The 242,500-nt window shown below is 44.5% G+C and overlaps 10 protein-coding genes and 1 long non-coding RNA gene across 26 annotated transcripts in view; 6 read left to right on the top strand and 5 right to left on the bottom strand.

The window, feature by feature from the left end:
• Positions 1–87, bottom strand: part of LOC147251777 (uncharacterized) — a 2,412-nt gene extending 2,325 nt beyond the window's left edge. Inside the window, exon 1 of the long non-coding RNA XR_015118678.1 lies at positions 1–87. This exon is cut by the window's left edge and continues 531 nt beyond it. This is a non-coding gene — a long non-coding RNA (uncharacterized LOC147251777).
• Positions 1–7,474, top strand: part of LOC147251776 (putative methyltransferase DDB_G0268948) — a 7,905-nt gene extending 431 nt beyond the window's left edge. For both annotated transcript variants that reach the window (XM_086219705.1, XM_086219706.1), the window contains exons 2-6: positions 1–143; positions 667–883; positions 1,650–1,753; positions 2,183–2,320; positions 2,843–7,474. The exon at positions 1–143 is cut by the window's left edge. In XM_086219705.1, the coding sequence (XP_086075831.1) occupies positions 1–143; positions 667–883; positions 1,650–1,753; positions 2,183–2,320; positions 2,843–2,948 (708 nt within the window). In that variant the 3' untranslated portion in view covers positions 2,949–7,474. The remainder of the gene's footprint in view (positions 144–666; positions 884–1,649; positions 1,754–2,182; positions 2,321–2,842) is intronic.
• LOC147251775 (lactase/phlorizin hydrolase-like) lies at positions 4,456–11,137 on the bottom strand. The gene is made up of 10 exons (XM_086219704.1): positions 9,629–11,137; positions 9,273–9,541; positions 8,666–8,956; positions 8,215–8,413; positions 6,955–7,145; positions 6,602–6,708; positions 6,235–6,366; positions 5,927–6,150; positions 5,052–5,288; positions 4,456–4,928 (listed from the first exon to the last, which is right to left on the bottom strand). Exons 1-10 carry the CDS (start codon positions 11,127–11,129, stop codon positions 4,687–4,689), a joined length of 3,393 nt encoding a protein of 1,130 aa, XP_086075830.1. The 5' UTR covers positions 11,130–11,137; the 3' UTR covers positions 4,456–4,686.
• A 4,697-nt stretch (positions 11,138–15,834) lies between these two features.
• LOC147251774 (lactase/phlorizin hydrolase-like) lies at positions 15,835–25,582 on the top strand. Its single transcript, XM_086221120.1, has 17 exons — positions 15,835–16,417; positions 16,536–16,606; positions 17,286–17,363; positions 17,452–17,545; positions 18,367–18,448; positions 18,529–19,192; positions 19,275–19,923; positions 20,024–21,574; positions 21,667–21,935; positions 22,138–22,428; positions 22,514–22,712; positions 23,264–23,466; positions 23,544–23,650; positions 23,768–23,899; positions 24,022–24,245; positions 24,390–24,638; positions 25,386–25,582. Exons 1-17 carry the CDS (start codon positions 15,835–15,837, stop codon positions 25,580–25,582), a joined length of 5,643 nt encoding a protein of 1,880 aa, XP_086077246.1.
• Positions 25,583–26,285: 703 nt separating this feature from the next.
• gjc4b (gap junction protein gamma 4b) lies at positions 26,286–35,021 on the bottom strand. Its single transcript, XM_086219703.1, has 3 exons — positions 34,783–35,021; positions 29,531–30,710; positions 26,286–27,675 (listed from the first exon to the last, which is right to left on the bottom strand). Exons 2-3 carry the CDS (start codon positions 30,675–30,677, stop codon positions 27,662–27,664), a joined length of 1,161 nt encoding a protein of 386 aa, XP_086075829.1. The 5' UTR covers positions 30,678–30,710; positions 34,783–35,021; the 3' UTR covers positions 26,286–27,661.
• Positions 35,022–55,968: 20,947 nt separating this feature from the next.
• On the top strand, positions 55,969–60,334 carry faima (Fas apoptotic inhibitory molecule a). Its single transcript, XM_086219702.1, has 5 exons — positions 55,969–56,122; positions 56,704–56,834; positions 56,931–57,159; positions 57,959–58,008; positions 58,536–60,334. Exons 2-5 carry the CDS (start codon positions 56,721–56,723, stop codon positions 58,683–58,685), a joined length of 543 nt encoding a protein of 180 aa, XP_086075828.1. The 5' UTR covers positions 55,969–56,122; positions 56,704–56,720; the 3' UTR covers positions 58,686–60,334.
• Positions 60,164–84,228, bottom strand: parp9 (poly(ADP-ribose) polymerase family member 9). 4 transcript variants are annotated; one of them, XM_086219698.1, is made up of 9 exons: positions 66,774–67,061; positions 66,385–66,460; positions 64,384–65,260; positions 64,051–64,263; positions 63,441–63,656; positions 63,166–63,226; positions 61,553–62,022; positions 61,277–61,436; positions 60,164–60,856 (listed from the first exon to the last, which is right to left on the bottom strand). In XM_086219698.1, the coding sequence occupies exons 3-9, from the start codon at positions 65,239–65,241 to the stop codon at positions 60,564–60,566; spliced, it is 2,271 nt and encodes a 756-aa protein (XP_086075824.1). In that variant the 5' UTR covers positions 65,242–65,260; positions 66,385–66,460; positions 66,774–67,061; the 3' UTR covers positions 60,164–60,563. The 4 variants fall into 4 exon arrangements, with proteins under 4 accessions (XP_086075824.1, XP_086075826.1, XP_086075827.1 ...); XM_086219700.1 differs by lacking the exons at positions 66,385–66,460; positions 66,774–67,061 and adding an exon at positions 83,761–84,228; XM_086219701.1 differs by lacking the exons at positions 66,385–66,460; positions 66,774–67,061 and adding an exon at positions 82,669–82,692.
• On the top strand, positions 65,989–81,649 carry parp14rs1 (poly(ADP-ribose) polymerase family member 14-related sequence 1). 2 transcript variants are annotated; one of them, XM_086219695.1, is made up of 17 exons: positions 65,989–66,690; positions 66,772–66,872; positions 67,236–67,266; positions 68,832–69,107; positions 70,113–70,337; positions 70,443–72,673; positions 73,924–74,154; positions 74,372–74,593; positions 74,843–74,903; positions 74,998–75,144; positions 75,542–75,604; positions 75,791–75,967; positions 76,523–76,750; positions 76,853–77,467; positions 77,608–77,744; positions 78,135–78,309; positions 80,748–81,649. In XM_086219695.1, the coding sequence occupies exons 1-17, from the start codon at positions 66,516–66,518 to the stop codon at positions 81,029–81,031; spliced, it is 5,379 nt and encodes a 1,792-aa protein (XP_086075821.1). In that variant the 5' UTR covers positions 65,989–66,515; the 3' UTR covers positions 81,032–81,649. The 2 variants fall into 2 exon arrangements, with proteins under 2 accessions (XP_086075821.1, XP_086075820.1); XM_086219694.1 differs by lacking the exon at positions 80,748–81,649 and adding an exon at positions 78,577–80,658 and having other exon boundaries at positions 65,993–66,690.
• Positions 83,753–97,589, top strand: esyt3 (extended synaptotagmin-like protein 3). 2 transcript variants are annotated; one of them, XM_086219696.1, is made up of 23 exons: positions 83,753–84,284; positions 86,911–86,952; positions 87,748–87,882; positions 88,468–88,544; positions 88,642–88,711; positions 88,820–88,909; positions 89,011–89,066; positions 89,725–89,845; positions 90,010–90,186; positions 90,681–90,763; positions 91,036–91,084; positions 91,241–91,330; positions 91,877–91,939; positions 92,043–92,102; positions 93,520–93,591; positions 93,716–93,802; positions 94,294–94,443; positions 94,627–94,967; positions 95,092–95,190; positions 95,544–95,675; positions 95,751–95,856; positions 96,647–96,696; positions 97,089–97,589. In XM_086219696.1, the coding sequence occupies exons 1-23, from the start codon at positions 83,931–83,933 to the stop codon at positions 97,126–97,128; spliced, it is 2,544 nt and encodes an 847-aa protein (XP_086075822.1). In that variant the 5' UTR covers positions 83,753–83,930; the 3' UTR covers positions 97,129–97,589. The 2 variants fall into 2 exon arrangements, with proteins under 2 accessions (XP_086075822.1, XP_086075823.1); XM_086219697.1 differs by lacking the exon at positions 83,753–84,284 and adding an exon at positions 84,305–84,775.
• Positions 97,590–97,914: 325 nt separating this feature from the next.
• Positions 97,915–180,134, top strand: dnah7 (dynein, axonemal, heavy chain 7). Of its 8 annotated transcripts, XM_086219685.1 has the most exons (67): positions 97,915–98,014; positions 98,826–98,910; positions 99,146–99,314; positions 99,574–99,667; positions 99,872–100,052; positions 100,417–100,489; positions 100,595–100,720; positions 101,588–101,707; positions 103,053–103,236; positions 103,328–103,507; positions 104,520–104,600; positions 104,679–104,792; positions 105,563–105,690; positions 106,013–106,091; positions 106,435–106,659; positions 106,811–106,957; positions 107,779–107,958; positions 110,322–110,462; positions 110,984–111,345; positions 113,383–113,569; positions 118,348–118,541; positions 119,449–119,647; positions 120,530–120,670; positions 121,582–121,794; positions 121,866–121,975; positions 123,881–124,049; positions 125,724–125,826; positions 126,972–127,099; positions 127,318–127,530; positions 128,129–128,227; positions 128,918–129,166; positions 131,039–131,188; positions 136,491–136,673; positions 138,266–138,442; positions 138,689–138,820; positions 140,119–140,340; positions 141,156–141,353; positions 144,916–145,071; positions 145,558–145,726; positions 147,021–147,147; positions 147,319–147,538; positions 148,067–148,693; positions 149,128–149,373; positions 149,642–149,871; positions 150,353–150,683; positions 151,411–151,757; positions 152,409–152,589; positions 153,017–153,202; positions 154,301–154,464; positions 155,593–155,747; positions 158,766–158,956; positions 161,929–162,062; positions 162,146–162,481; positions 163,096–163,222; positions 163,564–163,758; positions 165,644–165,736; positions 165,849–166,025; positions 166,224–166,385; positions 167,122–167,322; positions 167,569–167,730; positions 169,631–169,816; positions 170,931–171,068; positions 173,900–174,130; positions 175,975–176,127; positions 177,503–177,680; positions 177,945–178,048; positions 179,335–180,134. In XM_086219685.1, exons 1-67 carry the CDS (start codon positions 97,958–97,960, stop codon positions 179,539–179,541), a joined length of 11,907 nt encoding a protein of 3,968 aa, XP_086075811.1. In that variant the 5' UTR covers positions 97,915–97,957; the 3' UTR covers positions 179,542–180,134. The 8 variants fall into 8 exon arrangements, with proteins under 8 accessions (XP_086075811.1, XP_086075810.1, XP_086075809.1 ...); XM_086219684.1 differs by having other exon boundaries at positions 104,520–104,792; positions 147,024–147,147; XM_086219683.1 differs by having other exon boundaries at positions 104,520–104,792.
• slc39a10 (solute carrier family 39 member 10) lies at positions 178,666–211,626 on the bottom strand. Of its 3 annotated transcripts, none has more exons than XM_086219691.1 (10): positions 211,384–211,626; positions 197,324–198,751; positions 196,816–196,993; positions 187,481–187,656; positions 186,044–186,208; positions 185,849–185,957; positions 185,473–185,775; positions 185,126–185,206; positions 182,353–182,543; positions 178,666–182,252 (listed from the first exon to the last, which is right to left on the bottom strand). In XM_086219691.1, the coding sequence occupies exons 2-10, from the start codon at positions 198,728–198,730 to the stop codon at positions 182,100–182,102; spliced, it is 2,763 nt and encodes a 920-aa protein (XP_086075817.1). In that variant the 5' UTR covers positions 198,731–198,751; positions 211,384–211,626; the 3' UTR covers positions 178,666–182,099. The 3 variants fall into 3 exon arrangements, with proteins under 3 accessions (XP_086075817.1, XP_086075818.1, XP_086075819.1); XM_086219692.1 differs by lacking the exon at positions 211,384–211,626 and adding an exon at positions 210,706–210,724; XM_086219693.1 differs by lacking the exon at positions 211,384–211,626 and adding an exon at positions 205,247–205,265.
• Positions 211,627–242,500: the final 30,874 nt, after the last annotated feature.

The raw sequence follows: 242,500 nt of genomic DNA, 5'->3' as shown, positions 1-242,500 counted from the left end.
CTTGCAGTGGATGCGGGGTGTGGCTCAGGGCAGGGGACTGTGCTGCTGGCCAAGCACTTTGCCTCTGTGGTGGGGACGGACGTGAGCGCCGCCCAGCTGGAACTGGCTTTGAAGCATAACCAAGAGGCAAACATCACATACAGGTGAACTCCAACACATAACTGACTATTCGGGCTCACACTGGGTCATTTTTCTCTTTTTTTTCCAGTGTCAAATGTTTATGAATGAAATCACGCGAGGTTAATGAATCACTAACATCCAATCGCTTGTTCTGTAAGCTCCTCTGAAACTCAGCCAGAGCGGGAACAACAGGATCCTTGTCTGGTGAAAGTCGGTCAGGCACTGAGGCCCATGCAACAACAATGAACACACGCTGGATATTGTTCAGGGCCTAAAAGATTATGAATAGAAAAGGCTGGACGGTTAAAAGGACGAGAGTTAGTTCTTAATGTACTTCTAATAACTTAAAGTATAGTTTTGGCAGCAAAAGCCTCGCAGCAAACTTATACTCTGTGAATATGATGGAAGAAAGCACAGTGGATGGTTAAACACGAATCACCCCAGAGTGCAGCGTTTACTCCTGTTCATTCCCGTGTGCTCACAGAGTCCCTCCATCCCTTGGCAACATTCCCTCAGTGCATTTTTTTCTTGTCGTTCCCTCTTCAGACAGTGCGTGGCTGAGGAGCTGCCGTTTGCCGACAGCTCAGTGGATCTGGTGACCGCCATGTCTGCCTTCCACTGGTTCGACCGGCCACGCTTTCTCCGGGAGGCCCACCGAGTCCTGAAGCCTCGTGGTTGCTTGGCTCTGCTCAACTACACCATCGATATGGAACTCAGCCGTCCGGACTGCTGCCCAGATACAATCAACCAAGTCTGCAAAGAGGTGCTAACAGAATGGACACCAGAACTCTCAGGCACCCCCTGGGATAGACATGAGGCCATTTCATTGTGAAGGAAGATAGAGGAGCATGCTAGTCTTCAGGGAAATTCACCACGATCAATACACCTCTCTCCTCCGCGGGAGCTAGTTAGCTTAGCGCAATGAACGGGAGTGGCTAGGATGTGTTAGCATATCAGTGAATGCTCTACTACTTTAAGAGGAATGCCTCTCTTTTTTTTTCAATTTCAATTTCATTTTGGATCCTATTTTTCTAACATTTTCTGCCTAAGTGAGTGATGGAAATAACATCTTTTGCAGTCACACAAGAATGGAATCCGATGGGGCAACTGGCTACTGTCAAATTACACCCAATAAAGGGCTTTTTTTTTTTTTTACACTGACATGCTGAGATTGTTATATTTGTCCACCGACATAATGGAAAAGAGGACATCTGCAGAATGTCTCTTAACTCCGAAAACAGCGCTTTGCTTTTAGGATTTGCTCTCACTTTTGAACTGGTAGGAGTCATACTGGTCAAAATGGTCCCTGCCGAACAGAGAATGGCAGGTTGCGGCGTATCATCAGAATGTTAGCATCTGTGTGTGTCACTCGCAGTTGCATCTTCAGCTTGTCTTCATCAAAACAAGGTACTTGACAAGCACCTGTGGATTCAGTGCATCACACTTGTTGGGCACATCATTTTTGAGGGGAAAAGCGATATTCTCAACATGATAGCAGACTCACGCCTCCTTGTTTCTTGATGTTCCAGTTTTATGCAGCTTTGCAACCTTACCACAGTCCTCACTTGGGTAGCAGCTCCATCGAGTTGTACCGGGAGGCCTACGCATCCATCTCTTACTCTGAAAAGGAGTGGTGAGTGACAGCATCATGCTTTGTTTGGCGCTGAGGTTTTCTAGTAGCCTTAAGGCCCATGCTCAACATCCATTCAAAAATGTATGCGTGTGTTTCAAACGATGTCCGCCATTGCCTTTTCTTCGTGTCTCACGAGAGCCTGCGTATCGGGTAGAGACAGCAACACTGCCCCCCGCGGGGGTACGGCTCGATTTGGTCCGTATCTGTAAGCTTCACGGAAACGTCCAGTACGGACAAAGGGCTTCATCCGTGTCCGTATCGCGCATTCAATGTTGAGCCCAACTGGGCCTTTAGTAAGTAAATATATGACTCAAAAACTGTCTTTAAACTCCAACCAGTAGTAAAATCTATCTCCTGATTCTGTGAGTGTGTGTGTGTGTGTGTGTGTGTGTGTGTGTGTGTGTGTGTGTGTGTGTGTGCATTCTGCAGGCAGGAGTGTGTGTTGGTGAGAAGGTCCATGCCTCTGTCCAGCTACATGGGGATGGTGGAGACTTTCAGCAGCTACCAGGCTCTGCTGAGGGAGGACCCACAGAGGGCCGAGGGGCTCTCCCGGGACGTCTGTCAAAGGTGGGTCTGAGCTTCTGCAGTAACCTGCTCCTCCAGCATGTCAACAGCAGAAATCGGTATCAGAAATAGAAATGCTGCAAAAATAAATGCATAATTACTGTATGACCTTGGCCTGTAGAATTTTTAATTTATACAATATATAATACTATTTTCATTTATTGTCATTTAAAAAATATTTTGTGCCAATGCCCTTCGTGGTCATTTGCTCTTATCTGCATTTTTTTTCCTAAATGGCTTTCTCATGCCTTTTTTAAAAATAAATAAAACAAATATGTTAGGAAACAGGAGGAACTAACATTTACTGAATCGAACAAAATAGCAGTTTAGCCCATTTATTATCGTCATATTCACAATTATTTATGCTCAGATCAGTCGTGCTTGATGAGCTCAAACGTTTCTGCAGCTCACTAAGAATCAACTTTGTGGGAGATTAAAGCTCTGAAGTTGGAAGATCTCTGATATGAAGATGGACCAGTTGTGTGTGTGTGTGTGTGTGTGTGTGTGTGTGTGGTGTCTCTGCAGGCTGATGACCGTCATGAAGGTGACGTCTGCAGACACAGAGGTGCAGGTGGCTGTGAGGTATTTCTACCTGCTGGCCAGCAAACCAGGAAGTCATGAGTGCAGTTAAAGGCACAGGAATGTCAACCATCCAGGATTTTAGCAAACTATCAGTGTAAAAAAACAAAAAAAAGTAAAACACTGGACAAGTTGTCATGGCAAATGTTTTAGTTAACATAGTAAAAGAGCAACACCGAAACTAGTTTCCTTCCTTGTGACAACTCCAAACTCTTCTTCACGGCCGTCACCTACAGCCAGCATTCCTCCTCCCCCTCGTCTGACAAACGCAGTAAAATCAGCAGAAGCACTGAAACCGGCCCGGGGTGAACCCCACTTCACGCCCGAAGGCTGCTGGAATAGGCTCCACCCCCCACGACACAACAGGATAAGCAGTAGAAAATAAATCTCGAAATCTAGAGATTTAAAAAAAAAAAAAAAAAAAACACCTCTAGAGGAAGACATGTCTTCACAAGTCTCAAATATTATCGGTGCTACTGATGGGATGTAGTTGACTTCTTTAAGAACTCCCCTTTACACCAAGTGTTAATCACGAATAAAAAGTTCAAACATCACGTTTTCCTTTATATTTTACCACAATGAAAATATTAACCTCTCCTCAGACGCTGAGCTTTCCTCCAGGCTTCCTCCTCCTCGCTAACACCGGTCACTCACAGGGACGCTGGAGTCAACCGGGGTGGCCGATTTAACCCTGGAACCTGGTGAGGAGAGACACCAACGCCACCCTCCCGATACATGTGATTTCACCTGTGATGGTGGCGGATTCATCAAATTTACGTTTAACGTTTTCTGGGTTTTTCTTTTTTAATTTGAATCAAAGCCTGATGGCTTTTTGCAACTCATGGCTCCTGTACTGTTACTGTCACACAGGCTTGTTGTAAAAAAAAAAAAAAAAGTAAAGGGGGGGGTGATAGGAGCAAAAATGGACGACAGGAAATCAGGGTACTGCTGCTAAAACTGAATACACATGCCGTTTTATTTTATTTACCCTTTAATCTTGTTCCTTTAATTGCTTCTGATTAGGGTATTCATCAAGTTTTCAGCACACTGAGGCAGCAGCATAGAGCCAGTGTTGACTTAGGGAAGGGCGCCACCTAGTGGCCATTCATTGACACAGACACAAGCCCTTTGGGGACCGCTGAAGTGATCCCAGTATTAAACTGACAAACCTGCACACCCTTTGAAAGCAAAACCTAGTGATTTTTCAGGATGGAACATTTAGAGGATGGTTTCAGGAGACGTGTATATAAAAATTCCCAAACACTCCCCTCAGATATTCCCTAAATGTCTCCCGCACATCCTGAATGTTCCATGAAAGTCCACCAGACAACTGAAGATCTAAGTGTGTGAAATCCGGTTGTTTACCTAGCAAGGACCGGTACATTTCCAGAACGTTCTGAGAACATCTCCAGTTCAATGTGAAGGCATAATTATGTTTTAAACTTCCAGAATATTCCTAGTCGCAATGTGGAACTCTCTAAAGGTTCAGGGGACGTTAGATCTTAAGGGGACATTCAGGAAGTTCTGGGACCAATTAGGGACTATTTCTCATCTTGTAATCACAATCGCTTCTTCTTTCTAGCGTTTTTGCAGAACCTGATTTCAAAGCTGATTGAACCATCACCTACACAGATGTCTGTTTTATATTTTATTCAGTGTTGATTGAAAGTGTCTTCCTTACTCTCTCTCTCTTCTCCACCTCGTTGATAATTTTCCGGGTGTGTAAGAGGTCGAGCCAAACAAGCAGCTGAAACATTCTGGATCGTACTTGAATGTTTTCTAATCCCGTCTCACAGCCTCTCCATCTTTACAGAGTCCTTCGATGTTCTCTTCGACTTCCTTTTTGCTCTCAGAAACCGATACAGAAAAAAGAAAAGAACGAGTGCGCTTCCGAGGAGAAATGAAAAGATGACATAAAGAGCCACCTCAGCATCCTGAGTTGAAAGTTCCAGGCCCAAGAATTCCACCATGTTCGGAGGCAGAGCAGGGGCAGTTGTACCTACTGAACTGGTCCAAGTGGGAGCACTGGTGCCTGAGGGGGAGGAGGGACAAGAAGCACACACAAGCTTCACCCCTGCAGTTACACTGCTTTCAGATTTAAAGCTGATTTAAAACTTCTTCAACAGTAACGTCAGCTCTGAGGCCCTGGTCCTACCTTCAGGCTCAGGGTTCAGACACTCGTGGGGGCCGAGGGCAGGGTCAGGGAAGCCATTGCAAGCGATAATGGAAGCGTAGCGAGATGCTGAGTTTTTAGGGATGCGAGGAAGCGCGGGGTCGGAGCGGTTCACGTAGAAAAGTCCGAACCTCTCAGAGAAACCGGCAGCCCACTCAAAGTTGTCCATTAATGACCAGGCGGTGTAGCCTCTCAGATCCACTCCATCCAGAACCAGAGCTGGAAAGTCAACAGGAACCCATTGTTATTTGGTGCAGTAGTTCTCATCAGAACGACACCGAAAGAAAGTTTCTCCAAACGTGACTGAGAACCGCGAGATGATGTTAGCTTCTCCGCCGTTTCCCTCAACCAAAAGCCAATAAGATTTTTACATTGTATTTTTTGATCATCGCCAAAAATCAGCTCCGTGGCAAACACAAGTTTAGGACACTTTCATGTTTTGTTCAGCGAGATCATTTTTACAAATAAACAACTCTTTTATACTTGTTGCAACCTGAATGCAATCATTACAAGTACAAAGTTAATGTGACGCTATAAATGACCTACGCCGCGGATGCATAACTCTGTTTGTCATGACGGCAACCTTTCCATAACCTCTGGTGTCTCGTTCAGAAACTTGTTAGCCACTGCCATTTTTTAAAACAATAAAGAGGCTTTGAAATGGTAATTTACCTGCATATTTTACTCTATAGAAGAAAAGTTACAGTATCTTATGCTTGTGTGAGCCACAGATCTTATTTCAGACATTTAATCAAAAACCACTGAATAGAACTGGACATTCAACTATGCCAACTCCTTTCTGGATTTTAGGACTCATTCAAACACTTTGTTAGGCTCAGTTTCATGACCTGTGGTACCTTTCAGGGCCTGGTTAATGTAGCTCTCGTAGTAGTGTGTTCTGTGGACGTCATTCAAGTCAACCGCTCCTCGTTCTGAGATGCCGTTCTCTGTAACATAGATGGGCGGGTTTCCATACTCGTCCCTGATAAACTTCAAGATTCTCCGAAATCCAAACGGAGTGATCTTCAGCCAGAAGGACCCAGATTCAAGCCAGGTGCGGTCCCGACTGGTTCCAACGCCTCTGAGATTCATATTGACATGATTTCAGGATTATTTAGGCATGCAAATCTGAAAATGTTTTGCCAAATGACATATTTTTCCTTACCTGTCACCCTCATAGTCCTGCTGATTTCCAAGATCAACAGGGAACGCAAGGACCGTTGTATAGTGGTTGAAGCCGAAGTAATCGTGAGTCCCTTTGATTCTCTGGATCTCCTCAGGGTTGAACTCAGGCAGCCTTCGTTTGAGAGGAAGAGTCTTTAATACAGTCTTTGAATGAGCCGGAAAAAATCCAGGATTTATTAATTTATGTTAAAAATACAGTTAAAGTACCAATTTCAAAGTAGATGCAGTATGTGCGACCATAATCACCTTTCTGTCTCTGTAGTACAGGAAATTCTTTGACATGATAGCATTTATATAAAGAGACATCATTAAATCCGTGTATGTACGTATGGGGAATTTTTGCTGACCGTGATTTGGGGAGGCCAACAGCGAGACTTCTTTGACGAATGATGGTTTTCATTAAGTCAGGATAATCACCGTTGAAGATGGGATGGGCAAACCAACCGATAAAGAACTGCAGAATTAAATCAAATATTTGGGCACATAAAAGCTTTTTAAGTCATGTTTGTTCATTATGTCAGATTCCACATGGATGGAGTGATGCAACAGAGATTCTGGAAGGCGTCAGTGGATGTCGTTGAGCCTCCTCTGACTACTTTGATATTTTCAAAAGTAACGACTACTGCGTGTAATACCCTAAACATATATGTTTGTAAGGCACTTTGGCCAAAAATCAAAAGAAGTAATGTGCTTTGTGTACCTGCAAGTAGCGCTCTGCTGCATCCACATCCTCTTGTTTATATGGGTTCTGTGGTTCCACCCAGTCAGAGTTGATGGTGATGGAGATGAGGCCACCCTGCTTTGTTCGGTATTTGTCATTGTAAAGGTGCCAGGCCTCGGCATGGGCCTTGATCAAGTTGTGAGCCGCAATATACTGTTTCCCTATAATACCTGAAACATTTGAAGTGTTTGTGTCATTACACAGTGAGATATTCTTAAATACATGATACCAGTCGATGTACCCTTCCACTTATGTTGTCTGCACAGACAAAACGGTTGTGGCTGGTGCCAAACTTGATTGCAGCAACTATGCCTTTGCATACTATCGTTGGGGTAAACATGCTCTTTTCAGAACACGTGATGTTCACGTTTGTCGTGCATCTTTCCAACTATCCACTGATACAACCCAACAGGCTCACCTTTAACGTGACTGAAACCTGTCATTTTCAGCATGTAGGTTGCTACTAGCCAGCCGTTATTTCATGTCTCAAGGGGGTCTTTGAAAATGATATAAGACAAAAAAATGGAATGTCTCCTGAAACAATTGCTCAACAGCCAGCTTTTAATTTCAGTATTCCTGTAAACTTGGCAACATCTGACTCAAATGTGTGTTCCAGCATTTAAGCTTTGTTTGATTAGAAAGAGTCCAAAGAAGGAGAGCTGAACATACTGTCAGGGGGGAACGGGACCCAAATGCAGATGTAGCCTTGGGGAGGTCAACAAAAAGTATTATCAAAAAGGTAAAGTAAAACAAAGAGAGGTTCAAAGTTCAAAGGAAGAAAACAAAGCAACAACAAAAAGGGTCAACAGGCCTAAATCCTGGACAGATAAAAAGTACAAGCAAAACAGGACTGGGAACCAAAGATTTACTGGGAAACACAAAGTATAGGGAACACAAGACAGTGACAGAAACAATGAACTGACACAAGACAATGGGAAACACAGAGATTAAATACACAAGGAAATGAGACACAGGTGGTGGAATCATACACAGGTGAGACACATGAGGTAATAACAGCAGGGAGCACACAGGAAGACAGGACAATAACTACAAAATAAAACAGGAAATCAAGACACGGACCATGACAGATGGCAGTCTTGAGCCTTTTTTGTTGTGTAAGATATGTTTTGAAACATATATCTGACCATGATGATCGACACAAAACATGGTTTTCTGCTAGGTGTGAATGAAATTAGTTTAAAAAAAAAAGAAGTATTTCAGGTTAAGTTGTTCAGTTACCTGGAGCAAAAGTACCATATCCATAACCAAGGTTGGCTACGATGTAGGGCTCATTTAGAGTGATCCAGAACTTGACTCTGCTACCAAATCGGCTAAATAAAACATCAGCGTAATCTCTGAATCTTAGGACAATGGTTTCATTCTCCCAGCCTCCTACTTTTTGCAGAGCCAGGGGAAGGTCCCAGTGGTAGAGGGTCACCTGAAATATTGAGAAAAGCAAATGTGAGCTACAGGCCTGGGAGGTATACTTTATTTTAACCAGCCATTTGACAATTTGGAGCTGCACAATTTCAATGATTTCTCAGACAAATTGAAGCTTTATATGTTTTGAGTGATATCCTGTATCATAATAGCGCTTTTGCTATAATCAACATATCAGACGACAATCTTAAAATATCCTTTCCTAAATGTAGGATATAGGATTGAGGAAAACAAAGACAGCATCGTGCACCTGTGGTTTAATATGAGCATCTTCCAAAGCGTCCAGTAATCTGTGGTAGTAGTTGAGTCCAGCCTCATTGATGTGGCTGGTGGTGCCATCAGGAAGCACCCTGGGCCAGGACATGGAGAAACGGTAGTGGGTCACCTTCAACTTCTTCAGAACTTTTACATCCTCAGCAACCTTGTTGTAACTATCGCAAGCGATATCGCCATTGTCACTGTTGTCCACTCTCAAAGGAGTATGAGCAAACTTGTCCCAGATACTGAGTCCTTTTCCATGGGTTCTCCAGCTCCCTTCAATCTGAAATCAGAAACTTTACAGTCGTCACCACCGCCACCATGGGAATAATGCCAATGCATATCAATCAAGGTTATGTTTTCATGGGACGGCGCACGAAATCCCTAGGTTTCCCAACTTCACGCAAAGGCAGGTGGTCACCAATGACTGTAAACTCAGAGTGAATAGACAGCCAACAGCGTTATGTTGGGTATAATTTCATAGTAGTATGTCAGGTTGTTTTTCCAAACATAAATGGAATCGTCTTGATGGTGCACTTTCTTATACTCATCCATTGCCAAAAACAAAAAAACAAAACTTGGCAGTTTTGCCTACATACCTGGTAAGAAGCACTAGCAGTACTCCAGTTAAAGCTTTCAGGAAAATGTCCGTACAACATCTTCTCGTCATTTGGTAATGGAAAACCATTGTCCTTCATGACTTGGTGATAATAATGGGCTGAGCGTTTAGGTGTCCTGGGCCGGTTTGGATTAGTAAAGTTCACATGGTGGAGCCCAAACCCAAATTTGTACCCATTGAGCCACTCAAAGGAATCCATGAGAGATGTTGCAATGTATCCTTTCACCTTCACACCATCTAGATTATGAGCTGTTAATGAAAATAGCAGGATAGAAATATTGATTGTACTTTGTAGGTCTCATTTTGCTTGAATACAACTGCATCATACAAACTCACCCTTTAAAGCTTCGTCAATATAAGATTTGTAATAAAATATTCTGTCCGTGTCATCGACTGTGACCTTTGATTCTGTAGCGACTCCGTTCTCAGTAATGTAAATCTCCGGATCTCCGTACTCCTCTTTGACCCAGTTCAGGACTCTTCTTAAACCCCATGCAACAGCTCTCTGCTTGCTGATGGCGGTAGTCGGTGAATCTCCCTCCTCTGCTTCCGACAAATCCCGGTCAAGTTCATATGACGGAGGGGTAAGCCGAGCTGTAACATGGCCGACTATCTTTGTTGTGTAATGACTCAGACAGAACATATCAGCAGTGCCCCTGATGTAGCTCTTTTCTTCTTCAGTAAAGCTTGGTAGCCTTGACTCTGGCTGTCCTTGGAGTTCACTCTTGTTTCCAACTTGCCATTTCATGGCATCAGGATAGTCTCCGTTCTTGAAAATGGGGTGTGCAAACCAGCCCAGCTGGAACTGCATAGCACGGTCAGCAGCCACCACTTCACGGGGAACGTGGACATCTTTAGGTTCAACCCAGTCAGCATTCAGGGCGATGGATACCACGCCACCTTGGGATGTGCGATACTTCTCATCATATGTGTGGTAAGCTTTGGCATGTGCTTTTATCAGGTTGTGTGCAACTCTGTACGGTGCAGTTCCTGGATTCCTAACATTTGGTGGGATTTGCCCAAGTCCATATCCTGACCATGCAATTGTGTGAGGCTGGTTGAAGGTCATCCAAAATTTCACTCTGTCTCCAAATGTGGCGAAGCAGAAGTCACAAAAGTCATTAAATATATCAATCATGTCTTCATTTTCCCAGCCGCTGATATTCTGCAGAGCTTGAGGGAGGTCCCAGTGGTAGAGTGTCACCATGGGGGTAATGTTGTAGGCTAACAGGCCATCAATGAGTCTGTTGTAAAAGTCAACTCCTTTTTGGTTCAAGGATGTTCGCTGACCATCAGGCAAGATCCTGGACCAGGACACAGAGAACCTGTACGACTTCACCCGCAGAGCTCGCAGCATGTAGAGGTCCTCTTCAAGTCTGTGGTAGCTGTCACAGGCCACATTTCCATTGGCATTCCCTGGAATACTGCTTGTTTCATTGGTGAATATATCCCAGACGCTAGGTCCTTTCCCATCAGCATTCCAGCCTCCTTCAATCTGGTAAGCTGAAGATGATACTCCCCAACTGAAACCATGTGGGAAAGTGCCATAGTGGTAGATTTTTCTCTGGAACTTGGACTGGTGAGAGAATTTCTCCCAGACGGCCGTTGATTTAGAAGGAACCTCCGAGGCTGGTAAAGCTGCTGAACGGCTGGTTAGCTGCATCTCTGCTGCTTTAAAAACTTCCCTTGTGTGAGAACCAAAACCATTTTGCTTGATAACCTGAGAGAAGAAGTATGCAGATTCCTTCGGGGTTCTTGGTCTGTCAGCATCCTCAAAGTTGACATAGTGAAGACCAAATCTTTCACTGTAGCCTTGCGTTCCCTCAAAGCCGTCCATTAGTGACTGCACTGTGAATCGCTGAACATCCACTTCATCAAGGATTATTGCTACAAATGGAAAATCACAACAAATTAAGATTACGAATTTTCAAGCTTCTAAACAAGAAAACGTTGATGAGTTCTTATGAGAGAAATTTCGGATAAGAACCTTTCAGTGCCTCGTTGATGTAACTTCTTGCGTACTCTACTCGACTGGTGTCGTTGAGCGTGTCTTCACTGTTCTCTGTAGCCATACCATTCCCAGTTATATAGATAGGAACTTTCTTAATAGTTAAGAACTCTGTGGAAATGTAGTTTAGGAGCCTTCGTAGTCCCCAGGGTGCAGAATAGATCCAGTCAGAGGCTGTAGAAGACCACGAGGGGTCCACGTGGACCTGGAAGTCACCCACCCCCTGAGGACCAGGGGTGCATCCACCATCAGTGTTGCTGATCAGCCGTGATGTGTAGTGGTTTAACCCAAAAAAGTCGGCCGTTCCGCGAATCCTCTGCCTCTCCTCAGCAGTGAAAACTGGAATGACAGCAGGCTCCGAGAGGGCACACTCTTGACTCTTCTGTTCAATCTGAGTTTTTAGTGCAGCAGGATAATCTCCATCTACAAATATGGGATGTGCAAACCAGCCCAGCATGAAGTGCAGGTAGCGATCTGCAGCTGCTATGTCTGCAGGTCTGGAGGGGTCCAGGGGTTCAGCCCAGTCTGAGTTCAATGCGATGCCCACGTTCCCTCATTGTCTTGTCCTGTACTTGTCATTGTAGATGTGCCAGGCCTCAGCGTGGGACTTGATGATGTTGTGTGTGACCTGTGGAGGGAAGACCAGTGGTGAGGAAAGTATCTCAGAAAGGCTTTTGACAACACAACTACAGTTAGAATATTGATCTGACCTGATAAGAGGCCACCACATAGTCCTTCACTCCAGGGGGGTGCTCACCAGTTCCATACCCAGCGTGGCTCACCACCCAGGGGCTACTGAACGTGTTCCAGGTCTTGACCCTGTCTCCAAACCTCGAGAAGCAGAAGTCTGCATAGTCCTTGAAGGCTCCAACGATGGAAGCGTTGGTCCATCCGCCCTCATCCTGAAGGTCCTGGGGTAGATCCCAGTGGAAGAGCGTGGCAACAGGTTGAATGCCTGACTCAATGAGAGCATTGATCAGCTGGTCATAGTACAGAGCCCCCCTCTCCGATTGGCTGCTGCGGTGACCTGAAGGGAAAAGTCGCGCCCAGGAGATGGAGAACTGGTAGGTGTCGACTTGAAGACCTCGCAGGAGGTAAACATCATAATCTACTTTGTGGTAACTGTCGCAGGCCAGATCAGCTGTCTGATTATCAAAAACCTGGTTTTCATGTCCATAACGGTCCCAGATGGTCTCTCCCTTCCCGCCTTCAGACCAGCCTCCTTCAACTTTGAAGGACTCGCTGGACGTGGCCCACTGGAAGTCAGAGGGGAAGGATTCATTGAGGAAAGCATCTCTCTCAGATGTGGTCATGGAGGCAAAACTTTTCCAGGTTTTGTAGTAGGCTACAGGTCTTGGTGATGTTTTATAATTGTCCCTGTTGTATGCTGCATCCGTCTGAGGTGAATGACTACAGAGGAGGATATACAATTTTGTTGAAATCAGAGACAAAATACTTTTTATCATTGACTTTAACAACAACAAAAAAGCCAAAATCTAAATTTATTTTAAATGTTGTATTTTGGTGTGTTCATGAGCAACTGGGAAGCTTCTTGGTATTTGGAAGTCCTCTTCACGATGATGGAACCCGGAACCCTCAGAGAATGGAAAAAGAAACTTTTTCTATTTCTCAGCTACATGAACACACGATTAGCACAGTGGTTTTCAGTCGGATTATATTCAATAATGTAGTTTCAAACACAAATTATCAAACATTCCTCACTTTTTAAATCGAATGACTGCCTGTTTGATTTGACATTACTTCATATTTGTTTCTATTACAGGACTGACACAATATTCCAGATGTGTATCTTTGCCCTGCATGGCTCTTTAACTTATTTTTTCCCAAATGTAGAGCACAGGATCTGCACCGTTCCAAATCATATGCCCGAAAACATTGCCCTCAAAACTATTGCGTGTTATTAAATCATTTCTCATCACATTTTCTTCATGTAGTTTTGTACCTTTGTTTGATCCTGGCAGTGGGACCTAACAAATCCTCCATGGCAAACCCAGGAACGTGTTGATTCCCCATCCTTTTAGCTGTACAGGTATAATAAGTATCACATATAATTGTATGTATATGTAACATGTATCCTGCGTTTTTACTATATGATGTGGTGAAATTCTTAATCACAGTACAAAATTAGAAACAGTATTTTTCAAATCTACATTAGAAGACGGTAAATAATGACATGGATGCAGTGCAGTTGTAACTCATGTATCTGACGTAACCCTGGAGAGATAATATCAAAGATTACCTTTCAAGACTTTGGTATCAGAGAGGAACTGATAAGGAGAACATTGATTGATGTTGATCTCATAAATGAGAACAGGTTTGTCTCCAAATTGTCGCTGAGGGAAAAAGAGAAAAATGTGCAGGTAGAATGTAAAAAAAAGTCAAAAACTTTGTCTGGTATTGAGTGAAAAGCTTTTTACTAAGTGTCAAAAAATGCTTGACAGGAAACTCGACAAATATTTGGCATTTTTTTTATTTTTTCAATTGAACAGAATTCTCTACATACCGTAAGTCTTTGGAGTTCCTCAGCTCGGTGTCCTCCAGTGGTGCATCCATAGAGGATTTTAATAGTCAGGAAATCCAAGTATTCCTGAGATGCAGAGGCGTATTCGAGTTCCCATTCATGCAGAAAGCACAAATTGGATATTCCAGTTTTTATTAAACAGCATGATTTATGTTGAGAACCTTGACATTGTTGGACTTTGTGATTCTAAATAAAATTGTGATGTTGTGATCCTACCACATTGTCATGGATGATCGTGACTTTCCTGGGGTTTATTCCTACTGATACTCCTCCACCTGGAAGACATAACCGCTTGATTCAGGCTTCATGTCCATGATAGTTTCCTCTCATTCCTCTGTTCCCTTCTCATGACCTTTCTATGCAGTGAGCTGGTAACCTGTATTTCATAAACCACTGACAAACACGAATTATTGTGCGCTTTGTCGAGTGAGACAATGACAGAAGATCAGGAAGAAAACTGCAAAAATATGAGTTCAAAAGTAACTCTATTTGACACAGTGATTGTAAATACACTGTAAAATCATTTAATATAAATGATTTAATGTCTTTAAAAATGAATAAACAACCACCACAGAAACAAAAAATAAAAATGGGTGAATTTGGTATCCACTTCCTGGCAATTAACATCTCTAATCAATGAATATCGAATCTCGTAGCCATAGAGACAGTAGAAACATACACAAGGTTCAGATATGAAACACTGAAAGGTTTCCCGTCATCCTAAAACTACATCCAGTAAATGTAAATGTCCTACCTCTACCAGGAAACATTTGGTGGTAGCGGCGGTAGACTGCAGCATGAGAAAAGAGGGCATTTTGTTGCTCAGCGTTTTTCAGGTCATCCAGGTCACTGAGAGTCACCCAGGAGTGAGCCAGCGTGCCAAACTCTTGGAAGGCAAACTCAGCATACAGCTGAAACATGTCCAGCAGCTCCTGGCTCTCCCAGCCTCCAAATCTGGATCTCAGAACTTCTGGAACTGTGGATCCGTGAAGGATGACCAGCGGCTGAAGACCTACGTCTACCAGCTCTTCCAGCAGGGTCTGGTAGCAGGTGACCACCACCTGTTGGGGCTGGCCGGGGAGGCCTGCAGGCAAGAGTTGAGCCCATGACAGCGGCACCTTGAAGTGGGTCACCCCTCTGCTCAGGAGGTACTGGAAGTACTCTCTGGTTCTGGCAGGTATGGGACCACTGCAATCAGAGCTGTCCTGCAGTCCCCCCCCAGAAGTTTCACCCTCAACGCCTTGCCTCTGGTTGTTGGTCATCTGACCCGCCAGGAAGACGACCGGACGTTGGTCGTCATTTTGCTGGCATTTACACACCAACACAGTGAACAAACTCACGGAGAGGAGTTTCCCCAGGACGAACATGCTGTCTGACACTGGGGAGGTGATTGAGCCTGAGCAGGGCCAAGCCTTTATAGCAGCGCTCTTCACAAGCTTGACCTTTCAGTCCCGTTTTATTATTGACTCAACTTTATGCGGGGGTCACTTCTGCTGTGGTGCACAACTTTATGACTTGCTTGGTAAGAGTGGTCACAGCCTTGAGAACTGATAAAAATGATTTTAAAAAATGAAACGAGAAAAGGTCAAACAGGGGGCAGATAGAGTTATGATGAAAGGTTATAAATCTTTGTGTTTAAGTCAAAGATACAAATTCTTATCAGCTGCTGGGTTTGTGACTGTGTCAGACCACATAGCGAAAGAATAACATGCTGTTAATTTTGTGTCATCTGTGTCATAATTAGGGAAGTAACCGCTATTCCTCACCACAGACACCTGTCCCACTGAAGCGTCGTGTCATAGGTCACTTGACAAGAGTGAAGCAGTTCTCATTAGACGGGTCCAGAGTCTTCCTGATCGTTATCACACCGCTGCAATAAAACACAGGAACTTAATCCTCTGGATGTGCTATCAATCTTATTGTGTAACTGCCACATGAAGAAAACACTGTTGCTCTAAGGAGCTTGTATCAGTCCATCTTCTTCCGACCGCCATGAAGTTGTTGTGGGTCCTGTCTCTGTGTGTGCTGTGTGAGGCAACGGCACACGAGGACTTCATGCTCCTGGCAGGTCCACTGACAAAGGACCAGGTGAGACACTCCAGCAGCGGATCGGATGATGCCTTCGACTGCAGTGGTCCCATACCCGCCAGAACCAGAGAGTACTTCCAGTACCTCCTGAGCAGAGGGGTGACCCACTTCAAGGTGCCGCTGTCATGGGCTCAACTCTTGCCTGCAGGCCTCCCCAGCCAGCCCCAACAGGTGGTGGTCACCTGCTACCAGACCCTGCTGGAAGAGCTGGTGGACGTGGGTCTTCAGCCCCTGGTCATCCTTCACGGATCCACAGTTCCAGAAGTTCTGAGATCCAGGTTTGGAGGCTGGGAGAGCCAGGAGCTGCTGGACATGTTTCAGCAGTATGCTGAGTTTGCCTTCCAAGAGTTTGGCGCGCTGGCTCACTCCTGGGTGACTCTCAGTGACCTGGATGTTTTTAGGTCTGCAGATGTTCCAGATCTGCACAATATTCTCCAACTTCATGGTGAAATTTATCAGTTTTACCATCAAATCTTCCCTGACCCAGGTGAGTAGGACTCCAGAGGAGGAGAGCAGGGTTAAAGATGCAACAGATCAATCAGAAGTGTGTGTTGTTGCTTGTATGAGCTGGTGCAGATGAAGTTTTTATGCTTCCATATTCACAGGCAGACGTCTGTCCCTGGGGCTGAGAGCCACTGACGTTAACATTCTTTCTCAGATCGAAGCTTCAACGACAGTAAGCTCCATCTTCTACACTTTCATGTACTGTTACAAGTCTGTAATTATGATACCTAAGGGGTACAGTCATAAACACACATCATTCACTGATAAAACCATAGCTAAGAATATTGTATTACCCGTCTGCTAATGTGCTAACCCATTCAAAATTCTATACATGGAATCTTTAACTAGTTTGGATTTTAGAGACAACTTCTGAAAACGCTGAACTTGGATTTTTTTTTTTTATTTACAAAGGTGATCATTCACCACTCAGAGAGTTTTCCTTCACACACATGAGGTTTTGTTTCGAGTCTGACTTTTTAAAAATGTGTTTTTATTCCACATTTCCAGTCTATTAAAGTGATGCTGTCCAATTCTCTCAATAAATACATCCATCCAGCCTCACCTCTTAAAAAATCTTGAGGCTGTGGCATCAAGTGGTCACACTGTAATCTTGCCATGACTTCATTTTAAATCTCTTGGCGGCTTTCCTCTCAAGCCTCCGTCTTGCATAACATCAATACTAATTAAGGGTTTTACTTAGGTTCCATAATCAAAATATGATGCAAATATTTGTACTCAGTCTATTTCCAATTGTCACTGAGAAAATGTGATACAAAAATAATTTATTTAGATGCACCAACATTTTGTGTTTAAATGACAACAGATTGTGTTTTATCTCCTCTTGCAAACAGATGGATTTCTTGTCGGTGCACATTTCGTATAACTGTGACTCCACATTCAACTTGGCAAAGCAGTTAAAGAGTTTACAGGTGCAGAAGACACGTCTTTTCCCTTTCCATTTCTATTTTTTGTAACTTTTTTGCACTGCAGCTTCATGCAGGTTGTGTTATGTTGTAGATTACCAATGGGGAGGTGCCGCTCCTGATATACAAGATGACCATTCATGATTGTACTGACACACCGTTCCAGCTTCTTGGTAATTTCGTACAAGGTAAATGCCATCACAGTTAAATAAATATTTCATGTTATAGCCTGATGATTATTATTTTCATCGTGTTTTGAAATCCAGATTTTGCCCTGGTGTGTAACACACATACCATTTAAAGGCAAGTAAAGAGAAAAGGCATCATTGTTCATGCCTCTGCCGAGTGAACCCTGTTGGCTCTTCATCCTTCCAGCTACTAAAACTATCAATAAATAACATGTGGATAAAGATCCAGTCCAAAACAAGAAATTAAAACAGTAAATGCTAATATTGGATTAAGGTCAGTAATTGAAAACAGCCCTTTTTGTTTGAATTCAGTAACATACCACTGTCTGTATGTTTTAAGAGTAAAAAGTTATGGGCATGACTTTTACTATCTGCTGTTTAGTTGGTATTAGGTAACATCAAAACCAATACCAAAAATACCAGATAAAACATCTGCTGTGTATTGAAAAAAAGAGTTTATGACCGAGAATCAATTTTACAGCACAGTAATAATAATAAAATGTGTCTTAATCTGCAGTGTTATCATATGTCAGTGTTGCACATGAACTCTTCTTGTTATGTTCCCAGGACAGTTTTATCAGGAAAAACGTGTACATGTTAGAGAGCAGGTCTCCGTTTATCAGAGAGAGCATCAAACTAAAATGACAATCTGCCCAGCTGTCAATACTGCTTCAGGAAAAGTGATTGTTTAATTGGCCAGATTAGAAATACGGGGAGTGACATTTTAATCTAGGCAGTTTTACTGAATTCATTAAAAAAAAAGTGGTTAATGTCAAGAATTTCTACATTAATTTGTTGTAACTGTCTTGAACGCATCACAGTCCTGAGCAACAATGATGTGAAGGTCGCAGGATGTGACATGATGGACATGTTAGGTAAACTGGACATGAGGGATTCGACTAGGTAATAATTGAATTCAAATGATTTTTATATACTCAAAAATCGTGTTTCATGTTTGTTAATGTCATTCTTTTCAACCGCAGTCATGATCTCGCAGGCTACAATGGGAAGAATTATCGGAGTGTCTGGGATAAGTTCAGTGTCCAGACGACTGCAGAACGAGATGCTTTCCTCAATGAATCCTTCCCCTCTGACTTCCAGTGGGCCACGTCCAGCGAGTCCTTCAAAGTTGAAGGAGGCTGGTCTGAAGGCGGGAAGGGAGAGACCATCTGGGACCGTTATGGACATGAAAACGAGGTTTTTGATAATCAGACAGCTGATCTGGCCTGCGACAGTTACCACAAAGTAGATTATGATGTTTACCTCCTGCGAGGTCTTCAAGTCGACACCTACCAGTTCTCCATCTCCTGGGCGCGACTTTTCCCTTCAGGTCACCGCAGCAGCCAATCGGAGAGGGGGGCTCTGTACTATGACCAGCTGATCAATGCTCTCATTGAGTCAGGCATTCAACCTGTTGCCACGCTCTTCCACTGGGATCTACCCCAGGACCTTCAGGATGAGGGCGGATGGACCAACGCTTCCATCGTTGGAGCCTTCAAGGACTATGCAGACTTCTGCTTCTCGAGGTTTGGAGACAGGGTCAAGACCTGGAACACGTTCAGTAGCCCCTGGGTGGTGAGCCATGCTGGGTATGGAACTGGTGAGCACCCCCCTGGAGTGAAGGACTATGTGGTGGCCTCTTATCAGGTCAGATCAATATTCTAACTGTAGTTGTGTTGTCAAAAGCCTTTCTGAGATACTTTCCTCACCACTGGTCTTCCCTCCACAGGTCACACACAACATCATCAAGTCCCACGCTGAGGCCTGGCACATCTACAATGACAAGTACAGGACAAGACAAAGAGGGAACGTGGGCATCGCATTGAACTCAGACTGGGCTGAACCCCTGGACCCCTCCAGACCTGCAGACATAGCAGCTGCAGATCGCTACCTGCACTTCATGCTGGGCTGGTTTGCACATCCCATATTTGTAGATGGAGATTATCCTGCTGCACTAAAAACTCAGATTGAACAGAAGAGTCAAGAGTGTGCCCTCTCGGAGCCTGCTGTCATTCCAGTTTTCACTGCTGAGGAGAGGCAGAGGATTCGCGGAACGGCCGACTTTTTTGGGTTAAACCACTACACATCACGGCTGATCAGCAACACTGATGGTGGATGCACCCCTGGTCCTCAGGGGGTGGGTGACTTCCAGGTCCACGTGGACCCCTCGTGGTCTTCTACAGCCTCTGACTGGATCTATTCTGCACCCTGGGGACTACGAAGGCTCCTAAACTACATTTCCACAGAGTTCTTAACTATTAAGAAAGTTCCTATCTATATAACTGGGAATGGTATGGCTACAGAGAACAGTGAAGACACGCTCAACGACACCAGTCGAGTAGAGTACGCAAGAAGTTACATCAACGAGGCACTGAAAGGTTCTTATCCGAAATTTCTCTCATAAGAACTCATCAACGTTTTCTTGTTTAGAAGCTTGAAAATTCGTAATCTTAATTTGTTGTGATTTTCCATTTGTAGCAATAATCCTTGATGAAGTGGATGTTCAGCGATTCACAGTGCAGTCACTAATGGACGGCTTTGAGGGAACGCAAGGCTACAGTGAAAGATTTGGTCTTCACTATGTCAACTTTGAGGATGCTGACAGACCAAGAACCCCGAAGGAATCTGCATACTTCTTCTCTCAGGTTATCAAGCAAAATGGTTTTGGTTCTCACACAAGGGAAGTTTTTAAAGCAGCAGAGATGCAGCTAACCAGCCGTTCAGCAGCTTTACCAGCCTCGGAGGTTCCTTCTAAATCAACGGCCGTCTGGGAGAAATTCTCTCACCAGTCCAAGTTCCAGAGAAAAATCTACCACTATGGCACTTTCCCATACGGTTTCAGTTGGGGAGTATCATCTTCAGCTTACCAGATTGAAGGAGGCTGGAATGCTGATGGGAAAGGACCTAGCGTCTGGGATATATTCACCAATGAAACAAGCAGTATTCCAGGGAATGCCAATGAAAATGTGGCCTGTGACAGCTACCACAGACTTGAAGAGGACCTCTACATGCTGCGAGCTCTGCGGGTGAAGTCGTACAGGTTCTCTGTGTCCTGGTCCAGGATCTTGCCTGATGGTCAGCGAACATCCTTGAACCAAAAAGGAGTTGACTTTTACAACAGACTCATTGATGGCCTGTTAGCCTACAACATTACCCCCATGGTGACACTCTACCACTGGGACCTCCCTCAAGCTCTGCAGAATATCAGCGGCTGGGAAAATGAAGACATGATTGATATATTTAATGACTTTTGTGACTTCTGCTTCGCCACATTTGGAGACAGAGTGAAATTTTGGATGACCTTCAACCAGCCTCACACAATTGCATGGTCAGGCTATGGACTTGGGCAAATCCCACCAAATGTTAGGAATCCAGGAACTGCACCGTACAGAGTTGCACACAACCTGATAAAAGCACATGCCAAAGCTTACCACACATATGATGAGAAGTATCGCACATCCCAAGGTGGCGTGGTATCCATCGCCCTGAATGCTGACTGGGTTGAACCTAAAGATGTCCACGTTCCCCGTGAAGTGGTGGCTGCTGACCGTGCTATGCAGTTCCAGCTGGGCTGGTTTGCACACCCCATTTTCAAGAACGGAGACTATCCTGATGCCATGAAATGGCAAGTTGGAAACAAGAGTGAACTCCAAGGACAGCCAGAGTCAAGGCTACCAAGCTTTACTGAAGAAGAAAAGAGCTACATCAGGGGCACTGCTGATATGTTCTGTCTGAGTCATTACACAACAAAGATAGTCGGCCATGTTACAGCTCGGCTTACCCCTCCGTCATATGAACTTGACCGGGATTTGTCGGAAGCAGAGGAGGGAGATTCACCGACTACCGCCATCAGCAAGCAGAGAGCTGTTGCATGGGGTTTAAGAAGAGTCCTGAACTGGGTCAAAGAGGAGTACGGAGATCCGGAGATTTACATTACTGAGAACGGAGTCGCTACAGAATCGAAGACAACTTGGGATGACTCTGCCAGAGTATTTTATTACAAAACCTATATTGACGAGGCTCTCAAAGGTGCACCGACTCAAATACATTTCTTCAGATAAACATTAATGATGGTTATAACTGTTTAGTTTTTTACTATTGATATCTCTATGTTTTATTAGCTTCTGAACTTGATGGCGTGAAGGTGAAAGGATACCTCGCAACATCTCTCATGGATTCTTTTGAGTGGCTCAATGGGTACAAAGTTGGATTTGGGTTACACCATGTGGATTTTACCAACCCATTTCGACCAAGGACACCCAAGTACTCAGCTCATTTCTACTATCAGGTCATGAAGGATAATGGCTTCCCTACACCAGATGATGAGAAGCCAATTTATGGACATTTCCCCAAAGGTTTTATCTGGAGTACAGCAACAGCATCATACCAGGTAACTATTTGAGAGATACGGTTGGCAATTATGTCTATGACTACATTTACATTCCAAGGATATCAGTGATAATATGAGCTATTGCAGAATTGTCCAGTCATACTTCTGTTTACAACCTACAGACCAAAGTCCTTCTAATAACTGAAGACCCCAAATCACCTGACGCTAAATTTCCTTACTGAAGTCTGTCTTTTATGTCCAGATTGAAGGGGGATGGAGAGCAGATGGAAAAGGTCTCAGCATCTGGGACAAATTTGCTCACACTCCTCTCCGAGTATTCAATGACGACAATGGTGACATCGCCTGTGACAGTTACAACAAGGTTGATGAGGACGTTGCTATGTTGAAACAACTTAAGGTCACCCATTATCGGTTTTCCATATCCTGGTCAAGGGTTCTTCCTGATGGTACCACCAAGCATGTAAATGAGGCTGGACTGAACTACTACCACAGACTGGTGGACGCACTGCTTGCTGCAAACATTCAGCCCCATGTATGTGTAACTTTTACTGACATCTAAAACACTGTCATGATATGTTACACTGTTGCTTTAACTTCTTTTCCCCTGTGTTTGTCAGATCACTCTCTACCACTGGGATCTTCCTCAAGCTCTACAGGATATTGGGGGCTGGGAGAATAAGGATATTATTGTTAAATTCAGGGATTATGCTGACCTCATCTTTAGCCATCTTGGCCATAAAGTGAAATATTGGATTACCATTAATGAACCGTACAATATTGCCAATGTAGGCCATGGCTATGGAGCAGCTGCACCAGGTATATTTCTCTAGATATGGTGGTATCCCCTAAAGCAAGGAGTCTCTTTATTAGTGTATGTACGTATGTTTGTACTTGTGTCATTCTCCTGGTTATCTCAACAGTCATAAATCTGAGCAATGCCAAACCTGACAGGTAAATTGATGGTACCTTAAGAACGTGCATTGCAGAGTTTAAAACTGTTCCGATGAGCAGTCCTCATTTTTGGCCATAAATTGTTCTTTGTATGATGCCTTCAACTTGGTCTATCCCTATGTAAATGAATTTCCGACACATTGGGATTATACTAATTGCATTGCAAAAACCAAACTCGGATAGAGGCCCTACAAATAGCTATAGCTACCCAAATAAAGTACACATCTGTTCTTACCAGTGCCCTGCCTTAGCCTCACTTAAGGTCACAGAATAAAGACAGATGATAGAACACATACACACAACAATACCATTTGAAGATGAAAAGGTACATGGATGGGATGTTATAGTCCAAAATTGCTGGGATGTTCGGTGTGAAAATCTGCTCGAGGACATTAAAGTAACCTTTGTGTATCCAGGGATCAGTTTACGACCAGGGACTCTGCCCTACATCGTGGGTCACCACTTGATAAAAGCTCATGCTGAAGCTTGGCACCTCTACAATGAGAAGTACCGGGCCAAACAGAAAGGAGTAATCTCAATCACCATCAACTCTGACTGGTCTGAACCAAGAAATCCCTACAAGCAGGAGGACATTGATGCTGCGAGACGCGTGGTGCAGGTACAGCTTTACAAGTTTTACAGTTGACCTTTCAGCAGCCATGTTGGTATGAATTCCTTTTACATTGGTCTTTGCAGTTCTACATTGGCTGGTTTGCCCATCCTATATTCAATGGTGACTACAGCGATATGATGAAGACAATCATTAGAGAGCGAAGCTTAGCTCATGGTCTACCAAAGTCTCGGTACGACAAAACCAAATAAAAAAAACAATTGGTATAATTAAAAATATGTATTCATTCCTCTATAACTGACAATTTATTCAACAGGTAAAATCAATATTTTCTCCTCAATTTTCCCAGTCTGCCTGAGTTTACTCCTGAGGAGATTAAAAGAATCAAGGGTACGCACGATTACTTTGGTTTCAACCATTACACCACTGTCCTGGCCTTCCCTGTGGACTACGGAACACTTCAGCACTATGACGCTGATAGGTAAAGAAGAACCAGCATATGTCATCAAATAATCTCATTCTTTTATGATTTCATAGGCCATAATTAAGCCTCGTTCATTTACAACATCTGTGGAATAAATCCACCACATTGATATTTTTCAGAGGTGCAGGAACGATTGCTGATCGCACTTGGCTGGATTCAGGTTCATCCTGGCTGAAGGTCTCACCATTTGGCTTCCGAAGAATATTGAGGTTCATCAAGGAAGAATATGGAAATCCACCGATCATTATCACTGAGAATGGCATCTCAGAGCGGGGGCCTGTTGACCTCAATGATATTCACCGCAGCTACTACTATGAAAAATACCTCAATCAGGTGTTGAAAGGTATGAAAGTACAGCTAGCATGGAATAATGCCTGAAGGCTCTGGACTCACAGTAGGAATTCTGTTATTTCACAGATTAATGTACTAGATTTTTGGTGCAAAGACAAAATTTCATTCCGTAAAGTTATCAATTTCCTTGTTGCAGCTTATTTGTTGGATGATGTGGACATTCGTGGTTACACGGCTTGGTCTCTGATGGACAACCTTGAATGGGCTACTGGGTTTTCTGAAAGATTTGGTCTTTTCTATGTCAATCGCTCTGACCCTAAACTTCCTCGAGTGGCCAAGAACTCTGTTGCATCCTATTCCGCCATCATCAAATGCAACGGCTTCCCGGACCCCATCTCTGGGCCCCATGAGTGCCTGAAACCTGACTTGGGAGGTGAAGGTGTTCAAATACTTGTTCCTATGTACTTATGGAAACTATATGGCTAAAATCTTCATTGTATCGATTGATGAGAATACACAGCGCCAAAATATTGAAACAGCGATAAACCCACTGAGGGAGAATCATGCTTCTTTTTAGCGTACCAGTCTGTCTGGCTGCTGATTTGTTAGCAGGAAATCTCAAAGACAAAGGATGGAATTTGGTGGAAAGAGAGGTAATATTACAATGAACACATGATCAGTTTTTGGAGACGATCTGGATCAAAGTGTAGCTCCTGGATCCAGAAGACTGCACATGGCCATCGACCGTAAACAGCTATTAGCAGTATTTCTCTACATGACACGGACAAAATTTCACCAAATTCTTTGATGGATGGATGGTTGGGAACAATTTTTGCCATTCGGGATGAAAATTCACCAATGGATTTTAATAATACAGTGGTCAATTCGAGATTCAGGTAGCCACCGAAGTGGAGGCATGCCCCGTCTGAGTGTTGTCTAGAAAGGTAGCTTATATTAGTGTGCATCCATAAAAACCAATGCGTCCATCAACACCTTTAAAGCAAACTAGCTGACTCATTGTATTTCATTTATTCCACACAAAGACCAAAGTAAAAGTGGCACAGCGCAGTTCAATGATGCGATCTTTTAAATTGACTTCGGGCTGGGCTGGGCTGTTTACAGAATAATAGCTTGGAAACTATTCAACAAGGTGTATTTTAGGAATGAAAATGTAACTTTGGTGTCTTCTTTGCAGGAACAAGGCCGCCGAGCAACACCGTGAGCTTCCTGGGTATCAACCTCTCCATCAGTGATGCTGAAACTGGACTTTATACTACATTTACTCTACTGATTATAGCAGTGTCAGGCATTATTTGTTCAGTCTATCATTTCTTAAAGGCAAAGAAACTGACCCAAACTAAACTTTCTTCATCATATATAAGTATGTAGAAAAACTTTGAATTGCAAACACAAAGATTCAACCTGTTTAATGTTAATGTGAGATTTTTCTGCCTTTTGATAAATAATTGTAACATCTTCATCAAGGGCTGTACATATCTTGATTCAGCACCTTTTCCTTGCGTTCAACGTGTTACTGCAGTTCTGATCACTCCGATCCTATGACATTTTAACGACCATTAAGAGAAACGCCAGAATTCTCAGTAAATCCTTCCAGATCAGCATCAGCCCTGCACTCGACCCCGTGAGAGAAAAAGGAAGACATTATTATATCATATCATGTGTTCTAAAATAAAGTTGGACAAATTGTGAAGCAGATTGTGAGACTCACATTTTTCCCCCAGGGACCTGTGTGTGAGCTGTAGAGACATCTAGTGGTGAGGATCCGGATTGCAACATCCCCTCAGCACACTATTTCAACAATGACTCTGCATTTTTTCTTCTGAATGTGTGAAGCAGCATAATCACAAAAAAACAACAACATCACTTTCAAGTATGTACAAAATATAAAGATACTACCTTGACTTTATGAATCTAATATTATTGGGAAATATCTGCAATACCTGTAAAAAAAAAAAAAAAAAAAAAGCTTCCCTAAAAATGACCAATATCTGCCACTATTATTGTGCAACCATCACCCAACGGCTATAAACATAGTAACAGATTCAAATAGCAGCCACTTAAAACAGCAGAATTTGTTGGAAAAAAACATTTTATTTTTAAAAAAATGAACCACAAAAATACTATCAATACAAAAGTATAAAAAGTACAAAAAACATTGTTGAAAAATAACTTGAGATGACAGTATTTGAGCTGGCAGTAATGGCACTGTGGGTATGACTCGATACAAAAGATGGCAGCTTAGCAGAGGGCGTTAAAGGCATTGAATTCACATTGAAATGATTAAACGTTCCACAACCCTCATTCAGAATCTGGAGCATCAGTAAGACATGAAGATGAAACCATATTTGCCCTCATTTTCCCCACAAATATAATTAAGTCCAATACTGAAGGGACATTTCCTCTACCAGATAAAAAGAGCAAGCAAGCGGAACTGTTGCACACCAACTCAACCGGTCGCGGAGCGTCTTCAGAACGAGCTGCTCTGGCACAACTCCGACTTAAGGAAGCTTAGACAGCAGTGAATGTCAAACAAAAAGTCTGCCACAGTGACAAGAGCCTCTTAACATCACCACAACACTCAAAACTAATAAAATTTAAAAAAAAAAAAAGATAAAATACAAGTCTGACAATATACAAGAGTTACATGTTTTTCAAGCATTACCCAGGTTTGTTTATTCCTTTGGACAAAGACGCCCCAAGTGTGTTCCAGTCACCATACCTGGCACCAGACTCGGGAATGTTGACTGGTGCAGTGCCAACATTGTCAAATAAGGAGATAAAATACACACTTGAAGGAAACCTCAGTATGAACAAAACTCATCAGCATGACTCCAGTACCGTTCACTTACGAGTGATGCCTTCATGTCCATCACCCTCTTGTCTGCGTCTACAAGCACTCACTCACTGATCACACACAAAACCAAAGATTCTTACAAGTAAAGTTTCTTTTTTGCTCAACAACTGGCTTGGCCTTACCTTAAAAATAGGACATTAAAAAACTGAGTTCCAGTTTTGGTCTAAGGCAGACTTGAGATGCACAGTACCTCCAACACTTCCAATGCTTCGTAATGACTAAGAGTTCTAGGTCTCAAAATAAAAACATGAAAAAAAGATTAGCTGCCCTGAGGGAGAAGAACATGGTAGCAGAACCGTTCTTGTTCATCTACGGTGGTTTCTAAGCACTTTGGATCTTCCAGGTGTCTCAATATTGCTGGCTGAGACGACCGTCGTCCTCCTCCTCCTCCTCTTCCTCTGACTTTGATGTTCGGCTCACCGTAACACTGAGAGGCTTGGGCTGACTTCATCCACCTCAAGCACATCTGTCACACGCACACACACAAGTGCGCGCGTGCGCACACACGCACACACACACACACACACTCCCTGTTTGATTCCCTTATGTCCTCTCCCTGCTCCTGACGTGTACTCAGCTGGGCTGATGAGAACTCATGCTCGCAGACCTGTGGACAGAGAGATGAAGTCGTCAGTCACGAATTCTAACTCCAGAAGAAAAACACTGATGGGACTGAAGTTACAGGTCTTAAGCTGGAACAGTTGCTATGGAGATTCTGGAGTACCACATCACCCCACAACGTGTCCAGGAAATACCAGACTTACCACAGATGCATGTTGACTCTATTGATTCTTTTCCAATCATCAGTAATGTAAATATAATGGCTACATGGGTAATGAACAACATGAGGCATCACATCATTTTACTGTTGTTCAGCCTCCAGAACCTGACAAAGACAACACTTTTGCTGCATCACATTAGCAGCCTTTAAAAAAGCTCCCGTGATTATCAAGTCAAGTCAGCTTTGTTTGCATGGCACCAAATCACAACAAGTTACCTCATGACTCTTGACTGGTAGAGCAGCTCGAGTACCACACACTTCCAATTAACACCCAACAACTCCACCTGGACAAGCACATCTGGAAACAGCAGCCTCGAAAGGACTTCCAGCAGACTCGGCAGTAATACCCCGGTGTTGACAGTCGCTGGTATACCCCGGTATTGACAGTCGCTGGTATACCCCGGTATTGACAGTCGCTGGTATACCCCGGTATTGACAGTCGCTGGTATACCCCGGTATTGACAGTCGCTGGTATACCCCGGTATTGACAGTCGCTGGTATACCCCGGTATTGACAGTCGCTGGTATACCCCGGTATTGACAGTCGCTGGTATACCCCGGTATTGACAGTCGCTGGTATACCCCGGTATTGACAGTAGCTGGTATACCCCGGTATTGACAGTAGCTGGTATACCCCGGTATTGACAGTAGCTGGTATACCCCGGTATTGACAGTAGCTGGTATACCCCGGTATTGACAGTAGCTGGTATACCCCGGTATTGACAGTAGCTGGTATACCCCGGTATTGACAGTAGATGGTATACCCCGGTATTGACAGTAGATGGTATACCCCGGTATTGACAGTCGATGGTATACCACGGTATTGACAGTCGATGGTATACCACGGTATTGACAGTCGATGGTATACCACGGTATTGACAGTCGATGGTATACCACGGTATTGACAGTCGATGGTATACCACGGTATTGATAGTAGATAGTATACCACGGTATTGATAGTAGATAGTATACCACAGTATTGATAGTAGATAATATACCACAGTATTGATAGTAGATGGTATACCACAGTATTGATAGTAGATAGTGTACCACAGTATTGATAGTAGATAGTGTACCACAGTATTGATAGTAGATAGTATACCACAATATTGATAGTAGATAGTATACCACAGTATTGATAGTTAATAGTATACCATATATTGATAGTAAACAGTATACTTTTTCAGATTTAGGGCTGCAAGTCTTTTTGTTGTTTTAAAGATGCATTCAAATGTTCTCATATAACAAGGAAGGGCTTTAATTAGCAATGACACGTATCAACAACACCATGTTGAGGAGTGCCACCATTTCTCAGCTGTACCAGCTCAAACACTGTGACATTGATGTAAATACCCCCCCACCATGAAACAAGAGGAACTAGGAGGAAGGAGACCATGACAAATGTGAGAGGAAATTGATTCAGGAAGGAGAACGGCACTAGAAAGGGGAAACAGTGAAACCAGCAGGAAAGACGAAAGTAGCCTTTTATGGCACAACAATCAGAAATGGAAAGAAGCCAACAACGGTGGTGCCGCCACTTTTTTAACTCCCAACTTCTGCATGGTGCTGATTATAACCTCCACCAGAGAAGGAATTTTTGTACCAAGTGTCTGCTGGTGCACACTTTAACATAAAAAGTCACTATGGAGGTTGGTTTCAATGATGAAAAGTGGAAGTCTCACCTTTGTCACATGTGCTGCTCTGCTTCTCCTGGGCAAAGTTTAATCTGTTCTGCTCGACTGCGGTACCGTTGGACTCCGGGCTGCTGCTTCGCGACGGGCTGCTCTCCTCATTCTGATAAGCCAGGTCCAGGTGTTGCTGGGCCAGTTTCAGGTGTCTACGCAGCCTCTCCAGTTCTCGTGATGAAGCCTCATCCCCAAACGACTCGCGACCAGAGTCCGCCAGGTTATCCCTGAAGCCCATTTTCCCAGGCGGGTCCTTCTTCAGAGCGGTGTGGTAGCCTGGAGGTGCTGATGGTTGGCGGCAGATGGAGGACCTCTGGCTGGCCAGAGCTGGGTGACGCGGGGTGGGGGGTCGAGCCCGGGGTGCGCAGAAGCAATCACGAATACCACTGATGCCAAGATGTAGAATCTCCAGAATGGTAAAGAGCAGACACAAGGCGCTGACAGCATACATGATGAGCAGGAAGATCGTCTTCTCCGTCGGACGCGACACAAAACAATCCACTGTGTGTGGGCAAGGGGACCGCGTGCAAACGTACGAGGGCACCACCTCCAGCCCGTACAGGATGTACTGTCCGAACAAAAACGAGACCTCAAAGATGGCACGGGACAGCAGCTGAAAAACATACACCTTCATGAGGCCATCACGCTTAATGCGGCGGCGCCCGTCGTGTTTTTTGCTGGGCTTCTCCACAACATCTTTTTCCTTCTCTGGCTCAATCTCCTCCAGGATCATAGGGTCCTCCTCCCCATTATCCTCTGCTTCCTCATAGTCACGGTTAGCACCGCGGCTCACAATGGGCATGCGCTTTCTGCCCCGGAGTCGGTAGTCGCTGTCCTCCATGCGGGCAATCTTGTGCATGGCAAAGCCCAGGTACATGATTGTGGGGGTGGTGATCATGATCACCTGGAACACCCAGAAGCGAATGTGAGAGAGCGGCGCAAACGCATCGTAGCACACGTTCTCACAACCGGGCTGTTGTGTGTTGCACACAAATTTACTCTGTTCATCATAATAGATCGACTCGCCCCCGACAGCCGTCAGCACAATACGAAACACTATGAGAAGGGTGAGCCAGATTTTGCCCACAAAGGTGGAGTGATTGGAGATCTCGTCCAAGAGACGGGTGAGGAAGCTCCAGCTCATTTTGACTTTCGGACAGCAGGGAACCTCTCAAACCTGCAAAGACAAAGACAAAAACAACTTATTCAAGACATTTTTAGATGTAGTGTACAAGCAGTCGCCCCCCACTGTGGCATCGCAGCAAGAAGGTTGTGGGTGGAGCCCCGGCTGCAGCACGGGGTCTTTCTGGGTGAGCCTCCATGTTCTCCCTGTTCCTGCTGGGTTCTCTCTGGTACTCCAGCTTCCTCCACAGTCCAAAGACATCAAGAGGGACCAGGTTAATCCAGACTCTAAATTGACTGTAGGCGTGGCTGGGAGAGCCAATGGTTGTCTGTCTCTATGTGTTGGCCCTGCCATGGACTGGTGACCCATCCAGGGTGAAGGCTGCTGGGATAGGCTCCACCCCCCACCCCAACAACCCTTAACAGGATAAGAGGTAGAAAATGGATGGATGGATGTAGAAGCAGTCTCAAAATATGCCTGAAAACATATCAGGATGGGGATCCAATGGTTCGGTTTGGTTTTTGAAGTTGTTTCAGTTCCAATTCTAGTGGTCAAGTTTTGCATCTGTACTTATGGCTTTACAATCCATGCCACAGGGAAATGTTGGTACTCTGAGTGTGTCAGAATTGTGGCGCTGCAGAGAGGTCAGCCAGGAAATAAGAAACATCTTTGCTTGAACCACACTTATTTAGCGTGAATTAAAAATAAAATATGCATAATGACAAAAGCATAATTATTCCTGCCACTACTGACAATCACAGCAGCAGTCAAAATTATCAAAATGTATTTGTCAAAGTTCAAAATATTGCAAGGTTTTCCATATTACAAACACTTGGTTGAAGCCACAGCTAATGAAAGTTGACGAAAACAGGCTGAATTAACATTCATCCTTAAACTGCAGTGCTGGAAATCAATCGTCTCACAACTGCCCTCAGTCCTCCGTGTCACTGCAGTGACAACCACAGGGTGGCGCCATTGTGTCACTGATAAGTTTAGAGGACCACTGCAGTGTAGCAATGATGTTATGTTGTTGCAAAGATTGCATTCCATTATTGAAGTGCCAGCAACCATCCAGAATGCACTCTAACTTCACCGGAACCAACACCTTCCAACTTCAGTTATTTCATTTATTTTGTTACTGGTTCCTGACCTGCCCAGTTTTGACATGAGACCATCCGGGATATTTTTTTTTTCCAGGGTCTAAATGTTAAATGCAAAAATGACGCACTGAATTCTTCAGGAGAGGCAATGATGAGTTCTTCCCACGGTTTCCTATCATCTTCAGAGTAATGATCCTCTACTGTAAACTACAGGAGTGTTTTGAAAAGCATCAATCTGACCAAGATATCCCAATCTGTGTATCCATGGTAACTGCCCCAACCCTCGAACTAGACCAACACCTCCCTGAACCCAAAGATTCTTGTTTAATTTGATCTTGGACAAGGAGGAGAGGTCTATATCAACCTCTCAGAAGATTGAACTATCAAGCTGTTTGGAGTATTGATAAATAAATAACTTATTTTCTGTGTAACGGTACACTGACTCATCCGATACATCATCCCTTAGCCTGTGAGTCAACATCACTTCAGCAGAACTGATTGGAGCAAAACAGAGATGCTGTTCCTGAAGTAGACCAAGGAAACCAACCGCACCCCAAACGTTTGGACTGGCAACAAGTCAGCATCCAAACTAAACTCTCCTGACACCATCATCGTCAACATTCAAAGAGACGGACAGCTGCTTAAAACTACACACACACACACACAAGTCAAGCGTGTGTGTGTGTGTGTGTGTGTGTGTATGGCAAATTGTCTTAGAGCACATGAATACAAACAGAACACAAATTGTGAAATCAGAAGAAAAAAAAGCATAGGCTTAAACGGATGTTCGATGCATTGAGAGCTGCTACTGCCTCACTGCAACACTAAATCATTGATTTCAGCAAGAATTTTGCAGTTTCCTGGTTTGTTATAGCTTGAAAGATTGATTTTTTTTAAAAAGGACTTCTGATTTAAAAGGGAAAAAAACAAAACCAAGGGAAAGGTCTGGAAATGGTCCTGTAACAAAGAGGCTTTTAAAGGTGATGCATTCGGCCTCTCATAAGGCCTGTTAGTAGAGGGCAGCTCCCAGAGGGCGAGGACGATTACTGCAGGAGCCTGGGCCTGAATTCCTGTGTAAATAAAGGCTTGGAAATGACCACTTGAGACACCACTGAATGATCTGATCACTGATCAACTCTTTGGCTATTGATCCAGATGTGTGTGTTCACGTGCAAACACACAACAGCGAGGCTGCGCGACGTCGGTACCATCGACCACAGATCCTGCTGGTGGTTTCGTTTCGTCAACCTGCAGTGAGGCTGCACAAATAAACGAATTCTTATCAATACCAACGTCCGTGTATGCGGGTCCACACTATTTGGCCCGGACAAGACGCCTTGCCAATGTACACGCTCCTCCGCCGCTGCTCGTCATCCTACACCCATGCCGGGTTGGGGGGGGGGGGTACGCAGCTCCAGGAGGCATACCAACAAGGAGGAGACCCATTAAACCTCTCCTGCCCCAGTGTCCTGTAGGTATTTCACCAAACACCTACTCAGAAATCCCCCTGAGTTGAAGGAGCCGGACGTTCAGCAGTGCTAACTTGTTTCAGGGTTTATTCCTGGATATTCCGTGGATCTACTGTGAAAGGATCGGCTGCGTAAGGGTTGAAACAACAGTCTGGTTTATTTTTTTGAGCAACTCCTCAATTCCTGTTGAGTTTTCAAAATCAAACGGGGCCTATACGGATTTGACAGTTTTATTGCTTGGGTAAATGTAAAACAAAAAAAAGTCTGCATATGTCTGTTTAACATACTTATATAGACTACGTTGCTTCTTTACTCTTCGTGGCATGGATCTTTTACCCTGCTGGGGTCAATACCTGAAACAGAGCATTGCCTACCTCCATACAGCCCCAGATAGGAGCCCGGCACCACTCCTTGTTCACACAGAACAGGTCATTGATCCTGGTTTGTGCAACTAAATATTTGGCTCCTTACATTACTGACCAACACCTGCAGGAGGATGAAGTACCCCTGAGAGCTTAAACAAGAAGCTGCTGAGAGCCCAGCACTGATCCGGCAGCTCCTCTCACGCCTGCAGAACCACGCCACAAAAAAACCCTCGCTGTGTCCACGTTAAGGAGAGCAAAGCCTGCGGGACATATGGGCTTTTGTGGCTTTCACATCTGGGAGGGCAGTTTAGGGTGTCCCCTCCCCAAAAAAGGGTCTGGGCTGGGGGGGGGGGGGGTGGCCCAGATGTGACCAGAATGAGTCCAAGAGAGACTTTCAAACTCAAGATATAAGAATAGCCAGTCTCCTCCTCATACTGGTTCCATTGAAACCACCAACACTACCATTCCCCTTGTGAGTGGGATTTAGAACGGGAATCGAATTATTACCAATGAAAAAAAAATTCTGTTTAAAAGAACCCACAATTACATGAAAAATAATGCAGTCCTCAAAGTGATCCTCCTCGTGGCTAGGAGGCCACAGGCTGGATGCTCCACATGCTCCCAGAGTCGGCGGTTAACCGTTGCAGCTTCACTCATAGAGGAGGAGAAAACCCGCCGTAAACGTGTCCTATACTGAGTCATTTTCCCCCCTGGTTGTGGTAACTTCGAGAATATCCATTTGAACGTCATTCCATCGCCGCCGCCGCCCCCCGCCCCAAAAAAAGAAAGTAAATCCCCTCCGGCTCCTGATTTCCGTTAATAATTTCAAAATAACCGCCATGTTTTATCTATTTACCGCGGGGGGTGCACGAAATTAACTGCTAATTTCACCGTAAATCGCTAATAAATGCGCACAGCGCCCGCGTGCGAGTCCGCGCTGCCTCCCAGCGTGCGCGTAAACTTCAGTTCCAAATATGTTTTCTAATCACTGCCTGTATGAACACCCCCCCCCCCAAAAAAAAAAAAATCCCGGTGACCGATTTGAACACCTTAAGGTGCCTCCGGTACCGGAGTTAAAGCTAAGTTTTAGCGACGCTAGCTAAAACGGTACCACACAAACAAAAAAAGCCGTGGGATGCCGCCGCGTCTGTCCGCGGTGCCACTCTTTGTTTGTCAAGTATTTGATATTTACCTTGTTGTTTTAGCTCCTGTCGTTGCAGCAGATAGGAGTTGGGTTTCCACAGCTCTTCCGTCGCGGTTAAAACAGAAGCCCTCTCGGTTTCATATCAAGCCATTCGGGTATTTGTTCCAGCGAGGAGCGGGCGACTCTCCTTCCTTCTCCAGTTGTGGGCGTGCGTGTGTGTGTGTGTGTGTGTTGTAACGCGGGGGTGAAGACAAAGAGTATTCCTAAATCTCCCTCCTCCCTGTTCCTTCTCCCCTCCCTCTCCAGCCGGGCACCCCTCCCCTCCCCTGTCTGCAGGAAAACCATCAACTGCCAGAATTCCTGATGCAATCCGGTCTACCTCGTCTTTGACTGGGAATCCGTGCCATCAATATCAAACCTTTAGTGAGGGGCACAACTGTGCTGAGCAGCCAAACAACTTCGCAGCCCTGCAAATCATTTCACCCCCCCCCCCCCAAACATTCATGTCAGAACCTGCAGATGTGTTCTCTGCCCGCGCGGCTCAGAGCATCTTTATCTCCGTCTTATCTCTCACCCTCCTGAGGATGTGGATCAACACGCTCGCTCTCCCCCCGCAGATGCAGATGTTCATGCGTTGCAGGGTATTTTTTTTTCTTTTCTTTTCGGAGGGCCCAAACCGTGGGTGGCTCTACATGCACAGCTGCAGTCGGGCCATTTAAAGTGGTACTTCAACCTCTCCCTCCAAAAAAGGTGTTTTTTGGAGGGGGTTTTTGTGTGTGTGTGTGTGTGTCTTTCAAGGACTTACAAATAGAATTATTGAGTAAATGTATGATTTATGTGCTGTCTCTCAAGTTTTTTTGTAATAAAGAAAATACTTTTTTTTTTTAAATTTACAGTGTCTACGTGTGTTTCTCAGTATAAAAAAAATGGGAATATCAAGTACTGGCTATTGGCCAAATTAGTTGTAAAATCTCAGGACGTCGCAAACAAAGACTCTGATACTTGTATTCCTGTTACAACGCTCATACCTCAAAGGCATGTGAGCATTTCCACTGTTTCTGCGCCGGGATTTACGTGCCTCAGTAGGGCTTGGGAGGTGTGGACCAGCTGCCTCGTGAATCATAAAGTTGTCGTGGCACTTGCACTATGAGAAATTAAAATAAGAATGCAGCACCTACCCCCTCACAACAGCCTACAGCTCTGGTGTAAAACTGCACTCAATCAAAAGTGAAAATAAATAAAGTGTAACCCCAAGCAGTTGGGCTTACGCTGCACTTTCTCTCCAGAGAGGTGACTGGAAGGAGACGCATAGCGTTGTCACCCGGGGTGAATGATCGTGCTGTTGTCACTGGGATCTCCTGAACACGTCAGTCTTCGTCGCTCTGAAGCTCAGGCCAACCGCATCGACTCCACTCTTTTGCTGATTACGAATGGGAAAAGAAGAAGCCGGGGGGGGGGCACAGCAGGTTAAAGCACATGAAAGCAGCAGTTATTGTTTAATATCTGCTGCAAACAGAAGGTCAGTGGAGGAATGCGAAGCCCTTCCCCCTTCTTAGGGAGCAGCAAAGCTCTATTGTGAACCACAAGCACGCTTTTATTCATGGGATGTAACGAGGGATGCCACAGCGCAAAAGAAAAGGACAGATCATCTGGAGACCGAGCAGCCTCGTGGCTCCTCTAAAAACCTGAAGCCACAGCGCTGAATTATTTTATTCTGGAGAAAACGATCCCGGCTGCTCTTAACCAGAAAGTTAGCTTGGCCGTACAATTGTGAAGGACACTATTGTTCCACTTGCTGACGCCCTGTAACCCAGGGCAGTTTTTCCCCTCCATTTACATGTGAGGCTCACAGTTGAGTCAATATCATAATGTGTTTTGAAGGGCATACATGTGACATACATGTTAGGATTCATAATGTCATGTATGTTTAAAAGCCGAGGGCACAGATGCCATAAGAGGACAATTCCACTAAAACATAAAGCGTTGACACTTTGTAGGCACTCACCTTCGATTAAAAAAAAAACTTTTCACATACATGACATCATGTTTCCAACATGTATGAGATGTCAGTGTTTTGATCAAAAAGGCACTTTTGTTGACTTAAGGAGACAAAATGAATCCTTTAAACCCACCAGAAAGACAATTGCATAGGAATAGGAGCTCTAACACTGGGAAACAAGCTAGCGTTGTAGAACGTCCCGTTGGCTTAGAGTTTGTTGCTAAATGCCTGAAATCAGCCCTGTGGTTAACACTAGCTTATGTTTTCACCTTTCGTTCCATGGCACAAAATAAATCCATCAATATCGCAAGGATGCGTTTTTGTGCCTTAAAAATTGCCATTGGTAACGAGTCACTAGAGGAGACGACAGAAGTTGTAGCAGACTCCAAACATCATCGCACCGAAAGCACAAAAGCTAGCTGTGGTGACATCAAAGTCATGTGATCGTGGCGTAGTTCCTTAGCATAACGTCAGCTTTTTACTTTGGACGATAGCATTTTTGTGGACGTTCTTGCTAAGCAAAGACCGTAAGTCCCTTTTTTTTAATCACTTATTTTTGGCAATAAGCAGAAAAATCCCTTTGGCTTTTGTTTAAAAAAAACACACACACGATGGTGCTGACCTCTGAGTTGGAACCACAGACAACAAATTCAAAGAAACCAAATGATTTTATTGTTTTCTGCTCAAAGCAAAACGAAAGCGTAGCAGTTTTCGGATCAGTGTAGAGTGTACCAATGCATCCCACCACCCCAAACCTTGCACAGTTTCTTGCTATGAACTGACGTCAACTGATTTTATTGTTTATTATGTTTTTAATCTCTACTGTCACTCAACTTCAGGTTGTTTTTTTTTTTCCCACTGCTTTAATTTACAAGCCTATCCACTCATTCTTCCTTTTATGTTTCCGTGGGGCCCAAAATCTAGAACATCACTCCTTTACGTCACACTTTTTGAAAACAATTGTTCCTCCACCCTCTGTCCGTGGTAGGGTGATGTGTTTGGCAACCAAAAACAAACCCTTTTGTAAACGCCTTCCAGAGTAAATAAAAGTAAAATTGGCCTTTAAGCTCTGAAATGTTGTAAAATGTTGATATATGACATGCAATCAAGCCCAAAGCTGCTGCTGAAATAACGAGGGTCACACGGGATCAGACACTGATTCAGCGCTTTTTAAAAAACATAAATGGCAACTTCCGGCGTGTAGCCTGAGCTGCTAGTTTGTGCTGCTTTTACTTCTCCACACTCTCTCTCTCTATTTTTCCTGCTATTGACGGGCGGCAGCTCTGCAGATATGCTGTTGAAACATTCTGAAAGAGGTGAAAGGCTCTGCTCGAAACTTGCCCTGTTACTTGTAGCATAAGTTGACACACACAGTGAATCATCCGGGTGTGATGTTTGCTTCCTGCCACAGACCCTTTTCATGAAGAAGTCAGCCAGCAACTGGTTTGTGCCTGAATGCTTCTATCAGGAAAGACCTATCATTCACCTTCAGGCAGCTGTGGTCAGCTCAAAGGGGAGTGTGACACTGGAAAGATGTTGATGGTCTGACAGTTGTGATTTTGTCGTCTTTTCCTATCAATATGTTCCAGAGGTTCATTGCCGGGGATTCCTTTCCGTTTTTGTTAAAAACATCCGAGCACACTGCCACTGTACAGACGCTGGCTGTTGCCACTTTTAATCTTTTAACTTGCATTCTTGAGGCTGTCTCCAGGCCAACACAGCCAGCAAAAAGCACAGGGGCACGACTCGGTTCATTAAACGGCGTTAGCACAAAGTTAACCCGGCAACCATCCAAGATGACGAAAAAGAACCAGCCAAGGGCTTTGCTCAGTGCCAGAGAGGAATGTGACAGTAGGTTGTGAAGTTTGTAATTTACCCACTCCTCACTTCCACTTTTAGTGGATATGAAAATCAGGTTGAAGCCAGAACAAAGAGCAACTTGCTTTTAGGATGAGCAGTGTCAGAAACACAGAGCTGACCACATCAGACAACTTGGCTAATAGGCATTGGTTAGCTACCGTGCTAGTGGGGATTTAAACATACAATTTCACATAATGGCAATGAAGAGGAAAACAAGCCATAAGCCCCTTTCACACTGCACCAAAAACGCGAGTCAACGCGGGTTTTTCGGCATTCTGAAAGGGTCGACTCAGCATTTCGACCTGCATCGACCGACTCGCCAAGCAACCTGCAGTGTGAAAAAGGCAACCCGTGTCGTCTCAGGTTTCACGCAACCTTCCTGTCGCCTCCTGATTTTGTCACTGTGCCGCCTGTCAGGCTTCGCCTGTAGCTTCTTCAGCTCCCTTCCAGATGAGCCACACCTTCAACCTCCTCCGCTGCATTCGCGCTCAGACATTTTCCAATCTGCACCTTTGAGTTTGTATGCTTTGCAAAAGAGACAACACAGCAATGCACGCAACCACAATGTGAACGTTCGACTCTGCGATGTCCGCATGGTCGTTTGTTTACATCTCGGTGTTCCGGCGCACGTTTACGTGAAATGCTGACGTGGTCAGCGCGATGACGTCCGAGAGAGAAAAACACAGGCACGCAGCCCTCACAGCGGGACTTCAGACCTGGGTCTTCTGGAAGCTTGAATGCCCCTGATGCCGAGCAAACGCAGTTCCAAAACGGGCGTTGACACGCGTTTTTAGTCTTAGGGTAATAGTCTTGCACTGTGTATATTCCAAACCTCCAAGCATTCCATTGAGGGAATAGGGAGCGATAAAGTTTCTGTGACGCTCTGTTAGCGAGAAACCTGGTGCTTGGCTGGCTAGCTGAGCTATGCTAGGCTATCATTCCCTTGAAACGTTAGCGCTCGGCTACAGAAGACTGTACAGTACACAGTGCAGTTGTCTATCCATGCAGTCGGGTCCACGATCCCTTTTCCTTTCAGAGCACAAGACTACCGGCACCTCACTGTTGGCTGATACAACTGACAATTCTCTCGACTCTCCTCACCGAACTTTTGTGAAAGGTTGTGCATAAACAAAGAAACAAACAAACTTGACATGATGAGATTTTGTTTGTTATTGTTAAGTTATGACCTTTCATCCTTCTCCGTAAGGATGTCTCCCAGATATAAATGGCTATCGATGCCGGTGGGCCAGCTTCGTGCCAGCTAGGTAATTATTTACAGAGCGGAAGTGTGATCCTTTATTAAATAAAACAAAATGAATGTGTAGATACTCCTTGCACCTGTTTTGAGTAATTATTCACTGTTCACAGAGTAATTAAGTTTTGTAGTAAACCTAACCCGCACTGTTAGGTTTTGATTAGCATTACAACAGCGAAGTAGAGTTTTCCTGCCAGAAAGACGAATTCTTTCCATCTGTTTATCCCACAAAGAACCTAATAAGGTTCCCCGAATGATTTGATTTGTCTTTACCTGGACCGCACTCAGACACTGTCGTCTCAGTCTTATTTCATAAGAGTATTAACACTATATACCTTCAACATTCTGGACTCTGAATCATCACACCTGCAGTCCTTAATAAAGTGAAACAATTGCCAGAGGTGTTGGTGCCGTGCATGCCAAGAAAACACTATGTAATTACTCTGACCTCAAATTGCTTTAGAATGCAACGCTTCAGTTGGAAGTCAGTATTTACGACCCTGGCACTCCTGAGCAATGAAAGCCGGACTTTTTTTTGTTTTTTTTGTAATCCATATGTTATCAACACCGTATACTGAGCCGTAAACTAGAGAAATGTATTTTTGAGGAGCCTCATTTAAAAGCAAGATAAGATATATGATCGCTGCCAACTACAAACTGGTGGTCATTAATAAAGTTCTGCTGTTTTTTGGCTGTAATTCTTTTGAAATGGAGGCTTGGAAGACTTTGAGTAAGTGCAAGAGGACTCTGAATGTTTGTCTCGTAGTTTACTGCCCCTTGCCTGCTGATTTATTGCTCCCTCCTTCTTTTTTCCTGCCTATCACCCGGGTTTTTGGACAGTACCCTGGGGAGTGGGACAGGATGACGAGGCACTGGGTAAAAAGGGGCTTAATTTGCAAGGTCACCTTGTTTTGAATGGGGGAGGGGTTAATACCCTGAATAGTGAGGTGTCTAGTAGTTATTGTCAGGGGTCTCTCAGTCACTGTGATTCACCCCCATCTTTATTTCCCTCCTTGACGGAGCGTGTTCTAAGGGTTATCTGTGGATCCTTTTACAAACCTCCCTGTGCTTTTGGTGCAGTCAACACCAGCACCTCTCGGTAACAAGGTCAGGTTACAGTTGGAACAGACTGCACGTGGGACATACAAAAGAAGCCCCAGTGCTTATAGGGAGGAGGGGTAAAGAGTTACCATGGAAACAGACAGCCCTACCCCCGAAGCAGATGGTGGTGGTGTGGGTATCGGGGGCTGGGTGGAGTGATGGCGGGACCCGGAGATTTTCACTCCTGGTTTTCCCTCCTGAATCGACAGCTTCTGTTTAAAACTAGCAGGTGTGAAATAGTTGGTCCGTGTGTGTGTGTGTTGCAAGACAGTCGTCTCTCATTAAACTGCCCACACTGTTGCTTATCTATTATCGGCCACATTTTGATTGTTTCCATTCATTTGTAAACGTGACTTGTCATTCTTTGTTTGTTTTTTATTATTATTTATGCCTTCGCTCCTTTGCTGTAAAACTGATACACAAATGGAATTTCTCTGAAACAAGATGTTTCAAAGGGATTACACAGATATTTATGGAAAAAATACTTGAGTAAATGATAAGCCCTGTTTTTAAATTGTTTCTTGTTTAGATTGCAAGTCCACCAATCAAATGCGTCCAGTATTTCCTGCCTGGCAGGCAGGCATTTTTACCAAATACACCAAAGAAAAAAGGTTTTATGAATCCATTCTAACTACAATATATTCTTACTAAATCCAGCCCACTTCAGACTTGGCATTAGCATGGGTCTTGGGTGATAAACATGTACATCATCTCCATGGACCACATGCGCTGTAAGACATGGCACCATATTTCCCGTGTTTCTGGAATCATAGCCAGCGGGAACAGAGCTGCATTGCACATAAATCTCACTTCCTGACCTGGTAAATGCTCGCACCCGTGAGTGTTAACCTCCCTGTAGGTATGGATCATCCTGTGCCAGGGTCATGAGTCCATTGTAGGATTGCAATCGTCTACAGAATGTATTGTATGTCACACCGAGGGTCCGTTGCCTTGTAGCGTTCGGATGCGCAACCCCTTCCTCCCAGTCTCATTTTTCAGCAAGCCTGATCTGGACTGACTCCCTGAGCTGTAGGGTGACTAGTTTGTACCCCTGGGGGCTCCCTTGAATCAGAGCCTAAACTCGCTAACAATACACAGTGCTTGATTGGGGCTCCACACGTACGGGACTTCGGGGGGTTAAACAGGCTCTGGCATGGTGTGGATCGCCCACTGTGATGAAAAAAGCCAAAACAATACTGGGTCTGTTCCTGGGCATGCTCCAGACAAACCAAATCACCCAAGAAATTTGACGCACCCGCTATGTGTCTCTATGGGCTTTCTGTTGTGAAATTGTAACACTATGATGCCACTGGCCTCAGGAATGAGTACATCTGCTGACCCACAGGATGGCAGTTGAGTCACTGGCATGTTACCATTTCACTGCTAAAAGAATGTGGACAAATGCAACCAAGAAAATCTCTGGCTGAGGTCCCAGATCTCAGTGTGACTTGGGTCAGTGTGTGTCTACGCTGTCCACTTGCAACTGGATTTCCCAGGACGCAAGTTAGCACCCGGTCTGAACAGGGCCCAAGGGTCTACTTCTACTCTAGTTGTGTTTTCTAAGTTCAGTCCAAAAGATCGTTCAATATACACAAACATGGATATTGCACAAGAGAGACTTTTAGCCCAGCAAGCCACTGAATGACTCTGGAGTTCTTTTCATTCATCAAAGTCAGATCAGTGCAATGTCACATCACACAAATACCAACCGACTTTCACACAAGAGGAAAGCAGCAAACTTTGTTGTCCTACGTGAGGGTAAAGGGCAAAGGCAACCCTTTAAAACAAGAAAAAGTGGGCACTTCAAGGGGCAGGAAATGTGGTTATTGAAGACAGCCTCTGCCCCCCCACACACACACACGCACACACACAGCTGCTGCTGCTTACAAAACATCCCTCCCTTACATTTTCATCTTCCATACAACATGATTCATTGTCAAATGTTGTTGTTTTTTTTTTACTGAATATGAACATGTGTAACAGAGGAAGGTGAACACAGGAATGAATAAAACTCATCAAAGAAACGCTTTGTTTTTCAGCTGCTGTTTTTTTTTTTTTTTTTTTTTTTTAAAGAGAAACTTGTGTTAAAAGCCCGGACTAGTTTAATTAAAAAAAATAATAATAATAATCTGCTGTAAATGTCAGAAGTGACTAAATGTATGGGAGTTGTGACTCTCACACTCTCTACTTATCTGTGTGGATCCTCCCCCTTCAGAGCGCTACATGTTACTCAACTCTCCAGCTGTCTACATCTGGTCTGGATGTTTTGCAACTCTAGAGTCCAACTCTGTTTCCCTCTTGACTTCACTTTCAATTCCACCATGACACCAAAAAACAGACGCAATATCACTACGGACAGAAATCTCAGCTTAGTAGCTCTCATTGTAGATTTAAGTGTCCCACAAATACAGAAATATAAAATTAATAGTCTTTCATTTAAACCATTAAACCCCTCTGCCTTTTTGTCATCAACAGACTGTGCCAAGTGTCATAAGGAATAAAACACTTGGCAGCCATGTTGCTAGCCCTGAAGTGAGGTTGCGCGGAGAGGAATTATGGGCTGAATAAAGCTGCTAAGATCACCATTGATTCAGCATGTATAGCACCTCTCCTCTGGATGACGGGAAAATGAGAACATATATCAACGCAGCAAGTCAGACGCTGCAGAGGAAAACGTGATTTGTGTGTTTGGAATCATGGAGCCAAATCGGAGTTGCAGAGTCAACTTTGGGGGTGAATCATATGAATGTATTTTCTAAATTCTGTTTGCTACATAAAATTCCAGACCGAGGACAGCAAATGTTTCAACTCCGTCGTGACGCAGGTAACCGCAGGTGTCCTGACAAGGATGAAATCACGAGATGCTGAGGTGGGTAGCTTGCTCTATGCTTCTTGTCTTCCACATGTGTTTATTCCATCTGGCTCTGGCCTCTCGTGTCTGAGTGGTGATGTCATGAAATGAGAGGACTACACCACAGTCCGCACAGCAGTTCAAAGATAAACTTTCGGGAGACTCTGGAGAGTGCGTGGCTTGGACATATGACACATGTGCTTCTCATGCATGGGGAGAGTGGTCATGTGCTGGAAAGCTGGGACTGAAGTTATGAGCCACAGATTTAGGAGGAGGGGTGAATAAGCTGATAAGTCAGTGGTTGGTTCATCCCTGAGATGATCTGGACCCCGCACCCATTTAGTTTGGCACCTTCCGGTTTGGTTCTTCGAAATGATTTTTATTGGGATTTAAGCACACACACTTTAGTCTCTTCTGAGAGACAGCACTTGCCTTTGTTATTTTGTGTTTGTAAATGGCTCATCAGCTCCCCAACGGGCCACCTCACACCTGACTAGGATGAGTAAAAGTAGTTTCCTTCGGCACCAAGAAGCTTTCATTGTTTCCGTGGTATATATGTCATTGTGTGTGGAGCTCTGAACGTTTGTTGTATTTAGGTCAGAGAACACTCGAGCTGGAAGCACGCTGAAGATTTCTTCATTCATCCGTGTTTTCATTTACGTCGGTGCTAACTGGAGGTAGTGAATGCCTTCTGCGGGATCATTTGACCCGGGGTTAGATGCTGATTAAACACTGGAGGGAAAGGCCTGATGCGGTGGAAAAGTCGCCGTCAGGAAATCTAGGAAACTAAACAAACAAACACCCAGGAAATTCTCAGATGTAAACACAGAAACAGCCTGTTGCTTCTTACAAGAATTTAGTGCAGTCCCCGAGAGAGGGAGCTGCCTATTATCACCTCTTTGTCCCTTTACACATGGAAATAAGAGTGCAGGGTGTGGAGGAAAACCCAATTCATGCAAATGAATCATCCCATTCAGAGTGAAATCCCGACGGTGATATCAGATGCAGCTATCTTGAGCTTTCTGAGCTTCTCGCATTTACAACGCAAACAGAAAGTCAGAGTTAAGCTTTGTATGAGGAAGAAAAGGGATGTGATTGAGAAGTGAGAAGTGGGCCATACCGAGATGGTAAATAGGCTCCCTCTCCTACTTGGCAGTGCTCCTTTCAGTCGCCAATATTTACCTTAAAAGTACTCAAAGACTTACACAAGGAGACATTGATATTCACCACGAGGTCAGCTAGTAATTCGCTGACAGCAAATAACGGTGGAGAAAAGTTGGTGGAGTCGGTCTGAACCTGCTGTTCATGAACAGAGCTGTGAGACAACTTCTCGTCGTTTGCCTCCCTAATGAATTCTTTGGACGAGCGAGCAGTGACAGTGTGACATTGACCCTGATGTAAAAGTTAAGTAGTTTTCTTTATGGGGTGTCTAACCAACTGTGAGCTGTTAATGTGAGTGTGAGATTGTTTCCAACTTTGCTTGTTACACTCATCTCACTGTCATTGTCTGTTCTGGCCGGAGGAAACTGCCCACCAGCGGATCTGCAGCTCCCTCAATGACACCCTCTGACTAAGATGACAAATCTCTCCTTCTCTCGTCGGATGAAAACTTCCCCTCGGCAGCTAGAACTGTCTACTAGATGCTAGGTTCCTTTATTACCGTGACATTTGGAACTAATCATTTAGTATGCAGTTTGCTAGCCAGCGTTCCCCCGAGGGTTACAGCTCTGCTTCTCTTTGCTGTGGCTGAGAAAAATTGTTCCTAATTTTGAGATTGTTACACTTTATCAATCACTAGGAGGGCAGAAACTATCCAGAAGACGTTTTTTTTTGTCATTAAACAGTTGGGAATGGAAAAAAAAAAACGGTGGCTTTTATTCGGGAGTTAAACGTGACAAAACTTGTGCAAAAACGTGTTAAAATGTAAATCAGATTCAGCGTGAGTGTGGTGGAACATCAGGAGTGACAAGACTGGAACAAACTTGTCATGGACAAGCATGTCACGACAAAACGAGTTCAATGAGAAAATTACTTGCAAGTCAAAGAAGCTGCTGGGAGGGGAGTTGGACCACATCCCAAAAAGCAATCGCAGCAACACTATGACAAACACAGGTGTTTTTTACTTCTTTTTTTTTCTCACAACCCACAGGCCAAACGGCACCTTGGCCTCATCACAGTTCATCTTCTGTTCGTATTTGGATGGTTTACATTCTGCGAATGTACCTACCTTTGACCATCATGTATGTCCGCAAGCATTTCTTGAAGAATGCCTGCGTGAACATAGCACATCATCCTGGTAGTTATTGTGTAACCCTGCTTCCAGAAGCTGCAGCAACAATTGTTCAATGTTTTTCTTATTTAACTTGTTAATCCTTCCATAACCGGCCGTCTCCCAAGAGAAAACCACTGTCATCAACGATTTACGCACGAGAGTTTGCATGTAACTGCGGTTGGATTTGCCATAGACCCGACACACAGGCATAAATCCTGGTGTTAAGCTCTCGTTAGGTTTAGCTACAAACAAAAACACTTGGTTAAGTTTTAGAAAACATTGTCTTTCTGGTAAATGTGAAATTCAGTAATGTGACCAGGATTCTGAGTTCTTCTAAGTTTGGTTGAGGAACAAAAATCAAGTTAAAGTAAGGAAAACATTGCGGTTCACATGAATGGGCTTAAATGTGAGGTCATCATAAAACAAGCCACAAACAGGATTCAAACGACCATCTTCCACTGGTATTTAAGGACAACATTAACCGTCCGCCACTCATTGTGTGACACCGAACTTGGAAACTTCTGTGCCAACAGGGAAAAAGTAGGCCAATTGCTTTATACAGAGTTGGTTTCATGGTGTCACCACATAATTTTACCCCACCATACTGACAAGGTCATTTCACGTATGTTCTATGGGCGCACAGTGGTAATGGTACAGGTACACTCCTGCAGTATCAACTCCATTCTCAGGTCAATATTTGGTTTTGACAGGGAGACGGGTCGATTTATTTTCTCTGGATAAAGCAGAACAGTGTTTCCAGGCCACTGATTGAATCTTGGTCTTGGGCCCTTTCTTTCCTCATGTCCTCAACTGAGAATTAGACTGTTGCATTATGGGATTTATTTGCTGTGAGACTGTTATATGCATGATTTATTTTCTGGCAAACAAAAAAGCAAAGCACTTGGCTGACATTCTTGCTCTGTCAGCATCACAAACATTGTTGAACATAATGTCCTTCAAGTACACTACGCGTGCTTTTTGAATGTGTAATCCATTACTGTCTTGTTTGCAAAAAAGTGTTTTATCAGCAAACGTTTGTGTAGAGAGATCAATACCGGCGACCATATAAATTAAATATTTTCAGCTGATTTACAACAACAGCACATATTTTAACCTGTCAGACTGATGAAGCTCACGGTTCGTTGATTCAGCTCCTCTGTAACTGTGCCCTGCCTGGTTTTAGTCCTCTGGCTGAATTAAGCAACTCAACCTTCTCATCTCTCTCGCGGGCCAAACCTTTTTCAAACACTCCTCCTCTCACACATAATCTAACCCTCTTGTTTTGTTAGTTTGGCTAAAGTTACAGTACACCTAAGGTACATTTCAGGCGTTTTTGTGACACCTTACACTTCAGGTGTGCCTTGTACTTGAATAATGACCCAAGAGGGAAGTTTGTATTACCTCTGTTCACAGAACTTGATATAAAAGATTGAGGTTCCAATCACTCTTATAAAAAGTTGAAAGGTTTTTCAACAAGGAGAGACGAGTCTTACATTGCTTTAAAATCAAAAATCAATCAGAATATGAAAATGGCCGTGAAGATCTGAAGGTAGAATAGCAGCGACGCCAAGATTTTAAAAGGACAACACATCTGCAGCGGCTGATATTTGTCAAACAAAATGAATATTTAAAGTTAAGTTGACTTGCCTTTAAATCTGTATGAAATCCATTCCCTCTTACTTTGTATCATCAAGTATCAAGCTTGGAATAAATCTGTACTTTTGTTGCTAGCACTTTGTTGGCAGAGGAGTTGAAAGTCCTCTTAGCTCCTCAAAGTATTTCAGTGTCTATTAGTCCATTGGAGCCTGTTTTTTTTGGTCTGAAAACCTGATATCCAGTTGTATAGTTTTAATAAGTACAATTACCTTTTAACTGGCGATGATTAAGTGAAAAATACGGAGATAATACCAGCTGAAATGTTCCATATGGTTTTCAACCGCAAGCTAACGTTCTGTTGCTGACTCACTTGCTATGTGAGTGGATGTTTCGGTCTTGTGCCAGGAAACAGAAAATCAATTAGCTTCATTGTTCATCAGTTCGCATACAAATACATTCATAATCTCAGAACATTACAGTGAAAGAGTTTAAAAACATTCCGTATACAAACCTGACTAATTTATAAAGATAAAACCTGTACAGCTTTACAAGTGCTTGTCGTCCAACGTTAGCTTAGCTCTGCTACTTGTTTGCACGTTCATCAGGAATTGCAGCCAACAACCCCAGGAGCTAAAGGGTCACTTTGTGAAAGAAATGCAGATATGGTGAGCCTTTCTCATCCACTTAAACCTACAAACTGGCCTCTGTTCTGGCAGAAACACACCAGCAGTGTGTGGGTTGGCACAACGTCTCCGTGGCTGCTTCCTGCTCCCAGAGAACAGGCCTGTTATTTTAGACTTGAAAATATCCTAAATGGTAAAGCGGTTGACCTTGAGTAAGACTTGGCTTTAAACATAAATGCTATGGTTGGTTTGTGTGAATCATCCTGAGTATACAAACCCCGAAGCCTCTGGCTCCTTATGTGGCGATCAACAGAAACAGCATTCACTAAAGTTTCTGAGACTAGACTGTCTGATTTCATCATGGACCAAACACCAGGACACTCAAACTGAAATTTAAAAGCCAAATATGCAGTTTTTTATCATTTAGTTAGAAAATGCCAATACACTGACTCGTGTCCATGCATAATCTCAGGTTTAGTTTGTTGTAATCACATCTTTTACACTCCAAATAACAAAACACCATTTATCAGCTGCAACTCATTCAAAATTCAGCTGATAGAATTCGAAGCAAAGCGAGGAAAAGAGAGTAAACACCACCAGTATTAGCATCAATCTAGTATTAGCACGCAACTTTCAGTTCGGTTTAATTTATAGAGCAGCAATTCAGTACAGAAGTTATGCATCAGCGGGTCCAAATTTACAGCGACCCGACAATTACCAGCAGGATAGATGTTGAAATACTTGTTTACACCCACCACCCTGATAATGTTCAATTTTCTGGTTGTTGTTCAAATTGAAGTGCTAAAGTTGCTTAATGCTGCTTTATTAAATGTGCCAAATATAATTGAAAAAGTATGAGAGGGAAAGCTATTGCACGCTAGAAACCCTAAGCAACCTCAGTTGGGCTAAAAGAGGATTCTTTTTTTTTTTTATTCTATTTTTTTCTAGCTTTTAATAATTAGATATTTATTTGATATTCCTGTACCCTCATCATGAATTTTTTAATCTTCAAATTGCTTTGATAAAGTTTTTCATGATTCTAGGTTTATTAAGGTTTGATGTTGCGTATATTTGTTTTAGCGATTTGCATTTTATGTTTTGAGGTTGTAGTGTAACAGGGTCAGTTACACACTGACAGAAATGATTATTTTTATTAATTACACAAAATTGTAAATAGTTATATTGTAAACCGTTTACCTGACATGAGAGCGGAACGCATGTCGCGAAGCCCCTGTACCCCCCCACGTACCCTTACGGGGGACACACCGCCCCTCATTGTGTGTCGTTCCCGCCTTCACCTCTTCCCCTTTTGCCGCTGCATGCTACGGGAGAGGTAAGCAGCACTGTGGTCGGGAACCCGTATTTCTGTTTTGCATATTGTCCATCACATGGGGGCTGATATCTTTGTGTTGTCTCACTTGTTTAGGGGCTAACTCCATGCTATGCGTGACGAATGTATGTTTTTGCCTCGTTAATGCCAGTGCCAAATAAAAGGAGGTCGCCTCTGAGAAGTCCTGGTGTCCCGACGTGATTCATCACACAACGCAGAGATCCACACCGGTTACAGTAGCAGTACAGTAGTAGTAATAAATTAGTAGTCGTAGTAGTAGCGGTACAGCATGACAACTCAGTCCATATGAGGAGTGAAAAAAAAAAACACATCCTGAGCGAAAAAATAAACCTTAGTTGCATTAAACACTTCACGTCAGTTTAGTCTAAAGCTAAAAAAAAAAAAGGAAAACTACATTGCATTTCAGTGAATTTGTAACTTCATGTAAAATAAATTCAACTTTTGTTGTGATTTGCAGGGATTATGGACACGGGAGGAACGATCCGTCTTAACCGGCGTCCCAACTCACGCACCCGTACCTGGTCACAGCAGGAGGGAAATGAACGAGAGCTGACACAGCTGCACGCTGTTGAAAACCCCCAGATCAAACCCATACATCCCCTATTTAGAAATCGACAGCAAAAATGTTTGTATTTGTTCCACCTTATCAATCAGCCTGGAACTCCTCCTCCACATCTGTTTGCGTTTAAAAGCACCATTGCGGTCCTATAATTAGAGGGCAGGAGAAAATGGAAAGCCTAAAAGCATATCGAGACACAACTTCCTGAAACAGAGATGCTGACTCACTGTGAGTGTCACGGAGTCCACAGGCTGAATTTCCTCTGCCAGCATTCAGTCAGCAGCATTGATTTTTGTCTCTGATTCACAATATTACGGAGGACATATTTTATCACAGGGGTCAGTCTGTGTCTGTTCCACTGGGGATGTCATACATTCCCACATAAGTGGTCACGGACTGCCTTATTACTGATAACATCCAGCCCCTCCTGGACCCCGTGAGGCTGACTTTTGTCTGTTTTTCAACACCGAGATGTGTGCTCCTTCTTTGGGGTTCCTTTTGTTCTTCCAGCACACTGAAACCCTCACGAAAAGCTGAATATTCATGTCGTAAATACAGAACTGAAAACAACAGAGAGGAGTTTCTCAAGCACGCTGGAGGTGACGGACGTTGTCAGAGGAACGCGCGCACCTTCTCTGGAAACAAGGCGCCGGTCTATTTGTCGAGCAGATGCCTGCATTTCTTGAACAATGCAGCGTTTTATTGTCCTACACTTAAAATGTTTCCGTCTTCCTTTACAAGCCGTTCTACTCCTCACAAACTTCAAAAGTTTTGTGTACCCTCCTCCGTCTCCTAGGACTCTTCCTTCACAGCCCCGCTCGGCTCCAGTGAACTTCATCCCAGCCGGATGGATGTGGAGGGCAATATTCAGCACTCCGCTTGAGGAAAGACCAACGTTTCATATAAATTCTCCAGGCCGTCATAAAACCAGGCAGCCTTTATCGCTCGTCCACTTTCATGGCAAATGGGTCCGCGCTTCCAAGAAATTTGAGAGAGTAACTCATGTCCAACATGCCGTCCAAGTCCATCTTTACCACGGCATTAACCCTCGTTTTATTTCAGATTAGAACCACTTGTTCCGTACCTCTCCTGCTCTGTCCACCTGGTATTCATGTGTATTTGCTGTACATCAGAACGACAATCAAGGTATATTGAGACAATATTGAAGTATCTCTGGTTCGCATCAGGTAAAGAGGAAGAGGATCTACTCAGGCTACTTAATTTAAGGTGCAGTGTGGAGAATGTCGGAGGGGTTAGTGGTATTTTTATGGCTTCTGCTGGTAAACGGACAAGACTGCTCATTAATCCCTGCTGAGTGTGTATTCTCCCATGAGGGAGGGAGCAGAGGAACAAATCAAACATGTCCGGCTTCTAGGACACGAGGCTTGAGTGGGACCTGAAGCTGTCCAAGCGCTCAGACTTGTTTCTGGCCGACTCAAGACCTCAAAAGTTGAGCTCTGCTCCAGGGCGACTAGACATACAGGCCCTTTCAGCAGATCCGCCTGACGAAACGTGACACCATCACATGTCAGTTCCTGTCGTAAGAATGACCAAAGTGTCTTTGCAGCTGAGCGACTCGCCCGGCGTGTCCCCCTGTTCCTGTGTGATTGTTGTTATTGCGTCCGTCTCTGCTTGGACTGCACGCAAGGTTTTAGCTCTTCCCCACGTGCGATTTCTGCTCTGATTGAGAGCTGCGTGACTGTGGAGTGTGTGAGGAGCGGTGAAACACACTTCTGACTGATACCTCTCACATGCCCCGCGGTGGGATTCTGGATCAGTTGTTGCTGAGTTGCAGTGAGACTGGATGTAGTCCAGCCTCTCCAGATCCCATCTGATCCTTCGTATGGAGTCTTTTAAACGTATTTATGGTTGTGGGAAACATTGCAGTTTCTGTTAAAGTGATACTTGTGACATCGGGTGAAAACGGCATCGTACCACATGACGCGTTAATAAGTCGCCGTGGTCGACTTCCTGTATTTTCTACGAGGGGTCCTGAATCTGTGAGAAAGTTTCTTCCTCCCAGTTCCCAAAATAGATCTGATGGCTGTGTCTGAAATGGTGAAGCAATTCAGGAGTGGAAGCAAAGATTTCGATCTTTACTGACAAGCGGGAGTGTGCGCTGGCTACTGTTGTCTCACCCAGCTGAACACACACACACACACACACACACACACACACACACACACACGCTGAAGAAGACGAGACTTTTCAGGAGTGAGTCCACATCCTAATCTCCAGCCATCAGGAGGATCAAAACAAACCCAAAGCAAACACTGCTGCGTTGGGCGGCGCCAGACACATGGCGCGGATTTGCTGGGTGTTCCTCACAGGAGACGCGTCACAGTAGGAAGAGATGACGCGGCGACAAATCCTGAATTCCATTTTGCTGATTCGGTGTCAGGGGAACCGCTTCTCTGTAAATACGTCCCGGTGATGCTTACACTGGGAGGGGCTGGCCACCGCTGGCCACCGTTGGCCATGCGGCAAAGTCACGCATCCTCACCTGGCCTGAGTCATTTTTTGACAGAATTTTTTTTTGGGGGGGCTAAATCGACTCCTTATGATGTTTTGTCTCCAGTTTTTTTGTGTTTTCCGATTATTTTAAGGAGGCGGCGACAGGTAGAATGATGATATTCTGAGGTCGGTCAGCTCTCGGCCGTGTGCTGTCGAGTGGATGTGACAAGGAGGGCCTGACGTCTCCACCGACTCTGAGAGAGGCCTTGTCCTCCTCTCTGCATCCTGCAGTCATGTGCCAAGGTCCTGCAGACATAATTCATTACTACGGTGCCGTTTCCTCGCTGGGAGGAAAACATCTGCAGACCTCGAGCTTTTCCCCCTCACAGGTCAAGACACAACGGGCCGAACACACTTTCACGCCAGTGGGGACTTTTGCTGTTAGGTTGCTGCCAGAAACATGTGTCCCTCCAAAGCGAGACGTCCAAAGTACACATTTAATAACCAAACGGAACTCATTGTCTGAATGTTCAGTAATCAGCCGGGGAGGTTTCACGGATGCGGCTGTTGTTCTGCTGGAGATTCTCAGTATTTGTTGAAAATATGAGGAATCTGATAAAAATCTTTGACACCAAATGAGTTCGTTTTTTCTTCTCTTTCATACACCAATAAATAAATAAATAAAGTCACTTCTGGATTTGTTAGAGACGACGCAGCCTACTAAAGTTTCAAAGTTCTTCTTCTCCCCCCAGGCCAAGAATAAGAGCTGCAGCCCACGGTGACGTAGGAAAATCTTGCGCGCTCCACCCAAACTATAAATTACAACTCCGACCAACACACGATGAACATAAATGTCTTCCTTTATTCTTCTATTTTGAGGAATTACAAGTCATTTTTTTCCCCCACTCCCTCTTTTATTTTTATTTTCCTATGTAATAATGTTGCCCAGCAGCCACCTCACATGCTGTCCAGCCAATTTAATGTCTATGAGTGACAACCGAACCCTCAGCACTGGGAGAAAATGGTCTGTAACCAAGCTGCACCCCTGGGACGAACAAAGATTAAACAGTTCAGAAATGATGAGAAAAACTAAGTCTGGAACGCTTTTTTGGATACTTTTTGATTTTGGACATCCATCCATCTTCTACCGCTTATCTGAGAGAGGCGGGGTTCACCCTGGATGGGTCACCAGTCCATGGCAGGGCCAACACATAGAGACAGACAACCATTGGCTCTCCCAGCCACGCCTACGGTCAATTTAGAGTCTGGATTAACCTGGTCCCTCTTGATGTCTTTGGACTGTGGAGGAAGCTGGAGTACCAGAGAGAACCCAGCAGGAACAGGGAGAACATGGAGACTCACACAGGAAGATCCCGTGCTCCAGCCGGGGCTCCACCCACAACCTTCTTGCTGGGGGGCCACAGGGAGGACCACTGCTTCACCATGATTTTAGACATATTTAACAATTAATGTTCTTTCAATCAGCCAATCAATTGGATCGTTGCAGTTGATTTTACATTTAGTTCTCGAATTTATGTTGTGAAATTGTGTGTAAATACGTGCATATTTAAGTGCAGAATTGATAATAATGATGTCATCAACTGCGTGTGTTTATGGGGATGTTTTCTTTCGTTCCTGCGCAGGTTTGTACGAGAGGTTCAACTGCCTCGTCACTGATGTCTCTTTGCTGTTTTGTCCAGTACTCGGTGGTTTTATTTGCGTACAGGAGAAGTCTGGTGGACAAGGATTCACCGCCTGCTTCCGTCCTTCAGGCCAGAATGTGCTGATCAGAGCAGCATGTGGTCCCACAGATGGGAGGCCCGCGACTGTAAACGCTGGGTTGTATCAGGAAACGTGTCGGTGGGACATTAAGTTCTGCTGGGAGCAGGTAGAGGGGTGGTCCGGGCTCACCGGCACTCACCTGTCAGCCCTCTGCCGGGGGTTGATGTCACCGGAGATCCCTTTAACGTCCGTGGCGGAAGGTGACAGCGAGATAACGTCGGCGCCCTCCGTCATCACCTGTCGTCCAACAAGCAGCTCTGGTTTTCCTGGGAGGCTTCAGTGGCACCACAAACGCTTTTCACACTTGTTTTCCCTCTAACGCAGGTTCAGAATCATGGCTTCGTTTTGTGAATCGATGAGTGAAAAGGATGAATGGGGGGGGGGGTGATATCCAACATTCAGTCAGAAAATATTCACAACAGCCGGCTGAAACAAAGAGTTCCTGTGGTTTTCAAGTCATTACAAGAATACAGAGGGGGGTGGGGGTCAAGCTCCAAGCACCCCGGGGCCCTCGCTGCCCCACAATGCAGCTGAACGGTGTCTTTCATCAGACCCAACCCCCCTCCTCTATGCCCTCTTCTGTCATACCTCTGGTTTGTTATGCAGACTTTCTTTTAAAAATGTTGACCCTCAAACCCAAGTTGAGATAACAGCGATGACATCATCGGCGTTTATTGTCCAGACTTCTATTTTATTGGCTCGAGCCAGAACTGCATGTCTAGAACTGGAGAGTCTCTCTGAATGTGCTTCTGTCACTCTCGCATTCTTAGACCTTTAAAGCGACTTTGTTTTTCTTGCTCCAACCGCAGTACGGCAGAATAAACAGTGCCGCTGCTGCCCTCTACTGGACATTAAACTGCTTCCATGGGAAAGAAATGTGGATACAGGAGTAGTCATGATAGTTAGTTAGTCATGATAGATGAAGTAGAAAAATATCAAGAATCTGTAAAAAAAAAAAAAGGAACAATTACAGTGAGCAACAGAAAAGTTGTTCAACAAGTGAGTCACTGCATGGAATTTTGGACTGGAAGAGTCATACAAATACTACGACTCAGAACATAGACACCAGAGTAGTACATCAGGGCTCAGAGGTAGCGTGGCAACCGAAGGGTCGCTGGTTCGATCCCCACTTCCCCCGGTTACCATGTCCATGTGTCCTTGAGAAAGATACTGAGCCTCTAATTGCTCCTGATGGCCCTGCGACCGACCGGCGCCCCCTCCCCTCCCCACGACCCTTAACCGATACACAATATTGAAAATAGATGGATGGATAAATCAGGGCCTTTCAAATTGAGGGTCATGACCCCTCAGGGAGTCAAGAAGATCATTTCCACTCAAAAAAACAAGTTGTTTTTTCTTAAATGATCTCAGTGAGTTTAGAAAGAGTTTTAAAAAGTGCCATGTTTTTGTCCAGAGATTCTCTGGTGGTTTTATTCACCTTTGCTTTTACATTTGTCGAGGTTTCATGTACCTTTTCTTAACTAAAACGTCACTTCCTCCAAAGTATATTGTTTTCAATCCAGGGGGCGGAGCCAATTTATCACGTAGGCGGATATCATGTTACCATAGTTACAGAACACACAGCTCGGTTGTGGACCCTTCACGGTAACTAGCCACCTGTGGGGAAACTGCTCTAAAGTGACCCGCTGAGCTTGTCTTCTCCACCGGGCTCCAGGACCGTTCAGGTAACCGCGACATCCCATGAACCGGGATATTCCTGAATGAATACTGCGTTTTATCCCGCCAAGGAGATAGCTCGGCATTAGCCACCAGAGTTAGCTGGAAGCTACAAATACCCAGACTGGTGCCACGTTTCCGGTGGCGTTCCAAACTACAATCGCAGTACAGAGGATACTTTTTGAGTTCTTGACGTTAATGGTGGCAGATAGTTGAGATAAGCTTACACGATACCCGGTTGAAGTGTTTGTTATAATTGTATTCCAGATAGATGTCCTATCCTTTCAACATTAATCGCGATGTGATTTTATTTTGAAAAGGAGAGCGTTAGACCGGATGTTGTGATGTAACAAATATCGCAAACGTGCCATATTTCGGTCCTCTTAAAAAATTGTAATATTTCGCGCTCTCATTTGTTGATGGTAGTGTTTACAGTATGAGATTTACGTCTTTTTTGCAGGGAAATATCTGAATAGCGCTCCAGCGGCTCCGTGCTAGCTGCGTTAGCTCAGTTTGTTAGCTGAGGTCGTGTGGCGTTCGTCTTGATATTTGACGGTCGAGTGTGAGTTTTATGGGTCGTCTCCTGCAGGCTGAGCGCAAGTTAGGATGTCGAATGATCTTGCTGCTGTGTGGGAGGTGGCACTGAGTGATGGAGTCCACAGGATCGAGTTTGAACACGGAACGACCACCGGGAAGAGGGTTATATACGTTGATGGAAAGGTACGTGTATAAGTCACGATCGAGTTACGAGTCACCACTTGGAAGTTTTTCAAATCGATGAACTATTGTTGTGCGCTTTTTGTTTCTCTCCACCAGGAGGTCCTGAGGCGAGACTGGATGTTCAAACTAGTGGGGAAGGAGACGTTTAGTGTGGGCAAATCAGATACCAAAGCAACCATCAACATTGATGCCGTGAGCGGGTTTGCCTATGAGTACACCCTGGAGATCAACGGGAAGAGTCTGAAGAAGTACATGGAGAACAGGTCAAAGGTCACCAGCACCTGGGTGCTCAACTTGGACGGAATGGACTGTAGGGTGGTCCTGGGTGAGCATTCACGTGTTTAACCATTATTCCACTATTTCTCTGATACACAAGGGGGTCTGCAAATACCTGTTGTGATGAAAATCTCATTGCTTGGTATAAATATGCACACATATCAATCAGTGGTGTATAAAGTGAAGTATTTCTGCCCCTTTAGAAGTACTCACCAATATTATGTCAGAGCCAAAGCTAAGCTGTTAAACTGCTTTAAGCATCACGCTATCCTCAGCCACCGCGCTCATCTGGGGAAGCTAATCCATCTTATAATTATACTGCTTACAGTCGATCACGCAGCACAGAAGCAGCTCTTAACTTCAGTTTGTTTTGATAAAGTTCTTTCAGTCCCAGCAGTGGTTGCCATGCTAACTGGCTCATTAGCATCACGGTCAGTGAGCATATCTTGTACCCTGTGGACTGGGGTTCAACACTGGAGCGGGGAGGGGGGGCTGCCCTCACTGTTGCTACACTGACCATCAGCTGATTCTGTCCAATGAGCTTTCAGTGCGTCTGTCCCCTCCGTCAACACTTGACTGTGTCTACCTGTGAGCAGGCTTATGCAATAACTACCACCCAACCCTGTTCCCTTTCATTTTGGGGGGTTAAATCCAGGGTCTGAAATTCAATTCTCTCTAATCCACGAAACTGAGAATCCACAAGATGATCGGACACCCTGGACATTTCCACACTGATGCAGATCGTTCCCTGTCTGACTTGTTATCAGCTGTTACCTAGCAGCGATCAGCTGTTTATTGTGCTCCAGATTTGTGTTTTATTGACTCTGTGCCTGTTAATTCCCTTGCAGAGAAAGACACCATGGATGTTTGGTGTAACGGGCAGAAGATTGAGACCGCAGTAAGTGTGACACCAGTGATGCTTCTGTTCTCTTCAGACTGATCTCGAGTTTTGGGGATCAAACCGTACGTAGCCAGTGAGGCAACACTGTCTCGCACTCAGTTTCCTCCACTGGTACATTTATGTAACAAGACTGCAGCAGCTGACCGAAGGACACTGAAACCTCCATCACCCATTCATTTGATGCCAATCCAAGGTGATTATCATCAGATCTTTGTGTGTCTGAATGAGCACTGATCTTGAAACGTCAATGAAGTGATGCGTTCACGCAGTCGGCTCTTAGTCACCGGCTCTCCTTCCTGCTTTGGCTGCAGCAGCTGTGTGTTACAGATTTACATCCCCATGTTTGTGAAGGAGTTCTTCTTCTTTAGTGAAATACGCAGGCTTCTCCATTTTGGGGAAACCCTGGTTTGACTTCAGGTCTTGATAACCACTGCTATGGCACCACTTCTCTGTGGTTGTCAACCCAAGTCAGGGTATGGGAGTAACGGTCCCCTGATGTCATCAGGTTTGTCTTCTTCCTGCAGGGCGAGTTTGTGGACGACGGCACAGAGACACACTTCACTCTCGGTGACCACAACTGCTGTGTGAAGGCTGTGAGCAGCGGCAAGAGACGAGACGGGATCATCCACACACTCCTCGTGGATGGAACAGAGATTGCTGAATGCGCAGAGTGACTTTGAGTGTGTGTGTGTTTACTTTGGTATGAAAGCAGATATTTATTTTTAATATGTGACTGTAGGTACCTGTGAAACTCAGAGTTAGACACTTTTGGAGTTGGGGACCATGAATATTCCCACTTACTGTCCTTAGTGTGATTTATAGAGTGATGGTTCTCAACCTTTCCCTCTGCAAGACCCCAAGTATTTGGGCTGTTGTGTTCTTCACTAAAATGCATTGCAAGTGTTTAAATGAAACTGGCAGTCGGGTGAATGATCTCAAGTCAGTTCAGTTTGGAAGGTTTTAGTTTTCCAAAGATGTCCTGCCTTCACATCAGCATCTACAGGCGAAAGAAAACATGTCCGATCCACGTCCACACAGAAATCCCATTCAAATCACATCATGTACCCCTAAGGAGTGAGCTTCAGTGCTGAAGCATTTCCTCCCACTAGAGGGCGCTCCCGGCCTGCTGTGGTTGAGAAATCTTTACGTACCTAGTAGTGAGAAGCTGCAGCCATAGTTCGAGTCATAAAAAATGGATTTCTTGTCTTAAAATGTAACAAAACACTGAATTACATTTTTTTGTTCTGTAAACCAGATTGTAAATATCAACGCTGTCAAACATTGGAGGCCAGATGTGCCATATTTATTGAAGACTGATCCTGGCTCAGTTTGCTGGTGGACCAGCTGCTGTTTACTGTACTGTACCTGTTGTCATTTTTATTGAAAACCAAACAAACGTCACCAACTACTCACCTAATCAGGTGAGCTGGGGGGGGGGGGGTAAAACCAGGGTACAAATGAGTCCTTGAATGTAGCATCTCGCCCATAAGTGCACCGCTCAGGAGTGACTTTAAGGTAGGAGTGTGTTTGATGGGTCAAGAGTGTGTAAATAGCTTTGAGCAGCCTGTGTCCGACGCATCAAGGCGTCCTGGGTGTGTAACGGTTCTGTGGACAATCCCTCTGCTGTGACTCCGTTGCCAGTAATGAAGCCAGCTAGTGACTCACAGGCTGATGTCACCTGATTGGTCTGTAGAAATGTTGAACGTTCTGATGTCCCGTGAAATCATTCCAGTTGTTACCGGCCAGATGCACAAACATCTGTACTTAAAGAAGAAAAATTGAAACGATGGTTACACACCAATAAGCTGTCACTGTTTAGTCTCAGATGTTTGTTTACATGTTGCAAAGAGAAGCTCTCACTTTTTATTGAACGCTGTAAAACGGCTTTTGCCCCCCCATCAAGAGGAGTTTCTTCCAAGTTCTGAGTCGACGCCGCAAGTTCGCTTTGATTAGTTGTGGCAGTGAGATCTGCTGTGGGAGCAAGTAACACCCCGTGGCAACAACACATGGTATTGTGGGGTGGTGTAGTTTTGTCATTTGACCACTACATTTTGGGAAATATGCTCATTTCTGATCCTCTCCCGAGCCAGAAGGGAAGAGGTGTGGTTTCTACAAGGTGTGGTACTGTATTTTAAATAATGAGGAATTCCAGTTCATGAAACCTTTGTGTTTATTTACGGCTGCGTTTATTTTTGTTCAAACAGAATCCATTAAATCCACGTAGCTGAGCTGATTTTTGTGGACTTCACCTGCACAGATGTTGAATGTGATGGTTCTCCACATGGCCTAATTTCCTCAAAGAAAATAATAAAAGACGACTAAACAACGACTGAGCAGTCTACCAAGCGTTCTGATTTAATATCGAAGCATCAGACGCTGTAATTCAGAAACAGAAGGTGCTGCTATGTGCTATAAGTTTCTGCACGCAAATGAAACACCTAGAAAACACAAAGTGCCTTTCCAAGATGCAGTAATCACACATCAAGTACCACAGACCAGTCATCACTGTGTAGTGTTGGTCCTCCATACTCGTGTCCTGGCACCCCTGCAGCTCAGCGGTAAGTGTTTTGGAGCCTCCTACAGGTGACGATGTGCCTGGGCAAAGCTTGAGAACCACTAAAGATGACCGAGACATCCGGGCCCCCGCTCAGGCTGTCGTACAGGACGTTGGGATCTGTCCCCACGGGAGGGGGCAAAATAAAGCCACGTTTACCAGGGACGGACTGTCCCATCAGCACCTCAGCCTCCACAAAGTACTTGTACTCATTGTTGGTTTTCTCCAGCCACACCTCCTTCGCCTTCGTCACGGTACCAGCAAAATAGATTCCTTCTCCATAGGCTGGGTCTGTGTGCGGAGGACAGTAAATGAGCAGGAGTTAAGATGTAGTTTCCACGTTTGCCTTCCCTCGTTTTGATGTTTTGAAATTTCGTTTTGTGGGAACAAGTTGTATCTCAAGGCCATGAATTTATGACATTTTGGGAATAAATTACACATTGCGGCCAGTAATTAATTCCAGTTTGGAAAGGAGTAATATCCCGTGGTTACAACTTAATCAATGTAATGGGAACAAGTTACACATTGGGGCCACAAATAAAATCAAACTGGGAACAATTTATATCTTGAGGCCACGGAGCAGATGTCTGTCTCTGCATGGCTCCTTCAGAGTGCTGCAGAGATGAAAACTTTACTAGAGCGGAAAAAAAACCCCCATCTTCAAGAAGATGAAAATACATAGAAGTAGAATTTGTAGAAGCATCCCCCTACCGTCGGGTGGCGCGTACTCCGCATGGACTCCAATACGACAAAGCATCTCACAGAACTGTGCAGGTATGACTTGCCACATTTTTCGTGTTAAGAGGCAGTTGAGTTGCTGTTTCTTGTACTCAAAGAGTGCCTGCAGGGCGGCGTTCTCCACTTGTTCCATCTAAAAACAAACCACGCCTGGTCAAGATAGGGGACTGCCAGCTGCGCAACACTGGAGACAAATCGGTAGTTTTGTGAAATCATTAATCAGGAGTGTTATTGGATGCGTTACTCTACCTTCAACACCTCCAGCCCCTCCTCTTTAAAAAACCATGATGTCTCGAAGAAGTTGGAGCTTCTTTTGTCAACCACATTTCTTTGGTAGGACACATTCTTCTCCAACATTCCCCTCATGATATTCTCCTGCTCGTTGACAAACTCCCTCTGGGCCTTGCAGAGAAGGGACTCCACCTCCATCACTGCCAGTACACCGTCAATGAGGCCTCCGTCTACGGTCATCTTTGCACGACCTCTCTCAAAATACTCCGTTATGAGAACGCCTCTTTCGGTCAGAGCAGACAGGGACTGATAGTCCTGCTTGCCCAAGTGCAGGAGGAAGTTGTTGCAGATGGTGACTTTGCCCGTGGAGCTGAAGAGGTCAGTGAGCCAGCGTTTAGCCTCGTTCATGGCTTCCATTGAGGAGCAGATCAGGCTGATCGCTGGAGTGGGAGCTCGGTGTTCGTGGAAGCTCTCTTCAGAGAGGATCGCTGGCAAAGGATCAGAATAAGAGGCGGGTTTATTGCCAGGTAAAGGTTTTCACAATGTGAGGAATTTGGTGCAAACGACAAAGACGTAATGAAAACAACCCTGAAATATTAAATACTTCCTTCAATGAAAGAAGAATTTTAAAAGAGACTTTATTTTTAATAGATGTCTGAAAAGTACTTGAAGTGAAAACAAAATGCACAGTGCTGCACAGTTTCTGCAGCAAAGCCTTAAAAAAGGGGCGAAAGTGCAATGACGGACGCGGATGTCCCGAGGGGGTGTGTTCATATCAGGTGTCTGGTGGTCACTGGTGGTCCAGCACCATTTGGTTGATTTGGTTTTCTTGTTAGTTGCCAACTAGTGGTTCAACTTTACATGAGTTTGTCGCGAACACTGAACATCTTCACGTCAACCACAGAAGAAGCACAAAGCTAGCTGTGGTGACGCCGAAGTCCCGCGTCCACGGTGTCGTTCCTTCACATTCCAGCGTGAGCAGTACAAAGCTAACATCAGGGTGTGAAGGAACGACACCGTGGACGCGGGACTTCGGCGTCCTCAATGGAGTTCCATCACATTCCAACGATAACTTTGTACTGCTCACAAATTCATGCTTCAAAAACCAAAAGGAACACCTCTTTGGAATCTCAAACTTCCGTTCAACACAGATTATTTTTGGCAATAATCCACAGTCCAATGTGAAAATCCCATAAACCTCGAGAAAACCCTTGGTGACGGGAACTTTCTACTCTCTCTTTTTCTTTGCACTTCCTGCAGCAAACAGCCGGCCAGGCTTCCTTTTGTGCCACAGCCGGCACCTCCATCCATGCATCATCAACGCTATTTAATGCTCCTCATTTTCTTCAAGGGAAACAACATGGATCCACGTTTCAACCCAAAGCAGAAATGTCCAATCAATCCAAACCCTTGTCAGTGTCATGAACGCAGTCTGACGTTGGTGACAAACCAAACCTGCTTGGGTTCTCTTCCTCTCTTAACCTCGAAGGACGTAAATGCAGGGTGACGCTGGAGCATCGCTGCGTGTTTACCCATGGAGGTACTACATCCATTCCATCTACATCAAAACTTACTTTACAGATAAGTCTCGTGTTTATGGGGAAAAAAAACGTTTTGAATAATTTCATTACCGGTGGTCAAGCCTGGAAGAGATGCTTTACGCTGGAGGGACCTCATTTGTTTCTCAAAAGCCTGAAAAGAGAGAAGCATGAATGAGATGTTGAAGCAGTTGAAGCGACCCAGTCAGCATTTCCCTCCAGAGGAGAGGAAGGCCTCGCACCACGCGTTGGCCCAGTCTTCCTCACTTCTTCTCATCTCGTTGTGATCGTGACAGTTTCAAACCTTCCCAGTCACTTCTGAATAAAATCATTTTGTTTTAGCCGAACGCTCCCCGCGTGCTCCCAACCTTGAACGTGTCATCATCGCCGGGTAAGATAACAAAGCTGACTTCAAGATGTCTCGGGGCGGTCCAGGCAAAATCATCCACTGCCTTCGACATGAACTGAGCCACCTCTTCTTGACTGTAGTTGAGGGCCCCGGTGCCGATTGCAGGGAAGGCGATTGACTTGTACTGACTTCTAGCCATCATACGTAGGCATTCCAGAACCAAACTGTGAAGAATCTGTGGCAAACAAACAGGAAGTGAATGAATGTAAAGCAAAGTATTATATAGTTTCTTACTGGAGGAGATTTTAAGTTTTAGGTCCGGCTTTTATCTTTTACATTTGCCTGTGTCTATTATCCTGCAAGCACCAACAAGTAGTGGTGTTACCGGCTGCCATTTAACTGCTAAGTCTGGTAAATAAGACTTTTGGTAAAATAATTACAGCTTGTCGAGTACATTCATGTCTCAAAGGACAGAAAAGTGGCAGATTCACCATCCAGGTCTTCACCCTGACCACCGTGGAGAAACCCTCCAACACTGATTGCACCCGGCCCAGCCCCGTACTCGGTTTTACCAGGACTGGTTTACTCTTCTACATATTTGCCACACAGCAGTTGAGCGCATACTTTACCTCAGCTTTGCTACTCCCTCTTCCATGAAAGACAGTATGAAACACTTCTTTACACCGCAGCTTGTAGGGTTTTGTTCGGATGACTGGTCCTTGTTGAGTGGTATCATGCAATTCCTGCTGGATCCAATGGCCGGCTTGATCATATAAAGCCCTGGCAATTTGACCATTCATCATGCTTTTGTCTGGAGACAAAGAGCTGACGATGACGTCTACCTGAGGGGATACAGAGAGGACGGACCACGGATCAGGACATAGCGAGCTGACGGGTGCCACCTTGTAGAGCCTGATGAACACAAAACATTCAAGCAAGACGTCATTTCTACTCATCGGTACCTGCTGATTCTCAATTTTTCCCCTGTTCAGTGTCAGACGGACGTTTCCCACTTCCACCACTGAAGCTGCTCCGATTCCACTGGTGACCGGAGATCGGGTCGGTACCAATGTTGAGGGAGGTGTTAATATCTGACGGCAGGCTCTCGCCATTTCCTGCACCGAAGGGTTGTCGTGGTTCACCAGGAAGACCTCTTTAGGAAGATGCCCTGCCCCGGATCTTTCATAGTAGTTTTTCACGGATGTCACGATCACGTCTGCACATTGTGGCAGGGGAAAGTTGAAAATGCCTGAGCTCACAGCTGGAATGGCGACAGACCGCAGGTGTTGCTCCTTCACCTTTTCGAGAATGCTGAAGATGGCCTTCTCCAGCAGCTCGTGTGCCTGCCGAAGCTCGTGTGTGCTAGCATTCTGTGGCAGTCGTGGGCCCACCGCGTGGATTATCTTCTTGCAGCCTAGCCTGCCAGGACCAGTGATTATAGCCTCTCCTGTTTTTAATGGACCGTAACGATGGATGTGGTCATCGCTCTCCTTTTTGATTTGTGGGCCACCAGCCTTGCACAGAGCGTAGGCTAGACCGCCGCCATGCTGGAGATGGGTGTTGGCCGCATTCACAACAGCATCTCCGTGGAAATTGGTGAGATCCCCCTTCCACACTGACACCTTAACCCCTCTGGAAACCACTGCAGAGAACTTTTTCTCTCCCTGGATCACGGGGCTATCATCCAACCCTAAATCCACCCCTTTGAAGGTGGGCACACATGCGAACTTGGTTTGAAGGATGTCAGTCAGAGCAGATCCGTGCCGTCTCACGACGCTAATCGCAGAAGTACTCAGAGGAAACTCTGAGGTGCTCTCCATGGTTCCTGAAAGAACGTCGCTGTGGAGGGATTCAGAACAAGTATTCAGTGACACCAGTGAGAAGCTCAAACTTCAACCCGTCGTTCCGTGAGAGGAGGAGAAAAGAAATACTTCTGATAAAGGCGACACAACAGGAAGCACTCCAACACAGAGGATGATGTGTTGGACGACACAGCATGAGCTTTAGAAAGGCGGACCTACTCAATAAGCAAGTGTGTACTTTCATACCAGATTATAGTGCAGTTTTATTCTACTCTCCTCTGGGGAAGGAGACGTCAATATGTAGTGTTCAGAGACCTCTTGAGTAGGTTGGCTGTATTGCCCTGCCCATATATGGTATTACCTGTGTACAGCTTAATATTTTCTCTACTTTTTTTTTTTTTAACTGAATTTGGTCATAATGTAATGTTCAGGCAGGGCACACCGTGCACCCTCATCAGCAGCAGCTTTGTAAAGAACTCTAAAAATCTGGAAAATAACCGCTTTGAGCTGTCAAAAAGTAATTCAGTGTCTTAGACTTCAAATATTAGGAACAGCTCTCATAATTAACTGGATTCTAAATAAGTGAACACTAAAATCCTCATGGGCCATTACAGGGCAGTTGTATTATACTCCATTAACTTTATAAACGGGTAAAAAATATATATTTTCATGTCAGATACAGTTTGGTTTTATTCCACTAGAGGGAGACTCCAGCATGCAGTGGTGGTCACTTCCTAGACGTACGCAGCATTGCATGTGTTTAGATCAATATTTGTCTTCATTGTTGGTCAAATTTCGTATAAACTTCTTTTTTTTTAAGTTGATACATAAAACTTTTGACGGACCTACAACACGATGTGATTTGAACTCCGTAAACTGCGCGTTGCATCGATTGCGCACTCAAATCTGCGGACTAAAACGCAGCTTCTGCAAAGAACTGACAGGTCCGGGACGCGGCGTGCAGCCGCGCTCCAGTTGTCTGAACAGTTTAAAAACGACAACAATTTACACGCCATGAAACCGCAATTTTCCATCGAGTTTCATCAACGCCAACTACGGCTCGACGCGTTCCGGTGTGAAACGCTTCCAGGCGCTTCCACGTGAACCTCGACGCAGGTAACATTGACACATAAACATATGAAATAAAGTTGCCATGCTCACCCGGGTTCAGCTGGATAAGTTTTACTTGTGTGCCGTGTTTGGTCTGGATCCTCCCGCCCTTCCCCATCCGCGATTTCTTAAGAAACAAAAGTGAAAGTAAAGGGCAGCAGACTGGCCTCCGACCGGCAGACATGGCCGACGCGTACTCGTTCGCTCTGGTCGCGGAGTTCGAAGAAAACAAGATCCCGAGATTAAGAAACAAACTGGTGAAGTATTTTCAGAGCAAGAAGGCAAGCGGGGGGGACTGCGAGGTGGACTACGAATATGGGCGCAGCACGGCGGTGGTCCGGTTCCTCAGAGAGCGAGGTGGGTGCAGGTCACGGGCTTTAAAACAGGCTGGACATTTAACAGAGGTATTTTTTTTAACAATAAATATTAATTTCACAGACCAGAAAAATGTTTTGGCCAAAGAGTCGCATCAGATCCCTCTGGAAAATGGCGTCCTGAAGATGAAAGTTCGTCTCCCCGCAGATGGAAAAGTAACGCAGGTCAGTGTTGGACGGGAATAGACGGCTGTCAGCAGCTGGACAGGCGCGATCAGCCTCTCCTGTAACCTCTGTAGTCCTAATCTGGATTAAACCATGTCAGGACTACAGAGGGTTGCTGGCCGCTTGCATTTCCGGTGTGTGGATAGGAAGGGTGCCCGGTATTCTCAGGCTGCAGGCCTGCTCTCCTGATTTAGTGACATAGAAGTGAACAGTGTTTATCTCGTGGCCACAGATTAGTGAAATTGAAGGAACAAGTGGGATTAAAATGATAATCTGGAAGGAAAACTGTTAAATTTGCTTAAGGGGAAAATGAATTTGTATTTATTTGTTTGTGGGGTTTTTTTTCTTCCCCATTCTACACAGGAAACACCGCCTCTCCAACCCAGCGGAAGATGTAAGTGCTGATAGAGAACTTTCATTCATGATGCTCAGCTGTGCTTTTTACTTTTTTCGGAGAAGTCTATTTGCTTCATAGGAAGTCTGTTGCTGTACACACACACACACACACTCCATGAATAGCTGAGGTAATAAATGACACTGGCTGGCCAGCGAGCTGCTAATATGACTCATCAGCTAGAAAGGCAAATGCTTTCACTTTCATCGGTCTTTCCTGTTCTGCTTAAGTTCTGACCACCAACAACGATGTAGACACAAGTGTATGTGATTTGCCAACTGCATTTATGTGTATTTTAGTAGAGACCCCCCCCCCCCCCCCCCCCACACACACACACACCCAAGCACGTAGCTGTGCTGGGAGCTGAGAGGTGCAGCCTGACTCTGAGTTGGCTCTGAACGTTCAGCTGACAGTCTTACTAGAGGACAAAGGTGGACGTCCTGTGTTCACATGTTCATGAAGGCAGATTATCAGCCAAAGAGCAAGAAAACAACCAGCCATAAACTGCAGTATTTCAGCCATAAACTGCAGTACTGTTACTTGCTTCAGCTCAACTAAAGATTAACTTTAACATCAAGTGTTTTGTTTTTTTTTGGACCAGTTCATTAAGTGAGTCATGTGGAGAATGTGGTACTTATGTACCAGGTACTCCTGCTTGTACAGTAGTAGTCGTGTAATTTTTAGCCACTCTGGCATGTAGTACCTTCTTAGGCTTACATGTTGTACTCAAGCACTGTATGTATACGTAGGTATGTAGTACTCGTCTAGGCCTGCTTGTCGTGCCGATGTGGTCCTGTTTGTAGTGTTGTCCAGTATCTAATACTCATGCACTCTTGGGTGTAGTACTGATTTACACCTGTGTTTAGTACAGCTGTACTCCTGTATTTAGTACTGATGTACTAGTACACACCAAGCTGACACACTACCCTTTGGAATGTTCAGTTTGGTCAGCCTACTTCATCATGAATACACTTCTGTTTCACTTTTCCCTGAAACTCCTGCTGTGTGTTTTTGCCCTCTCATGGCTTCTCTTTGCATTTTCACTTTCCCTCTTTGCATTTTCACTTTCCCTCTTTGTATTTTCACGTCTTCCACCCTTTCCTACGTGACATGTTACCTAAACATCAGTCATTTTGAATTCAGTCACAAACACACGAGTCACTAATTTATTTGAAGTCATGAGGACGATCTTGAATGGCTGCGTGCCGCTGTGCCCCCCCCCCCCCCCCCCCCGTTCAGCACACGCTAGTAGCTCGGCCGTGAACACGTGAACTCTTCAGGCCCCTTCAGACCGGCTAGAAGTTAACTTGAGCTTGTTATCGTGAACCTTGAAAGGGCACTTTAATGCCATCAGGCTGGCACAGGTGTAAATCTGCCACTGACATTTCACTGCAGTCCTTCTGTGTTGAGTTTCATAGGCCAGACGAATAAGTGCATGCATCCCACAGGTACACAGTTTAGTAATAGTAGGCCATTATTCACTGACATATGACCATACTTCTTTAATATTTTTTCAGTTACTTAAAACCTTCATGTCTTATTTGTGTTGGTGTGTGTGGCGTAAGATACCAAAACAAAGACTGAACATGCTCTTGAAACAAACAAGAAAGTACGGGAAGTGGAAGATAAGGAGGAGAAAGACGAGGAGGCAGCAGGCGAAGAAACGCCCTGCACCTCGGCTGTGATCGAGAACATCCCAGACACGGTGGGCAAGGAGTTTCTGGAGATGCTGGTGGAGAGCATCCTGACGGATCCCAAGTCCAAATCTACTTTCCAGGAATACACTTTGGAAGTCATTCCTCACATCTGCGCAGCAGTGGTGACATTCCAGAGGGCAAAAGGTACAGATAGTGTGTTTGTGTGAGTGTGTTTGGGATAGGTAGATCTATCCTTAGTTGAAACTATCAAAAACAAATTTCAACATAACATATTCGGGTATGTGTATCTGCCGAGTACGCGTGCACCAACACACAAATGCACGGATTTGCTCATCAGCTCCATCCTTGCTGAGAAAGCGTAGAAAACAGTGCAGACACGAGCACAATAGGAACCATAAATGATGGTTATTCCTTTCAGCGCGTGCTGAGGAGGTTATTCTTCTCTGCGATGTACAACTCAAAATGAACCAAACTGAAACTGTGGCCCAAAAACCACAATACAGCCGATCCGTGGGCTTGCAGATGGGTTCCAGTCCTAGCTTCAACAACTGGATTGTACAGATCGTCACTTGCCGACTAGTATAATCAATTTAGCGTTAAAATAAACATACGTTCTATTAAAACTAAACATTGCCTTTTAGGCAGTTGCCCGGAAAAGACCAAATCAAGGCCACTGCACATTTTTTGGTAGGGTAACTTTTTGTAATCTGTGCCTGCTATCAACAAAATTTTAGTATATTATACTTTTTCATTCAGCAAAACTCTGTTTCCCAGGGGTTAGGTCAGTCAGGATGTTCAAATTCCTAGTAAGTGCTAACTAATGTTGGATGATAAGGGTGTTGTGGGGAGTCTATGAAACCAGATGATTACAGATGTGGGCTTGTGTTAATTCCAGCAGGATCTCGTGAAAAACTTTCTGGAAACTTCCAGATGTGGCTGGAGTCAGCTCACAGCCTCCTTAGATTCTATGCATCCATCAACCTGTAAAATAATCGAGAAAAAAAAGCCCAACCTCCATGCACTATCAATGATTAGGTGTGACGATGTACTGGAGGGAAGTTCCCCTCTGAACATCAACCCCTGCCATTTCCATAACAACTTCTGACTTCTCTTCAGCGTGTCTGTCTGTTTTACCTTCTCACCAGTTCTTTATGTCTCATTGCTGTCGTTTACACCCTTTCCTCACAGACTACTCTGATTTCCTGATAAGAGGCCCAAAAAACAACACCTTCATGAAGAAGCGCTTATCAGTCAGGCCTCTCGAAGACACTCAACAGATGGTAGTTGAGGACATAAAAAACTTTAACGAAGACCTCCTCAGTCTGTATTTTGAAAAGGAAGGCTGGGATGTGGAAAGTGTGGTTGTTGATAAGGCAGAACAGTCGGCTGTCATCACCTTTACGGATCATGAAGGTAGATATCATGACATTAATGTTTGTGCATTAAAATCGCACTCTTTAAGCACCGAAATATCGAGCTCATGCGATATCTGATGAAGAATTCTTTTCTTTCTCACAGCTGTTCACAAACTCTTGAAGAAGAAGCATTACATCAGACACCAAGAGCTCAAAGTCTGTCCCTTTTATAAGTCTTTGGGAACAGTCCTCTACGGTAAAGACAGGCCTTTGCTAGCACTCCCTGCTGTGATCCGGGAACCCATTGACCATGCTGTCTGGCGGTACCTCAGTAAAAACCCATCAGCAGCAGGGACCATACGAAGTGACCTGGCTAATCACTTCTGCAACGTAGACCTCAAAAACCCCTCGGTGATCCTGAGCCCTGTTTCTAATTTACTTAAAAAAAAGGATGCAAAAGGCATCATCAAAGGATGGGCGGATACGGTGAAAACAGCCTTCACACAAGCGCTTTCAAAATTCAAACTGCTGAAAATTCGGATCATGCCAGAGATTTTTGGAGAAGCCAAGGAGGAAATTGGACGGATACTACTCAATGAGAATTTGATGCTGATGTCTGACGAGGATGGCAGTGCCTTAACGGTGGTCGGCCTTACGGATGATGTCAACAGACTTGAGCAAACTCTTCATCAAACTGTAAACAAGATTGTTAAAGCGGCTGAGAGGAAGCAGAGGAGCATAACACAAGACATCAGAATTCCTCAGTCAATTTTCCACATCTTGTGTCAAGATGGCCTTAAGGAAAAGCTGCAGTCTATATACCCAGATCTCAAAATATCACCCAGGGAAGACAGCCCAGATTTGATGGTCACTGGCTTAATAGAGGAGATTATGGCAACAAAAGACAGGATATATTCTGAAATGTTTGCACTCAAACGAAGAAATCTGGAAATGGATCCTTTTGTGCTTGAGTTATTGAAGGGTGAAGATCAAGACATGCTTTCAACGGCTCTCTTCCAAGCCATTGGCATAAGTGCGGCATTTGAGATAAAGGTAGAGTGTGTTCAGCTTCTTGCTGTGACCACAAAACATCTGGATGATGCTGAAGATTACCTGAGCAAGCTCCTGAAATCCCAGTACCTTGATGTTGAAGATAAAAATGTCCTGAAGAAGCCAGAGTGGCAGCACCTGATCAGTACTTTGCAGAATGCCGACAAAACTTTCAGCGGGAAAATTTCAATCCGAACAAAGGAACCACAAGTGGTTGTGTCTGGTCACAACAATGTGGTCGAACGTGTTTGCGGCACACTTTGTGACTTCCTAAATCAGAATGCTCATGTTGAAGAAGTTGTTGTGGTCAAACCCAACATCATAGTTGAGTACATTCAAAATTATAACACATCTTGGTTGACGCAAATGACAGACAAAGTTATGGTGTCTTACAGAAAAGAGGCCATCTGTCTAAGTGGTTCAAGGGTCAGTGTAAAGGAGTGCAAGACCTTGGTTGAAGACTTAGTCTCCTCTCTGTTCTTTGACCGTTTAATGGTCAATAAACCCGGTGTGAAGACATTTTTCCTAGAAAAAGAAACCATGTATGTTCACTCGCTCATGAAGGAGACTGGTTGCCTGGTCCAGCTGGTCGATGAGCAAAGTACAAAAGACAATGGAGCCTTTGGACAAAAATTTGAATACCAGATTGAGACACCTGATGGAGTGGAAATAGCCGTTTGCAAGGCAGACATGTGTAGTTATCCTGTACATGCAGTTGTCAATGCTTCCAACCAGGACTTGAAACATAATGGAGGACTTTCATTAGCACTACTGAAGGCGGCTGGCCCTCAGTTGCAGGATGAATGCGACAAAATAATTATGGCGGAAGGGCGGCTGGTGCCAGGAGACTGTGTTGCAACTGGTGCAGGTGGCAAGCTTTGCTGCAAAAAAGTCATCCACGCTGTGGGACCCATTTTCGAACCTGCTAAACCCCAGAAGTCTGTGGCGCAGTTGAGAAGAGCTGTTCAAGAAAGCTTGAAGCTTGCCGAGAAGCATGGCTGCATCTCTGTGGCTCTGCCCGCCATCAGTAGAAACCAGGGGTTTCCTCTTGATTTGTGTGCCAAAACCATTGTCAAAGCCGTTAAGGAACACTGTGATGATAACACCCTGAAGAGGATCCATTTGGTGAACAACGACGACCAAGCTGTTCGGGCTATGGAGGAAGCTGTCAAACAGGAGTTTGGAAACCACGGTCAGTCTGGCCATTCCAGAAAACCTCCCATCAAAGCCCCCAAATCTCTGCCTAGAGTACAAGTTGGATCTGACCCAAACCTCTTGGGTCAGGTGCGGACCAAAGAAGGCCTGGCTATCACCCTGATGAGAGGAAATATCGAGGATGCAACAGTAATTCAACTTTTTTTTTTATTCTTCACCATTTAGAGCCAACAACTAGTTTTTGAGAGTAACTGTAGAGACACACTGAATATGAAACCATGGGATCCTATTAATTTTCAATAGAGAGCTTGCGATCTGAGGATATTGTGTCTAATGGATAAAGCAAAAAGTTTTCGGTGCACTTGACAGGTTTGAATTTGTCTAATGTCAAGTAGTATTCTTCTTTATTCAAGTTAGTGTCATCCAGCACTGTAGAGGAATGTTATGTGATGAAAGACTATTTCAGACTCAAGAAACAGGTTGGAGACTCAGACGGCTCACATCTGGCTCAGAGCGTCTGAGTTCTACCCCTCATAAACAGTCATATTAGTAAATGTCGGACGTTACCCAGGAAAACCTCATTGGAACATCCTGCACAAATGTGACCTTTCATGTAGTCGAAAGACATCTAGACAACGCTGGCACCATAAGTGCCAGCTTTACAGTCAGTCAGTGTTCCAACAACAAATTTACTATTATAAAAGAATTATGAAATCACCACAGGTTCACTCCTAGACCCAGGTCAAGGCCTGGGGGTCAGACCAGCTCTTGACCTTACAAATTAAGTGTCGGGATGAGGCCTAAGAAAGTTGTAACAGAGGACAGCAGCTGAAATTCCTCGTCAAGCACAAGGTATCCAGCTCACAACATATTAAACCTAAAAAAAAAAAAAATATTGAGAGGCTGATGCAATGATACTGCTGCCTGCTGCTATGATATGCAATGTCAGTGGAGGTAAATATGATGGCACAAGGTAGAGAACTTCCTCTGATGTTTGCTCTGGATGAAATAAAGACTGAACCACACAGTGACAGAAGACAGACCAATAGTCCTTGGTTGTTCAGCACTCTTATGTGAGCTTTGGAAGGTTGGTATTTGTCCAAAGCCACATCTTCCAGTATGATTGGACTGCTGGGTTCATGTGCCAGTGAGGAGCATTTTTCCCAACCGTCTCCATCCAGAACAAAATGCCATTTGCTCAGTGTGGAATGGAGACTTAGGACCTCATCACGCTGCTGGTGTTTGTATCTTAGCGCAAAGGCGCAGTGTTCCCATTGCAAATTCAAAGGATATGGTAGTCTCAGGAAAAAAATGATAAGGTGGACACAGTCTTTAAGGACCTTGTCTTTATTGAGTAAGAGGCTATTTCTATTAAGACTGAATCATACAGCAGCGATTCTTGGCATGCAAGTGATAAGATCTTGTTTCCATATTCCTAGACAGAGGTGATTGTGAATACACTGGGTGAGGACCTGGACCTAACCAAGGGGGCTGTTTCTAATGCCATTTTGCGTGTCGCTGGACCCCAGCTTCAGCAATTACTATACTCCAAGAGTGCCAGTGGAAAAGTTGGTGCGGTGCTTGAGACTGATGGCTGCAACCTGAAGAGCAAACAAGTGTTTCATGCAATTGTTCCTCATTGGAAAAGTGGAAAAGGTGGAACGGAAAAGGTAAAACATTTAGTCATACATGATATTTGTTCTATTGATCTTTTTTTGGGGGGGGGGGGTTTAGAAGACAGTTGATCTAAAAACAAACAAATTTTCTTGGAAGAAGAAAATGATCTGTATTTACTTATTTAATGATTACTATTTCTGTAATTCACATAAAACATGATGTAAACTTTCATCATGGAGCTCCTGTTGATTGCCTTTTATTATCTTACAGATGTTGCGTGACATCCTGAAGGATTGCTTGGGCAAGGCGGAGGACAGTGGTGCGACTTCCATGTCCTTCAGTGCCATTGGGACTGGAAAACTGGGATTCCCAAGAGACCTTGCAGCCTCCATAATGTTCGATGAAATATTAGCATTTGGCAGTGCCAAAAAACCCAAGCACTTGAAAAAGGTTGTGATTGTGTTCTTCTCAGGGGATCCACAGACTATCCAGGTAAACAAAGAAACACTGGGTTTTTTTTAGTACTTAAAAGTTTAATTGGATTTTCAATAGTGAGGTGAATAACTGACAAACAATATTAAACTTTGCAGGACTTCAAACTGACAAACAATATTTAAACTTTGCAGGACTTCAAATTCTTAACAGAGAGGCATAGTCAATAAAATTTGTGCTTTTTCAAAATCTGCTCCCTTTTTGTGGGCATTTTTTTCCCCACCGGAATCTGTGTGATTGTTTTCTCAGGTTTTCAGTGACGACTTCAGGGGGCGGTTCCCCGGTGGATCAGACGGTGCAGTGCCCTCAAGTAAGAAATATTTTTGCAACATTTCAATGTGAAACCATAACCAACTGCCACATAACTAAAAGCTTTGCTTATGTTTTACATCTTCCTCCACAAGGAACCATTTCTAAAATCACCTCCGGCGCAGGAATGCACGAGTTTGAAATCAGTGGTGTGGCTGTGCAGGTGGTCAAAGGAGACATAACCAAGGAGAAGGCCGATGTCATTGTGAACTCCACCAATGAAAGATTTTCTCTTAAGACGGGTAAATAAAAGAATCGAAATGTGTCAATAATGCAAACTTCGAATCATGTAAATGTTATCCATACATCAGATTTCGTTCGCTCCAAGTACTTTTTCTCATTTTGATTCCTATTTTTTTAAATCCACAATTCCCATGTGTTTGATACCTAGTAATTATTTTGACCCAATCCATTTGTATTATTTCAATATTGAGCAAGAACGCTCTGCTAGTTCGGTGCAGTCATTCTTGGTCGGTATTCTTAACAATTCATTTAATGTGACATCAATGACGACCCAATGTAATTGTATGTTCATAGCACCTACAGTGTGTGCTCGTCCATGGCCAGTGGTTTCCCTGGCCAAAAAACAAATGCAACTGATTTTGTATTTGTTACGTATCTATCCTTTCTCTTGTCTAGGGGTATCGAAGGCTATTCTGGATGCAGCTGGTCAGGCTGTTGAAGATGAATGTCAAACTCTTGGTAAAAATAATACTGTCGTCCATAAGGAAGTATATTACTACAACCAAAGTGTAACAATTTTTGCTGGAAAAATGAACACAGCCTGTTACAAACCCAATTCTGTCATACTAAACTACAGATTTATGACCAAAATACAGATTCACACACATAATTCTCAAGGTTCAAATCCACTTTCTGCAATTGTAGGTGCCCAGCCTAACACAGGAATGATAATGACCAATCCAGGAAACCTCAACTGCAAGAAGATTCTCCACCTAGTCGGAAGAGCAGACGCCGTACAAGTCAAGAAGGTTGTAAAAGAAGCTCTTCAAATGTGTTCTCAGAACTCATACATCTCCGTCTCCTTTCCTGCCATCGGCACAGGTGAGATTCATCAGCAGGATGTGGAATTAGTCGTTTGTAAAAGCCTGATGTATTCATTGACCTCAGTCAGAGTGTATTTGCAAACCTGCTGAAAACTCAAGACACACAGCCGACAGCTTCGTCAGTGTAAGATCCTGTTCAGATCGGAATTTCATCACAAGTGCGCATCCTCAAGTACGCGAGATCTGATCACCGAGACAATATTCAGAGTCGGCCTGGGCCCGAGCCACATTGAAGGACCGCCTCAAACACCGTCTTCTACTGAAACAGAAACTCGGAGTGATCTATGAGGGAATTGCAGCATATTAACTACAGCATAATAGGATAGTTTTGTTTGCCAGAAAGACGAACAGCTCCAGTCTATGTCGTTTTGATTTCTCTCTGCTCTCAATTTCCTCCTTAGTAGATTCGGGGCAACTTGCACCACTTCCTGACTCATTAAAAAGTTAATTTCGCTAAACAAATAATGAACTTGTGATTGGATCCCTTCATACCATTGCCAGGTCTGTTTGATTGTGACACTAGCTTGCTTTTTTCCCTATTATTCTATTTCAGGTCAAGGAAATGTAGATGCAAGGCAAGTGGCGGATGCCATGTTGGACGCAGTGATTGAGGTGCTGAATCCAAATACTCCTAGCACCTTGAAGACCATCCGGATAATTATTTTCCAGGCCCCCATGCTTACAGAGTTCTACAAAAGTATGCAACAGAAGGAATGCGTTCATCAGAAACAGAAGGGAGGGTTTTTGGCCAAACTGAGCGCCGTTGGTGGCAAGATCAAATGTAAATACACTATAAGGAAGAAAAAAGTGTTTTTAATCTTAAATCTCTAGAAGTCTTGAATCTAAAAATCTAATGTTTGAATGTGGAATCTTATTTTCTCAGCATATATTGTTGGTGAAAATGCTGACAAGCCAGAGAAGGAAGGAGATTTCATCATTGATGCTCTTGAAGGGGACCCTTCTTGCTTCCACATTTGTAGTGACTCTCAGACTCATGTCGACTTGGCCAAGCAGTGGATCAACGACCTGATATCCAAAGAGTACAGTAGGTTCACCATCCAAGAAAACACCATACTAAGCTTCTCTGATGAAGACCACGAGCGTATTTTCGCCATTCAGAAGAAAAGAGGTGTGAGCATCAGGATTGAAAGCAAGGAGGCCCAAGCCTCAATCACCATCGAGGGACCCAGCAAGGAGTTGCTTGGTGCGACCCAAGAGATTCAAGAGATGTTGAAGAGGATAAGAGATAAGGAGGAGCTCAACAGGAAAGTGGACATTGCGAGCACAGTGGCAGACTGGCAATATAAAATGAAGGGGCTCAAGTTTCAGAGTTTTGATGAAATTACTAACTTGAAGCTTGAGGAAGCATGGGAGAAGCAGCAGCCTACTATAAAAGTCACACTTAAGGGTCAAGAATATACAGTCACCATACCAAACGGGCCTGGCATCGACAAACAGGGAGGTACCATCGAGATAAAGCGAATTGACAAACTCAAAGGTATGTCACTGATAAAAGCAGATTTTTCAGCCTGTTTCTCTTGATCCCAACCTGTCCAGCTGACTGCTGTCATAAGGATCTGGTTGTAAAGGGAACTGAACAGAACCAAACAGAACTGAAACCGTTTGCTATGTTGCCAGGTCAAGATGTGCCTGAGCACTGGGATACCATGCCAGTCAACACCACAAGTCTGAGGGTCGACATCAAGTCTGGAACAACAGAGCACACTGAAATCCTGAATCTGTTCCAGGCCACATGCAAACTGACAGTACTTAAGGTAGGGCGTTCAATTGCCTGCAGGTAAAATACAATAATTCATTTCCTGAGTAGCCCTGTTCCATTTCTAATCCTTTAAATTAACAATTTTAAAGTGTCTCATATGGATTTGCTACATATTGTAGTAAATGCTTCAACAAAAAAGGCCACTTGATTTGAGAAATGTAAAATAAAAGATGTCTTCCTGTGTCAGCGGTATCTTCAATATCTTTAACATGCCTTGATAGATTTTGTGCGTGATGACATTTCATTTCTTCACTGGCAAGCGGGGCAGCTTACTGCATCTGTCAGATACCTCCGGGGCGACGCACCGTGACTACTGCCCATAGTAATTTACCAAAAAACAGAAACACAGCAGAATTCATAATAATGTACTTTTTGGCAACTTTAGATCGAGAGAATCCAGAATCCTGTACTGTGGAAGAGCCTCCAAATCAAGAAGCGCGACATGGAGGTGAGGAATGGTCACCAGAATAACGAGAAACGTCTGTTCCATGGTACCATGGAAGCTACTGTGGCCACCATTAATGAACGAGGCTTCAACAGAAGTTTCGCAGGAATGAATGGTAAGGTTCCACGTCTTAATTAGACAGTCAGTTGCAGACTGGGGGGGGGGGGGGGGGGTAGAGTAGAGGGGCTGATTCGCCACAGTGGTCCTCAGTCTGACTCACAAGCTTTCACGCCTCCACACAGTTTGCTTTCAGTCTGTCCTGAGTTTGTGAAAAAGGACACTCACTCCTTTCCCTGCTTGAATCTTGTGACCCTGTTATCCTTTGCGAGCTTCCTTTGGTATTAACACATTAACTGAGTGTCTGCTGCTCTCTCATTTTCAGCTGCTCATTATGGCAATGGCACGTACTTTGCTGTCAAAGCGAGCTACTCTGCCCACAACACCTACTCCAAGCCAAACGCAAATGGAGAGAAATTCATGTACATCTGTCGCGTGCTGACCGGGGAATTCACCACTGGAAAAACAAACATGATCGTGCCGCCAGCAAAGGGCCTCTCCAATGACTTGTATGACAGTGTCGTGGACAACGTACAAAACCCCAGCATATTTGTTGTCTTCCACGACACCCAGGCATATCCTGAATACTTGATTACATGTAAACAGTAAAGCCATGTGACGAGCTCAGGGATAACACTGGAAGGAGGTATTGTTTGTATCTTTATTCTGAGAAAAACAAAACAAAAAACTAACTAAAATACCATACCTCCTGGGCAAACAAGACTTCTGAATTTGCAGGAAAAAAAATCCTACTTTTTAAATCACATTTATATAACTATAAATAAATCGATAAGTTGATAATTGTGCTCTGAAACAAAGGTTTTGATTACAAACATTCTGTTTTTACAGTAAAGATACAAAAGAAACTCTCCACAAGCACCTTACACTTTACTTTGTCTTACAGCATTAACTGCTGCTTTTTTATTTGTTCCTTATTTGTAACCTTGTTTATCCAGTCATTCTCATTTACAAGCAACCAGTAATTACTCATTAAAGTATTTGCAATCAGTGATGTTAAACGTCTCAAGATGGTCTTGACAACTGCTGGAACTGTTGAATGGTGCTGAAAATTAAACTGGAGAATTGAGAGGCTGACGGGAATGAACTGCTCGGTTCCCGGGAATCGTGTGTGTAAACCTGCCGGTCTGCATGTGTAGATCCAAGTTTAGTAAAAAGTTATCTGATGTTCCGGTTAACGAGCCTGCATGAATAAACCTCAACATGCACACAAATGATTAACCTGCTTCATATGTGTTTTAATTTATCCAGACCTAACTCATTTATGTGAAATAATTGATCCATTTTAAGATCAGACCAAACTGATAAAATAACTGATCGGACCTTTATTTATTTATTTTTTTAATTCTCCTGGGATACTTTTCTACATGGTCTGGTAAATGTCTTCAGTTATTTTTTAATTCCAGTTAACTGCCTCTTTGCTTTTTAGTTGGGTCTAGCGATGCGAAAGAGCCACGTTCGTTCATGGCCTCTCCCCCCGCTCACTCGCTCCTTCGTTCTGCCAACCATTGCTTCTTATTCATCCAATCGCTGCCTGACCTTGGTCCTTCTGTAGTGGTTGGCTTGTTTTTCTTTCCTTTTTTCTTCATTTATTATTATTTTACCTTCTTGTCCTCGCTTTCCCGGTCCAGTCTCGGCTTATTTTGGTAGTGGTAGTCCTGGTGTCCTCTCTGATTCCTATTTCCACTCTTATCTGTCAAGGGCCTCCCACAGAGAGAATTACTTCTAATGTCCCGGTCGCTGGAGAGTAGACGAGTCAGGTAGCACCTCATCAGCGACCGTCTCCATTTAATTTTGTTCATTCAACCCCACAGACCCTTGCTGAGGGGAAATGAAAGGAGAGACCAAAGCAACCTCTTCCTCTAATCCCACACACCCCTGCCGCAGCAGAGGTAGGGGGTAGTCAGCCCATCTGGTTTCGAAACCGGGTCTAGGGATTACCAAACAGGGATTACAGTCAGGGAGCACGTTCTGTATCCCATAGACCCATGTTTGAGATAAGGATGGGACGGCTTCCCATACCTCCACTCTACCTCGTCATGGCAACTCCTAGTCCTGGTTCTTCAGCCCAGACTTCCCCTGTCACTGCTGGCCCCTTAATTGCCATGAACAACCCTCCGGGACTCCCACGGCCCTCAGTCGCAGCTTGAACGGCCAAAGTTCTATGATGTGGAGACTGGGTCCCTTGGCCCTGGCCATATGGCAGAAATGATTGCCCTCTCTTTGCCATCGGTGTTCAAGCAGTGCTCAAACAGCCTTGAGAAAGTGATATGAAACAGTAACAACGGAAAACACAGTCACTGCCCTCCTGACTGTTTGTTTACCGTGTTATCTGGTGCATACCTGGTGTCAACCCTCAATAGATAAAAGGGCCAGTCACCTCTTCTCGCGCGTTTCCTCAGGAGTACGCAGGTATGTGCAGCGGGAAAAGGGTTTGTCAACTTATTAACTGAGTGTCTGCTGCTCTCTCATTTTCAGCTGCTCATTATGGCAATGGCACGTACTTTGCTGTCAAAGCGAGCTACTCTGCCCAGGACCTCTACTCCAGGCCAAATGGAAATGGGGAGAAATTCATGTACATCTGTCGCGTGCTGACCGGGGAATTCACCGCTGGAAAAACAAACATGATCGTGCCGCCAGCAAAGGGCCTCTCCAATGACTTGTATGACAGTGTCGTGGACAACGTACAAAACCCCAGCATATTTGTTGTCTTCCACGACACCCAGACATATCCTGAATACTTGATTACATTTAAAAGATAAAGCCATGGGATGAGAAAACACTGTCAGGGTATAATTGTGTGTGCTTATTGTGCTAAGAAAACAGTACAAAATACCATACTTGTGCAACCGACAGGAGATTTTCAGATTTTCTCAGAAAAGTCCCTCTTATCGTGTGTGTTTGACTTGCAGTAAACCTTTTAGTTGCTAATTATACTCTGAAACAATTTTAGGTACAAGCACGTTCTGTTTGTATCGTAAATATGCAAAAGAATCTAGACGCAAGTGCCTTACATTTTAGCCTGCCTCCCAATATTCATTAACCGCTGCTTTTTGATTTGTTCCTTTTTTTTCTTTGTAACTGGGACTCTTGTTTACAAGCAACCAGTAATTCTTCATTGAAGTATTTGCAATCAGTGGTGTTTTAACGCCTTGACATTTTCTAGAAATAGCTGTCCGACAACTGAGGAACGGTGCTGAGCATTAAAGCAGAGAATGAGAGCCTGACAGGAGTGAACTGCTCAGTTCCAGGAAGTCATGTGCGTAAACCTGCCAGTCTGCATGCGCAGATCAAGTTCACGATCACATAGTTTCTAAAGTACAAAGTTAACTGATGTATCAGTAAACAAGTCCGCACAAATAAACCTAAACATGCAAACAAATGAGGAACCTGCTTCATGTGTTTGATTTAAGTTGATGTCCTGTGGAGTTAGAAATCCTCAGATTATTTATTGCTAAATTGCTTTGCAGGTGCTATGCATTCTTTTACTCTGTGGATCTTGGATGTGGGTCTGCAGTGTTTCCATCAGGTATAAATATTGTAGATTTTCAAAGGATATTTGCAAATGTAATCGGTCATTAACAATGTCTAAGAATATTGAAACACTTCAAACAAAAACGGAAGAGATTCATCGCGAGGTGTTGGACACGCACTTTTGGGGGGTACTTTTTTGCCTGTAGCAGTGTTTTCTCTATGCCCCGAGTCTGACCCCCAACCTGGAGGACCAGAGGATCGTCAGGCCTCTACCCTTGGACCTGTCCGACTGGTGTCTTAGTAGGAGCAAACCCCCTGACCATGACAAGGTGGGGAGAACTAAAAAATGAAACAAATAAAAATCCCTTCATCCAGATTTTAGCAAATCAATTCCATAAGACAATCACAAGAGTCTAAATCTCAAATACAAGTTTAAACTAACAGTAAGACTTTTCACCACACCCAATATTTACAAAACTAATAGGTAGTCTGATAGAAGAAATCAAAGCATCAAGCCTTCTCTCAAACAGCACAACAAACACCACAACAGGCTGTACGACGTAGAACAACACTTAACAACAACCCCCTTTTCTCAGGTACAGGTGTAACCCCACAGCAAACTGACAACGTCAAAATGAACGCCTCCTGCCTCCACTCCCCTCTCCGGTGTTTCTCTACAACAACAGCCTCCTGCTGCCCTTGGCTACAAAGGTCTGGGTCCAACAGACTCGAGTCCTTCTTCCTCAGTCTGAGGAGCAGCGAACTCTGCTCTGCTTCGTCTCTGTGCTTGTGTGACCGTCAGACGCTCCACTCCCACAGGCACACGGGAGAAGAGCAGTAGCGCTGCTGGCCTGCTACAAATGTAGTTTAAAAGTATTTTATGTCTAATTTTGTTTTTATTGTTGATGATCTTATCAGGACTTACTTGTAAAGAGACTTCCTGGAAGTCTTCCTGTCAAACTCCACTTAGTTGCGTTCTTTCCTGGGGTCTGAAATCTGACTCCAGCGTTAGGGTATGACGTCATTGAGACATTTGCATACGAAGAGTGATTGGCTATTTACTGACGGGTTGTGGATGTGTGTACGTGTGTGTGTGTGGGGGGGGGGGGGTTAGGGGGGCGTAGCATGTGAAACTACACGAATACACACACACACACAGAGGGCGAGAGATGAGCAAATGCTGAACTTGTGTCTTTTTCACCGGACGCCACAACAAGTGCGAATAATTGCGTTCATTTTTAAACAATCATTTTGTGGGTAACCTATTCAGCAAACATCCTAAACTCTTAAATTTTCATTTGAGAGGGCACAACGCTCCTTTGAGGGGGCAGTGCCCTCTCTTGCCTCAGCCCCGATGTGGAGTCTGGGTCCCATCGACAGCACTGGGCCCTGAACGGTGTCAGAGCTTTTCTTAGAGACCGTCTCTCTGGCTTCATCTGCTGGTCAGACTGCATCAGCACTCAGCCACAAACTAGAATATATAATCATCTCTTGATAAATTAAAAAGTGCTGCATTTTGGCTGCTTGGGTGTGGATCAGGCATTCATCTGTAGGGGATTCAACCCATGAAGTGCTGATATCAAAAGGGATTCTTTTTCTTTGCGTGGTTCTGCGAGTGAGAACCCATTAGGGCCAAACTAAATTCGGTATGGATGGACACTATTTGAGGTGCGCAATATGTTTAAATGTTCCTAGTTGGGCTGGACCTGCCTGTTACAAGTGGTTGTTGTTGTCCACTTTACTTTTGGAAGGGGTCAAAGGGGGTCCAAGCTCCGTGTTGGACCACGTTAATATTTGTTGATCAAGTTTATCCTCAATATCAGTGAATCAACTACCACTACAAATACATAGTTGTAGTTTTGTTTTTGTTTTTTTTCCATCTATGACACCGCCTTTACTGGTGTAAAAACAACAAAAAAACAACACCGGCAGTGAACTACGAGTCAGAAACCAACTTCCCTCTGCTGGAATTGCGTCCCCACCCACCCCACCCATGGGCTCAGGTGTGCCTACGTACCTGTGTCAAACACGGAAGCTCGGAGAGTGTCCCGGCCTGCTGCACCTCTAGGGAGTGTGGATGTTGGCTTTATTCCACCGTGGGAAGCTCCACACAACTGAGGCGCGTCGAGGGAGAAGATCCAGGCTGGAATCACTGACAATTTCGGAACCAAGCGGGAATTCGACTCGATGTCATCCGCCGGTCAGATGCCTCCAGGCGGCCCGGCGGAGGGAGCGGGGCTTGCCAGAGCTCTGCCCGAATCCGGCAGCGCGGAGAACCTGAGCCCGTCCGCTGTTAACCGGCTCCTCATGGAATTCCTCATGTACTTCGGGCGGGCCATCCTGCTCTTCTACCCCGTGTACCTGACAGGTTACCTGGGCCTCAGCATCAGCTGGGTGCTGCTGTGCATGGTCATGATCACCTGGTGGAAGAAGAACCGCCAGTGGAAAGACTCCCGGATCGGAACCGCCATTGACTTTGTGGACAACGAATCACAAGTGATCAACAAGGAGCTGCAAGGAGCCTTACAGATGGCGTCATGGGTATGTTCTACGTCATACTACACATGATGTAGGCTACGCCACTGCCTGATGCTGTCTTGCTTTAAGGTACAAGGCAGAAACTCACAACTGTCCAATACTGGAACTTGTCAATCAAAGCAAAACTTAAAAATAAAACTGCATAAAACACCCTTGGATCAACCTGTTGCCTTGACAACAAAGTCAGGTTAATTGCATGACACGGCAGAGTTGAAGGGTCGAGCAAGCAGAGTTTTGCAGCAGGTTTCGTCGTCCCAATTTGCACCACACCCACGTCAGATGTGACTCATGGGAACTAGGAAGGCAGAGAGAGAGCGAGTGGCTGTTCAACGCCAGAAGAATGTGACGTAGAGCAGAGTTCCTCAGTCCTGCTCCTCAAGCTACACTGCCCTGCATGTTTTGGACGTGTCCCTGCTCCAACGCACCCGATTCAAGTGTTCGGCTCGTCACTAGGCTCTGCTGAGGTCTGATCATGAGCCACTCATTTCAATCAGGTGTGTTGGAGGACTGAGAAACGCTGATGTAGAGCACTGAGTATGGAAGCCGGGAGCGGCTAAACTCACAAATGTTATATCGCAGTTTGCTCACAGTACAGAGATGCTTTAAATCCCAAGATTATGAACTAACCGACACTTTATTGGAACAAAATGAGCTTTTAAAAATGAAAAATCTCAAGATCATGCAATAATTTACTTGTCATGATCTTTACACAGTTGTAAAATAGTTGTGCTTACACCCCTTCAAGGCTTCCGTACCTGATTTGAAACAGTAAAATAAGCTGAACTGAGGTCAGTTGATTTTATCTGAAGTATAAGCAGATTTTTAACGAAACTTTTTTTTTTGCAGCGTTTCAAAATATACATTTATTCAGTTTGTCTATCATCCGTTTTCACTCAACATTGGATGCAAATCACTTCACAAATCCATACCATTTGTTTCATTGGTAGATTATCATTAATCCAACAGATTAGTCGTATTTCATTATTTATCGTACATTCACATTTTCCCACGCAAAATTAAGTTAGAGTCTCCTAACAATTATTGAAGTGGATTCAGAGACTTGTCTTTGGCAATATATTGTATTTAAATTTAGTTTAATACAAATTTGCCATGATGTGTCAGTGTGATGGGTGAAACTTGTTAGGATAAAAAAAAAAAAAAATCTTGCCTTATATTTTGCTGTAACATCTGATACTTTGACCAGGAAATACTTAGAGAGAGTTTTTAATGTTAGACACAATGTTGACGCTACTGGCAGTTTCGGCCATTTTCATTTCCCTTTAACTTCAATCAGTTTGAGTTATTTAAGTAGATGCTGTTCCCTTGCAGAATATTTTTTTTCCGGAAAAAAATCCACAATACGATGTCACAGTCAGACTGTATTTGATATATAGTGATAATTTCCCAGCTCTAATTCTAAACTTCTGTTACAGTTTGGTTTACAGCAAAGAAGCTTGGGTAAGAAGGAAGTAATACTGCGTCCCTCTCCGCGTCAGTAATTCAACCACGTAATGCCATAAATGTCTGTCTTGGATCTGCCAGCATGGACTTAATAAAATTGTAATTTTTATTTTTTTATTTTTATTTTGAATGATAGATAATTCATAATTAAACACACAATCACACAATCAGGTGTGAACCAGCAGGTCTTCTGTGCAGAGGTCGTCGATGCGCTGTAGTTCACCGTTACCCGACAGATGGCTCAGAAAGAACATGTCCACGTAAATTGTACATTTCTGTTTACATCTACGCTCTATTTGTGACATTTTTACTGCTTTACTTTCACTGTCATACTGGCATTTATAGAGCACCTCATGGATGAGGTAGTTGTTTTTTTGTTTTTTAAGCCGAACCAGATGTTAGCCTCTCCACGGTTTCCCTCCACCAAAGGCAAATGTTTTTTTTGTTTTTTTGTTTTTTTTACATTGGATGATTACTGAAAATCAGCTCTGTGGAAAATAAAAGTTTAAGAGACTCGCTCCTTTCATTTTATCTTCACTTCACAAAACCATTTCGAGGATGTCTCGAAGCATGATTGCTAAAAGTCCAAAGCTAACGTTATGCTACGATCAAGCGACACCTCCGTCTTCAGCTTCACCACAGCTAAGCTTCACACTTCTTCTGTTGTCAGCTCTGCTTTTTAGCCAGTTCTTTAGCCAACCTCTTTTTTTAAGACACTTGAATAGCTTTCAGTGGACCATTGTGATATTTGCTGATGAATTTTATGATATGGAACTAAACATAAAATGACTCTAGCGTGACTTGAGCACTCAGCAGTCAAACCACTGACTTTGACAGGAGGTCACTGGATGTTCAGCTATGCTAACGTCAGGACTCGTTCCTGCGCTACTCTATTTCGGTTTTCTTTTCTGCATAATAGTTTTGAGTCACGGCGTGGCTCTACTTCCGGCTTCTCTGTACTGAAGATGCGCTGACTCACATCTGCTGAAGGTTCAGACCCCGACCATCGATGGCCGTTACTGACAATCCCACTCAAACAATCTGAACGGTCCTTTTTAATATAATCCTCATCCTGCATGCCACCGTTTTATATAAAATCAAGGTGTGTTGTGATTCCTACTGACTGTAAAATCCATCTGATGTTACTTTCATGTTTTCTTTATCAAAGATCCACTTCCCTGATGTTGAGAAAGTCGACTGGCTCAATAAGGTAAAGTATCACTTCCGCCTGCTCTGCTGTTTCAGCTGAACAGATTCTGATTTCGAACCCCAGCATTATAGTTCTCAAACAAGCACCCGCGTTCTATACGCTTCCTGATTTTCTCCGTTGATTTTTTTTTCAGCAAATCTTCACATAAAACGTTGTAATCTGGGAGCTGAGCTAACCAGCAAGAAGATGAACCATGACCAGAAAATATTTGATTCTTTGCAACAACAAAAATAAAAGTAGAAATTGGGGAGAAAAAAAAAAACCCCACATGTTAAGGTACAAGACTATGAACATAATTATCATAAGTGTTCAGGAACTACTCACCCCATACGGCTTTGCAAATGACCGCTTGTGTTGCTGCTTGCTCACGTGTCAAAATGATCTTCTCATCCATGAAAAAAAAGCCAAGTCCCGTTACTCTGACTGTGTTTCTCTCAAACGGAAAGTTCAGTAAGCACTTCCATGGCAACAGTGGGCTCCACCAATCGGTCGATTGTTCTTGAGGATTATGGGTAGTGTAGTATTCCTCAATGAGGTAACGATTAAAACCTTTAGTCATGGTTGACCTGATTCGGACCGTGAGGGTTCCCCAGGAGACAGTGGCGTTACAAACCTGCCCACTCGTGGCGAGGCGACATCTTGGCTGATCATATATGTCAGGTTTATGGCTGCCAGGTGTGTCTCTAGCGTATAAATGTGCTGCAGGTGTAACCTCTATTTCCTGTATTTAAGTGATATTGTCACTGTTTTGTGTAGGTGTAGTGTTACGATTCCTGTTGTGTCCGGTGTGTTCAGGTGCTGGAGCAAGCCTGGCCTTTCTTTGGGATGTACATGGAGAAGCTCCTCAGAGAGAACATTCAGGAATCGGTCCGACTCTCCAGTTCTGCACTCAAAACCTTCAAGTTTACCAAAATCCACTTCGGGCACGTCGTGAGTTGAATTTTAGCCCCCTTTTCTACCTTGACACCTGCTTTAATAGCCCTTTTTAGATGTATATTTAAAGCAAAGCCACCTCAACGTGATTGAGGCATAGAATGTAATCAGTCAATCAAGTTTTATACATTAAGAACCGTTCAAACAAATCAACTTGAAATTCAAAATGCTTTAAAACCAAATGACCAAACAAAAGACGTTGAAATATGATGTACGATGAGGAAATATGATGAAGATGTGAAATGATTAGGACAACCGTAAATTATTACAAATAAACAGATACAAGCACAAGGCAGGGGATTAAAATGATCACTAATAACAGATAAAACCAAACCAAAACACACGATTTGTTGTAAAATTCTTTAAAAATCAGGACGCGGAAGCCAGACAGAACAGAGGTTTTTGCTCCCGCGTCCTGGAGATGAGTTACTCAGAGCGGATGGTTCTCACCGCTGCGTGCGATAAACCGGCTGGTTTAAAGGAACACCCTTTTAAATGAGTCATGTTGAATCCTTGGCCACGAGTGGAGGTTCTAGATGAGGTTCTAGTGTTGGTTCCTCTAGACTGTCTCTCCGTCTGCAGCCCCTCAGGATCACTGGGATGAAGGCGTACACCCACGAGGTGGACCACAGGGAGGTGATCCTGGACATGACTATATGGTTGGTTCCACGCTGTACTGCTTTCTGGTCTCTCAGTTCTAAGTGAGAGACGTGTGGGTTCTGTGTTCCTCATTTACCAGCATCGCTCCCTTTGTAGTTACGAAAGTGACGTGGACATCGACACGGAGGTGACGGCATCTATCGTAGCTGGCGTCAAAGGACTTACCGTGAGTTTCTTTGAACCGGCGGATTCTTCTTGCGGTTCTCAAAGAAAAACAAAAACGTGTCTAGAAGTGAATCAGTAGACATATTGATGTGCCTCCTCGTCTCCCCAGCTTCACGGGGTCATCAGGGTCATTCTGGAGCCTCTCATTGGTCAATCGCCCTTGGTGGGAGGGGTCACCTTTTTTTTCATTCGCCGCCCGGTGAGTCTGAATACAGATATTTAATGTACAACACTGTAACCAGTCGTGTGTTTTGATAAGTTTAAAATGATGAATGTCTTTTTTTTCTTTCTTTTTTTAAGACCCTTGAGATCAACTGGACAGGCATGACCAACCTGCTGGACTCCCCAGGCTTCAGGTGGGTCCTCACAGAACAACCTGCCGAGTCAAGTTGACGGCTATTTTTACTAGTCTCTTGCTACAGGTTCTTTTTAGTTTCCATCCTCATCCAGTTTTTATTTAGTTGTAGCTGACTTAAAGTCCAAGCGTAGTCAACAGTCAAAGAAAACTCCCTTGTGGTGAACCTTAACTGCTGTCTTCAGGGGTTTGGGCGGTGTTTTGACTAAAATGCACATCACTTTAATTAAGCTGTTTGTCAGTTCATGATTTAGAAGGAGTTTTGATTTAGTTTCAGTTGACAAAACTTGGGGGAAAAAAAAAAAAGCATAGTTGATGACGAATTCAGATCAAATTCGGCAAAAACTCAGGTTGTCTCATTCGTGTGAATGGAGATGGTTGGTGTTGGCTGTGGGGGTCGGGGCCAAAGAAACACAACCTGATGTCACACGGCAGCAGCCAATCAGGGAAGCAGGAGATCAGACTGGAGGGGAAGCAGCGCTGCAGTGACACCATTTCCAAGTTCACGCCATGCAAACACACACGCCCACACCTGCAGCAGCGCCTGACTGGGTCTGAATCCAGCCTTAGACTGGCTGAACAGAACGGAGCTCCCCAACACCACGTAATGTTCGAGATGTTGGCTGCTTAGCTCTCCCCTGTCTCGTGTCCCCCTCTAGTTCCTTTTCCGAGGAGACCATCATGGACATCATTGCCTCTTTCATGGTGTTGCCCAACCGCATGTGTTTCCCTCTCATAGACCAGGTCAAAGTGGACCAGATGAGGTTCCCCCTACCTCGTGTATGTAAGAGATTCTTATCTGCTCTTCCCCTCAGTCACACGCTTTCCTCCTCTAAAATGTTATTTGGACCATTGATGTTAATTAAGCAGGTAGAGATCTAGTTTTTCTTTCAAGTGAGACAACATTGCGGGTCTGAAACCTGATTCCTGTCTCTGCTCCTCAGGGGGTGGTGAGAGTCCACTTGCTGGAGGCCAGAGACCTGGTTGCCAAGGATACATACATGCTGGGCATGGTGAAGGGCAAATCTGACCCTTACGCAAAACTCATAGTTGGTACCAAACAATTCAAGAGCAGGACGGTCAAAGAGAATTTACACCCAGTATGGAGAGAAGTGTATGAGGTGGGTTTGGAGGTCTCTCAGACCTCCTGGAGGAACCTGTTTTTCCCAGCACCTGAACCCTGGAGGGGCCATCGAGAGAGCGGAAGAATCCAGCCCATAAGACATAACCTCTCTCAGTTTAGTTGGGGGGGGGGGGGGGGGTTAAATCGTTTGCCCTTGAAATAAATTGTGGGAACACCTTGTATCTTGTGGACACAAAATGACTTAATTGAGGGAACAAGATACAGGTCATGCCCTGGTTTTTTTCTCTCAGTTTGTCCCCTCCAGGGATCCATAGAAACCAGCAAATGTCGCGTGTCCTCGGTTTTTAAATTGGAAGCTCAAGACAAACTGTCTTTCTTTTTCTCTCCTGCAGTTTGTTTACTGTTGTTCAACAATGATCTAATATCCCACCGGCTGTGGAATCTGTTATGAATCTGTTATGAATCTGGTGCCGTGTGTCTCGCCACGTCGGCTGTTCCGTCTCCTGAACGTCTTCCTGTTTTTGTCTGCAGTTTGTGGTCCACGAGGCTCCAGGACAGGAGCTGGAGGTGGAGCTGTTCGACGAGGACACAGATAAAGACGACTTCATTGGGAGGTAATTAACTCTCTAATGATACAAGGCTCAGAACTGTTTGAGTTCAGGCTTCTCGCCGGCTGCCCCGGTCCTGGGTCACCACCAGAAGCCAGTTTGTCGTACTTACTAAGGTTTTTCCCTCCAGTCTAAATTCTTGCTTGTGTTGTACGTCGCTTTGGACGAAAGCATCTGCCGAATGAAGAATGAAAACTGATGACTGATAGTGATTAAGATGCAATTAATGCATTATTCTTTGCTTGTTTTCACTCATAACGTGAACTTTCTGCTTTTAGGTATCACCTTGATCTTGGGGAAGTAAAGAGGGAGAAAGAAATGGACCAGGTGAGATTTTACGCTGTTTCCATCCGATAGAGCACGAACCTGTCGAGTTCCTCAATGTTCCTTAAAGAATATCTGGATATTTTGGAACAACAGCATGTTTTCTTTCAGTTTCACTTTAACTGAAGTCTTAAATCTCTCTCTCTCTCTCTGTGTTAGTGGTTTCCTCTCGACGATGTCCAGAATGGCGAAGTTCATCTCAAGCTTCATTGGCTGTCCCTTCAGAGTGACGCCAGCCTGCTGAAGGAGGTACGGCCGTATCCTGTATCCAGGAAAGTCTAGAAATCCAGTCAAACCCCCTGCGCAGTCCTGATGGCGTGGGTTAGCTGAGTTTTTGAGTGTAAAACTCGAAAACTGGTCCATATAATAGTTTCCAAACCAACAGGGGGCAGCAGATCAGCAGTCTACTCTGATTTTAAGGAATTGGAAACGCTACGCTAACTTCCCTAGCTTGAGCTAAAGGGCAGCACTCTCTTTATCCGTCAGTTTACATCCAACGCTCGCATATCAGTTTCCTCTGTATGTCCTCTGTATTGTCCTGGAGCGTGAGTGGCTGTCCCACTGTTGTCAGTGTCATACTGTAAATCGTCCATTTTGATTTTTATTGTGACGCATGTGTTGTGTTCAGTTTGACATATTTTAGCTCAAGGTGTGTGACACCCAGTCAAGGGATGAGAAGCAGGTGATATTTTTGGAGTGTAGTGGAGTCTTTTGATCGTGTTGCTTCCTCAGCCCTGAAAGTTGTCATTCAGCAGTCTGATTGGGTTTGTCTTGGTCCTGCTCTTCTCTCCTCAGTCTCTGGACGGCTATGCTTGTGCCATGCTAGCGGTGTATCTGGACTGCGCCACCAACCTGCCTGTGAGTGGCCTCATGTGTGTGCGTGTGTCTGTGTGCGTGTCTGTGTGTGTGTCTGTGTCTGTATGTGAGAGAACAAACCTGCTGACGGGATGTTTGTGTGCAGAAAGACCGCAGTGAGATCACGCAGCACCAGAAACACGGGAAGCACCAGAAGGAATCTCGGGTAAGAAGATGGCTTTGAAATCCTCTTACAGGTTAAATCATCCTTGTGTTTGCCTCAGTGTTTACTTCTATTTTCGTCTCACTGCTTTATTAATACCAGGCACAATTTTCAACATTTTCTCATAGGAAGACTATGATTTTTGTGAGGAGAAACAACCAAGAAGTAGTCATTTTAACCAGAAAGCACGGTGGCATGACGGTTCGGTGCTGACACCATGTGACTGAACATGTTTGATAGTTTCAAGACTCTGACTGTAACCAGTCAGCCAGGTGTGATCAGGTGTCTCTGAGTGTTACAGCTGAACCTTTCCGGTATTTCCTGTTTGTCCGGTGCGTGCTGCATGCCGTTGGTCTGGGTGTGTTGTTACCGGCTGGTGTTCATGTCATTTCTCCCTCGACCTGAAGCTCGTTTGGCATTTGTTCTTTTGAACGGGGAGGTTTTCGTTGTGAGGAGGAAAATCGTAAAAACGTAAAAGCAGCCGGCCCCACTGATTGAATCTGTGCTCTTGTGACATGACCATGATCCCTTTTAGGTTTGCGTCCAGCAATATTTGTAACTTCCTGTAGATCCTGCCACTCTGACGCCTGGTCATGTTGTAATCTCATTCACGTAATCTCAGTTTTTCCCCTGCTGGAATATTAAAGGGACTCAGGTCTATCCATTGGAAGCTTAACTACAGTCCATAACCTACCCTGGCACACGCTAGCTGTAGCTACTTCCTGTTTGTCATCCACATTCTTAGCTTATAACAGTGACTTGTGTTATTTACCAGCGTAAACATCTGTTTCACGTGTCCTGGGCGCATCTGCAGTGTGTTAGTGTGGAATGTAAAACATTCCAAAAACTGCGTGTTGACAAACTCTCAAATAGGCTCAAGTGAGCGAGAGTTCCTCCTGGGATCTGTGTTTCTCTGCTGCTGACACACGTAATATTTTCGCTCACCTGTTGACAGAAACAAGACAATGACGTGTAAGAGGTTTCCCAAGGCTTTTGCCAGTTCCTGAGATTGAGAAAGTGGGAAAAACAAAACTCACAAGAGTATTTAAACAAGAAATCTGATGCAGCATCAGGCCTTTCCCTCAAAAAGATAAATTAATGACTTAATCAAATTGTTGTTAACGTTCTTAGGCTTTTCTCAGGTTTTCATTTTAGTCTCCTAGAACATACGCTTGATTTCTTTCAGAAGCGGAGCCGCTGAAAAGTAACGAGCAACAAATTACCATGAATATTAGCAGGAAATTAGTAAAAGAAATGATGAAAAATGACCAGGAAAAAGAACAAAAAGGAACAGATTGAAGTGTATTTTTCAGAAATATGTTGTTTTTGTTTTTGTTTTGTTTTTTTACATGCAGTCAATGGATGAGTCATAAATCAATGTTCACAAACGTCTCACTGATCTTCACTCTTTCGGTTTCAGCTCACAAAGAAAGTCGACAACCCGAACTCCTTGGTGGAACTTTCCGTTGATCAGGACGTTCAGAAGAGCAAGGTACTGACTGCAGCGTGCTTGACTTTAGCAAGCTCCACTTTTGTTTCTGGGTGTGTGTGTGAAAGCAAAGATGTCGGTCGGTGCGGTTTCACCCTCACCGCCATGTGGTTTCTGCGTTTCTCAGGTTGTGTATGAATCCAAAGACCCGGCGTGGGAGCAAGGCTTCACCTTCTTTGTTCATGATGTTAAAACGCAGCAGCTCCTGGTTCAGGTGAGACATTTACGGTTTCCCTCATAAGAATCTCATGCTCTTAAAGAATTGTGTGTGTGTGTGTGTGTGGGGGTGGCGACAACACTTCCAGACCTTGAAAATGATCGCTGGATCAGTCCTCCACCAAGTTAGATGAGAAGCCCTCTGGTAGTTTTTGTGTAATCCGGCTCGCAGACAAACCAACAGTAAATGGCCATAATTTGAGATTACTTTTCTGTAACTGTATTCTCACATTTTCCTGTTTTGGCCAAATATATACGTGACAGTCAGGAGTTGATATGGAACAAGATGGCTGCGCTGTGGAGAAGCTCGCCCATCTTATTATTTTCTAATAAATGTCAGTTAGTAAAACTCTATTTAACTGTCATTTTCCCTCAGTTTCATCCTAATAAAAGCTAGAAAAAGAGAGCACAAGTGCAGAACTACACCCCGCGATGCTGCTCACATGTACTCAGCCACTACTTCAGTATTTGTACTTGTTGTTGTTGCAGGTCAAAGAGCAGGAGAGTAAGACCCAGCTGGGCGTTCTCACCCTGCCCCTCAGTCGCCTCCTCAACACCTCCAACATGATGCTGGACCAGAATTTCCCTCTGGAGCGCTCTGGGGCCAACAGCCACATCAAACTGAAGGCCACTCTCAGGGTGGGCTCTCTCTCTCTCTCTCTCTCTCTCTGTCTGTCTGTCTGTCTGTCTCTCTCTCTCTCTAACCCTAACGTGTCAAATGTCACATGAAGCATCCTAATGACGATGACACCAACTCATGATGTGCCTGTTGAATGGACCAAGAACGTTCTAATGTCAGCCATGTTCTCACATCACTCATAGGTTCTTACACTGGAGCAGCCACCACCCAAGGTGATCCTCACGCCTCCACAACCACAACCAGCACCACAGACCGTCCTGGAAGGCTCTTCCTCCCCCTCTGCAGCACTTTCCTCCAGTAATGTTCCCACGGTTCAGACCTCACCTCTGGCCCAGGGAGCGGATCCCCAGAACGGCTTAAATAAAGACTATCCATCCCATCACCGTGGTTCCATCCTGGCTGAAACCTGGGGGCCGTCCTCTGCCAAAACCAACATGCGTCGCTACGACTCCCACAGCCTGCTGTCGGAGAACTCCCTCGCTTCGTCACGTTTCGATATTTCAGACAGAGCTTCATATCCAGAGTGAGTTTGGTTAGCAAGATGTTGGATTTCTCTTTGTCTGTGACAAATAGAGCAGGAATAAAGTCTTCCTGGTCCCCGTGCTGTGGCAGAACTTCACCTTACAGAATGTTCATGACCTCTGCAGGGCCCTGAGGAAACATCAGGGTTCTCTAGGGGAGATCAACCTGACCGTACGTTACGCCACGCTGAGGAACAAACTCATCGTCCTGGTTAACTCCTGCAGGTACGCCAATAAAAACTGCGTTACAGAAACAAATTATTTAACACTGACGAGGAATTTTTTTTTGTGCCTGTTAAAGAATTTGCTGCATCGTGATGGTGTTGTTATCACCGACAGCATCATGAGTCACTCTGTCCCCTTTTTTAAAATAATTCATTTTTCAGCATTTTTCAAAAATATCTAAAGCACTTTTTTTTTAATATTTATCCAATGTGAATTCTGTGACTGAAAGATAGTAAATGGGAGAATTGCTATGACTGAACGTGCGTAATTTCCCTTTCTTTAGATCGTATTAACATTCAGAAGAACCAGTGGAAATTAAGCACGTTGCGTGTCTGTGTTGGTGTCATCTGCAGGAATTTATTCCGCTGCAGTGAGAACGGCACGGACTCGTATGTGAGGCTCTATTTGCTCCCCGACCAGTCCTGGAGACACAGAAAGAGGACACATGTCAAGAAGAGGACAGTCAATCCCATCTTCAACGACAAGTACATTCCCTGGACATGGAAATCTTCATCACATGCCCTCGTGTTCTCTCTATGTTAACGAATCTTTCATCACAGGTTCGAGTTTGATGTGTCCCTCGAGGAAGCAAAAACTCGGTCGTTGGACGTGGCGGTGAAAAACAATAGAATGTTCCACACACGGGAGAGGAAGGACATTGGTGTGGTACGAAGTGCTTCTTCTGACTGACTACTTGTGACATACTGATATGAATGGCAAACTGACACGTTGTAGTTCAGTGTTTTTTTTGTGTGTGTGTGTGTGTGTGTGTGTGTGTGTGTGTGTGTGTGTGTGTGTGTGTGTGTGTGAGAAAGTTAAAGGAACATGCCAACTGTTTGGGGAATTTAATTTTCCTTTTTTTTTTTAGGGCTAAACAAGCAGAAAGATCCCGTCTCTCCTCTCTGCTGCATTACAGAGCTCTAGACCCTCACTGCACGGCTAGTTAGCTTAGCTGCTATGAATGCTAGTAGTGAAAGACGTCTTTAAACACACTCTTCATCCTCTCTTCCAAGGTCGGCTATGATTGGTAACAGCAGACGCTCTTCTAGTCCTCAAGTCTTTGTTTTATTTACCAAAGTTACGATGAAACTTTTCAGACGTAGCATCAAATCACTACACCCAGTCAGGAAAGTAGTCCCGGGTATGTGCCCGACTAGAAAATTACACTGCTTGTAATTTTCAACGCTTTCTCATGGTGAATGTTAAGCGCAATTCTAGTTCTGTTCATGCAGGCTAAGACTGTTTTGGAGAAAAGTGTATTTGATGATATTTGAGGCTTTGCCCACTTCCCTACAATCAGCATTCATAGCGGCTAAGCTAACTAGCGGCTAGCCATCTGGTAAGGGTCAGTAATGCACACAGACAAGAGAGAAGAAGGTCTGTTTGTCTGGTCCTAAAAGTGATGGACAGCAAGAGTTTGTAAGCTCCTGTAACTGTGCTGTGTTTTTGTCCTCAGGTGCTGGTAGATTTAGCCCAGATGGATCTAGTCAAAGGCCTCACAGACTGGTACGACATCCCCCGCGTCTTTGGGAAAACACCTTTCATTCCAATATACTCAGAACTGGGGAACAGGGATGCCAAGGAAACTGCAGTAGAACATTTAATGAAGTCAGAAATCCAACGCAGACACTTGAGCAGGATCTGCTGAGCCTAAATTGCAAATATGACAGCTCACATGTGGCAGAATTAGCCTTTCATGATATTTAAACATTGTGTTCTTCAACGTGCGCAGAGTAAATTGTTTCCTGCTTCCATTAAATCAGTTTGGGATTGAGGGTCTTCCTGAACTCCCCTTTTCTCTTTTTTTTACGTGTGATTTATACATACAGTCTGAGTTAAACTGAAAGAGTGGAAATAAGTGACTTGAGGTTAAATTTCCTTTTCTCTTTCTCCGTTAGGTACGAGCTCACGTTAGCTGGAACGAAGAAATCCAGTTAGGTGTCCTGATAACTGCCTGAAGTCCCTTCCTCATCATCATGGACTAGAGTTTTCCTCCCATCACAGTTACTGAACGTGCATTCTAAAACACAACAGGGCTACACACAGCTATCCCTCATGATCTGACAACATTATCTGAATAAAGATACTGCAAATAATTATTATGAGCTGAGCAGATGCATAAAATTAAAATGTTAAATCATTCTCTCACAAATCATGTCAGTACATGAAGTATGTGTTTTGATATTCCATGTTTTTTTTTGTAATCATTTTTTTGGTGACAGACTACAACGTAAAGAAGAATGTTATTGCAAAGCATTTGTGTAATTAATCTGAAAATATTTATATTTCTTCTATATTAATCTACAGCTATTTTTAATGAGGGATTAGCCCAAGACATGTTTTTTTATTTCAAGTAAATAGTTGTATTAATAGTACACATGTAATTTAATATGGAAAATAAAATAAAAAATCTATCCCAAATATCCTGACTAATTATTTACACAATTGAAATGGAAACAAAGATATATATGTATACTGTATGTGCATATATATATATATATATATGCACATATGTTTGGCGCCACCTTGTGGTCACTTGTGGCTACATCGGGTACATCGGTCCTGTGAGCCACGTTGACTAAGTTACAAGATTCTCAAGTTTGGTGCTGACGGGACTTGTAGTTACCAAGATATCGCACCACTCCTTTCAAGCCTCAAAGCGTGGTCTCGCGTTACTAGTGCTGAGTTCACGCGAGATTATGCTTCCTCCCTAACAACGGTCTTAGTAACAGCACAACGCTTCACCTTCTGCTGCAGTACCAGCGTCATGAATTCACCGAAAAAGAAAACGGATATGGCAGGTAGTCCTCCAGGTCGTTCACAGGTAAATTAAGGAAATATTTTTGACGTGTTTAGAAAAGTTTCTGTGGTTTAATTCGTACCATTTAAATTCCGTTTTTAAACCATGTCAAGTTTTACGTCCTTACCCAAATGTCTCGTGGATAAACTCAAGAAGAAGCTCAAAATGTATTTTATGGCCTTGCTTTTAGTTCAGATATTCTGACATTTATTTGTGCTCTTGAGCATCTTAAAATCTTGTTGGGTTCATTTGTTCTATCAGTTCGATACGTCTTCTCGTATAATGTTTTTAAATCCTTTCTTAATTCATGTCTTTTGAATGCATTTGTTGTAAATCACTGACATAACAAAATATTTGTGTTCCAGTTTTTCAGCCTGGGTGATTTGGACTGAATTTGTACAGCACTTTGGGGAAAAGAAAGGGGGGGGGGAAGCAAAATATGAAATAATAAGACACTATAATGTGAATTAACTTGAAAAATGACAGTGAAAAACAATTAAGTAACACATGTCTGTGGACGTTTTGAAAACTGCTTTCTCTTTCCTTTTGTTCTGTCTTTCATTCATATCGTATACTGTCGTGTACTGCAGATACTGAGGGTATCTGAGGCGATAATGCAGGATCGGCACTAATGAGTTTTTTTCTTTTTCAATCCTGGAACATGCAAATGTGCACATTGTAGAACTATGTTTTCTATGTGGACTGAATATAAATCCTTCATTCACTCTGAGCTACAGTTTTCTTGAATGGAATGTGTTATTTTTTATTATTATTATTCATGTTGGGACTGTGTGCTTTCTGGATCCAAACTCATCTAATTAGCTGTATTTTCCAGGTCCACTGGGGATTACCATGGATGGACTCCAAACCTTCATTTTCTCTGTATCCTGTCAGGCAGGGGCCTCCAGGAGCTGTGAACCGTGAGATAACATGAAATTAATTCTTAGTTATTATTTGATTATTGGCGCTGCCTCTATAAATGCAACCATCCGCATCTATTATTGAACTTAATTGTTAAATTAAAAAATGGGTTTTATGTCACCTGAAACACATCTCTTTAATGACGTTGATATAAAACCTTTTTTTTTTTTTTCAAAATGAGTGAATTAATTAAAATGTATATCTAACCCACAATAATTAAATGTGTTTCTGTAGCTGGTGTGCTGGGTGGAGGGGCTGATGGTGGACCGAGTGATGGAGTGAGTCAGACCTTCTTCCAGAGCAGAAAAGCTCCAAAAGTGTCCTCTGAGCTCCACAGGAGCTCCCACAAACAACTTCTGGAAAAACGCAGGAGCCTCCGTCAAGCTCTGGTCAGACTAATAATGTGAGTTGCCACATGTCAGTACTTCCACTGTTTGATTCGGCAGCACAAGTCAGGCCTGATTAACAGATGAACATTAATGTAAACACTGCAGAAAATATGCATCAAAACTACCAGTGTAAGGATAAAGCTGGTGAAAGGTTTAAATGTCTGTCTCGGTATATTTTTGGTGAATGGCCTCACCGTTGTGCATCATCCAAGTGATATTTGAGCATAACCTGTGTATTTGAGTCTCATTCAGCCATGTTTGGCCTGTTTTTAGCCAGCAGCAGCAGCAGCAGCAGCAGCAGCAGCAGAACAGCGACTCCCCAGTGTTCGACTCTCTGGAATGTACAGCTAAAAGTGACTTTGAAAAGGTGAAGTATTAAACATGCATGTGACACCATCTTTAGTTGTGCATGTGCTCACAATGAAGGCACGCCCATCATTCTTTGACACTGCTCTCCAGACATGTGATACGGTGGCGTTTTAATCACTGCTTTCTTCTCTGAGTCTCAGTGATTTCCGTTGCTATGGACGCTGTCAGGCTCGTTTTGACCTGTAACCTTCTGTCCTGACAGAAATATAAGTTCTACATTGAGAATGGCATCAACATGGAACATCTGCCTCCTCTGCAAGACTCTTGGCTGGAGAACATTTATAGAATGGTTCCAATGCGCTTGAAGAACCAGAGCGCCACTTTGGAGCTCCTGCAGGAAGAAATTAAGGAGGACTACTTGCACAGCGTCAAGACGGCCATCTGTATATATTTATTTATTTATTTACTCTTAGAGGTTCAACAGATGTTAACACGTTCTATGTCCTCCATTATGTTTGCACCTCCAACCCATTCTGTTGCGTTTACACTGAAAAAAAAACAACATAAAAGTGGTGTTCATTGGTGGAAATTATCACGAAGAACAAACATTTTAGTCTCATCGATTTTTATTTGCTAGTAAGTTTCTGCAATAATTCAAAATACAACGTAACAATCACGTTTCCAATAACGCTGGCTTCCTGCAGCACGCTATTAAGAACGTCACCCAAAAATCACTGGTGACCGGATCATTTGTGAGGCGCACAAATATACGAAGATATTTCTGAAAGAGTTCTCTTATGATTGCAGTGAAATATGCATTTAGTGATTCAGTGGAGAAAGACGTGGACAAGGTGAAAGCTCTTCCTCCTCACAGATTAGAGTAAGTGAGTCAGGGGGAACGTCACTTAGAGTGTTTCATAATCATAGAGTATTAAATTGAACCGGCAGACACAGTCAACCGCACAAGCTTCCTGTCATCTCTCAGGTTGGAAAGTGTGCCCAAACCATGGAACGACTCCTTCATCAGTGCACGGAAGAGGATGAGAGACAAGCTTCACTCTTTCAACCCCACGATGCTGCAGGTGCTCTCCCTCTGGCACAGCTCTTACAAGTAAGATTACCATTTAATCTCCACCGCGGCTCATTTTATTTTTGGGGTTTCTTAAAATCAGTTAAGGTGCTGAGCGACGGAACACGCCGTGCTGCAAATACACCAAATAAACCCACTCTATCGGTGTGTCCGTGTTACCTTGGCAGATTATTATCAGGACTGCATTTAAATTCTGATAGTGTGGTTACTGGCTTGGTGTGAATACACTGAAGCTCCAGCAGCAACCAGGGCTGCACTATTATTAACAATTTCACTGACAGTGATAGCTGATATTAACATTCTGGCTGTTAGGAAATATTTACCCATGTCAGTATTAACGTCTGAGTAATTCACGTTTTCTTAATTCTGAAAAGCTGAATTTGAAATCGTGTATTTCAGAAATATTTGGAAAAGCCCACAAATCATGCATACAAGGTTGTTTTCGCTGAACAAGTCACAAAGTCACCATCAAAAACACAAGTAATTAACAGTGTCAGTTACAACGTGTATCAGGTGGATGATAAAGTCCAGCTCAACTTACATCTGACATCTTATGTCTTGCCAAACTTGCCTATATGCCATAGTTGCCAGACACTAATATTTATTAAAGTGAAAAGCACATTTTCGGTTCAGTTTCCATCTATGATACATGATAATCACTACTGGACAGAAACCATTGTGTGGTCACGTTTTTCAGGCCATTCCATGTAACTCAAGTCTTCTGTAACAAGTGTTCCTTCATAGGTAATTCTGTCAGAATGAACATCCTAGGTGCTTCTCTGCTGTTACAAGGGTGTTGGCAGTACTCTGTTATTGCATGCAACAAACCCCTGAATGAACGAATTAGCTCCATGTTTCATCCGACCGTCCTGGCTGACCTCCCTGCAGGGAGCTCCGTCTGATCTCCGTAGAGGAGTTTCACAGCCGAGAGGAATCCATGGAGCTGTCGGCCTTCCAGCAGATTGTCACTAGACAAGTTGATCATGCCAGAGGAATCCTTCTCAACAAGTGAGTTCACATCTGCATTCAGATATTCAGAGTGCTCAGTTCGAGTCGCCGCTGTAGAAGAACACTGGTGGCTCCACTCCTAATGAGCACGCCAGTAGTTACAGTCTTGTACTCCAGCTCCTCCATCGCAGTCATTCAACTGTTAGCAGACTATCATCAGAGTATTTGGCATTTACTGCTCTGGTTTGAGTATTAAATGCATGTTAACACATCCTAAGCAAAGCTGATGAGGCGTTTTCTCTCAGAGCTCCTAAGCTGCAGAAATCAGACATTTACTTCTCTCCTCACAGGGTGTTAAGGCATGGTAGGTGGATGCAGAAGGCAGATGACAGCTTCACAGAGTGTTCACTGTAATCTTGATTAATGGGGAAGATGAGAGCAGGTGGAGCGAAGCAGACAGCTGAACAGATCCAGGCTGGAGGGTAGCTGGCTGGAGTCAGGGCGGAGGAGTGAAGCTGGACAGAGGGCACCAGCAGGTTAGGAACAAGCTTTACGCTGCAGACAGAACAGAACCAACAGGACTCAGAATAAATGCAAACTCTGGAGGATGCGGCTGATGAAACTGATGAGTGGCAGCGGTGTAGTTGAGGCCCCAACTCCAGCACAGCAGTCTCCCGTCTGCAATTAGGCTCCGACATGCACAGAGAGAGAGAGAGAGAGAGAGAGAGAGAGAGAGAGAGAGAGAGAGAGAGAGAGGGCGACATGATGCAGGGTTCATGTTTATTTTTGCCTTTAAACTCCAGTGACATGTCCATCTGTTTGAGGAACATTTTCATGGCCATCAATTGTCTGAAGTGTCCCTTTACATATGCAGAATAAACAGGAATCCACATACAATCCATTTACCACAGTACATTGAAGTAAACTTACAGAAAAACTATGTTGTTTCATAAAACAAAAACAATATTAAACAAGAGATTTTTCTGTGCCAATCTGAACTGAACCACATATAGTCTAATACTCAAGTATTTGTGAAGCAAACTTCCACGACTTTTCCCAGAACTTTCTGGCTGTATTCACTTCTCCAGTCCTGGAAATTGCTGTTTTAATGTTCCATAAATTTCCCAAATTTTCACAACTGTTATTAAAACCTTCCTGTTTGTACAGGCTTTTGGAAATGTTTGATATTTGCTTTTATTATTTGTACTGTACTTTGTTATAACTTTTTATTATGGGCAGTTCAAAGTCTTTATTGAATTCTACTTTCCTCTTTTTGTTTGATTAGCTTGTTTGATATGAAGCAAATCTTGGTGAATCATTCATAGGTAAAGATGATGAGATTTATAACATTATCATCCTGTGAATATTTCACATTGGAATGGGATTTTTGTTGTTTCCAATCTAGGTGGCTTCCTGAAGTGCAGGACATTTTCTATCAGGGCAGCAGGCGTAAGCTGCTTCCTGCCTCCAGCAACACCACCAAGCTGCAGTCCTTCTACAACTGTGCTGCGACCCTGATGACCTCACAGCTGCAGAACCTCACAGTGGACTCCATGAAGGACTTCACACACCTGATCTCCCAACACCTGGTTGGTGAAAGAACAAGCACAGGAAAAAAGATGCTTCAGTGAATTAATTTGAGGAGCTGGTGTAAAAGCTGCGTTCTTTGTGTTCTCTCAGGGGTCGGGGCGAGGCTGTGAGCCCCCCGGCTTTGTGCTGCATCTAGTCCTCCAGGACAAGGAGATCAAGTTTGAGCCGGACTTCAGATTGTATGAGGAGGCTCTTGTTAACGTCTTCAAATTCATGGCCAGATCTGTAAGCATGCTTCCTCGTGTCGAAACCAAGCTGTACTCAGACTGGGTAAGGATAATAAGAAAAATGTGTGTGTGGGTGTGGGTGTGGGTGTGGTTTTGGGTGTGTGTGTGTGTGTGTGTGTGTGTGTGCGCACATGCATTTGAAACTGATCGAACCAGTAGGATCAATGGCAATTCCGTTTCTGGCTCAAATTGAAAGAACTGACAGTGCTGACAGAATCCGAGTCTATTTTGTTCATCCATTTCCCTAAAAAAAGATCAGGACATCTTGATTTTCTGTTAAAATGTCCCTTTCATCTCTATGATTTTTGTTAAAGCATCCAGGATGCTGGTGCTCCCCCTTTGACTGATTGAAGGAAACATGAGTCCGTAAATGCAAATGCATAGGTTGGATTTATTTTGACTTTTAGATGTGCGTATATACGTAACATAGTTTTTTATTAATGAGAATCAATATGTCTGAATATGAGTAACAACACTGTAATATGTAATGAACCATATATCTTCATGGCTGGTATATGTTTTCCTACATTCATGCTGTTATTGCTGTTTCTTTGCTGTGCAAACAGAATTGATTTTCAATCAAAAGATTGATTGGAGAGAAAAATAACTGTCAGTCTTACTCTCAACAAATGTCCTGCAGCAAGAAAAGTAAACTTGTGATTGAAAATTCATTCATGCAAACCCCAACCTTTTCTCTGAAATGCCAAGTTTTTCCCAAGTTTTCTTTGTTAATAGCAATTTTTTTTTTTGCTCTAGAGCCAATTTTGTGGACAGAAGTTATATGAAAGTTGCACAATGTAAGAAAGCCAATCTCAAACCTTAATACTGCCCGTGAGACTGAGGAACATTTTGATTAGTAAATAAAATTCTTCTTCTAGTGAAGAGTTTTTAAAATCGATCCGATCTGTTTAATCACACACTCCATGTTAACTCTACATTTGGAAGCCTTATCCTGTCTCTTGCAATCTTAAGAAGCACCCATCATTTACTTTTACCACTGAAAGCAAGTTTTATTATATTTCTCTGCCTGTGTTTGTTTGTGTCATCTTTCCCAGCCAGGAATCCAGAGTGGAGGCACCCTGAAGCCCATCATCCTCCCGGAGACCCTTCAAGCCCATCAGGAGGAGGTCCTTAGGGTGATCAGAGCTGAGAGTCTAAAGCCCAGAGAGTACATCCACCAGTACGATAGATATGTCTCACTGGTATCCAGACAGGCTGAGGAGGAAGTGGAACATTTCCTCAGGAAGAACCACTCCTTCGAGGAAATCATGATGGAGGTGAAGCACTACCAGCAGCTGGCCGACCAGATCCAGTACACATCCCCCAAGGTACTTGATATAGTATACAGTACAAGTCACACGATACACAATCATGGGTGACATACTAAGAGACTGAAATGAGATTGACTGAAACCAGACGAGCAGGGGTTTGCACCAGGTATGTGATTACTCAAACTAGCTCAGGACGGAGTTTATTATTAACCCTTTAAGAGCTGCACCAGCTGGTTTAATTTCCAGCTTAAATGTTACACCAAGCTTTTAGGAGGTGTACAGTCCTCCATAATAAATTTACATGAAAAAATAAAGATTGTGTGTCTGTGGTGTAACCAACACTGACACAGATTTCACATCAAACTGACGAGTTTCATTGTAGGGGTCAGTGTGGTCTTAACATCCCAAATTAAGGGACAACACATGTATAACTGGTGGATCAACTGATGATTTTATATGCTCTCCAGCTCCGTGATCATCACTGTCAGTGCCCCATCTCCTCTGGTATGCACGAACAGTTGCCACCTGTGCAGACAGTGCCCGGTCATCCAGTGTGCACCTGCTAACTGTTAGCATAGGATGTTGGAGTTGTAATTATTCATTGAATTTCTGTAACATGTGATTACGTTTGATCAAATGTAGCTGCTTATGCTTGATTGAGGTGAAATAACAAACACTGATTTATTTGTTACTCAAATATGCTAACAGTTAGCTGTCTAACAGTTAGCTGTCTAACAGTTAGCTGTCTAACAGTTAGTCTACTGTGTTATACAGCCGTTGGACATATGTCTGATGATTGTGGTACTCACTGGTCCTCTGGGCTTTAGGTGGTACGTCTCGGCATGTTTGAAGTTCAGTCTGATAAACTGATCCACTCTCTAGCCAAGCGTGGTCAGGAGCTGCAGCAAAGACTGATTACAAGGATGCTCAAGCATCATCAGGAAATCAACAAGAGGTCAGTTGATTCTCTGTCCTCCCACTATAGCTAACAAACACTGCACCATAATTCACAAATGCAGCCAAAGGAAGTTTTTTTTATTTTTGTTTTTTGGTAAATGTAGACAGGAATAACACTAACTTTCACTTGACCTGTACTTGACATCCCTTCACATCGTAGTTGGTCATCGCAGCATCACAATATAGAGTAGGTTAGAGGAAATCCTCCACACCAGTAGGTCTTTGTTCTTATCTTGTGTTAGATATGCAGTGGCTCCTCTGGCTCGAGCTTGTAACTTGGCTCACACTCTATCACTGAATCTGTGTTCTTTTTCTCAAAGGCTCTGCACTGAATTTGAGAAGATTGCAGAGAAGGCGCTGAGCACACCGCCTGACACACAAAAACTGATGGAGTTGAAGGTACTTAACCCAGAATCTTGCTGCACTCTGCTCTGTAACACCATGACACGTTAGACATCAGACATTTCTGCAGATGAAAGTCCACCAAGACTTTTAGTGTGTTTGAGTTGCAAATAGGATTGTGACATCGGAATCTGGATTATTGCAGAAACTCTGTTTTTGTTTCACAAGACAATTTTTAACTAATTAATTTATGATTTTTGAAGCAAAGCAAACATAAGTCTAGGTTTTACGGCTCATTCCTGCATGACAAAATAAGGGCACTGTGGAAAGCCACCATTTCTTAAGTTTAAACTATTTTCTCTGATACTGGTCTCCTTTGTTTCCCGTCATCATCCTGCAGGCTTATATGAGCAAGATGAGGAGCACAGAGATGCCTCTGCTGGAGCAGAGATTGGCAGCCTCCAACACACAATTGTGTTCCCTGATAGACTTTGTGTCACTCTCACCATCGGACATGGAGGTCAACAACCAGACTGTCCAATGGCTGAAGCGCATGCCGTCCATCTTTAAAGAACACCAGCAGATCATCACTGCAAAAACAGAGCAATATCAAAGCAGTCTCAAGGTTCGCTTCTTTCTGTGTTCCAGTTCATCTTGTTTAATTAATTCAACTGATAATTTATGTTTACTTTCCATCAAAATGATCTAACTAAATACTGATATAATAAAGTCTGTTGTTTGCTAACGATGTGTTTCTGCATGTGCACTCATGCTAGTTGTGGCATGAACACTTTGTGGAGGAACTGGAGAGCTACAGTGTTCAGGTAGAGGAGTTCAGTAGCTTCGGGGAGCTGACCGATCTTAGCAAGTACCTGAAGAAAGCCCAGGCCCTCAATACCAGACTGGAGTTAGCCATGGAAAAGGTACGTCAGCATGTCAGAGGGATGACTAGCCAGTAGGCTCAGGGCAGGTCTGAATCTGACTTCTGCAGAGTACAGGGGTGCATGTAACCGGAGTTTTTGTGCAAAATTGTATTAGTTATTTGGCCGATGGAAGATATTTACTGATGTCTACATAATGTTCAAGATTCAAATACTGAAAAACACAAACATTGTGAATTTGAAAAAGTAACTTTTTCCGTATTTCCAAAACATTTTGAAATAATCCATTGTCGTCTTCCGCTTATTCCTTACAAGTAAGGGTCGCGGGGGGGCTGGAGCCTATCCCAGCATCTACGGGCGAGAGGCGGGGTTCACCCTGGACAGGTCGCCAGATTTTGAAATAATGATGATTCATGTATTTACTGTAGATTTCTTGGCAAAGAAGAGGATAATTGAGGACAACTAGGCTGATATACAGTAAATGCTGGCCCAGTGTAACATTGATACTGAAAGATTAGAAAAAGACCGTCATCACCACCAATATCATAGAGCACCACTAAGTTAAACTGTAATATGTCCTTCTGCAGCATGAAAATTGATTTCCAGAGTAACGCATGTGTTGGTACTGTGCTGAGTCGGATGTTGTATTAAAGTACATGCTGTGAGACATTTAACCCATAGAGGGCAGCATTGGCTGTAAAAAAGGTTTGTGGTTTTATCAGGAGGTTTCTCCTCCCTGCTTTGTATCCATAATCATTTAATTTATCTTGTTGTTTTTCTTTGTTTCTACTCATTCTTTTTTTTCCTCCTTTTTTTTTTTTTTTTTTTTTTACACCAACTTTAATCCTTTTAACAATCAACAGATTAATGACTTAAACCAGGAGGAGGAAGCCTATGGCTGGACTGTTTCTCAGTACCCACAACGCAAAAACATTCAGGACAAGCTCTCGCCCTTCCTGCACCTCTATGAGACTGCCAACAGTTTCCTGACTCAGCATCAGCAGTGGCTCTATGGGCCACTCGCCAGTGTTAACCCAGACAAGGTACCAGAAATGAGGACATTTCCTGGTTATAATTTTGAACGTTATATAAAAAGAGATGATTTCAAGAGCAGGCACCTGTCAGTGATTGGGCACATCCTGTACCTCATCTCACATCCCTATGGCTTCTCTGATGTGAGTGTGATGACACGAGTGCATCATTGACATAGATGTAGCGCTGTCACTCGAGTGTGTGTGTGTGTGTGTGTGTGTGTGTCTGTGTGTGCTTGCGTATGTGCACCCAGAGATAAATGTTGATTGATTTTCAGCAGCATTAAAGAAATCTAATGTTAACCCTTTGCGTGAATGCTGTTGGGATGCTGTAAAATAATGTTCTAATGATTATAGCTTAAATACCTTCAGCCTTTTTAGGTTTACATCACAGTTATGCGGCAGGATTTTAGAGCTGTCTCATACACATACACATGCACGTACACACACACACACACACACACACACACATGCTCACACACACTTTCACATGCTCAGAGTGACAGTCATGGAAATTTCAACACTTAAAGCTGCAGAGACTTTAAATATAGTGTATATATGTCACATTATCATAAGTCGTGATTTATTCAGTTTTATTTTGCTGTGTCTTGTAGCATTAATATGGAACGTGCTGTCTTGTATGCAGAGACACACACACACACATTCCTCCTCCTGCCTTTTTTTAAACTATACTTAACACACTTCTGCAGTGTTTAAGGTGGACAAACTGTGTCACCCTTTCATAACATCACCATCACAGGTGAAACTGCTCAATAATTTATTGTTTAAATATAAAAATTAGTGCTGTCAGGTGATTAAAAAAATTATCTAATTAATTACAGGATTTTTGATTAATGTAATTACTTGCATTTTAATCTCATATCTTCTTAAGTTCCCCAAATAAATAATTTGAATTCTAGGGCATTACAAAATTGTAGTGCCTGACTAATCAAATGAATACATTAAGAAGAGAAGATTTGAAATACACAGTTTTATTGGCAATTGAATAAAACCCAAGTCAGGGCATCTTAAGGCGGAGTCTCAAACAGGCACTTTGACTGGCGACGCATGTGTGGGGTGACGAGCCACCGCCAAGTACGGGTCCTTCAATGGGCCAAGTTTAAAATGCTCGTGTCTGGGTAAAATTCACATTGAAATGCCACACAAGTGTGCCATAATTAATCTTGTGTTAATGCACTAAAGTGACAGCCCTAATAAAAATGGCTGCTGCTGGAGCTAAACTAGCTATTCTGATAATTATATACTGCCTGAAAACTACAGCTCTCTCATATTACTGTGTCCTCTGTTACCACCACCAGTAACTGAACCTTTTTAACACATATTTCATTCTCACAAAGGCTCAAAACGCCCCAGGAACCACCATGAATTACTAAACCTACAATAACAAGAGCCAATAACACCATAGTAACCAGGTGAAACACCATAGCAACCACCTGGCAATGCCATAGAAAGTGATCAGCACAACTTTTTGTTAGTCTTTATGCTTTCATAATGATGACAGCCATGAAATGGAGATATAATGTTTTCAGTTTATTCTTCCATCCATTCATCCCATTCTTTATAAGGAAATATCTCAGGGACATCTTGAGAGCGTTCCTTTAAATTTGGCACACATGTCCACTGGGACTCGCCGAGGAACAGAAATGTTTTGGAGGTCAAAGGTCACAGCCATCTCATAAGAATGCGATATCTCAAACCCTTGACCGAATTTCATCGAGAGTAGTAAAATGTTCACTTGAACATGAGGATAACCTGAAAAGGTTTGGAGGGTGAAAGGTCACTCTGAAAGCAACACTTTGTGGTGACATACAACTGCAATGCCGCATTTCTGGATGGTATAATAAAATGATTTACTTCAGAAATAATACTTTTTTTTTTATCCCCTGCTGTTACACTGGCCTGCCTCCCCTCCCATGAACCAGTCTGCCATCCAGTCCCCCGTCAAGCTGGCTTGCTCTCCCTGCCTCCCCTACCAGAAGCTTCCTTCTTCAACTGTTATTAACACTTCCGTGTTTCCCACATTTTGTATTGTAAACTGTTTTCTTGTCTGTAACAACATCTACTGCACGTCTGTCCGTCCTGGGTGAGGGATCCTCCCCTCCTCACCCTGAGGTTTCTCAGATTTTTCCCTGTTAAAAGGGTTTCTATGGAGTTTCTCCTCAGTCGATGTGAGGGTCTGAGGGCAGAGGATGTTGTTATGATGCCATGTGAAGCCCTTTGAGACAAACTGTTTGTGAAAACGGGCTCTACAAATAAAATTGCCTTGCCTTGCCTTGCCGAATAATGACAGTTAATAACTGATATCTGTTTGTAATCATTCATAAACTCTTTGCAATGCCAAACCACCCTTGCAGGTAGAGGGGGATGTTGGCAACTTCTGGCGGACTCTATATAAGCTGGAAAAAGTCTTCAGTGATGTACCCAACGCCCAGAACCTAGCCACCACCGTAAAGGTTCAGGTGGAGAACTTCAAGGAACACATTCCTATGGTGCAGGTAAAACCATCACAGATTAAAGAATTTAACATCCATCCATCCGTCCATTTTCTACTGCTTATCCTGTTAAGGGTTGCGAGGGGGTGGAGCCTATCCCAGCAGCCTTCAGGCGAGAGGCAGGGTTCACCCTGGACAGGTCACCAGTCCATGGCAGGGCCAACACATAGAGACAGACAACCATTGGCTCTCCCAGCCACGCCGACAGTTCATTTAGAGTATCCAGTTAGCCTAGTCCCCTCTTGATGTCTTTGGACTGTGGAGGAAGCTGGAGTACCAGAGAGAACCCAGCAGGAACAGGGAGAACATGGAGACTCACACAGAAAGACCCCGTGCTCCAGCTGGGACTCGAACCCGGAACCTTCTTGCTGTGAGGTGACAGTGCTGACCACTGCACCACTGTGCCGCCCAGAATTTAACAAAAGAATAGATTTTTTTATTAGAGGGATTTCAATGTGCCTCCATCATATACTTTTTAATTCAAAATTTTTCCATTTTTTCCTGTTCTTTTACTTAATTGATAGGTTCTATGTAACCCAGGCCTGCGTGACCGCCATTGGGATGCCATGGCAGAAGTGGCTGGCATCTCTTTACAAGTTGCTGAGGCCAATGTGGCTCACTTCCTGTCTATGCACTTGGAAGAACACCTGAGCACATTCGAAGGGATCAGTGAGGGAGCCAGTAAGGAATACTCCCTGGAGAAGGCCATGGAGAGAATGGCCAGTGAGTGGGCTGACATGGAGTTCAACCTTCTGGCCTACCGGGAGACGGGAACCTCCATCCTATCATGTGTGGATGAAATACAGATGCTGCTGGACGATCACATTGTCAAAACACAAACCATGAGGGGCTCACCCTTCATTAAGCCTTTTGAGGTGGAGATACGGTAAGATATGAGATCTAGTTGAACATTATTGTTTTGTGATTTTATTATCAGTGGTTTCATGCGACTTCATGCTCAGGACAGTAATCTTTTCTGTGGCACCAACATTTGTTGATTATTGCTAGTTTTAGATCAGAAAAGTCAGTGTCATGGTATGCCAGAGCCAGGTAAAGCAGAGACACACGTACACACTCACACACACACACACACACACACACACACACACACACACACACACACACACACACACACACTGACACATGCACACACACACACACACACACACACACACTGACACATGCACACACACACACTGACACATGCACACGCACACACACACACACACTGACACACACACTGACACATGCACACACACACACACACACACTGACAAATGCACACGCACACTGCCAGAGTGCTGTCCTGTTGTAGTTCAGTCAAAATGCATGATAGCGTAGCTGGGCTGCTTCTGTTCAAGTGATGGCATCCAGAAACAGTTCATATCGCATGGCCAAGCAAGATTTCTTGCTTCTTTGCAGCTCCATTGTCGCCGCAGGCTCCCCTTAAATTTGGAGTTCCTCCATATTCTGACATTTATGGTAACACAGGCTGTATTTAAACTAAATTTAGACAAAATATGAGTATCGTTAATCCTTGTCTTTGTTTTTGATAATGAAAAAGCGGGTAAATTTTATATTCCGCCAAACCGTACTGCAATAATAATCTCACGTCACTTTACAAATAGAGCAGGTCCCCATCTACACTCTTTAAATGAAAGTAGTTTAAAGAGACCCAACATTTCCTCATTAATAAGCACTTCTGCAACAGCATCCTTGAACAACTTTCTTTTAACAGGCCGAAATGAGCATTTAATTATTCTGTCTTGATTAAAATCCATTTACATAGCAAACAGACATTTTTTTAAAGCAACATTTTGACAAAATAATCACAAAGTAATACTTTGACAGGATGGAGGGAAACAATGACTGCAAACGTTTCTTCTGCCCAAAGTCCTTCTGACAGTAATAGCCAGTCAGAATTTGCACACTGCATGTAAATCAGATTAGTAGTGGAATATTAATTTAACTCAACCACGGAAGCAACTCTTAGACTATTGTCAATTTGTAAACGAGGGGTGAAAACCGTATAATGATATAATAAGTGCATGTGATCGATTTCAACGTTAACGTATTCCTGGGTTTTGTAATTTTATTCTATTTTTTTTTACAGTAGTTGTACACTTACGTTCTCATGGTCCGTAAGTCTCCTCTGTATGTGGTGGATGAGAGAATCCACCGACCCACAGCCGTGCGAGCAAAGGAACATGAATCTTGTCTTATTTTCATTTTAGAGGGACGAGTACTTGGTCTATGTAAAATTTCAATAATGTATGAAGCTGTGCCAGTCACAGATGTGAACGCTGCCTCGCTCCCATCAGGGCTCATCTCTGGAATTTTTAGACAACCTATACAGACATGACACCTCCATTTAAAGTTTAACACTCGTGCCAGAAGTAGAGTTTGTTTGGGTTTTTTTGAAACAGTGATTTCAACTGAGCATCATGTATAATTCATGTAGTTTTCATCTCTGAGGCTCTTCAATGATTTGTGAGATTCTTGCAATATGCTGCTGCCAGACACGGTTAGACCCAGGCGTCCCTGCAGTACTTTAATGTATGTTTTTCATTCACTTTTAGTAGTATTACCTGTGAATGTTACAACACAGTGATCAAGCTGTTTGGGTGGGTGGGGGGGGGGGATACTAATGCCAGTTTACAGTCTGACTTAAAATCTCTTGGCTGTTGTCTGAAATCTGTCTTTCAACTAATATATTTTTATAAAAAAGAAACAAAGAATATTTACACCAGAAATTCAGCAGTTGACACCTGGGTTGCAGGAAAAGTTGCAGCTGTGCATTTACAACAGATTGTGACTTTAAAAAACAAAAAAGAGACCTGGCATTAAGTTGATAAAACACACAGCTAAGACTCCTAAACCTCCATTGCCTCTGGGCATTGATCATTTCTGTAATGTGTTCAAGGGGATGGGAAGGCAAGTTGCTGCTCCTCCAAGAGATCCTGGATGAATGGTTGAAGATGCAGTCCACATGGCTCTACCTGGAGCCCATATTCAGCTCCCCAGATATTATGACACAGATGCCTGAAGAGGGACGCCGCTTCGTAGCTGTTGACAAAACCTGGAGGGAAACCATGAAACAAGTTTCACAGGTGAGTAGTGAGACTTTATTTTGTTTGGAGGCTGAGTTTAATAGAATTGCGGTGAGTGGAGCGACTTCTCAGCTGGCTCAGTGAATTTTCCAGTCAAAAGTGCTGGATATAAAATCTGGGTTGTTTTTTTTTTTGCCATTGAATTCACTCTTTTACAACAAGCCAAAAACAAAAAATGTTAAGCAGCTATTGATACGGATATTAAGGTATAGTAAGACAGGCTATATTGCTACTGAAATACCATATGCTAACGGTCACCTGTGAGCTTGCACCCACGGGATGATCAGGTACTTAACTGAAAGAAGCAGTAGAAGCACGAGGAAGAACAGAAGTTGAGATAGGAAAGGAACTGCATTGCAGGGAGGGGAACAGGAAAATAATAGAGTGGAAGACAGGAACAATCGGACGAGGATTGAACGTTTGTGTTGCACCAGCATCCTTAGTTTCCAAAGGGTAACTGGCACCCTCAGTAGACCGGGAATGAGACACATCAATTTCAGGCAATGTCCTCCCGAAAGCCCAGCCTGACTGCACCATCAAATAGAAATTATGGATTTTGTCTGGAAGGGGCTGGGTTATAGCGAGCCACAAAGAAAATGAGGTCACTGAGGAATAGGGAGCCTACACACATGTGCGTGCACGCACACACACACACACACACACACACACATACACATATGTGAGCATTAGTGCTTCGAAATGAAGTGTTATCAACCAGTTTCAGAAAATCAAGGATCTGGTTTTATACTTTATTGAGCTTGTTTTCCAAAAATGTTTTCTTGGAAGTTGAATTTAACGTAAGATAAAAGACACAATAATTCTTCAGATGAAGTTGACCAAGTCTGGCCTATATATTATGACAGACTAACATTTGATAATGCTTTTCATTAAATTAAATTAATTGCATCGCTAAACAGCTCTGAGGTCCTTGTTTCAAGCAGAAATCCCTCCCTCAACTATCTGGTAGACAGATTCACCTGCATGAGGGTTTTATATTTTATATATTTTGTATGTAATGTGCTCAAAAAGAAACTTGTTTTTTATGCTGGCATTTTCTTAACAAATAAGGCATTTATGGAGTTCCAGATCGCTTTCAAACAGTTTTGAAAAGGCATCTGCGTTCCTGCTTCACACTCGTTCTGAATCAAAAGTACAAATCAGGATGCATCCCTGTTGTCACACTGGCAAAACTGCTTGGAGAGGAATTTCACACATTTTTACTCTAAAGAGTCTTGATTAATAACCTGTCAGTGCATGTCAATTATATGATTCTACTTGTTTATCATGCATGTGTTTCCAGGGGGTTAAGAGTGATGTTGCGTCAAAATGGGATGATGGAGTGAGACAAAGCAAATCCTAATTATGCATCACCACACAACAAAAATTCAATATTGGATTGAAACACGATCGCCAAAACACCCTTGAACATCCACTTTGGCTCACTGGCCCAGTTCCACAAGACGTGTGACCAATCGCTGTCATCTAATAAGAAATGGAACCGGAATGTATGACCACCTCGTTCCAGTGGACAACAGCTGCACGGGAACAATACGCATTTTCACCCTTGACAGCCAATAAGAACTGCTCAGGTCCAGAACATCTGTGTTTAGATTATAAAACATATATACATAGACGCCCAGCTGAGGTGGGCACACCCAGCTGAGGTCAGGAAATTTAATGCAAAAGCACAAATGTCTGAGTTGTTGAAATATCTCTTCATCCATTATGTTTAAAACCCCTAAGAACACACAATCTCTTCTAGAGAGGAGTTTATCAGAAAGCCTGGTACATCTTGTCGTGCTCGTCTGTTGTATGGTATTTCAGCAGTTGGGATTTGGTTGTGCTTTATTGAAAAGCTTTGGCGGTGTGGTATTATCTTCTGTCCTCACCATATGTAGCAAACATTTTGTTCCCAGAATGTTCTCCCTATAGTGAAAATAACATTCTCTTAAAAATGCATTCTAAATATGCGAGTTGAGGCAACAGATTTTACATTAAATATTCAACAGCGTCTCAAAAACAGAATCTTGCAGTGTAAAATGTTCTTATAGAAACATTATGAAATGATACAAAGTCCTTAAAAGGTTTCTTTAGATATTTGAGTACAACACTGTCTTTGATGTCATCAGAACTGTTGTGGGAAGGTTCCCTGCTCGCTGGGGAGACTCTACTTCAGCTTCTGAAGCCAGAACACAGAAAATGGAAACCAAATGAACATAATCACAGTTCTTGCTTTGTGAAAAGCCAATCATGCTAATTCATCATGCTGTATAAGTTACAGGAAAGTAACACTCCACCACCACCAGCACCCACACACACATGCACACACTCACACACACACGTGCACGCACGCATCAAATTCTGTCAAACAACACATCTCTTCTGTAGCGTTGATCAGCAGTGCATGAAATTGGAATCATCTCAACTCCATATAACAGTGTGGGGAAGAAAGCCAGTATACAGTACAAAAAAACACAGGACTCAGCCCCCCCCCCCCCCCCCCCCCACACAGGCAGCTATCAACAACTCAACCACTGGGAGCTGCTCAAGATCCACCGATCATCCAGCAGCTCCACAACCTCCCCCTGCTGGTTTGATTTTCCACAACACTACTCCATTTTTATTTTCTGTCTGCTATAATATGTCATTCTTCTACTCCTGCATAGACAATTGAAGATAAAAACAGGGGCAAATCATTTTAAAGACTTTTTTTTCTGTGAATCTGTCTCATTTTAACTATGCTTCTCCCCCGCCCCCCGTAATGAGACGAGGAAAGAGAAGCAGTGTGCTGGTGAGGAGGATGACTGACACCTTGTTTAATAATAGAATGATGGAATCATCCAATAATAACACAATAACAGACGATGAAAAATAGCTCGATAATATTACTTTCCCTTTCATGCGCATACAATATTCTGCATGTTGTGGAAGCGTGTGTCACTTTAGGTCATAGAAATCTTTACATTCGCTTTTCCACCAGACAGATTGCAGACCTGCCATATCCGCTGTGGACAGTTTCTGCCCCCATTGAGGCCATCTGTCTAGTGCATAAAAACTACATTATCACGCATAATACATGCATTAGAGCATTGTTATCCCTCCCGTGTGCTCATGAATAGCTTCTTGCTGGCCGACTGCATATAAAAATAGCCGTCTTACTGTATTGTTCTCTTAAAGAATGGGCTGAAATCACAAGTCTGATTTAATCAATGTGAAGCCCGAACCACAGTTCATCAGACACTTGCCTGCTTAAGCACAATCAAATCAGGCTTTTGTGTTTTTCCTGTATTAGCTTTGCTAATTATCATTTGATGTGCCTTTTGAGGTGTCAGTTGAAGTTCTCTAACTGAAAGTAACACGCCAAACTTTTAGGAAATATGTTTTGTTTTGTTTTTTTTGCCATTTTACGCAGAGCCAGATAAGAGGATAGATACAGTCCCTGTTCCTTTCTCTCCCCTGCTGTGTTAGGGAGCTGAGACCCACAGACACCAATTGACCGCTAGTTAGCTTAGCATGATGAATGGTAGGAATCTGCAGGTTCGTATGCCTCTGCCAAATGTTTTCCAAGACAAGTGTATTTGATGTCTTTTGATGGAGGTATGCTAATCTGGCCTTTCACTACCATTCATTGTGCTAAGCTAACAGCTGGTCAGCAGCTCTCTCATGCGCACACAGACGAGAGAAGGACATCCATCTTCTTCTCTGGCACTGAGGGGGAAAAAAGCGCATTTCCCTAAAGGTGGACATCTTTTAAATCTGTTCTACAAACTGTTGCCTCATAAAAAAAAGACGTTCTTCGAAAATAAAATCTCTGTTTCTCTGTTTTTAATACTTGCTCCATAAGGTGAAACAAGAGGGAAGAAAGTCACCTTGGCAGGAGTCAAGGGCTGTTAGCTCCTCTTCAGTCATCATAGAAATCAATAGCAATCATGAGGGATAAAAAATATCATTATTATCTCACTCTAGATAGCCTTTGTGTTTCCACAACATACAGTCAAACAGATCTGGAGAAGATTAAATGTGTCTTTCATCTGCTGCACCTAGACAATGACCCTAGTTAAGAATCAGGGACATGTCTAAATCCAGCATTCTCTTCTTTGGGGCTTTCCCAACTATACCGATTCTATTTTTTCAAGAGGATCAAACATTATAACATTTGATGAATTACACACTGATTGTATGTTATCTTCAAATCTCTTGAATTGTGTGTGTGTGTGTGTGTGTGTGTGTGTGTGTGTGTGTGTGTGTGTGTGTGTGCGCGTGTGTGTGCGGATACAAAGTAAAAACAAACTGGGGGCTAAAAGAAAAATGACAGTCACATCAACACTCAAGTGCTTCTTGTAAGGTGAACTATTCTAAAACATAGGCTGTGCCCTCGTCAGGAGGTTCAGCCGTTTGCCGTCTGACGCTGAAGATTAGATAGAGCTTTTATTTAGGAGCTTCCTGGGGGTGACAGATATTAAATTAGTGAGATATTACATGAAATAATTCATAGGTCAGACCTCGGGTGACATCTGTATTACTGTCCCATCACAGATTTCCTAAGGCTCTGTGTGATAAGTGGGTCTAATAGTGGGTGTTGCTAAGGGGAAGACATTGCTTGTTTTAGGGATACTTCTGTGGTTCTGGAAATATAGGAAATTTGTACTTTGTGTACTGAAGACCTGAAATTGCAAACTTGCTATGGGGTGAAACAAGTCCATATCCTTGGGAAGTAAGTTACATATACCTCAGCAAAGTTCATTTTTGTTTTTTAAACTCTGTTCTTTCGTTGGTAGGACAAGCACGTATTGGCAGTAATAGTCATTGATAAGATGCTGGAGAAGCTAAAACAGTCTAATGGGCTTCTGGAGATGATTCTCAAGGGTCTTAATAACTACCTGGAGAAGAAGCGCCTCTATTTCCCTCGGTTCTTCTTCCTGTCCAATGAGGAGCTGCTGGAAATCCTCTCTGAGACCAAAGACCCTACAAGGTAAAGAACAGTAGCTTATTTCTAACTGAACGCTCAGTATTTCCATAATGCAACAATATGTTGACCTATTCTGTTGCTGCACTTCCCATCACAGGCATATTGTGCCAGTGTGTATACAAAATTTCTCGGAAATTATGAATCACAATGAAATAAATGAAAGGTTTTATGTGCTGACAATAGGAAAATTGTCAATACTTTCACTCTAAAATTACATGGTTTTAGACCAAGGGCAGACTAGACTAACTACAGCAGAGACACGGAACAACGTATGAATGGGGACAAGAGAAAGTGCAAAGCAGAAGGGGGTTTCTCTCACTTATCACAGTCTCATCTGGCCATCTTTTAATTTATTGTTTATTTTCCAAGCTCTGGATTGTTAAGCATCAAGGAGCCCGATGGGATGGAACGGTCTTCCAAAGAATAACTCCCTACAAACCTGTTTTGAGTTGAGAGTGAACGCATCTTCTCAACCTTCGGAGTGGAAGCTTGCCAACGTAATCTAATCACGTAGTAGCATTTTTTTCCCTGTGTTCCTTTGATATATAAACAGTTGTTTTGTTTTGTTTTTTGTAACTGCTGCTCAGCGAAAGCAGCTTAGCGTTAACAATTGTACACTTCTGCTTTGCACTCTGAGGCATTTTGACAAAGCTCACAACCCAACACACAATCATGTACTGGTGTGTGTTAAGCTTAAGCTTTTACACAGCCAGAGTAAATATCTGCATTGGTTTAAATTCATGTATATTTGTGTTAGCTGCAGTGAATGTGAGAGAGCACCAAAAAGAAAAAAAGAAAAAAAAAAACAACCCTTAAAAACATTCACAAGATGGCATTTACAGGGTTCTTAAAATACAAATATTAGACGCTGGCAAAGTGGTAGTGTTCTCTTGCTTTTTCTCTCCTCCAGAGTGCAGCCTCATTTGAAGAAGTGCTTTGAGGGCATTGCTAGTGTGATGTTCACTGATGTGCTGGACATCACCCACATAAAAAGCAGCGAGGGTGAAATGGTCCAGCTGCTGGATATAATTTCTACCTCCAAAGCCAGAGGCCAGGTTGAGAAGTGGCTTCTGGAACTGGAGAATGGGATGATCGCCTCCCTGCATAAGGTGCCGTCTGCCATTTTATCAAAGCTTCACTTACAATTAATGCAAGATTAACCATTTTAGTTTGAAGAGTTTGAAACTTGATGTGTTGTTCATGTGAGTTTAAAATAGATCAATGGTGGAACATAAAGTGTTTTTGCCGAAGTTCGGTGTCAAGGTATTTGTACTTTGCCTGAGTATTTCTCTTGTACATTTGACCCACTACATTTTAAACTTCATGTATTTGATCCCATCAGTTCCTTGGAAGAGAGATCTTGTAAAGAAAACATTGCAAAAACCTGATGAAGTACTTTCAAATCTGAAAACTGCCAAAAAGAGAACATAATCAGCTGGAACACACACCAGTTTAACATGATCTTCATGTGTCAGTGGTCCCAACTTTCCCAAGGATTGTCATTAGAGTCATTGGAGTAAATACTTCTGGGTAAGGCTCAAGTGTTTTTAGTCCACAGAAGTGTCCCTGCAAGCGTTCTTGGTACTCATTTTGGGACACACTTACACGTTCAGTGTCATTTGTACTTCACGCAGGAATGTGTTTCTCATATTTTACTCCTTTTGTAGTTTTACATGACACAAAACAACTGGAAACGTTAGCTAGTAGGTGGAATGGTAATGTTAGCTGCTGGCTAAAGGAGGCTAACTGATTAGATATTTGTCTTACGTGAAGATAAAACCCCTCCAGATTTGTACTACTTTTTGTTGTTGTTGTTGTTTATTTGACTTTGTTGCCAGATTAACCAGGAGGTGATATAATTTTAATCATTTGTCAGATTCCCTAAAAGAGGAGTCCAGCACTATCCAGCATCCTGGCTTCCAGTCAGAGGAACATGGCTGCAGTGCTTAGCTAATTTCTAATAAATCCCCTGTCCCTCCTTATAATTATAGGTAATTGGGGAGGCGATTAAGTCCTACCCCAATGAGTTGAGGATCAACTGGGTACGTGCTTGGCCAGGCCAGACTGTGCTGTGCGTCTCACAGGTCTACTGGACCAAAGATATCCATGAGGCCATCAGCTCTGAACAGCAGGTGATCCACAGTTCATTTGTGTTTGAGTCTTACACTAAAATAAGTGTCATGTTCTGAATTCTAGACTGTATTTAAATTATTTAGGCTACAGATCTGTTTATTTTCACAGTGAAATCTTTGTCTTGCTATAAATGTGTTGTATGAATGATACGATCACGACGATGGGCAAAGTATTGCTGGGTTGTGATATTATAAGTTACTCTGCGATTCCATCTGTTCAACCACAGGTTCCGAAGTTGCATGATATCAATTAAATTTGTCAGCACACAATGAGAATGGCCACAAATCACGACAAACTGTCTTAACATGATGAATAGATTCTCAAGTTGAGGTCATCAACATGTCATCCCTCTGCGATAGACTGTGTTAAATGGATTTACCTTTCCCCCACAATGATTATGTGCACGGTAATGACTTTACCTGGCGGAAGTATCTTTGGACCATTTTTGAATTCAAAGCACTTCAAATTAAATTACAGAGACTCAGATGAGTATGGGCTGAACTGCTAGCTTGAATGAGGATCAGGAACTGTATTAAATCTGTCACATCAAATAAAGAGCACCTACAGCTTATATGATGACACATGGTATTTAGTGGATTTATCCAGGGGAAGTCTGCGGGCATCACCCCTTCACATGATACTGTTATATAAGAACCCATTTACACACAAGACATGTTTTTTATATAATATCCTTTGAAACGCAATAAATGGTGCCATTTAACCTCAAAGGGTGATGAAGATCATGGCTGTAGCTCGTATAAAGGACAGATGTGGTATCACTGTGATGGACTTATGAGTTGTTGATGAAACTTATGACCTTTGCTTTATGGATGGAGACGTGATGTAGCATCCCGCTTCTCTCTTGATAAACGCCATCAGGCTTGTGTTTAATCGTGGCTGTCTCCCTCAGGCCCTTGATGCCTACCTGGAGCAAAACAACAGACAGATTGACGACATTGTGGCGCTTGTACGTGGGAAACTCTCCAAGCAGAATCGGGTGACCCTCGGCGCTCTGGTTGTGCTGGACGTCCATGCCCGGGATGTGTTGGCCACCCTGGTGCAAAAAGGAATAAGTCATGAGAATGACTTTGAGTGGCTCAGCCAACTGCGCTACTACTGGGTGGTACGTGAAGATGTTCATTTGAGTCTCAGCCTTGATAAGAACTCAGAGACTGACCTCCACTCTCTGTGCAGGAGAACCACCTCCAGACCAGGATGATCAATGCAGGTTTAGCATATGGTTACGAGTATCTGGGCAACACTCCACGTCTGGTCATCACCCCCCTCACTGATCGCTGCTACCGGTAAAGCTAACATTCTATTCTAGGCAGTTGCAGAGGATGACTAACTCTGCCTTAAACAATGATTCCCACCCTTTGCACAGAGAATTTCAGCTTCTACCCTCTGGACGGAGGTTTTTAGTCCCAAAGTGCAGGACAAAGTGGTATAAAAAACAGCTTTGTTCCTGCTGCCATTCCTGAGCTGAACAAGTTGTAGCCTTTTTTTTTTTTGCACACTGTGTATTTATTTGTTCATGCTCTTAAATATTTATTCCTGTATCTGGATCTTAAACTTGGTTTTTACTCTGGTTTTATTTGAGAGCGATTGATTAGCTGAGTTTTTAATTTGATGTTGATGGAGGGTACTTCACTCTCTTTTATGCACATTTTTGCCTTAGTTATGGAATCTTGAGCACTTGAATGTTTCACCTTGCCTCTGGCATGTTGGCTGACTTTTCAGGTGTTGGGGTGGGGGATGGGCTGTTATGTCTTGTAGGTTTTAAACTACCCTCTTTTATTTTCAGATTTTTTGTCGTTGCTTATGTCAAGTGATCTGCGTCTTGGAAAGGAAGTTGTAATCTTACTGACTGCAAAACAAATCTACCTACGGGTACAAATAAAGTAACCTGAACCTGAACCTGAACAGTTCAACCTCTTACATCCTAGGTCATGTATTCAACTCATCCAATTTCTTAAATGTTACATTTAAGGACGTATAATGATTCTCAGCTATTATGGAAAAATGAAATGTGAAAAAATGAATAAATGTGTGTGGAAACATAATAATGACCAGCAGACTGCGTAGGAGGTTTTGTTTGACAGATTTCTAAGGTACAGTACATCTTGAGAAGCTTTCTGTCATAATTTTGCCAGATTCTGCCATCAACCAGTCAAACAAAAATAGATGCTTGGCAAACTAATGAAAGGAAGAGCCTGTGGAAAACCAGACTACAGCTGATGCCTCATTCATGAAGTATTTAGAGGACATAAAAACAATGCGATTTTAGTATTTCACATTGTTGTAAGATGCCTGACAAAGGGCTGCCCAAAGTGGGGCCCGAGAACCAAATTTAATCCACCACGGGTTTGATTTGGTCCACCAGATGTCATCAACAATAAGTGTTATTATACAAATGAAAATAACTGAAAATGGAGCTTGTAAATCTCTTGTTTATGCTGCTTTCTTTTTTGTGAGGTAGAACCACAAGGATCCACAATGATGAATTACTTGATACCAATGAATCAATTCATTTTATATAATTTGATCAGGCAGCAGAGTGAAACTTTATGCAGGATGTTGGTTTGCTGTGGTTGAAGAAAGTTGGTAGACAGACTCGAGGCACTTCAACAGCACAATATATGTTTGCCTTTGGACTGCAGCTCAACATTTAGTTTGAGTTGTGGCCTCCTGATCTAACACATATCTCTTTGGAATGGCCTTTTCAAAATAAGATATGAAATGGCAGTAAAATGGTTCAGGAGTGGTCGTTCATGGACACATCCACTCTTCTCTCTTATAGAAAAGGTCTGTTGTAAATTGGACCATGATGATTCATCATTTTTGAAAGTGAGTCCTCAGAGGAAAAGTTTGGGAAACAGTTGAGGGTTTGATGACTTTGAAAGGACGCGAATCAAACTCACCAGCTCTCCAGCCAATTTTATTTGTAGATTTTGGTCCAAAAACACCACTGAGGGAATATTGTTTGATGGAGCGTTGGTCTGTCCCTCCGGTATCCAGATCCAGAAACTTGTACAATCAATGCCAAGTTCTGTTGAAGCTGCTCTCACAGTTTGTGGAGGTCCAACACCTTACTAAGATATTTGTTTTTTGTCTTTAATTTAACTTTAATGTATTAATTATAGGGAGGAAAAACTACTGCATTAAAGACACATGCCAGAGGGTGTTACTGTCTGTCCCTCTTCCTTCAGGACTTTATTTGGTGCCCTTCATCTCCATTTGGGAGGAGCACCCGAGGGTCCGGCTGGCACAGGAAAAACAGAGACGACCAAAGATTTGGCCAAAGCTGTGGCCAAGCAGTGTGTGGTCTTCAACTGCTCTGATGGGCTGGACTACATCGCTCTGGGAAAATTCTTCAAAGTGAGGACAAATTCTTCATACAGATTTATCTTACCAGGCACATTGGTTTATGTCAGTTCAAGGAGAACTGGCTGTGGTTAAGGTGTGATGATGGTGAGAATTCACTGTTTGTTCAGAATGACAAAGACTGCTGCTGCTGCTGAGGACGCGAGCATAGATCAGGCAGGACCATCACAATAACTAACGGGCCAGATTGAACAGGCCAAGTTTTAGATGCTCCAGTTACCTGCTCTTTTCCAGACAGTAAAACACTGGTTGTCCTGAAAGGTGCTATCCAAGTGAATTATTATTATTATTATTATTATCATTATTATATTACATGAGCATTTTCTCAGATGATTCTATGCAGAAAAGCTCATGTTGCCTCAGGTTAATACCTACATGTCGTTGGCCTAGTTCTGATTGAAGTATTCCAGAAGCAGATATTTCCACCTGGGAATATCCCACTTGCATAACGATCAGCACTTCAAAGAGTCTTACAGTAGAGGGTGACACAGGGGGTTGGTTTCCCACAGATTTGTATGTATTTCTGTCTCAGAGAAGCGTATAAACATGTTCCTCTCTGCACACCACGATGTAGGACAGGATGTATTTGAAATGTTGTAAGGTGGAGCAGTTGTGTTACCTCGATAGACATGTGTGTTGCCTCTGCACCAGTTAGCTTGTGTGATGTATGTAGACTATTAAGATTTGCCCCCAAAATACATGATATATTATTAACACAGGCGCCATGTTTCTCTGACGTCATGCTCAGGGACCCTGGATATTGTTGCACTGATGTGTTCCAGGCCTCAACTCGTGGCTGCAATATTCAGTACTCTAGCATCTCACCCAGAGCAGGAGGAACACTGTCTGAGGAACAGTGGCCTTGTTCACTCCCCCAACACTGCTGCAACTGATCATCCATCCATCCATTTTCTTCCGCTTATCCTGCTAAGGATCGCGGGGGGTGGAGCCTATCCCAGCAGCTTTTGGGCGAGAGGCGGGGTTCACCCTGGACGGGTCACCAGTGCATGGCAGGGCCAACACATAGAGACAGACAACCATTGGCTCTCCCAGCCACGCCTACGGTCAATTTAGAGTCTGGATTAACCTGGTCCCCTCTTGATGTCTTTGGACTGTGGAGGAAGCTGGAGTACCAGAGAGAACCCAGCAGGAACAGGGAGAACATGGAGACTCACCCAGAAAGACCCCGTGCTCCAGCTGGGGCTCCACCCACAACCTTCTTGCTTTGAGGCGGCAGTGCTGACCACTGGTCCACCGTGCCGCCTGCCACTGATCAGTGTCATGTAATTATAGTTATAGTTTTGGAAGTGTCTTGAATGTGGAAATTCACACGTGCACATCCACGCACGCACGTACATGCACATACATACACATTCCCTCACACACACACACACACACGTACACACACACATACACCAAATTATTGAAAAAAAATCTCATTTTTGTGCCCAGTGAAATTGCTCGCTATGCTCACATTGTCCTCAGACACACACACACACACACATACACACGAACAAGCAAACCTCACTTATGCATTTAAATTAGTTTTAATGTAGTGATGTGCATGTTTGTGTTTGCTAATGTGCGTGTGTGTGTGTGTGTGTGTGTGTGTGTGTGTGTGTGTGTGTGTGTGTGTGTGTGTGTGTGTGTGTGTGTGTGTGAGACCAGGGCCTGTTGTCTTGTGGCGCGTGGGCTTGCTTTGATGAGTTTAACCGGATTGACTTGGAGGTGCTGTCTGTGGTGGCTCAACAGATTCTTACTATACAGAGAGGTTGGTGCTTTTTTTCCACATTCTACTTTTCCTTTCCTTGCATCCGTACCAAGCCTGTCAGCATACCAGAAACACATTTTGCACATCCCCACACAGGTTTTAGACCACAAAGAAGTGCAATATGGAGCTTTTGTGCAGGCTGGCTGTCAGAACTTCAAGCTCAGCCTTGTTCACCGCAGTGCAGCAATGTGTGCTTCGGGTGTCGATTTACTTGTCAAATGGGTATAGAAAATATCTTTGCCCAAAGTTTAAAAATGATAGTTTTCTGTGCTTAAATGGCTGTTAGGAAATAAATTAGAAGTGTGAAATGTGCAGCTCCCTGGCTGGTATTTAGTTAAATTTCTGAAGACTAAGCGACTTTAATGCTTTGTTCTCCAGGATAAAATTTATCATATTATATTTTTTGATATTTAATATATAAAAGTTTCAAAAGCATTTATGCATCTTAAAAAGAGTTTGCTAGTGAGTGACCAAACGAGCCTGCAGAAGTTGTCAGTGATAGTAAAGATTGTCACTCCTAAAATAAATGTACCACAAAGCCAGTTTCATTGATGCTGACATCCTGAGTTCGTTGTGTAATTTTTCTTTGTGTTTTAATTGCTTGATTTGTGCTTCAAAAATCATGAATATGGTGTTCAAATGTGAAGATTATCTTGCTAAGAAAAATGTCTATGGCTCATAGTCATTTGTTTGCCACAGAGATTTATTCTCAACAAAATCCAAAATCCCTTTGGTTTTTGATTGACAGAATTCATGGTGACGCTGACCTCGGATCAGACTACAAAAACACACGTGCATTTTCTTGTAGTGTGAAGTTTTTTTTTAATCACGCAAAGTTACCTTAGTGAAGGAATAATATGTAGCATAAGGAAATTAACATAGGTTGCCTTCGAGGTCTACATTTATATGTTTTTGTAGCAGTGTGTGCATTTGCCCCTATGATGAGCACATGGATTTAACATCAAGAGAAACATCTACACTTCCTATGGATTTGTTTCTGTGGGTTCCTGATACATAAATGGACACAGAAGTCAAACTGTGTGCATTTAAAACCAGAAGACCGGAGCAGTGACTGATTTCCATGTGTCTTCATACTGAGTCAACAAGCCCAGATAGACACTGTATAACTGTATCTGTGTGTCCAGGGATTGCCGCCCATAGCGAGCGGCTGATGTTTGAAGGAACGGAGCTAAAACTGGACCCCTCCTGTGCTGTCTTTATTACCATGAATCCTGGATATGCTGGGCGCTCCGAGCTTCCAGACAACCTCAAGGTATTGCCTTTGAGGCCTTTGTGACTCTTTTATTTTTGATTCATATATCACATAAATCTGGAGTTTGAAGAATCAAATACAAGCCTGTCTTATATCTCCAAATATATCTCAGCTATAGTCAATCTTCCAGGGCCTCCATCATCTCAGTTGAAATTTAATTCACACAATTTTGATGTGGAAACTAACTTCTATCCAGTAAAGCTGTCTCTCTGCACCAGGCTCTGTTCAGAACTGTAGCCATGATGGTGCCAGACTACGCCATGATTGCAGAGATCCAGCTTTACTCATTTGGCTTTGTAACTGCACGGCCCCTCTCCGTGAAAATTGTGGCCACTTATCGACTGTGCTCAGAGCAGCTCTCCTCGCAGCATCACTACGACTACGGGATGAGAGCTGTCAAGTCTGTACTGACTGCTGCTGGAAACCTCAAGGTATAGAGTGTGATTAAGTTTTGTTGTATAATGCTGTTGTGTGCATATTTATATGTATATATATATATATATATATATATACACACACACACACACACACACATATAATATATGTGTGTGTGTGTGTGTATATCTATATAGATACAGATCTATATAGATATACATATAGATAGATAGATATCGATTGATTGTAACATGAAACAACTGTAACATGTCCAGTAGCCCAACCCTGGCTACTTCCCAAATGCAATATGACAAAGTGTAATGCATGAGAGAGAATGAAAAGCGCTGTCAGGTTGGAAGCAATCGCCCTTTTTATACAAACAGGACATGTGCACCCACTCTGGTGCCCCTAAACACCCCTGTACTTCAAATATCTGGTTCTTTATGAGACAGTCCTGTTGTTTTTTTCTATCCAGGGGTCTATATAGCCATGATTGTTGTGTGGCTCAGTAAATTTAGTCATAAACGCAAATTCAGCTGTCTGAGTCTGTTCCTAGTTTGCTGTGTTTTATTTCTTTGATCTGGATTTAATCTCCCATCTTTCTCTCCTCTTTTTCTCCTCATCCTCCACGGGGCTGGATGTGTTGCTCTGCAGCTCAGTTTTCCAGAAGAGAATGAAGACATCCTATTGCTGAGATCCATTATCGATGTCAATCTGCCCAAGTTCCTGGCCCACGATCTGAAGCTGTTTGAGGTGTGATAGAGTGCGGCAGTGTGTGTGTGTGTGTGTGTGTGTGTGTGTGTGTGTGTGTGTTTGGTTCTTGTTTAACTTAATTTTCCTCTCAACAGTGAGTTAATGATATTGTTTTCAGTATGAAATGACAGGTCATTTTATGTGTTCTGTCTAGTAAATGTCAGCCGCTCCATTGTTCAGGCTCGTTTGGCGATAATCACACATGCACAAATGCAGCAACAGCACAAAAGCTACAATTTGCATGACTTTAGCTAGCACAGGTATGCACATACAGAGCTCCCCAAAGTCATAAATCAGCGATTATGCTTTTCTCCTTTTACCACATTTTTATCACTTGTTCTACTTAGATGTTGGCAAAACCCCAACTAACCATGGATGGTGTGTGAGCCACTCATGATGCTCAGGTGTCGTTGTCTGTTGAAGGATTTTAGACTTACTCTTTGTTACCTGAAGCAAATAATGTTTTGGATTCTTTCCTCTTAGTTCGTCGAGTACCTGTAGCAATCTGAATAACAGAAATTAAGAAAAGTATTCCTAAAGCTACACGTCTCTTCCATCTTGATGACCCCTTTCACCCCCGCACAAGTGTTTACGATGCATATGCATAAGCTTGTTATCGCTACTGTATGTTCTGTCTAAAGGTGCACTACAGTGTGCTTCATTTTACAGCTCTCCAATTTTCCATCGTAGGGTATCACTTCTGACCTCTTCCCAGGGGTCACGCTCCCAAAGCGAGACTACCGCATTCTGCTGGAAGCCATTAAAGAAAACTGCCAGCGCATGAACCTGCAAGTCACTGATTTCTTTGCTGAGAAAATCCTGCAGATTTATGAAATGATGATAGTGAGGCATGGTTTCATGCTGGTTGGGGAACCCTGTGGAGGGAAAACCAGTGCCTATCGTGTGCTGGCAGCAGCTCTCCGTGACGTCTGGGAAAAGGTACGCTACACTGCAGAGATGCAGACTCTGATGTGGACTCGTCCTAGAGGACCTAGTCTGACTCAGACTCAGGGACTCAGGAGCATTCTTTAGCAAGTGTACTAAGGCAGGGGGTGTTAAACATTTTAGCTCAGAACCCCAAGAGTAAATATGCCAGAGACCCCGACTATCCTCTGGTGCACAAACCTGTGCCCTCACATGGCATTTATTGGCCAAATTTAAATAGATTTGAATTGAAATGCTGTTTTTATAGTGGTCATAGTCATGTTTTATAAACTTAAGAAACAATTGAAGGACTTTGGGAACATATGCATGAAGGAACTGTTTGATGAGCTGAATGCCATTCCTTCCTGTCATGCTAATCCTCATGTACCGGCCTTGTGCACGTGGCTGAAGGGTTACTGCAGCAGCAGCAGCAGCAGCAGCAGCAGCAGCACACTTGTGCTACTTTACAAGACATTTGGCTGTAAGAACTTCACACTAAGCTTAACCACAACAACTGCTTCTGTACAAAGTTTGTGATGTCAGCATGAAGGTTGCTGGAACGACCACATTAAACTTAATTAAATAATGTGAATGCTGAGGTTAGCAAACACGCTGCTATATTTTAGCTTGCTTCTAGCTTTGTGGGATGGGAACGTGATTGGTGTTTGATGAACATATTATAAAGACAAGTGCTTTCCTGTGTTGAATTCCATAACAACAATAGAGCGGACTTTATGAAGAGGGAATCGGACATTCAACCATGCTAACTTACTTCTAGGTTTTAGGACTCATTCCTGAGCCACTTGATGATTGGTGGAAGGACTTGAGACTTGACTTGCAAGAAAAGACCTGTGAACCAAGTTTAAACTGTCTAAAATGTTGTAGAGGAAGTTTGAAGCTGTGCTAAGAAATTTTGGACAGTTGATGAGCAGCAAGATGGTAATGTTGCTAAAGAAGGTGACACTTGTGATTTGAAAATAATGGCAGTAGAAGTGGAGGAGGAACAGTGACAGTAAAGAGCAAGTGAAGCTTGACGCCGTGTGTCAGCCCATCACATTTCTGAAATCTGCGTGGCACAAAGACTTGATCAATAGCTGCTTTAAACCACTTTCTTTGTTGCTTTCCTCTGGTTGTCCTTGAGGTCCTGCGCATCTATTATGCTGCTGTCAGGTATTAACCTGTTCAATTTATCAGAGATCCACAGATGGTTGATCATGCATTTTTAATTGCATTTTATTAGGGATATTCATAGAGTTTCCTGCATTCTTGGGACAAGCTGTAAAAAATCATAAACCTTTATGTCAAGTAAAAGTATATGTTATACTCAATATCCAAGGCTTAGCTGAGTTACATATTTGTCCGGAGTAAACACATCTATCCAATTTGTCAGAGCTGTAGTCTTTGTTTAGTTGTTATCGATCTCACAGAGAAGAGCAGAAGTGGCTTGTTGAATTTACATGGCTGAGAGGGCCGAGATGCATCCCAGCGAGGAGACAGATGAAGGCCTGCTGATGGAACGCCTGGGAACGCCACATTTATCATGGTCATCCTTGTCAATGCACATCCACTGATCATGTACAACCCCCCTTTCTTTTAGGTTATTTCTCCAGCAGCTCGCTCCTTCATTGTTTGTGGCAGTATTTGCTCCTCGTCTTCACTTGGCAGTAGTTTTGTCTTACTGACAATAATCTTCCAAGTGATTTATGAGTCTTGCCTGTGACACGTTGGTCAAATTAGGGATTCTTTATGCTTATTGAGACACATTTGCTTTGTTTTTGTGTGGATCTCGTGACTGACCCCTAATTTGAATGATTTTCATGTGTTAATATATAGACTTTGCTTGGCTTTTTTTGGTTTATAATATCTCTTGAATATGTGACATCCCAGGGTCTGATGGATGAGAAGCAGGTACAGATCACTGTTATCAACCCCAAATCCATCACCATGGGGCAACTGTACGGCCAGTTTGACCCTGTTTCTCACGAATGGTCTGATGGCATCCTCGCTGTTAGCTACAGAGCCTTCGCCGCCTCCCAGGTAAGCTGCCTGCCTTTGAGAATTCCTGAAAAATAGTGGTCCTCAACCTAGGGGTCACAACCTGCAGGGATTTTTCATTTACAGCTAAAATGACAGCACAGTTAAATAAATCTGGAGGTAAACCCTAAAACTCATTACTGAGTCTCTGGGCCAAAAAAGGGCAGCGAGCAGCTGCTCCAACAGAGAGTCATGCAGATGAACATGTGAACATCCATGCAGGGTTAGTTGCATTACTTGCTCTACTTTTTAGTTGAAATCCAGTTTGGTTTCACAGTGTCCTTCAAAAATATGCAATATATATATATATATATATATATATATATATATATATGTACTGGCTAAAATTTCACAGTGCACAAATCCTGATAAAGCTGCAATTTAGCAGAGGGCATGTGGTGGCTGGAACCCTTCCCATAATCTCCCATGGCTCGCTATCGGCTTCATATTGGTGTGTTTGAGAAGTTGACTTGGACCGTGAACACACACGTTTATACCAGAATTATGTCCTTGAGTGGTTATGTTGATTGATTATATAGTTTGTTCTCATCCAGGAATTGTAAAACAGACCCCTGAAAAACCATAAATAAAACCTGTCGTTACAACTACATGAATTGTCTAACAGCCAACATTTAGCATTGTAGTCGCATCAATTAAACAAGGTATAAATACCATCTTTGTTCTTATTCTCAACAGTCTGTTTTCTGCTCTGATTGTAGTGCTACAGTGCAGAGCCTGTTGATAAAAGTACGTGTGTAAATGGAGTCTGATGTGCTCTCAGGTTTGTCACTGAGGCCTTTGCACTCGTCTTTTTCATTCCAAAATGTCAGATGACTGGCAGTGTCTGACATTTTGTGCTGTCCATTGCGACACAACACTCTTGAGTGCTTCTTTACAATTTTCAAAAAAAATAAATTCCCGAGAGCCGTAGACCAAAGTGTGTCTGTGGTTATGTGACTGCAGGATCAGCTGGCTCACAGCTGAACACGTCTTTATTCATGTTCGCATCCAGCAGTTCACCCCATAATCATGCAGTCTGCTGTCAATAATAATAACCAATAAATATTGCCAGTTCAGATTCTCAGAGGTGTTTTTTTCTTGATGCAATGGAAATGAAGTACGCGAACCAGTCTTTCCTTGAGAGGATTTGGGTTTTAAAATGCTAAGTGCAACTTCCCAATACTGAAGTATTTGTAATCTCTCTCAGTTTATGACATGTAAATATGTTCAGATCAGTGTACTCATATTTTTAGTGGCCTCAATCTGTCTGAACAAGTCATATCTTAAAGCCACAAAAGAACTGAATTGAAGGAACACGAATCTTGTGGCTACTAAACATATTTTTTGGTGATCATAGCCAGTCAGAAGTCAAGTTGTGGAGTTCAAAACAATCAGTAAGTAGTGACACAAAGCACAGATGCCCCCAAAGACCCAACATGGCGGCCAAGCGACAAACCCTGCCATTTTACACCTGAACAGTACATTAAATATTTAAATTAAGTTCCTTAAAACATTTGAGGTGAGACATGTTGGATCAGCACTGCTGAGTTACAGACTTGGATCATTTGAAGAAACCATCCATCCATTTTCTACTTCTTATCCTGTTATGGGTGGCGGGGGGTGGGGGGGTGGAGCCTATCCCAGCAGCCTTCCCCCTGGACAGGTCACCAGTCCATGGCAGGGCCAACACATAGAGACAGACAACCATTGGCTCTCCCAGCCACGCCTACGGTCAATTTAGAGTCTGGATTAACCTGGTCCCCTCTTGATGTCTTTGGACTGTGGAGGAAGCTGGAGTACCAGAGAGAACCCAGCAGGAACAGGGAGAACATGGAGACTCCACACAGAAGGATTCGCCCCCATTTTGAGTGTCATTGACCCATAACACACTGCTGAGGCTTACATTACAGTACAGAACAGAAGAGACAAATATGAAGAATAAGAAGGGAACGCGGCCCTGCTGACATGCTGAACTGAAAGCTTCAGTGTAAACAGAACAGAATCAAACAGAATCACGTTTGCTGTACTCAGTAAAGGTGTTTTTGACTTGCTGAGAACTGTAAACATTAAAGGAATGCCCACACAGCACATTGAAACATCAGTTGTTCGCATCTTTACATCAGAGTGAGTTGTGCACACCAGTATCTTCTTCGGCAGTGGCCCATTGAACCGTTTCTGAATCATCAATCACTCAATAAATGTATGAAGCCTGAAATCCCTGATCATGATTGGCCTGAAGGGAATTTACAGTCAGTCTAAGCAACACGCACAATAAGACTCTGTGGCTCTTAACATAGTAATTATTCTCTCTTCAAATCGTACACTTAAAAATAGTAACGCTGTTAATGGGATGACTGGAAAACAGCACGTGACCATTTACTATACAGGAAGTGAATTATTAGCACACGTGACTAATTAGCCACAGATTAAACCACTGCCAACAGACAGTCCAGTCTTAGAGTAGATTGACCCAGTTTTCTCTTTGTAGCCTCTCCAGGGCTCCGAACAATGTATAATATTCATGTCAGCATTGATCACAAACTAAAATGGGCTGATGGAAAGTCAGGCCCTTCATCCAACCATGTGCTGAAGCAACAACTGCTTCGTGTTTCTGTCACATTGTGCTGGGAAGCTACTTGGCTGCTTGTTGAGTATTTCTGCTGAAAACAAGACAATCAAGCGTCAGTTCTTACAGCTGCTGTGATATCAGTGGGGATGTGGAATTACTCCATTGAACTACTAGCGGTGAAGTGCTTCCTCCATGACAAGAAATACAGCACTGACTCAAATGTTGCTCTGACTTATCCTTATGGGTTCACATGCACTTGCATCTATCACTTCTGGCTAAGTACAATGTGGCCAGATGTGCCACATGTTTTAATATTTGATGCTGTGGGGAAGGAGCAGTGCAGCAAGACGATGACAATGAGACGCATCATTGTGCAACAGACATGACGGTCCCATTCGGTGCAAGCCGGTAGCGATAAAGTCTCCCATGGCAGAGACAACAAAACAAACGTTTTGTTGTCTTGTTAAATTTAGATCTAAAAACTCGTGTCCATGCGTGCACACACAAGACATACATGTGCAGATGGTTTCAAGATGGCAGTGGAAGGTGTTTAATACTGGAAAACCATTTGCTTTTATTGAATTTGAAATTGTTTCCAGGGGCGGCGTGGCTCAGAGGTAGAGTCCAAGTGTGCTTCAGCAAGATGCTGAACCCTAATACCTCCTGATGGCCCTGCGATGGACTGGGGACCCGTCCAGGGTGAACCAGCCTCTCACCCAATGTCAGCTGTGATAGGCTCCACCCCCCCGTGACCCTTAATTGATAAGCGTTATAGAAAATGGCGATAACCATGGCCGAAGGGATCCATCCATGCTATTCATGTGATCACAACATCTATTAATGAAGTTGAGGAAAATTCCTAGGAAATTTCTTTAAAGTGGTTAAAAATGTTGACAAGGTCACTTTGAAGCTTTGGCATTGTCCACAGGGCATTACTGGAAGGAATTCCATCAGACGAGTTAAAAACTTACACTTGGAGGATGAACTGACTCTATTGTAGTGGCTAAAGTTCAAAGGAGCTGTGACTCCACCAACAAAAAAAATGTTGACCTAATAGCATGAAATTGTGATATTTTATACCCTGAAGGTGCAGCATCAACTTCCATGTGACTTTATATCTTTTCATTATTCAATGTCTCTTCATTCATTAAATACCTATAAACTCTGCACTATATACAGAATATCAAGAGAAACATGGATGTCAACTGCAGCTGGAAACAGAGCCACCGCAAGGCGCTAACGTTGTTAGCGCCGTTGAATGTCTGGCTCCCTCGTCTCAAAACTAATGGGATTTTTTTTTTTAATGGGTTTTCTGTTAAACGCCTGAAATAATGTCTGTTGTCAACACAAGCGTAAGATGATTTAACATTTCGTCGGCATTACAAATATCAGTGGATACACAGTAAAGCTTTTTATGTTGCTTAAAAACGGCAGTTGCTACCGAGTGGCTAAAACAAAATAAAGGTATCACAGATGATAAATGTTGAAAACAGAAGTGCGACGCTCGTTGTGCTGACTTTGAAATCATGCATTCATGCTGTCAGTCATTCATAGCATATCGTTAGCTTTGTCGCGCTGATGATTGTATTCGCGCCTCACAAATCAATGAAGTGCAGGAGTGGAGATTATTCATGTGAAACAAAACATCTACGTCTCATAGACTTTTTTTTGTTTTTGTTTCTTTTTTTGCCACAGATCTGATTTTCTCCAGTAATCCGTAATCCCACACGATAATCTCATTGGTTTTTGGTCAAGGGAGCCCTTGGTCATGCATCTCTGTGGTAGTCTATTCTGGTGACAGTTGTCTCTGTAGATAATTTTGTCATTTTACTAATTGTTTGTGTCGGTGAGTAAGCAGTGGGAGAAGTAGACAGTACATACTGATGGAGTGAAAACAGAAAATGAGGCTTGGTTTACTGCAGTTTTCCTCTCTGGGTAAAAATCTATCTCTGTTGTTGTTTTTCTGCACCACATTTTTGTAAACTTTTTTTTTTTTTTTTCCCTTTTGCGTGCCAATCTGGAGTCGGCAGCAGTGTAGTGTATTAAACTCTGCATATACAATGTCATTTTTCCAGTGCCAATGCTCTCTGTCAGATCATTACATTATAGCATGCTTGCTTCCCTCTTGAGCAGCAGATGGCTTCAGCCCAGGAAGCTCCATTTGTTTATAATGTCACAAATCAAGTTCAGCTCTCGCCAGCCCATTTAACTGCAGAACTGACGCTCGTTGTCAACTTCCATTACGACTGTGTAGGTGTTAATCTCATTCATTTAGCAAACATTCTTCAGTTATTGAGGAACATAATGTTATGTCGTGACCTTGAAAGGACGACCGGTGACGTTCCTTCTGAGGAGAGAAATGAATTCAAAATGAGATTAAAGGATACAGGCACTATCTTTATCAGCTGAATAGTGGGGTGTGTTCTAAGATCGTCTTGTGCACTTTTAAGTCCTTGTTCTAAACTTTAAAGCTCCATTAATACCTTCAAAATCTCTGTATGTTTAAGCACTGCAGGGAGCTTGTCTGTCTATCTTTGTCTTCTCTGAAAAATATCTACAATGTGTCCATCTGCTCCTCTTCGTGTCACTCTGCCTCCTAATTAAAGATGATAATCCAGTAGGTCGGCAGTCCTGTCCATATTGGCGACCATCTTTTGACATGTAATCTTACTTTTCATGTTTTCCTGAAAAATCTTCGGTCAAGGTGTTATCGGTTCTATTTCTGGTGTCTCTCAGAGCCCCGACAGAAAATGGCTTATCTTTGATGGCCCCGTGGACGCCGTGTGGATCGAGAACATGAACACGGTACTGGACGACAACAAGAAGCTGTGTCTGATGAGCGGTGAGATCATTCAGATGTCGCCGCAAATGAGCCTCATCTTTGAACCCATGGACCTGGAAGTGGCATCGCCAGCCACGGTGAGAACGGGGCTCTCACTCCAGTTCAAGGCTTTCTGTTAGCAGCAATTCTGCCTCAGGATGTCCATCACTCCTCTTGCCACTTCTTAAGAACATTAATTCTCATTTGAAGTGTTTTTAAGTGGAAGTTTGCTTTTAATCTTGTAGCCCTCAATGTAGCCATACAGACAGGAAGCAAAACCTGATTCTGTTTGTATGCTCTTGTTCCTGATACCTATTTTGTACATTTTGTTGCTGTCAATCACACAGACTCGCGAAGACTTTAGAGCTGAAGTAGCTATCAGGCTTTGCTTCCTGTCTGTAAGACTAAATTGAGGGTAGGGTGTTCGAGGGAAGTAAGACATGTTTTGTGTAATAATTGCAGTAATTTTTTCAGAAGATGAGGTCTATTTATTTATTTTTTTCCTTCACATAATAGTTGTCTTATCTTTAGAGATGTAGCGCTCTAAATGAAGTACACCAGTCCCTGCTGTCTTATGGAAGTAATTTTTGGGGGTTGCCAGATGGTTGTGGGTGAAAAACAGATATTTTTATTCTGGAAACGTTCTTATATTCTTGGCATTGCTTTGGCGTAAAACTGTGCCTGCTGTGCGCTCATGAAAAGTGATATAAAATATAAAAACTAGGAAAACAGTTCCCAGTTCAAATCTTACACTTTGGCCTGTAACACGATAAGCTGATACTGTTTTACTGTTCTTTTAGGTCTCAAGTAAACATGCTGACTGTAGTGGTGCCGTTATTTAAATATATTTGAAAGCCTTAATGTGATTTATTATTCTTTCTGCGGGCAGAGAATTGCAGTTCGAGGGCAGGAGCAGGGGTAGTGAGCCCATACCTGATTACTTAAAAGGTTGAGAACCACCGCTTTATGAGATAGCACTACCAGCTGTTTACATCCCAGTACATCGTCTCTCTAACACACGCGCTCGCTCATGACACCCTTCCTTCCTTCCTGTGTGTAGTAAATACTCCAGCAATCGTGTCCGCGATAATTCACTGCTGCTCCAATTATCTGGTGGTGTCCCCAGATAGTTTAGACTTCATCAAAGAAAGGAATAACCTTGCTGAATGTATGTGTTTTGCTGAATGATTACAACATCAGTCAGTACAGCAGCACTCTAGTTACCATATCCTACTCTTATTGGTAGCTTATTAAAAATATCTGTATGCACCTGAAGCTGTGTGGGGCAGTTTAAAAGTCATGTTGACGACAGAGGCGTGACGATTTTAAAATTCCTTTGTATTTCGCCATCTTTTTCTAATTTGAACTGTTCAAGCTTTTGCACCACCAATATTATCAAGGCTCATCATGACCAGTCCTCATTCAGTCTAAAAATAGTCGACCAAGTTCAGCTAATGCTAGAAGGGGCTTCAGCACATTATGAATCCTATAATAATGATGACATTTTTGTATAATGCTTCAATTATCACTTTGGAATGGCAAAATAAGGCCATTTCTGTACGACATGTATGGACAAGAGGGAAAATCTTCAGCCAGGCAGTCCTGTGACCCTATCCAGGACAGACAGACCTCCAGCACTAGGAGCTGCTGTGTTTCCAGACACAATTTCATATGTTAACGTTTGTGGCAGGTGTCTCGTTGTGGGATGATCTACATGGAGCCACATATGCTGGGCTGGCGGCCACTGATGCAGTCCTGGCTCAGTACTCTGCCTGTCACTCTCAATTCAGCTCACAAAGACCTCATCACGGGTCTTTTTGACCGCGTCCTGCCAGCCTGCCTGGAGCTCATTCGCAGAGCTACCAAGGTAAACACACATCGATACACTGGTCATTCTCTACCTGGCTGTTGTTTGAAGATGAATATTATGTTGCATTTTTTATTGAGGGTAGATTTAGGTCAGTTTCTTTATCCAGAGATATTTTTGTGTACATGGATTTTTGCTTATATTGTACATCGTTTTAAGAGTGGACACATATTTTTGATTTTCATTTTGTTTCAGTATATTTCAGTGGTATATTAAGACAGCTTTTCTCTGTCTGCCTGATTTCAGGAGCTGTCACCCACCTCTGACACCAATCTAGTCAAGTCCCTGATGAATCTAATGGACTGCATGATGGATGAGTTTCACGATGAAGCAAAGATGAAAAGCATGAATGAAACATATATTTGCTCGTGGTTAGAGGTTTGTGCCCACTCTCACTACAACTGCTGTGACAAATCATAACATATTAATGTAATATGGAGGTACAAGCCACAAGTGTCTGCTGCAGCATAGAACAGCCATTATGGATGGTTTACTGTAGCTTCGCGATCTTACAAAAAGGTTTCACAGTACAGCTCAGTGTCTTAAGAAGTGATCCATTACATACAGTGTACACTACAGAGGCCAGCGTAATGCTAGTTAGCTTAGCATAATGAATGGTAGTGGATGGAGAGGTCAGCATACCTCTGAGCCTGTACTTTGTTGCAAGGGTCAGGACCTTGGCGTAATCATCCTCTCATGCACGGGCGGCCATGATTCATGGCAGCAGCCCTTCTTCTCGTCAGCATTGTTTTCTTGGCTGAGGATTTGAGGTGCTGCTTTAAATCTCTGCACCCAGTCATGAAGTAGTTCCAGTTATGAGTCTGTTCTACAATGACAAGATCTTGTCATCCTGTACTGTCATTTCATAACAAAGACATTTTTTGAGAAAACTGTATGTGATGACTTTCGCCAGAGGTATGCAAACACTTACCTTTCACTAACGTTCATTGTGCTAAGCTAACGAGCGTGTTATGCAGCGCAGAGAACAAAAGGGTGTCTATCTTCCTGTCTTGCCCTAGCGAGGATGGATACAGGGTACAAGTACATTCCAAATAACCTGTATTTTCTCTTTTGAGTACTGCCATATGTCTGGTGTGTCTTCATAAAGCCTGAAACAAGTGCAAAAGTTTTAGCAGATGAGCCCTTTCTTCTGCTCCCTGCATGTGTTAAAATTTATTTTTTGCCCCTGAATCATATCTTTTGAAAGTAGTGCTATTATCCCCCTGTGGCACTGTGCACTGATGAATGCCTTTCAACCCTCGCTCCCATGTTTCACAGCCAGTCATTATCAAAGTATTGAATTAATCAGCCTTTTAACAGCAGGAGCTATCTTGAGGCTGCTAAGCCTCATTTCCAATTCCCACAGTATTCCTGCTGCTTTTTTTTCCTAACAAAGACATTTATCCTTTGTGAATTCTGGTGTTTGTCTCACAATAATTTTCTGTACACTGGTGGAGGCATTTACAGTATATAACTTTGGCACGTGTCAATTATTTCAGCAATACAAACTGTCTTTGCCGTGTGACTTGTGGCAGAAAACCTTGTCAGTGCACGGTAATGTGACTTTTACGGTGTGACAATATCTGTTAAACTAAGTTTTCTCCCAGGGTTTCCTCCAAAGATTGACGCTTTTAGCTGCAGCATGACCGTGACGGTCCTCATTCCCTTTCCCGCAGGGCATCTTTGTCTTTAGTCTCGTGTGGTCAGTTGGTGCCAGCTGTGACGATCCAGGCCGGCTCAAGTTTGATGCTGTGGTTAGGGAGATACTCAACAGCGCCCTACGTGAGGAAACACGGGCATTTTATGGCATTACAGCCGTTGTTGAGGCTCCGCCCAAACAGCTGACTGTTCCCATTCCCTCTGAGGAAACCGTGTACCAGTATCGCTTCATCAAAGAGGTTGGTATCATCATAGAATTTCCCTGCTTTTGATTATCTGGCTCTGAGCCCCGAGTCCTGGCGCTAAATTAAACGCTTTAGAAGCTGATAGAAAAAGTACATGCTTCTGTGTGAAGAATGTCTGGAAATCCGATATTTTTTTTAGCATAGTACAAACGATAATGATATAGAATTACATAAAACTGTTACAGAGATTTTTAAGGGAGGAAAAAGCTCCATCTGAATAACTATTTCAGCAGCTATCATGGTTGTAGTGAGCACAGATAAGAATGTTATGGCCAACATAATCATAATGGCACAGGCGGGGAAGGTGTTATCTTATTAATCATAGTTCTCTAACTTGACGAGAGGAAAAGAACTGGTATTGATTCAGCTGAAATTTGAAGTCCTCCACAGAGTGGCATGTATTCAAAAGCCGTATAAATACGAGCTACTATATATAGTATTTGCTTCATATACAGTCACATATGCCATTATGTTTTAACCTTGTCTTTCCATCCGTCAATACATTCCAATGTCCATCCCATTCTTGGCAATTTGATATCTTGATAATTTGGATTCAAAGGTTTTCCAAGGTTAAGATTACCCTTCCCAATTGTTGTCAAATTCTGTGATAGTTGTAGTAGAAGTGATATTTCAGCAATGCCTTGAGGGATTTCTTTTTTCAAATTTGGTCCAAACTCCCTGACTTTGGTGTCAAAGGTCAAGGTCACTGTGACTGGCACACGTCGCAGAGGTATACAGGGGTTCTAGAGGGCAGAAGTCTCCTTGTTCAGCTCAACAGTCTGCTGTCTGAAAATGTCTTTGCTCTCCAGGGGCCAGGCAGATGGGAGCTGTGGACAGATGAGCTGAAGACTGCCCCCCCCATACATAAGGACACGCAGTTCAACGAGATCATCGTGCCCACTGAGAGCACAGTGCGCTACATGGCACTGATGGAGCTGCTCATCACCCACCAGAAGCCCACCATATTCATCGGCCCCACTGGTACTGGCAAGAGCGTCTACATCACGGTGAGAGGTCTGCTCTGTGCACTTCTGCTAATGGACGTTTTATAGTCAGGTATTTTGCATCAGAGAGAGAAAGCAGTGTGAGGTTAAAAAAAAAAAAAGCAGAACTGCATCAGACAGTTATTAAATAGTTATTTGAATCTTATCTAAAAGGGACACGTCAACTGCATGGTCAGTTCTGGTCTATGCACAGGAAATAGGGATGTTTGAAATGCTGCCAGTATCAAACCCTGGTGAAGGCGTAAAAAACAGTCACTAATACTGAAAAAAAAAACTAGAATACTCTGATAAGTAACAAAACAAAGGACTGCAAACTCGAGCAAATGAGCTTCACTGGGAGTCGAGGGGAAAATACTAAGGTGCAAAACAACAACAAACACTGTAGAAAGGTACAGTTCAAAGAAGAATGTCACCATTTTGTTCTTTCACATCTGGAGGCCACTGACGGGCCAGTCAAAACACAGCAACAGCAGAATGACAACAACACTTCAGCATAATAACACATAAGATACACAACCACACACAGGGATAGTGCTTCATTCAAAAAAGGGTTTAGAAGACAATCAGGTGGAATATCAATCGATATCAGTGTGCACAGAGCTGAGCAGCCTTTAACAAACTTTTAGACTTGTTTTTTTTTGAGGTGCTGATAGAGTTGCAGCTCCTCACTTCATCGAGTCCTCCATTGATTGGTGGCTTTTACAGAGAAAACTGATTGCCCAAATGGGGCGAGTTGAAATGGTATGGTCCAATCTCATATAGGGTGCAATCTGGTATAGATTGAACTTTCTTTACTGGCTTAATCTTGCTCATGGAAATGTCAGACAATTATATCTGGCAGCTTCTGTTCTATGTGTTGCAGAATTCCTATTTGTTATGAGGAAAGGTGGCCAAACAAGCAAGTGGGGAAAAAAATAAATAATCGTGGCCTCTTATATACGTCGAGTACAGAGGTGGTATGATAAAGCAGTGTCCAACTGAGACTTCCAAGCTGTTTCTTATGATTACAGTACGACAGTCAACAATAACTTTAAGGTGGTACAATGATGATGCACTAACTGTAACCTCTGGAGATGCCACCACCGGCGCTGAACTCATGGACTTGTATTGCTTGTGTGCTTGTCATCCCTGTGTATTTTCACAAGCCACAACAACTAAAAACTTTTGTAAAGCTATTATGCCTGGGAGAAAAACATTCATGCACTTTAGTATCATGTCTTTGTTTTGTTTTTTTTAGATGCTGTGAATCGATGTTTTGTTCTACATCTGTACTTTGAGACCAGAGCGAGGTTGTTATTCATGTGCTGCACGGTGTTTTTGCCCAAGAATACTCAAATTTAAGTTCATCTGCTATTTTTATAGTATTTATGACACAAGCGGAAGTAATCAAGGGCTTTTGAGATGTGTTTAGATCAATTTTTATTTATGAGAATCAATACCTGGACTACTGTGGTGAATGAGGTCCTTGAAGAGCCACAGATATCAATCAGGTGTTTCCTCCTGGTAGCACAGCTTTGAGCCGATCACATGTAAAAAGAAAAGAACAGCAATAACAGCTGATATCAGAGTTTCTTGCTGGAAAGTAATTACAACCTTTGTAGTCATGTTGCAGGGTCAAAAGTTCAATATTTGTCTCAGAATTGCGATGTAATGAAAGTCACAAGTTTCTAATTGAATCTCCAAGATGCTCAAAAAAAACAAAAAAAAGCCCTTAAATACAAGACTCAAGTGAATGTACTTCTGTAAATGTGCTAATAACTGTTAGCTACCTTCATTAACTTGGAACTGTTTTATTTACAGCCAATGACTGCAACATTTCATCCAGACAATCATCAAATATCCAACAATACCAACTAAGTTGTAATTTAAGGAGGACAGTTTGACGCATGGGTAGATATTGCGGTGGAAATGTGAACCCTAATGCTGATCATAAGTAGTTTTGTGTAAAAAATGCAAATGTACAAATACAAACTGTTATCATGAGTGGGATTTGTAACAACATGTCATTAACTGCCCAACAGTGTCGCAGTGCTTGTTTCTTATTTAGTTGGAAAGATGGTGGTAAAAGTATGTAGAATTGAGGAAAAAAACATCTTCAAACGTAGTACCGCATTATCCAGCCCCCCCCCCCCCCCCCCCCCCAATACTGTGTTTTATTAGCTCATCCAAAAGCGCTCATATCTGAGACTCGGGGGTGAATGAAGATCATCTCTCTGGGGGGCATGTCTCACCCCCTGACTGTCTGCATGGGAGACAGCTTTGTCTCAGATTGTAATCAGCAGACTGTGACTGGATCCTGACGCTGTCAGGGACGATAAAAGGGCACCGACAGTTAGACGAGGAGAATATGACAGGCAGGGTTTGGGCTCCAGTAGAACCGGACAACTGCACACGAGTCCTCTTCGCCGGGCTCAGACGCTACCGCAGCGAGACGGCCTGAACCTGGTTTAGATAAGAGGACCATGATGAACCTCGGTTGCACCCTGCGATCTTTAGCATCACAAGTCTCCTCTAATTTTGCAACTCATTACTCACACTTCCAGAAGCTTGCGTCTGAGCTTTGACTGCATGCTCATACACACAGGAACTCAGGCTACGGGAAATAGGTCACATCGTCAGGCCAGCTATGGACCAGTCCTCACAGCTGCTTCAACTTTCACGAAAGTATGCTCTATTTCTCCTTCTCTGTGGCGTTCCACCTGAACAGTGAAGGTCATCTCTAAGAGTTTATTGGCCTTTTAGTAAAATGCCCTTTTGTGCATCGTTTGGCAAAATCAGAAATTTATAGATTTTACCCCTATACTCTAAGGAGGATGGCTTTAGATAGTGCCCTCAGAGGACAACGAATGTCATACTTCATTTTAAAGTCATTTTCTGGGATTAATTGAGATCCAGTTTTATCTAATAGAATTCTGTCACTAAATGGGATATTTAATTAGATTATAAAGCTTATCAAAACGATTTGTTACCATCAGCTCTACAGAGCCCTGGAATAGCCATACGGAGGAAAAAATATATAGAGATATAGATATAGATAGATATACAGATATATTTGTGGCTACAAGATATAAAATGTTCCCAGATTTTAGTCATTTTCCGTCCCAGCCATCCATTTTCTACCGCTTTTGCTGTTAAGTTTTGTCTTGAGGCCATGAATTCATTAAATTGAGGAAAAAAGTACGACTTGTTGCCATGAAAAAATGTAATTGAGGGAACTTTTTTTTTTCTAATCTTGTGGCCTCAAATAGAGGGAACAAATTCTATCTCATGGCCACAAAAAAGTAAAAATAAAATGAGAGAGAGCAGGTAATTGTGACCCCACTTTGAGATGCTGTATAAAAAGGTGTCACAATATAATGTGTACACAGCACAGTAAACTGTGTACACATATAAATGGTGATGATAATAATGATCACAATCAATACGCTTTCTCTATGATGGGTATAAGTTCATACAGCACTTTGGAAGATAATCAAAGACGCTTTACAAAAGAAAAAAATGGAACGATAGAATGAGTCTCTGATGTTCATATGTGCTGCTAATTCCCCCCCTTTTTTTAACCCAGGACTTCCTTTTGAATCGGCTGCAGAAGGACGTCTACCACCCATTATTCATCAACTTCTCAGCCCAGACTACAGCTGCCCAGACCCAAAATATTATTACGTCCAAGCTAGATAAGCGGCGCAAGGGAGTGTTTGGCCCTCCGTTGGGGAAGAAAATGGTACGGTCTTTTTATTATGTTCATTTGCAGCGTGTTACTGTTGGTCGTTGTTAAGATTTGTTGTCCTATTACAACTGCACAATTGAAATGCTTTTCCAAAAAGTGCACTTATAAATAAAAATCCCTGCTGTTTTAAAGGTGCTATGTGTAAGAATTGACCGACACAAGAAAACAGGGAAATCTTACAGTCTTCTCGTGTGCTGTCAGCCGACAGCGTGTGCACATTACGCATTGCTTTGCTTGCTTTTAGCAGCAGAGCACTTCATTGACACCATTTTGAATGTTTGTTTGTTTTTTTGGGCACGGTTTGTGTTGCTGGTTGTTCAATTACAATAACCTGTGGGGCAGTGCTAACTCTTCACCGGACTGGTCACTACTTACATTGAAACAAATGAAAGCTGTTTGACCCCATAATTGGTGCGCAGGATTCGCCGCCATTTTGGGTTGGCATCCTGTTCCATGTAAACCTGTGTTCTGTTTTACCAGGTGGTATTTGTGGATGATGTGAACATGCCAGCGAGGGAGGTTTATGGTGCTCAGCCTCCTATAGAACTGCTGCGCCAGTGGCTTGACCACTGGAACTGGTACGACATGAAGGATTGCTCCATGATCACTCTGGTGGATATTCAGGTCATGTGTGCTATGGGACCACCTGGTAAGAAGCAGAGATGCTCTCAAGATGCTTTTATGATTTGACAGCTGTGTGCTTCTGTACAGTTGCTTAATGTTTATGAATCAAATTAAGACTCCTTTATGAGTCCCAAATCCAGGGTGAGACTCACGCCCAGGCCCCATCTCTGGGCGAACGCGTGACCGTGAAGATCATTTGAGAGACCATTATTGCAGCAGTGAAAGATACAGTTTGAATTGGTCAAACGAAAAGGCCAATGTTACTTCTTTCCTCTCTAAACTGTTGTTGAGTCAATGTCACAGACCACTAGCTGCAGTTTTATGGAGCTTCTCACTGCCTTGAGATATTTTGCCCTTCCAACTTTACCATTACTGCCAGTGTAAGTACGAAGGCAACCTTGTCCACAGAGGCAGCTGATAGGGAGAGCAAGAGGAAGAGGGTAGGTAACATTCTCAGGTGCCCACGCAGCTACAATAATTAATTGCTGCTGGTGCCTGAGCTGAGAGTTGTTCAGCTTTTCTCAGTTGCTGCTCAGTACAGCAGCAACTAAAGCTACTCCAGGGAAAACGACAGAGGAGAAATTTTTACTGGCGTTCATGTATTTTAAATAACATGACCTCTCCTCTGTGCTGATAGCAGTTATGGGTTTATTGCAACCTAGTCCATGGTGGTGGGAGCAGAACTGGTAACACAACATCATCGCAATATTTTGCCTGTGACATCAATAAGGGGCTCAGAGTGAAGTTCTATTCAAGCGAAACATGTTTAATATATGTCATTCGTATTCAGCATTCTTTTTATAGCTGAGCATGAACTAACCATTATTAATGTCCACTTGCTGTAAAGGGTTACCACTTAAAGTGTATTGATAAATTATTTGCTGGAGTATCTATTTATTGTGCCACCCCTACATTCGTTAATAGACCATACCATTTTAAAAGACCGCGCCATTTAACTGTGAAGGGGGGTTGAGGTGACTGACGATGCATGCAACATTCTTTGTCTGTGGTTGTTTTAATGCCATTTTCACACCTTGAGTCAGGTCATGACTGTTGGTCCATCTTTGAATATCCTGTATATTTTTCCTTTCTCACTGAGATTATTATTGTATTGTATTATTATTGTCATGTGGCAAACTAAAACCTATAGATTGTTTGAGTTATTCTGTTTCAGAGGGCTGTGAGATCACAAAGTCTAATCGGACAGAATCGCATCTAAAAGGGAATTAACGAGAACTAAGGAGACTCAGGGCGACAATGCAGAAACTGTGCAGTGCTTAGAGTAAGATGGTAATGGTCTTGTCTGGCTTGTTCCTAAGGAGGAGGGCGGAACCCGGTCACTCCTCGGTACCTCCGCCACTTCAACATGATCACCATTAATGACTTTGATGAAAAGACCATGAATACAATATTTTCTAGGATCATGGACTGGCATTTCTCCATACGGTAAATACTTGGTCAATGTGATTTAATATGTTTAGGAGTGTTATTTTTGCCTCTGTAGGTAATCAACAATGATTTTTTTATGATGCCATCACGCCAGTAACTGCTGTTCAAGTGTTCAAATAACATTTTAACGTTTGACATTAAACACTATTTGAACTTTTTCATCCGCAGGTTTTCTTTCCCAAAGCCATTTATGGCTCTGACCTCTCAGATTGTTAACAGTACCATGTCAGTGTACAAAGAGGCCACCAAGAACCTGCTGCCAACCCCCACAAAGTCTCATTACCTGTTCAATCTGCGTGACGTCGCCCGGGTCGTCCAGGGCATCTGCCTGTCGCGGCCAGAGACTACAGATGAACCGCTTGTCATCAAACGTCTCTGGGCACATGAGGTAGTATAATACACGGCACGCACGGTAACCTTCAAGTCCCTGCCTTAGATCAGGGATCTCAACCTTTTCTGCTTCAATGTAACAGGCCAGCGCCCATAAAAATATCCTAAAGTAGTTGTTTTGTTGGATCTATTCCATTCTAATCCAGCAATCTATTTGAAATATGCTGACGACATCCGACAACAGCCAGCCCTGTTTTGTCAAGGTGACGCTTGAGTTTGGAAGGTTTTTATTTGAGAGTTTCGGGCCTCGTGCTCCACACTGGGCTTTGCATCGTCACCTACACTGACAGCATTATATTTATGGTTGTTTGGGTTGTGTCCATACTCAAGTTTAATATTATTTCTGTAAAAAAAAAAAAAAGCAACGACACCAGTCACATGTTTTTCACTTCCAGAACTTTTACATCCTAATTGTACTGCCCTTGCAACCCATAACCCTTTGAAGAGGTAGTTGACATCCTACACGTCCTCCAATAAAGACACACGGCTTGCTCTTCCTATAATTTACTGTTCTGTTGGTCCTCAGGTCTTGAGGGTCTACTTTGACCGTCTGGTCCACGACACAGACCGGTTCTGGCTTGTAGGTCATTTGCAGACGGTGTTACAGTCCCACATGAAGGAAGACTTTCATCAGCTCTTCCAGCATCTAGACCAGGACCGTGATGGAAAGGTCACTGAAGACGACCTGCGTAGCCTGATGTTCTGTGACTTCCACGACTCTAAGGGTGAAGACCGCAGCTACCGCGAGGTGCATAACCTGGAGCAGCTCCGACAGGTGGTGGAGTCACACCTGGATGAATTCAACAATATCAGCAAAGCACCGATGAATCTGGTGCTGTTCCGCTTTGCCATTGAACACGTCTGCCGGATTTCCCGCATCCTCAAGCAGCCAAGTGGTCACGCCCTGTTGGTGGGTGTCGGTGGGAGCGGACGTCAGTCTCTCACCCGGCTAGCAGCCTACATGGCGGAGGCAGAGCTTTTCCAGGTGGAGATCACCAAGACCTACGGGACCACTGAGTGGCATGATGACCTGAAGCTAATCACGAGGAAGGCCATGCAGGGGGAAGCTCATACCGTTTTCCTCTTTACAGACACTCAAATCAAAACGGAATCATTTCTGGAGGACATTGGGAACCTGCTCAACACCGGTGAGGTGAGGAGAGGAACGCAGTTGATGCATAGATGTGGCAGGCTTGTAGGATGACACTGACGTTGGCATCTCTGTGGGTACCAGTGACCAGAAGCCTTCGGGAGTTGTATATTCGATTATGGATGATTGTGGGGGAAAAAAAACTCTGTGATTTAAAAAATAAAAAAAAAAAAGTTTTTTTCAAATTTACATCTTTTGTTTCGCAAGATAATCTCAAGTGTGAGATCAACTGACTTTGAGGGAGATAAATGCAGCTTCAACAGCACCAATTTATTATTGTGTTCAAGGATTCATTGCTCTGCCACTGTGTTGGTATGATAGGGAATGAGAGGCAGATAAAGGAAGAGACAAAAGAGGGGTTGAACTTGATGTGAGTGGCTGTGGGCAGACATTGTTTTGCATTATAAGCCATTCTGTTCTTTTTGTATTGTTTCCAGGTGCCAAACCTGTTTGCTGTTGATGAGAGACAGGAAATCTGTGAGCGAATGCGTGTGTTGGATCGGCAGCGTGACCGAGACAAGCAGACGGACGGCAGCCCTTTGTCCCTCTTCAACATGTTCATTGAGCGTTGTCGCACACAGCTGCATGTCGTTCTGGCCATGAGTCCCATTGGAGACGCGTTTAGGAGCCGCTTGAGACGTTTCCCTGCCCTCATTAACTGCTGTACCATTAACTGGTTCCAGGTGTGTGTGTGTGTGTGTGTGTGTGTGTGTGTGTGTGTGTGTGTGTGTGTGTGTGTGTGTGTGTGTATCAGAGTGTATCAGAGAGAATTTAGGTGAGTGTATTGCATTTTTACGGCAATACTATGCGTGAGATTATCAGTTTCTTTTACTCTAAATTCCTGTTGTTATGATGACCTCAACCAGATTTTTTGTGGCTCGAGTCAGTGATATAACATTGCCGGTAAATCATATGTATGTGTACTGTATATTCATCCATATTTCTTGTCAGACCTGGCCTGAAGATGCTCTGCAGGCGGTGGCCTGCCGCTTCCTGGAGGACGTGGAGATGGCAGACGAGTCCCGTGAAGGCTGCATTAATATGTGCAAGACTTTCCACACGTCAACCATTCAGCTGTCGGCGCGCTTCATGGCTGAATTGCAGCGCCACAACTATGTCACCCCGACCTCATACTTGGAACTCATCTCCACTTTCAAAGCCTTGCTGAAGACAAAAAGAGCGTAAGATTTCATCCTTCTTCACGCGAAGGTTATAATTTTTGACCTGCTGATCGCTGTCATTGGATTTCCTTCACAGTGTTTGTTTTGATGCACATGTTAAAGTATCACATCAGATATAGTTGATAAAAACAAAATAGAAAAAAAAGCCTCCCTCAGTTTGGCTTAATGTTTTTACAGGTGCTTGAGGTTTGTTTTCACCTTTTTCAGAAAAGAGATGCTCAGAACTGATGGTGGAACCATGCTTTTTTTAAGTTTACCTTTAATTCACATTACTGGTGCAGCCTTCTGCCAACAGTGGTTGGCCCATTTTACTGGTTCCAAATAAGTCAGTGGAACCAAACGAATGTGCTTTCTTTTTTGCAACATTTCCTTTGCTTAAAATAAGCTTGAACTGACAATTGCGTTGTAATGAAAACTACAGCTGATCAACTCCCTGTTCCCTAAACCTATTCGGCTTATTTCTCTCCGTTCCTTTTCCTAGTGAAGTAATGACTCTTAAACGCCGGTACGAGGTGGGCCTGGAGAAGCTGGAGTCAGCGGCAGAGCAGGTGGCCACCATGCAGGCTAAGCTGGAGGCTCTACAGCCTCAGCTGCTTGTGGCCAGCAAGGAGGTGGATGAGATGATGGTGGTGATTGAGCATGAGTCTCTGGAGGTCGCTGAGACCGAAAAGGTGGTGAAAGTGGATGAAGCTGTAGCCAACGAGCAAGCCATGGCAGCCAAGGCCATCAAGGATGAGTGTGATGCTGACCTGGCTGAAGCCATGCCGATCTTGGACTCAGCCTTGGCTGCACTGAACACTCTCACTACTCAGGTAAAACTACCATGATTCATTTTTCTGTCATTTTTTTTTTTTAAACTGTGTTTCAGAAACTGTTGGAACACAATGAAGAGGTGCAGTTGAGGAGGAGTGTAAAGCTAACCCTAGTTTATGAAACTGGAATGTTTTTCTCAACCTCAGAAAAGATGAATACTCCTGCACTCACTTTTTTCTGCTTTATTCATTTGTCAATGTTTCTATCAGACATGGGCCCTCATCAGGACAAAAGGGTTAAATGGTGATCCAGCTTCCTCACCCATTCCTCTGACTGAAAGGGTTTACTGTTTCTTTTTAGTGTGTTTGTCGTTGCTAAAGAGTGGCTAAACAAGACTACAGAGACTACTGCAGACGTTAGACACTGTCGCATGGACAACAGAAGAGCCGCAAAGTTAGTTGTGATGACGCTGAGGTCATGCATCCATGTTGTAGTTCATTTATGGCCTATATTGTTTCCTTTGTATGTCTAACGAATAAATTTATGCCTCAAAAAAAGTAATACTGGTGTTGATTTTCCTGGATGATCTTTCTCAACAAAATGCACAACAGAATCCACAAGACTCAAATGTTCGAGTTTATTTTTGCAATCATCCAAAATCCAATGTAATAATCCCGTTGGCTTTTAGCCGCTGGGACTTCCCAGATGGCCTGCAAAAGTACATCCTGTTGCACTCTATTGTGAATATGGCAAACTACATGATGTTTCTTTTCTCTCAATCTACAGGATATCACAGTGGTGAAGTCCATGAAAAGCCCACCAACTGCTGTCAAGCTGGTGATGGAGGCAATCTGCATTCTCAAAGGCATCAAGCCAGATCGTGTGCCTGACCCCTCGGGATCTGGTAAAAAAGTGGAGGACTACTGGGGCCCCGCCAAAAAGCTTCTGGGAGACTTAAAGTTTCTGCAGAGCCTTCACGAATATGACCGGGACAATATCCCACCAAATCTCATCGCCATCATCCGCAACAAGTACATCACCAACCCAGACTTTGTGCCAGAGAAGATTCGAACCGCATCCACTGCTGCGGAAGGCATGTGTAAGTGGGTTTGTGCCATGGACAAGTATGACAAGTAAGTAATTCACTTTCTCTTCTGTGTTGTGAAAATGGGCATATACACAGAGCTTGGGAGGGCTTTTCATCTGTCTGTGATTAGCATGGAGCTTTGTTATGGTAATCTTCAAAGGAATAATAACTTTCCCCGTGCTAGTGTATGATGCATAAATCCAAAGTGATTCATGTAACAAGCCAAATCCAAGATGCAGTCATTTAGTCATTCCCTAGTTTATTGGTTCAGAATTTTTTTGCCTCTATTTGACAGCTTGAAAGTTCAAAGGGACAACAAACAGGGGTAGAGAGGAGGTGTGACATGCATCACAGATCTGAGACAAGTCAAGAGAAGAAAGTGCTCAGAGCGCTTAAAGGCGCTAAGGAAAACTCCCTTGGGCCCTAATGAAAGGTGCAGGCAGTGATGAGCGGGCCCTCACACTCCAGCCCACGTCAGAGCGTGTGGTTGTTCTTTAGAGGGAGGTGACATCTGACCATGAGCTTGATGTTCTATAGAGAAATGTCAAAAACAGTGTTCAATGAAAGCTCACAGTCTTCATAGAACCCATCAGCAGACCCTAAAGGTGTGTCTGACCAAATGTGAGAAGGACATCAAAGTGTAAATGTATCACATAAAATGGAATCTTCTGAACGAAATGCACCGCGTGTCCTGCAGAGTAGCCAAGGTGGTGGCTCCAAAGAAGGAGAAGCTGGCGCTGGCTGAGGGAGAGCTGAAGGTGGCCATGGAGAGTCTGCAGAAGAAGCAGGCTGCCCTCAAGGACATACAAGATAAACTGGAAGACCTTCAGCAGACTCTGGAATCCAACAAAAACAAAAAAGCTGACCTGGAGAATCAGGTTTATAATCTTCTTACCTGTTAAGTGTTTGTAGATGTATGTACGACTACAGGTCCACATGAAAGCCAGTGTAATAAACCTCATATCAGGGGGGATGGCCCTATAAAGTCCCAATACAGGTTAGCTGATGTATTGCTGAAAACAGGTAGCAAACACTGACTTGCTCTCTCTCTCTCATATATATATATATATATATATATATATATATATATATATATATATATATATATATATATATGTATATGTGTGTGTGTGTGTGTGTGTGTGTGTATACAACCAGGGGAGCCAAAACCAGCAACCCTCACAAAACATGCTGATAAAATAATAGTCCAGCTGTTGGTGACTGGGCATTAATGTGATTCCTGAACCCCAGAGAGCTGCTTCAGTGCAATATTTTTATTTTTTTTTCTTCGATGATGTACCGCAGGTGGATTTGTGCAGCAAAAAGCTGGAGCGAGCTGAGCAGCTGATTGGAGGCCTGGGTGGAGAGAAGACACGCTGGAGCGAAATGGCCTTTAGTCTCGGAGAGCTCTACAACAATCTGACAGGGGACATCCTCATCTCAGCAGGAATAGTGGCTTACCTGGGAGCGTTCACCTCCAGCTACAGACAGGTCAGTGGAGGCTTTGAAGGTACTAAAAACACCATTGTAACTGGGGTGTCGTACTAGTAGTGCTCTAGTTAAACCACTGCACTTAACTTCGAGGGACTTGACTCTGCCATCATCCTCGGTGATTGTGACTTCAATCACTCATTGTCTGTTAATTAACAGAACATGTAGCCTGAAAAGAAGTGTTTCACTACCCTGACTGGCTGAAACACAGCTGTGAACTGGACTTGTTTTAAGAGAATAGTTTTTACATTTGATGTTCACATTTTCATGAAAGAACAGACTAGTTAAGTGTCTGTCAATCACACTGTGACCATTGCAAGTGTATGAAAGTCATGTGCTTGATAGCAGTTTGATGCAAATTAAGTAATTCTTTAGGGATGTAGCAGCACTGTACTTAAACCCCTTGCTGGGCCTCGAGTCACCAAGTCTGAGCCAGATTGTAAAGGTCATCTTTTAGACTGAGCTGCAAGGCGGAGCGTCAGGATGTGGAAAGCAGCAAACAAGAGGAGAGTGAATGAGTTATTTTTGTCTTGTGAATGTTGGGGTGTGTCAATGAGAAGGGTAATGATTACTTAAAAAAAACCTTATCATAACAGGGAAACTATTTTTATCATAACGAATGAGCCAGCAGTCTGTATTTACAAAGCTAGATCATTTTGCCTCGGAAGTCTGGCTGCAGCGCGTGACTGTTTTCATTTACAGACAGATTGTTCTCCAGCGAACTTGTTTGTTGGGTGTTTGGCTGCGACAGTGCAGGAAATTGAAAATGAGAGTTCCCTCCCTGTCAAACCTGTTTTTCTTCTTCATCATCACAGCTTGTTTTGATCCGTACGTGATCCCGTATCTAACCTACACATGCGTGATGTAAACATTTTAAGCCTCCAGTGCACATACACAGATAATGGACTTTACAGTGAAGTAGGGGACATCCTGTGTCCCACAGTTAATCAAATATGTTCACACTTTATGGATTTTGGATTTGTCAGTGAGGGAGAATAAATCATTTTGAGAACATGTTGCAAGGTAATTTAGATCACAAAATCATTATTTTTTTTGTCTCTCTAAGTGCATCACGTATGTTGAATATGTTCCTCCCAGCACCAGACAGAAGAGTGGATGAATCTTTGTAAAAGCAGAGCGATCCCATGCTCGCCCAACATGTGCCTGATGACCTCTCTGGGTGATCCAGTCAAGATTCGTGCCTGGACCATCGCTGGCCTCCCATCAGACAGCTTCTCCATAGACAACGGCATTATCATCTCGTGAGTACTAAAGACACTGACATCAGTTAAAAGGAAAATGCACCAGTATTTCCTCGGTGCGTATTGTTGAATTAATGTGTTTACTACATCCGCTTTGATCTCTCAAGCTTTCTGCTCCGGATCTGACGTTTAACATCAAGTATCTACCGACAGCGTGCGAATACAAAATTTACATGATGAAGAACAGTCTTTACGATATCTCTGAAATGTCACAAATTTGACATAACAACATAAACACTGACAGAAACCTGAATTTTAGATATGCCCTTCACATTATATCAGCAGTGTGGGAGAACTCCCTCTCTTTACTCCCTCATGAATGACTTCCCGCTCCTTGTTTTACTCTTGTCGACTCGCTGCAGCCACGCTGCTAACATGGGATCTCAGGAACACCTTGAGTGAATTTCCGCACAAACATCCACTGGGACTCAAGGATGAACTGAAACGATTGTGATGCTCCAAGGTCACTTTGACCTCACATGTGGGAAATATCTGTCTGATTCTCATTAACGAGATATTTTTGAGCACCTCAAGGGTATTTCTTAAAATTTTGCATTTGTTTCCACTGGGAGTCAAGGAAGAACTGGAAAAATTGTCATTGTCAAAGGTCAAGGTCACCATGGCGTCGCAGAAGCACACAATCGCAGTGAATTTCTAGTTGCAAATTATGTTTTGATAGTTGGTGTACCTCAACTATTGACCTCCATAATTGGTTACAATTCGCACTCGATGGCCTGTTAACAATCAGCCTACCTTCATGGAAAAAAGGTGATATTAGCTGTCTTTGAAAGTACACGAGAAATTGCAAAGACATCTGTTTTTTATGTACAGTTAGAATAGTGGAAGCAGCAACATTGCTCTTAAATCACAATACCCCGACCCCTGGTGTGCTCCCCAGCTGTGAGCTTTCTTACTGTGCTAAGAGTGAACGCTCACCCCAAAGCTGCTTTCTACATCTCTCTCCTTGTCCTTCAGCATCGCCCACCTACTGTTTTGATGGTAGTTACAAGTAATCTCACTCAGGCAAGACAGCAACCCCCAACTGTGTGTGTGTGTGTGTGTGTGTGTGTGTGTGTGTGTGTGTGTGTGTGTGTGTGTGTGTGTGTGTGTGTGTGTGTGTGTGTGTAGCAATGCCAGGCGTTGGCCTCTGATGATCGATCCCCAGGGCCAGGCCAACAAGTGGGTGAAAAACATGGAGAAGACCAATAGCTTGCATATCATTAAACTCAGTGACGCTGATTTTGTACGCACTCTGGAGAACTGCATTCAGTTTGGCACGCCAGGTAAGCACAAGTTTGTCTTTGGTTTGTCAAAGAAATACCTCACCCAAAAATGAGTATTAAGTCTTTAAACACTCATCCTTGTGCCGATGGAAGATTGGGTGAAGTTTGTTATTCCACAAAAGACGGTTGGAGTTTCACAGCAGCGGCGTCAGTGACGTCTTTCCAAACAACTTGGCATCTTGAGGCTTCAGGACACTTGGATTGTGTTGGATGGGCTGTGTGGAGGAATTTTACAGTTTAACTGTGTAATTTTTTACATTTGAACAGTGGTCACCGACCTGTCCAGGGTGAACCCCGCCTCTCGCCCGTAGATGCTGGGATAGGCTCCAGCCCCCCGCGACCCTTACTAGTAAGGAATAAGCGGAAGACGACGATGCATTGGTCACCATTCCGTCCATGTATCTGGGAGATTATCTGGGAGATTATTGCCATACTTTTTCCTGTGAAACTCCACCAGTGTTTTGTAGACTGTAAAACTTCACCGACCTTCCGTCGGCGAAAGGATTCATATTTAAAGAGTGAATTTTCATTTTGGGGTGAACTATCCCTTTAATTCGGCTGTTGCTGCTTGGCCTGCTTGTGTTTTTATTTCACCCACGCTGCTGCAGTTCCTCTTACTGCCTGATGAGGTCTCTGTTTACCACAGCAACCAATTTTGGCAGCACAAGACTTTTTTTCAAAACTTTGTCCTGTGCTCTGGAGAGGGTGAATTCATAAACTCTGGGAGAGCAGTTCAGATGATCCTTTATTCTGCCTAAGTTTTTATTCGTACATCAGATGGCTGGAGACCGTACAAAAGTGCTGGAGATACTCTCGCAGCATTTCTCCTTCCCACTATCACTGCTACAATGAAAGAAAAGAAGTCAAGTCGAGTCAAGTCCATTTTTTTGTGCGGTGCCAAATCACAACAAAAGTTATCTCATGACACTTCACAAGTAGAGCAAGTCCAGCAAAGCAAATCTACTGCACTGTATTGCTTGTATGTCTCAATCTTCTTCTTTTTTTCCCAGCCTTGAAGAATAATAACGTCTCTTCAGACCCTGGTGCGAGTGTGATGTGATTTGACCTTTTGGCTCTCAAGCTCGTTTCACAATTTACTCAACCGTCCGCTGTTCAAAGGCGCACAACGTAACGAAACAACCTGCCTCGGCAAACCACTTTCACTGTAGTCATCTCATAGGACGATGCTTTTTTTTTAAGAGGGAGTAGAAAGAGATTTAGAGGTATAAACAGAGACAGTTCTACAGCCATTAAAAAGACATCTAAATAATGACCTGACTCAGCCAGCCATTGGGTCTTTGCTTACTGGCAGACTGCAAGGCTAACATTTCAGAGTAGCTTGTCTTTGCAGGGTGTAAAATAGCCCCCAGAGGGTATAACGTGGCCCTCCACCGCCTTTTCTCTTATTTCACATTTTTACGGCTTCTTTGCGTTTGTACTGTGGCCTATAATCTTCATGATTTACTATTTTCCCTTCTTTTAACATTGTTTGACTGATGTTTTTCTGCATAATCTCTTTATACTTTATTCATGCTTTTATTCGGTGATGCAATCTACAATACAATCTACTGAAATATTAATAATTTCTGTGTGCTGAACCAGGGCAAAATTATGCTCGAACGCATTTTGGAGAAGGTCGACCCAATTAAGCTCATCAGCTGTCACTGTCTCTGGATGCTGTGTAAAAACTTTGTTAGCACCTCGCGGCATCGCGTCAATTATAAATGGGCTAATGTTCTTAACATGAGAACAGCATTATCATTCTTAATGTGAAATTCCATTAATATTGACATGATGGGAAGTATTTGTAGTTGGCTGTAGTTCTTTTCTTCTCTGGTTTCTTGCGCTTGTGCCCGTATGTTCATAGAGTTGACGGTCGTTGTTGAGGAGCGGTCAGAGAGCGATGAGGGTTGAGCTTGGATCAGTCATGAAGTATCACAGTCGTGTTCAATACTCTAAATACAATCGGTGCATCTTATTTTAGAATTGGAAAAAAATACAATTTTTGTGCTGGAGCATGGAACCGTCAGCCCAAACATGAAAACCAATCAGTAAGTTTACTTGCACTTAGAAAAAGCTGATTATAATTATAATGCAAAGGAAAACTGAGATTGTACGAAACACGATACCCCAAGTTGAAGTTGGGGGGGTTGGTCAGGCACACCGCTTGCTGCTGATGAACTGGTTGTGATGTGCGATGAAAGCGATGAACCAGGGGACATTTCTGGATGAATAAACACGTATTTGTCCCCAGTTTGGCCCCTCGGCCTCCCTTGAGACAGACCTGCCCCAGACCCCCTTACACCCCAGACTTCAAACTTGGTACTGCTCTTCCTCAGGGCACCAGCAATGCTCACGCCAAGTGTGACAGCGGTTGGGTGAATGGTTCCTGACATAATCGAGTCACAGACTGACTGATAGAATTACTTGCATTTGTAGTAAGATTAGATTGACAAAATATTAAGAGCAGCTCTCAGTTCAAGTGCCACCAATTACAGCCTCCAAATGACCATTGAAGTAAATCAACACTTTTCTTCAACAGATTCAATACAAATTGAACATTACAGTCCTCATGAAGGGAGGATTTATTGCAGCGGTATTGACCGGGAAGTCGATCCCACAGCTCCAGGAATAATGAATAACAACTATTTGATTTATTTAGCACTTTTGAAGATGCACAAAGTGCTCTCCAGAGGCAAGAAGAGTGTCACAGTGTGAGAAATCCGAATAACAACAGCTTGAAAATGTTGCTAGAAAAAGTGATGAACTTAGTTTATTAATTTGGAAAAGAGAAAACCTAACCTGGCAGATCTGAGATGCCTAAAAACTCAATGCAATGCTAATGATGCTAAAAAATGCTTGGTTAGTATTCTGGTTGCCAGAATTAACATAATTAGACACCTCAGCCGAAAGCTGACAGTTCCAATATGTTAAACTGTTATTAATTTGTGAGAGTGGGTTTTATGACAGGTCCCTCGCCTTTTGAAATATTGATCAAATTCGAACGTTTTCTTTCAGTACTGCTGGAGAACGTGGGTGAAGAGCTGGACCCCATCTTGGAGCCCCTGCTGCTGAGACAGACTTTTAAACAGGGTGGTGCCCTGTGTATCCGCCTGGGAGACTCCACCATTGAATATGCTCCTGACTTTCGATTTTACATCACTACCAAGCTGCGCAACCCCCACTACCTGCCCGAGACCTCCGTCAAGGTAGCTGGAAGTCGCCTCAGGCACTGCTATATTTATTTGTCTTTCCCCAGTGCACTTATAAGAGGTTGGGGACTTGGACAATACTCTGATTCTAATCAGCAAAAGTCTATTGAAATCTGTGTTGTTGGAGTGAAATGAATGAATATGAGAAGGCTTTTGTTGAAATAGCTTCCATTCAAGTCAGATTATTTCCTGGATTGCATCCTGTAACCTATCCCGTGGTGCATTTCAGAAATCAGCTTGTCACATTTTTAGAATTTAACTCATTATTAGTCCTGCAGTGGCTGTTGTGATCATTCTGACTGTCATGTCTGACCCTTGACCCTCAGAACACATGCTTGAAACTCAGCACTGCACTTTCCTCCAGGCTCTGGCAAAACACACGCCATGTTTGATGTTGATCAGTCAAACAGCTGTTGAGATCATCTGGTCGCCGGCGCACAGGCAGAGACTTCTGCATTGACAGAGAGATTTATCATGTTGCTTTTTTTGATTATTTTGACAAGAAGAATGAGGCAAGGAGGCTATTAACGCTACAACATATGTACTGCGCACTAATGCTAAAGCACTTATTGTTGTATTTTATTTATCCATCCCACAAGGTTGGATATGCAAACAAACCTGGTCCCTTTCATTCACATTTGTGTACAGGATTTAATAAATCCATTTACCTCCATCTCTGTAACCTCCCCTCACAACCACACCAGACACAAACAACCTGACTCATTCAGACAGGCAGACTGGCTGTTGTCAGCGGGTGTTGGTGTTGTTTAATGATTCCTGTGCTGTCCTCTGTGCCTCCTGTAACCCTTGCTCTCATGGAGCTGCTAACCTTCAATCCCACTGCAGCGAAGGATAGATGCATCTTAAACAACAGCTGCTGACAATGTAAAACGGAGTCACATAATACGGGCTCACCACAGGAGGCAGCGGGGATATCTGCAATAGCCTGCCTTTGAAAGACTGCTCTCGTCACACATCGTAGCAATAGTGTCTGCTTTTGTTTTCTCTTGTAACTGTTATTCAGCCAAATATTCAACGAACTGTCCAGGATGCACTCCTTTATTGCCAAAGTGAACAGTCACGTGGGGCATTGTACTTCCCTCTGGGGCTATGAAACCCGAAAATGTGGGGGTGGCTACATCTGTTGTGAGGGTTATTTGAAAGTTAAAATTAGAGTTTTTCCAGCCATGTTAATGACAGTGTGCTGACAGTCTCAGAGCGCCGCGGGGAGGAAGGAGTACTAGAGGTTAACCGGGAAGTTACCACCTCCATGGCTTCTTTCCACCAAAAGCAGAGGAGATTTTTATACAGGATTTTGGATTATTGCAGAAAATCAGCTCTGTGGTCAACTGAAGTTTATGGGACCCGCATGGGTTGTTCAGCCAGATCATCCCCATAGTGAAGCATGGACTCAGTCATGAATTGTGAACTGCAGTCGTGAGAGGTTAAAAAGCTCCCACATCACGGACACATTTCAGCGTCAGCCTCATGCTTCTTCTGTGTTGGGTTACACATAAAAAGCTCGTGAATGTGGCAGATATCATTAAAACATCAAAATATCGTATTAATATCTTATATAAGCTCATGTCAACCCTGGACCTTATTTCAGGAATTTAACCAAAAACCCATTAAAAATTCCACTGACTTTCAGATGAAGGACATTCAGCGGTGCCTCGTTTCCAGATGTTCGTACTCATTCCTGCAACACGCGACAGCTTCAAAACCAGTACTTCCTAATTGTACTCAGCTGTGATTCATGTGACTTGTCGCAAGTGTTTGCATGCTATCACATGAAGCAAAGATGGGGAGAACGTCCTCACTCTGAGCATGCCGTCATGCTGAAGTTAGCATCGAGCTCAAAGCACTGCTGTGCCTAAGTGCAGTCTCACAGGGCTGCTTGTGGGCCTTTATATGTTTAATATTTTAAAGTTTGAAAGTTGTTCATTATATTGAAAAAGGACTCTTTGAGCCTCTTAAGGACCGTTCTCCCTGCAGATAAATTAGCTCCACGTTTCCAAGTTGCTCATCTCACCACTTAAACAACAGCATATTTTTACCCAGCAATCACCCTACACTGCTGCCACCCCCCCCCCCCCCCCCAAGAAAATACTCCAAGAAAAGGAGCATTAAAGGAAATTGCATTACAGAGAGGCAAGCGTTTGGAAAGCATTAGAGATGATCACATTTCAAGCATCTATTTGCAGGTGCCTTGCTTTTTATGGGCAGCCATAAGACAGATTCAACTCATTTTTCACCACTGATCCCAACATTTTTCTTTTTTTCCAACCTCAGTCTCTCTGCCAGTTACAGGACTGTGAGCCTTCCATTATTCCCATTAAGCCCTGTTTGAAATGCAATACTTCCAAATACAAGAGGGAGCGAGCGTGTGTTAAAGCAGCCCCGAGGAGCTTGAGAGATACATGCAAGTGAAGACCGAGGGTGGATGTGTGAAAAGGACAAATGGGAAATTTACAGGGGCTCTGGGTCTTCACCACCAGCTGAGTAGGTCCGCTGCATCAATAGAAATGGAATTAGGCCCGGAGAAGTGCACTCATTTATTAGGCCGGAGAGTAGATGGCAAATACAGGCTTTTAAACTCTGGGTAAGTGCAGAGTAGCATGACTAGGGCTGCAGTAAAGACACACTCATTCACCTCTAGCTGTAATACTTTTCATAGAAGTGGGGGGAAAAAAGGAAATGTGTTTTATCTGTACTTTGCCAAAGCGAGAGTGGTTATTGGAATTTATTTGATAGGCCAGAAAGAAGTATAGCACTGAGGCCAAAAATGATCTGTACCTCACTTGAAAACATTACTTCACCCAAAAAGTGTATTCTACCTTTCTCAAGTACTCTTAAATAGCTGCGCCGACTTCGCAAAGACTTCTCTGGCTAAAAATGAGAATCCAAAAATGAATGTAAACATCCCACATCATTTTCCTCTGTCTCACGTGTCTTCCTCTGTGCCACAGGTGACCCTGCTGAACTTCATGATAACCCCAGAGGGTATTCAGGACCAGCTACTGGGAATTGTGGTGGCCCGTGAAAGGCCCGACCTGGAGGAGAAGAAGCAGGCTCTCATCCTGCAGGGGGCAGACAACAAAAGGTGCAGTAGCCGGGCAGTTTTCAAACAATCAAATCCAGTCTCAGTGAAGACGCACTCAATTGTCTTTACATTTTTTTTGTCAGACATTTGAAGGATATTGAGGACAAAATCTTAGAGGTGCTGTCCTCTTCGGAGGGAAACATCCTGGAGGACGAGACAGCCGTCAAGATCCTCTCCTGCTCCAAGGTGCTAGCTAATGAAATCACTGAGAAACAGGCGGTGGCTGAAGCAACAGAGCTGAAGATTGATGAGACCCGCATGGGCTACACACCCATCGCCATCCATTCAGCTATCTTGTTCTTCTGCATCGCTGACCTGGCTAACATAGAACCCATGTACCAGTATTCCCTCACCTGGTTTATTAACCTCTTCATCAGCTCTATCGACAACTCAGACAAGATGCACGACCTGGAGAAAAGGTGAGCAGGTGAACCAGTCACATCCTGGTGTCTACATAAGAAGGTCATGGTGCTTGCTTCCGCGTTTCTGTCTTTGCCCCAAAAGCACCGCTGCACCCAAAGAGTGTGTTCTTCCCTTCAAGAAGTTACTGTTTTTGTTCCGTTCTTGATCTCTCATGAATGTGAGATTTCATGACCCCAGAACTCAGAAAATGACAGCCATGTATACTTAGCTTGAAGCTAATAGAGACTACTAGCCTACTGGCAACAGCAAAACTGTTGATGAAATGCGCGTACCAACTCTAAATCACAGTGTTTGTGGAGTAATGTGCAGACAACTAAGTAAAGAACACCGATTACATCTGATCATGCGTTTGAGACAGGAATCATGTTTGGGGTTTTTTGCCCCTGATTCTGATCAGGTCTTTAAAAAAGGTGTCCCTAATTGGAGAGTTTTGAAGCGACATTTTGGACAGTTGTGCTGTTGCTTGTAATCGTTATCCAGTAGCTTCACCTTTAAAATGTATCGCTAGTATCTTCTGACTCTGTGCTGTTACCAAGAAGTCATGTGGAGATCGTATTTGGCTCGTACTGATTTTGGCTTGTGCTTGTTCTTGCATATTCATCTTCCTCAGGCTACAAATCCTGAGAGACCACTTCACCTACGCACTCTATGTGAATGTGTGTCGCTCATTATTTGAGAAGGATAAGCTGCTCTTTTCCTTCTGCCTCAGTGTCAATCTGCTGATGCACAACAAGCTGGTAGTAGACGCACACACACACACACACACACACACACACACACACACACACACACACACAAAGCCTTTACTACAAAACCAAATGAGGATCACATGTGATGCTTTTTCAAAATCTCTCTTTTTGGAAGTGGCTAGCAAATCAAACAAGCTGGTCTGCCCTGATTTTCAGAACCGGTCCCCTTTTGATTATCTTCTAAATTTTACTTGTATAAAGCCATTGATCCCAGGATGGACAAGCCTGAAATCACTTCATCTAATGTTCTGGTTAATCCTCTACTGTAATAATATAATAATAATAGTAATAATGATAAGACTGGTGCATGATAGTAATAATTCTTTCAGGTGAATGAGGGCGAGTGGCGTTTCCTTCTGACGGGTGGTGTTGGTCTGGATAACCCCCACTCGAATCCCTGCGCGTGGCTCCCCAAGAAGTCCTGGGACGAGATTTGCCGCTTGGATGAGATGGAGAACTTCAAAGGTCTGCGTCATGACATGACTCACCTCAGGAATGAGTGGAAGAAGGTGTATGACAGCCCGGTGAGTCTCATGGGACACATCAGGAATGAGGAATATCGGAATTGGGCGCTGATGTTACTCACAGATCGGATATCAGAACAATGGTGCAGATCCGTTTGGCAGCTCGTGCTGGACCATCAGCTCACCGTCACGTAACACGAGACACATCGTCGATGCACATATACAGTTCAAATGAAATGATTTGGAATACTTTTAAATGCATTCGGTAAGATTTTTTTGGTCTTTTCAATATGAAGTGCTTTGTGTGTATTCTACAGCCTCCTCACCTTCAGCATAACTCTGACAAGTAAAATATGTGTGTCGGAACTGACGAAACGTATCAGAATCAGATCGGAGGTGAGTGAGGACGGGTGTAACGAGAGTAAAGAAGATGGGTCAGTGAGTGCAGGAGGCTGAAACACAAACAGATCTCAGCTCAGTAGATGTGGGAAGGGAACACAAACAACTTCTCAGTGCTGCTGGACCCACCCTGCAGCTAAAGCTGGACAAGGTAGAATCCTCTAAAGTCTTTTTAGTACCAAGAACCGCCGCCCCGCCCCCTTTCCAAAATTCAGCATTGCTGAAGTTTCTTCTTCTTATTTTATTTGTTTCAAAAGAATCATCTACAAGAGTAGGTGCTGCTGAGAGCAAAAAAAAAGGGACAGAAAGAAAGTTTGTGTGTCTCGTTACACAAACACACTCTCCATCTTGGAACTATAAAGGATGTAAAATTGAAGTTTTATCTTATTAAATCTGTTCACTCCCTGTTTTGCTAGTCACGTCTGTGTTATCTGGACACGAGAACAGCTGCTTAATCAATGTGTGCTGCACATAAACCTGGGAACAGCACACATGCTCGCTTCACACACACACACACACATACACATACATACACACCATCTTTGATTTATAATCAACAGAATCAGCCACAGCACTTCTATCTAATTAAATCTGGTTTGTTCCAGTTGCGGAATTTACATTTATTCAATCTGGATGCGAGAACAGCTGTTCAATCAAGCACAGGGGTACTCAGACACGCTAACGCATTCTCTCGCACACGGAGAATCCCCAGGAGATCCTAAATAGGTGTTTCCATCTCGCAGCACCTGCCAGCACATATAGCCAGAAGACTCGACAAACAGCCTGAGGCAAATAATTCCAAAACTTCCCACCACCATTGCTCACTTGCTCTGGTACACTTGTTTCCCAAATTAATCAAACATATTGCTCTGACCCAGTACTCAGGCTTTTTTTCTGTTCCCCCTCCCTTTCTCCCTCGGCTTTCTCCTACATATTTGTCTAGTTTCTGCACTTGTATTCTCCTCCCAATCACATTACAGATTACCCCTCTTTTTGCTTAATTACAATGCTTAATCTTGCAACAGCTTGGTAAAATACAAACACCACACAAACCTCTCCTCCTCGTCCCCCTCCAGAAAAGTTGCCAAAAAGCATGTAGCTGCAGATTTCTTGAAGATCGCATGATGAGGACCATGCCTCTTTTCATAGCAATGAATGTCTCCATTTTAACTGCATTCAAACATGTGATTTAACCAGATGTGTGTGTTTTAGACCAGATACTTCAGTATTGTTTTTTTCTTTTCCAGAGAACAGATGAAAGCAGTGCATGTCTGAATATGTTGCTGTTCTGTAAAGTGAAGAAAGTTGAAAACGGACAATCGGTGAAAATCAGCCTGATAGATTTTTGCTGACAGACAAACAAATGCCACAAAAAAAAAACCCGACCTCCATGGCGAGCCAATAAGTCATACGAATATCAAGAAATAACCAAGTCAAATTTGTATCCTGTAGCTTTAAACCACAACTTATTTATCATTCCTGATTCTTCCCACCAGTGAGGTGGTGCCTATTGATACAGTTTGGGCTGTTCTGTGCAATTCTTCAGAGCCCCCACCAGACCCAATTCCCCAACCAATGGCAGGACAAGCTGAGCCAGTTTCAGAGGATGCTGGTGATCCGTTGCCTCAGACCAGACAAGGTCAGTTCACATCCGATGGTTATTGGACGTTACTTAAATACTGAGTTGTGAATCAGTGTCTTCCAACAGCTCTAATATTTTGCGACTATCTTGTCCTTCGTGTGCCATCCAGATCATTCCTATGGTGCAGGAGTTTGTCTCTGAGAGTCTTGGCCATGTCTTTGTCGAAGCTCCGCCCTTCAACCTGAGTAAGGCCTTCATCGACAGCCACTGCAGCGCCCCTCTCATCTTCATCCTCTCCCCTGGCTCAGACCCCATGGCTGCACTGCTCAAGTTTGGAGATGAAAAGGTTTGGAGACATCTGGAGAATTCAACCCCCTTCAAAGTCTGCAGTTTCTACAAACTCAGAATGAGAGGAGAGATTGAACCCTTTAGATTTACCACACACACACACACACACACACACACACACACACACTGAGAATTATTTCTCTGTCAAACGCTGCTACATGAGCGAGTGTGTGTTTACATCTGTTTTATACCACAGGGATTTACGGGTAACAAGCTGACCTCCCTCTCTTTGGGCCAAGGCCAGGGTCCCATTGCCATGCGTATGATTGAAACAGGCATTAAAAAGGGCACCTGGGTGGTTCTGCAGAACTGCCATTTGGCCACTTCATGGATGTCCACGCTGGAGAGAGTCTGCGAGGTTAGAACACTCTCATACACTTGATTCACTCCAAAGCTTGTTGTTTATCAAAATATACAGATGTGAAGACGGTTCTACCTCACGAACAGATGCCCAGTGTTGTTTATGTTGTCCTTCGACTCACAAATTGTATCGATTTCTGAATAATCCCGTCATTCTTAAGACCAGACGGCTCGTAATGTTGATGGTGAGAGGATGTCTGATGTCCAGTCTTGTTGATCCACTGTGGAAATTTTGAAGACTCATTAAAAGCAAAAAGTTAAACTGCTGTGAGATCATGTTAACATTTTGTTGGATGTCAAAGCTTTTCTGTAAATACAGCCTTTGATCATGGTTTCAAAGTCCGTCCACCAGCTTCCAAAACCTTTTGGAATAGACGTTTGAGGGAATATGCCAGCTTTTTGGGACCTGAACATCTTTGTGTTAGTCCTCAGATTATTTTTGACAGAGGTATGCTACCACTTAAGCACAGGGGAGAGAAGGGGATCGATCTCGTAGTCAATTTAAAACTCTCTGTTAGACTTGCTTCTTATGGATATTACTGTTAGTTTTATTAATTTTTTTAAATTATATTTAATTTTATTCCATCATAGCATTTTAATAACTGCTGCTTATCATCTTTTAATTGTGCGTTAGCCCCTCCAGCCGTCTAACACATCAAACGGGAACAGCGCTTATATAATACTTCCAGTTCAAGCTTCCATTTCTCCTTTTTTAAAACCTGTGCTTGGAGCAGGAGCTGAACCCAGACACGACCCACCCAGACTTCAGGCTGTGGCTCACCAGCTACCCGTCTCCCACCTTCCCCGTGGCTGTGCTCCAGAATGGGGTGAAGATGACGAATGAGGCTCCAAAGGGCCTCCGCTCCAATATTGCGCGCTCCTTCTTAATGGACCCCATCTCTGACCCAGAGTTTTTTGGCAGCTGCAGCAAGCCGGTTAGTGTGTGTGTGTGTGTGTGTGTGTGTGTGTGTGTGTGTGTGTGTGTGAGAGAGAGAGAGAGAGAGAGAGAATGGCCAGGTGTCTTGCTGTGCGAATCCATCATGCCTTCATCACACCCTGTGTGTCTGCTTTCACCCCCACTGTGTGTTTCAGAGTGTCTGTTCTTGCTTTGGAAACTGTAAACAACCAAACCCTCCATTGTTGCTTTGATAGCAAGTGTTTTTGTGTGTTTGCCACCTCAGGGCGTCTTCAAGAAACTACTCTACGGCCTGTGTTTCTTCCACGCCCTGACGCAGGAGAGAAGGAAGTTTGGACCTTTGGGGTGGAACATTCCGTACGAGTTCAATGAGACCGACCTTCGAATCTCTGTCCAGCAGCTGCAGATGTTCCTTGACCAGTACCAGGTAGGTACCTCAACATTTAGCATCCTGGGATTTTTAAAGCATTCTTTCCTGTTCTTTTCATGTAAAGGATTTGGCATGACTCAGGAGGCAGAGTGGCTGTCCAGTTATGAGAGGGTTGCTGGTTTGATCCCTCAATGTTGAAACGTCCTTGAGAAAGACACTGGAAACATCATAAAACACTCTGAGTTCCACCTTCAATGCCTGAAGCGGCTTCCACTTTGTGAAAGTTTATTGAGTTTCAGAACACATGTGATGAACAGTCAGGGAAATACAATTTTTTAGCAGAGGCCAAAGGTCTAAGTGATTTTTGGAGGGAGTTAGTTCATGTTTTTATCTCTGGCAAATTTTTCTACTGAAAAATAAATATTTTAATACCAAAAATCTCTCAGTGATTTTTCGAGCCTCAGCGGCACCACAGTCTGTCTGCTGGTGTTGCGTTTTCAGGTTGTCTGTCTGTCCCTGCGCCTCATTTGTCTTTAATTTGATATCTGCGCAACAACTTGAGGTTTTTCTTTAAACTTAGCTCACGTGTCCACTTGGACTTGAGGATGAACCGAAAAGATTTTGGTGGTCAAAGGTCAGTGTCACCTGAAATGAACAAAGTATCTCAGAATCTCTTGAGGAGGTTTCATCAAATGTTAAAACAGACCTGACCACAACTCTTCCTGAGCAAAGGTCAAGGTGACTGTGAAGAGAACCTGTTGAGGAGACAGACAGACACGATGCGGTGTTCGGGTTACTTTTTACATCTTAATGGGTCTAGAGAAATGTTAAGAGTTAACTTTAAGTTAGTTTAATTCCAGATAAACACGCCCCTTTATTCTATGTAAAGCTATCGTATAGAACACGAGGTTCCAGGCTCTGCTACTCCATCGTTAGTGCTTCAGCCTTATTCATTCTGTTGTTCTGTCAAACACAGTCCCACAAACCACCCTCAACATTTAGGAAGGCAATAAGAGCCTCGCTATTGAATTGTTTAAGCGCATTCAAGTTTGCAAAGGGCTAACCAGAAGTAGCTCAGTGTGTCCTCCCAGCAGCAGGAATATCGCCACACGCGCCGTCTAGTGTTGATGAGTATTGCGTGAACTAATTTGGCGAGAACCTGAGAGTTCGTTTATATCTCTGGAGCGTTAGAGCTGTGGTTTGTGGACCTGTGGAAGACAGAAGTTTGTCAGAAAATCTACGTCACAAAATTGTTGCCACATTGTCGCCTTTGCAGCTTTGTTAACTTTGTCTGGCGTCGTCCCAGCTCATTAACATCGCCCTCTCATTTAACCCTTTATTGAGACGAGCTTAGATTAAACCTGTATTGCCAGTGCTCGCTGACATAAATGTAGCCTTCATCTTACACGCACGCACACAAACATGCACGCGCGCACAGAGTAGATTTGTCTGCTCCAGCATGAAACTCTCCCTTGACCATACAACCTCCACTCCTTCATATACACTGAACATCCCATTGTAGAGATTCTTGATTGTACGAGAGGACTCCTCTTCACTCTACGATGTGCTTTCATCAGCCATATTCAAAAACCCTCTTGACATTTCTACACAAACAGGTAACACTCACCCCCCCCCACACACACACACACACACCATCCCAGCAGCAGAAATACTCTCAAGTACTTTAAATGCGGTGACATTTTCATCGTGTAACCAAGTGTCACTGAATTTTTAAATGTAATTCTCCTCAAGAAAATGCCACAAGGGCCTGAACCTCAAGGTTTTCACCCTCGATTACGTTTTCATTCCAGCTCTGGGTCTTAACTCAATGTCATTCAGGTTTCTTGCTCCACAATAACAAACGTAAAACACAACTAGGATCATACACGTTTACATCCAGCAGTACTTAGTGCTCGTTGCTGGTTAAACCTGTGATTTGCTGCTGCTGCTGCTGCAGGAAGTGCCCTTTGATGCCCTCGGTTACATGACTGGCGAGTGCAACTACGGAGGACGTGTGACGGATGACTGGGACAGACGGACGCTGCGCACCATCCTCTCCATCTTCTACACGCCAAAGATCATTGAGGACTCTGACTATAAGTTTGACCCCAGTGGCCTCTACTACGCCCCAGCTGAAGGAGATGTAAGAACCCCTCATTTTCTAGGAAACACTGAAAGACCGGGCGCCAGACTTGGTATATAAATGTTCTTCATATCTGGTGGTGATAGAGTGATGCAGGAATGATGTATTTTTGTAGGCCAACCTGGAAGGTGGCCAAAAGCTAATAGGATTTTTACTTTGGATGGATTTTGGATTATTACAGAAAATAAGCTCTCTGGCAAACAAAGTTTCAGCCGGATAATCTTAACAAATGAACTCCACTTTTAGGATTTCTGAAGCATAAATTCTGTCGTGAGAAGTGCTAAGCTAAATGCAGCAGTGTGTGCTTGACTTCAGCAGCACAACTCGCTTCACACTTCCTCTGCTTTTTGACATGATGATATTTCAGGTCTGCAGCGACGTCTGCAGTCCCGTAATCCAGCAGCCGCCATCTTTAGGACACTTCAAAATCTTTGAAATTCATGATTTTGGCACTTAAGAATCCATCCTGATGCGGTGGCACAAAACATTCAAATATCTTGAGCTCATGTTGGCCGCGGAACCTTTTTCAGGCAGGAAAGGAGCTGTGAAATGCTGGTCTTTGACTTCAACTGATTGGATGTGACCGCAGCATTTACAGAGGGATATTTCTACGAACAGTGAAATGAGACACTGAACCAGGTTCTGTTCAGAATGAGAGTGTGGCCTTCAGCGCCGGAACAATCCACTGTGAGTGTTAGAGCCTTCAGAACTCAGGAAAAGTTCAGATTCAGCTAATGTGCATCGCTAACGAAGTGTTTCCAGCACTCATGGCTGCTTAGCGATGTTTCTGAGTTACCTTTAAAAAGTCATTAAGAGATCAAATGTGTGAAACAAGGCACAGCAGGCGACCACCATCAGAGAGGGCTGATGTATTTGTTAACACAATTGCAGGCTATGCAGCGCTCCATTTTATTTGGCATTTTGTTATCTGGTGTATGCCCCCCCACCACCACATGTTTAATTCATGAAGGCACATTTACATAGTCATTATAATAAATGTCAGCAATCTAAGGAGTCGGCGTGTTTTTCAATGAGTGCTTCTACTCCGGCTGCTTCTTCATGCTGCATTAGAAATGGTGCTTTCACTCCTCTGTTCCCTGCATCTCTGTTGCAGCACAACAGCTACATCGAGTACACCAAGTCTCTGCCACTCAACCCCTCGCCGGAGATATTCGGTATGAACGCCAACGCCGATATCACCAAGGATCAGGCTGAGACGCAGTTACTGTTCGACAGCATCTTACTCACACAGGTACCTCAAATTAACAACACCAAACACTGAGTTGCGTGCGTGCATGACTGAAACAGTATCTGATTTTTTTACTTCCAAAATTGAAGTTATAGCTAAGATTTATTTTAAATCCAGAATGTCGGGTGCGTCCTGAACGCTGGTGCTTCCAATCATCAACAGTTTTCTCTTCTGGGAAAGAGGAGAGAGCTGCTCTGCTGCTGCTTATGCACTTATTCAACGTCTTTTAGGTGTTTATACTTTAATCTGCGGTTTGATCTCCGTTAAACCTACAATTCGTCAACTTAACCTGTTGTGGCGGTGGATTGTGAGATGGCTGCCGGCGAGTGGCGAGGAACTGGCGAGGCAGCAGCTCATGTTTAACCGCTACAGAGACATTCAAGCTAGCAGCAAACCGCAGCCAGCCAGCGAGGCCTAGCCGGCATGATGGGTGGCCAGGCCTGCTAGCTGCTGAGCATGAAGGTCTGGGTCACAGAATCATCTTGAAACATGAGGGCTTCCGCCATCTGATGTTGGAGAAACCAGAGCCCCCACCGCTAACGTTAGCGTGCCCTGCAGTGTTTACCAGTTCTTTGTGTCCATGGCCATCAATAACAGAATTGTTTCTTTTCAGTTCACTAGAAGCTGCAGTTCCAAAGTGGAGGATTGCAACCAGAGATCAGCCGCATGGATTTTATTTAACATGATCTGGTACAGTTTTTATCTTGAGCAGCCAAATCAGCTACAGCTCTCAAGAATATTCGATACACTTATGAGGACAGGGGCTGCGATATTCCTGTCGGTAACAGCCGTGTTGTACTGGATTCATTAATATGCCATTAATGACCTGAAGGTTAATAACCATGAAACTGAGTGGACAACCGCAGAGCTGAGTGAGCATGCTGGCCTGGCGTTGGTACGAGCGGGGAAAAAACAGAAAGTTCAGTTCTGAGTTTCAGCGCTAGCAGTGCTGGATGGCGTCCCGAGGCCATACGCCCCCCCCCCCCTCCTGGCCTCCTTCCCAGGTGCTCATTTGGAATATCACTGCTCACTTGGTAAATATTCCAACTGCAGAGCGCGTGCATCATCTCCAGCAAATGCATGGAATACACACCAAACAGACTGTAGCACACACATTAAAGCACATTTAGCCAAACACTGACAGACTGACTCACATAAGCATCAATACGCTTCCCAGGAGTCTCCGGCATCTTGTATAAGTATACTTGCCAGCCTTAAATATTTGATGGCCCTCCATTAAAATGTGCTATGCAACATTAATTAAAGGAAAAATACAAATAAATTTTTCAGTTGTTTGTGGAGAGACTTCTGAAAGTACATAGAACCCCTCTTATTAGGTTGTCCTCCTCTGACACAAGTACGACTGGCAGCGTCTTTGGTGGAGCCGTGTGATCCCACGTCATTACATCTCAGGAAAACTTCCCCTGCCTCTGTTCGCTGAGGATTATGTCTCACAGCTCCAGTCAATGTTGTGATGAAAATCAAATCTGAGGGATTTCACGTCGAGACCCACATGAAGACAACAGCGTCTCCTGGAAAGAGGAAAGGGATATTTATTTATCCGTGTATCTGATTATTTATTTTAGGACACGGAGCAGTGCCTCAAACTCGGAGAAAACTTTAAATTGTCTGAATTCCTGTGGGGTTAAACTTGATATTGAACTGCTGATCACCTACACTGTACTTCCTGTCTATGGACTCAGAACTACTTTATATATCCAAATACACAGAGCACTGGAGGTGGCTGATATGTAATGGAATCTTTTGTAGTTTAGAATTGAATGAAAGCCACTAAAATGACAGGAGAGCAGTGAAATAGTACATTTTATTGGATAATTGCATGTACAGTGTATTACCACAAGCAGATTTGGTTCTGTGGCATCTTTTAATGAATTATTATTATTTTTTTAATTTTTTTTTTACAAGAGGAGAAAAGATTTTAGTGTTCAACTTTTTTTTGGTGTTTTTTTTCCCCGCATATTTGACAAATATGGATATTTAGATGAACAAATAAGACGGTGACACAGAGCGAAACTGTCGGGTTCTGACGCAGTTCTCACAAACAGATAGAACACCCGTTTCCATAGGCACGAACACGGGGTCCTGCCATTTATTCACATAAACTCCATTCAACAAGATTAATCATGGCCTCAGTCCTGTGTGGGCTTTTTTAGCATTTAATACGATCTCATCAGTCTCAATGACCGATAAACAGGGCCGTGAATGAAACGGCTATTTGTCATTCTCCTACTGTAACCCCGGTGCCATTAGCCAGTAATTATCTGTTACTGCTGCCTACTGACGGAGCGCCACGTAGGTAAATGGTGCAAGCTGAGCCGAGAGGAAGCGCAGATGAGAGTGAATAATTATACCGTTATTAGAAATGTTGAAGATTGTGTCAAATCACCATGTGGGGGAAATGTTGCGTAACCTTCCATCTCATGAGGCCACTTGTGTTTGTGCGTGTGAGGGATGCGAGTGCTGGCAGGCTCCCCGTCATCAGCGCCCGCGTGGCATCTGTAGGGCAGCCGCGGCCTCCAGAAGTCACCAGAGAGATCTTTGGTGCGCTGTCATGTTGTGTCCTCTCAGAGACGAACATGTAAATCAATGTGACATCAAGATGATGAAACAGCACCAAGTCAGAAGTCAGAACCTCTTCATCAGGGTCCCCTCAGCATCAAAATGTTAGAGTCCTGAAAAGAGAATTCATAATTTGACAATTCAAAGACAGCAGCAGCTAATCCTCCAAACAATGACAGAGTCGAACCAGCGCGAGCCTGCAGTCCTGCCCCCCACCCCTCATCCGTCCCCTGTCGCCCTGTGTCTCTGATTAGTGCCGCTCGTCAGGCGGAGACGCCAAATCCTCAGATGACATGGTCTTTGATGTGGCAGCTGACATCCTGAGCAAGTTGCCTGGAGACTTCGACTTGGAGGCGGTGATGAGGCGCTTTCCCACCAGCTACAGCCAGAGCATGAACACGGTGCTGGTGCAGGAGATGGGCCGCTTCAACGCTCTGCTGGGAACCATCCGCCACTCCTGTGTCAACCTGCAGAAAGCCATCAAGGTACATGGCGCTGGTGTGGCTGTGAGGCCTGGAGGGGTGCTGGTAAAACGGTCGGGATGTCACCGAGAGACACGGGATGTGTGAGACGTGTAGCTGCAGCTGAACCGTCTCAAATTCGCACGCGTTAACGGGTGATCGTTTAAGTTTTAAACTCAATTCTGGCTCCCGGTGTGATTCAACCCAGTGATTGGGCCAAATCAAACGCTGCAGGACGACCAGCACCTCCACACCAAGCCGCTAGTCAGCTAAAAGCACTGTCAGGTTTCTGAAGGAATCACTTGAAACTTCAACTCTGATTTAAGCAGTAATTGGATCTGTAAAAGCAAATGTGGGCTGTGCAGATGGAGCCTGAGATCTTGGCAGCAAGTACGATGTGTGATGAGCAAAGACTCCTGACAACTGTGCACACTCCCGGCTGCAGCCGCCCTCAGCCCCAGGATACTGTATGTTGAACTGTATTTAACAGCATTCCCTCCCAACAAACCTGGCACCCAGAGTTACACCGAAAATCACGTGAAATTATATCTACTCAGCAAATGACATCTAGAAAATGTAGTTCTGATTTGGTCTTTGAGTTGTAATTCTTGCATATTAATTAGCAGCGTGATCCACACATCCCCAGACGTAGCCTGTAATGAGCCGCGCTGGAATCATCATCATAAAAATACCGGAATTATTTGGTTCAAAGCATTTTCTCAAGAAGTGGTTGGCCGCTGCTGTCTGAGCGTGTGCAGATGAGTGCAGCTTCTGTAGCATTACGTGTTTCGTTACAGCACATTTGAGAACGCCTCAGCACATGTTGTAAGAGTGTTTACACCATTAAATAAACACACAAACACTTTCCTCTCCCTCGGAGGTTGGAGGCACTCGAGGGATTGTAGAGGAAGAGCATCCGGGGAAGAGTGATGAGAACGTCATCTTTTATCCTGCTATTAAAGGCCTCATCAGGGTTTTGAGCCCCTCTCGTATGGCTGCACCTCAGGAGACACGTCTTTAAAGCAGTACTTCACCCATGTGTGCATCACAAGTACACATGTTGGTGATATTTTCCTTCTTGCATCACTTCTTTGTGTTACCTGGTAGTAGAAAGAGCCAGTCATGTATATTTAGCTTGAAGCTAATGGTGACTGAAGGCTAACAACAGCAAAAAACGTCCGGCAAGGTCAGTTTTCTCTCAGGGTCATCGTCTGGAAGAACCCCTGGTGGACTACCCAGGACCATGTGCTTCAGAGCTGCAGCTGTTGTCAGCCATCAGTCAACATTAGCATCATGCTAACAATATGTGAATGGTTCTCCCTGCATTCTGGATTTACAGAGAAGTGATGCAGGAAGGAAAAGCACCTTTGTCAGCTGAAGATGTACTTAAGCGATTACTTGAAAGCCAAAAAACACTGTTTGGATAAAGTATTGCTATATATATCATGTATATTTTTCATATTCAAGTCAACCGTGCAACAGGACCTGAACAGTGATACCTTTTCAAGTAGTGAAAGTGTTTCTTAAATGTTTCTGGGTGTATAAACGTGTGTGTGCAGCAGCCACGTCTCAGTCTCTTGGTCTGTCTCAGTTTATTTATCACCCAGCAGGCGTTGACACAAGGATGTGGAGGAATTAAAGTCATCACGGGAAGTTTTCCTCAAATATTTAGCCTGTTACTGGTCTCATCAAGCTAACGTTCCACAAAGCTAATAGCAAGCTAACGGATAGCTGGTGCAGCTGAGCTAACATGAAACGTGTTTGCTAATCTCAGTGCTAACTTTCATGTTTAATGTGGGTGATCCAACGTTCAAGTCCCCACCTCTGCCAACGGCCTGTGTGTGTGTGTGTGTGTGTTATGGTGCTAGGGGCTGGTAGTGATGTCGGCAGAACTGGAGGAGGTGGTCAGCAGCATCTTGAAGGGTCGGATCCCGGGCATGTGGATGAAGAAGTCGTACCCCAGCCTCAAACCACTGGGGGGGTACATCAATGACTTCCTGGACAGACTCAGGTTCCTACAGGTACAGAAAACTCACACAAGTATTGAGAGGTTAACACTCTAACAAACAAACACAGCAGCCTCAAAGATATAGATTTTTAAAAAGGAAGTCCTTATCTTTACTTTCCCCAAACAAAACCACGGTGGCGCTGAGTATCATGACTTGTGCTCAGGGTCGGAGACGATCCAGCAAACACATGCAGATTCCCATGACCTTCCAATCATGTGAGTGTGCAGAGTCACATGACCGTCCCACCATGTGACTCTGCAGGGTCCAGTGCTCCTCTGACAGTCGGTTCCCAAGTTTCTCCTCCTGACTTCAGAGGAAATATTCCCTCTGGTCCTCGTTACTCAGCTGAGTGAAGAGAATCCAGTGTGAGAGGGAGAGTGTGTGTGTGTGTGTGTGTGTGTGTGTGTGTGTGTGTGTGTGTGTGTGTCATGGCACATGTGACCAACCTCACATCCAAGAAATGTTCATCTGTTAAAGGTCATTTCGGCAGTTTGGACAAACACGTTGCATCTCAGTGGTTTGATCAAGTCACACTGCCCTGAATGTTTTAGCTTAGCTTAGCATAAAGACTGCAGGCAGAGCCACGCCCTGAAGTATCCTTAGATTTTTGGTCTGTTTTACTTCTGTTGGTACCATAACTAACCAAACACACACCGAGGGGTCCTAAAACCTGGAAACACATTTGGTTCCCTCGTCTCATAGTTAAAGGGAGTTCTGTCTGTCACGAGTCAACGCCAAAGTTCTGTGGTCAACAGCAGTTCAGGACAGTTTAGGTTTTTGTTCTGTGGCATCAAAATCAATCAGAAAACGTCACTCGTCCGAAGCTCTGAGCGTCTGAAGAGCAGCGGCTGCTGTTAGCGGCTGAACAAGAACAGACATCAAGAGTCAAATACGGATGAAGTGTGACGTGACCGTGGCGATGTGGACGTGCCGTGCTGCTGAGTCACAGCAGAGCGTCGGCCATTGCTTCCCGGCTTCGGCAGCCATAAATGCGGTGTTCATTAGTGAGAATTATGGTGATGAACAAAATGGCCACGGCTCATCAACTTGGGGGTGAAACTTCCAGGTTGGCTGACAGAAACACATCATTCCTGCAGGGCTGAGTTGAGGAAGACTGGTGACTGAGACCAGGGTTGTTATTACTTAATAGTGATCACGTCAACAATGAAGGTCCGAGGGAAACCGAATGAGCTTCACCTGAAACCGTCGTCCGTCTCCAGGTGTAAAACTCTGCTTTGTCTTTGTCGGGATTTTGATAAAAACGCCGGCCGATGACATGGCGGCGTAATTGGGTGCTGTTATGCGCTTGTATCATAATTTTATTTTTCATTTTCATTTCATCAAACCTAATGAACTGACCCACCAGGACCCGCCCTCTCTGTTCCAGGATTGGTTCGACCAGGGGACGCCAGCCGTCTTCTGGATCTCAGGGTTCTTCTTCACGCAGGCCTTCCTCACCGGCAGCCAGCAGAACTACGCCAGGAAACACACCGTCCCTATCGACCTGCTGGGCTTCGACTTCCAGGTTCTGGACGACCAAGAGTACAAACAGCCTCCGAAGGACGGTAGGACACCGTGGGGGTGGGTGGGGCTTAGTTTGCCGTTCAGGTCAGAGGGCAACAGGTCGAGGTGATGGTGCCGCCCCCTCTGCTGGTTAAACTGTTGTGAGAGTTGGAGCTGTGAGCAGAGGCTGACGCTGCTGCCACGGAGACATGTGGGCGTGTCTCTGATGGGACGCCGATGTGCTGTTGCCTCACGCCAACCATGAGAGTGAGACAGACGTCGTATCCTTCCTCCGTTGTCATGACTACATCACCCTCCTTTTCCAGGTGTGTACATCCGTGGACTGTTTCTGGATGGCGCTCGCTGGGACAGAACCACCAAGCTTCTCTCTGAGTCCCACCCCAAAGTTCTGCAGGACGTCATGCCTGTGGTGAGCCGCGCACGCGCACACACACACACACACGTTAATGGGTTCATTTTAAAAGTCCAGTTTGATTCGCTCTCGTGATAATTTGACCTCATGTAAACGCGCTGGTTGTCTCACGTGCTTCCAAGGTCGGTTTGGTGGCCATTCAGATCTGTGCTGGTCATGTGACATCAAGCAGCAGGTTCTAGGCTGTAGAAGGAACTCAGAACATCTGTTTGAGACACTTTAGAACCCTCACGGTTGTACTTTGCTACACGTGCTAACTGGCTGCTGGCACCATGATGTAAACACACAGGTCGACAGAAGCCGCTCGCCAGCAGAAAACGCCACTGTGACGTCACAGACGCTGTTGGTTTATTGATTCCGTTGGTGTGGATCTCTCTGGATCGTCGCTGCTCACCTGTCAGGTTCTGAAAATGGGACAGACGCCATCGTTAGCGGGCCGGCCAACTCCTGCGAGGCGCCTTTAAAAGAAACAAGTCTGATATTTGGAGTCTCGGAGGAGGCGGCGAACAGACTGCAGCCGCGGCGTCCCATGAGGACAAACTCCCCACCAACGCAGCGCGGCTGTCTGCCTGGAGGAAGTCCCTCCTCCATCCTTTTATTAATTACCAGCGCTTGATACGGTTTATGAAAGCAGACGAGATGGAGCCGACGCCAGCAGCGGCCGATCCAGCCTCTCTTATTACTACGGCTCTTCTTCCTCAGTCGTCTCCGTGAAGATGAATAATGAACAAGACTTTTTTAATATTCAGACATTTGGGGGCAAGTTATTACCGGAATCCATTTCTGGGGAAAAAAAAAAAAAGAAAAGAGCTGAACATAATTAAAAATGTGTTTATTATTTGGGGGGGGGGGCACACAACAGAGGCCGTGGCGGCTGCGGGCTTTGAAATGCAAATCTTTCAGAGGCGTGAGTTGTGGAACGAGACGCAACACAACAGACGTTTCTTTATTTTTAGGAGATGTGTTTTTTTGAGTGGCCCAGTTTATCCCTTTTGCATAACCAAGACTTCTTAATCGCCCAAAGGGAATTCTTCTTCTTCTGTTGTTGTTTTATAAGTTTACCTCCCCCAAAGTTGAGAACTAGAAATCACAGGTGTGACGGGAACCTGTGGACGTGACCTCTGACCCCTGATGTTTTTAAATTCTTCTCCGAGTCCCAGCTGGTGACCGTTTTGTCTTTGAAGCGATTGCCCTCTCACGTCAGGTGAAAACTCTCCCAGGGATCATCAAAGCATTGTCCGGCGGCCATGTTTGTCTGTTACGGCTCCACCTCCTCATTCCAGATGTGGCTGAAGCCCATGAAGCGGCAGGACATCCCCCCGAGGATGAGTTACCTGGCGCCCGTCTACAAGACCAGCGAGCGGCGAGGAACTCTGTCCACCACCGGCCACTCCACCAACTACGTCATCGCCATGACGCTAGACTCCGACGTCGCTGCTGAACACTGGATCAGACGGGGGGCGGCGCTGCTCTGCCAGCTCAGCTCCTAGCCTGGATTGAGCCTCAGCTCAGAACCACCAGAGACCAGAATCAGGAGTTGTTGACTTTATTGTCTTCTTGTCATGGGGAGAATTCATAAACCAGCAAACAGCAAAGATGTTGCATTTTGCTTTTTTTTTTTTTTTTTTGATTCCAGATCATGAAACAGATGAACACAACAGAGCAAACATGGGAACAATCATTGACCTTCACCGAGCGACCTGCGGAGACACTTTTGTTCTTTGGGGTGGTCGTGCGTGTCAAAGTCTCAGCGAACACTCGACGGGACAGCCGGATCTAAATCACACTGCTAGTGACAAGAATGATTAAAACTTAACGGTAGAAACTTCTTTAAGACAGTGAAAGACAAACGGCATCTGCTGTCAAAACAGAACACGCAGAAGTCTCATCTAGCTAACGTTAGCTACAGATGCTACAGAGCTCAACAACGAATCCTGACTGGTCCAGACGGCTGGTTCTGATCCGCTAAACTAGCTTGTAGCCCTGGTTAGGCCCTGTGAGCTTCACAGTTGAAACGTAACAAAGGTCGTCTGTAGTTTCACTTTGCAGAACAAAGAATAAAGACATTTTACATCAAAGACCACGTGGGTACCGTCTCTCTCGTGATGCGCTGTGACCAGACTCACACCCAGACGACACACAGCATGGATGTCACACGGTGACAGAATTAATGAAGATGCACACACACAAACACACCTGAATGCTCAAGACGCTAGGCTAGGCTAGCTAGCTTAGCTCGTGAGCAGCAGATCAGCCAATGGAATGTAGTGGGTGGGTTGGGGGGGGGCCATGTCAAGCACCAGCCACTGACGATCCTCACAGTTGGCTCGGTCCAATACTTGATTGACATTTGACCCCAGGAAAGAGGCGTTACGCCAGCGGGACAACGCGGGCTTTAGCCTCCGTTACAAGTGCGAGGAATGCTGCAGCGCACGTGGAAGCGCTTTCACTTGGTCGGCCTCCGATTGTCACCATCAACACGTTCACAGACAGAAGTACATGGAATACTTGTAGCTGCTCAGTTACTGACATCTCGACAACCTGACGCAGGCGCACACACACACACACACACACACACACACACGTTAATGTGACTCTGGACTCGGCTGGGTTGAGGAAGTCTAACGTGTCACGCGAACTAAACACGGAGACACGAAGAGCGAGCGTGTTTGAATTCACAGTTTGAAGCTGCTGGATCTCGTACGACATCAAGTTCAGAGGCCGAACCAGGACCCCGTTTGGACCTCAGATTGTCAGGAGTTTGGTCGCTGGACGCTGACGGTGTCTCGATCCTTTACAAAAACACTGCTACACTTACATGCACACTAATATTAGACTCGGAATCTGTAAATTAATCATTAAATGTTACTAAACTGACATTGGTGGAGGGAAAAAACAGCTCAGTCCAGGTGGCTGTTATAAAACCAGCATGTTTCTGTTACGAGGTTGGTGGTTTGGTTGCAGTGGCGTCTTCAGACTGGACAGAGGAAGAGTTGGGGTTTAGCAACGGTTTGCAACCTTCCTATGACCCCTCCCACACTAGCGTGACGCTAGCAGGGAGGCTGCTCACATGCTACGGAACGCTCGCCCAACTCCCTAAAAACACATCCGACGTCTTGTTAATCATGAAACTTGTCATACTGAAGCTAGCAATTAACTAGATTAACACCTATCACTTACTTTGCCTTCAGATTAGGAGACATGACGCCTGTAAAGTCTCGTGGTGTGACAATCCAACCGGGAATTTACACGACTGCATGTAAACAGGATTATTGGAGGAAGATTCATTCACACGTCACGCGCCTTATTAGGAATAAGGAGAACAAAACTGAATAAAAGACGACTCAAGTGGAATATCGAGTGCGTGTAAACGTGGTTATTGATTAGCCTGTCGTGCTAACACCTATGTCAGCGAGCACGATGATGTTCATCCCAAACGCCAAATTAACAAATGAGCAATAAAAGGAGGTCACAGCACGCACACGCGCACACACACACAAAACACTGAAACCAATGTTTCTGGAAACACTTGGGTGCTGCAGCTCAGCAGCAGGTGAGCGCAGGGGCTAGCTCGCATGAGCTCTCGGTCTCTGAGAGAACGCGGCGGTTGCGGTAGCAGCGGCGGCGGCGCTCCAGTGGCCAGGGCTTGGCACAGACACGAGACGTTTGATGCACGGCGTGATGACATGGAGAGTTGGTGATGGATGGCGGGTGGAACACACCACAGATGTACTCGGCATGGTTGACAGGACACAGCACAGGGGGATCATAGATGGGGGGGGGGGGGGGGGGGCAGCAAGACAACACAACAACAGGGGGGGGGGCAGCACCAGCTCTTCTCTCTCCTGATGCGGGGGGGGGGGGGGGGGCACAGATGTAAACATGACGGGCGCAGTCACCGGATCCGCACCAGCTAGCAGGTGTTTGGGATGGAGGCGCAGGCCACGGATGAGACTCATGCAAGACTGGCCGTTACATCACAAACCGAGCACGATAAGGCCGAGCAGGAACAGTGCTGATGCGTCCGGCTCGCTCTCGCCCTCCTCAGCTAGAAGCCCAAATCCAAAACAATGCGGTCTTCAAAGATGGCGATGAGCAGCATGATGCCAAAGCCCGTCAGCATGCCCAGGTTCTGCAGGACAAAGTGTCCCAGCTGGCAGCGCTTGTGCTCCTCGCTGTCGCCGTGCAGCATTTCTGGCAGCTACGAGAGAGAGAAAACCACCAGCCGTCGTCAACACGGAAGATCGCAGTCGTTGCAAGGTCGCGCCGATGTTATCGGCGACGAGCGGCGGTTAGCTCACCATATCCACCAGAGCCACGTAGAGGAACATGCCGGCCGTGATGGCGAAGATCCAGCTGGTGACGTTGTGCGTGTACTGGCCCACGGCCGTGCCGATCAGCATGCCAACGTAGGCCATGAGGGCGGACAGCAGATTGTAGACGATGGCCTGCTTCACCGACATCCCGGCTTTCAGCAGCACCGCAAAGTCACCTGTCAGACAAAGACACGCACGCGCACACACACACACACACACACACACACACACACACTTTCATCACCTTCAGGGCAATTCCCACACATGCTAACAAACATTTAGCGGCAGAATTCCTGGTTCCACCTCCTGTGTCGGGATGACGCGGCTGTAACGTTGGTAAGAGCAGGACAGGAAGGAGTAACAGATAACAGAATGATCGAGCCCAGATTAGAAATGTGACTTTTAGCTTCGCCGCTAACAACAAACGCTTGACTTTGGGTTACAATTTTTGAGAGTAAGTTTATCAAAGCTGCTCTGACAAAACCGTAATGTAGTAATTATTTTTTAATTATTTTGAAGCACAAAGTACCGCCTGCAGAGCCGGCATGTTCCTCCATGTGGCTGTGGTGAGCTAACCGAATGAGGTGATTTTGCAGGTGAACGACCCGGTTGTGCCTGAGGAGGCAGCCTGAGAAGATGAATGATGACGGCTTCTACCGTCCCCCTGAGGACGTCGGGCGTTTGGTGGACAAACTGCCGTCGGAAAGTCAAGTTTGAGTCGAAATGAGAATAAAAGTCAAAATGGCAAAACATTACTTCCCCTCTGCCTGACGGTTCCTGAATGCAACATTCGAGCCAAAGGCTACGAAGATGTTGCGGGGGAATGTGGAGGGTACACAGGAAGTGACATCAGCACGTCCACCCTTTGTTTAGTTGTGGACTCTTGGGTTTAGCTCACTGCAGTCACCTTCGCAGGCTCCTCATCCTCCTCCACCTGCCTGGAGGAGAGCGAAGAGCCGCCGTTCCTCCGAGAGACTCCAGTCTTTATCTCTCCTCTGATTCTCTCATCATTACACATGCGAGCCGCCGCCTCTCCTCCCTCTTCAATCAGCGCCGGCCTGAACGTGGGAAGAAGCCCGAGTCTCAGTGGAAACACCCTGGATTAGGAGAGAGGGAGGTGGCCTACATTTCCTCCAGCGTGTGACAAGCGGCTTCTTTTCCGTGATAATTACCTCCATGAATATATTAACACTCTGCTGGCACCCATCAATCAAAGGGGAGGAAGTCCACACGCACACTCGAGCAGCCTCTTCCTCACACACATCGACTTCCTGAACTTCCCAGCTCGTCGGTTCCAAACCATCAGAATCCGACACGCCTGCCACCACCTCATCTACTGCAATTAAATCAGCCCTCACCGCCAATTAGCTTCACTCTGGGTGGTTAAGGAAGCCTCATAATGATCACGTCTGCCACCCAGCTGCCAGCCGCCGCTGCCGGCTTTTGTGTTCAGGAGGTGCCGCGAGGTGCACTTGTCAAGCTGCTGTATGACAGCCGTCCCGACGCTGCACAGAGGCGATGCGAATCGAGAATTTTATGTGGGTGGACGGACGGCGGATCTTCACTCGCTGCTTGAGACGGGCCTCCAGTTGCGGTTTGACATCTGGACGCAGCAAAGACGACGACAGCAGAACCGCAGTGGAAGCTCTCGTCTCTTTAGCTCGTGTGATGTTGAGAGTTCCATCCTAACTGCTGGTGACAGCTGTGAGTCATCGATCCCTCCACTGCTCGCCACCACGAGGAAACTCAGTCTTCTATTTATGTATGTTTTGCCTGACTTGTCAGGTCTGATCCTGGATCAGTTACCCAATAAAAAAAAAAAATCCCATCCAGCAGTGATGGTGCCTTCAAAATAAAAGTGCTTTCATGCTGTTATGGTTTTGTCAGAGGAGCTGACGGCTGTAAAATTCTGACTAAGTCAATGCTGTTGCTAGCTTGTTGCTAGCAGCTCAGCTAACGTCAGTCTTGGTCAGCTAAGCTAGCTTGCTCAACAGGCTCGGACCTGGTTGAGTTTCAGGGTTTGACTAATAGAATTATTAATGTTTACAGTTACCACACACACACACACACACACACACACACACACACACACACACACACACGCCCCCCCGCCAGCAGCAGGCTGAGACACTGCCTCTCCCCACCGGGGGAGGACGATGCAGGCTGTTCCTCAGCAACATTAGCTGACACTCATCAATTCATCAATGACGCAAATCAGCCATGAACTCTGTGATGATCCACATCATTAGTGCCGATCCGGCGTGGATGGTTGGTCTCGCCCTGTGCTCGCCGGCGTTCCCTCAGACTGGTGAGAGCGCTGCCGTGGTGTAAAGTCTAGCTGGGAATGCTGCTGAGGGTCCTTCGAGAGAACAGATTGAATGCAAATGGATTCACCGGCAGCTGTGCCATCTTTGAGTCTGGCTGAGCGGCGGGCGCGGCACATCGTCTACAATGACAGACGTGTCGATGAGCCACTCCACTGCTGTCAGCCATTAATCTGGGAAGGCCACCCTTTTAGTGAGCTGAAGGACGACGATTACCACCGCTGGCTTGGAGCAGGTTGCAAGCCATCGAGGGTCACATGACTCACTGGCAATAGAGCTTCACGCACAGTAAGACGCGCTAACGCCAAAGCCAGGCAGTGATTTAGACGCAAAGCTTCGTTTTACTCGCTGAACCGGTGACGTGGACGTTTGCTGGAGGTTCGGAGCTCTTGACTGGCGCCATGTCAGGTTTCACTCCTGGTTGTAATTCTTACCGAGTTCATGAGGTAATTCATGGCAGAAAACAGCCACAGATGTACTGATGCCTCCCGTCAGGTTGGCACTGAACGCCGCACCTGTGGAGACAAGATCACAACGACTCAGACAGCTGGACGACACACCTGGACGACACACCTGGACGACACGGGCGTTAGCAACGACACTACACCACAAGTAACTAACAGTGGAATACTGAGGCAGCGATGCATGAAAGCTAAACACCTCCAGGACCACCAGAGGGCGGTGTGGCGATTTCCACTACAGGACCTTGTTCTAGTCACACACGGTTACAGGAACTGACCAGAGGTCTCCAGCTGGCGCTGGTTCCAGTGGGAGCTCTCACCTATAGCCAGCCCGTCACTGAAGTTGTGCATGCCGTCGCCCATGATGACCATCCAGGCGATGCTGGCGATACCAGCGTCCTTCATCTCCTGGTCGGAGTGGCAGTTCCCTCCGTGCGAGTGCCCGTGTCCGTGGCTGTGCTGCTTGACCTTTTGGCCGTTCACCTTGGTGGGTGACTGGTGACCCCGGTGGGGGTTCGGAGGCTTCAGTGGCGTCTTAGTGGTGGGGGATTCGGGCGTCTGAAACTCTGAGAGCTGCGTGTCGTTGTGGTCGTTGTCACAGGAGACGGCCGTGCTGTCGGGATCTGGAGGGAAGAGAGGACACGTTACAGAGACGAGTCCCACTGGCTACCTGACTCGCGACTCGGCGCTGCTCACCTTCGTTGAGTGGCTTCAGGTGCAGCCACTCTGCATCTGAGCGCCGATTTAACGTGTGATCTGACAACTTCCTGCCGATCTTTCCCTCCTCGCTGGCTTTCTTCATGCCCTGAAACACAGTTTGTGCTTTACAAATTCTGCATGTGAAGCGCGTTAGCAGTTTTGATCACCCGGCCCCGATCCGGCGCGGCCTACCCTTTGATCCTTGTAGTGCTTGAACATGCCGATACAGTGTTCGATGATGAAGAGGAGATAAATGCCGGCCAGCGCCGTCAGGCCCTTCCACACTCCATCAAAATCTGCGGCCAGATCAATGTCATGCTTCGTCCCGACCTCGCTGTGGTCGTGCTGCCCCTGAGACTGCGGACAGGAGGAGGAGCAGAGCTGAGTGACTGGTGGGTGTTGGAGCATCAGACGCGGGTCAGCAGGACGGTCCAGTTTAAAGTTTAGAACACCCACACTTCTGCAGTCCAGCTCTTCTCTCCCCACTGGCAGTCGATGCTGACCTTTACACCACTTCAAGTAACTCACTGGAGCTCAGCTGCAGAAACGATGGCACTCTAAAACTTTCCAACAGTCATGTGGGTTTTTGTTTTTTTTCATTTAGAGTCTCAGAGTGAAAAAGCCTCTTGAGAGGTGAGAGAGGAATATTGGAGCCGAGGCGGTCGTTGTTGTGCGACTGACTGCAAACAGGGAGACAAATTTGTTCACCCCTCATAAAAATAACAGGTGAATTATCACAACACTTCATTTCCTTCCAAAATGAAACCAGCGGACAGAAATAAAGCCATCGTGTTGTTGGGGCACCTCCAGAACGGACTCAGAGTTTGGTGTAGTACCGTGTTACACCACTAGCTGGCGCCTGAGAGCTGCGGGTGTTGTGCCGCTAGCCGTTCTCTTGTCCGTCATGTTGACAGACAGGCTGGTAAACACTGATTACCCGGCGCTCCAATTTTCATTTTTAATGATAATGAAACGCGGCCTATTTACTTTTCAATCAGAGTCAAATGGGCCAGCAGTTTGTATGTTGATTGATGATGACCTTCGTAGCTGTAAAATATGAGGAACACCACAAAGTATTGCTCAACTTTCAGACATCGATTTTTCAGCTCTAAACTTTACTCTTCAGTTTGTCTATCAGGGTGTGAAGCGGTGCAGGTAGGCTAACGCTCCCACCGGGAAAAAAGTTAATCCCATCAAATCCGTGGTTTGATGACGTCTGATGGGACGGAGGAGCTCCAGGCCTGCACGTGAGCAGACACACCTGCACCGCCACTCCCTCTCAACCCGCAGCACTGCATTCTCGCACCCCGCGGGACGCCGAGCACCACCCGCAGGCGCAGGCTCACAACTTCCATTGAGGGACCAGACTTCTCCAACACTCGGTGAGGCGCCGGCCACGGCTGTAATGAGCAACGTCATGGTTTATCCAGGTGCAACTTGGAGACTCAACTCTTCCAGAGGCCAGGAAGGTCGTTTAAAACCTGTCATAAATCATTTTGTCATAAGCCTCCGTTGTTCTGGACTCGTTATTAGAGATGTGAAACCAAAAGAGTTCGGCCGGTAGAAGCGCTCATCCAGCTAAGGAGTTCCGGAGAACGTTTCTGACTGAAGCCGTGTTGCGGTACTCACATGAGGCAGCAGGTGAAGGAGAGCGTCGCCACTGAGCGTGCCCACAGCCAAGGCCACCAGGAAGGTGAGCAGGAACTTGAAGCAGGACTGGTTGAGGATGGGGACCAGGACCACCCCCAGCAGAGACAGCAGGCTGATGATGGTGATGGACACGAAGCCCCACACCCAGATCCACACTGCAGGAGGACAGCACGGGTTAGCAGGAGCGCGTCACCGGCTCAAAGCTGGCGTCTACAAATACACTCTTCAGCTGCATAGATTTTTTTTTTTTGTTTAAACTTTTGTCAGACTTTGTGCGTTTGATTCCAGCCAGCCAGCCGAACATTTTAGAAATAACGACTACACAAACAGCCGCATCATTACCATCACTTTTCAGCTGGTGGAGGCTGTTTTTCCAATCCTTCAAAGTTTTTTTTATCTTTCCCCTCTCCATACGTCCTTGTGATGACATAAAGCCTAAAGCTAGAAACCTGAAGTGACATTTTCAGCAGAATTCTGTGTGTGTGTGTGTGTGTGTGTGTGTGTGTGTGTGTGTGTGTGTGTGTGTGTTGTGGGCTGACACGAAGCCGAGCAGAGAAAGGCACACTATCATTTAAACTGTCAGCTCACCTGTCAGCCTGTCGTGTGCCTCCAAACAGCACGAGGCCAACAGAGAAAAAGTTTAGGACTCTTTGGTCACAGAGGACAAAATGTTTAATGTACTATGAAATTCAATGTCACAGCAAAGCTGGTGAGTGTTTGCTAAACCGATGCCAGGCTCTCCGCAGCTGTGGGACGTTTATTGACTGAAACACACACGCGTGTAATTCTCACAGCCAAGTGACTTCAGCGAGGACTTTCAGGACGACGTCTGAGTGTATAGAAGAGCTGCGAGGAAGTTTTACCGCCCTCCTACTTTGGGGTGTAAAAATCCTCCCGGTGCATAACCATCATTGTCACAGTGACCCTTACGGCAGCGTCAACAGAAGCTTTTTGTTTCGCCTTGGATGAATATTTTAGTGGGTGTGTAAAGCTTCTAAAAGGCTGAGATCTGAAGGTGCTACCGGGACCTCAGATTGAAGACCACTTAGACTGAAGTTAAGACCGACTTCACACCAGTAAAGAGGCAGGAGGTGACATCAACAGGTGGGCTGGATGAGTAAATCTGACCGCATACCTAGAGAACATTGTGCTGATTCGCCTCCAGACAAACGAAAGAGTGAAGTGCCAGAACGAACTGGTGAGCAAAAACTGTTCCGTGTGTTTTTGTACAGAAATAAAACCCCAACTCGCCTGTTCTTCGTTTTAACGGCGGTCACTCAACGCTTCTCTTTAATGAATTAAAAAGTCTGCGGACGCTGCAGGGTTACTCTTTCGAGTAAATAAAAAATATAAAACGGCCATTAACGTGCAGGGTTTAGAAAATAAAACGTGCTTCGTCTGGGATCAACTGCTGGTCCCGTAGCCACTGATGTTAGAAGACATATTGAAAAGGCGTGAATTATTCACACGAGTGTGCTTCAATTTCATGGCGCGCGGGGTTTATACGGCGCCGTTGCTCATCTGTAGCCGTGACGTTTCACTGCAGCAGCGACGGCCATTTTCATCATAGCCCCGTTGTTTCTGTCCATCACGGCTGACGCTAACGGAGGCACGAGGACGTTCTCAGACGGCAGACTAGACCGATCCCAGAGGACAGTCATTCTGGAACAATCAAACCCTCATCATCTACTCTGCTGTTCGGCTAAGATCCAATGATTTCATCACGCGGAAATTTAGGAGCCGTTTTAGATCGTCCATGTTTAAATTCATGAAAAATGCGTGCTCTCTTTGTCACGGACAAAGTGCTGGCGCACAGACACGACCTTTGAGTAAAGCAAACAACAACAACAACAACAACAACCCAAAGCTGTCATGGAGCCAGATGGAAAAATGACTAAAAACAGTCAAGTCACACTGGCATCCACTGGCGCTCTCCTCGTCTAATCGGCCCCAGGTGGTGAAGCTTGTAAAGAGATGATGTGAAACATGTCTTATGCCTGACAAAGTGGGCTTTGGAGAGAGAATCAAGCTGTCACTGTCCCATTAACCAGATGTAGGATTAAGAAGCATTACAAAAACCATCTCTCCCCTGGCGGAAGTCTGCACTCACAAAACAGGAGGCGAGAGCTCCTATTTGGCAGGGAACATTTTCATAGAAGAGGCCATGATTGTTAATTACAGAGCCACTTGTCATTAGCTTCCAGACAGCCTGCTGCTGACGTTCATCATGGTTCACGTGCGCACCGAAGCCACGACACCAACCAGGGGCTCAGTGATGATGGCGCTGTGCAGCGGCGTTCACGGGCGCCGGTGGGCAGGTTAGCTACCGATCTGTTACATCATCACTGCTTTCTCAGCTCAACGTCCTGCTCTTGAGAACGTGTGTTTGTGTGTACGCGAGATGATCTTTTACACCTGAATGGGCCTGTAGCTGATATTCATATTGACATTACTGACATTTTGCACCTTCTGGAAACACAAGTAAACATCGCGAGTGCGGCCATACATCGTTACTGCAACAACCGTGACCCTCAACGCTGACCACAAAAGCCCCCGCGTCGGCTGTTGTGACTCCTGTGATGACGCTGGCCCAGCGTGGTCGCGACTCACCCTGATTTACCATCCGTCTGAGGCCATGAACTCATCAGACATAAAGCATCAGGAGAGAGGTGAGGTCGGCTGGATTTCCACCACCAGCGGAGCCGCCCTCTCCTGGTCATGGGAGAGAATGCAGGTTTGAGGCACCTCTGCATTCGCTCCACTCATCAGTGCCCCAGATTACAGCCTGGGAGCCCAGAACCAAACTCAGCATTGTGCTTCTTCAAAGGGGCTCTTTGAACTTTTTGAATACATATTTCAAGGTATAATATTTTCTAATTCAACACTGCCGCCAGCCGTTAGAGACTCTGCTGTCTCTGGCAGCCGCGGTGAGCTGACTTGGTGGTAAAAGTTTAGCTAAACTGAACATTGACCAGGAGTCTGCTGACCCCTTGGATTTTTTTTACTCTCTGAGATTCACATCACGACGATGAGGAAGTTGTTATTCATCTCTGAAGTTCAAGTTGGAAGAACAAAGTCGAGGAAACCCCAGAGACTAATTGGAATCGAATATTACTTTGTCATCGTGCATGTTGCAGTTTAGCCTGTAATGTCCCAGTTGGCAGCTGGGAACCTCTAAACCAGTTCCGTGGATACTGGTGAACGCAACACAAAGATGTGGATCGGGTTGGATCAACCGAAAGTTGTGGGATTGTCAACGTGCACACAACCCCGATATTTATCACACAGTTTCCTCAGCAGGTGGTGATCATCAAAGCCAACCGGCTGATTATATTTGCCAGATTCACACGTATTTGTATTTACTCTCTGTTTGTTGACAGCGAAACACATTGGCGATGATACTTGATGGTCTGGAGATGTTGCTGGTGCCAGCGTGGATCCGGGCTCTGACTCCACACCGCATCCACAAACATTAAAACAACCTGTGTTTTGTTGGAGTTTGAGAGGTGAGGCTGGCGCTGGATTTGCTGATTCACTAAGCCGCCTCCCCCAGGAATCAACATGTAAATAATTCACAGTCCAGCGCGAGCGCGTCTAGGAGCTGGCAGTTGCAGTCTTGTTGCATCGACTGGCTTTTTGGTGAGTTTTTTTTTTTCCCTTCTTCTTCTCCCTCACACGCATTGTTCACAGGAGACAAACGCCTACAGTTGAGCAATCTTCAGTGGTTGCTGCTGGATTGATCGGCGCTCCGGCAGCTGCTCAGCCGCCACTATGTGTTTGCAAAGTCAGCAAATTGCTTCATTTGGGTGCTTCGGCTTACTGGTCTCATCTGGTTTCAAACCAAAATAGCTGGTTTCAGTATTTCCAATACATGGATTTATTTATGGCCGTCCGCCACAATATCTTCATTGACCACCACATATTGATTCTTCTCCTCCCTGCAGTTTCAAATGGATAAAATCTTGTTTCATTCAGGAACTCCAGACATCGACTCACTCAGCATCGCCTCTCTCGCAAACACATTGACAACACACACACACACAGGCGCACACACCCCCTCTGAATAGCTCATTTAAAAGTGAAGCACATAAAAACCAGGCACGTGCGTTTTATACGAGCACTCCAGCCATTTCTGCTCTACGTGCGCTAATGCAGTCCACTAAAGCCGTAAAGCCGGCGTTTATGGACTTGAGCCTCATCATTTGGAAGGACAAACTGGACATTTGTCATCATTGTTGAAAATATCTTTAACAGCCCTCACTTTCTTTCTTGTTTTATGATCGCCACCGTTTCCGAGCGCGCCTCGTATGGGCGCCGCAGTGGCGTGGAACACCGTGCAGCCCTGAGAGGCAAATGAGCCTCACAGTGCACTGCTGCAGGTCCCTCACACGCAGCGCTCATCTCCCACTACCTCACCATCACCTCGCTATTGTGCTGGTGCACATGTGGATGTTTACAGAGGAAGGAGGTGGAGGTGGAGGAACAGAGGAAAGAAGGGGACCCACTGGTCTGTGTCTTCTCTCCAATTATGCGTCTCCTGTGAGCCACGGCTCAGAAAAATGGCCCAGGGTGTCACTTATGCTCCCCTAATTGGCACAGAACACAAAGAGAAGGGAGTGGAGACCAGAGAGAAAACAACTGCAAATTTCCTTGCTCCCCGTGGATGCCGGCAGGAGGCAAATGGGAGGTAGCTCCATGGTGTGTGGCGGTGACTATGGTTGGGGTCGTGGTGCACCATTGCTGAGTCTAGTGCCTCTGGTATCTCACTAATGAGGAGCGGTTCCTGCCATTTTGTCTTTCATGCCGATTTCCTCGTTGTCGTTATCATTTTTATGACTATTTTCAGCAGTGTCCCGCAGCTGCCTCAGGCACGTGTGAGTCAGGTGCCTCCAGAGGAGAGGTTGCGCTAAATAATTAAAAGCTGCTTGGTGAGGGAATTCCTCCAAATTCTCATGGTTGAACCGATGAGCTCGCTCAGGGTAACACACCCTCTTCAGAGAAAAGCTGTGAGACAGCAACAACCGGCTCTGCAGTAAATGATAAAATGCTGCAGGTCATTTAAAACTGCCCTTCCTCCCTCCAATTAAAGCCAAGTCTGGTTGAGACAGGCGGTTTATAACCCTGTTGTCTATTGTTGATTATGATCCCTCCCCATTTTCTTGCCTATCTTGCATAAATGAAAACTAAAATCCAATAAAACTGCAGGCAAACTGCACATCACAAGGACAAATGTAATTCAGCGGTGTAAATGCATCCTGATAACGGCCATAATTATACAGGTTCACTCTATGTGGCAAATGGCTTTGTGCAGCATTATCTAGTTCCAGAGGTTAAAATGCTGGAGCCACATGAATACGTACACACTCAGGCTGTCCAAGTGTTCCTGTTTTAAATAAAGAAAACGGTTTTAACTGAATGTACTTGAAATCTCTTCTAGTGACATTTGTATCCACATAAAAAAGGTCTACGTCACCACCAGGGGTTGACGACTCGGGTTTTTGATGATCAAAATGTCAACGGCATTTATCCACGTGTTGGTTGGTTTGGGGGAGGGAAAAAAAAGAAAGAAAAGAAAAGAAAGAAAAGCCAAAGACTCATTAAAGAAACTCAAAACCCAAAAATCAATAAGGTCCGAGATTATTGATCCCGCAGTGGGTCAAAAAAAAAAACCCGCAACGTGAGAGCAAAGATGACGCGAGTAATGAATATGTACAGGGAGTCCAGGGTATTCATCTAAGACTCTGTGTGTGTGTGTGTGTGTGTGTGTGTGTGTGTGTGTGTGTGTGTGTGTGTTAGTAAAAGCAGGAGAGGGGTGACACGGAGTGACGTTGGCTCAGTTACCAGCATAAACAGAAGAGCTTGATTTCCAGTAAGAATTTTTCAGAGTAAAACTCCCAAAGCTGGCTCTGACAAAGCCCTTACTACTGCTTTTATTTTGAAGGCAGAAATGAAAGCAGGACACAGCTCCAGGATCATTCATCACAAGACAGGCAAAGAAAAGATTTCCAGTTTACGACTTTTATGAGAAGAGAGCGGGTCAAAGGTCAGCTGATCTGCTGACTCAGCATCCCTTGCGACGACGCATCGAAACATAAACAAACCGAGCGAGATTTCATGTTTATTGATGAAAGAGACGCAGCGTGACAGCTGTCGTGCAGAGGCCCGCGCCTGCAGCTAAGTTTGCTTCTACGTTTGGATCCAGAATATTCGTCTCCAGTCCCATCAATCACGCCGCGTGTTTCAGACGGATCCTGAGCATAAGGCTCCAGAGTTCCTGTCTTCTCCACGGTTACTCATTAACTTAAGACGCTACTTTAACAGTTTGTATTCTACAACACTTGAAACATTATTGCCTCTCAGGGCCAGGCTCAACACTGACCACCAGTATTCACATCTGACCTTACGGCCTCTTGTCTTTTCTGCTTTGGGTTCTTTTACGTGAAAATGGTTCCACTCACTCTTCCACTGAGGACGGGTCTTTTCTGCCATTCTGAGCCCTTGAGGGGATGACGGGAGCCCACGCTCGCTACCGTGACAGCTGAAACTCTTTAATAAGACGCATAGAAGGGTAGACACTGTCTGACCCCACATAAATTACCAGCGCTGCAGTGAGTAAATGATCCTCGTTCAAAGCATCAATAACAGGGTAGAAGAGATGCTGCTGCCCATTCAGTCAAACAAGCTTCTAAGCGTGTGAAGGCCAAAAAATCTCCCAATTCCTCGGTCGCCTGCGAAGCCTCGACTCAAAGCGTTCACGCAAGCCTGTGGGACCGAGCCGGGCCGACTGCTGCTGCTTCCACATTTTATAAATTTACTGTCTGAACTCTCAAGGCCATTAGCTACGGAGGGACTGAGAGAATAAATGCGCTACATCTTGCTGGTTCCAAAACTCAAAAAAGGGGTCTATTCATCACTCGGTTGAAAGAGTAGCAACAACCGCAGAGATTGAATGCATAAAGAGATCTTTTTCTTCTTGTCCTGGCCCTCTGACCTGGGCCCCACTTTTCATCTTTAGCCAGTCACACCAGGACTAAAGCTGAGATTCAACGAGAATAACTTTAAATGTACTTTATCTAAAATGTCATAAAATACATTTCAGGGGGTCAGAAATATGGGCCTCTGATACATGAATCTGCCCAAAGCTGCATGAGGGATTCCTGCGTTCCACATGGATGCAAAACTAGATTTGCACGCGTGAACAGCAATTTTTTAACTTCTACAAGAAAACTGAATCTGCGTTGGATTGGGCGTATCCACCCTCACAGGTACGAGCACCACGAGTGACAGCATTTTCAGGAGATGTTTTTCCTTCTTAATGTACAAAACAACTTAAAGTGATCCTAAAACCTCGACACAAACCCAACTGTGGGCTTGGGGAACCGGAGCGCCCCTGCTACCAGAGCCAACTTCAGGTCCCGTTTCTTTCACAGCGGTCACAGTTGAAGAGTGATAACAGTTGGCACCCACACATGCACAACATGACACACATTTCCCCACCATAAACATAAACCGACCTGAGATAATTCTGCGGCGGTGCAGGTTAGAGTGTTCAGCAAAACCAAAGGGCAGAGGCACCGACAAAGACAAAAAAAGAAGCAAACAACAACACCATCAATAGAAGGACGAGTTTCATCAATGAAACTGGGGACTGCATAACCGGAGCCGGCTGTGCTCTGTTTAGACGTCCAAGAAGAGTGAGACTATTTTAACCTCGGCCGATGTTCAAACCGCGCTCTGGTGAGCCGCTCAGGCCGTCAGAGGCGATGAATAACGCCGCACACGCGGGGAGAGATCCAGCAAACCACGGTGAGAGCACTCAGGGTACGAGGGTCAGATTCCCTGGATAACTTCCATTGTTATCACTAGAAAATACACCTTGATAAGTGAACGTTCTACGATGTGGGTCAACACCCCGCGGTAATAAATCCTGATAGTGTCAAATTATAAAACCAAAGGTTTATGGTGATTTGCCCACGCCTTCCTGCGAAGGAAAGTAGTTGTTTTCTGTGCCGACAACACCGGATAAAGGCTTTGCTTCATAGTTGACTTTCCATTCACACTGGACGGAATTCTTATCGCTGCGCCGGCCACTGAAGCACGAGTTTAACTCTTGATTATTTCAATGTGATGATTCAATTCAGTAGTCAGGGTCTGGGATACATGAGGCGAAGTCGCTGTTTGACGAGTGCTTTATTACCAGGTGCTGAGTACAACAGTATTGGAGGGGGGCTGTGTTTGCTTTTGTATCCAAATGTGATTGGGAACCGACGGTTTTAAAAGGTGGCGCTATCTTAGCCAAACACTGCAGCTGTTTGGTCAGACAATCGCTGATGAGATCAGACGACGTCCCCAGAATCAAAACTTTGCTGTTGGATAAGCTCCCCCCCCCCCCCCCCCAAAAGAAACTAACCCATTATAGTTTCATTTTAAATGTTTAAAGTCGTGATTTTCACTCCAAGGGTCTAAAGTTGCAAAGCAGAGAAAGAAATTCATGTGTGAGCTCGGGCCGCTGTGCTGCTGCTGCCGGGAGCTGGAAGATCAGCGTGATTTTAACTTAACTTAAAACTTTTTTTTTTAGTTTAGTAACTTTTCACATCGCAGTCCTCAAACATGTAGCATAAATTATGACGGTAACCTTGGACTTCCTTCCATACGACGATTTCTATCAACAAGCTGTGAAATGTGCGTTCCTTAAAAATGTCAAGGAAGTTTGAAACATTCTATATTTTCTGTCTTAGATGGAAGAAAAAAAAAAGCAGCACATTCTTACATTCAGGAGTCTGGAACCAAAGAATTCTTCACGTTTTTTTACTCATAAAAGGACTGAAACAATCAATTGCTAATTTAAAGAAGTAAACATCTTTCCACTTATGAATTGTTGCAGCTCCAAATAAGAGAACCCACAACTTCACCAGGACCGGCTGTGCCATAATCGATCTTGACTGCCGGGGTGTTTTATTTTGAAACTCAACTAGATTGTTTGCCGTTTTTTTTTTTTTTTTTTTAAACGTCTGACTTCCTGACCTTCTCCACCTACACTGTGCAGCTCGAACCAGGAGGAGAGAGACGACACGGAGATGTTTCGAAAAGACATTCAGGTGGACTCGCCAACTTGTCCTGAGTGGGCGCAGTCAGCCCCGGGACGGCTTGGGTGGAGCTGCGAGGCTGTTTTGTTTGTCTGCTCGCTCTAACTGGGTTGTGTAAACCCACTGTGAGCTCAGAGGTACTCGGATGGGGCTTTTACCATGACTGCTTGTTGCTTTCGAGTCTTATTCGTGAAAATGGACCGGATCAATGAGATACTCTGTTCTTACCGGAACTGACGGGCTTCAGGGCTTCCTGCTCCACATCCATCTGGTGGTAATGGCGGATGCAGACGCGGCTGTCTATCTGGTACAGCAGGGCAGGGCACAGATAGGTGAAGTGGCTGGGAGAGATGAGCGATTCGGGACTCAGGCCATAATAACTGAGGAGCTGAGTCAGGTTCAGACACTGGGAGGAGACAGAAAGTACAGCATGAGGCTATGATCCCACTCCCCCTACGAAGACTTGTCCCCATTAACACAGACTGTTACAGCCTCTCAAAAATCCAAACTACCCACCAGGGCTCTTCTTCACAAAGGAGGCAAGAACCTGAAATGATTGACGCGACAGTGCAGGACTGTAGCAGCATCGCCTGGCATTGACGTCGGTTAAACACAACTGTAAACAAGCACTTACGTTGTAGCCCACTGAATTGTTACGGTTTCAGCTGTAAAACAGGACAAATCGTTCTGAGCATCTCTTCAGACACAACCTGATTCAATTCGTCAAAAGTCCCACCTCCTCGTGCTGATGAGACACGCCCCCTGCATGTCCAGCCAGGGAATGACCTGGCAGCGTGGGGGTTGCAGCCCCGCCAGGTGCTTCTCTTTTGTCCTTATGGTTGTGACCGTGATCACGACTGTGTCCATGCTCATCAGACACAGACGGCTGAGGTGAGGCGGTTTTGTTTTGCCCTCGCTGTCCTCTGACCCTCCCTGGTTTCCTCGGCTTCTTGGTGCGGCTTTCTGTGGGAGCGGGAGAGGACCGCAGCTCCCGAAGGACTTGGGACGGCTCCAGCTGGGCAGACGGCAGCTGCTCCTGGCTGATGGGAGGAATGTCTGTGCTGGGCTGCGTTTGATCGACATGATTGGAATCATGGTCGTGGTCACCGTGATCATGGTGGACATGGTCGTGGTCACCGTGGTCATGGTCAATATGGTCGTGATCATGGTGGACATGGTCATGGTCGATATGGTCGTGGTCACCGTGGTCATGGTCAATATGGTCGTGGTCACCGTGATCATGTTCGATATGGTCGTGGTCACCGTGGTCATGGTCGTGGTCACCGTGGTCATGGTCGATATGGTCGTGGTCACCGTGGTCATGGTCGTGGTCACCGTGGTCATGGTCGATATGGTCGTGGTCACCGTGGTCACTATGAGGTTTAGAAGGCAGCTCCTTGTGGTCAAAAGGCACCTCAAATTTGTGCTCTTTGTCATGTTCATGATCGTGATGCAAATGGTCATGCGTGTCCTGCACATGACCACCAGAATGTTTTTGGCCACTATCCTCTGCCTCGGCGTGGTCATGATTATGGTCAGCGTCATGCCCGTGACTGTGGTTATGAAGGTGATCGTGGTGGTGTTTATGGTCTACAGGTGCTGGGCTGACAGGCGAGGTCTGGCTGCACTGTGTGGGACCTCGTTCAGTTTGAGGATGGTTGGAGCTGGGCTTACTGTGAGGATGACCATGCCCGTGGCCATGGCCGTGACTGTCACTGGTGTGTGAATGTGTGTGAAGCCCCTCCTGCACATCCAATATATCGAGGTGGGCTACATGGTCGTGACCCAGATCCTCATGATCCACGCCAACCACTTTGACTTCACCGAGACCCAAGCTAAGAAGCAGACTCTGAAACCCCTGGAAATCCAGACGGTCCTTCTGGCCATATCGCCTGAACAGCTGCTGGATGTAGAAGTGCTGCTCCTCCTCGAGCGCCTCCCCTTCCAGCCTCTTGGACTCTGGGGTAGGGGTGACTCTTTTCACATATGGAGCCTCAGATATCTGCAGGTCACTGTGTGTGTGGTTAGCATGGTGATGGCCGCTGTGCTGGTGGTGCCCTTCTCCGTGGCAGTGGTTGGACTGATGGAAGAGGAAGGTGAGCACACACAGGAAACAGAACTTGGTGTGCACGTGGACTCGCATTGTCCCCTAACTTCTCGTCCCCTGCAAAAAACAACAACAAAGTAATCATGAATCACAAAGTCATGATCAAATGTGGAGAAATTTGCTTACGCTCTTGACACCAATCATTGCTGGCAAACGATGACTGGTGTTCAACTAATCAGACGCGGGTAGATTTTCCATTTGGCGCGTAGGTCTCGCAGGATGCACCAACTAGCAAGTAAATGTCTGAACCAGAACAGCAGTGGAACAAATGTCTGTCACATCACGCCTCAACAAAAGCAGGAGTGATTGTGGATGCACGCCATGGTTGCTGTCTGATTTACTCCACTGCTGAAATTCATTACATGTGTAAAGGTTTTCTTCTTGCACAACAATTCTTTTAATCATCACATAGCAAAACACAAATATAGATTGCAGCGTTCATCCATCCATTTTCTATACCGCCGATCTGTGAAGGGTCGCGGGGCGCAACGTTCAAAATCTGTTTATAAAAAAAAAAATCCAATCAAAGTGCAGTTATTAGAGTTTGTTTCACTGTTCGATACATTTTATGAGTACAAAAACACAATCTGTTTGATAATCACCACGTCTGCATGAGACGAAACACAAAACTATTCACGAATTGAATTTATTTCTTTTGTGTTATGTTTTTGTGGCCCACATCAAAGTTTTGTCTGTGGGCATCAGGAAGTCTGGACAACAATGAAGCCCGCTGGCAACTTGAAATTCAGTTATTAAATGAAAAGACGCACAGGTTTGAGTCCATAGCAGGATGCGGCACAGTCACAGTCTGCAGAGCTCTATTCTGCTCCGCGCCTCCTTATCCAGCCATGGCGGCAAAGGTCATTCAAATCTAACAATGAAAGATACCCAGAAATAATTGGGATAATAAGCCAGCAAACCACTATCTTACTGTTAGAATAACAGATCTCGTAAGTGAAACAGCCTTCTAAGTCCCAAAAACTGTCTTCTGAGAATTGTCTAAGCCCCCCCCCCCTCTAAAAAGCCTTAAGCAACACTATCATTCCAGTCAAATGATCCTCATAAGGTCTCCCGTGAAGCTGGGGGGGGATGTTTTGGGGGTGGGGGTGGAGGAGACTGAAGAGAGGTCATTTGAGTGATAATGCTAGATAATGGCAGGATGGCACAGAGCACAGACCAGACACACACAAACAGGCCTTTAGTCGCCTCCTTGTTAACAGAGTTTATACTGGATTTAAAGCAGGGACCTCACCAAGGAATAGAGTTCCGTTGTGCAGGCAACAGAACTTGGGTCGAGCTCAAGGCAAGTCACAGCAGAAGCCACGACGACAGAGCACATAATAGCCACATTAATTTCTTCCCCACAACAGGGAAGAATTTGTTTGACAAAAACTGGAGACGGTGTCTAATATCACTGAGATCATATCACACGTGAGCCTCGGTTTAAAATAGAGCGCATCGCTGGTAAAACCGTCAGTGGGCTGCTGCTGCTGCTGCTGCTGCTGCTGCTTGGTGAAGCCAGAAATACTTCAATGAAGATGTGCAACACTTCTGTCTTTATATCTGACAAAGCAGAACTTTTTCAATCCCTGCAAAAATATTTGTATCCATCCCATCAAGAACAAACCCCCTGTTTGTGCTTCTAAGCCTTGATCAGCGTGCAGACGACATCAACAGCTTATCTATTAATCTTATGGACTTCCTCCTTCTCTTTAACAGGATCGAGAGCCTGAGTAGCAGCAGTGGTTACCAGAGTTACAGTTTGTGAAGTGCCGGGGAAAAGTTAAGACGACAAAAAAATCGCAACGATCTGTAACTGAAACATTTTCAAGTCGGCACAGACAGAAGTTGACAAAATCCTAAGAGAACTAAAGTCCAGGTTGTAAACCACGTGGTCAAATTAAACACCCTCAAAGAGCCGTCGACAGTAGTAAACATTTCAAACGTGTGCGCAGCACAATCAATTATTCAGCTCCATTCTGACCTGAAACTACGTGAAGAAAATGCAAGTGAGGCTACTTACCACCGTGTGCCTCTGAATGAGTGGTGTGTGAGTGTGTGTGTGTGTGAGAAATCAAGTTTGGCTAAGAAGTGTATGATGCTGCTCTGGCTGGCGGCACCAGATATGAAGTGTGGTGAGAAAGCTACTTGAGGGCTGTTGACAAGACAGTGTTTATAAACATGAGAGCGGTGACCTATGAACCTCCCAGCCGATAGGATGGGGCGAAAGCAGGTCCTACTTTACAGCTCACACCCTCTCAGCAGCAGCAGAGCCGGCTGTCTCTTCATCATTGGGCTCACTGGCGTGGTGATTATTTTCCATGAATTGAGATTAAACAGTAGTGGCTTTAAGAACCCCAGGTTACCCACAAGCGTTTCCCTGAGTTGACATAATGTCTGTTTATGTACGGGTGAATAATCATGACACTGTAAATTACAATGATGTCGATGACTCTCAGGGACGGTTCCTCTGTTCTCATACGAACTTGTGAGGGGAACTGCTACCTACATGCATCTTCTTGTTTTCTTTTCTTTCTTTTTTTTTTAACTTGAACTAAAACAGAACTTTTCATGAGGTGCCCTAAATGGCCGAGCTTCCACCGACACAAACTCACCCCTACGCACACTTGAAAAAATGAAAAAATTAAAACAATGCATGTTAAACTCCTGAAGGAGACTCCAACACACCGCGGGATGAGGCTTCAGTCGTGAGCCAGACTTTCAGCTCTCTAGCATGTCAACAGGATTATAAATGGAATATTTTATAAGAAGCTCATGTTTATACCTCAGTCTTGAATGAGATGAGGAGATGGATTATTGCCATCAACGAAGACACACTCAGTCACATGGTGAATACAATCTGTAAACTTGATATTTAATAGTTAACCTTCACTACATTCATTCACTCTTCACTTTCAGAGTTCAACAAACTGTTGTGGGAAAGCTTGGCACCCAGGCTGACTCCGACTCCTCTTCTGAACAAATCAATTTACAAGACAAAAGTCAACATCAACGATCCAACCAACTGTCAAAACCGGCAAAAGTAAGCTCGCTAATTGTCTGGAGCTCATTAATTGGCTGGCCACTACTGAGAACGACTCCTGAGAACAACCCGTGGCTCAATCCCAGGACGGGATGTGAGGATTAGAATTAGCTTTTTTCAGCTGTTTTTGTTTTTTGTTTTTTTTGGCAGCATTGTCTTTATTTTAAGTAGTTGTTTTGGCTCAAAGTCTTGTTCTTACTGCTAGAAATTAAGAAGCCTGAGATTTGCAAGAAATACTTTTATAGCGGGGAAGTAGCATCATCGATTTTAAGGTTCTAAAGCTTTATGAATGTATTAGGGTACCAGCTCTTTTGCCTCTATATGGGGCTCCATGCTCAAAACCATACTTCCATGCCTTTCCAGGTCATCAACTACAACACAACTGTTATTTCTCTTGGGAAGGGGGGGGGGGGGGGCTTTTGGCCTTTAAGCTCCTTCATATGATTCTCACACGACCATGCACACTGGTCTCATCTCAGAACCAAGCCAGTGTCTGCAGGGAAGCAGGAAACAAAGAATGAAGCATTTAGTCAGTTCTGGTTTTCAGATGCGGCGTAACTGGCACACATGTAACGTTATACAAGACACAGGTTTATGAAATGAATCCCTTTCATCGTTCATCACCAGATCTTTCTTTCACAAAACACAGCAGCACCAACTCATCTCACACTCGGACTCCTGCACTGAAATGACTCCAGACATTTTCTAAAAAATAAAATAACCACCGCAACACTTTTTAAATGTTGTCTAATATTTTCTACAAGGTCTCATAACTTTTTAAAATAAAGTCGACAAACAGAGGATGGCCATTGGTCAATGGACAGTTACTCTTCGTCTATAATAATAAAAAAAACATACATAGATAACATAAAGTATTTGTACTACTTGTATAGTATTTGGACTTTGAAGTTGTACCTCCTGCAATTGAACAACAATTTAAAGAACTCCATAAACCCAGGGATATTTTGAAGTCATCTTCTCCTGTGGAACAAGATTAGAAAAGTACACATAAACAATGTTTTTTTTTCTAAACAGGCGTTGACGAGTGTTGGTGTGTTCTGGTCTCAGTCACGCAACTTAAGACATGAAAACACCTGCATCACACCAAGAGTCCTTCCTCCCAGAGTTCCAGCAGCCTTCTCTGGCATGTATGGCAGTCAAAGCACTTTGCGGTGCAGGGTCCAGCTCCCAGGGAGTCTGACCAACTCAGCTCTAAGCTCAGGGTTTTGCATTGCTGGCAAGAGGATGCTCAGAAATGTACCACAACTACAGAAATGGCCAACTGCAGTGAAAACAAAATGCTTTTGCCATGTCTGAAGATTAACAATTTAGTTTTCCAAGTGAAAATCTCACCATTTCATTTGCCAACATTTACCACAAATAATAAAACCACATAAGCATCGGTGGGCGAGGCAACCATGGAGATCATCCACTTTTAACGAGTTACCAACAATGTCCAGAAACTGACCCGTCACCAAATTAAAAGTTCTGGTTCCACGGAAATACCAGTGGTTAACGAGCAAACCAAAGGGCACACCGATCACGCTACATCCTGGTGAGACAGGTGATTCAGCGCTCATGGAACTGCATTTTAATCAGGCTTGAATGACCTCTTTGCTGCCCCTCCCCTCCACTTCAAGTTAGTATTATGAAGAGTAAAAACATCCTTTGTTCTTGAGGAGGAAAATACTGACATGCCAGCTCCCACATGGACAGAAGTCCATCACGTGTTCAGGTCTTAGAGGACAAGGATCTTCTGTTGGATCAGAAGATGCAGAACAGGGAGCGACCCCTGACTTGAGTGACCTGGTTCCACTGTTATCAGGTATGAGTGTCCGAAGCGCTGCCAGCTTACGCACTCAGGCAACACTGTTGCTGCTGCAGAGTGACAGCTTAAAGCTTGGCTCAACCGTCTTAAAGCTTGGCTCAACAGTCTTAAAGACCTGTTGGTAAATATACACCCTGCTGAAATAACAGTGCTTCCATCATAGCACACACAGCCACCTGCTACTGCTGCAAATCACCCGAAAAAAAACAACAAAACACAATAAGGCAGAAGGGTTTACCATGAGACAGTCATTTGGACATGTTATTACTAGCAATCCCCTGACCAAGAGTAGCTTTTGTGTGGGATCTGTCATAAGATGGGAGGTAGGTCACCTGCAAATCTCCTGCCTGGAGTACAGGGTGCAGCCACAGAAAAGATTTAGCAGACTCAGCGCAACCGAAGATGTGTTTCAACAGGAGTTGATCACGGCTGGGCCCGACCTGGGATATTCAGTGGCTGGACAGTCAGTGCTTCAGCTGATGCATGGATTGTGGAGGAATATGTAGCTTGTTTTTGCTTTTGTTATGAATTTCATTTTGAGACAAGAATGTGTCATGGCGCTAAACTATCTAGCCGGTCTCTGTGGGTCTCAGCTTTCTAATGCCTCACAGAGGACAGACGTGTGTTTCCAACACACTGGGAAATATTTTCAACTGTCTTGAGTATGCTGCAGGAGGAAAAAAAAACTGTTGAAATGAAAATATTCAGTAACGCTGCCCAAGTAATCAGCTTCCACGGCACCATACTGAGTTCTTTTCATTTACTAAATGGTGGCCGACAGGGAGTGGGGAGTTTTCAAGTTTGGATTAATAAATGTTGAACAGCTACATTTGCTGAAACAAATATAAACACCAGAAAGTTTCACGTTCAGGGAGGCGCTTGTCTAACTATCACTCACAGAGTATTCTCCAGACACACAGAGAGCGCTGAGTGGCTGGGAGGGGGAAACACTGAGTCCTGGAGCCAAAACGCTCACTGTTAGCAGGAAGCTCCATGGTTAAACGATGAATTACAACACCTTTGCATCGCATAATCCCCAATATTTAAGCACAGGGTTTGCAACCTGACAAAAACCCTGGATACAACCTGCATACATAAAAGGCCTGACTCCATTCATAAATCCCAGGTTAAGGGAGACTGCTGCAGGACAACCTTGTTTCCTGTCACAACACAATTTGAAGCATCTTGAATATTTAATTTTTTTTTTAAAGTCTATGAATAATGCTGATAAATAATGTTCTACTCAAAAATAAGTGTTCTTATTATTCAGGCCATAATCAAAATGTATAATAATGCCAATAACCTGCAGCCCTCCTTTAATAAATTAGGCTCTGGGCTACCATGTCACAAAAATGTCCAACCCTAACCTGAACTAACCTCAACTTCTCTTCATGTCTTGTGAAGTCCGAACCACTGTATAACAACAATGACCACAGGAGTTCAGGCTTGAAGAGTGAAGCCGATCATGTAGACAATATTACCCATTTAAGACGTTGGACGGGATCACAGGGATGTGATGCCTGACCCGACAGACCGCTGTGGCGAGACGCAGGTGCATAGCTGATGCCCTGTGGCCTGGAAGCATGACTGTCGTAGTGCGAAGGAGTTTAAGACGGCGAGGCAAAAACTAATAATCATAGGCAGGAAATAACACCTTCGGAAGACACAGAGTGGGTCTTACCTCTCGTCACAATTACGCCAAGGACGACACACGAATGTTCACGCCAGCAACGACATAAGAAGCAGGCTGACTGTTTTGAGGTCCAGTGACTTAACTATTTGTACAGGGAGGAGGGAGGGGCCGAGAGAGATGTGGATGTGGAGCAGTCTGGGATAAACCACATGATGAGCTGCTTACGATGCATGTGTGTGTAGCCATGGGTGTACTACTGCTGTGCCATTCTGTCCTTCAGAATTTTGCCTTGGCAGAAACCATCTGCTTGAATATGTAAAATGTATCAACAGGCCCCATCACAGCAGACGAGCAGCAGCTCGGCGGAGGACACCAGGCCCGCAGCCTAAATGCAGCTCAGATAGAACCACACAGGGTTCCACCACATTTTCCACCTAATATTTACACCTTCAGTTTATTTAAGTAAAGAATTAGAGAGATGTCTTCGCCTGAGAGGGGCTGGGGGGGAAATAATAAACAATGCATATTTAGAACAGGTTTTGGGGGGTTTTTCTTTCCCCAAAAGCTCAAAATCTGAAAAACTGACCAATGCATGGCAAAACTCAGGGTGATAGCTGACTTGCCCCCAGGCAGTCAGCCAAACCTCACTGTAAAGCCCTGCAGTGGGAACTCGTTATACTAGAAGTGCACTTCAGGCCTGATAACTAGATTGCCGGTGAAGTGATGGGCTACTGGCAGCTGTGGGTGGCCTTTTCACTAATAACCGCACGGCTACAGTAAATTCAACACGGTAGAAAGTGAAGGACTTCTGAGGTACAGATGTGAACTCAATACACGCCTGAACTTTACCAGAACGCATCAGGACTGCAGCAGCAACAGGAGGCTCTTCATCAACCAGTTTCGGGGCACTCGGAGAACGTATTCATCTGCAAAGGCAAACGTTCCGCCGCTGGCACTTTGGCTCCATTTCAAGGTCGGAGCGGTGACGAAGGGACCGCCACGCCCCCTAGTGCTTGTCACGGTGTGTGTGGCTGTTATGTGCAGTGAGAGGGAGGTGGCACCTGATCATATTTGGATTATAAATGAAGGAGCAGCAGACTAATGCTGCACTGTGGTGCGAATATCACTTCCCACGCCCACTAGGTGGTGCTAGAGAACACGCACTTCAAATGTGTCAATGGAATTTCACGGGATTATGCAAAACTAACAACAGTTTTCAGATCTATGGTGAAATGTCCAGATCAACCACCTGGCCACAGTAAATCACGTCTTCTCAGTAACTCTCACCACGATTTCTGAGTAAACTTGATATGGATCTGGTCCACATACCAAGAAGTACATCGGAGTGTAAAAAATTGATTCTTTCTTGGCCCATAAATCACCTCTCCACAAACTTTGTTGAAAATCTCCCTCATAGTTTATGCAGAACCCTGCTGACAAGCAGACAAACGCCGCTGAAACATAGCTGGTCTTCCAGCTTAAACATTTATTCTTATCACAAATTGACAGAATCGTCCGTCTCGTCTATCATGGTTGAAAAATGTCGATGTAAAAGGATGATTTAGAGAGTCACCCTCCCCAAAAAAAAATATTATAAACTCCACATGTAGAGAGGAACCCTTCTGCTTCCTGTCTGTATTAAAGCTGTAATATAAACAGTAGGAGTGTGGGAATGCTTTTACATGTAGCAGATTGTGGACAGCATGAGCACTAAAACAAACAGACCAGCCGGCTCCGTGTTTGTTCTGGAAACCTGCCGCTGTCAGCAAAAGCGACTTTCACAAAGGTGAGATTGCAGGCGAATACCTAAAATGAAAAAAATTTTAAAAAAATCCTCCGTGCTAATAAATGTTTGAGGTTTCAATTCAGTTCAAGACATCAAGACCTGAAACTCCGTTCCTCTCTCACTTTGGTATCAACGCCATGCATTCAGAAGAAAGAGGGGGAAAAAAAGATCCTACGATACCAATAAAGCACGTGAAGCAAAAACAGAACAAAAAAAACTGTTCATGGATATACTGGGAGAGTGTTTCAGGTTCTTATGAATCCTCCACCGGTCTAAGCACTGAAGCTCACTGCACATTCGGAGCCCTGGTTTACCCTCCCAGGACTCAGACGGCTCCCACCCTGATCTGATGACGTTGTAGCGATGATTGATACCAACGTAACTGACACAAGTTTCACACTTAGAGGCGTCTCAGTGGTACGCTTACGGCTAAAAATCAAGGAAACAGCATCGTTCATACGTCTAGCATTTTAGGGCCATGGGTACTGTGCTGCTGCTCTTTTCCAGCACGTGCTCAGAGGCCACTTCTACACACAGACTCCCCATCAGTACGATGAGACTGACTCCATCGCTACTTTCGCTTGTTGACACAGAACCAAGCATCGCTGCAGAGCCGAAAGAGATTCCGGTGCTAAATAGCATCCTAGCATTCCGCGACAGGCAGACGACAGCAGCGGCACTTTGGGCGCGCTGTTCCTTTTCACACAGCCGTGGATCTGCCGCGGCTTCTTCCTCTGCCAGCAGATCACAAGTGTGATGAGCTGTTCCTTCCATTCCGCCTCTGTGTACCTTTACACAGACGGCGATGCGTAACAGCAGTGTAATATCCCAACCTTGAAACCGTGTAAATTGGGCAAGTTAGTGTTTCCCAAACAGGGATTTATTTGTCAAAGCTCTCCACAATATCTAAATTGACCACCGCATACTGATTTTCTATTTCTCTACTTTTCTAAAAAGAGCTAAAACTCAATGGAGAGCAGCTCACAGCACACTGATTCCCTCGGCCACTCCTCGCCCCGCTCTCACTCTCACAAAGCCATTGACAACGGACCTGTCTTCCGATAGTATGCAAGTTTAATTAGTCTCAAAAGCTTTACTTGAGTGATGCAAGGTCACTCTGTTCAAATCGAAAACCATTCTGCACCAGGAGTATTTCTGCTCAGTACACGCAGCGCAGGCCTGGTGAAAGGAATGTGACGAGCATGAGCCAGAAGCTCCCGACTGCTCCGAGATTGCCGCCTCATCAGGATGACTTCTGAAAACACCCACCACTAACTGCACCTGCTGGGGTGTAAATCTTCAGACCTTTGCAGGGTAGTTATTATACTGCAAAAGCAAAAATTATGTATGAAGCACTGCCGTATTTTCAGAACAGAACTATAGTGTCGACATAATAACCCTCAGCTACCCTTTCAAGCGTCAAGCTGTAATCAGAAACTAGCACTGGTACGTAAAAATATCATAAGATTTGGTAGCACAGCCTACACCTGAACGGGGAACCCGACCAGCACCACACAGGGCAGCTAAGCTGTCGTGCTGATCATCGGCGGCCTGTAACAACAGTTACGTAACATCTAACTGCTCCGAGAAGTCTGAGAGTGCAGTTCTGATCTCACCTGGCTCGTTCCAGCCCCGTCTGCAAACAAATACCGCGCTACCAACTGGAGAGGCCGATTTTCAAAGACCTTGTTATTTACCAAAGGGGGAAAAATCAAACAAATTGTGCAGTAGGTATTATTATGGAAAACATATGTTCTGAATATATATATTTTTTCTTTTTGCAGATCAGACAGCATTAGAGGAAAAGTACCAGAGTATCATACCTCTGCAGCTCCCCTTTGGCCAAGAGCGACTCAGCTCCTCAACTCCTGCCAGTGCCCCAACTCCATTATTTGCAAAAGATTAATTTAACATCTGACTCATATCATGCATGCTGATGTGCATGAGTACAGTCCAAAAATATCACCGGGCAAAGTTGAGTAGCAGAGACAAACCGATGAATCAGAGGGCAGATTTACTGGCTCCTCATAGATGTGCAGGCACATACAGCGTGATGGCCAACGTGCTGAAATCAACGCTTTTCACATGAATGTCAATATTATGACATCATGTGTAGTAAGTGTCGAATACCTCAGTATAAAAAGAAATCAAAGGAATACTTTATATATAAAGAATATTGTATAGTTTTCTTTCTCACTACTGATGCACACCACACATTCGTGTTATAAACTGGGACAAAACATTTCTTGGCTTTCAGCTAGCAGGACGTTCCACACTGAAAATTAACACACACGCGCCTAAATGACAAAGGGCGCTTCATCAAACAGATTATCATTAATTTCACAGCTTCTCTCTCCTTTCTGTTTCAGATTCTCTAGTTTGTTCTCCGTCTCCTCAGTTCATCTGGAAGCTGGTTGTTGCTCCCATCAGCCCTTCTGGCGGCGGATCCAGGATGATTGTTGGTGTTCCACAGGATGAGACTTCAGTGTTTTTCCCATTACCTGATTACGCTACTGTCAACCCTGCGCTGCTTTAATCAATGAAAAGCTAAAATGATCATGTCTGGCTGGGAAGTCTCCAAACCAGTTTTTGTAGCTTCATTATGAACCAAAACATGACCTTTATGGCGAAGCTGAAGTGTACCGTGAACCACATCGAGTGAACGAGCAGCACATGCTCACATTTTGAGTTTAGCGATGGATGAAGCGTCACAACCGAGCGTAAGGGTTTGTTATGTTCAACACAACTGGGACGATAACTGGGTGGAGCCACCGTTCCCCCCTACTGGTTCATACCAAAATAAGGTGACGTACACATAAACAGCTCAGTAGTTTGGTGGCAAATGTTGGTGACTTCTTCCCAGAGCGATTCATTCTGAAATTAATTACCCTCAACACATTCAGAGCAATGATGTCATGGCCGATGTGTGGGTTGACTTCTCGTTCATGTTGAGGCCTTTCAGCCCCAAAGGTGGAGAGGGTGGATAAAAATGTCTTTATACTTTAACAGGGCAAAGCTTTCAAAACAGCAAATTATTTTGGCTCATCTACGAAGAACTTAAAATGTTTCAATGAAATTCGACACCACACAGATGGACGGCTGGGAACTAAAAGCAAAGAGAGCTAACCCAGTTCTTCAAGAACTTCTCCATTTTTTCTGGCACCGCAGCCTAATGACATTTGCTAGCTTGCCAAACCGACAGCTCAGCCCCTGAAACTGATGTTGTTGTTTAATCTCAACATTTTTAATGTTTCTCATAAAGTTTAAAGGTCTGAAAATATACTGAGCTCATGTTCTTTTTTGTAAGATAAAGACTACATTCCTAAAAGAAAAAAAATAAAACACAATTTCCCTTGCAAAAAGTGGGCATCTTTAGAGCAGTTTGAGGCCCCAAAAAAGGCCCTCAAGGCCATAGTTTGGTCCCCAACCCAGTGGTTGAAAAACACTGCTAGAGGATGGGAACAGTGTTGACTTTTGTTTAAAATATACATGTATAAAACTATAAGTCAGCCACACACCCTGAAGGTTTTTCATCTGAGAACAAATGATAAAGACACTGAATTGAAGGAATGCGCATCTTACAAGATGCATTTGTGGCCACATTTCTGTTCGAAAGCCAAATTATAAATATGTAAATGCTGTAATCAGAGCTCCATTACCCCGCAATTTTCCCCACATGAGAACAATTATTAACCCAAAGCCTCTAAATTCCTCCTATTACCGTCCACTAAGCAATCAAGTGGGCTCAGCGACACAAGACTGCCAAATGATGAGCACATGTCCCCACCACCGAGGGGAAGATGCCCAAGTAAGGCTGGTCAACTGCGAGTTCCACCTAAAATAAACACACACACACAGATAAACAGGACGAAATTAAATAAGATGCCAAGTCAAGCCAGCATCAACTTATCCATCTGCTCTCTAAACTGCACGTGGTGCGGATCAAGCAACCTCCGGGTTCTTGTCAAGATGGGTTTTCCCCCCCGTCACTGACACGTTTCCCTTCTTGGCGTTTAAATTCGCCATTATGCTCACGAAAATAGCCGGCACACAACGGCCGTGAACACCCAAGCCGAGCCGTGCTGGGCAGCCCGTGAAATACGTTCAACGCCAGCTTCCCCTTTTCTTGTTTTCGCTCCTAAGTGCCGCCTGGGCTAACCGACGCTAGCCCGTGGAAACCAAGACAGCAGCACGACAAGCTAACGCTAAGCTAGCAAGCGACACACGGGCAAATTAGCTCGGGAGCCTCCAAAGAGCTACCATCAAAATGCTATCCGCGACTTCGAAGTCGCTGCCTGTGGATATTGTTCAACAGAAGTCTACGCGTTGTGTCGAACGCTGCCCGGGTCCATGTTGTGGGAGTGAATGAAAATAAATCGTTTTTTTTTCATGTAGTTACCTCACTCGAGTGCCGTGTGCATCCCCTCTCCGCTCGGTACCAAAAAAAAAAAAAAGCCTCTGTGTATTTTACGTCAACGCGCCAAGGGCTTTGTATTCACCAACGGCTCTTACGCATTAAGCGTAGGTTCACGGAGGAGGCGGGCGGCTAGTCTGCGCTATCTTCGCAGGGCTTGGAGGGAAGCGCTCACGTTCCTCTCCGGCCGTCATATGACCAGCGGGAGGAGTGAGGCGCTGACCGCGGAGGACAAAGCCTCCTCCACGCCCTGCACGGCGCGTCCTCGCCGCGGCTCGGTAGCCCTGGGAGCTCACGGTGAGTGCGGGCAGCTGAATAAATGCAACCCACGCCCTGACACCAAATCCTGCCTTGTTCAGAGAACCGCAGTCACACATAGTTTTTGGTAGGATAAGAGACTGCTATTTATTTACCTCAAAGAAAGTTATTACAATAAAATCAGTTTAAAAAAAAAACCCTGTACTGTCAGGGATGGTAGTCATGAGCTCACAGATTTGAATGTTATTAATATGATGTTGTATGAATATGCACATATTGAAGGACCGAGGCTTCTCTTCCCTCCTCAACATTTACTCCAACTTTTTTTGTGAAACGAAATTATCATTCTAATTATCATAACCCACAGTATAAAATGGATAAACTTACGTGTAATGACGGTGAGGAGGATAAAGAGCCCTGCAATACACCAGAGGCAAAAGCTTAAAATAAAAACTAGCTGAATCAGGCTCTTTATTTTTTATTTATTTATTTAATTCTTTTGCTGTGTAGGTTTGTAACTGACACGTACTCATGGGCCACAACATCAAACAAATACAATATTTAGAGGAACTGGAAGTACAGTCCACTCGTCCGCCTCGGGCCACGTGATAGATCCTGAGAAATTGATGGAAAATGTCTCGAGATGATAGACATTGCAAATATATAAATATATATTTATTTGTATTTATATGTATGTGTTTTAACAAATCCATGTTTGAGTTCTGTCATAAATGAGAGCAGCACACCGTGGCCCGGCCCCATCTTTGATGCGGACTCATGACTCAGACTAATAATACCTGATGAAACGACGTGTTTAAAAAGAACAACGCTGGCTAAAGCCGTTTGACATCGGTGTCAAATGTCAAGTGCCAGACAGAAACAGTCTAATCAGCGGGGATCAGCCTCTATCCAGAGGTGCAGTGCAGCTTCCCTGTCATGTGACATGGGGACTCCAAATTAGTGCCAGATATTAGAACTCAACTGCAAAGAGAGGAAACCCTCCTTTTAAAGCATACTCCATTTTATAGCATCCTGGAGGTTATTTTACATTATAAATGTTATATTTAGAAACGTAATTGATTTTAGGGCAAAATTTGTGGTTTTTATGTCATGCGGTGGATTTGGTTTTTGTCAGTCGTATTCCTGTCATGTGACCAAGGGACTCCGGATCCGTCGTTTCTAAGGGGTAGTGAAACTGCAGAAATCAGAGAAATTAATCTAACGTTTCACACACCCTTCTTTCCCAAAATGATGGAAAAATGTATTTTTTTTTGGTGGGGGGGGGGGGCCCTGCAGGGCGTGAGACATCATATTTGTAAGTACATGGTTTCCTGAGTACTGCTCTCACTATCTTGTGCATTGCAGTAAATCAAGACAACTGCATTATGGGTAACGTAGGTGCCAGGCCAGAGTTCAAAGCTGTCAGAGAGGCTCAACGCAGGCTCAGAATACTCCCTTAACATGCATGTGCAAAGATCTCATGGTGCCAGGACAGGAAAGACAGGGACGTCTTTGTGTGACGGACATGAATTCTTCAGACGTTGGACTTTTTTATTCATTATTTCCAAGCAATCAATAAATTGTTATTCAGTGCTCTGTCAGTTAATATGCCGTGAAATGCCCCGCCTTACCTTACACCATATAACCTTCAGTGTCTGGATGTGGGTGGCTGTGTGTGTGTGTGTGTGTGTGTGTGTGCGCGCGCGCACCCACGCACTTGTGCAGGTGAGTGTGAAGCACTTGGACACTGTAGGCGGACACGGTTCAATTCTGTCGTCCTCGCACCACCTGGGTCCACTTTCCCGGCTCGTTCTCTTTCCAGGTTTCCCCTCTCGTATCTGCTGCTTCCCCCTGATCGCGGGGAGAAGTGATTGGCAACTACGTTCACGCTGAGCACGCCAGTCATGATGCCCAAGGGCCTCTGCCAACCGTACAGCAGTGCTGGATGTGCCATTGGAGCTCCTGCTGTCATTTAGCCAGTATCCAGCCCCAGCAGACGCAGGATAAAAAGTGCCAGCAACTGCAATGAAGTATGGGTTTGACTCAACCCCAGCCGTATATACAGTCGCGCGCAGGGAGCCATTTCCTGCTGAAATGCCTCTTGCTGCAGATTATTGAGGTAATATTTCCTGCTCTGCAACTAGAGTGGTTATGAGGCAATCTACCTGGCACAGCTTTTGCCCACAGAGCTACGGCTGGCGTGAAAGACGAGCCACTGACTCATGGTTGAATGGCCCTTCTTTTTTTTCATCACACGGTTGTAACAGAGGGGTGAGGTTACTTTTATTGAGGATGGCAGCGTCCACATCCTCCTGAGGCAATGAACCGTAACCGGATGCATAATTACAGACACAAAGTGAAACAGTTCATATAAGTCTGTTACAAATCTACCGTATTTTGCCAGTGCCAGGCTAAAATTACACCCTTACATTTGATCCGATCGGGATCTTAAGTGTGTGTTTGTTCAGAGGGATACTGGCACCCCAGCAGACCTGGAGGCGCTCTGTCCTGGAGGACGGCCAAAGACAGACAGAGCAAGGGAGGAAGAAAGAGAGCAACGCGCTTTCAATATCAGCTCATTAGCCACCTGTAAACCCACTTAATGAGCGCTCATGGATTTTTCATTCCCTTTAATCGGATAGAGGGTGGTGAAAGGCGAGTGCACTTGCTTGTTTCCCCTCAGGTGTGTTGCACTTGCCAGCACGATGTCGCGCACACATACTGTTCAAACGGCAACACGCACAAGCTCCAACTCACACGTCCTCAATCAATGGAAGTAGAAGGAGAGTGTCCAACAAGCTCCATTAAGCTTGCAGTTGATCCGTATCAACGTGGCAACATTGATGAACTACACTGAAGATTTGCCAGCTCTGGAAACGCTCGTGAACTCTGTTTCTGTTCTGTGTTTTCTTTTTTTCCTCCCCCGCTCATAAATGTCACATTTTCTGAAATAATAAAGGTCATTTTTGGGTTGTTTTTTTTCCCACGCACTCAAAGAAATGCAATTCCAAAGGTGATTTATGTATGTGGAGCGATCAGAGCTGGTAATTCAGTCGTGTCCCTAGAACTGGAAACCGCATAGACGCTCCTGTGGAACATACAAGGTCTTCTCATCCTTGTCTTATCCTCGCTGACAGGACAGATTACAAAAGACAATAGACAGGAAGTGGATCGAGAGCACAAATACGTGTGCAAAACAAGAGCAAGTGGAGGGAGTGGCTGGCCCTGTTAGCAAAGCACTAGTCAGGACGTCTTCAGCTCTGAAGACTGAAGGAGAAACAAATCAGTCGAATAACTTTTCTTGAGCATTCGTGTCTTAAAACTGCTCTCCTGCTTGTAATTCTTGAAGCAGCCTCACGTCATGTCTTCTCCCCTCCAGAAACTGCCTCCCTATTTTCCCACCAAATGTGGGTTTTTTTTTTCCCCCTCAACCGCAGACAGTCTTGTTTGTCTTTCACATGAGTGGCGAAGGGACAGAGCGCCGCCATTGCGTCACCTTGACAGCGTCTTGATGCCCTGATCTGGAACTCTCCGAGGGCGCACCATCTGCCTCTGATGCCATGAATCAGTCAGACTGGATTTTAACCCCCATTCGCCTCCCAAGTGCAAAGTCTGACTAATGTCTCATGGAGCCCATTTGTGAGGGGAGCAGATCATTGTCCACGAATTCACAGCTTCACGCTGTCGCAAAGTCATTTTTTAACCCTCAGGTATTCACTTGTGATGACAGTCAGCTGCTATTTTGTCCACGTGTGCACAATTGCCAGGACTATTATTGTTGTTTTTAATCAGGCGTATAAAAGAGAAATCTCAGCCTGTCGGTGGAAATGGAAGAAACTTTCGTGGATGGATTTTGATTTGGGCAAACTTGGATTTGCAGTGTTTTTAGCAGTTTGTAGCACTCTGGCTCAGTATTGGAGCGATTCCAATGATATTCACCCATTAGTAATTTACACTGCACTTGCAAATATCCTTTAGTTTTTCCAAAATACAACAAAGAAAGGTGCTTCTATCAAGACCCAGTAAACCAATCTGATGTGAAAGGACCACATCAGTCCAGTGTAGCCTGTATAATACAATTCAAACTGTCATTAAAAACTCCTGTATCTCAGACATAATTTTCACCAAAGACAAGTCCCGAGTGCCCCCCCCCCCCCAGAAGAAAAATAAAGAAGTCAAATAAATTCAGCTTCTGTTGTTGAATTTTCTGTATTTGGAGGTCATGTCTCAGGTGACGCGTACCTGTCTGCTTATGGAGGGCTACGAAGAATCTATGTGGCCGGTTTTCACCAAACTCAGTCCAAGGAAGAATCTGTTACATTTGGGGGTGGATTAGTGGCACTTGGTGGCAAAGGCTGAGATCTCAGTGAATGATGTCGTGTGTTCTCTAGTGCCACCTTGTGGATGCAGGAAATGGCATTTGCACCACAGTGCATCGATCCATCTGTCCAGCTATCTGGTGTTGCTAAGTGCAGCTTAGTCACATGAAGGTGTGTTTCACAGTCACAATCATGAGTCTTTCAAAGAAGAACCTTCACACCCAGAGGAGAGTATTTGATTCATGACAACCCTGACGCGTGACTGCACCCTCCCGTCAAAGGAGCCACGCCCCCCCCCTCCCCCCGCCTGCTCTGAGAACTTACAGGCAGAGAATCAGCCGCGTTCAAAGACTCCCTTTGAGAGTTTCAAAGGTGTTCCGAAATCTCGTGTCTACATTTCAGCGCGATTGGACGGAAAATACATTTCATTTTGTTTTCATCAAGGCGACAGAGATGAAACATGTAACGGCTCTTTCATGCTCCGTCAGAGGAAGTCCTTGTGTTTGTCGTGTGTATTTGTTGTAAATGTGCCGATCTTCCAAGTGTCATGCACGTATGATGTCAATGAATTCCTCAGTGTCCCACGCTAATGAATGAATAGCCCAATTTCGCTAACGCTTTTGAAAACCTAATAAAGTATTATTCCATTGTGACTAGAGCACATACACGATATCTTGCAAAAACATCAAGGCTCAAGTTGTGTTTCCCTGGTAACCAGTTTGTTGTCATTTGATCCATGACTCAAGAAAATTAACCTTCAGAATTATTCTTTTTTTGCTGAGTAAACAGTCAGTCCCTCGTACTGTGGTGCATTATACAAAGGAGAATGAACAAAAGAAAAAGGAGGGTTTCATTGGAACGTTAAAAAATAAAAGAAAACAAAGACTCAGTTATTCATATTTTGGAGGAGATTCCATCATAATATGCCAAAGGGTCCAAGGCCAATAAATCCAAAGATGGTGATGCAGCTCCTCTTTTATAGCATCCCAGTGACAGACAGGTGGCGTTGCTGCTCCTGTTGTCACAGACTTTACCTGTTCACTTGCTTCAGCTGGTGGATTAAAGTCCCAGTGACCGGTTCTTCCTTTCTGGCTCCAGGATGTAACATCTAGTTTTTTTTCTCGTGACCTTTACCCTGACCTCTTTCGAGCTCCAACCCTAAAACCCAAGTCCTGACCTTCAAACAGCCTCTCAAAGTTCAAGAACGGCCAAAATGCCCTCACAAGTCAGAATGTCCTCACAACAGGGGTTGTCAGGGTTTGGCTCACATAAGAATACAACACACACACACACACACACACACACACACACACACACACACACACACACACACACACACACACAGACTAGCAGGCCTGTCCAAAGGGAGTCAGACATAAACTGCTGAATTTAAAATGAACTGAAATGAATATTGTCAGTTAATCATGACATTTTTGTGACTAACAGGTAGATTTGAGAAGGTGGGCTTTATTTCTAAAGGTAGGCCTCATCTCTTTAGTGGGGCAACAACAGGATATATAGAACTTACCTGCATGTCGCAGGAGGACCTCTCAGATTCAGAAAACTTTATTTATCCCCGTGGGGGGCAATTAAGGGAGCAGAGAGCGGTACAGTTGGTTACAAAACAACATACATGAGGTAAGGAAGTCTGTACCTCCCAGGGTTGGCAGCAGTTGCTTTGTCAAGGGCAAGATAGAAGTAGCAGTGCAGTAGAGGTGGTAGTGCAGAAGAAGTAGTTGTGCACATTAAATAAGTAGCATAATTACATTAATGAGTGAGAAGTACTTTGCAAATATTGTGGTATGTACACGATGAACTGTAGCATGAATGGAATCTAAATATAGTTGCAGCATATACAGTAAGTACGGGGTACAGTAGGTGTAGGACAAGTGGCAATCTTGTGGGTGCCACTAGGGGTCAGAGTGCAGGGAGTTCAAAGAGTTCAGGAGGAGGACAACCTGGGGGACGAAGGTGGATCTCCTCCACTGGGTCCTGCAGGCAAGACACTGTAGCCTGCGACTGGATGGCAGCTTCTCGAATGCCAGTAAGAGAGCGTGGGAGGGGGCCCTCCATGCCGTGGACCTGCTGCTCATACACAGCCGCCAGGGAGCAAATGGGAAGTCCAATTATCTGGGAACACACCTTGACAACGCTATGTAAGTGGTTGTTCTCCTGCAGGTTGATGGAGTGGAACCAGCAGACCATTGAGAATGATGAGACTGATTCAATAAATGTGTAGAAGAAGGTCAGAAGGATCTTGCTGCTGACAGAGGAGGAGTTCAGTTTCCTCAGCAGGTACATTCTCTGGTCGCACTTCCCCTCCGTGTTAGAGGAGAACCTCAGGTGCTCGCCGAAGATGGTCCCCTGGTGTTTGTACTCCGTCACAGTCTCCACCAATGACCCGTGGATAAAATAAGATAAGATAAGCCTTTATTCGTCCCACAGTGGGGAAATTGGCATTGTTACAGCAGCAGAAAAACAGAAGTAGCAGCGGATAACGGAGGAGACGACAGCAGCTGTGTCCCTCTGTCTGACGTGGTCTTCACTCTTGGGTGGATGTAGACAAGGATGAAGAAGAGTTGGGGGAATTCCCTGGGGAGGTAGAACGGGCGGAGAGAGACTGCCAGGAGCTCGATGTGCACGGTTTCTCTCTCAACACCAGCGGGGGTTCACGTAGAAACACACACCTTGTTGATGTCACCGTCGCGGTCCAGTCTGATGGCGGAGCCGAATCCGTCGATGTGCATCACGCTGATGTCAGCATCCTTGTTGAGCCCAGTCTCTGTGAATGCCAAGATGCGTGCGCTCCTGTACTTGTGCAGGTGGTTTACGTTTGCCTGGAGCTCGTCTGTTTTGTTCTGCAGCGAGCGGATGTTGGCGAGGATGACTGTTGGCAGCGGCCGCTGTTTTCAGGTTTCAGGCCTCAGTCTTGCCCTGATACCCCCCTTCTTCTTGCCCCGTCTTGTTCTGTTGATGCTCCCCCGGTTCATGGCTCTGTTGACAGAGCCATGAACCGGGGAAGTTGACATAAGTAAGTTCCCATGGGCTCACATGAACTCCGCAAAAAGCTTCTAGGAGATAGTGAGGTGACACAAGCCTGAAACAGGACTACAAAGCCAAAATAAAGAGAAGAAGCCAACATAAACAAACAAGATGGCGGCTCTCGTGTTGGAGCCGGCCGGCATTGCTGTTAGCAGCTGTGAACGGCAGTGAATTAAAAAAAAAAAGAGTGAAAGTAGTAAGGCAGTAGGTTCCAACGAGCTCACCTGAAATCGACGGGGTAACCAGCAGGTTATCAAGCTCCCGACGCCGGAAACAGAACACACAAAGGCACAATAAGCAGGAAAAAGGCAACTAAAACCGCTCTGAGCCCCGGCCGGTCGTCCGCACCAGCAGTGACCCAGAAGAGGCTTTACTGTGGTCATGTGACAGTCACATGACCCGTAGTTTATCCATATCAGAATTCAGGGTTTTTTTTGACTAGTAAGAGTGCCTCCGATACTCCCCCTCCTCCCCCCAAACTCCGTGACTTCCTTTAAAGCAACTGTGTCTTAATCCTCATTTTGCTTCCGTCCAACTTTGATTGAAGTTCAACTGCTATTTTTCATAGCAGCTGCAGTTTTAGAGTGAATCTGATCTTTTTTTTTGATTCCCGGAAATCCTCTTGTGACCTCCCATCTGTGACTCGTGACCCCTTCAGGGGGTTCCGACCCCCGCTTTGGGAAACCCCTGCTCCGTGCGCTGAGCCTTACATAAATGGATAGTTCCTTGTATGACCCGCAGGGAGAGCTTCTGGCCTGCTCTCTCTCCATCTGCTGAGATCGGCTTCCTCAGGAGATCATGTAGAAATATTTATGAGAGCTGCCACTCAGAAGAAGCACCTCTTCTCAGCCTGATCCTTCATTCCGTGTTCATTTGCCATCTTTTATTACTTCCATCTTGATGTGTTTCTTTTTTGTTCTCCCATCTTTATCTACAAGGTTCCCACTGATAAAAAAAAGAAAAATACACCAAAAAAACAAAACAAAAACAACACTTGTTACATCCAATATACATCCGAATGTTTATTGTGTTGTCACATGAGAAACACTTGAATTAGTGCTGTCAGGAAATCTGTTATGTAAGACTTCTCCCTGTCTTTCATATCTCCCAGGTACATCTCTGATCACAAGGAGTACGGATAAGCGCTGACACTATCACTTAGATTCTTCATTTCTTTTCTGTCACAAAATAAAAAAAAATCCTTCCTCTGGTGCGGAATCAGTCCTTTTCTGCAGCCGTCTAGTTGCTGATAGCCCACAGCGCCGCAGAGCAACGCACAAGGTGATGAGATATGTACGGATTTTTGTCACCCTACCCAATCATGATCATAATTTTATGAGTTTTCTTCCACATTTGTTATGGGAAGGATTCGTCTGATGGCTCTGCCTTCCCCGCGCACTGACATCCAAACTCGCCTTCGCCGCGCACCGCCACAATCCATCAGTTTAACTTCAAAGATCACAAGTGTCCTTCGCTGCAAGCGTTGACTCTGTTGTTCAACAGGAGGACCGTGTCTCGTTTCTCACCTGTCGCTGAGCCTCAAGCGGAAGAAGGAAAACTGAAGCAGAATGCATCCTCGGCCCAACTCACCAGATCCGGACGCCCGTTCCAGATTTGGGAATATGAGATCGCGTGTTGCACAATGGTTTTTCTAAAGGTCACTTGTGGCGGGTGTAGCTGTACACGCCTGATGTTGAGTTCGCAGGAGCACACGACGTTAGCCAAACACCCACAGCCACAGAAACATCTGTGTCCATGTTCAAGCTGTGGAAAAAGTACAGCGTTGCCAGGTATCCAGGCAACATAGGAGTATTTTAAAGGAGTATTGCAACATTGCAGAATTTACAAAGTACTCACAAGTACACGTCTTGAGCTCACAAAGTCAGTTATTTCCATTCCGTACCAAATATCTGTGACTCCAGGATGCAGGAGAATAGAATACATTAGCTTGAGGCTAATGGTAACTGATGGCCAACAACAGCGGGACCATCCAAACAAATGCCCCCTGTCCAAAACCCCAAGGGCATCGTCTGGCGTCGTCCATGTCCTCTTTATCCACGGTGCAGTTGGTTCATCATTTGACGTTAGCATTGTACTTGCCATGATTGTGTTGCACTTGAACAATCACAAAAGCTTCATTTTTGAAGGTAATGATAACCTTGGAGGGAAAACCACACACAGATTTCATCAACTTTGTTTACCAAAGAGCTGTTTTATCTTTTTTGACAATGATCCAAAATCCAGTGAGAACATCTTACTGGCCTTTGGTCGTGGGAACCCATGGTGATGCTAACTTCTGGGTTAAATATAGTCTAAAAAAATGCATCTGTATATTTTAATGAGGTCATAAGAACAAAATTCATACTTTACTTTTGAAGTTTAAAGCAGCATTTTTCAGCGTACACGAACAGTTCCCCCGTGTCTTTATGGTGAACTGACAAGGAGAACTGAGCTCCTCCTCCGAAGTCTGCAGGTTTGGATCCGCACCACGGACCTCGACCTGCATTCAGGCTGTAGACTGCAGCTGGTGTACATTAGCAACCGCTATTTTAGTGTCCTGAGAGCTGAGATTGACAGTCACGGTGATGAAATCAATCATGAGCGTGAAGGAAGCCATAGTCGAAGCAGGTCTGTTCATTTCACGTTCCCGTTCAGTCTTGTTGACAGGTTCAGTCGCTTCAATCAAATCGTGCTACAACGGTTCAGTCTCTCAAATGAACAGATCAGAGGGAACCTGCAGACTGTGTTCCAACACTGCTAATGCTCAACACACACACACACACACACACACACACACACACACACACACACACACACACACACATAATGCTGATATTTTAGAAGTTGTAGCCATAAAGTACATGAACTAAATAAGTAGAACTGATTTAAGACTGGGAAGAATTCAGGACTGTATTTTTTGCTCATTATTCTTGTGCTACTTCGAGCTCCTGTCCTGGAAATTGTTCCATAAATTAAGAGAGGAGAAGAGACACTGCAATTTGCATGCTGGCCATGAACAGCAGCTTATATGGCTTACGCCTCAGGCAGGTGGCACCAGAGTACCCTCCAAAGAAAAGTTTGTCTCATCACAGTTGGCAAAGAAAAATCGATAAAGGAAACAAAAACCTTGTTTCAGACGTCCTCAGGTTTCATGATGTCCGGTGACATTTAGATAAGAGGCAAAGGGCTTTCTGTTTGAGTTCATTAATAAAAGTCTAAAACATAAAGCGAGGCAGGATAACTTGGATTTATCCCCTCTAAAGGTCAAGTGGATCTCATGCAATTCCTAAGTGGGTTTCCAAAAATCGAACATGGTGGAATTTATCAAAAGAAAGAGGGAGGAACTCCTTCATCAGCACGTTCTTGCACAGGACGCCTTTGGTGCACCACTACGGTTCTGACCCTTTTGTTTGTCTTCAGCGCCGTATGGACCAGTACTGATCTGCTCGTGCCTGATAGTGGCTAAAAACACCACACTGGATATCCGAAAGGAAACGCAGCAGCGGGGAACAGAGTTTTTGAGTGGTTCCCTTTGTTCTGCGCGTTCCAAAGCACAGTTCCTTTTTTCTAGGGAGATTCTGTCATTTTAAATGCCTGGAATGAAACGTGGTTGCACGATGATAACACAGGAGGACTTGCAGCATAGAAATCGAGACGTGTGGTCAGCGCAGCTGCTCCGGCTGGACACGATGGTTACTGATGGCAACAACCTTTGCCGTAGTCACATGACGCGTTGCGGATGGGTCCGGTGTGTTTCAGGTTCAGGCTGCATGAATTTCCTTCTTTGTGCGATTAGGAGATGTAGAAATGTATCAAACATTTATGTCACGTTGATGCGTTTCCCCCCTCTGTTCACTTCCATAACTGTACATCACCAATTCACCCTGCTTCCTCCTGCACAAGTGCTGTGACCAGGACTCATCCCCTCATCCAGCCTAACACCCACAGAGACGCTCAACCGGGACGGACGCCCAAACAGGCTGGAGGCAACATGGGGGAACTGAACCAGGGACCTCTGCATTATTCATTTGTTATTTTAGAATTTAGATTAGAAATCTATTATGAACTGCAAAGTTGTTTTAGAGATGGAAAAAAAAATGGTGTTGGTATTGGCAGATAGTCAGAATTGTGGTATCAGACTTAAAAAGGTGTTGTCAAGCCGTCCCTGATGGAGAGCACAAGGGCCTGAAGGCACCACCGAATGAAAAACATTTCATTTTGTCTGCTGCACAGCTGAGACGTGGAACATTCTGGGCCTCAGTGATACGGCACAACTACATTTGCTGGCTGGCCAGCTCCGTCTGCCCAGCTGTCCTTGAGCAAGACATTCAACAGTCTGTGTGTGTGTGTGTGTGTGTGTGTGTGTGTGTGTGTGCGTGCGCGCGGCTGAATGAGAGACAGAGCTTTGTGTGAGCTGTCGATGCCGTCTCGTTACTCCACATGCCTTCCTGTTAATTTTGTTGTGAAGGTGCTCACCACCACACACGACAGTCGCGGCGCTCTTATCGGCTCATTCACGCGGCGTCAATACTAACGGCCGTCGAAATCCTCCGTACGAAACCAAATAGCTGACGGCCTTTGTTTGTGCTCAGTCTCCCGCTGCATTCCCGGTGACATCGCCGCCTCGTCTTCCTCGGATATACAACAGCTGACCTATCGGATTTATCTATCGGCTTGTTTTCAAGTGAGAGAAGAAAGCAGGAAGGCAAATAGAGCTTTTTTATTAACCTGTCGCCGGGTCAGAAGCCCTTACTTCAAGACAAGTAAACAGCTAATTTATTTTCCGTGTCTCCCTGAAACCCTATTTTGATCCCTTGCTTTCATCTTATTGAGTACATTACGTATCCGAATCTCTGGCACTCAGGCCCGCCTCAATGTGGCTTTCATTCTCGCTGCCTCTCATTATCTTCCATCCACCAAGAACACCGTGGCATCAAAGCGCAGGGTACTTTTCCAGTCATATGAGACGGCAGGTTATGCTGCAAATTGCAAATTGTGACGTGTTCGGCGCGGATGTGACAGAAAGCCGGTGGTGCTGCCTTGAAAGTGGAGCTGTTATTAAATTAAAGTGGTATAGTTTAAGAGGGAGTCGTTCCCTCAGAGATTCTTGGAAATGAGAGCAGAGCGTTTCTCTCTCACAGAAGGAGGAAAATGTTCTCCTCCCCGGCCTCGGGTCACACGCGGCCAACCAGCAATAAACTGAAGGCCGTTCTTGAACCATTTGGATTAAATACATGATCCTGGTCTCATTGATGTGTTGTTCTCCGGCAGTCAGAATTAGCGTCAGTGCTGCTGGCGAGTAGCATTGGAAGGTCTTTGTTATTCTTGCTGTAATGATTTGCTTTTGAAAACAGGTGCCTGGAGATGAATGGAGCTGAGGGCTTTTAGCCGTGACCCGTAACGAGGCCCTGGCAGGACGACTTGACCCGACTCACCTTCAGATTTGGTAACAATTTAACAGAAAATAGTGAATATTTCACATGTTGGTCCAAACACACGGAAGAGATCAATGGTAAACAACGTTTCCTGTTATGTAACAACGACGGGAAGGCGCTAACTTTGTTTTTCATCCATTAAACTTGTACGTAGTGAAGTCCACACATACCTCCCATTCGCTTTACTATGCTAACGAGCTCTCGGGCTTGTATGCGCGTATAAGACGTTTGACGAGGACGTGGAATATCTGGACCTCTGCCAATGACCGTGTTCACACTCACGCAGTAATCTGAAGACTGGGGATGAATCCTGTCATGGCGATAATCTGATTTGAGACGTTTGCATGCACTTGAGTGGCGCAGCATCTGTAACCACACGTGATTTGGGAAGTAGAGCTCCTGGTTTCCTTGGATTTCTGTAAGCATGAGACGTGATATTTCCGCCCCTGTCGTCAACGGGACATTAATGACAGAACTTTGTGGTTTGGCTGCAGGTGTTCGTCATTTTTGACAGATTAAAAGAAATCAGATTATTCCGCGTTCACTGAGTGGAAGATGGGACAAAAAAAACCCAACCCCAACCTGGTTTATCAGAGCTCTCATAATCCTCTAGAGGCCGCTATATGATGAAGAATATCGGACTGTGCTGTGTTCGTCTTTCATCACTCCAAAACTCCATGAATGATTTGTGCGTCAGTGTGAATGTGAAAGTATAACAGGACCGTTAATGAGCACTGGATCGTTCTATTCCATTAACGATTATCTAATAAATCTGCTTCCTGATCCTGGTGCAGTTACAATATCTGAAAATGGGCCGCAACGACTTCTTCCCTCCGATATTAGATTTCTAATGACAATTTGAATGTGTGTGTGTGTGTGTGTGTGTGTGTGTGTGTGTGTGTGTGTGTGTGGTAAAGTCCCCAAATAACCCATAGTTACACCAATAATGCAACGCTTGAACTTGAAGCGATGTCACGAACGTCCTTTTCTCCTATCTATGATGCGCTGTCACTCTCACCCTTTGCCTTTTTTTTTTAAATTTTTGATGGAACACACAGTGCTGTATGATGTCACAGTGGATTAATATGTATAAGTGAGTACAATTTGTGAGGCTTTTCAACATGGCACACTGTCACCCCTCATCACATCATGTTCGACTGCAGTAGCGTGTTCTCCCAGGCATGTTGTCCTCCCAAGCACACGCATAGATGAATAACCGGATAAGATCAGACCTGCAGACTCACAAGAGGTGATGCTCTGGGTCTGTGTGCACCCCCCCCCCCCCCCCCACACACACACACACACACCGAAAGTCATTTGGGATTTTAACATAGACGAGGCATTCTGGTGCACTCACAGGAAAATAAAAGGAAAAGATAACATTAAAAAAAACACACTACAGTGCACACTTTTCCGCCGCGGTTCCCGTTTGGCAGCGTGCCGTAACATCATGAGAGCCCTCGTTGCTGTAATTTATTTCCTTTATGCAGAGGCTGCATTTGGCATAGCTCGCGCTATCAATTCTCTATAAAAAGATTACTATGACAGCGGGGTGCTTTGCTGGACTCCATCTCCACCTTTAGCCTGGCCCGGCTCCACCTGCACCTCAGCCAAGCCGCGCTACATAAACAATAACTACATTTACATGGAAGGCCACACTTCCCATTCCTGTTCATGGAGTTTTTCCCCTAGAATGCGGCCCAAAACCACGGCTGCCATGTTGGTGCATCGTGTGTTGCTCGCTAATAATCTAGAAAACTGAGCTCAAAGTTGAGTCGGAGGTCGGACCGCACCTTGTAAAGCGGTTTGCGTGTTGTAAAACGGCTGCAAAAACAGCAGGACTTCATCGTGCGACCCATGCCGTTATTCCAACACGATCGAGACGACTGAGCTTGTTTTCTGGTGGTAACGGGTCACTACATCCGGTTATCTCGAGCAGCGACACAGCAGTTCTCAGCTTCCAAAAACCGCGTCAACTTCCTGAAACTCCCGCGGCCTCACTGGCAGGATTCACATGGACGTTAGATTTCGCTCCAAGTAGAGAATCAAGCTCCAAAGCAGCTTCTACGCAGGTACGAAGAGGCGTGGGTTTTGGGTGGAACATAACTGCTGGTAAGGAGAACAACAGCCACCGCATCGCTGCGTCTGAACCAAACACGCTCCCCGTCTGCCCTCGCGTCACTACCACCTGCTACATCAAGCCTCTAAGGTGCTGAGCCCCCCAACAGAAATAAACACAAACAAAAAAATGCTGGAACGTATAGCACGATCCTCCGCTGGTTATAGATTATGGTCCCAGGGCTCGCAAAGTTTTTTATTTATGTGGCCGAACATGAAACAAATGGCTCAAGCTTGATAAATGCAAATTCCTGATAGAGATGCACTTTATCTATTATGTATAAAGAAAGTTTGGCGAGGAGGAGCTCCGGCGTGTCTCTGGTGAATAGAGCGAGATAGCGCTGCTCTAACCTACATGTTTTGGCCCTTTAGGAGGTAACTGTCTTCCGTGCTTATTGTAAGTCATGAACCATTTCAGGACACAATGAATAAATAATGTAACACAGAGTAAAGCAAGAACAAACTGGCTAAATATTTCATTTCTCCGGCCCAGTGCTCCGACCTAAAACTTAGATTCCAACAAAAGAGAGGTGGCTGTTCTGAAATATCATGGAAACGAGTGCACCTGCTCTCGTTCGGGTGGAGAAATGAGAACGTGGAGGTCGTAAAGCGCAGCAAACTATGTTCCAGACGTCTTACGCAGAGCAGGAGACAAAGCGGTTCTCCAGTAAAGCTGCGATCATCGCCGAGTCAAGGAGGCTGGGGGCTGACGCTTGCAGTGAATGTGAGAATCTCCACAACACGAAAACCAATGCACGGCGTCCTGGAGAGGTTTTTATTTTATTTTATTTTTTTAAACATTTTATTTAAACAATATTTGAACAATACATTCTTTTAAAAAGTGAATTTGGTCTAAACGTTTGACAAACTGGAGACGTGTAAATTAAAATAGACGACTAAATTAAACAAGCTACGTCTGATGGAACTGTAGCCGATTTTTACATCAAAATCAAGAGCAGCTGTGTTTGGTATTTTAATTGGAGTTGAGGTTGGTTTACAATACAGCAGCAGAACTCCTGTTGAGAGCAGAGCAGCATCACCATCTCCACTCAAAAAAACTCTTCACTAACGTGTGAAAAAAAGGTTCAATTATTTAGAATTAATGAATTAGTATCGGAATCCCTCCATTGAGTTTTTCTTTTCTGGCCACTAGGGGGCCGGGTGAGCCCCGAGGCCCCCCGACCCGCTCCTCTTGCCCCGGGGTGACACCGACGGGTGACTCTGTGTTCGCATTCATGAATTTGCCTCTAAAACAGAAAATAAAAAGGATTTTTCTCATTAACACACACGGGATGAGCCGCGCAACGTCCCTCTCCACTCCATGATGGACATAACGTACCCTGCATCATTACAGGGGTTATTTATTAAGGATGAGGTCACGTAATGGGCATTAATTGCTTACTTAATTGCTAATTAAGTGCAGGAAAAAGATTAGGAGAGATAATGCGTGATAATGACTCAAGGGATTTTGTTTACAGCAACGGCGGAGACCACCGCAATGTTTATTCATGCCCCCGGGAGAGAGGGACGATTGTGTTCAGGTCGCCCTTCTGTCTGGCAAATACGAGACGCCTAAAAAAAAAAAAAAGAATCGACAGAGCAGGGGACGATTTGATTCACAGCCCTCATTAATAGCTGAAAGCTGTTGCACCATCTAATTATGAAGCTCATCCATCAACTGTAACCAGAGCTGTCATCAATATTTAGTTGGGCATAAAAGCCGGAGCGATCTGCTTTATATGCTAAGCCAGACACCACAAAGAATTTGCAGGCACCCAATCTTTACACTAATAGCCTTCCATAATTTAATGAATGATGTATTAAACCGGCGGGAACAATTGGAGGAACGAGTTCGGCGATACAAACAAAAGTCTGTAATTCACCGGAGGAACTCTGGACCTGTGGGAGGGGAACGTGTGAGGTGGCGGCCCCTCAGCCTGGCCCCTCAGGGTGGGCTTAGACGGGACCCGGCGTTCCACTGAGTTACGCTGCCACTGGAATGCGAAGACGGGCGACTGCCTCCTGCTCATCAACACCTAATTGTGGCGGGTGGACTGATCAGCCACGACTATTAGAAGTTCAATTGCAGGAAAACAGGCGATGGCATCGGCCGTTGCTTTCCTGAGCTGCGGCACATCAGCGTGAATCCGCCGCAAGTTCTCGCTGCAGACAAACTGGCAATAAACCCAAAAGCAACAATTATGGTTTCTATCCGCAACAAGAGACTCAGGATTCCTTCGCTCACTGCGGGGACAAAAAATACAAATGACTTGTTCCCTCGGTTTAATCCGGTTGCGGTGTCAGGACAAAACTTGTCCCCCCCTCCCCCCTCCCAAAAAAATGCAAATCTCGCGCTCTTAAAATTACTAAAATCCAGGAAGTATCATTCTCGTCTCAATTCATATCCTTGAAAAACTAAACTGAGGGAACAAGTTACACCTCATGGCTCAAAATAATACGAGCGTGTCCCTCCGCAGGCCCTCGGCGGCTCCGGAGAGAGCAGATCTTCAACATCAGCAGGAGTGCTTTGATATTGCTAAGATTGTTCTCTGGGTGATGAGATAATATTCACCGCCAAGCACACCTCTTCCTCACTGGGCTGTGGGTTTGGGGTTTTTTTTTTTGTGTGACAAAGTCATTATTCCGCCTGTATCAGATTTGGTAGTGTGAGGTTAATGGCTTCATTAGACGACAAATCACCACCCAGGGCCGCTGTAATGCGCTTTGCATGTCCTGTCCCGGCTATAAGTCATCATTTGCAGTCTATGAAAGTATTACATTACAGCAAAATAGATTAGCCCGCCTAACAACAAGGAATGCTTTTATTGCAGCATGCAACAATTTATAACAACAACTGGGTTCTTGGCAGTGAATTAGCACCCGATGGGCAGGGTGCCAGCGAGGCTACGTGCCCGGAACCACAGGACCAGACATGTTGGGGGGAGAAAAAAGGAGATGTCAAATTTAATCTCCTCCTCCAGCCTCGTATTTTAAAAGCAACAAAAACTGTTGGAATTCCTCTTCTGAGATGTTTCTCTAGTCTTGCTCTTATCTGTTCTGTGTCTCATATCGGGACCGGACCTCGGGAACTGATGAGAGGACCGATTGTGAAGGATGTGTCGGGCGTGCAATGAAGGAGAGAGAGACAGAGAGAGAGAGAGAGAGAGAGACGCTTTCTTGGGTAAAAAGTCCAGCTCGTGCCGTATCCCTGTTTATTTACAGGGTTTCATTGTAAATGGACTGATTTTCTTAATTTTCCACCGAGCAATCAGAGGCAAAGAAATTACAGCGTTTTTGAAGCATTCGTGTTGTTTTATGGAAGTGTTCAGGGGGAAAATGTGTTTTTGCATATTATTGTCATGTGCTGGTTGGGAGGAATCCAGATGAGAGGAACCGTCGCGGGTTGCCAGATAGTAGAGAAATAATTTTTTTTAGAAATAATTCCAGCAAAATGATAGGCCAGGCCAAAATATGTTCCTTTATTTATGCTTCAAGAGGTCTGATATTAGATATTCCTGGGGTCTGACAGGGGAAAATACTGATGATGCATTTTACGGGCCAACCTGGAGGTTAGCATCTCACAAAAATGATGGTATTTTTACTTTGGATTCCTGACCATTGTAGAAAATAAACTCTGTGGTAATGATCTAATCAATAATGAACCAATTTTTTAAGTGATTTTTCAGGCATAAATATAATCGTTAGAGGTACAAAGCTAACGCCACGCTAAGGACAAACGGCGGCGCTGCGTCTGTCTTTCATCCAAAAACCTTTTTTCAAATGTCAGATTGACTTTGAGAAGCCAGCCAACTTCTGGGTTTTTAGACTCCGGCATTGCACGTAATATTGGCAGTGAAATAATATCAATTTACAAGATGGTCCACTTTTAGAATCAGCCCCTTTTGGACGGAACATCTGAAAACTAAATCATGAAGAAAAACAGAGGAGAGACGGCTGCTGCTAAACACGGCCAAGTTAGGAGGTGAGGATGAGGAAGATCACTTCTGGATTCACGAAGACCCTGAACCCGGTTGAACCAGAACACACAGAGGAGCAACTACAGGTTCTGGGGGCTGAGCGGGCAAGATGGAGGCGTGCTATCCTGCCCATCCGCTACCATTCATTGCGCTACGCTAACGAGCAGTCAGCCAGTTTCTGTGGGTCTCAGCTCCCTCTGGCTGCTCAGACGGTAGACCTGTTTTCTTGTCTAACTCTGATGAATCTGACTGAGTGAAACGTTCATAGACGTCCACGTCAAAACTTTGCAACTCCCGTCAACAGACGCGACCTGTTGATTAGCCGCCATAGCGTCTGTCTTGACATCAAACACACGCGTGACGTGCACTCACCTCTCAGTGTTTCACGAGCGATGGTGATACTTTATTTCAAAAGAGCAGGAGCCGGTTGTATGCCTGTGTGTGTAAATAGAAGCAGCCATTGGCTCGACACACACGGCTCACAACCGACACCTCCAGCTCACTGCGTGCGTGCGTGTGTGTGTGTGTGTGTGTGCATACGCGTGTGAGCGTAATGTTTAATTCATGCCTGTGTGTGTGTGTGTTTGACTCATTCCATTCCAGGTGAGTCCGTGACAACTGCAGTCACTATAATGGAGTCGGTGGGGGTTTGGTGGCAATAAAAATGATAATGAAATGAGAGACAGGGGCCGCATTGTGCAAATAACTGTAAAGCTGGTGGGGTGAGTCAAAAAGCCAAACAGCTGCCTCGAGAGAAAAGCTTTCTTGAAATTGTGATCTTATCTTAAATGAAAGGGCGCAATAAAACGGAGAATTGGAGGAAAATAAAATCTGGTTTGAAAAAAACAACCGCAGCCCAACACTTGAGAGGGATGCAAAACAGTCTGAGGTGACGTCTTTACAAAATGATCACAAACCCATTAGTCGCATCCGTGAGATCGTACCACCAATGTCACTTTTGTTATCGAGCGCTGGCTGGCGCGCGACGGCTCGCTTTCATCGGTATTCACTACGTCTCCCTCCTAATTTCCGTCCCGCAGATTCCATCAGTGTTTACGGTGCTGCTCTTCGATGTCAAGAGTCAGGGAGCACAAAGGAGGAAGGGAGGAGCGTTGCATCATCAGTGCGAGCTCCTTTACAGGATGCTGGTTTTAATGAGGATTTGATTAAAAAGGTCAAATGGTTCGTGAGCAACTTGTTTGGGATTAAAGCTCCCCAGAAGTCATGCACGTTTTTCCCCCCCGAGGTAACTAACAGAAGCTGGTCGTGTTTATTCCACGTTTGTTCTGACGGACTTCTTTACTTGCCTGAACCAAGACTCTGCAGTACTGAGCCCTGGTCACGTGACACCCGTGTCCACGTCTCTGCTCCAGCTGCTGGAGCGTCTCACCCTGGATTTTGAACTCAAACTAATCACTTTTAAAGCTCCTCAGAGCCGCGAAGTCCAGATGAAAGGAGAAATGCTCTTTTTTTTTTTGTAACCCTTTCAGGTCAGATCCTCGGTCACGTTGTTCATCCAGATTTCGACGGCTCAGGGCCTTTAAATCAGCCACCGATGTTGAACCCAGACTCACTGACACGCCAAGCCAAACACCGACACATAGAAACTGATTCAGACGCTGTTTATTTTAGGTTTAAAGCCTCAGCCAAACTCAATATGGAAACAAAATGCTGATGCATTCTTTCATGAGTATGTAACAACAAAGTTCAACCAAACAGCCACCTGCCTCTCAATCTCCCACCTGCAGCAGCATGAGGGAATGTCTAGGTGAGTTAGCTAGCTAGCAAAACGGTACGCAGGTGTGTGTGTGTGCGTGTGTTTTGCTGTTAGGAAACCAAAACCGTCTTTTCCTTCCCTCACATAAGGTGTTTACAAGCCCGCTGGTGAGGAAAACACGACATCCCCGGACGAGCACAGCTGTCACGTCAGCAGCTGCCTCCTTTGCCGGCGCGTCACCCAACATGGACACGCCCACTTTCAGTGGTCTAACGTCGCTCGTGCTCGCCATCCACGTCCTGCTACACTCAGGAGTCAGACACCCTCGAAATGTTTCACCTGGACTTCAACCCGTGTGTGTATAAGGGACGGAAGAGTGGCCCACTTGAGACGAACAGCTTCGTAGCGCCGCTGGAAATCAAACTCTCCACAGGGTGCCTTTAACCGGCGCTCTCAAGAATTGCCCCGATAATTTAAAAAAAAACAACAAAAAAACAAAAATTAACTAACCTTTTTGAAGAAAGTAAAAGATCAAAATCCTTCATCAACTGAACGACCGTCTAGAGCTGCAGATAAACACCTAATTAGGGTTTGAATTAGCTCTCGGAGATGATACAATTAGTCCGCCGCTTCGCCAACATTGTTGCGCTTTAATGCGATGATTTCTGTCCCCGTCTCTAAATAATGATCTCCTCCGAGGCCCTGATATGTGTGGAGACAGGTGATTACAGAGAAAGAGCCCAAATCGATGGATAATGAATGCCAATGAATCACTGGCGGGGACGTCTGGCAACAAGGAGTGCTCTCGTGCTCTCCGGCATCTCTTTGATTAATGCCTCGCGGTACACGGTGACCAGGACTCCCACAATGCATTGCAAACAACTGTCTCGAGAGTTAATTTTCTTCAACCTCAATCCCAGAATCTCTCTCTCTCCATCCTCTCGTAGATGACGCCTCCCAGCTGACCCGGGGACTAATGCGACCGTTAACGGTGTTGCCATGGCGATTAATCACAAACCTCAGTGGAGTCAAAGCTTGTTGTGCTGCTCACAGTTTCCCCTTTTTTTTTTCTTCTCTCTAACTGGGACTCCTTGTCGTCCTTGGTTTCACCCACGCTCGCCGTGTGACGCCATGTTGAAGACCATCACTCAGATGGAACGCTCTGCTTTCACGACGGAAAACTACCGGCTCCGCCAACGCGTCCTGGAGTTTGATCCGAACCTGGCACTCAGCCTGGCTTTCATCCACCAGGTAAGTAGAAGGTGCCTCCTCCTGATTCGTCATGCCCCGCCTCCCTCAAACAGGCTCCGCCCCATGTGAGCTCTGTGTGTGTGTGTGTGTGTGTGTGTGTGTGCGTGGGGGGGGGGGGGGTTACACCATTTCTCTCGAGACAGGCAGCTCAAGGTCGGGCCAAGGGGCCACACGTGGACGGCTTTCAGGTTTGGTTTGACCTGCCAGACGTGAAATAATAACAACCATCGTCAGAATTACAATCCCGCGTTCTTTTCATGTAAAATTGCCTTGTAGATCTGTTTCTTTCTCTTTTTGTGAGGTAAAAAATGTCCCATAAATATTCATGATCCCAAATTATTACCTTTCACACAAGCTGATATTTCATCTTATTCTTTTGTTTGAGATTAACATTTACAAAATATGAGGTATTCATCGACGTTACGGTTCATCCAATCGCCTGCTCGTTATTCTTTTCTGGAAGTTTCCAACGCTTTGAATGAAAGAAACCATCAGATGGTTTCAGTGTGCGGTGTTTTGGAGATTTTTATTTTTTATTTTATTTCATTTATTCTTTTTGTTTTTTTTGTTTTTTTTTGCTAAATCCGTTTTTCACTTTGAACTTTATTCAGAAACGGTAGAAAACGGACCTTCAATCATACATCATTAATAACAATAAGAATATCTTTATCTTTAAAACAACAACTACAACACACACAAAAAAGAAGCTCCGGTGTTAAAATTGGAGTGTGAGGGAAATTAGTTTAAAGGATGATTTAAAAAAAGAAGAAAACGAAAAGTTTTAGCCTCGAGCACTTAAAAGGTCTGTTTATAAAATTATTGAAATTGTGAGCATAGATCTTTGCAAGTGGTCTTTATTGCCTTCCCAATACTCCTCAGAGGCCACGACGAGTGCACGCCGGCAGAGCCGGGCCTAATGGGTAATGGCTGGCATCAATATGAGCGTAATGTCATTTTGTGATGCATCCCGGTCGTTACCGGCCAGGCAAAGAGTGGTGGCCGGCTCACTGTAATGACTGGGATGTCAGGGAAACAAATGTTATTACGCTGCAGTATTAAATATAGCTGTTTTTTCAGTGACAGCAGTGACAGAGGAGAGCGGTCAGCTGATTTCTAATGTGTTTGTTTCCGTCAGATGAAGGAGGACATCAGGACCGGGCTGACACAGGAATACATCACCAGTGGAAGTTGCTTAGGTTTCTTTGGGCTTTATTAAAACTGGATCGACTCCCCCCCCCCCCCCCCCCCCTTCTTTTTTCTTTTTAAAGCGTGTTTTTCTAAACTTCGCAGCAGAAATGGTGCCCACGATGAGCTTCGCTTGTGGGTTTGCTCCTCGTTACCTGGGCGATGGCGTTGTTTATCTCTCGGCAGGGTTATGCTGCTAGTTTCAACAAAACTGGCGGCGGCGGCGTGCCGTACGCCTGTGTTCTGCTGCTACTGTGTCGACCAGGACCATCTCAGATTCAGTCAGATGCACTTGAAGGGCTCGGGGATGAGTAAGAGTTGTCAGTGGAGGCTGTTACCATGGTGACTGATGTTTTAACCATAGAACCAGAAACTGGAGTCCGCACAACTTTTACAAACTTCACATATTTGGTGAGAGTCCCGACTTGAAGCGATTGACAAGCTGAATGTAAGTGTCAGTGCCACCTAGTGGTGCCAGGAAGAAAGAATGGTTCAACAAACATCAGCCGCCAACATGACTCCCAGGTGGTCTCATATGCTGGCGACCGGTTTTGGTTCTTCGTGTTCATCTTCTTCTTCGGTTTGTTTGGTCGCCCGTACAGACCCAGCCAGTCGTGTCTGCGGGCAGGGAGGTGAGCGCCTCCTCCGCTTGGTGGTGGCGGCGCTGCCTGTGGGGGGAGTTGAGCAGCCACTGCTGTGTAATGTGATGTGCCAGAGCCACACGCTCCAGTGGCTGTGAGGGGCCCTCACTGCTCGCTGCAGCTTGAATGAGGGCCCCAGTGGGAGACCGTCAGGGCCCAAACGCTCCCCTCCCCCTAGGCAAATGGTACTTTGGTCTGCGTGTGGAAAAAACTTTTCAAATCAGTTTTTTTGTCACAGTAAACACAACCCCCAGATGATGATTCCCACAACCACAACCGCTGGAGGAGTTTTAATAACGGCAGCAAAGAAGAATCCGCTTGTATTTGTTTTCATTTGCTGCCAAAGTGTTTTTTTGTTCTTAAAGATGCCTCTGCACTTACTGTGTTAACCACTAATCATCTGGAATTCAATTTCATGGGATGCCTTTCATGTTGCAAGCAACAATGACGTCAAATATTGTGTCGAATATTCAAGGCTGTTATTGGAGCTCAGGACGCGGCTCTGCCGAGGGTCCGCGCTGTCATCCAATCCGTCTGTTGTTTGTGCTGGCTGTGAAAACACGATTTTACGATTAAACAAGGAAAGTAGTGAGGAAAGTCAGCCTTGCTCTCAACGCAGGGTTTGTTTATTTCAGTTTCCAGAGTTTTGCAGAGGCGCATTTGTTTGGAGGGACAGTGGAACAGATTTATAGAGACGTTTCAACTGTCTTCATGGTGGATGGTGGCGCGCGCGTGCACCGCGGCGTATCAGGGCATCACCTTAAGAGGAGAGTGGAGCGAGAGAGAAGCAACTGCTTCCAGAGGAAATAATGAGACAGCGAGGGATTGTTGAGTGAAGTCTCTGGACCTCTGCGCTCTGGAGTTGCCTTCATACGCAGCTAAAACTCTGGTGTATTCCTGCTGCACTTCTATATTCTTTTGATCTGCTGCAGTCAGATGATGATACACACTGTAACTCAACTTTTGAGGACAATCGTAGTTCAAATGTGAGGACACTTTTACTCTACAAAAATAGGTTTGTGCTTCAGAAATTGGAACACTTACAAGTTAAGAAAAACAAAGTTCTTTTCTTTTGGTCAAAGAACTCAGTAAAGTTGTGGTGATGATAAAGAAACCTTGATTTTTTAATGAGTTTTCTAAAAACAAAAACAAACCAACAAAAAAAAAACATCACGTGAGTGAGCGTCTTGTCAGGCTTCCAGTTGTGCTTCTGAGTCCGATGGCGGCCCTTTGAGAAGATAAGAGCGTAGTTGAAGAGTCGTAACAGCGAGACGCGAGGAGGTCGGGCGAGCTGCTGCTGTGGCGTCCGTTACATCAGACCTGGGGAGGATTTCTGGTTTGAAAGAGGAGTGAAGAGCAGCTCCTCTCCAGGGGGACGTGGCTCATCTGGCTTCATCCCTTCATCCTCGATTGGATGAAGGCTGCCGTCTACTTGTTAGCGGTTGCTGTTTTTAGGACACATAAGAAGCTTTGAAAAGCGGGATATTTACTGATGTCTTTTCTGCTTTGGAACAAAACACCACCGACATTTCAAAAGCTGGTGTGAAGAAGCCGAGCGGGTTTCAGGACTCCTTCCAGTTTCCTGAACACAAGTTGAGACCACGATTTAGTACGAGAACGTTTCCTTTCACGATCAGCTGGTAATTAATTGGAAGCAAACTTAGGAAATGTCACCAAAAAAAAAAGAGTAAAATGTGAAGGAGGTGCAGGTCCATCAACTGGTTCCAGTTTAGTTCTTTCCCCACATTTTTCCTCTTTCCACCAATCTTTTTTAACCCAATACGACAAAATCCGCATCCGCAACCTGTCGATGTAATGGCGACCTCGTCGAGCACCAGGCTAAAAGCGCGTTCACTGGAATCCCAGAGATGAAAACCTGCCTTTTACTTGAACCAGTTTGACCCCCCAAAACTACATCACCTCCCGGTTTAGAGCCGCTGCTCCTTCAATGGAACGAATCACAAATATTCCCAACAGTTTGGTGTCTCTCCGAGGCAACCCGTCCTCATTTGTTTCCATCCAATTAATAAAGATTCTCAGTGTCTCCCCTGCGCACACACGCACACACACACACACACACACACACACACACACACACACACAAGCGCACGCACACACACACACACGTGTGCTTGCTGACATTTTGGAAATAGTTAGCTGAGAATGCTGTGAAGCCCCAAAAGACAATTTTCTCCACTTTCCAACCTTTAACTTCCAGAAGCAAAAAGTCAGAGTCCACAAAAAGAGACGTCAAAAAAGGGTGAGAAAACGAGACGGGGGGAGGAAGGGGGGGGTGGGCAGGAAAAAAGTGAGATGCATCATTAGGATTTTCTACGCTGCCGTTGCTGCTAATTACATCCAGGATAAGAAAGCTCAGAGGAAGGTGAGGTGTTGCTTCATGTCACCGAAACCTTGGTGGTCGTTTCCCCCTCTCTCCCTCTTTGTTGATGATGTGGATAATGAGCCACCTGTCTTACCGGAGTCCTGCAGTATTTCACTCAGCGTTTCATCTGCAGGAGCGCAGGGAATAAAAATGTTCAGCCGTGTGAGAGAAGGAAAAAGAAGCAACAGTTTTTTGGCTCGGCTACTAAACCTGCACGGTTCAGGCTCCAGCCTATTAGGTTTATTCTGGGCTCAACTTGGGCCGCCTGGTGATCAGGTCACGTTCACAGAGATAACTAATGGTGGTTTTCTCCTCTGCTTGTGTTCGTGTTATCATAAGGAAAAGCCCCAGAGGACCGATTTTGAATATTTGAAACGTATTTACAACATGTTGCTTTGACGTTGGCGCTCGGAACTGACAGCGAAGGAATTTCTCCACGAAGGGTGAACTGCGAGTGTTTTGGTGGTCGAAGGTCGAGGCGCCTGTGACGGCTCCCCCATCACGGAGGCGTCTGCTGTACTTCTCGTAATTATTTCCAGTAATTCGTCCCAGGCATCTCATTTGGGGGCTGTGTTTCATCACTATCAGCTGCTGGTGGGTTTTTATCAAAGTGAGCCACCAATAAAAGTCGCCTCAAGCAGATTTGTGTCCATTTTGATGGACAAACGAATGATTACAGGTTCCAATTTAAACTCAAACAAAACAGACCATCTGTTTACTTTGATGGATCAGTATCAAAATAGCTTCATCAGGAGCTCGGCTACAATTTGCCGGCACACAAATTACAGCCTTCAAAATGATCATTTACATAATTCAACACTTCACTCAGCGAATTCAATAAAAAGAGAATATAAAAATCCTCATGAGGGGTGGATATATTGCGGGGCTGTATATGTCGAGCCAAATAAAATGCCGAGTTTGTCAGTATATTTCACTGAGAAGATAATTTACTCACCAAACAGCCTGAACTGTGGTGCAGGCAGAGTTTCTGCCCGACTTCCACCTTCAGAGGAGCGCTGGGGATCGAGGGAGGAAAGACACGGCCTCTGCTATGCAAAATGCAAATGTGAACTTTGCAGAGCGACCAACTTTGAAGCCCCGGTCTCCTTGGTTAGCCGAGGAAGAACAAAAGGACCAGCCTCCATAACTGATGAAGTGCCTATTTGTGGTTTCAGTGGGTGGCTAACGAGACTGCTGCGACGACTGTACCTGCAGATAACAAAGAGGTGGTCATGCTAGCTCTGCGGGTCACTGCCCGGCTCTCTCACCGCACTTCACCTGACTCTGGGATATTTATATCCCTGAAAGCTGAAGCAGCCTGAGCTGTGATTCAATTGTTCAGTCGACAGAAAAACTCAGGAAAGCTAAATTTCTGTTGCAAACATAGTGAAGTCCCCGCCCCCCGGAGGAACTCGCCCCAGTCCGAAACTCTTACAAATCTTTTTCTGTGGGCTCAACATAACAACCAGCAAGACGACCAGCCGTCGACCACCACTAGGATAATACCAGGGAGACTAGAGGCTACAACAGAGTTTGATCTGGTCCAACCATGGAGGGAGGGAGGCAGGGGCCCGGTGGGGACCCACTGGTGGTGGCGGCAGGGAGGAAAGGGGTTGCCATAAAGGTCACCACGGAAAGCAGTGGTGAAACAAGAACAGAGAAAGAGGATGAGGTGGGTTTACCACCTCTGTAAGCGGAGACATTTCTCGCTCTCATCCGGGTCTGCTCTTCCATTCCACGACGTGAGCCTCCACCCATTTAAGGTGACAGAATCTCCACGGAAACGGTGCGGCTGTAAAACGCCATACGCCAGTGCCATACGCCCAAGGCGGCACGGTGGACCAGTGGTCAGCACTGTCACCTCACAGCAAGAAGGTTCCAGCCCCAGCTGGAGCACAGGGTCTTTCTGTGTGAGTCTGCATGTTCTCCCTGTTCCTGCTGGGTTCTCTCTGGTACTCCAGCTTCCTCCCACAGTCCAAAGACATCAAGAGGGACCAGGTTAATCCAGACTCTAAATTGACCGTAGGCGTGGCTGGGAGAGCCAATGGTTGTCTGTCTCTATGTGTTGGCCCTGCCATGGACTGGTGACCCGTCCAGGGTGAACCCCGCCTCTCATCTGACGGCTGCTGGGATCGGCGCCACCCTCCCCCCCCCCGCAACAGGAATAAGCAGAAGAAAATGGATGGATGGATGGATGGCCGTACACCCAGGGAAGTTTTTCCAACGGCTGCCAAGGCTGGAAGTGATGGATGCAGAGACAGCAAAGACCACGAGTGCTCCTGGTAACTTTGGCTCACGCTGCAGTGCAGCATTTGTCTGGATCGTCTGCTGACACCTCCGAGGCTTCATCCTAAACTGCTGCGTCGTTACCGTTGCGCCTGCAAAATGGTGGATAAATTGTTTTGGGCATCACACACACGAACTCTGCAAAATTACTCATTTCACTGTCAGAATTTGATGCATATGCTTTGATCACACTTGGAAAGTCTCCGAGAGCCAAATGACGAAAGGATTTATTGACCAAGATTCAACCTGAGAGGAATTCTGTTTCCTAGACGCTTGACCAATAACAAAGGCTACACCTCTCTGAGGCGATCTGCATGTCCAGACCTCAATAAAACAAAAAGGACTTGAGATTCACGCCCGACCGTTCATGCAGTGATAAACGAGGAGAAGGACGCCGCTTCACGCTGCAGCTTCTGTGGCTATAAAACACAGTTTGGTTCATTTCAAGACCTTTGCTTCGTTTAAGGCTGTAAATATTTGTTATGATCCAATTTTGCCAAACTGGGATCAAGAGCATTGTTTATTTTTAATTCAAAATAGTTAATCTGAGCACATTGTGATAAGCTGTTTTAATTCTTACCCTAATTTTGATCATAAAATTAAAGTGCACAGGGAAATGGGACTGAAAAAAATACAGCTCAAATTGAAAATAATGTAGGAAAATGTTTGTGCTTATTGCTTCCCTTGGCACAGCTGAGGTAACTTATCCAGTCCCAATAAAAACAAAACAAAGCTAAGTGTTTTTAGCGCTGCAGATTGTTTCACACCCCTGGTACCTTTAAAAAGATGGCCTCTAGTGCTTAATCAGCTTGCTGTCATGTCAGCGCGTCGCACCCTCACACTGTTTCAGACACCTTCAGCATCGGTGTGACATCTGCACACAGCCCTCCTTAGAGGTGTGTGTGTGTGTACCAGCACAACATGCTCACAACCAACTCAAACCTCAAGGCCCTCTGCACTCCCCGTTAGCTGTGGTTTACTGTCTAATGCCTGGCTTTCTCAACAGCACATCTGCCATCATAGCTCAGGACGTGCAGGTTTTGGATAGACCAGGTGAAGTATGCTCACAAGCTAACAGGCTACAGCTAAGCTAACAGGCTATTGCTATTCCTGCAGCTGCCTCTGTGGCGTTCCATGGTTATTCCACATGTTTAGATGTAGACAAACAGACAAAATAAGCCTCTTGCCGCGGGACAACTACATGTATCTCAGGAAATAACAGACTGCAGGTGTGTGGAAGTGGACTACAGAGTTGCCTCTGCCCGTAACTCCCACGTCTAACTTTTTGTTGTCTTGGTCACAAATTCAGTCCATCTGTGTTCAAATCCTTCTGTTTGTGTTGAGTTTGAATGACATTCTGGGGCAAAATATATGCAATACCAGCCGGTAAACCAAACCTCTTCTGTCACCGTCAGTCGTGATGGGGTCACGGCTTCTGTGTCCTCACCCCCACACTGAAGACTTGCTAGTGTGGCTGTCAGGACACAAACTCAGCAGAAGACAAAAAAATACCCCCCCCCCCCCCCCAGCTCTTGTGGACTGGCTGTTTACCGACTTGTTATAACAAAGCTGTTTGCCCAGCGTATTCATCACATAGGGTCCATTACCACGGCGAGTCACAGCTGGCAGACGGATCAATCGCACGCTGTCGTGTTTATTGTCTTGTTTGATGCCATCCATCTTCATCTGGGGGGGAACAGGCAGTGTTATGAATTTGCATGATGAATCAAGAGGCCGCATTTAGGTTGTCTGGTGTTACTGCGATTAAATGAAGGTAATGTGATCAGGAGCAGCGATGCAGTGCATGTTAATAAATAAAAACACAGTGGATGAGCTGCATGTGTCACAGACTGAATATTAAAGCACAAACGCTGTCGGCTCCAAAAGTTCCTGCCAAATACCAGGAACTGATTGAAATTCACTGCTGTTGTTTTTTAGATTTTTTTGTTTTGTTTTTTTTGTTTATGTGTCAGGTTCTTAACCACGGCCCCGGGTTTAAGAATTATGGATATTGTGTTTCTTGTCTATTTTTTTTTTTTTTTTTTTTTACAAGTTTCTTTCCCAAATCGTGCATGACCAACGTCTGTAACGTTGCTCCTGTCACTCTCTAAGGATTTTCACGACTTTTTGTCTATTTCATGGAGGAAATCAGAGAGAATTTTATTATGACAGCAGGAAATATTAATGAAAATACGGTAAACATGAAGGACTCTTACAAGGACTGCCTGGAGAGCATAATCACATTTGAAGGATGCTTAAAATAAAAGTTTAAAAACTGCATTTTATACTTGTGCCCTGCCTGAAACTTTCCCGCTACTTCATGTACTGCAATGCTGTCACATCTTCCAGCAGCTGTAGGAAGTGGTGAGACTGTTGTTTTTGAACTGATAACAGCTTTGGAGAACTGTATACACACTCCCTGTGCAAGTATATGAAAATTACTATTCAGGGCATATTTTACTTTAGAGTTTTATTACATAGAATAGAAAT

This window comes from Aulostomus chinensis, chromosome 12 (assembly GCF_037954235.1).
Source record: "Aulostomus chinensis isolate RoL2024-O1b breed Wild chromosome 12, RoL_Achi_v1.0, whole genome shotgun sequence".
In the NCBI taxonomy this organism is placed as follows: Eukaryota; Metazoa; Chordata; class Actinopteri; order Syngnathiformes; family Aulostomidae; genus Aulostomus; species Aulostomus chinensis.
Note: the sequence above shows the minus strand (reverse complement) of the source record. Positions and strands in the feature narration are given on the sequence as shown.

Bases quoted from the DNA above. Each gene is read 5' to 3' on its own strand.
- LOC147251775 (XM_086219704.1), bottom strand. From the start codon at position 11,129: ATGGACGGCTTTGAGGGAACGCAAGGCTACAGTGAAAGATTTGGTCTT. The intron at 9,542-9,628 runs GTGAGTTTGTAT...TTTCATTAACAG, and splicing joins TATTGACGAAGCTTTAAAGG to CTCATAATCTAGATGGTGTG. The intron at 6,151-6,234 runs GTAAGGAAAAAT...TATGAATCTCAG, and splicing joins CAGGACTATGAGGGTGACAG to AGGCGTTGGAACCAGTCGGG.
- LOC147251774 (XM_086221120.1), top strand. From the start codon at position 15,835: ATGAAGTTGTTGTGGGTCCTGTCTCTGTGTGTGCTGTGTGAGGCAACG. The intron at 16,418-16,535 runs GTGAGTAGGACT...CCATATTCACAG, and splicing joins TCAAATCTTCCCTGACCCAG to GCAGACGTCTGTCCCTGGGG. The intron at 21,936-22,137 runs GTAACTATTTGA...TTTTATGTCCAG, and splicing joins CAGCAACAGCATCATACCAG to ATTGAAGGGGGATGGAGAGC.
- gjc4b (XM_086219703.1), bottom strand. From the start codon at position 30,677: ATGAGCTGGAGCTTCCTCACCCGTCTCTTGGACGAGATCTCCAATCAC.
- faima (XM_086219702.1), top strand. From the start codon at position 56,721: ATGTCGAATGATCTTGCTGCTGTGTGGGAGGTGGCACTGAGTGATGGA. The intron at 57,160-57,958 runs GTGAGCATTCAC...ATTCCCTTGCAG, and splicing joins GGACTGTAGGGTGGTCCTGG to AGAAAGACACCATGGATGTT. The intron at 58,009-58,535 runs GTAAGTGTGACA...TTCTTCCTGCAG, and splicing joins GGCAGAAGATTGAGACCGCA to GGCGAGTTTGTGGACGACGG.
- parp9 (XM_086219700.1), bottom strand. From the start codon at position 65,241: ATGGAGAGCACCTCAGAGTTTCCTCTGAGTACTTCTGCGATTAGCGTC. The intron at 63,657-64,050 runs GTAAAGTATGCG...TGTTTGCCACAG, and splicing joins GAGGGAGTAGCAAAGCTGAG to ATTCTTCACAGTTTGGTTCT. The intron at 63,227-63,440 runs GTTGGGAGCACG...CTCTCTTTTCAG, and splicing joins GCGATGATGACACGTTCAAG to GCTTTTGAGAAACAAATGAG.
- parp14rs1 (XM_086219695.1), top strand. From the start codon at position 66,516: ATGGCCGACGCGTACTCGTTCGCTCTGGTCGCGGAGTTCGAAGAAAAC. The intron at 70,338-70,442 runs GTAGATATCATG...TCTTTCTCACAG, and splicing joins CACCTTTACGGATCATGAAG to CTGTTCACAAACTCTTGAAG. The intron at 74,155-74,371 runs GTAAAACATTTA...ATTATCTTACAG, and splicing joins GAAAAGGTGGAACGGAAAAG to ATGTTGCGTGACATCCTGAA.
- esyt3 (XM_086219696.1), top strand. From the start codon at position 83,931: ATGTCATCCGCCGGTCAGATGCCTCCAGGCGGCCCGGCGGAGGGAGCG. The intron at 88,910-89,010 runs GTGAGTCTGAAT...TCTTTTTTTAAG, and splicing joins TTTTTTTCATTCGCCGCCCG to ACCCTTGAGATCAACTGGAC. The intron at 89,067-89,724 runs GTGGGTCCTCAC...GTCCCCCTCTAG, and splicing joins CTGGACTCCCCAGGCTTCAG to TTCCTTTTCCGAGGAGACCA.
- dnah7 (XM_086219683.1), top strand. From the start codon at position 97,958: ATGAATTCACCGAAAAAGAAAACGGATATGGCAGGTAGTCCTCCAGGT. The intron at 105,691-106,012 runs GTCAGTTGATTC...TTTTTCTCAAAG, and splicing joins CATCAGGAAATCAACAAGAG to GCTCTGCACTGAATTTGAGA. The intron at 138,821-140,118 runs GTTTGTGCCCAC...CCTTTCCCGCAG, and splicing joins ATATTTGCTCGTGGTTAGAG to GGCATCTTTGTCTTTAGTCT.
- slc39a10 (XM_086219691.1), bottom strand. From the start codon at position 198,730: ATGCGAGTCCACGTGCACACCAAGTTCTGTTTCCTGTGTGTGCTCACC. The intron at 185,207-185,472 runs GTGAGAGCTCCC...TTGTCTCCACAG, and splicing joins CAGTGACGGGCTGGCTATAG to GTGCGGCGTTCAGTGCCAAC. The intron at 182,544-185,125 runs GTAAGAATTACA...TTTGTCTGACAG, and splicing joins TGAATTACCTCATGAACTCG to GTGACTTTGCGGTGCTGCTG.